At 48.1% G+C, this 288,358-nt stretch overlaps 1 protein-coding gene across 15 annotated transcripts; it reads left to right on the top strand.

Moving 5' to 3' along the window:
• Window positions 1-48,486: 48,486 nt before the first annotated feature.
• LOC139361625 (disco-interacting protein 2 homolog C-like) lies at window positions 48,487-225,563 on the top strand. 15 transcript variants are annotated; one of them, XR_011619205.1, is made up of 8 exons: window positions 48,492-48,899; window positions 156,269-156,347; window positions 160,670-160,795; window positions 174,721-174,930; window positions 177,425-177,559; window positions 186,253-186,404; window positions 187,747-187,805; window positions 189,020-196,321. XR_011619205.1 is itself a non-coding variant. In XM_071090264.1 (7 exons), the coding sequence occupies exons 3-6, from the start codon at window positions 160,774-160,776 to the stop codon at window positions 186,354-186,356; spliced, it is 471 nt and encodes a 156-aa protein (XP_070946365.1). In that variant the 5' UTR covers window positions 48,492-48,899; window positions 156,269-156,347; window positions 160,670-160,773; the 3' UTR covers window positions 186,357-186,404; window positions 187,747-196,321. The 15 variants fall into 15 exon arrangements, 13 of the variants coding, with proteins under 13 accessions (XP_070946364.1, XP_070946363.1, XP_070946359.1 ...); XR_011619204.1 differs by having other exon boundaries at window positions 189,017-196,321; XM_071090264.1 differs by having other exon boundaries at window positions 187,747-196,321.
• The last annotated feature ends 62,795 nt before the right edge of the window (window positions 225,564-288,358 follow it).

Here is a 288,358-nt window from a genome sequence, read left to right as displayed (position 1 = left end):
CTTTGTTAGTGGCAGAATCATCCAAAGTAAGTTGTTTGTTCACTGCAGATCTAGATGGTTGGCTGTGTCAGGATTAAACTTAGCCAGTGTCGACAGAGTGTCGCTTAATCCCTCACGGAAGCGTGTCAAGTACATTGAAGAATAGCTGCCAAGTCTGCTATTGTCCGGAGAGAGGCAGGTACGTCTCTCGCTTAGCCCAGTGCTGCAGGAGGCCAGGCTCACGTCAGGCTGTGCGTGTGAGTGGGTTGGATTTTTAGCACTCTGGGACGGTAAAGCACAAACATCTATTTTTAACTTGTGGGTGACCTTCTTCTGTGCTGCTTGAGTCTCTGTGGGCCTTTCTGTTTCCTTCCTGAGGAGTCTGTGCCGGGGTCCCAAGCGTTCTCTGGGCTGCACCTCCGCGCCTGCCCAGTGAGGAGGCTCCTCCTGGTGGCTGTGGGACTGGGCTGGGCCCACACTGTCAGCATCGTCTGGGGTAAGCAAGCCCGTCCTTCCACACCTCAGTGTCCCCAGCTGTTGAACAGGGCTAATCAACTGACCGTCAGGATTAATGGGGATCAGATGCGCTCATCTCATAGCCCTGCTTGGTAAATAGCCACTTCCACTCTGTCCTCCAATGTGCTACTCTAGACTTTTTCTTTACCTCCATTTAGCCAGGTGATTCGAGGTGACAGTGACTATCAAGAGGGATGTACAGAGGAAACCAGTGGAAGAGAGCTCGAGGAGCAGACATGGGCGCAGGGAGCACAGTGCGGGGAGCACGGCTGCAGGGAGCATAGGCATGGGGAGCACAGATAGGTGTAGGGAGCATGGGCGCAGGGAGCACAGTGCGGGGAGAACGGGTGTGGGGAGCACGGGCGTGTGAAGCATGGGTGCGGGGAGCACGGGTGCTGGGAGCACAGGGCATGGAGAGCATGTGTGTACTTGCTCTGCTCTGACAGAGGCTGCCGAGCATGTACTCTGTGCTCAGATGGGTCAGAGCCTCAGTGCCTCTTTTTAAAAAAAAAAAAAAAAAATCTTTTTTTAAAGATAGGACTTCTGTCTTCCTGGTGGCCCCTTTTAGTCGATACTCTTTTAAGCCTGCTTTTCCAGAGAAAAGCTAGGAAGGATGGCCTATATAGTTTCCAGTCTGGGCATATCTGGAAGAATGGGTCTTTTTTAGGTTTGAGCCTGGCGTACCTGGGGACATCTTTGAACCTCCACTCAGAGTCCCAGAACCACGTGTAGAGGCTCCCCAAATGTCTGCTGGGACTTTCCCCTCTGCTCGCGGATGATGAAGAGCAGAACCTCACCCTGCCACGACCTCTGGGGTCCTCCTTCCTGGAGGGCAGTGCCTTGGTGACCAGCGTGTGTAGGAGTCTGAGCTGGCACCTTCGGGCTATGCTGTGCAGTGGGGGCTCATGCCATGGGGCATTCTTGTGTTCTGCACCGGGACTGGTGACGTTGGGCATCCTCGTGCACTGTGGACCACATGAGGTGCACATGAGCCAGACAGCTCCCGGAATTCGGAGCCTGGCTCTGTCTCAGGCCACCCACCTGTCTGTGGCATTTTTGAGGGATTGTGGGGACCGTATGAGTCTGTGTCCCCACCCTCACTGGCTGGACACCTGTGCCAGGCTGGAGTTTTATGTTTCACCATCCCCTGTTCCGAGTTGTGTGAATATTTATTTTCATTACCTACTCTCATGAGGTTTCCTTTTTTTTAAAAAAAAAATCGGAGACAGACTTTGAAGTCCCCTGGCCCCACCGTTCGTGGACCTAATGGTATTGCAGAAATTATGACTTCAATTATGTATAATAACTGGGGCTACTTTAAAAGTCATGTAAAGGAACAAGGTGGAGTAGCCATTTCAAGCTGTACATCATGCTGGATTCTTAAGTGAACATTATCAGGCTTTCAACACGTTTTCTCTTTTTATTTACTTTGGAGAATATAATGGATGCTCAGAAGCTGTTGGGATTTAGTAAGAGGAAGTTATCCTTAAGAAGCTATTTAAGCAAGGGGACAGTTGGAGTAAACGTAAATTATGAACACACACCTATTCCAAACCAGAGAAATAAAAGCATCAACTGTACTGGGGTTGAAACTTGGGTGCTAGTGTGTCTTTCCTGCCCACAGTGACTGTGGCAGTGCTGTGGGCAGGAAATTCTGGAAAGAAGACTTGGTTCCAGTGGTAATTTTTGTGACGATTCATTTGCTTTCAGCTCAAGTGACTATAGTCTTACTTGCAAATGGCTAGGTCTCCACCAATGGACCACAACACTGACATAGGACACATGAGAAATGACCCTTGGGTTTTTAACAATTATTATTTTTAATGGACACATTATAGTACATATCCATGGGATACAGTATGATATTTCAATACATGTTTTCCGTGTGTAATTAGCAACTCAGGGTAATTAGCATGTCCATCATCTCAAACATTTGTCATTTCTTAATGCTGGGAATATTTAAAATCCTCTCTTCTAGCTGCTTGAAAATATACAATAAATTGTAAACTATAGTCACCCTACAAGGCTATAGCACACTAACCCTTATTTTTACTATCTAGATGTAATTTTGTATCCATTAGACAACCTCTCCCTTTCTGCCTTCCCGCCGCCCTTTCCTGTCTCTAGAAGCCACTGTTCTACCTTCCGAGGGTAGAATATCGTTTTCCTCATAGAGATCTTTAACCTTCTTGGTTAGATTTCTTCTGAGGTATTTTTATTTCTATTTTATATTTTTGTAGTTAAATGGGATTGCTTTCTTGATTTCTTTTTTCACTGGCTCATTGTTGGTCTATAGAAATGCTACTGATTTTTATATGTTGATTTTGTATTCTGTAACTTTACTGAATTTGTTTATCAGTTCAAAGAGATTTTTGCTGGAGTCTTTTTTTTTTTTTAAATATATAAGAGCACATTGTCTGAAAACAGACAATTAGAGTGCCTCCTTTCCACTTTGGGTGCCCTTGATTTCTTTCTCTTGCCTGACTGCTCTTGACTAGGACGTTCAGTGCTGTGTTGAATAGGAGTGGCACAAGTGGGCGTCCTTGTCTTGTTACAGATCTCAGAGAAAAAGCTCTTAGTGTTTCCCCATTCCCCATTATGTTAGCTGTGGGTTTGTCACATATGGCCTTTATTGTGTTGAGGTATTTTTCCTTCAGTGCCTCTTTTGTTGAGACTTTCTATCATGAAGCAGCGTTGAATTTTATCAAATGCTTTTTCTGTATCTATCGAAATGATATTATGGTTTTTGTCCTTAATTCTGTTGATGTGATGTAGCATGATTATTGATTTGTGTTTGATGAGCAATCCTTGCATCGTGGGATGAATCCCACTTGATCATGGTGTATAATCTTTTTGATTTGCTGTTGGATTCAGTTTGTTAGTATTTTGTTGAGGATTTTTGCATCTGTGTTCATCAGGGATATTGACCTATAGTTTTCTCTTTTTATTGTGTCCTTGTCTTATTTTGGTATCAGGGTAATGCTGGTCTTGAAGAATGAACTTGGCAGGATTCCCTCCTCTTCAATACTTTTGGAATAGTTTGAGAAGAATTGAAACAAAAATGTGTAGAATTCAGCTGCGAAGTCACCTAGTTCTGGGCTTTTCTTTGTTGGGAGACTTTTTATTATTACTTAGTCATACATGTTACTCATTATTGGTCTGTTTTAGGATTTCCGTTTCTTCTTGGTTCCATCTTGGTAGGTTGTACGTGTCCGGGAATTTATCCATTTCTTCTAGGTTTTCCAATCTGTTGACATATAGCTGTTCAAAATAGTCTGTAATGATCCCTTGTATTTGTGTGGTATCAACTGTCATTCTCCTTTTCTGTTTCTAATTTTATTTCTTTCGGATTTCCTTTTGTTTGCTTAGTGTAGCTAATGGTTTGTCTATTTTATTTATCTTTTCAAAAAACCAACATTTTTTTCTTCATTTTTATATTTGTTAGTTTCAAGTTTATTTAGTTCCTCTTTGATCTTTGTTATTTCTTTTCTTCTACCACTTTTGGATTTGATTTGTTCTTGCTCTTCTAGCTCATTGCAGTTCGTTGTTAGGTTGTTTATTTTAAATCTGTTTTTTAAATGTAGGAGTTTATTGTTATAAACTTTCCTCTTAATACTGCTTTTGCTGTATACCATAAACTTTGATATGTTGTGTTTCTGTTTTCATTTATTTCAAGAAATTTTTAAATTTCCTTCTTAATTTCTTCATTGACCCATCGGCTATTCAAGGGCATATTGTTTAATTTCTATGTATTTATAGTTTTGAAAGTTCTCCTTGTTGTTGATTTTTTTTTAAATTAAACTTTGTGTTCTAGGGTACATGTTCACAATGTGCGGGTTTATTACATATGTATTCACGTGCCAAGTTGGTATGCTGCACCCATTAACTCATCATTTACATTAGGTATATCTCCTAATGCTATCCCTCCCCCATCCCTCCTCCCCCCTCCCCACAACAGGCCCCAGTGTGTGATGTTTCCTTTCCTGTGTCCAAGTGATCTCACTGTTCATTTCCCACCTATGAGTGAGAACATGCGGTGTTTAGTTTTCTGTCCTTGCGATAGTTTGCTGAGAATGATGGTTTCCAGCTCCATCCATGTCCCTTCAAAGGACATGAACTCATCCTTTTTTATGGCTGCATTGTATACCATGGTGTATATGTGCCACATTTTCTTAATCCAGTCTGTCATTGATGGACATTTGGGTTAGTTCCAAGTCTTTGCTGTTGTGAATAGTGCCGCAATAAACATACGTGTGCATGTGTCTTTATAGCAGCATGATTTATAATCCTTTGGGTATATACCCAGTATTGGGATGGCTGGGTCAAATGGTATTTCTAGTACTAGATCCTTGAGGAATGACCACACTGTCTTCCACAATGGTTGAACTAGTTTACCGTCCCACCAACAGTGTAAAAGTGTTCCTATTTCTCCACATCCTCTCCAGCACCTGTTGTTTCCTGACTTTTTAATGATCACCATTCTAACTGGTGTGAGATGGTATCTCATTGTGGTTTTGATTTGCATTTCTCTGATGGCGAGTGATTATTGTAGCAGGACTAGCCTCAGACAAAACATGATGGGAGGCTACATGTATCAGCTAACAGAACAAAACGTTTTACACTGCTTTCTCAAACAATGTCTGGAATTTACCGATAACACTAGTAGTTTTGGTCAGGGGTTAATATTATTATTATTATTTTAACCACCAGGGCCAGGTGGTGGTGCCAAGGTCGTCTAGCTATTTATCTTACTTCTGTTTCTTTCTAACTTTTTGTTTTCTCCCCCTTCTCCTGTCTTATAAACTAGGGAAAAGGGGAGACGGGGAAAAGCTGGGAAAGACAACAGGAGAAGTGGTGGTCTCATTCTATATTATGAGCATTTTTTCATGTCTCTATTGGCTGCATAAATGTCTTCTTTTGAGAAGTGTCTGTTCCTTGTTGTTGATTTATAGCTTTATTCTGTTAGAGTCTGAGAATATCCTAGATGCTATTTCAATTTTAGAAAAAAATGTATTGAGAATTCTTTTGTAGCCTAGCATGTGGTGGATTCTAGAGAATGTTCCATGTGCTGAGAAGAATGTGCGTTTTGTATCTGTTGGATGAAATGTTCTGTAAATGTCTGTTAGGTCGATTTGGTCTACACTGGACTTTAAATTTGATGTTTTGTTGTTATTTTTTGTCTAGATGACCTCCAGTACTGACAGTGGGATTTTGAAGCCCCTACTATTGTTGTGTTGGTGTCTCCCTGTCTCTCTCTATACATATATATGTATATATAAATTTATTTGAGACAGAGTTTTGCTCTTGTTGCCTAGGCTGGAGGGCAGAGGTGCAATCTCAACTCATTGCAACCTCCACCTCCTGAGTTCAAGTGATTCTCCTGCCTCAGCCTCCCAAGTAGCTGGGATTACAGGCATGTGCCACCATGCTGGGCTAATTTTTTGTATTAGTAGAGACAGGGTTTCACCATATTGGCCAGGCTGGTCTTAAACTCCTGACCTCAGGTGATCCACCTGCCTCCACATCCCTCCCAAAATGCTGGGATTATGGGCGTGAGGCACCGCGCCCGACCTCTCTCTCTATTTAGATCTACTAATATTTGCTTTATATATCTGAGTGCTTTGTTGTTGGGTGCACATATACTCGTAATTGTTATATCCTTTTGCTATTTTGATCTCTTTATTATATAATTACCTTTTTGTCTCCTTTTTACAGTTTTTGACTTAAATTGTGATTGATCTGAAATAAATATGGCTACTCTTGCTTACTTTTGATTTCCATTAATGTGGAATGTGTTTTTCCATCCCTTCACATTTAGTCTATGTGTGTCTTTGCAGCTGAACTGAGTTTTTTGTAGGCAGCATATAGTCGGTTTTTCTTGTTTTAAATTCATTCAGGCCGTCTCTATCTTTTAATTGGGAATCTTGGGATTATTTTGCTATTGATATCACAGTCCAGACATTAAGATTTTCTCACTTAAGTCGCTTGTACACAAATTAATATGAAGAGGAAGTAGAGTTTTTCTTTTGTCCTTTTGAAGAGAGTGATGGATTATTATTTTGACTTCATGCAAGTGAGGGACTCACCATGCCTGTTGGGATTTTAGAATTTCTTTCCTGTTATTAGGAAGAGCAATGATCTGTAATGGGTTCCTGGAATCATCCAGTGATGGTCTGAATATCTTAAAAGTTTCCTTTCATGTCTCATTTTCTATTTCTCCCCTAGTAGCCATGCACCCGGGGCAGGACATGGCCTTACATTTCCTTGGTTTCTTGATGATTTCTTAGGTTTAGTGTTTGACACAGTTAGGATTCTGGATAAAATCAGCCCTTCTGGGAAGTGTGTAAGTCAAACAAGGACTTTCTGGTGGCGTTATACAGGTTTCCCATGCCCCGTGAGTACAGGAATAGCCCCCTGGGGAAGGAGAATGGGCACATGATGGCAGGGAGCCATTCTTGGATGGTCCCATCGTTCTGCAGGAATTGTCATGCAGGAAGAAGAAGCACATGGCGACTGAGCTGGTAGTGATTCTGCTGATAGTTTTGATCGTTATGATTTGCTCCTGAAAGGTGATGTGGGATGAACTGCAATATTTAGAATGCTGACATTCCTTGAAACAAAGATATAGAAAAAGGCTTATAATTGCATGATGCCTTGTAGTTTTCAGCTGCTCTCATGTGGATCCTTTTTCGTCCTTCTGAAATGGTTTCCCAGGAGAGAGCGTTGTTCTTCGTGTATAGATGAGGAGCCTGGGTTTCAAATGGTTAGGAATTCAGTGCACGCATTGGAATCTTTAGTTTCCTGGAACATTTTCTATTCAAGTATAGACCACATGGCCTCTAAAGGCTGGCTCATTCTTAACACCGCGAATGGGGATCCAGCCTCACGTCTGGGGTGGGTGGCAGGAACTCCACAGCCATCCTGGGTGCTCTGGGGTGGGGTGGCTGAGCTGTGGCAGCCCCTCCCCGCTGAGCAGCAAGGCTGGGGAAAGCTCATTCCATTCCCCTTGGTTCTAACCAGGTAGAGGCTTACACTGCACATTTCCTTAGCTGGGAACCTTTAGAACTTTACATTTAAATCTAGTCTGTGATCCAGGGGGTAGACACATGGGTATTCACTGTACAATTCCTACATTTTTTGTATATTTAAAAAATTTTTTTATGTGTTGTGGATGACAAAAGAAATGAGACCCCTTTGAGTTAGCTTTTCTGTACAGCATCTTCTAGAATCAGGAGGCTGGACAGGGTTTAGTTTCATCAGAAATCTGAATCTTTCTGGTCAAGAGACGGCACTATTAAGTTCTTGGTTGTGTGGTTTCTGGGAAAGAAATATTCTAAATGAGTTCCAGGAATCACCTCTGTGGGATTTCTACAGGAAAAGTGACCACTCTTGAAGCTTCGCTGTCACTAACAAGAATAATGGTGACGGTTTCTAAGCTGTCTCCAGCCAATCTTTAGTTCTTTTATGCAGAGTGCTTTTATTCCAAGTGAAGTGCCCTTCTGTTTAATAGTGACCTCCAGTTATTACAGGGATTGCAGCTGCATTTGATGGACGTGAACCTGCTCATCTCTGGCTCCCCAGCTTCGCCTCTGGGGTGCGTGGCAGGAGCTCCACAGCCATCCTGAGTGCTCTGGGGTGGGAAGTCTCTAGGGGGAGTGGACAGTGCATGGCCGGGACGTTCCTGTCCGACGTTCCACACTGGTGTATGGGCGTCTCTGCCCTGTTTCCTCCGTCCGTGCGTCTGTGGCGTTTCCTCTGTTCGTGCATCTGTGGACTGTTTTCTCCGTGTGTGCCTCTGTGGCACGTTTTCTCCGTCCATGCGTCTGTGGCGTTTCTTCCATCCGTGCGTCAGTGGCGCTTCTTTCGTCCCTGCGTCTGTGGCACTTTTCCTCCCTCCGTGCATCTGTGGCACTTTTCTTCCCTCCATGCGTCTGTGGTGTTTCCTCCGTCCGTGCGTCTGTGGTGTTTTCTCCGTCTGTGGATCTGTGGCGTTTCCTCTGTGAGTCTGTGGCCTGTTTTCTCCATCCACGCTGAAGGCCGTCACTTCTCTCTAGTCACCACTTACTGATCGCTCCCTGTGTGCTGAGCCTGTGTCAGGCGTGTGGCGTGTGTCACCTGTGTGGCAGGGGTTTGCGTGACACACAGGGACACACGCTTGGGGAGCTGCAGTGATGGGGTCATAGCCACGCAGCTCAGCCCTCGGTCTGAGGGTCTTGGTACCCACCCAGCTCTTCCCGAAGCAGCCTCGGGGCAGATCCCAGCTCTGCTTTCTCTCCTCGAGGTACCTCATGAGGTAAACTAAGCAAATCGAAAGTAGGAAACAGTTGTGAAATGAGGCCTGGGTTCAAGTGTGTGTGTTCATTACTCTTTACATGTTTACTTCACGTACCCCCAATGATATACTTTCCAGCTGGTATAACAATTAATTACCAGCCATTACTGGTACAAAATTCCATGAAGGATATTTGAGGAGGGCATAGTCTCAAAAACATGCTTGATTTTCACAGTTGTGATTTGCATGATAAAGCTGTCAGGACTGTGACTTTCTTTTGTTATCTTATTTTTATTTTTAGACCCTTGGGAGGAAGTTATTTAGTGATTACTTATAATTGTGAAAATAATGTAATGATTACAGAATCTCATTAGAATAAATACTATATTTTCTGTTCCTTATGTCAATGAAATCATCTTAATCCAGGCCGATGTTGGCAGGAATTGTCACGTTTAAAATGGGTAAGATATTTATGTGATGTGACGACCTCCCGTATTGTCTCTGGAACATATCAGAACTTTCATCTCAATTCTCACTTGTTGACACCCTACCTTGTTTTGTAATTATTCTTGTTTGCATCAGAATCTTGAATCCACGTACCTGAGATGATACTTACGTATGCATGTACGCATGCATGTGTGTGCATGTGTGTATGCGTGTGTATGTGCGTGTCCACGTGTCCATGTGCACGTGTATATGCATGTATGTGTGTGCATGTGTACGTGTGTATATGAGTGTACGTGTATGTGCATATGCGTGTGTATGCATGTATGTGTATATGTGTGCATGCATGTGTGCTCATGCACACACGTGTATGTGTGTATGTGTATGCACATATGTACACGCGTGTGTACATGTATAGGTACGTGTATGCATGTGTATGCATCTGTGTGCACACAGATATACCTTTTCCTTTCATACAGGCTGTTTTGAGTATTGCTGTTAGGCAGTGACAACTTTCTGTTTCCTCAGTCAGAAAATGGGTAGCTCATCATTAATAAAGATGAGCATTCAACATCAAGAATAACTAAATACAAATGAAATTGTCATATTAAATAAATAAATTCCAAAACAAAGGCAATGTTCTGTACTATGTGTTCACATTGAACTTTCTTATAAAAATTGGTGTGAATGTTTCCCACTTATTGGAAATCACATGACTAGTTTAAGCCAAAACGTGGAATATTAATTAATTCTGTTTTCAGATCACTTTTGCATATTTATGATTGATCTGTTCTGCTGTTCTGGAAGCTCTGAAAACCACTCTGTCTTACTCTAGCTGGTGCCACGGTTGTGAGAATTCAGGGAAACAAGGTGTTTGCCAGTTTAAGTATTTTAGATCTCAAACTGCCTCTTTTCTGCATCATAAACCAGTCTTAAAGAAAGACATAGTGTGACTTGTAGTGGATTATGTCAGTTTTATTTTCTGTGGCTGAATCATCACTCTACATTGTGAATTAATGTTATTTTTCAGATCGTCTTTATAACACAGGGAGGTTCTCCAGTGTTGAGTGCAGGTTCAGTGAAAGTACTAACACTGTTACTACGGACTTAAACAGACTTGTTTTCTGAGGTGATAACCTTGGAGTCAGGCATTCAGTGTCCGCCCATCTCTTGGTTCCGAGTTCTCGGTCCCCTCCCGCTCTCCTCTCCCTGTACCCTTACTACTGTCTTACCTTCTTTTTGACTCCTAGGCCCTCGGAAGATGGTGTGTTGGGGGCAGGTGCCTGCTGTGAATCTTTGATAACTTTGGGAGAGAACTTTTTCTTTGGAGCAAGACCCCTCTCAATAAACTTTCAGTAGCCTGAGTATCATCTGTTGTGTGAACTATTTGTGGAAAATGTTCAGCATTTTTCCTTGGATTTTGATTGATCTTTCTCCACCTGCCAGTTTCTTCTCAGTTTGCCATGTCTGTACCCTCACCAACCCGTTCCAGCCTGGTTACGTGTAAAGTATTTGAAGCAGAGCTCTGCAGATGAGAGAGTGTGTGTCACCACCCGAGTTCTCTTCCTGGCCTCTGAGTGTCGGTTGTGTTTTGTTCCGAGGGACGACTCTGAGGCTCCTGGCCCCTGTTTTGGAGTACCCCACACTAAAGTGGGTGTAAAATGAAAAATGGGTTTATGCTGTATTATTATAATTCATAGAGTAGATGATAAAAATGCTTGAATCTGAACAGCAACTGAAAATGAGGACATGGTACCAGTTTGGATGTTGGACGACTTTCTTGAAAAAAGTTTTCATCAAATTTAGAAACTGTGCGTGTGCTGTTTTCTATTTCATACTTAGAATCTGTATAGTGTGTGTTGTATGAATGTGTTGTATGAGTGTGTTGTGTTGTATGTGAGTTGCATGGGTTGTATGTGTGTTGTATGTGCATATTGTGTTGAGTTGCACTTATTGTACGTTTGAGTGTTGTGTGTTGTATGAGTGTGTTGTGCGTGTATTTGTGAGTTGCATGCTTTGTATGTTGTACGAGTGTTGTGTGTTGTATGTGTGTATGTGTATGTCGTATATGAGTTGCATGTATTGTGTGTGATGTATGAGTGTTGTGTGTTGTATCAGTGTGTTGTACATGTGTTTATGGGTTGCATGTGTTGTGTGTTGTATGAGTGTTGTGTGTTGTGAGTGAATTGTACATGTATTTGTGTTGAGTTGCGTGTGTTGTGTGCATGTTGTATGTGTTATATGTTGTATGAGTGTGTTGTACGTGCATGCTGTGTTATGCGTGAGTTGCATGTGTTGTATGTGTTGTATGAGTGTATTGTATGTGTATGTTGTGTTGTGAGTTGCACGTATTGTGTGTACGTTGTATGAGTGTTGTGTTGTATGAGTGTGTTGTACGTGAATGTTGTGTTGAGTTGCGTGTGTTGTGTGTGTTGTACGTGCATGTTGTGTTGAACGTGAGTTGCATGTGTTGTACGTGAGCTGTATGAGTGTGTTGTGTGTGTATGTTGTGAGTTGCATGTATTGTATGTATGTTGTATGAGTGTTGTGTGTGCATGTTGTGTTGTGAGTTACGTGTGTTGTGTGTTGTATGAGTGTTGTGTGTTGTATGAGTGTGTTGCATGTGCGTGTTGTATGTGAGTTGTGTGTTGTGTGTGCTGTATGAGTGCATTGTACGTGCGTGTTGTGTTGTATGTAAGTTACGTGTGCTGTATGTGTGTATGAGTGTGTTGTACGCACATGTTGTGTTGTGAGTTGCATGTATTGGTTATGTGTCGTATGAGTGTGTTATAAATGCACATTGTGTTGTGAGTCACATGTATTGGGTATGTGTTGTATAGGTTGTGTGTGATTGTGTGCAGTGTGTGTTGTCAGTGTTATATAAGCCCATTGTACATGCGTGTTGTGTTGTGTTGCATGTGAGTTGCATGTCAGTGTGTGCCATGTGAGAGGCGTGGCATCCATATGACTGCTCCTCAGTGAGTCCTGCCTTGCAGCCCCTTCAAGCTTGTATCTTCCCGAGCAGCCTAGAAGCAGCAGCCTGTTTGCCTCTGCCCCTCCCCAGGGGGCCTCAGCCAGATCCTGTGCTCAGCCCCCGGCTGGGCAGTCTGCCTCTCTTGTCTCTCTCTCTTCTCTCTCATCGTCCTCCTGCGCCTCCTCCTTCTCGGGACCTGCATCCTTCCTCTGTGCTTCCTGGAAAGCCACACCTGGGACGTTGGAGTTCAGGCTGTCCTCCAAACCGTTTGCTCCTCTCTGAAGAGCGCCCCCCTTGACTGGCCGTGAGCAGCTGGAGTGGATTGCAGGGAAGGGAGGTGGGTGTTCCTGTAGAGACGCCAGGGTCTTACCTGGGGAGAAAGGAGCCTGCACTGGGCAGGCCGCCCTCCTGAGGAAGGGGATGGGGTGGGAGGAGGCTCTCGTGGACAAGGGGCCCACCTCCTGCCATCCTTCCCTCTATCCCAGTCTGTTGTGAGGGAGGGCGGGACCCTAGGTGATTTCTATGCAGATCTTCAATTATCCACGCTGTGAAACAAATACTTCTGTTTTTAAGATCAGAGGAAATCTCCTTTGTTTGTCTGCCTTTTATTTTATTTTATTTTATTTTATTTTATTTTATTTTATTTTATTTGAGAAGGAGTTGCCCAGGCTAGAGTGCAGTGGCGTGATCTCGGCTCACTGCAACCTCCACCTCCCAGGTTCAAGCAATTCTCCTGCTTCAGCCTCCTAAGTAGCTGGGATTACAGGTGCCCGCCACCACATCCGGGTAATTTTTGCATTTTTAGTAGAGATGGGGTTTCACCATGTTGACCAGGCTGGTCTCAAACTCGTGACCTCAAGTGATCCACCCGCCTTGGCCTTCCAAGGGGTTGGGATTACAGGCGTGAGCCACCGTGCCCGGTCTGTCTGCCTCTTAGTTAGAACCTGTGTATTTTATGTTTTACATTTCACTTTTCTGGGTCAGAACAGTAGTGTTTCTTTTTCGTAGTGTTGCTATGAATGTCCTTTACGATTAGGAGACTAGGTTGGCTGCCCACTGGAGAGTGGTATCACTGGGTCACGGTCACCATCTGCCGCAGCAGCGTCCAGAGTGTTTAGAGTCTTTCCTGGACGTAGACACCCTTTTGTCTGACATTCAGATAAAACCAATCACCACATTCAGATAAAGAGGTCAGAGCTGGGAACCGTTAGTGCACATCCACCTCTCCCGAGAGTGTTCACGCCTCTTCCACGCGGGGCTAGGCGGCTGCTGAGCATGGTTCTGCTGGCTGTGGCTGTGGCCTCTTTCCTCAACCACAGCCATCGCAGGCCTGCCACAGTTTTTATTCTTCTAGAAGAGAATAGGCAACACAAGAGAAGCAAGGTATGTTAGATATGAAACCATTAAAAATTATTTCCTCAAACATTGTATATATTTTTTGCCCATACCTAATTTGATAGCAATTTTAAAAAGATTAAAATGAAAAAAAAAATTCCCCTATATTAAGTCTTTGAAAGGCATCCAACTTAGTTTTCATACAATTATTCTCTCTTTGGAGTCATACTTTATTGGTTTCAGTAATGTGTAACAAATGCACCAGCATAAACAGATTTAGGAGCAAACAACTGCTTCGTAATTATAGTTCAGCTCGCGGGGCCCGGCTGTGGGGGTGCAGCCTGCGCCTGCCTGTGCGCCAATAGGGCTGGTCACCTTGAGCATCTGGGAGTGTCTGGGTAAGTGAGGTCTGGGCAAGGCAGCATCCACACACCTGCGTAGTTCTCACTTTGTCCACGTTATCCGGCAATGCCACAAAATTATCAAGTAAGTGTTCTCCAAGCGCATATTCAGTTAGTGTTTGGAAAGTGCATAGGTACCTCATACAGCACCTTTAAGAGGAACTAGGAGCCCAGGAATGAGAGCGGGTGTGAGGCCTGTACTCTCTTTGCATAGATAAAATATGCATGTGCATATCTGAGGCCAGAAAGTTAGATTGGGGCCAGAATGTGGAAGTCCTTACCTGTGGGATACTAGGGAACCACTGAGGGTTTCGGAGAGAATCGTGTCTCTGATGTGCGGCATGCCGTGGAGCCGGGGGGTGACAGGGCAGGCTCATGCAGGGCACTCGCCGTGGCCGGAGGAGGAGAGAAGGCAGCCAGTGAGCTGAGCAATTCGGTGCCTGGGTCAGGAGGGGAAGAGGGAGTACAGGAAGGCGGATGAAGCTGCGAGTCTGCACCCCGAGGTCGCCGTTGCGCTTTGCCGGAAATCAGGAGAAGCAAGTGTGGACCTGACTCAGAGATACTTAGAGACACCACTGCAAGCTGCAAGTTTGGAAATACAGGAGGAGGCTTGGGGAAAATCTGGAGCAGGGAGCATTTGGGAGCCTCTTAGGTAGAAGTGCAGGTCAAGTAGCCAGAGTGTGAGGGGTGCATGTCTGGAGAGAGGAGGCCAAAGGAAAGCCCACATTTGGAAATGGAGGAAGGGTTGGAAGACCCAGAGAAGGCCCTGCTTAGAGTGCAGAGAAGAGCTGGATGGCGCAGTTCACTAAAGCCCAGAGCCGAGAGTTTCCAGGAGAAAGTCCCAAGTGTTGCTGAAAACCAGGGGGCAGGACTCCAGTTGGAGCCTGTGAGGGGAGCCTGGCGGCCCTGATCCCTGAGAGCAGCCAGAGCCTGGGTGTCATGGTGGAAGTGGGTGGGAAGTGCAGGAAGCAGGTGGAGATGGTCCTTCAAGGCCTGGTGCTTCACACAGGTAGCCAGCTGTGGACCGAGACACAACTGGAGAGGGGCCTGAACCCGGGGCATCTCCAGGTGGAGGAGGGAGCCAGGAAGGGCAAAGGTATCTGGAAGAAAGGGGGCAGGCATGGAGCCAGGTCCCCAGGGAGGCTGCAGTCTTCTTTCCCTGTTCATGGACTGGTTGTTGGTTATTTTGAGTTCTCAAAGTCGTCCACTCGGTGCGGTCCAGAGAAAGTTCCCAGGGTCTCAAGCCGGAGCAGGCCTTGTGCTTTTCCGAACACTGTGCGTGTTGACTCAGGGTTACCGTCAATGGCTAATTCTAGCGTGTCTTTTGTTGAAGTCTGCAGAAGAGCCTCAACCAGCGCCGGCTTTTGAAGAACTTAGAAAACTTGTGTTCTTCTGATTCTGGGATTTTTGCCTGAAATGCCTCGTATATTTTTGGCTAGGTGTTGTTAGCACTTGTGTTACAGCATTTGGAGCTCTGTATTTTTGTGATGTGCTAGCTGTGAGGATGTTTAAAATTAGATTCCTAGAAATCAGGTTATAGGAGCTCTCGGCCATGCTTCATGGGTTATGTTTTGACCCCTCATAGTGGACCCCGTTGCAGTGGCTATTCTTAGTATTTGTGGAACACCTGACTGGTGATGCTAGGAGAATGTGATTTGTTTTCTTTGTAAGTCTAAAGTCTAACGACCTTGTAGAGTCTTTATACCTATCTCTTATAAATCAGCTTTAATATACTTGAAAATGTCCTCATTGTGCCCTTGAAAAGCAGGCTCACATTTTAAAAGTCATCCTTTTAAAATCCTTTTCTGCAGCCTGTGCCCTTTGTCTGTTTTGTTACCTTCACTGCAACATCATGAAACAGGGACAAGGGCTAGAATCTATTTCATACACAGAGCTTGAAACAGGGACAAGGACTAGAATCTCTGTTTCATACACAGAGCTGAACTGTGCTGAGCGACCTGCTATGCTGACGTCTGTTTCTGTCATGAGAGGGAACCCAGGCCTCTTGACTTTTCCTTTTGTACATTTTCAAAAAGAATACTTTTTCCTCTCTTGGGTCCATTCCATTGTGGGATTCTCTCCTAAGGCTGTTTCTTTGCGTTCCATTTTGACAATTATGATTTATTTCTGAGATGATGAAAGGGCAGTGAAAAGGCCTGGGAAAGAGAAAGCAGGAAGAGAAGGAATTGTCTCATGATTTTAGTCAGAAGGAAATCACTCAGACAGAAACGCTATTCCAAATGGGTCAGATCCCAGGAAGTGGGATTGAATAAGTGACATGATATCGCACAACTGTTTTACATTCTTGCTGTTGCCAGGGGTAATGAAAAGAACGAGTATATTCATTCCGAGGTCAAATATATATCTTTGCTGACTCTGACTATAATTAGCAGAATTCGTTCAGTTGAAGTTTGAGAATACCTTTACAGAAGAGGGTCTTCGTGCACGTGTGCCTATTTCTATTTATATGTTCACACGTATTGGAGTATAAATGTGTGTGTGCTGTGTGTGAGACCTCATTATTTGAAACAAGAAATGTGCAGTAGAGCTTCTTAATTACGGGAAGGTACATTTGGGGGATAAACCACTTTGTTTAGAATTGAATAATGGGGTCTTTGAGGGATGTATATATGTATGTGTGTTTGCATTTATGTGTATGAAAGTGTGTATTGCATGTATATGTGTTGTGCATGTATGTGTGCCTTTGTGTGTAACGTACATGTGCATGCATGTGTATATGTGTGCATGTGTATTTGTGTTGCATGTATGTGTGTGCATGTGTTACATGTTTAGGCACGACTGCACATATGTGCAAGTAGGCATGCATGGATGCTCATGTGTATATAGTTATACATGTATATTTGTGCATGTTATGTCTACGCACTTACGTATGTATGTGTGTCAGAATGTGTATGTATATGCATGTGTGTTTGAGTGTTGTGTGTATGCTTGTGCGTGTGTGTTTGAGTGTTGTATGTTTGTGTGCGTGTGTTTGAGTGTTGTGTGTATGTGTACGCATCTGTTATGTGGTGGTATTATGTGATTATGTGAACGTGTGTGCATGTGTGGATGTATGTATTGCATATAGGTGTGCGTGTCCATGTGTGTGTGTGTGTGTGTGATATGTGTCTGTGCATGCATGCATGTGCACATTTGATTTGTGAATCCTCTCTGGGAGGGGCATGTTCCTGGAGACAGTGCATGGGATCCTCCGCTGTCCTCTCAGGGAGAGAGACATTGTGAAAGTTCGAGCCATTAGGTAAACATGCCTGATGTTCTATAAAATATATATTTAAATATACCACTGGGGTTAAATATATGTTAAATGGGTGCAAAGCTGTTATATTGCATTAAAAGTCATGTTAGTACTTCCTGGTTAAAGGCTTTGTGAATGATTTCCTGTACATGGGACATAATACACCACCCAGAATTACAGCGGGTCAATGGTATTTGCCAGGAGGTCTGGCTTATGATTGGTATTTCTAGTTGCAGACATGCAGGTTGAGCTTTGCTGGACTTAGAGGAGGGTCATTGACTCTGCCCACTGAATGATACCAGCGTCTCTGCTGCTTCCTTTTTCTGCCGGCTTCATCCAGAGCTGGGACAGCTGCTCTCAGACGCATTGTACTTTTTTCTACATAAAAATCTGCAGCATTTGTTAGCAGTCCAGTAGCAGACCGAGTGGCAGGTCCAGGGGCAGGTCCAGCGTCAGGTCCAGCATCAGGTCCAGCGGCAGGTCCAGCATCAGGTCCAGGAACAGGTCCAGCGGCAGGTCCAGCGACAGGTCCAGGGGCAGGTCCAGCAGCAGGTCCAGTGTCAGGTCCAGCGGCAGGTCCAGCCAACTTTCCACATGGCCCATGTGAAAATGTACCCTCTCCCTTCCATTTTTTAAAGCAGTATCATTAGTAGAGCCTACTGCCATTTCTCCTTGAGCTCCTCACAGTGGATGGTAAGCATTTGCTTTATTAAAGCAAAGTTCCGTGCTCTTTGTGCTAAGTCCCCTCTGCCTTTCTGTGAGAGGCTAGAATTGGGATCGACCCTCAGCTGTGCCAGAGCCTTGGTACATGTCTCAGTTCTGGAATCTACTCTGTGCTTGTTGCCTTCCATCCACCGACAGCCGTCTGTCTTCCTGTCACTCCTTCAACATGGAGTCCAGCAGTGTGCACACAGGTGAGCCTGTGTGAATGCTGGTTTTGTAGGATCTTATCGGGACCTTAGTCATCTTTTCACTAGGAAACCAGACACTGCAAAGGACCTAAAGAAAAGCCCAAAGAAGCCGTATCAGTAGAATCATAGAGACAGAATTCTACAACCATAGGAAATGGCATTGATTATCATGAAATGTGCATTTATGTGAGGCATAGTAAAACATCACATTTCTTACTGGGTAAGAGCTTGGAAAAGATTATGAAAGTATAACTGACTCTACTCTTGTATCGTAGAACATGGTAAAATGATGCAAGGTATTGTATAGAATGGAACAAACAGAATATAATTATATAGAGTAGCGCAGAATAGAACAAATAGCATAATGTTATATAGGGTAGCATAGAATAGAAGAAACAGTGTAACATTATGTAGTGTAGTATACAATAGGAAAAACCGTATTACATGGTCTAGAATAGAACAAGTGGGATAGTATTGTAGAGTATTCAGTTGAACTAATGACGTAGTATTGCATAGCATAATACAATCTAGATTAGAACACACAGCATAGTATTAATATTACGTAGTGTGGTGTGGAATAGTAGAGTCGCATGGCACAGAACAGAGAGGATAGTGTTCTGTAGCACTGATGCAGGAGTTTTGCTCTTTAGCTCAGCTGGGTCCAGGTTCTTGTCTCATGACCAGGAAGAAACAGGCACGGGGACATCGAAGAGTGAGTGCAGTGGAACTCGTTAAGCTAAAAGTTAAGCTCTCAGCGAAAAGAGGGGTCCTGAGAGCAGGTTGCTGGTCGCCCCCTTCCCAGTTGACTACAAGGGCTTTTATATAGAAGCTGATGGGGCTGGTCTCGCTGTCTAAGGAGCAAATATCTGGTGGTTCCACCCCATTCCCTCGTGTGCGTGGGGACCTTTAGTCTGCTGTGAGCATGTTTAGGAGGGCCCCCCCGTGCAAGTCCCCCTATCTGCACAAAACATGGGCTGGAGGCTCTCTGGGACCCTTCCCTTACTGTCTGCCTAAAGCAAGCTGGCTAACTCCTTTCTGTATAGAAGAAAATAGAATAGAATAGAACAGATAGTACAGCATTTTATAGTATGGAGTGAAGCTGTAGTATTCTATCATAGAGAACGGAATAGTATAGAATAGAACAAACAGATCGTACTAGTGTAGTATAGAATAGTAGCCTCAGGCAGCACGGAGCAGGGTTGTGCTCCCTATGTACAGAGTGTAACCACCAGGAGAGCGTTCTTCAGTGGGGCGTCACTGGCCCTTCATATTTCTTTGGTTCTGCGGAAATGAGGAGAGGAAGTTAATAGAGGGGGAGGAGGTTGGCTTTCTTACTTTTAAGGCGCTCATTACTTCTTGGGGATCATTTGATGGTCCCCTTTGGTAGTATTCTGTGAAGCAGTCTCTGTACTCTGTGTAGGGTGAAATGTGGGGCAGTCTGTGGACTCTGTGTAGGGTGAAATGTGGGGCAGTCTGTGGACTCTGTGTAGGGTGAAACATGAAGCAGTTGAGAAAGGATGAAGTCAGAAGTAGCTCAGCAGAGATGCACCAACTCTTACCTGGGAGACTGTGGAGCAGTCTGTGGACTCTGTGTAGGGTGAAATGAGGTGTTTTGTGTGAATTGTTGTCTCATGCCTGGCACATGGCAGAGCCTCCGTGGATCTTGCCGTCGTGAACCCTCTGATAACTTCTCTACAGTGCCGTCCACACTATAAATACCACACATTGTGGGAAGTCCAGGCCTTTTCAAAGGCTGGGTTTCATTTTAACAAAATTGTTATGCCCTGCTCATTTGGAATGGCCAGATCATCCTGCACTTCTGACTTCACCTGTCCAGCTGGGTACACCTCCCTGCGTGCTGCCAAGGTTTACGGCGGAATTCCCTGACGCCACTACCCTCACTGCCTGCACCTGAATCTGCTGTGGGGTGATTTCCTTATTGGACTTGTCTGGGGACCTCCTGAGGGGTGGATGGGTGAGGACTGGGTTATCTGGGGAAGGTGTTCATGGCATTCCTGGTTGCAGTCTGTGTCTCTGTTGGAAGAGATGCTTTTAGCACATCCGTTAATCCAGACGTGATTAGCAAGGAGTGTCTCTCCCAGGTAAGAGTTGGTGCATCTCTGCTGAGCTACTTCTGACTTCATCCTTTTTCAAGTCTGTTACAAAGTCTTTGGTGGTTAGGGCCACAGCACAATCGGTGGGCCGTCTGTTCCCCACCCTGGTGGATACTTTCTCACCCAAAGAAATGTATTCTGTTAACATGTCTCAGTTAGAATATTTTAGTAGGAGACAGAGTTATGGCTCTTGTTTTAATTTGTAATAGATGATTACTGTAGCAGGGTCAAGGTTGAGACTTGCAGTGTAGCTCATGGAAAACATTGATTAGAAACACCCAAAATATATCACCAGCTTTGTTGCTGCAGCTCCAAGGGACTAGGAATGCATATATATTTTTTCTTTTGTTATTATTTATTGTTTTTATTTTTGAGACAGAGTCTTGCTCTGTCACCCAGGCTGGATTGCAGTGGCATAATCTCAGCTCACTGTCACCTCTGCTTCCAGGGTTCAAGAGAATCTTGTGTCTCAGCCTCCCAAGTAGCTGGGATTACATGTGCCTGCCACCATGCCCAGCTAATTTTTGTATTTTTAGTAGAGACAGGGGTCTCACCGTGTTGGCCAGGCTGGTCTTGAACTCCTGACCTCAAGGGATCTGCCAACCTTGGCCTCCCAAAGTGCTGACATTACACACATGAGCCACTGTGCCTGGCCACCATGATCATTTTAAATGTGGCACTGAATATCTGCCTTTTTTTTTTTTTTTTAAGAAGTGCAAATGTTACCTCTCACACCTCTATTCTGTTGCTGGCCTGGGCTGGCCAGCAGGGTTCCCAGGCTCGAGGCCATGTCTGAAGTGTTGTTGGACAGTGTGGATCTGTGACCCCTTGGTCTTTGGGGACATGGGGCACCCCGAGACACCCACAGTCTTGCGAGGGCTTACGGCTCTGTGTGTGGCTGCTGTGAGGCAGCCTTCGGTGGGGAGGAAGGAGAGCAGAGCCCATCTGTCCTGGTGCGGAAAATGCCCAAGAAACCAAAGAAATGGTACAAAAAAACATCATCTGCCCTGGTGCCATTTCTGTAAAAAAAAAAAAAAAAAAAAAAATTCACTCTGAATGTGGTTCTGTGCTTGAGGAGGATAGAAAATACCTGGAAAGGCACAGAAAGTGTTCTTATGGGGTCAGCGCCGGGAAGTGGGATGGGAGGCTTGGGAGTGTGTGCAAAGGAGGAAGTGGCATATTTTATTCTAGTTTATTTGGTAGAGCAAGTGATGAAAGTGAAGCTTGAGTGATCAGAGCAGCTCGGCCTGGCCATGGGTAGATCCCAGCATGTCCCGCCTCCCGCCTGCAGCTGCAGCTCTGTTTCTCAGTCACAAATGAGACAAGTGGCCTGAGGTTGTGGGCCGAGGAGGGGCAGCTCGGTGTCCCCAGCACCTGACTGTCCAGGCTGCTCTTGGGCCAGCCTGAGGGAAGGGGCGGAGGAGAGCTGGGAGGGAGGGTGCACAGTGCGTCCTCCTCCCCCGCCCTGGGACTGAGGTAAGCCCAGGCTGCTGTCAGGATGGAGGAAGATGCCCTCAGGACGGAGGAAGAGGCCGATGGAGTTTGGTCAGCAGCCAGTGTTGTCTTTCCCACAGGGGATACGCAGTGCCCCAACTAGCAGGAAAAAACTCTGCTTTAGTTTTTAAATTTTGCTCATTCTCTTTATCGTGCTGGTCATGGTAAGATTTGGATATTGTTGGTAGGAATCAGTGTCAATTGCGTACAGTTGACTCTTGTCCAACACAAGCTTGAGCTTTGCGGGTCAACTTCTAGGTGGATTTTTTCAACCAAACTCAGGGAGAAAATACAGTGTTCTGCCACGTGAAACGCATGTCGGAGGGCTGATTCTTTGTACACGCAGAAAATACAGTGTTCCTGCCATGTGAAACGCGTGTCGGAGGGCCGACTCTTTGTACACGCAGGTTCGGCAGGTCCACCTGTGGGGCTTGAATGTGCCTGGATTTGGTGTCCATGGGGTCCTGGAACCGACTCCCTGAGTCCAGCGAGGCTGGCCCCGGGATCGACTCCTTGAGGACAGCGAGGCTGGCACCGGGACCGGCTCCCTGAGGACAGCGAGGCTGTTTCTAGTAGCAGGTGGTTTATTTTGTGTTTTCCCCCTGGCTCCACACCCCGTTCTCAAAGACACGGCTGTCACAGGGGGACCAGCTGGGGCAGGGGAAGAGTGGAGGGCACCTGGTAGAAGTGGCCGTGGACTCTCCTAGGAACGATAACCGTGACACCTACCGTAGAAGAAGATGTTGTTGGTCTGCACTCTTCTCGTGTTGGTCTGGGGCATACAGTGGCCGTGGGCTGGTGTGGTCCACAGCCCCGGTCTGGGGCATGCAGTGGCTTTGGGCTGGTGTGGTCCACAGCCCCGGGCTCCGTGGTCCCTGACCCTGAAATCCCATCCGGTCCTGTGTCACCTTGGGCCAGCTGTCTCCTGAGGGGAAGGGAACAGGGAACAGCCCTCCCCGCATGGCCTCCCCAGCACCACCCACCCCCAGGACCTCCAGTGTTGACCCTGCTGGGGGCTCCTCTCTCCTGGGGGGACCTTGTCCCAACAAGAGGACTCCATGGGCTGCAGGAGGTGTCGAGCTATTTTCTCTCCTGGAACTGGGTTGCTGGCAGCTCCCAGATGCAGGAGGAAAGGCTCAGAAGTGCCTTCATAATAAGGAGTTGTTGACGTGAACTTTGGACAGCAAACACTGCTTACATTTCCTTTTCCATTTTGATGCGTTAATGGTGTGCGGCAACACCGTGACACACGGGGATGCAGGTGATGGGTGACCCCCCCGCAAGGGGGCCATGCACCTGTTTGATAAGAAGGCATGCTTCTCTTACTGCAAATAAAAACTTTTAATGGTTTTCTGCCAGAAAGACCCTGTCCTTTATGTAGGATACATAGCGGATCATTTGGCAAGGGATTGGGGATTTGGGGTTAAACTAAAAACAAATTAATTTCATTTTGTAGCACTCTGAACCCATTTGAGTTAATTATTCATTGAGAATTTGAATAGCACACACTGTTCTGACTTCCAATTTCCCCCTAATGAACGGCATTTGCTGTAACATGACAAAACCCTTAGTCTTAGAATTACTGGGTAATGTGGAAAAAGTCAAAGTTGGTTCTCTGTTGTTTTGCTTTAAGGAAATTATATTACTTTGCAGCCACTTAGTTTTCTCCTTTCCAGTAAGAAAAATTGCTTTCTTACTACCTGAAAATTCGTGAAGGTCAAGGGGACACAGGCTGCAGTGCATTAAAAGCCACCATCAAATGTGGACGTGGACCGAGTTTTCCCCTGTTCTCTCCCACCATCAAATGTGGATGTGGACTCAGTTTCCCCCTGGTCTCGCCCATCATCAAATGTGGACTTTGACCCAGTTTCCCCGTGTTCTCGCCCATCATCAAACGTGGACGTGGACCCAGTTTCCCCCGTTCTTTCCCACCATCAAATGTGGACGTGGACCCAGCTTCCCCCTGTTCTTGCTAACCATCAAATGTGGACTTGGACACACTTTCCCTCTGTTCTTGCCCACCATCAAATGTGGACACGGATTCAGTTTCCCTCTGTTCTTGCCCACCATCAAATATAGATGTGGACCTAGTTACCTTCTGTTCTCACCCACCATCAAATGTGGGTATGGACCCAATTTCCTTCTGTTCTTGCCCACCATCAAATATGGGCATGGACTCAGTTTCCCTCGGTTCGTGCCTACCTTGCCACCATGGCTCATTTCACAATCACTCAGGAAAGGAAGAAACATTATTTTTAATAGGCATGAAGGCAGTTGTTTTTAACCTAAGGAACAGGACATAATTCCAGCAATGGGAATGACCAGCCGAGTGGGTCTGTGTGAGGTTTGGAAGAAAAAAAGGATTTTAAGTTCCCCTCTCTGTGTGTGCCCACCTCCCCCAGTTGAGAGTCACAGATTTAATTACTTTAATTTTGAGCTTAAAATAATTTGACAACCTAACAAAAACTACTACAGTCCTATAAAATTCTGCTGTGTGTTTGGTTTTTCAGTTGCTTTTCTGAATATGGTAAATGAATGCATTATGAGTTGTTATTTTAGTAATTGCTGTAAAAATTAATGTATGTTATAACCAAGTGTTATAAAGTTAATTTAGCACCAAAGTAAAGCTAAAGCTGCATTGATTTCCCAGTGTAGTTGTGCATAACAACGGCTCCATGAGGCAGGGGCTGTGACCCTGCAGTCTGGTGGAAGCAGGTGCCACCTGGCTGGTGCGTTCGCTGCCCGTCCCCTCTTGCTGCCAGGCAGCTTTGCAGTTTCCAGGCTATGCGGGAATTGAGGCCGGTGGTCAGTAAGAGACGGTGGGGAGTTGGGTGGTGCAGGTTGGCGTGGGGTGGAAGGAGGCGTGGAGAGCCTGGGGAAGCCTGGACAGCAGCTCCGGTACCTGCACAGGGGGGCAGGGTGCAGCGGCACGGGACAGTGAGTAGCTCCTGGAAACAGCCGTTGGGGTTTTTATAGATGAGTCTGTCTTCAGCTCTGCATCCCTTTCCTGCTGAGTCCGGGTGGAGGGTGGAGGCGTCGAGCGCTTGTTTCTCCAGGTGAGGGTCCATCGGACACAGCCAGTGTTTCCTGGAGTCCCCTCACCTGGGAACGTGCCCCTGCTCTTTTCAGAACAAAACAAATCTTAGTTAAACTTGACACATCACCTTTCCAGAAGGTGTTTAAGTCTGTATGCCTGTTAAGTCACCTAACTTTAAAGAGTAATGATACAATATGCTTCTTTTTTGGGGAGAAAACCTAGCTGATTTAAAAGATAAAATCAGAGGTTGGGGTCGCAGCATTTTGGAGGAGACTTGGTTTATGTCCTAGTGGGCAGCAGTGTTTCCTCAACTATGGTGTTTGCTCTATTATTACATTACAGAGGTGACACTTCAAGCATAGGGAAATGGAAGGCAAAAGAGCGCCCCCATTCAGAGATAAACGTTATCAACATATTCATGCACTTCCTTCTGCTGTTTTTGCTCTTCACTTTTTGTTTTAAGACCACGTTCGTAGGATGGATATATAATTGTTTATGGTGACTTTAAAAGCACCTTTCTTGCTAAAAAGAGTATTTTTTCAGTCTGGAAAATTTAGACAACATGTTTTGTTTAAAAATTAATTATAATACCACCGTGAAGTCATCAATGTTTTTATACATTTTCTTGGTCTCTTTATGGACTTAATAGATACAATTTAACAAATTGGAAATAACGTAATATTATGCATAAAATGTTTCTTGGCATTAGAGATGGAGCAGAGAGGAGGCACAGGGCTTCCCGCTGGCTGAGGTCCTCCCAGGGTGTGACCAGCAGCCTCCCAAGTTTAGGGTCTGCACGGAGTAAGATTTCTAAATTGCCTTACACCACAACCCCTGCAGCCACGCGTCCCTTTGATAAGGGGGTGTACTCTGATAGATTTTTCAAGACAAGAGTTTGCTGGATCTGAGGCTGTTTCAGCTGCTTCTGGAGACGGCAGCTCTGGGACGTTTGTGCCAGCTCTCCCTCAAGACCCCACGGATGCCACATCCTCATCTTTTGGGACCCAGTGTTGTAGAGGAGAAATCTGAAGCCAGTTTGATTTTTGCTTCTTGGTAGGAAACTGATGTTTTCAGGCTTTTCCCCTTTATTTCCATAATGAAGATGATGTCCCACCTCATCCAGAGGTGTGTTTGTTACCTTGTCGGGAATGTCCAGCCCTTATGTCCCCCTTCAGGTCCTCAGTCCCTTTCTCAACTTCCTCGCAATCCTCCCCATCTCATCCATCTTCACTGTAATTCTGTTATTTTTTTCATTTTTGTGCTCACTTTCCCATGCGACTTTTGTTCTTGTTTCACAGATGCCCGTGCCAAACTTTATGTCTGGGGCTCGAGGGCCGTGTTTTATTCTGTCTGCCTCTGCATGTACTTTTGAGAAGTGGGGTTGGAGGTTGCCCCCCAGGTGCTGTTTCAGCTGGGCCTGCCCAGACTCTGTGAATTGGGGGCGTCGGGCAAATCCCATGTGGCTCTATGGTGGGCCGTGCCGCTGAACCGTACATCTGAGGTTTGGGGGCCGTGTTTCATTCTGTCTGCCTCTGCATGTACTTTTGAGAAGTGAGTGTGGGGGTTGCCCCCTGGGTGTTTCAGCTGCACCTGCCCAGACTCCTTGAAGTGGGAACGTCGGGCAGAACCCGTGTGGCACTACAGTGGGCTCTGGTGCTGACAGAGCAAGAAGCCGCACTCCCAGGACGTGCTTGCAGCTGTGGGCAGGACTGGGATTGTGACAGGATCATTTCCTTCTCTAAAATACATCTCAACAGTTATCCAGAGGGTTGGCTGTAGGCTTTCAACAGCTTCACTCTTCTTAGTTACCAGGAGCCAATTCACTAAACAGAGTTGCTGTCAGGGTTTAATTAGGAATTTCTGCGAGAGGCTGGTGGTACAGCTCCCTCTGCAAGCCTCCTGCAGCCTACCCGTCCCCACTCTTGGGCCCAGCCACCTGCATTGGTCTGTGGAGACTGCACATTCTCTGTTCTCCTAAGGGGCTCCTGGACTTCGGGACAGCCTTGGTAAGTTGATGTGTAACTCCCAGTCTCTTCTCTCTTTAAGTAAGTACGTTCATGGAATCCTGATCTTCGAAATTGTTTCCTCTTTGTAAAACAGCCATAGTTTCCTAAGCCACCTTGTGTCTGAGTGTGAATCACTTGTTATTTTTCACTGCAGAATGAACAGAACTGGAATCATAAGATTTAGAGGGTGATGAAAAGACAGAGGTTAGCATATTCCATTTTCTCACCTTTTCCTTACACTTTTTCCTTAAATGCACCCCTCGTATGTCTGTGAAGTTCTTCCCAATTCTGTAACGTCACTCCATGCGCAAGTGGAACATTTGTGAACAGTAACAAGTATTGATGTATACACCTCTGCAACCCCGCTGGAATTAATGCTTTTTATTTATGAATGGATGGTCATCAGATGGCCAGAGGGATTCCCTGTGAATTGCGGGGGTCCTCATGCCTGCTTGTGAGTGACATGCACATGGCGAGGGCTAGGGAATCTGAGTCTCTGTGATTCGAGTAGTGACATCGTTTACGCAAGGCAGGTGGATGACTCTTTGAGCTTGGCATGCTCCTGGGTGGCACAGCACAGCTGACATGGAGTGGGGCAAGGGCTTGTTCCACGAGTTTCTGTGTTTTTGTTGTTGTTGTTGTTGTTGTTATTTTTTTTGAGATGGAGTCTCTCTCTGTCACTCAGGCTGGAGTGCAGTGGCGCGATCCAGGCTCACTGAAAGCTCCACCTCCCGTGTTCACACCATTCTCCTGCCTCAGCCTCCCGAGTAGCTGGGACTACAGGTGCCCACACCACGCCCTGCTAAATTTTTTGTATTTTTAGTAGAGACGAGGTTTCACAGTGTTAACCAGGATGGTCTCGATCTCCTGACATTGTGATCCACCCGCCTTGGCCTCCTGAAGTGCTGGGATTGCAGGCGTGAGCCACCGTGCCTGGCCTGTTTTTGTTTTTTTGAGACGGAGTCTTGCTCTGTCATCCAGATTGAAGTGCAGTGTCATGATCTAGGCTCACTGCAACCTCCACTCACTGCAACCTCTGCCTTTCAGTTCGAGCAATTCTCTTGCCTCAGCCCCCCTAGTAGCTGGGATTACAGGCATGTGCCACCATGCCTGGCTGATTTTTGTATTTTTAGTAGAGACAGGATTTTGCCATGTTGGTCGGCTGGTCTTAAACTCTTGGCCCCATGTGATCCACCCGCCTTGGCCTCCTAAAGTGCTGAGATTACAGGCATGGGCCACTGCACCCGGCCCTGTGTTTGACTCTTAAATCTTCTTTTTCTTTTTAATATTTCTGTTTCTGGACGGCCACTCAGTGGATATGGAGGAAGAGTTCACAGATGTCCGTATTACATTTCTTACTTAAATTAGCCTCCCTTGAACACTGCTATAGGGTACAGATGCATGAAGGGCTGAAAGGGTGGTTGCGTCCCAGTAAGTGTGAGCGTGGAGCTGGTCTGTGAGACCCCGGTGCCAGTGAAGGCACCCGTGTGAGATGGCCTGGGATGGGGGTGTTCAAAGCCCTGACCGTGGCACACACCCTTCAGCTTTGATGTTTCAGGCCATTGCTCTGGTCACCAGTGAGCAGAAGGTCTAACAGCAGTGATATTTATCACTAGCTGTGTTGGCCAATGTGTTAGGAGGGTGAACCTGTTTGACTTAAGCTGTTTGACGGGTTTGCATTTAAATAGACAACTGGTGACCTGGTGCCTGGACGCTTGCTCTGTGACTTGCCCTACGTGGCTTCTCCCTCTGGTATGCGTTAGATGAGATGGGCGTGTTTAGGGTGGTGTGGCCCTAGACTAGAAATGCAAACCCTGCCTCACCCCAGATCTGCCCCACCCCAGTGTGACTTTTGGAGGTGGAGGCCCAGCATCCTTCACCTGCCCTCCAGGGTGATGCTGAGGATGCTGAGGTTTCAGAGCGCTGCTTTGTTGGCACTCCAGCAAGTCCTGCTTAAAGAGGCCAGGATCTGAAATGGCAGGTTACCAAATTGTATAGCAGAAAAATAGAAACGTTTCCTTAGAATGGGCGTAGGAAGAAAAATGATTTCCTTCACCATATCTGGAAAAGATTTCAAATTAGCAGGCACTATTTGGAATTATTAGTGGTCTCCTGTATTTCTTATCCTTTTTTTTGTTTTTTCTTTTTTCTTTATTTTGATACAGGGTCTCATCCTGATGCCCAGGCTGGAGTGCAGTGGTGCAATCTTGGCTCCCTGCAACCTCTGCCTCCTGGACTCAGGTGATCGTCTCACCTCAGCCCCCTGAGTATCTGGGACTACAGGCACGATACCATACCTGGCTATTTTTTTTTTTTTTTTTTTTTTTTTTGTAGAGACGAGTCTTGCTATGTTGCCCAGGGTGGTCTCAAATTCAAGCATTTGTCCTGCCTCAGTCTCCCAAAATGCTTCTGTACCCCTGACCCAACAAGGAAGGACAAGAGGCGTGAGCCACACTCCTGGCCTCCTGTCTTTCCTTGTTGGAGCAGGGATGTAGAAGCACTTGCCGCAGCTGACTTGAGTATATCTCGTTTTGCTTTGTTTTCGTCACGGGTAACCTGGCAGTGCTGTGCACCAGTGCTGCTGGCCAGCTGTTTTTTCGATGGACTGGCAGAAAATCAAACTGAGACCCGGGTTCCTTTCTCCCCGGGTACTGACCAGGTGGGAGAGGAAGGACGTTATCTGAGTATCAACTTCATGAGGGCTGGTGGGGAAACGTCAACTTTAAGGTGCCTGGGATCTAAGGCATGGAACCCAGAGTGCAGCGGAACATAGGGGATGTAGCCTTGGGAGCAGAGACGTGCGGGCCAGTGCCCTCGTTCCTGGCAGGTTCTGAGTGCAAGAAAAGGTTAGTGACCCAGCCGAAGTCACGGAGCAACCTGCCAAGACCTGCCTGGATGTGTGGCTGGCATCTGTGCTGGCCCCAAAACTGCCCATTTGGGGATTCCTTGCAGTTTCAGACCCATCTAGGGGTCCGGAGAGGGTCCCAACCATGACCTCAAAGAACGAGGTGTTGCCTTGAGATCCTCCAAGGTGAGGGTAGGAATTTTTTTTTTTTTTCAATTAGCAATAATTTGTTGTGAATGATCTTGGACCTATTTTCCACTTCTTTGTATAGGAAGAGAGACAGAATAAAAAGTCTCAATGTGCCAGATGCCATGTAATGAAGTCGTGGGGTTAACATTGTTAATTATTATGTAACATCACGTTAAGTGGAACATATTCACACGTGTCCACGGCGTGTGCGTGTGCCCAGTCCGATGAGCAGGTTGGGTTGGGGTCGCTGCTGGTTCATGCAGCCCCTCTGGGTGGTGCTTTCTCTGTGACTTCCCAACACCTTTGCTGCTGCCTCTGTTGGAGTTCAGCCTTGACCAGCCTTGCTGCCACCAGGTTCTCGGGGCCTGTGCACCCTCTTCCCCGCGCGCACCCTCTACCCCGCGTGCACCTTCTTCCTGGGGCACACCCTCGTCTCCGCGAGCACCCTCGTCCTCCGTCCTGCCCACCCGGGGTCTGCTGTGTGTTTCTACTCAGCCCATGCCTGCCTCTTGCTGTGAGCTCAGTTTATTGAGGTGCGGTGAGAAACCAACAGAGGGGAGCAGTGTCCCAGCTTGTCAGGGCAGGAGGGAGCCTTGGGCATCTCTTCCCCAACTCTGGCGACCCACCCTTCGCGATATAGTGCTGGGGAGAGAGGTGAGTTCTAAAGGTAAGACGGCCGTGATTTCCTGAGTCTTAATTACCTCACACTGGGTCATCTGCCATGTCGCCTCATCGAAGGGCACCTCTAGAGACAAAGCAAAGCCTCTGGTGGCCGTGGGCGGGGTGGCCATGCCTGTCTGTGGGTTCTGTAGAACCTACCCAAAGCCCCTCCAGCCGTGGGGATGTTCAGGCACTTGCCGCCTGTAGGAAGTGTGCGTTAGCCACGTGGTAGGTGCGGACGCCTGGAGGGATAGGCACAGGCCCACAGGCGTGGTGAGTGTGGGAGATTTAGCCACGTGGGGACGTGTGGCGGGATAGGCACAGGACCACAGGCGTGGCGGGTGTGAGAGAAAGTGCACAGAGTGCCCAGCAGATGGCGTGTGGTCAGCGGAAGCCGTGAACACAGGCCGGGCTCGGGAGACACATTTGGAAATACACTTTAAGCAACATCAATGGATAATGCTGCGATTTGGTTTCCTCCCGTGGTCCAAAACATGTTCTAGAGATGCCGCTGCTTTTTGTGTACCTGAGACAAGGGTCTAAATGTATTAGGGCCTTGATGTAATCTGTAAGATAGGTACAAAATGCCTATTTCAACGAGGCACTGAACAAGAAAGCGTGCTCTATTCAGTGCAATGAGAATGCTTCATTGTCATAAGCAAAGTAAAATGCCTCCAAGGCGAGCTTGCCATGTGTTTAATGACCTTGGACACGAGCCTCCTAAACCTGCCAGAAAGTGCTTCCAGCGTGGCTTCATGCAGTGGTTTCATGCAGTGGCTTCAGTGGAGAATGTGCGTATGTGGCTGATACTGAGAGCTGTGCAGCACCCTCCTGACCTGACGCATGCCCATGTGTGGACCGTGAGCCGGGCAGCACCCTCCCGACCTGACGCATCCCCACGTGTGGGCCATGAGCCGGGCATCCTGACCTGACAGGTCCGCATGTGTGGACCATGAGCCGGGCAGCACCCTCTTGACCTGACGGGTCTCCTTGTGCCCATTGTGGGACCTCCGTCAGTCAAACAAGTGACACATGTCAAACTGAATGCAGGGAGGAGGGTCCAGGATTGCACGCAGGCTCCATGTCTCATCCTTCTGAGGCCTTCTGGGAAGCCAGGAGGGCAGTGGGGTCTTTTGCGTGTTTCCTCCTGGTGGCTATGAATTTGTACCAATGGCTTTTTGCAAAAGGGCCCGGAGGCGGAATCAGACCCTGTCTTAGAAAAGATGACGTCTTCACGGGCACCTCTTTCCGCCACTCTAGTGCTCCTGTGATTTTTCAATATGTGCACCCTGCAGACTTCAGCCTGTTGGTGTCTTGGGGGAATAGATACCAGGATTGTTCCAATGTGTGCAAACCTGAAACAGGAATTTCTCTGCATTAAGTTGGTCACCAAAATGGGAGGTAAGGGGAGAGGGGAAGGAACTTCTTGGCCTCATCAGCCCTTTTCTTGAAACTCACAGTCAAACTTTGTCGAATTCTAGATGATGGTGCTTTAGTCGATGCATTTATGTATGTTATGTCTCGTTTTCTGAGTATGGTGCTTCGAGAATTTAAATATTAAGGTGAAATTGCCATGCACGGTTGAATTGGCACCATAATTTGACTCTCTGTAAAGCCTTTTGGTTTTCTGTTAGAGTGACTTACCATTTTTTGAGTTAACTGAAACAAACTCTGCTGTCAGCACGAAGGAACCACTGTCTAGTTAGGACATCCAATTAAATAGAATTCTCCTAAATAGAGCGTGCTCTTTTCATAAATTTTAAAAATTCATCTATTCATCAAACACATATTGAGTACTTATCACCCTGGTTGCTAGTCACTGTTCATATATATTTTTAAGGAATTACTTCCACCTAGCTCTGAAATAACATTGTATTTAGAATTTAGCCCAGAGGTGATTAAGCATGAACTTTTCTCAGCAGTCTTGTTTTCATTTTTACTTGATAACATGTTCTCAGACTCGGTGCCCAGCTGACGTTACTGTGCATTGCCCCAGGCACACACGTGGCTGGCGCTGTGTCTCTGGGGCTTTAGAGCAGGAAGGAAGGGCTGCCAGGTGTCTGGCCCTTCCATGTTTCCCTGGGGGAAGGATTAGGCCTTGGGCAGGAGTCTTGGCTTGTCTTACTGGATTAGCTGGTGTCATTCAGTCAGCTCTGCCTTGGTGTTAAGCTCTGGACTGACTCTGACCTCTGAATGGCAGAGGAGAGGATGGCGTTTTAGAATCAGTCATGCAGACCGGGGCACCCAGCAGGTCTCGGATAAAAAGTGGTGGCAATTGATCACTTCCCTTTTTGGGAGAACTGTGTGGATTGACTCAGACCTCTTTCTTTTGATTTTATCTTGAGACTTTGCAGAAGCAAAAATGCCTTTAAAAAAAATTAAATGATGGGCTTTTGTAATGTTTGTGTCTCCCCAAGATTCACAAGTTGGAATCCTCACCCGCGAGGAGATAGTGCTAGGAGGGGGAGCTTTGGGCGGTGAGGAGGTCTTGAGGGTCTCATAAATGAGATTTGTGCCCTCAAAAAAGGGACTACAGAGAGCTCCCTCGCTCCTTCCATGGTGTGCGGACCCAGTGAGAAGCGCCGTCTATGAACCAGGAAGCCCTCACCAGGCAAACCTGTCAGGCCTTGACTATGGACTTCCCAGCCTGAGACTGAGACTGAGAGCTGTGAGAAATGAACTTGTGTCATTTGCCAGCCCCTGCCCAGCCTGTGGTGTGTTGTTAGAGCAGCCTGGCTGAACGAAGGCAGGTCGTGAATTTTCTGTCATGCTTTCTGGCTTCAGATACTTGCTAGGGAGATGTCACCATCTTACCCAGGTGGAAGTGTCTGGAATCAGACGTTCCGTTATGATTTGACCTTGTTCTTGCCCCACGCCTGTGCCGTTCACACCTCCAGGTGTCTCGGCTGCCCGCGGCCCCTCCAGACGTTTCTGATTCGGGGTGTGGTGCTGGTCGCGGCCGTGCCGTCAGTGACCAGGAGTAGGAGCTCGCGCCCCTCGTGAAGCAGCAGCCTCACCCGGAAGCTGCCGAGAAGCATTTGACAGAAGGTGATTGCGCCTCGAGACTGAAACTTCCTGTTTACAGGGAATGGAGGTGCATAGTAGGGAATTTAATGATGGCCCTAGAAACAGATGCCTCTGGGGTAGGGGATATTCTGCAGGACAATGCAATGATCTTCTCGAAAAGTGAAGATCACAGATAAAAGGGGTGCGAGGCTGTCCCTGACTAAGACGGGGAAGGAGAGTCACTCAGCACAGTGTGTGGCCCGGATAGAAAAGACGTCTTCGGAACGATTGTGCTACCTGAACATAACCTGGACAACGATGCTCTGAAATCATTCTTGTCTGCCGATGATGGTACTGCGGCTGCAGAGGGGCCTTTATTCCTAGGGAACGTGTGCCTGAGGACTCGGTGAGGCAGCAGGAGCCTCTCACCTTCAAGTGGCTCCAGAGAAGAAACAAATCTGTCTCTCTGTCTGATCTACAGAGAGAGTGAGAAAGCAAATCTAACGAAATGTTAGCAGTTGTTGGAGCTCCACGTGGAGAAAACTTGACCACTCGTTGTACTGTTCTTCCACTTTTTAAATATGTTTGAACATTTTCATAATGAAAATGTGGGAAAGTAAAAATAAATCTGGAAATTAGAACGGAAGTGAGCCCAGCCAAGTGCTCTTGGGTTCAGCCGGGAAGAGCCAACGGTCCGTTGGTGTTCTCTCGACTCGTCGTGGGGATTTCCTCCTCCTGGGTTCACCACCTAGTTTTCCTTGTGATAGTTATTTTATACATAGCTATGAGCATAGGTGATACTGAAAACACACGTTTAGTGTGGTTTGTCATTAAGAATTTGGAGAACTGGCTAAATAAACCACTTGTACAGAGTTGAGATGAGCACTACCTGCCTCAGCGTCTGTGGCAACAGCTTCATTTGGGTGCAGAGCTTGGCAGAGGTTTGAGTGACTCTGTCTCGATGGTCCTCTGTCAGAGGACAAGGTTAAGCATCACCACCGAGGGCCCTGTTGAGCCTCTGGGCTGGAAGTAACCTCCCCCTGGCTGGTGAGGCAGCCTCTGAGGGCCTTTCCTGACAAAGCCCTTCACTGAGCTGCAGTTTGGCCATCTCTGCCCTCACCTCCCCGACTGCAGGGCCTCGAGGTCTCACCACCTCCAGCCTGAGCACCCAGTGCCCAGGGGCAATTTCCCACCTTCCCTGGGGGCTCAGGATTCTGGCTCCCAGGGCAGTGCCCGCAGCTGGGCCCCCTCTCCTGGGCTGGGGGTAAGGCTGGCCACGGCCTCCTGCTATGTCCCACTGGCCACTTCACCGCAGCTGCAGCCCTCACTGGGTGGCCCCTCCTGCTTCTGTTGGATGAGGAGATGCAGGCCTTCACCGAGGCTTCCTGGCCTCGCCCCTGCTGGCCCCAAGGCTGTGCCGCTTCCCCCTTCCCAGCCCCTGGTCTCTGTACAGTGTCTGTCCAGGATGTCTGTCCATCTGTCCTTGACATTCTGTCCAGAAGCAGCCACTGTCATCTTAGTTTGTGAGGGGCGAGCAGAGCCTAGGTGCGGTCGATGTGGAGATGCTCATGCACTTCAGTGTGCAGGGAAGTGAGTTCCTTCATATCTACAGCCTCTGCACAGCCAGCTGGGAGCTCACCCCATTCACAGGTGGATGTGCCTTGTTTTTTGGCCCAATCACCTGCATTAACTCAGAAGAGTCACAGTTCCCTGCTTTTCTGTCTTTCGTGACCGTCCACCTCCCTCCTCTGCCTGGGGCTGAATGGTGGGGTCTGTCGTGGGTTCGTGGGACTCTCTGTTCTTGTGCGGCCACCAGGAACTGTTATCCGGGCTGATTCCACAGGAGGAGTTTGGGGTGAGCTCCTGAGCGAGAGTTGGGAAGACTAACGTCTGTGTAAACCTTGCTTGTTCATGGTTATTCCTCTCAGTCTTCTTAAATTGTGAAAAATTGGGGACTATTTTGAAATATGGATTTAGGTATGGATTGGTGAGGAGAGAACGTTGATCTAATTGGGTTTACGTTGTGTGTGATAATTTTACACTATCCTTGGGAAAAACTGAAGATGTTGACAGGGTCATGAGAATCGTTTCTTTCTTTCTTTCTTTCTTTCTTTCTTTCTTTCTTTCTTTCTTTCTTTCTTTCTTTCTTTCTTTCTTTCTTTTCTTTTCTTTTTTTTTTTTTTTTTTTTTTTGAGATGGAGTCTCACTCTTGTTGCCCAGGCTGGAGTGCAATGGTGCAATCTCGGCTCACTGCAAACTCTGCCTCCTGGGTTCAAACAATTCTCCTGCCTCAGTCCCCCAGTAGCTGAGATTATAGGCGCTCACCACCACGTCCAGCTAATTTTTTGTATTTTTGGCAGAGATGGGGTTTTGCTCTTAAGGGCATTGTTCGTTAAGTATTAATTGGTGGCCTGCCGTTGAACTAATGTTAGTGTAGTGCTGACATCATCAGCCATGGCAGAAACTTACTTGGCATCCCTGGAAAAGAGGGCAGGGAAGCATAGTGCGCTGATACCACCTCATTCTCCAGTGCTACTTCCAACTCTGAGCTGATGGTCATTATGAGTGGATCTGCCCTGGACAATTAGTTTAGTGCAGCTGCCTTGGACAGTCAGGTTAAAAGTAACAAACCGCCACAAAACTCAGCTAATAAAATGTGAGGAGAGACATGGGGCACCAGGAACGGGTGAGGCCTGTCTCCCTGTGTGCCATCTGTGTGGAGCCTCAGTACCTAGGGGACAGCGTTTACACAGAGCCCCAGGTTTTTATGAGCATTTCCCTGAATAAAATGTCACTGGTGAGCTGCGGACTGGGAGGCTCTTTCTGATGATCAGGTTTCGTAATGTGGGATCATCAGTAGGCAAGGTGGGCCTGAGGGCCGTAGGATCTGGAGACTGTCCAGGGCTGCTTTCTGGGGATGACAGGCTTGTCCCTTCAGCAGTCAAGACACCAAAGAGAGTCTTTCTGAGAATAAAAGAGAGAAGCTTTTAAGGAAAAAAGCAGTTTCTCTCTCTGTTTGGGAGTTGAGTGCATTTTCCTACATTTACTCGGAGATGTTCCTTGGTTCCCACCATGTGCCATCGCCCCGCTATGGGGTAGGGTCACCCCACCTCGTACCTAACCCAGGAAAACTCCTCTGCAGTTATTTCAGAGGCTGTGTGCATTTCTCTTGCCTCAACGGGTAGAGTGAGTTTTTCTTCCTACTGTTTTTAGTCAGTTTTCTTAATCTAGCCTGTTACTGGGATAAGTTCCAGAGACGAGCAGTTTTAAAAACAATCTTTGTACGTTGCGTAGAGAGCAGTCCACCTGTAACCAGTTTGTTCCTGGAGGTACCGCAGCGGCCTTGGTTACGCGAGGGCCCCGTGGCTCAGGATGGGCCGAGGAAGGAGTGCGTGAGCAGTGGGCACTGGCCGGAGGCAGGGGAGGCGTGGCCACCTGTGGCTCGAACTCCCCCCATCCACTCTACCGCACCGCTGGGACGTGAACATTCTCGCCCTGGACGTTTTGTCTGAATGTTCAGTGCCCAGGCTCTTGGGTACACAGGCGGCCCCGGGTTTTATTTCAAAAGGGTGTCACGAACAGTGAAGTAACCCACGTGCCTAAGCTTTGATTGACATGAAGGAATGTAGAGGCTGCTGAAATCCTGGTCATTTTAGAACAAAGTATTTTATTAACAGTTTTCTAAAAGAAAGAAATCATTAAAAAATTGATCCCTGTTGAGGTAGAAGGATCTCGTCCTCATGCTCCTCAGTTCCTTCCAGAATCAGCTTCCAGTTCAGCTGCAGAACAGGTTCTGGTGGTAGCTGGAGCAGCCCAGGCACGTGCCGTCCGGTCTAAGTTCACACTGGTATCCGTGTGGTCTCCAGTTATGGTGCGGGCCGTGGGGTCTGAGTTCACACCATTGCCCATGTGGTCTCCAGTTACGGTGCTGGCCATGGAGTCTGAGTTCACACTGGCGCCTGCGTGGTCTTCAGTTACAGTGCTGGCCATTTGTGCCTTTCTGGGAAGTTAGAAGGAGGATCATTTCATCACGTCTCTGTCCTCCCACACCTGATCTATGCTGGGCCACCGTGAATTCTTCCTTTTAACTGTTTCTCTCATCACGGGCAACACTGGTGTTCTGTGGTCAATGTTTGCCATTTCTGAAAACGGATTCTGTGTTTCTTTATATAATCACCTGGTCTCTTTTACGAATTTCGCTTTTCTTTAAGAAAATCATCGTGCTTTTATCTCTTCAATGTCAACTCTGTTCCCTGACACAGGCTCTTACCAGCTCGAAAATTAAAAGTAATCTTTGATTATACTTAATACTTTCTAAAGTTTTCAAAAGTTTATCAGCATGTGGGTTACTGAACATTGACTGTTTATTTAATGGAAAATTAGATTCTAAGTAGAGTATTAGAGTGAAAATGATCTTTTGATTTTATTAAAATATTCAGGTAAAAATATTAAAATGCCTTCGCCAAACTTCATGCCTGTGTAGCGTGAAAACATTAAGCTGCTCTCTGCTCCCGGGAATGCATGAGTAGAGTATGTGTTTGAAAGCGTCATTCCAGTCTTAAGTTTTAGGTATTCTTAAAGGGGTTGGCTGGAGAAGTGACATTTAGCATTGAGTGAACGTTTGACAAAGATTTGTCTCGATATAAAAATAGTTAAAAACAATCTTTAGTGTTTCCTGTCAGGGTTCACCCATTAAAGAATGGTCTTGTAAAAAACTCATCGAGAGTGTCGGCGCCCAGAGGTGCTACCTTGCCCACAGTTGTGTCATCTGCTGTCACCAGGCGACACGCCCAGCGTTTAGCTGCGCGTCAGATGTGGCCACGGGGCCACAGGACATCCCTGCGGACGGATGTTCTTATGCAGATTAATGAGGATGGAGACCGCTGCAGAACTGTAAGCCCCCCAGGGGCTGACGGAAGCCTGGGAATACCCGAGACACCAGAGTCGCTGCTGCCCTGGGTGGAAGGAAACCTGCCCTGGAAGATGGGAAATGCAATAAGGAGAAAGTACCAAGGTACATGATGCTGTGAAAACGGAGATGTTTTAATTAAATTAACAATTAAAATCATTTTAATTATGTGAATTATTTGAATTCATGTTAGTTCTTTTTAGGAAATTAATACTTAAAGCAAGTTTGTTTTCTGAATTGTTTGATTTAATTGAGTCAGCACAAGAGTTAGCATTGATATCTGACCCTCTTCCAGGGTTGGGGCAGAGGAGATGGGGGCAGAGGAGACAGGCCTCCCACCCGCTTTCCCCTGGAGCTCAGCCAGAATTTCCCATTGAGGAGCCCTCAGCTCCCTGAGAGCCAGGAGCTCTTGCGGAGAAGCCGCTGTCGGCATGCCACCCGCTTTGATGGCCCTGCTCTGCCATCCCTGCGCTCCAAGGGCCGGACCCTGCCGCTGCCTGTGCCAGACGGGTCTCAGGGAGGTGCCAGCCAGGGGTTATGCATGGCGGGGCCTGGGCATCGCTGTCCAGATTCCGTGGCTGCCGGTTTCATTCTCTCGCTGTTTGTCCCCCTAGCAAGACTCATGAGGTTCCTTCAGGACAAGACCCCCTCCTGCCACCTGGTCTGTTTCATGAACGTTCTCTGCACGAGTACAGCCCCGGGATGCAGCCCTCGGGAATCAGGGTGTCGGCCATAGTAGGGCGGGTCGCTCTGCTGGGCACCATGATGGATGTTAACCGCTGTGCTTCACTTTGGGGACGTGTTTAAGTACAAAAGTAATTTTAAAATTTCACCATTATTTCAAGACAGCTAAGAGCCTATTAGCACAGAATCCCTTGTCTGAATGAAATCAAACGGTTCTTATTAATTATTCATGATGCCACGAATATGTAGCCTTATTTTTTATAATTGCCAGTCTGTATAATTAACCTTTCATTTGGTTAAAGTACTTAACACTAAGTAGAGCTGTAATTTCAACTGTTTATAAAGCATATGGAAGAATGTTTAAATGTTTAATTAGAACCACTTTTTTTAGTTTCATAGAGAATTTTTTTTCTTGTCAACGAGGGTCTTTAATTATTTAAACCAAAAGAGAAAAACAGACCAGAAAAGAAAAACAACTAGTAAAGCTCGGAACTGCGAAGGTGGCATCATTCCGTTAGTCTCGGATTTTGCTTCCTGGGTTTGTGACGTGGTCAGAGTCCTTGTCTTTGATTTCCTAACAAAAGTTGTTAAAGTTGGAAGTGAGTGTGAAATTGAGTTAGTCTAGCTTTATTCTTTCACGGATGAGAAGTGAATTATCTTCAGCAAGGTGGGTGCAGGCGTGGTCCCCGGGGGTCACTGTGGTGAACAGGCCGCCCTTGTGGGGAGCCAAGTTCGTCATCACTGGGACAGAGCCCAGGACACTTCCCCAGCTGGCCAGCCTCTTCCTAGAACCTCACACATTGCAAAGGATGGAGTCCAGATCTATACCGTGAAGAAACGAGGGTGGTTACAGAAAGCACCACGATCTCAGCTGAGTGGCTCTGAGCACCCCAACGTTGGGGCACCTCAGCATCCTGTGTGGCTCAGGCTGTGCCCAGCAGGGAGGCCGGCCCGATCGAGCTGCGGTCTCCACCCTGAGAGTGAGGGCTCCTTCCCCCAGCGCGAGTTAAAACATCATGTGTCCACCTGTGCAGTGGCTGGTCCCAGTGGCCCTGGAGGGCTGAAACCCTGGGTCCCGCCACTGGTCCGGGGCATCCGTTTCCCCTTCCTGCAGTTCCTGTGTCTGTGTGTCCAGGGGGCTCCGATCCCTGTCTTAGGACCATGGCTGAGGGGTCAAGTTCACCCGCTTTGGAGCTGGCCCGGATCTTGGTTCTGTGGATCCTCGCTGTGTGGCTCTGGAGCAGTTCTGTCCTCAGGAGATGGATCCTCACAGCCGCCTCTTGGGGCCATGAGGAGAATTAATAGGACGACCCCCGGGTAGCTGCTCAAAGCCCTGTGCGGGGCCAGCCCTGTGTCTCCACCAGTTCCTTTGCTCTGTGCTCCCCCACACTGTCACATCGCCAGCCTTTATTTCCTTTTCCTTGGACCCAGACAGCGAATGCTCCGCTGGTCTTGGCAGCCCCTTCTCTAGTCTATCCTCAAATCACTTCCTGACGGACAGCCATGACTAGCCATCGGCGTGACCAAAACCCCACAAAATAGAACCCAACTTTCCTATTAAGCTGTACAGAGCTGTCCCAGCCCCACTTCCCACAGGCTGGCCTCATTCACCATGGGATCCGTGGTTCTCACCTGGGGCTGGGGGTGCCCCTGGCATCTGGTGGGGAGTGTCAGGGATGTCCCTCCAGGCCCAGTACAGTCCCCCAGCCGGTGGCCGGCAGACAGCAGCACCCAACCTGATGTCCCTGTGGCTTCTGGTTCCCCGAGGCTGGCTGTGCTTTGCTGCCTCTACATGTTCTCAGACGTGTGCCCTCTCTCCACCTTCACTGGTTAGCAGTGTTCCATCCATTAGAGCTCAAAGCACTGCCTCCCGGCAATGCAGCCCCTTCTCCTGGCCTGCCGTCTGCCTGTGCCCCACGGTCTGTACCGTGTCCTCACGGACCGATCAGAGCGAGGCTCCCAGGGATGGAAAGGTTCCTGCTTGTGTCTGCTTGTGTCTCTGTCCCGCCTTCTCTGGACCCGGCACCGTGGCCTTTGCCGACAGAGGTCTTGGGTTGATTGTCAGCGAAGCAGACAATCTATATGGCTCTAAATGGCTGTGAACATGCTTGATTGGGTTATTTTAAAAATAGTTGTATATGTAAACATTTGAGTGTGACACAGGTGGATTTTTGGGCTAATGGTCTTGTTCTTCAGGGAGTAACCACAGGCCCATGCACAAGGACCATTTCCAGCTGATTTATGGAACGCTGTTCTACCTGGTTAATTTTCAACGTTATCTCAGCCTGAGAGGTAGGTCAGCATGTGACGAAGTTCACTGGTTTGAATCCTAATCTGCTCCTTAGGAGCTGCACCTTCCATGCCTTCGTTTCTTCCTTGGTTAGGTAGGGAAGGTATGAGCTACCTCAGAGTTGTGAGTGAGGCCTGCATCGAGTGACCGCATTAAAGTGACAAGGACTGCACCCGGAGTGTTGATATTTAAAGACCTTTAAACATCGCGATGCTGCATTTTCGTACCCAGGTAAAACAGCAAAGTTCTTTCAGATGCAGACACAGACCCTCGGTGAGGTGGGGGGCTGATGGCAGGAGGTGGACCACCGACCCTGTAACGAGGGCGTGGTCTGCTCGAGGCTGAACGAAGTGCACATCATTGCATGTACCACGGAGGTCCCTCTCGTGAAGTCCTGGAAGGGTCCATGTGGCTAAGCCATGTGGTCTGTCCATGACGTCTGGCAGGAGCAGAGCTTTCGGGTGCAGCCTTGCTCTTGTGCGCACAGCCCTCAACGGTCTCAAAAGTCTGAGGCTTAAAGCAGGCTTGGGGTTTCCTTACACCTCCTGGACATCTAGTTTGCCTGGCAAACATGTTTTTCTTGGGTGTAAAGGTGAAGGAGTGGGTGATTCTGGTGAAAGTGTACTAATTACTGCACTTCTGGGTCAGTGGCGCTTGGTTGAAGACACTATCTGCCCTGGATGGACATCTCTGGGATGGTGAGAACCGGTGGCTGGATGTCGCGGGGTTGCCAAGAAGATGCCAATTTTTTCCTTTTTCCTGAGTAACAACACCCTACTTTGTTTAGGGAAGCAGCACACCCAGCTGAAAATCCAATTCTCTTGTACGGCGGAGCAGCTGGTGACACAGGTCCAGATGCTGGGATGCTGATGGGGGGTCCTGGAGTGGGAGGTGTCAGGAGGCTTTCCTGACCCACAGCAGCCCTGGGCCCTTGTCCGGCCTTCTTGCCCGGGGCATGACACCTGGAGGGAAAGCAGCTTCGGGGGCCCGAGGGCCAGAAGGCAGAGTCCTGGCGTGTGAGGCAGGCCTGGGCCAGGCTCCTCGGAGGATGTCACAGACCTGCTGCCCATGCAGGGACCACCCACCTCTGAGCCCCACGCAGATTTTCCTCCATAGCCGAGTGAAATCCTGGTACAGCGAGTGAGGCAGTCAGAGGCACCTTTTGTGGAAGGAGGACAAAGCTGGAGAGAAAGAGGTTTTCCTAAAGGCACAAGGCGCTGATTCTGCGTTAGGGATAATTCCTAGGAGTGTGGTTGCTGGTGGGTGGAAAACTGTAGCCAGAGAATAAGTGGGAGTGGCACTTGCTGGTATTTAACTGATTCGTTCATGAATGGTCCGAACAGTTCCAGTGAAAAGAACATTTCGGACACAGAAGTTTTCATCCTGCCTGACAATGAGCATGACCGTGGGCTGTTCCATCCTTCCTGGGCGACAGTGAGAGTGTCTCAGGCCCTTCCGGCCCTGTGCTGGCATTTCCCCAGGGTGTGTGCCCCATCCTGAATAGGCTGGAATGCCTCTGGGTGCAGCTGAGTCTCTTGAAAAGGGAAGAGACATGTGATGTGCTCTGGCTGAACAGGAAAACGAGGGAGGACAGGGAGAGGGGCCTGGAGGTGAGGAGGATGGTGAGCAACACTGGGGACAGAGGAAGTAGGGTAACACCAGGGACAGGGGGACGGAGGGTAACGCCGGGGACAGGGGATGGAGGGTAACACCACTTCTCCAGGTGCCTTTGGGGGATGCTGCCGCCTCTCGCACCCCAGAGTGAAGTCAACAGGATTCTGTCCCGAGGAGCCCCAGAGCCTGGCAGCTGGGATTGTCGCAGTATGAACCACTGTTCACTAGCTCTGCACCCTGGGACAGGCTCCCTGGTGTTTCCACCCTGGTTTCCCATCTGGACAGTGGGACCCTGAGTGTCCCCGTCCCAGCTGCGCCCAGAGCCCTGGACTCCAGCGTGTCGTCGGCACTCATTAGCGTTTCTTTTGTTGTGGTCCGTGGACGAAGTGGCTCTCTCTTTGTGTGTTCACAGCCCTCCTGCTCACTTTACCTTCTGGGAACACTTTTTACATAGCTTCGTATGTGGGGAGGACTCGAGTGATTAATGGAATGTTTCATCAGGTGCAGTTCTTCTGTTTCCCAGTTTTGACACAACATTTGGTGAAATTTCCAGGGACTCCTGTGGTCAGCCTCACGGTTTCACTCTGTCGCTTTCTAATGCAGTATTCTTTGGGAGTCTTTTCAATTAAGCGCCATCATTTAAAAATAAGTTTTATAATATGCAGTTTCAGGTTAATTCTTTACCTTTGTGTCTCAGGCAGTAGCTACCTACCTGTGAGTAGTCACAAAGGTTCACGCAGTTTTCTCTAGCTGTCCCTAGCTCGTAGCTCAGCAGGTCCCTTCAGATGAGTCAGCCAGCTGTGTACCTGCATGTTCAGGATACTTGTCAGGGGCCTTCCTCAGAGCAAGACCGACGCTCACCTCATCCTTGGGACTTTGGAGCCCGCCCTGGAGAGACTCCAGCCACGTCCAAAGGGGCCGTCCGGGTCCCACAGGCTGGTGGGACTGACTTCTGAGCCACTCCAGACCACACTTTGTGTTCCTACACCCCACAAAGCCACTTAAAGTGCCATGTTCTGGTGCTGTGTGCCTCACCAGTGTGCCACACAAGCCTGCACGGGGATCTGAGCGGGCGCTGCCTTCCTCAGGCTATGCTGGAGTTTTGGGGCAACTGGAGCACTCGTGGCTGTCATTCTCGCCACTGTCTGGGCTTCCCTAGAGGGTCTCACCTGCAGCGTGAGGACCACATCGGCAGCCACTGAGGAGCCGCCAGGTGCAGCGTTGGTCCCACTCAGTCCTTCTCGACTTTGGTGAGAGAGTAGACAGCAAAACTTCAGCTGGGAGCCCCAGGCCTTCTCTGCTTGGGGCCCTGGGACTGACATAGCACAGATCCTGCCATCCACGTGCTGGGGGCCCCGCCGTGCGGCTCCCTCCTCTGGTCAGGGGCTGCACCCTTGGGCTGTGCAGCTCCTGGTTCTCACACTCAGGGGCCCAGGGAGGGTGGTGGATGAAGAGAGAAGGAGAAAGGTGGCAGTTTGAGCCCAATTGTGTTGGCTTCATCTTCCGCCTCTTGTCCCTAAGTACATTGGCAAAGTTTTCCAGGTGAAAACTCAGAGGGGATTTTTAATGACTGGAATCTGTGAATTCCATGGAAGCCAAGTCTGTTCACCTTTCACCCACCTCATTTCTCCCCATTGGGGCTGATTTTGGCAGCGTTCATAGGGGCAGGGACGGAAGGGGTGGGGGCCAGCCGTCGGCCCTGTGTCCCTCCCTTCCTCCCCTCAGCGCCACAGCATTTCGGTGTCATCCCCTTCCGTGCACGCGTCCTCATGAAAACCAAGTGCGGCTGGAGGGAGATGCCTGCGCCCACTCCCGTGACCTTCCCGGCCGGCCTGGCTGCAGCGGCCCCTCGGCAGGCATCTTTCTGGTGCTGCCTCCGTGCCCCTCCCATCACCTGATGCTCGTGTTCCTGAATCTTCACGCCTGTGCTCTGTGCAGCCACCTCACGGGCTCCCTGGGAAGGAAGACAGTGTCTCACGCCGGTCAGAATGCTCTTCTCTGTCCACTGAATAGTCCAACACAGAATCATTCCTCTGTGATTATTTGTGCTTTGTTATGTAGAACTGGAATAAAGAAAAAGTGAATTTAGACATTACAGCCATCAGGTTGAAGCTTAGTAATTGCATTAGGGAATTAAATGGAAACATTTGAGCTTCTCGAGTTCTAATTCCACATCTTCGTATCCCCATCACCCCATACCCAGTGTCTAACACAGCTCTTGGTCTAGGAGTTTCTTGATAAATGCTTACTGAATTGAACTGGACTGAGCTTAACATTCCCACCCAGAGTTAGAAGCCAGTCCCTGAATAAATTGCATTTAGAATATGAGTTTGATGTTACTGTGGTAAGGGGTATCCTACACGTCATAATTCCTAGTCAATATCGGGTATTTAGTCAAATAGACTCAAGTATAGAGAAGCATAGGCCCATCTGGCAAAAGGGCAAGGCACGCTGCTTTAGGTCCAGGTCCCCAATATCAACTATGAAAATAAAACGTCAACTCCAATGACAGCCCTGTCCTCAGCTGGTCACTGTTTATGCTAACAATTATAAACAGCTTGAACTTGCTGTCCTGAGAGGCAACACACCCTCCATTCTCTCTGCAGTGTAGCTGCCTTGGTGGATGGAACATGCCCCTCCTCCCTCCCTCTCCCTATCCCTCCCTCCCCCCTCCTCTCTCCCTCCTTCTCCCCTCCTCTCTCCCTCCTTCCCCTCTCCTTCTTCCTATCTTCTCTCACCTTTCTCCCCCCACCTTCTCTCCTGGACAAGGGGCAGAAGAAAGGAGACCTCCGGAATCTTCTGCTTCATCCAAGCAGCTTGGGGGCAGCATCAACAGCTGCAATTTGGCTGCCCCAGCAGGTGCCTCAGGGCAGCCTTTCTAATGGGAATCCTGGAATCATGTCTTTCCTTAATGTGTCCTAAAGGCTGGAGGACATGAAGTGAAACAATGCTCCATGCTCAGTCCTGTGATTTTGTGTAATTATTGGACTTACTTTGAAATTAAACTAAATGATACCCAAGGTAGAGCATGATAAAAAAGAAAAAACAGGCTATGGTGTTTGAAAAACAAACAAAACCGTTTGGTTTGTTGGTTTGTTCTTAGACCTTCACAGGCTCCTAGGTCACACGTTTCAGTTTCTTAGCAAGTGGCATTCTCTGCAGAAGCTGTGTCAGTCTCTGTTTGATGATGTCAGCCACAGCAGAAAGAAGCACTCCGTAGGCCCCGTGCTTAGCACCTTGGCGTGAGCTCCTGCCATCTTCTGTTCATGCTCATCACAGCTCTGTGCAGTGGGCATCCTCCTGATCCCTGTGGGAGGATGGAGGATGGAGGCGGAAGGGTGAGTGATGGCAGGATCACATGAGGGGTCTCTCCCGAGGTAGGGAGGGGAACTGGCCCAGGACCTTAGTGCCCATCGCATCCTTCTTCCTCCTCCTCTGCCTCTCTGTGACTGTTTGACTCAGGCTGCAGGGACAGACATGAGTATGTGCAGAGCCTGTGTGCACCCCTGAGAATGTGTGCTCATATTGGCAGGGAGGGATGTGAGTGTGTACAGAGCGTGTGTGCACACCTTGGCGGTGTATGCCGGCGTTGGCAGGGACAGATGTGAGCGCGTATGGAATGTGTGTGCACACCTTGGGGATGTGTGCTGGCATTGGCAGGGACAGATGTGTACAGAGCGTGTGTGCACACCTCGGGGTGTATGCTGTCGTTGGCATGGACAGACGTGAGCCTGTACAGAGCGTGTGTGCACACCTGGGGGTGTGTGCTGGTGTTGATAGGGACAGATGTGTACAGAGCGTGTGTGCACACCTGGGGGTGTGTGCTTATGATGTTTTGTAACCGGCAAATACGTGGCCTGTTGCATCGGGCGGCCCTGCGCCCATGCTGAGCCCGTCAGTGGCCCTCGGGTTGGGGTCTCCATCTGCCCAGACAGCACTCGAGTGGCTTGAGGTTTCAGATTCTTCCTCTACGGATACTTGGGCTTCCTCAGGACCAAACATCAGAACCAGCCAACTGCAAACTACAAGAACGTTCAAATGCATCTTCAGTAGGAAAAACAAAAGCAATTGGAAAAATTTTCCAACGTGACCCCGTGGTTAAGCCGTTAGATACTCCAGCCAACAGATTGAGTCACTTTAAAATTCACACCAATTAAAATGGTTGTGAGAGTTGCAGAGCTTTACCGCTAAACCTTGAAATAATTGAAGCATTCTGCTCCACTTGCTTACAAACTAGAGTTGGGGATACCTTTCAGTCCAAAGTAGCAACCTTCTAAATCCAGCTTAGATGCGAGGCTCCCACTGACACAGGAAGAGACAGTGGCCCTTGATTATTCTCCTGTGTTCAGATACTGTGTCATTTCTTTTTTTCTTTCTTTTTTTTTTTTTTTTTTTTGTATCCTGATCATCACTTCTGCTTTTCCAATTCAAACTAAAGGGAGTTTAGTTCTGTTTTGGAGAAGCTGTGGTTAGTAGTTTCTTTTCATGGTTTGCTTAATCTCTTAAGTCTGGTGCTTACATTACCCAAATAGACTTTTCTTTAGTACGACAGTGCCATAACCCAGGGCTTCTCCCTCCATATCTGCTCCCCAGGAGGCTCCCTAGGAATGGGCGCTGGAGATCCAGCCCCCCTCCATGTGCCATTTTCTTTGAGTCCAATGTAGCTTTGGCTCAGAGAAGAAAAGAGGCCTCCGGGTTAGGTGCCTCTGACTGCTTGCTTGTGAAATGTTTAATGATAAGGCGACTTCCAAACTAATTTACACATTGATAGTTGTAGCTTGAAGTATCACCGCAGTCAGAAGAACAAGAAACACTCCCATAAAGTAGATAAGCAGAAAAAAGCCATAGAAGTTTAATAAAGCGCAAATAAAATGGTGTTGTAAGAATGTACAGTGGGAAATGCTCTCAGTCCAGCCAGATCCAGCTGTGGCGTCAGTCCAGCTGTGGTGTCCTCCTGTAAAAACATTCAGCCACATGTGGCCCTGATCGCAATCACTACTCTGAATTGTGATCCAGAATGTTCTTGGGGGCCGATGCTGGGACTGTTCCAGCAGTTCCATCTGATTGGGCGTCACGGTGGTGATGTGCTTAGCGCGGCCAGCTGGGCTGAGTGGTGGCCACCCGTGCACTCGCCACGTGCAGCCGTTATTCTGGTGATGGGGTTGCATGCGCCACGGCTTGTCCACCTGGGCTATTAAAGTACTGGGAACCCAACCGCGGGCGGTGCCTCCCGATATGGGAGCTGTCTTTTTTATCCAGGGCCCTCTGGCGCTGCAGAACCCTGCTGCCAGTCTGAGCTCACAAGGAGGTACCGGAGGGCTCTGCTGGGGCATGGAGGTCCCTGAGCAGGTGGTCACTTATTGCTTGTGGAGTGGTCCATGGCCTGTGAGTTTATTCTCGTGGTTTGTGTGGGCGAGGTTAAGCAGTTCACAGCTGGGCACTTACCCCTTACACAGGTGACACTAGTTAAAGTGGAATCTATATTAGCTCACACGGGAGTGTGTGAGGAGCTGGGAGGGTGGGGAGGCTTGGCCTTAGCACTAGATTCCCGGGCTCCTGACGTTTCTGCGTCTTCCAGTTGAGGGGCCGTCAGAGCCGCTGTGGGTCCTGAAGACAGTGGGTGCCATATGGACCAGGGGATGCAGAAGCCTCTAGAGGCTGCGGGAGGCAAGGAGACGGTGGCTTCCCCAGAGCCAGCCCTGCCGCCACTTCGACGTTAGATGGTGGGACCTGTTTTGGACTCCAGCTTCCAGAAATGTGAGAAAATAAGTCAGAGTTTAGGGCGCTAAATTTGGGGTGATTTAGTGGAGAAATAGAAAACTAGCCCACAAATGTGCACGCATTGAAATGTGCTCTGTCCAGGTGTTCACAGTGGTGTGAGGGAGATGGCATCAGGGTTCTGGGAACTGTGCAGTTTTACTGAAGGAAGGGGGCTCGCCACGCCTTTCCTCATATAACTGAAGGTATGTATGCCTGCCACACTGCCCAGGAGACAGGGACTAGAATTCTGACTTTATTTCTTATGGGAACCAAGCCACAGTCAGAACACGGTGAGGGCCGAGACGAGCTTCCTACAGCCTGAACTGGGAAGAGGAATCGCAAGTAGTTTCTGTTTTTCTACACAGACCTGTCCTTTTCAGGTTTTGTTAAGTTTTGGAAAAAGGGAGAAGCCAGGCACACCTCGGCGAGGGACAGTGTTTCTGGAGGTGGTGCGGCTTCAGCCTGAACGTGGCCGTGTGGTTGGGAGGCTCAGAAACTGCCCTCCAAGGGCACTCATCTATTCCTTATTGCAGTAATACCTCGTTTACAGAAATCCACAGAAATTACAGTGCGGGAGGCTTCTGGTCTGGATGGGTTTGTGTGGACCGAGGTCACGGGGTGTTGTCCCAAGTGCTAATCCTGATCTGGCAGAGGCTCTGTTCCCAAATAATTATTCTACAGTTTCAGAGCCTATATCTGAGTGATAGTCTTTTAACTTTGTTGCATAAAAGGAAACAAAGTATGTCTTGAGGGTCTAAAAATCCATGTGGTAATCATGGCTGTAAACTCATACCTGGGGCTTTGGGATGGAGTGAAAACCACCGTCACCTGGCGTGGACGCTGCGTGGTATTTTTAGCATGGTGGCCTGCTCGTGCCTTGAACTCTATCTGCAGTGTGAGCAACAGCTGTGCATTTGAGAAATGTGGACAGGTCAGCTTGCTCCTCCAGGGGCCTGCAGGCATCCGGGTGAGGGGCCTGGGATGAGACCACATCAGTGGGAAGGAGCTTGGTTGTGTCAGCAGATATGTCTGCCTCTACAGGCCCGCAAGCCAGCCAGAACCCAGTTTTCCTTTGGTCATCTAATGCCAGAAAAAACCTGTTTCTTAGAGATTCTCATAATTTATATTAATGAACCATTTCACCGTACATAAAATGTTATAAATGCATGAGGCTTTACAACTTGGCAGATGTGTAACTCACATGTCGTTGTACCAAACTGTTGAAGATATTTGTTTCACTTGAAGGTCGTTAGCATTTTATGTGCAAAGCAAATGCCAGTAGCATTTTGAAGGAGTATTTTGGAATTTTAAACACAGTGGGATAGTGCTGGGTCTCTGGGATACTGGTGAGGTGGACGTGACCTCAAGCTCTTGTAGCTTGCAAGCAGGATTGCTAAATTGTCACAACTGCAGTGCTGGAAAGTCAAAGTGGATTTCTGTAAATGAGGTATTAGTGCAATAAGGAACAGGTGAGTGCCCGTGGAGGGCCGTTTCTGAGCCTCCCAGACACCCCAGGAGGAAGCGGGGGACGGGGGCAGTTACCCACCAGAACCTGGACGGTGAAGCTGGGTTTGCTGGTGGCCCTGCTTGGCAGGTCATTACGTGCAATAAGAAACAGGTGAGTGCCCTTGAGAGCGGTTTCTCGGCCCCCTTCAGAATCGCAAGTGGAAGACGCTCCAAGGTGGGGGGTGGGGGTTCCGTTAATCCACAGGAGCCTGGATGGTGGAGCTGGGTTTGCTGGTGGTCCTGCGTGGCAGGTCATTACATGCAATAAGGAACAGGTGACTGCCCTTGAGGGCGGTTTCTCGGCCTGCTTCGGAACTGCAAGTGGAAGACGCCCCAAAGTGAGGGGGGGGCTGGTGGTCGGTTATCCAGTGGGGCCGGATTTGCTGGTGGCCGCTGCGTGGCAGGTCACGGCGTGGAGCGATGGGAGGGGAGTGGAGTGGGAATAGAGGATGCACCCTCCACAGCTACTGCTGGGAGTTGGCTCTGGTAGCAGAAGGGGCATAGATAGAGGGATTCCCATCAGGGGCAACACGACTGGGGTCCCACGTGTGGTGGATGCCGAGGTGTGGTTATATGTAATCTCAGTCTGCACAGCCGTCCTGGTGAGTGGGTTCAGTTACCTTCCCATCTCACATTTGAGAAATCTCGGGGGCTCACATCACAGCTAAGTGGGTTGGAACTAATGTCTCAGGCAGGACGTTGGCCCCAGAGCCCAGATCTTACCCGCCCCCGCTCTTTTCAGTCCACCAAGCTTGTAGAGAGGGTTGTGTGGTGGTGGGTGGCGGCTGAGAAACCAACACAGTAGAAGGCGGGGAGGAACTAAACCAGGCAGGAGACACAGGCAGTGCTTGGGAGGTCTGCACGGGGTGTGGGTGTGGGAGACACCTCTGGGCCAGTGAACCCCGTTGTGTGCTCCTGGCTTGCCCAACCTTGGCCCTCAGCCACATGCTGCGTGCTTTAGGGGAAATCTCAGTCGCTCGTGTGGTGCGGGCATCTTTTCTCCCTGGCTTTGCCTCTCTTTAAATCACGGAGTCTCAGTGGGGATGGCGGGGCGGATTGTGGTCCATGGAATTTGCCCTCCACCTCCTCATCCTTGTCCTGTCCTGTCTGGCCTGTTACCTGAATCTGTGTCTCTTCAGAGCCTGCAAATGAGTGGAGGCCACGACAGCCTCTCGCTGACCGACCTCTCAAACTTTTATTCATCAGAATAGTGTTAAATGCCGATTCCTAGGCACCCCCATTGGACTCTACGCCTGCCTAGCATGGGTACTTTGGGGAAGGTAGAGGATTGCTGGGCTGTTCCAGGGGGGAATTTGCATTGTTGAATGTCTATTGTGTTCCTTCCAGCACTCTACTTTCCACGCACACGTGGCATTAAACCTGGAAGACCTCTGGGTGCTGTGCTGGTGAGGAAGCCCCGGCTGGACGAGGGGCTGCTGGGGCTCGGACTTGATTCCTGGGCTGGGGGCTGCGGGCTTATTCTCTTCAGTGGGTCTGCTGATGGGATGCCCTGAGAAGTCCTGCTGTGCACTCAGGGGAAGGTGCAGAGACAGGCTCAGAAAAGACAGACCATGGATTTAAAAATTCCTACTGGAAAATCTTTTATGAGCAAAGTAATTTGCATCTAACTGAAGACAATCATTGCTTGAATAATTGGTTTGTTTACAAAGTTGGTCCTATGAACAGATTAAAGTTTTCATTCATGCCTTATCTATAATGTGAATAGGAGCTATTACCGCAACTTAAATTAGCTTTAAATTTCGTATCAGATTGCAGTCCAGATTACAAACGGCTGCTTGATAATCTAATTGATAAAACGGAGGAATTTAGTGCTTGGAACCCAGAGTGAAGGGAACAGAATTGCTTTGGTTTCTCAAAAGGGTGTTGACTGAGTGGTGACCTGGGGTGAAGAGAAGTGGCTAGAGTCATTACACTCGAGGAGATGATCTGCCCCCGCCTTTCTCAGCTGTCTTCTGGACAAAACAAAGGGTGATAAATGGAGAAAATTCAGCACTGAGTTCGTCTATGCCCTGAGCTTCTCATACAGTCATTAATGGGCTGTATCTGTGAAGCCTCCATACAGGCACAAAGGAATTAGGCTAGAGTAAGGCGGCCGGCGACCTCTGGCGTCTGGACCGCGTGTCACTTCCTAAAGCCCTTTTGGGTGAAATGACAGTGGCAATGTCGTTGTTCGGAGGAGTGTAATCTCACGTATGAGATGCAGATTTTAAATGATGCAGATTTTAAACACCAAAGTCAGGAAGCTTGGTGGGAGTGGCTGTCTTCCAAGTGGTTTTCTGTGCTGCCATGGATGAGGCGTGGATGTGTCATCTGTTGGTGAGATCCACTGGTGAAGGGGCTAAGCAAACCATGGAGGTCGGGGGTGTGAAGCTGCATCTCTTCTGGCATCCCAAGGAAATACATCTTGTAAAACTTGTGAATTTGACCCTGACCCTAACCCCAACCCTGAGTGTTGAAGTCTGGTGCAGTGTCTTGAGCCCTCTTCTGCATTGAGGGTGAGTGACTGTAAATGACCGATTCCTCAGTGGTGAAAGTTCAAATGTAGCTTCCCTGAGGAAGCCAGACCTCGGTCACCCGTATCTCCATTGTAAACACTGCGGCCCCTACGCGGGTGGCTGCAAGTTTCCAGGCCTTCCTTGGAGAAGCAGCCGTGAGGTGCTTGATGATTTGATAACATCAGCCACCTTCTGTCTTCTGTCTAATCACGGTACAAATGATTCTCCTACAAGGAAATGGATCTGGTTTCTTCCTGATCGTTGGAAGAAGCAGCCTGCCTAGGGACTCCACCGTCCTCTGCACTTTCACAGCGAAGCCTGTGTCTGTCTCCAAGGAGTGTCACGTGTGTCGTGGGAATCGCTTCCTTAATTCTTCCTGCTTTTGATAGCTCGGGTAGCTCTGCCTGTTTCACCCGGGATGAGCAGCGGGTGGTCTCTGGCTGCTGTGGGACTAGGGCTTGGGGGTGCATCATCACATCCGGTGGCCTGTCCAGGTGGGCATCATTGTCTTTTGCCTGTTGCCTGAGGCAGCTGTGATGCCATGGGGGTCATGCTTGTCAGGGCCAACCCAGTTCTTCCCGTGTACACCTCTCCTGCTGGAGTGCCTTTCCTTATGATGACTTGTTGAATTAACGTGGAGAATGCAGAGAGGCTCTGGGCCTCTCTCTCTCCCATTCTTACTCCCTGGAGCTGTGAAGCCCGAGAAGGGAGCCCATAGCCAGAGGCTCCTTTAAATTTAATTAGAATAAAGATTTGATTACATAGCTAAACACATTTGAAAAGAACTTCACAGATGAAATTCCAGATTCAACCCTTCAGGCCCAGTGGCCACGTTTCGGGGCTCAGCAGCTGTAGGTGGCTGTTGTCTTTCTGTGTTGGCTGAGCAGATTGGGGCGTTTCCAGTTCAGCAGGCAACTCTCTTGCATGGCTCTGCCTGTGGTGAGGGCACCTAGGCTGGAGAGCCTCGTGGGGATCCCTTAGGCCTCCGGCTGCAGCCAGGCTGCACGGTTCCTGTGCCCCGGGTCCTCTGCAGGCCCAGATGGATCCCACCACAGAGCCAGCACTGCTAGACTTGGGTACTGTGTGCAGACAGCAGAGGGTCACGTCCGGGCCTTGCAGGGGCTGGGGTGACTGGCCTCCTTGGCCAGGCTTCTGTTTCCGAGTCTTCAGGGGAAATGCATCCACCATCCACCATCCACACCGTGCACCAGAGGAAAACTGCAGGCTTCTCTGTGGATGGTGAATTGAGATCATGCAGAGTGACTAGGTTTGGGCTCCTGACCAGCGTGGAACCTGATACCTTTAGGTGGAACCTGACATGCCTCCATGTGTACATGGCAAAGAGAATGCAGCATTGTCAGCTTGAATCCAGATGTGCTCCCGTTTTGAGGTGGAAGGTTCTGGGAGTATTGGCCATTGGTGATTGTGCTGCCGTGGAGGACTTTGAATGCAGGCACTGGTTTGGGATAACCCTGGTTTCCTGGTCCTGTATGTGGGCATCCCTGAATATCCCGGACTGGAGGAAGGCAGGGCAGATGGGAGGGTGACAAGAGGTGTCAGGTGTTTCCAGCTTTGGGGACTGATGCCATCAGATGGCCGAGATCAGGATGGTGGTGGCCAGGGACCAAAGCAGGGGTGCGTGGAAATGCCATGTTCCTCGGAGCATGGGGAGGACCTCTTGAACTCTATTCCTGGGCAACAGTTCTTCCATTCTCAGGAATCTGTGCCATTGTAATTGAGTAGCAAATTCTGTAATTGCTCTAATTACTTACTGTTAAGTCCCCATGCCAATTCCCATAAATTAGCAACAGTGATAACAGTTTGCCTGGTCAAACCTTACCAAGAAAAACCAGTGGACCTAGTTTTAGTTGCCTCCAGTTCCCTCCAAATCAGATTCCTTAGCGGCTTGTGTCCCCACACTTGCTGCAGTTCCTCCTGGGCCTGGCAGGCACATTCCAGACATTCACATCTCAGCTCAGATGCAGGCGTGCACATTATTTATAGAAAATCGCACTGCGCTGTGATCGGCTTGAGCTGACGTTCTCTAGGTGGGAGGTGGAGGTTCAAAAGTTCTAATGGGATGAAAGTAGAAATATGAATTTTAAAAATTCACGTGTTATGAACTCTGTTCAGTGATTTTCTCTGAAATGAGAGACTATTTGCAGATGAGGCAGTCAGCCTGCAGCTCTCCTTAAATCTGTCCTAGACCTCGATGCCATCCTTCGGCCTCTTCCTGGGTGTGGGGTGCTCTGCTTGAAGCAAAACCAAAGGAAAGAACGTGGTCTGCATCACTACTGCAGCCAGCTCAACGCGCACACCCACTAGGAGGGGCGTTTGATCACTTAACATTTTAAATGCATTTAACATTCAACCAGCAAGTCAGCCAGTGCTTTCTGTAAGCAAGCTTCCTGGCTCATGGGAACCTGACACTTGACTTTTTGGAAGAGAGTACTTGCTTCTGTGGAGTCTCAATATTTGTCTCATTTCTTGAGACTCTGCTGAAAGTGATGAACGTGAGTAAATTAGGACCTTTTTTTTGTAAATTGGGCCACAGAGCTCTCTAGGGAGAGTCAGGGGAGTAAACGGCTGTGAAAGATGCCGCCTGATGTGAGCCACGGCCAGGCACTTTGGAACCTGGGATCCCATCTCCAGCCTTTCAAAGGACACAGACGAATATAAAATGCAGATGGGAGAGTTCATAATTTGGGCATCTCTGTTCTTTTGAAATCAAAGTGCAAAGAAAAAGTTTTGCCTTGAGGTCTTAACCCATACTTGTTTTTCTCCTGAGGGTTTAAGATTTTCTTAACTGCTTTTCTCTCCCCCAGTCCTTGAAGAAGTTCTATCTTCATATCTTCTTAAAAGATATGGTTAAATTCAACACTGAAATATAAAAACATGCTTTCATATTTTTCTTTAAACTGAGGTATCTGACACTGGTGAAGAACTAACTGGGAGTATTGGTTTATTTTTATTTTTTTGAGACAGTCTTGCTGTGTTGCCCAGGCTGGAATGCAGTGGCACGATCTTGGCTCACTGCAGCCTCACCTCTTGGTTCACGCCATTCTCCTGCCTCAGCCTCCTGAGTAGCTGGGATTATAAGTGCCTGCCACCATGGCTGGTTCATTTTTGTATTAGTAGAGACGGGGTTTCAACATGTTGGCCAGGCTGGTCTTGAACTCCTGACCTCAGGTGATTCGCTCACCTTGGCCTCCCAAAGTGCTGGGATTACAGGCACGAGCCACCACACTCGGCCTGGGATATTCTTGATTGTAATTGTAACATATCCCTTTAATAAAAACAAAACAGAACAACAACAAAACAGCTGTCTGAAAAGTCTTGAAATTAAAGAGCTCACTTGGACAGGGATTTGGACACCAGTTGAATGGCCCAGCACACCATAGTTACATGGGCCACTCGGCCTGTTAGGTCCTTAGGGTATTTGAAGTCATATGGATATTTGCATTTCTGCCTCTGGATATCGTGTTAGTATTCGGCTAGTGTTTGAGGGCCAGGCTCAGATCCGGGAAAACAAGAGCCCCTGCCCTCACGGCACTTCTCTTCCATGTGTGTGTGTTAGGAAAATAGAAAGCATAAGATATTTTTTTCAATGAGCTGGGAAGATGGAAAAACAAGCTTAAGATGTTTACTTGTTCAGAAGAAGGGAAGTGCAAGGAACACTCAGCTTTGTTGCTGCTGAAGGAGGCCCCTGGTGGAGGCTGTTTCAGAGGTGGGGTTTCTCTGAGAAAGGTGGTAAGAGGCAAATAGGATGCCCCATCTGGTTTGCCAGAGATGGGGAAAGTTAGTATCCCCAAAACAGCTTCAGCATTCTGGCAAAGCTTTGGAAAACCAGCTACGGTGTAGGACCTTGTTGGCCGCTGGGTAGAAGGAAAACATTGCTGGTCCTGAGGACTGTACTGTTGTTCCACTGCTATAAAGAACTATCTGAGGCTGGGTAATAAGGAAAAAAAATGTTTAATCGGCATACAGTTCTGTGGGTTGTACAGGCTTCTACATCTGGGGAAACTTACAATCAGAGTGGAAGGTGAAGGGGAGGCCGGCATGTCTTCACATGGCTGGAAGGGGAGAGAGAGTGAAGGGGAAGGTGCCATGCACCTCCAAACAACCAGATCTCAGGAGAACTATCATGAGGACAGCACTTGGGGGATTGTGCTAAACCATTAGAAACCACCCCCATGAGTCCATCACCTCCCACCAGGGCTCACCTCCAACATAGGGTTAGAGTTCAGCATGAGATTTGGGTGGGGACACACAGCCACACCATGTCAGGCTTCCCATTCTTCTCCTGCACGTGCTTCGCAAATGGTTCTGTCATTGGTTTTTGTTTCTGTTGATACATAATATACGTACATATTTTCAGAGTGCATGTGATACCTTGATTCACCCCTATATTGATGAAATCTGTGTACTTGGGATGTCTTTCACTTTAAATAGTTTCTTTTCCTTGTGCTGGTTATGTTAAGTTATTCTCTCCTAGCTGTTTTGAAATACACAGTAGATGACCCACTGCCATCCCCCTGCTGATTTATCAATAGTAGGTCTCGTGTTCCCATTAGGCTGTGTGTTTGTGCACATTACCAGCCTCTGCCCATCCTGCTTATGAGTGGGCTCTGCTGGGCCCTGTTGACCACCTACTTTTGGCCTCCATGAGATCTGCTCTCAGCTCCTGCTTATGAGTGAGAACATGCGCCGTTTCCTTGCTTGACTCGTTTGCTTAACGTAATGTCCTCCAACTCCATCCATGCTGCCGCGGATGACAGGGCTCTCCGCTGTGTGGTGGAGTATTGCTCCTGTGTGTGTTCGGGCCACGTTCCCTTCATCCCCTGTTGGCGGGCACTCAGGTGATTCCAGACTTTGGCTACTGTGGATGGAAGCTGAGAGCAGTCACTGGCTTTATACTCGGGGGACGTGAGCCACTTTGATGTTCTCAAGCAGCCTATCCCCAAAGCCCTCCGTAGAATGCCGCATTCGTTTGTACTCATGGCTTCTTCCACTAGGATGAACAGCTGGGAAGGGGCTTTGAGTGAATGCTTGGGTTTCTGTCTTTAATTGGTACCCAGCTACACTGGCCAAGTAGGGGTCCCAGTGACCCTGGACACTACCTCACATAAGGTCCAAAGATGCAGTTAGGTTCTTTTTTTTAACTTAAAAAAAAAATGCTTTTGACCTGGGTAAGCTATGGCATTATCAGTTAGAGTTTTTCATATTGGAAAGGTGTATATTTTATTTTCTAAGAAGGAAAGAAATCCTCTTAAATACTCTAACCACAGATTAAATCAGGTCAAGGAAAGAGGTACTATTTTGGGGGAAAATGACCCCTTCATGTCAAAGATCAAGGAGATGACTTACATTGTTTAATTGAGTTAATTATGAAATCTTAAGTGGTTTTAAGAAGATGAGCTGTGGATCCTACAAGACATGAGACTGATACTGATTTAATGTTAGTCAGCCCTGACAGAATGTGGCTAATATTTAAAGCTTGCTCCAGTATTGCTTGATAGATTGTAAGTTAATGTAAAGATCTGTTTGACGCTTTTCTTTTACAAAATATTATTGAGAAAAAGTTTGACAGCCAAGGAACGGTCTTCAACCAATTTCTTCCTAATTTCTATTACCAGAAAATTTTGTCCTGTTAATTCCAGGATTTACTTTTGGAAAGTTCCCGTAAGGAGAGCAGAGGTATTGGTGGTTGAATGGTGACTTGAATTTAGGTGAAGATCGTTAAATATTTCATAGTCATGTTTGTCTTGGTGGTTTTAGCAATTTTATATTAAATCTAGAACTGTGAGTCAAACCAAATGTGTTCTTTTGCTTTTGTGATACTCCTTTGTATGACTATACTGGTAAAGAATGATAAAATGTGTATTGGGTATTTTTTCTGTGTAGATATTAGGATTTTTAGGGGAACAAATTAATCATTCTTCTAATATACACTGTGCTGTGTGTTGGGTCCTTTGTATATTAGTTGAATCACTCTAATGAGGACCACTTGAAAGTCTGTTTCTATAGCAGATCTTTTATATGTTGACTTGTGTTATGCAAAATCCTTCATCCTCTAAGAAGACTAAGCAATGGGTTGGAGGAAAGATTTAATCACCCATTAGGTCTATTCCGAATGCCCAGAATTGAATGCAAGTACTAATTATGTTTTTGAAGTGGTGTGTGTGTGTATGGGTGTGTGTAGTGGACTCCTTTTTAGGTCATGGGAGGGAGGTAAAGCGAAGATGAGATTTGCTGATGAACATTTGTGCATATGCTAGTGGAGAAGTCATATGACTTGACTGCACCTGCGTACTCTGATTTTGGTTTCGTTAGTGTCCGTAGCCACAAGCCTCAACTGCCTCTGGGACCCACCCTGAGGGGCTGTGGTGAGGGTTATTACAGAGTCATGCGTCTTAGTGAAGGGCACAAACGGCCTTGTGGGCCTACTTTGGCTTTGTTTGAACGTCTAGATTGTTAAACTAAGTTTACCATTTTGAGGATTATAAATTGTGATTCTTGTCTAAGAAGAGGTTTCTGTTGTCTCTGAAGACAGGAGCCCCAATACAGAGGGTCCCTGGCTCCCAATTGTTACATATCTGATTTTTTTTTTCAACCTTGTGATGGTGTGAACTAGTCACACTCAGTGCATTGTTTGGCCCAAGATGGGCTGCCTCTGGATGAACCCGTTGTAAGTTGAAACTATGATGTCAAATGCACTTTCTATTTAGGATATTTTCAGCTTACGCTGGGTTTATTGGAACAGTTTCATCCCATGGTAAGTCAGGGAGCATATGTGCTCATAAAAGTGGAGACGATCTCATAGATACCGTGAGATATAATGTCTCTGATGTTATAGAGATACGATGAAAACAATCAAGTGGGACTTGGAAGCCTTGGAGGGACTCACATGGGCGGCTCCTGGAATGCAATCTTGAGCGCCACTGGCTTCTGGATGTGACATCTGTACCTTCTGCTTAGCCCAGTGTGTTATCGGCTGCTCTCGAGGGCAGAGAGGTCCAGCGTTCCTGTGTTTAGGTATTTGAGCTGCCTTAAGAGGCTAGGTCAATTCTCACTGGTGTCTTCAGGGCTTTAGGCCTTCTGAACAAGCAGGAGGAAGCACGACTTTGTAGAGCTTTGGAAATCTCAACGGACTTCAGGGCCATCCCCTTTGGCAGGAGAGAGCCCCACTGGAGGCGAGCAGGGTGCCGTGCGGGCCTCTGCTGGGCCCAGGCATGTACGGACGTTGTGAGGGCCACAGGACACAGATCGATCTTGGTTCACAACTGGTGTCGATGGCCACGCAGCATTTCTGCCAGGTACATGAGTGCGGGGACTTGGGTTTTGGGGTGTGCGTCCTGGTTGCCTAGTTGCTTGGAAGACCCCCATTCAGACCCCAGCCTGAGTCACCGTGACAGGCCTCCTGCTTCACACGCCACACGGAAGCCGTGGCGTCGGTCACTGACGTCCACCGGGTGTCAGATGTGCGTGTGTATCTTCCTTGGTCTCGGGATGTGTCTTGTTTTGAGGTTATAGTAAACGTTCTTTACGAGGGGTTTTGGATTTTTTATGTTGTTTGCAAGGAGGCAGCAGGGAGTGCTTGAGCAATGAGATCCCCTTTCCAACCAATACAATTTCAGATCCCAGCAGGTAATTAAGGCAGCGGAGCTGTGGGATCACCTTTGCAACCAATGAGAATTCAGATCCCAGGAGGTAATGACGGCAGCGGGGCGGGTGTCAGAACCCTGAACTGTGGCTGTTTCTGGTGTCTTGCCCCGCGGACAGAGCGTGCTGGGGCCTCCGTGGTCCTCTGTGGGGTGAGTGGAGCGCATGAGCTGGGTGCTGCTGGGCCCTGGCTGGCTCCCCAGCCCGGGGTTTATGCAGGACTCGTTAGACAACTTGGAACCCAGAAAGCAGCACGAGGAGAACGGGATTGTGCCTTTCTGGATCCTTGGTGCTTCCCAGTCTCAGACACTGAGTAGGCTCTGAGGGGTCTCGCCGGGAAGACTTGCACAGTCGGCCCCCGGGATGGAGTGGGGCTGCAGCGGGTCTTGCAGGAGCTGGAAGTGGGGGTGAGTGTCTCGCAAGCGGGACCTTTCAAGTGGGCCCAGCAGGATGCATCTGTGGAAATGGTGCCACCTAACGCAGGGCTGCGGCCAGCAGGACCTGAAAGGCTACAGCGGGCTGTGTTTCTGCTCTCTCTCTCTCGAGTCTCTGCACGGTTTTCCTTGGTTTTTGTCTGTTTGGAGGACGCTTCCCCCTTTCTTGCGCTTACCTAGCCTTCTGAGCTTCTTTGTTGAGTACGACAAAGCCCTGAGAAGGCATTTTTATCGCATAATTGTGTTATCCTGGTGGCTGGATAAATGACCTGCAAATGTGGGTGACTCAGGAGCTCTGAGGGTGTTCAATATCCAAGACAGAGGTGGGAAGGAAATGTTCAGGCAGGCATCAGAGGATCTGTTCTCTGCTTTACACTGGGGCCCTGGTTTGCTGACAGTCTTCACACTCGATCCAAAATGGGGGATAATGAAGTCTCACGGATTCGGCTTCAGCTGAGAGCTGCCTCCAGCACAGTCTTGTGTGAGTAACAGTTTCTATGTTTGGTGCGAAGGGCGGGCGTCAGTCAGTTGATCTTATTTGTGGTGGTGCTTATGGTGGGTTTTCCGTAAGGAATGTAGACTTTATTAGCTTTGGCAAGGGAATCCTGAGTGATAAATTGGAAGAATGTCTCAGGAAATTCTGGAACCTGCAGTGAATCTGGAATCTGTATGAAATTGAGATTTGGATTCTCACGATTTCCTAATGCTACCCCGAAACCCAGTAGTTGAGACAGTCGTAGAGCTTCAGTTGTGCTGCCCCGGTTCCCCATTTTAAAAGGGACACGTTGCTTTCCTCTAGAATGTTCTGAGCTCTGAGTGCTGCCGGCGGAGTGACCAGCTCTCTGCATCAGAGGGGAAGCCAGGGCTGCGTTCACGGCGTCGCGGCAGCCGGGAGCTGACCCTGGACCTCAGGCACGTGTGATGCTGACCATTTTCTGTAAACTCCAAGGGTGTAGTGGTCTCCTTGGCCCTTTACAGTCTTCTGAAGCTTTTGATGTGTCTGCACTTTGTAGATTTTTCAGAAGTAGACAGCCTTTTCCCACACCCTTGGGCTGAGTTTCGTCAGAGGCTGGTGTGTGGGAAGCACCACACCCACATTCTGACAGGGAAGACTCTGGTGCCCAACTGAGGTCAGAGTGGAAATTTGTTCTTCCTTCCCTCCAGTCTGGTCCAGCTGCTCCCTGCTTGGCCAGAAGAAAATCATGCTTATTCAAGTCGTAGGCAAACCCCCGAAGTCAAACATTTGTCTTTTTTCTTTAATATGCCCATTTAGTTTATATGGAATGATAGCTAGAGAAATGCCTTTTAGGGGAAAATTAATTTCCTTAATTACAGAGAACTTTTTGGATAAAAATCAGGAGGCTATTTTGTAATAAGATCTAGTTAAATACTACAGTGGAAAGCTCCTTATATTTGATCTTACACTTGGGCCCTGTGTGCGTGTCCGCATGCTCGTGCTCATGACGCCAGGCGCAGATGTGAACTACAGGCACAGTACATACTTTCTGGTTGCTTTTTTGAACGTCTTATTGCTTGACCTCTCCGACTCAAATGTTGAGTTATGTTGATTCTGTTCAGAATGTTTATCCCTCCGTCTAGGGTCCAGTCGTCTTTCAGGGAGGAACCGTCTTCCTCATCTCTGTCTCCTACAGTATTGTATATTTAATAGTCAAATATTTATAGGTTACATGGGTGACTGATCTGTTCATTAGGAGGAAAACAATGCCAATTTTCACATCATTATAATGGACTTGTTAAATGATTGTTAGTATAATGAAGTTTCCATGGCAAAAGAGGCTTTGCAGATGTGAGTGTAACGGACAGTGAGATGGCGGAGGACCCTGGGTTGTCCAGGCGGGTCCAGTGTCTTCACATGTGCCTTTTGAGAAGGCAGTACGAGGGTCTGCCTCAGAGGAGGAGACCTGAGGACGAGATAGAGGCCAGAGGGCTGTGGGGGTGAGGGCGAGTGTGGGGCAGGGGCAGGGTCCGGAGGGGTGCAGGACTGAGGCCGGGGCAGTGGTAGGAGGGGTGTGGGGCTGTGAGCCAAGCTGCATGGTGGCTTCTATGAATTGGGAGACTCCAGGCAGGAATACAAGCTACTGAGCCCTTGACTTCAGCCCTGGGACTCCTGACTCCCAGGGCTGAGAGGAGGTTTGCATTTGTGGTAATTTGTTGCAGCAGCAATAGGAAGCTAATGCATTGTATCTGTTCTTCACCTCCAAACCTTTGAAAAGTAACCCTGTTGTATTGGCCTTTTGTGTGCCCTAAATTCTAATGAGATGGTTTGTAGGAAATAATGGACACAAACGATGGCAGAACAAAAAGTTGGACAGAAGCAGTGTCTTCTGTGGTTCTGTAGTTTGGGTCTGGGAAGTTAGATTTCGGTCAGAGTGTGTGGTCTTGTTCAGCGTATACCTGGAGTACTTGTTCAGAGCTCCTGGGGGAGTGGTCTTTAACACTGCTAGGATTAAAACTCCAAGCACATCAGGGCCAGAGTTCCTGAGTCAGTGTTAGGCGACCTTTGAATAAGAGTTGGCATGTAGAGTCTGCCCACTTTACTAGTATGAAGAAGCAAAATCTTTTTTTTATTTTTATTTTTTGAGATGGAGTCTCGTTCTATCACCCAGACTGGAGTACAGTGGCGAGGCCTCGGCTCACTGCAAACTCCGCCGCCTGTGCTCAAGTGAGTCTCCTGCTTCAGCCTCCAAATTGCATGATTTATTTTCCTGTTTTATATACTTAGTATGTGAAAACTCTGCAAACTTTATTAATACAAATGACATGCCAGAACTTAGGAGAATCTGGTATTTTCCCATGCAAATTAGTAGTGATGTGGAATTCCTGGGCTGATTTGGTTTTATAAGACATGGGGCAGATTCTTTGCCTTATTTCTGTGGAACTAACAATTGTTAATCACCCAGCACTCTTACCTCCCCCAACAGCTCAGGTGAGGGGGGTGTTACCCCCACTGTCGTGATGAGAGGCAGGAGACTGAGGCTTAGATGAGCAGGTGACACATTACTGTCCAGCCCCACCCACCCTGTAGTTTCCTGCCATGGCTCAGCTGTCTTCCTGCAAGAAAGGACAGACACCCTGGTGCTGGGTAGAATTCCTTGTGAACCCCTTTCCATCCTCCAGGGAGTTCTTGCTTTACAGTGGTGGCTCATGGGGAGTCCTCTGGCCCACTGAGAAAGTGACTCATGTTGTGACATTACTGTCTCTGTCCGGCTGCTGTCGATTGGGTGATTTGTAAAGAGACATTTATTGCTCACAGCTCTGGAAGCTGGAAAGTCCAAGGTCAAGGCAGTCCAAGGTCAAGGCACCTGCACATCTGGTGCCCCAGGGCCTGTGGCTCACAGACGGCAGCATCTCAACAGGTGTTGCGTGGCAGCGGTCGTCTCGTCAGAACTCACGTGGTGGAGGAGCAGGAGGGCTCCTCTAGGCCTCCCAACAAGGACACCAACCCCAGTCCTGAGAGCAGGACTTCCCAAAGGCCCCACCTCTTAATGTATCCCGTCGGAGATGGTTTCAGCATGAGGTTTTGGGGACATTCAGGCCAGAGCCATTGCTCTGCTGTGGTGTTAGGGCTGCATGGCATCATTACTGCAGCAGAGCCACAGCTTCTTATCTGCATTTGCTGCAGGAGGAAGACGCAGGTGCCTGTGCAAGTTGGGGTTCGGTGCAAGAAGTGGAGACTCTGGGAATCTTAGCAGGAGGAACTTAAGGGCTTTGAGAACTGACACTTTAGGACTGTAGTTTTCTTCAGACTGTAAAAACCTTGGTGTGTGACAATACTGAACATTGCCTGAGCCCTGTGATCCTGTAAAACAGTGATTGTTAAGACATTCCCCCTCCCCACAACTGCGCCCCCACTTTTACTGCAAGAAGCCCCTTCCCATGTGGCTTAGGCTGACTGGCGGATGACCATTTACCGAGGACAAGACCAGATACAGGCCTTCAAACCCCACTTCTCAGCCTTATAAGTGATTAGCTAAACTGCCTGTTCCCACTGATCAATCACTTCCCACCTTGAAATGGTTCTTCGTGGTGCAGTTGCGACTAGGGGGGTGGACTTGTCTTTGACTGTCGCCTTCCACAGAGGACAGTTAGGGTGGGCAGGAAAGAATTCTCTGCTACAGGTCTGCATTCCTGGCTGTTTCCAGAAGTGGGAATTCTGGTGCCCTGGAGTGTGGGAATGGATTTCTAGTGTCCCAGCTTCAGGTGGAGTTGAAATTGAGTGAGGCAACCCACCACACCCATCTGGAGCCAGGAACTAGAGCCATTTTTAAAGTGGCAGTTTCTCCATAAGATTACCCAAAAAATGCGCTCAGCACGTTTCTTTCTTTCTCATATGCATTTGGCCATCTAAAATGGGAATGGTGGTTTTTTGAAGCATGGATGTAGTTTTAAAATTTGAGTATTGTAAACCTTAATGTAGCTTCTTAAAATGTTTGCCTGATTATCTGGAGATTTACTAAACCTTTGGAGTGGTAATAATGAGTTGATCTATATGACTTTGCTTTCTATGATGCAATGAAAGTACTCTAATTAAAACCTCTGCAGTTGGGTCAGCAGGCGATTGGCCAAAACAAATTCTGCTTTTTGGGTTTCTTTAACCAAACAAGGGAGTAGAGTGTAGGCTGAAGTGGCAAATTCATTTCAGAGCACGCCAGAGCCCTCAATGATTCAGCAGCCTTCTCAGGTGAACGTGTAACGTGCCGTGAGTCTTGGCAAGCCTGGCTACTGATGTGTGCACGTGACACCACAGAGCCACACCTAGGAAGATGTGGTTTCTGTGACAAGCTTTGGAAAACCAAAGTTCAACTAAATTATCCAACTTTGTTACAGAAAAAGCTTAGACCAGATGGCCAAAGACCTGATTGTTTCATGGTTGAGACATGGTTATAAAATTGCCCTTACTTGGTGCCAATCGGTGTTGGTCCACAGTGATACTCCTCCAACCTCACTGAATAGTTTGGAGACTGATATGAGACTGTGAAAATCTCCTTAAGGTGAAAAGGGCTCTGGGGCACCTGGGAATATCTGCACACCCGTGGCCATTCCCCTATAAGATGGAAAGGACGGCTGGGTCACGCGGGAGCATCCGCACACCCGTGGCTGTCCTCCTTAAGACGGAAAGGGCTGCTGGGGTGCCCCGCAATATCTGCACACCCGCGGCCATTGTGGCTGTCCCCCTTTCTGCTCAGTCACCTCTGTGTTCCCGCATTCAGGCTTTGGGACACTCATGAACAGCTCGTACCCTGGGCTGGTGAGGAAAGAGTGGGAGGTTGTTCTGAGGCTCTGTCACTGTCTGCCCTGTCATGAGCTGGGCAAGGCAGTGGCAGTGACCCTGGAGGAGTCTGGTCAGTGAGGGCTCCGGCAGGAAGTGCTGACGCTTGAGGTGGCTCTGCCAGTCGTAACCAAATGTCTTCCCTCTTATTTCCATGATTCCTTCTAGTTCTGCACCTTGCACTGCTGAGTCTGTGTATCTATAAATACACATGAGTTACGATACAGGTGTCTCTTTCCCCTCTTTCAGGGGCTGGGTCCAGGGAGTGAAGTGCAAGACCCCCTTACTGCTGGATGCCCACCAGCACGAGGCACTGCCTGCCCTGCTGACGAATGCCTACAGCGAGTCCTGGAAGCCTCCTTCTGAGCACCTGGCCTGTTGACGGTGTATACGGGAGACAACGGAGCTCCCCTTGCCCCACCCTGAGCAGAGACTGGGGAGGCGGCGGCAGCACTGCCCCCGTGGTGCATCCTTGGTGCATAGAGGAAAGTCTGTTTAGCCGGGCGAGGTGGCGGGCGCCTGTAGTCCCAGCTACTCGGGAGGCTGAGGCAGGAGAATGGCGTAAGCCCGGGAGGTGGAGCTTGCAGTGACCTGAGATCCGGCCACTGCACTCCAGCCTGGGCGACAGAGTGCGACTCTGTCTCGAGAAAAAAAAAGAAAAAAAAAAACACAGCCCATCCTCTCAAAATAGGGTGACAACCACATTTACTTCTGAAATCTTAAAAAAGGGCCCTTCTCTTTGAGAGAAGAACATGGCATGTATGTGTGTACCTCCTTTGTTTTTTTTTTTTTTTGAGACAGTTTCCCTCTGTCACCCAGGCTGGAGTGCGGTGGTGAGATCTCAGCTCACTGCAAGCTCTGCCTCCCGGGTTCATGCAATTCTCCAGCCTCAGCCTCCCAAGTAGCTGGGACTACAGGTACCCACCACCACGCCTGGCTAATTGGTTGTATTTTTAGTAGAGAGGGGGTTTCACCGTGTTAGCCAGGATGGTCTCGGTTTCCTGATCTCATGATCTGTCCACTTCGGCCTCCCAAAGTGCTGGGATCATAGGTGTGAGCCACCGCGCTGGGCCGTATGTGTGTACCTCTTTACAAGTCTTGCCCGATCTTTGCATTGAAAAATTATTGAAAACCTTAAGGATGTAACTGACAAGAACTTTATAGGTTTCTCCAAGTAAAAATTTGGAAAAGTTAAGTGAACCCATAATGTGTTTTATTTCTGAGTCCCACACTTGGATTTTTAAATGTGGGCAAAACATCTGTATGTTCTTCAGCCTGATTTCCGTGGAATCGTGAATGAAACGTGCTGAAGTTGCCGTGCGGATTTTGTTATGTGGCGGTGACAAGTGGGGCTGGTCATTAAACAACTGGAGGGATCCCTGTCCTTTCTGTGCTCCTGTTGGACACTAGGCACGTGCTTGGGTGTTTTCTGTGTGTGTGGACAAGATGAGGACAGAATTTCCAGATTCACACGGTGGTATCTTCTCCCTTTTCTGTTAAAACGTGTCTTCTGCTGCTTCTACATAGACCAAGTGTTTCTTTCTCTTGCCTGTCTACAGAAACGCTGTTTAACAAAAACTGCATTGTAAACATGTGAAGCTGAATTCCACATGATAAAGCAGATAGAGATGACTGAGTATACTGTTTAGTGGAAGGAAGGTTTAAAATGATTTTTAGCTTTTTCCCTGAAATAGGGAATACTTTTAACTTTTTCCCTGAGATAGGGAATAATGAAATGGGAAAATAATTAAATTTTCCCATGTAATTGTTAGATTATATTTAATTATTAGATTATTCATGTATTGCAAGGGAAAAAGGAACTAGATCACCCCATGTACCCAAATGAAAATTTAAAGGGTATGGGCGAGTTCATTTGAACTCCTTTAATTTGTTTTTGTTTGTTTGTTTTTGACAGTCTCACTGTTTCTCAGGCTGGGTGCAGTAGTACAATGACAGCTCACTGCAACCCCAACCTTCTAGGCTCAAGTGATTCTCCTGCCTCAGCCTCCCCAACTGCTGGGATTTACAGGCGTTAACCACCACACACAGCTTATCACCTCTTGGAGACTAGCTATGAGTTTGGGCATTCACTGAACTATATTTTGGTTAATTCTCAAAGTTTGTCACTGTTTATCTTTAATTTGCTAAAAATCTACATGTATTGTAAAATGAGTTACATTTCCTTAGCATTCACGGATTCCCTGTTAGTGGGGCAGAGACGCAGAAGGGCAGAAGGCATTCGGACATCATCAGGTTTGCAGTTGAGTGCTTTCCCTGAACACACTGGAGCTCTGGGCTCTGTGGCCCCACGGGGGTCCTCTGTCCACTGAGGGGGACGGGTTACCTGGAAGGTCCCTCCAGCCTCTGCAATTTTGCCCTTTTCAGGTTAACATCTCATCGTTGTCCTGGACAGCACTGCCTTTCGTTCACTGACCCACGAGTGAACAGCTGGTCAGTGGCCAGTGCTGCTTCCTTCAGCTGGGAGGTGGTGATGTGATAACACTTCCGTGGAAATTGGTTCTTGGTGTATTAAGGGTTCAGTTGTATGTTTATTTTTAATCTGCACCTCTGAATTGGTCTTTTGATTGCAAAGAGATTGCTTACTGGATTTGTTTCTGAATATTTGGTGGATAACAGGAGAACCTTGCTTATCTGTGTGTTCATTTAATGTGTTTTTGCCAGGCATTTATATGGGTGTGTTAGCCCTTAGCCCACTTTCTCTGTGTGGTGGAGTCATTGAAATCATTTATGTGAAGTCTCTCTTCTATTAAGGCCAGAGGACGTGGGGTGGTGTCTCCCTAAACGAGAGGGAAATGGCATTGTTCTGCCCTCCTCCCTGGGAACGCTGGTGTTTCCAGGTCTCTGAACTTGGCTCCCACACTGGGAGAGTGGCTGTGGCTTCTGGAGCCCATTTTGGGCGGGACTGACTCCTTCACTTGCTTTATTCCCCACCGTCTTTGCTGCTTTGTGACGCAGGGATGAGGGAGTTGGGCCCGGGGGCCTTGCCTGTGCCTGAAGGGCCCGATGCAGAAAACTCCTGGTGGGAAGGATGTTCCTTGAGGGCAGCTTTTGGAGTCTTTTCCTACTTTTAACTAAGAAGCAGCTATTCACATGGTTCTATTCTGCTGGTGTGTTTCAAAATAATTGGTGTAGAGTTGCGAAGATGTCCGAGACACCCATGATCCACTCCGGGCCAGTGCCGGGCATTGTGCTCAGATGCCTTCAGACCACATTCACATGCCAAAGATTCTTGCTTGGTTATTCTAAAACTTACGAGAATCTAAAACGCGAGCCACGGTATGGATTTTCTCTTGAGCCCCCATGACTTTGCCTTGTATTTTGGGCATGAATGACTTCATCAAGGGGAAAGAATTTGAGGAAGGAGCCTCTGAGGCTAGGAGGGGGTGGGAAGGGGCGGGGGGAAGAGGAGGGAAAAGGAGCTGTAGAGGGAGGAACCAGGCTGGGGCTGGGGCTGGGGCGTCTCCCCATGATGCTCCCCCACCCCTGGCGCGAGGCCCCAGGGACTGACTGATTTTCCCACAGGAAATGTGTATAATTGCATGTCTGTTTTGTGGGCTGGCCATTTGGATTGAGGGAATGTCTGTGTTGTCATTCCTTATTGATTCGAAGGTTGGAAAGGTTTGTGCTCAATACAGGGTCTCTTGGTGCTATGGGAAATGTGATCGCAGCTGCCTTCTGGGTGGGGAGAGCCCTCGAGGCCATCAGTGGTGGCCGGTGTCGGCCTTCGCTTCCCTGGGTGAGCTGCCCTCAGGGTGGGAAGGGAGGTCCTCGGTGGTGGCCGCTGTTGGCCTTCGCCTCCCTGGGTGAGTGCTGCTCCATCCCCGGCTCTCCGACTCCTTGCCTGCACCTTCCTCATTGGAAGCCGTGATCCATCAACTTTGTCCACTCGTGTCCTGCAGACTAGTGCTGACTGCAGGTTCAGGAGTGGTCAGTGGAGGCCAGAGGAGGCCCTCGTGATGCGAAGCTAAACGTTTAATGATGGCGCTTCTGAGTGCATGAGCCACGTCAGCCCAAGAGTCTGAGTAAGAGGAAACCGCGGGGTGGAGGGAAGACTGGACAGATGGGTGCTTTCCTCGGCCCCTGGGAGCACGGCCATGTCCACGCTCAGACCTCCTGGTTTCTCCCATATTTCCATAAACAGCAAGGGAAGGATATGGGGCACCCAGGGACCTCAGGGGTATAAGCTGTGTCCTCGCGTGGCCCCAGCTGTGGCCAGTGACGTTATTCTCTTTAACCTCAGGCTTATTTTCTATAAAAACACAAGGGGACAGAAGTAGTTCAAGGGCCTGTAAAGACTTATGTAATTGTTAATAGGCCTACTTTTATGCTTTCTTATGTATTAAGAGCAAATCATGAAACAAACTCATTTCTGTTTGAAGAAATCTTTACTGCTCTCATTTTTGTGGCAAGCAGCATTGATTCTTTGCTTAGTGAGCGTTAGTGCCCTCCTGCCCAGTGCTGCTGCCTGGCGTGTCCTCGCACACACCTCTGTCCATTGGTCTCCGTTCACCTTTCCGCCTAGAATTGTAGGAGGGGCGCTGGGATCTTAGGGCTAGAAAGAAACCCTGAAGACCACTTTTAGGGGCGACTTTTAGTCAGGGCTTCCAGAGAGACAGCCAGCCAGGTGTGCGTGTGTCTCCAGGGCGAGGCCTGCTGCAGGGGCTACAGAGTCCAAGAAGCCCCAGGACCCACAGCCTGCAAGCTATAGTCCTGAGAGGGTGTGGCTTGAAGACTTGAGAAGCGGAGGGTGCAGATCCCACCAGGGTCTGAGGAGCTGAGACCCAGGAGCACGGGCTGCAGAAGACAGATGTCACTGGCCCATCAGCCAGAGAGGTGGAGTGAACCCAGTTTTCCCAGCCTTGCTGTTTTACTCGGGCCCTTGGTGGATAGGGTGGTGCCCCCCACACCGGCGAGGATGGGTCTCCACTCAGTCCGGAGACAAACATGCATCTCACACAGAAATAATGCAGAACCAGCCATCTGGGCACCCCGGGCATGCTCAGGTTGATGCACAAAACCAATGCCGCGCGTGGCCCTGACATCTGCGTGTTCGCATCACCCCACACACATTGCTCGGTCATCGCCTCGGTGAGTTTGTAAGCTCGTTGTGTGGTTCTGGGGCTCTTTGTCCCTGGTGATGAGAGGCTCCCCACTGTCCCAGCTCAGGTATGGAAGGTGATGGCACCAGCGGCTCCTTGTTTCTCAGACACCTGAGTGGGTGCTCTGTGCAGCCAGTTCAACCTGCAGCAGCATCTGTTTCCTATGCCGATTCCATTCGGAGTATGTGCCTCCCTTCTGTTGAGGGTGCAGCCTTCTTGAAGGGAAGAACTGTGTCCTGTTCGCCTATATCTTTTGTGGTGTATCTCATGGCTGAATAAGTAGCTATAGGATACCTCGGTGGCTGAATTATAGGTTCATTGGAAGGAAAATTTTATACTTAGTTTTTCTTTTTGGGATGGAGTTTCACACTCAACGCCCAGGCTGAAGTGCAATGGCACGATCTTGGCTCATTGCAAACTCTCCCTCCCAGGTTCAAGTGATTCTCTTCCCTCAGCCTCCCAAGTAACTGGGGCTACAGGCGTCTGCCACCATGCCTGGCTAATTTTCGTATTTTCGTTAGAGAAGGGATTTCACCATGTTGGCCAGGCTGGTCTTAAACTCTTGACCTCAGGTGATGCACCCACCTCGGCCACCCAAAGTGCTGGGATTACGGCCATGAGCCACCAAACCCAAGAACTTAATACCATTTTTTTTTAAATCATAATGGGCTTGTTAAATGCTTACGTTAATGTTTATTTTTAAAAATGTTATCTGTGACCTTTCAGCTTTTCATAGCACTTCTCGTGTGAGTATTTAAAAAAGGCCCTTTAGTCGTGGGGGAGAAGGAGGTTATCCCTTTCAGCAGAGGGAGATGGAGGAACAGGCCCTGATGGGTCTGAGCACAGGCAGTCACCCTAACCTTGGTGCTTGCTTAGGTCTATTCTCCGTTCACCGTAGCCGCATCCACTCTCATTGTCAGCTTAAAAATAAGCTTTTTCCTCTTTCTAATCAGAACAGTTAGTTTGTTAACCATCACGTTAAGGTACCGAGAATGATGGCTTTCAGGCCTCAGATATGACACAAGTAATAAATGCAGCTGACCCTGAACAACATAGGTTTTGAGCTTCGAAGGATCACTTATGTTAATTATTTTCCAACCAAACCCTTACTGAAAAATCCTGGCTTTGTGGAGGGCCGACGTTTCCTACATGCGGTTCCATAGGGTGGCCGCGGAGTCCTGTGGATACGTAGATTTGGGTAAACTCGGGGGGTGTTCTGGAATACATGTCCCTGTGTATACAGAGGGACAACTGCAGCTTTTTAAAAGTTTGTGTCCTGCCTTGTCCTAAAAAGGTTCCAAGGTGGATGCAAAATTATTTCATGTTTTTGGTTTTCTTGGTGGGATATTGATGTTTATTCTTCAGTGTCTAAAACCCTGAGTGAACAGAGTTACCGCTTCAGGAACAAAGCCAGTCTGGAAACACATATTGAGATATCCACCTTTTCTTCATGGTTTCACAAAAGGCCATGATCATATTTTATTCAGTTGAACTGTAGGAAACTGCCGATATTTGCTGTTTTTGGCCTACAAAATGGCAAGTTCGTACGATATTAAAAACAAAGGCTTCCTGCATGGGGAGAATAGGAATCTGTAAGAACCTGAAGTTGTCTGTCATGGCCTCTGAGTCACAGGTAAACAAACCTGCGTGAGGGGAAGTTGGCTGTACAGTATTTTCCTTCTGTTTTGAGACTGTCAGAAAAAGGTCAGTTCCATTGCGTTGGGTCCCTTTGCCTCACCTTTGCTGCATAGGGGACTTGCCATTATACCTCTTGTTCCCAGTGCCCAGGAGGCTGATGCCGCATAGAAGACCTGCAGGTCGGTGGATGTGAAACAGGCATCGGACACGCTGTGCACCTTGGGACGCATCTGAGAAGTGCGTGCTTGCGGCAGGTCTGAGGTGAGGGCGTGTTCCATCTCCTCTCCCTTCTCTGGCTTTGCAGGCCTTTGAAGTTGGTCCTGGAAAGTGAAATTAGTTAATGCTGATTTAAGCTCCAGGTCAAAGCCGGGGGGCCGAAGAGACCCGCCCTTCACTAGGGGTGTGAAGCATTGGGTCTTCCCATCAGGAGGCAGCAGGGACTCGAGAAAGTCCCACATGCCCTCCAGTTCCCTTATGTTGAAATTTTTTGTACTCGGCCATACCGGGTCAATTTGGGAGGTAAATGGGGGGTTCACATGGGGGTGTGCAGTATTCTTAGGTGTCAGGTGCGAGAGTTGAATTTGTAGAAGCTGTGCAGATAGGAAAGGGCCTGGCAGGGAGTGCTGTTTACATGGAGCAGATTTAACGCGAGGTCTGTGCTCTGCCTGGGTCCGTGTCTGACCGGTGTCTCCCAGTCTGCAACAGGACGTTCACGTGACTTGGCGCCATCGTCCCACTCTGTAGACGTCTGAGGATCTGTGCGCGGCTGCTCTGTGAGAATGAGTTGTGATAATGAACTGAGAAACAGTGAACAAACCCTGAATTGGTTAGCACTGGTTCCACGGCCACTTCTGCCGTGGTTGGAGTCATTCATAATGAAGTGTGCTGGACTCCTATGCAGAGCTCTGAATTTCAGAGGCCCTTTAACTTGGCAGCTAACCAGTCGCTTCCTTCAGAAGACATTTGAGTCCCCTTTACCTACCAGGGTGACCCTGGGAGTTTGAAGATGAGTGAGACAAGCCCTCCGTGTCTTGTGGATTTTACTGTCCAGAGGGGAGACAGATGTGGATGGTGAAGGAGGCCCTATCAGAGGTCAGTGCACGTCAGTTTTATTTCTTCAGTACTTGCTGTGTTCAGGCGGTGCCCCGGGCCATGTGCAGAGCATCTGGGGACCCTGCCCATGGCATCCCAGGCACAGCTAGCGTCTGCGCCATCTTCATACTTGGCCTGAGTTTTGGGGAAGTACCGAGGATGGCTTCTGCCTTTGCTGGAGAGAGTTGGAAGTCAGGGCAGCCCTCCACAAGGAGATGATCGCCAGCTGATTCCTCAAGAAAGGGAGGTGGTCTCCACATGGGCAGAGCAGGGCAGCATGCACAGACCTGGGTGTGGGGTCTGGGGCATGTGCATCTGAGTGGGGTCTGCTGGGAGACAGCAAGGGTGAGGTGTGAAGGCAGTTGGAATTTACAGGATAAATTATCACTAAGACGATGCTGGGAAAACATAAAATTGGGACTCTCTGGGGTAAACGTGGACTTAAGGTGACCCTGGGCGTGGGTGTTTCAGACTCTGAAGGCAGAGATTTAGGAAATTGGGGCAGAGCTGAGCCCCAGACGAGGATGAAGACCACCCTTGGGATGTTAAATGAGACAGGGGTGGAAACCCAGTGAATGTCCTGGGGTCAGTCCAGCAGGCAGGCAGCAGAGGAGACCGGTGTCCTCAAAGGCCCCTTGGGCCTGCCTCTCAAAGTGCTGGGATGACAGGCATGAGCCACTGCTCCCTGCTGATACTTTTAAAATTTCTAAGCTACTCTCTCTCATACCCACTCCCGTATTTTTTTTTTTTTTAGACCAGGTTTATGGGTATATTTTTTCCAAGGGAATCAAAAAGTTACCTGTTTGAAGTACAAATAACACCGTGTTTAACAACCGAAAATGCCAATTTGCATAGAAGTTTCCAAATGCCCAGTTGGTTTGAGCCTTGCGTTGCAGTGTCACTACCTGCTCTTAAATTTCTACACGATGTATAGATAGCGAGGCAGGGACGGCTCGTACATCTTCAGGTTTCGATTCTACTAACTTGGGCTATATTTTCATTTATTTTGGCACACCTGTGGATGTGGCAAGCAATGCCAGGGTATTTATTTTGAAGCTTGTCCAACAACAGTTGGGAAGATTTTCACATTTTTAGAATTTTCATAGTAATAGTTATAATTTACAAAGAATTTAAAATTGTGTAGTCATTATTGTGTTTTTTTTCTAGATGTGCCCTGAAACAGGGTTGCTAACTATCATTCTACATCACAGGATTCAGAACAGCACCCTTTTGGAGCAGATGCCTGTAATCGAGGAATTCCGCCTAGTCAGTTCACTTTAAACGTGTTTAAAAGGTTTTCTTTATCCTAGTTGGCACCTGTGGCTATAGTTTGTTTTCACTGCTGAGGAATATTCCGTGATGGAAAGCGTAATTCATCTGTTTTTCATATCGGTGGACATTTGGATTATTTTGGGAGGGTGTGTATGTCTATTCAGCTTTCATTTTTTTAAGGATTTTTTGTAGAAGATAATGTAACAGTGTAACATCCTCTGGTACGGAGCCAACACGAACTCTGATTACAGCCACACAGACTCACACACAGACTCTCAGGCCTTGTTGCCAACGCACAGAACCGTTTACTTAAGTTGAAACACAGTAGCAGAACCTGAAATCATGTGAACGGTTCCTCCGATCTTACACTTGGAATTCACCTTTTTATTACTATGTCTGCTAATTAGGAAGCCTATCAGTTATACAGAAAACTGAGAACGTAAAATTATATGTTTATAACAGAAAAAAACCTTATTTAATACCTCAGAACACATGGCTATGTTTTTCCCTCATGCCCCACCACTGTTTTCTTTGCTTGAAATGGGAAATGATACTTGAAAGCGGTTTTCTAGCGACTGTTAGAGTGGCATAGTTCTTCAGAGACAGAGGATGTAAAGCACACGGAGAATTTGTGTCTGTGGAATGTGATTTCCTGGTCACCTCATTCAGGCTGCTGCCGCCTTCCCCTCTGGCTGCCTGCACCGTGGGACGTCTGAGGAGGTCCCTGTTTCATCCTCTGGAAATTCTGAAAAGGAAGGAGAGGAGGGTGTGCAGGGTGTGGTACATTTGTGTTGGTCCTTCGAGCTTTCATTTGGAGTCTCGGCTGCCTTGGTGTGGTTCCTGCCTTTATGTCCCTAGCTCGTGGCTTCGTCCTTGTGTCTAACTCACAGGCAGACAGATGGAAAGGGAAGTTGTATTCAGCCAACAGCTTGATGTTATTCTCAAGGCTCAAATCGACTGGGTATTTGGAGACTTCTGTGCAAATTGGCATTTTTGGTTTTTAAACACCGTGTCTTATTTGTACTTGAAATGGGTAACTGGTTCTCTGGGGGAAAATTTAGCCATAAAGCTGGTTCTTTAAAAAAAAAAAAAAAAAAAAAAGGGAGTGGGTGTGAGAGAGTGGCTTAGAAATTACACCAGTAATGGTTGGGCGTGGTGGCTTAAGCCTGTAATTCCAGCACTTTGAGAGGAGGAGGCAGGTGGATCCCCTGAGGGTAGGAGTTCCAGACCAGCTTGGTCAACATGGTGAAACCCCGTCTGTACTGAAAATATGAAAATTAGCCGGGTATGGTGACAGGCACCTGTAATCCCAGCTACTTGGGAGGCTGAGGCAGGAGAATCACTTGTACCCGGGAGGCAGAGGTTGCAGGGAGCCAAGATCGCACCACTGCACTCCACCCTGGGCGACAGAGCAGAAACTCCATCTCAAAATAGAAAAAAAACAAAAAACTAAACAAAACAAAAACCCGGTAATGAAAACCTGATTGCATCATCTGTAATGGAGATGGCGGATTATTTCATTTTTAGTGACAGGATGAATCGGATATGTTTGCAGTATTGATTTGACAAGGGAAATGGTGAGAACCAAATGTGCCGCCCAGCTTGGGCCTCGCCGTTGGCAGAAGACCGTGGCGGGCAACAGACTGGAGACTCGGAGACCGAGGGGAGCATTCTCACGCTGTGACGCTGGTGCAGTGTGTGCTTCTGCACTCCTGCTGGAGGGAGCTGCCCCTTTGCCTTGCAGGCTTTGGTGCAGTGGAGACCTTAGGACCTGCCCCTCCTGGCACACCTGTGGGTGTGGCGAGCAGTGCCAGGGATGAGGCAAAGGTGCTGAGCCCAGAATGTGGGACGGCAGAGGCTTCACACTCCGGCAGGCGTCTGCTCCAGCAGCCGGGGGTTTCCGCAAGGGGGGGGGGGGGCGTTGGTTTTCCTCCTTGAATTTGGGTGGGGAGGGTGTCCTGGGGTGCTGTGTCTGCACTTGTGTTGCTCTGAGGTCAAGTTGTGGCCCCGAGTCCCTGTCCCTCTGCCAAAGTGAGGATTTGCCCATTTTCAGGTCAGATTTCACTTGGGTCCGGGTCTCTAGGTGGGGGGGGCATTCCAAGGGGGCGTGAGCACGGTGGACGTGCGTGGGCCTCTTCCTCTCCCCTCAGCTCCTGGGTTGTGTGTGAAGAGCTGCCCAGCGGAATCACCCTCCTGCCTGCTGTTTCATTCACCAGGAATCGTTCTCACTGTGGACTCTTGAGTCAAATGTAATCCAGGAATGGAACATGCTGTTGCTAGATGACACACACAGCATCAGGAGCTTAGTTGGGGATTATATGATCTTACCCCACACCTTAAAAGTAAAGACTATGGTTGTCAGGCCTCTGAGCCCAAGCCAACCCATTGCGTCACCTGTGACTTGCACGTATATACTCCCAGATGGCCTGAAGTAACTGAAGAATCACAAAAGTGCAAATGCCCTGCCTGGACTTAACTGATAACATTCTACCAGAAATAAGTGAAAATGGCCGGTCCTTGCTTTAAGCGATTATTATTATTATTATTTTTTGAAATTCCTTTTCCTGGCTCATCCTGGCTCAAAAAGCTCCCCCACTGAGCACCTTGTGACCCCCACTCCTGTCCGCCAGAGAACAAGCCCTCTTTGACTGTAATTTTTCTTTACCTATCCAAATCCTATAAAACGGCCCCACACTTACCTCTCTTCGCTGACTCTTTTCAGACTCAGCCCGCCTGCACCCAGGTGAAATAAACAGCCATGTTGCGCTCACAAAGTCTATTTGGTGGTCTCTTCACACGTGCGTGCATGACAATAGTTAAGGGGATACTGAAGTCTTTGGCAGCTCCAAGAGCTTTTTCAGTTTGTGTCAGGACATTTTAGGCAGAAGGAAAAGCTTGCTAAGATAATCTTACAGAAATGTTTGGTGCAGTGCCATTAACTCGTGGAATAAATGTGTAACTTTGCGTGGTGGCCCTCTGGAAAGAGATGCACTTTGAGTGCACCCTGGTCTGCTCGCTACAAGAATCGGCCGTGTCACCCCGCTTTCCGTGGGTCTGCAGGTGTGCGTGGTCCATTGCCCTGCACTGTGGCCATGGAAGGGAAGATGATCTGGAATGCTGGCGACAGTTATCGGTGCGTGTTGGTGTGTGCTGCTTTCTACAGGGGAGAACATTTCTGTTTAATAAACATCTCATCTCGATGATGACTGCAAGATATTTGAGTCTCATTCAATAGTGTTTCTTGGTTCCTTCTGTTTTTATCTGCTTTCTAGCACTAGGCAAGTGAAGACATGGAAAGTAAAAACCCATCGAACTTGTAGAGACATGGTGTTGTGTAGGAGCAGACTGTAGCCTCTGGCTCTGTTTAAAGAATGTAGTAAACCTCTTACCTGGCATAGTCAGGGTGTAAATTATCTTGTTTAATCGAAATGTGTATGAGTCAAAGCTGGCGCCTGCATTGTTGATGAAATACCAGATTTTAAGGGAATATGTCAATGTGCTGTAAGATACCAACAAAGTTCCTCACTGAGGTTTGGCGCGGGTTCGGAGGAGCTGGGCCTTAGGTCACCAGGGTCGTCTCTGGGAGCAGATGCTCAGTGTGGGCATTAGTCACTTAACCTTTCCAGAGCTGAGGAACAGCTCTCTGTGATGGTTTTTGGAACCTGTATTTTGAGTCCGTTTGTCCCACTTGACTCGAAGTTGCCGCGCAATTTCAGACCTTTGCCTCCACCGTGCGCTCGTTTTCTTGTCCCCTGATAACTGCCTCGGCCTGACATTTGAGCCTCGTCGTTCATGGACACAGGCTCCGTGATGGGCCAAAGGCCGCGACTCCGGCTTGCACAGTTCCGTGCCTCTCACCATGGCTTATCACATCACTCTCGGGATCTCCCGTTTAGAGGAAGAGTGCCCTTTCCTGCAGGCCTGTGTGGTGTGGAAAACACCCCTACCTACCTTTCTCCTGTTTGAACTGTACCCTGAAGCTATTTCTGTTCTAGTCAACCGTCAGAATTTAAGGAACAGTGATTTATGTAACTTATCACACTCAGAATTTAAGGAACAGTGATTTATGTAACATCACACACTTCTCAGCAGTTCTTTATGAATTTCATTCTGTTGTGAAATTGCAGTTTTCATGGCTATGCTGGTCTCACGTTGTGGCCCTTGAAATGAATTCCCTTCCCCATTGTGTGTTAAGGTTGTGCCTGGGAGCTGTTGAGGCCTCACCTCTGCTTTAGGGCAGTGGCTTTGCTCTCCTGACAACAGGAAGAATCTTATTTAGAGCATTTCTAATGTGGTTTTTGCTTCCAGACAGAATTACTTTTTTCACAGAGACAGCCACTAAAGTCATAAATTATGCTCAGGATGCACACAAGGGTCAGCTGACAGAGTGGAATCCAGAACAGATCCAAAGACGCAAAAGTAGTTCAGTGGAATTTGAGTCTTTTCAACAAATGGTGCTGGAATTATGGGACAGCCGTATGCAAAAGAGTGAAAACAGGGAGAAATTCCTGTATGAAAATTAAGGTGGACCATAGCCCTGAATGTAAAATACCAAACTACAAAACCTGCAGAAGAAAGGGAAATTGTGGAGACCTAGGGTGAGAGCTCTTAGCCATACCATGATCCATAATCAAGGAAGAAAACAAGTAGGTAAGACTCATCAAAGTTAAACTTCTAATATAAAAGACACCCCTAGGGAATTGAAGAGACACATTTTCGATAGATGGGGAGAAGATGTCTACGAACCATGCAGCCGGCAAAGGACTCGTATCCAGAATACACAGGACTCCCACGGCTCATGACAGAGAACAAACCACCTGACTTAAAAGCGGAAGAGACCTGAACAGATGCTTCGCTGAGAAGGACGGGAGGATGGCCCGAAAGCATCTGAAATGACCTTCAGCATGACTGGTTGCACCGAGATGTGCACCGAAGCCGCAGTGAATTTGTTCACACCCCTGCTGGAGCGCCTGAGTAAGGTCTTTCGACAGCCCCAGGTGCTGGTGAGGACAGGTAGTCGGGACTCCTGTGCGATGCTGGGGTTCAGCACAGTGCAGACAGCTTGGCGGTTTCTTACAAAACTGAACTCACACAAACGTGGGTCCCAGTGACCCCAATCCTGGGTATTTACCCTAGAGAAACAGAATCTGATGTTTAAGAAAAACTGTGCCCAGATGTTAATAGCGCTGTCTATAGTTGTCCAAAACAGGTTACAATGTGCCACAGCCATACGTGGAATAATAAATACCCAGCAGCCCCGAGGCCTGGCTGTTGATCACAGGACACCCTGGGTGCACCTCCAAGCACGATGCCCAGGAAATTGTGATTTTGCGAGTGTTTTGCGACAACACTCGCAAAAGACAGACCCGGGGGATGGGAGGACACGGAGAAAGGGTGGTTGCTGAGAATGGGAGGGTACGCTTATGAGGCCCCGTGAGTGGGTTTGGGGCTGTTGGACTGTTCTGCTTGTGTGATGACGATTATGGGAATATTTGTGCCGAAATTCACAGAACTGAACACTGTCCACTTTACAGTAATTTTTAAAAAGTGGTAATATGCTCATTTTCGGTACTGTTTTTAATGGAAGATGGAGTTTGCAGATGATTTGTCAGGGCAAGCCTGTCTCAAGAGTTTGTAGACGATTCGTTAGGGGCCTGTCTCAGGGCCGTTGGGTTGGGTTGGGTTGGGTTGGAAAAGCCTTCTCTGTTGTGGGCAGTAGTACGGGGCATGTAAAGGATATTGCCAAGGAAACATGTATAATCCTTTGAGGAAACGTGTATTTCTAACTTGCTATAAGATAGAATTGGAAATTGTAATGGTTTTGTTTTCTAGAATCTTGGTAGAATAGGGAAGACAGTGTAATAAAAGCTAATTTTGAAATGAAGAATTTTAAAGATTTTCAACAGCAATTGCTCTAGGAAGTCACCCTGGAAATGTTTTTAAAGATGTTCAATAGCAATAGCTCTAGGAAGAGTCACCCTGGAGTTGCTTCTTGAGCATTGGTTTCCTGGCTGTATCTTCCGACTTTCATTTTTAAGTTTTGCTGTGAGTTGGGGATGTGTGGGAATAGCCATCCCGGCCCTGCAGGGGGGTGCATGTGCCCCGAGGCCTGAGGCACTGTTTCAACCTAGCTTGCAACATGGGGACTCTTGTCAGTGGCTGGAGTAAGAGTACCAGCCTGGCAGGCTGGGGGGAGCCCCAGGGTGGTCTGGGCACTGTCCTCCCTGCCTGCAGGATGGCAGCTGGAGGAGCTCGAAGGCTGCCTGCCTCGTGGCTGTCAGCGCAGCAGCCCCTCCTGGCCCTGGAGCAATCTTTGGGTCCATGAGTCTCTGCACCGGGACTTGCCTCCTGGGACCTCCGCCACTGTCCTGAGGGCCCTGGTGCCACTTTCCCGGTGGGACCCAAGCCTCAGGCAGCTGCGACCCCAGATTCGGTTGCTTTCCCTGCCGTCTCATTCCAGCACGAGTGCTCACCTCACTCAATGTAGAGCCTCAGGTTCCTTCAAGATCCCCAGAGATGGAATCTCCCAATTTAACAAGATAGTTGGTGACAAGATTTGAGCGGCACTGATTTAACTCAGCTTCCAGAGTTTACGTTCCCAAGACACAGTCCTGCTCCTTCCCTGGCCTCATCCTGTGTGGCTGGTGTGGATCCGGGGTTTCCAGAGGGTGGGGCTGAGGCAGGTCAGCAGCAGGGGGATGGCTCATTATTGATCGCTTGATGCCTTGAGGATAACTAGGATTAATGACCTTTATAGGGCTATAGTTTTGGAGTATATATATGTGCGTGTGTGTGTATGTGTATATATATATGTGTGTGTGTGTGTGTGTGTATATATTTAAACGAGGTAGACATGGTTATCACTGCATTTTTCTGACATGAAACTTGGAGAGAAGAGGGTTTAGGAAACTCCTGAAGCCACACTGTCAGCGGGACCCAGGCGGTCTGGCCTTAGACCCTGCACTGCTTGCCCCTCACCACGCTGTCAGCAGACCCGGGTGGTCTGGCTTTAGAACTCACGCTGGTCGCCCCTCCCTGCCACATTGTGGGGTTTTTCCTGCTTCTGGGCAGCATTTGATAGCTTGTGAAACAAGACCAAGACTTACTATGAGTGGATATGCCATTATCTGAGATCCAGAACGTTTCCTGGACCTGCCGTTGCCGATGTCACGTAAGGGAAGGTAAAAACATTTTCATTGTGGTCACTGGGGTTCCTGAAATGGTATTTTTCCCAGTGAAAGTTTACTCATAAAAGTCTTTTAACTCAATACTATGTGAACAGGAAGAAATGTGTTGGGCTCTAGTTAAATGTCTCAGAGCCGCAGAAGTAAATGAGGGCACCTTCCGAGCACAGCCTGCCGGAGGAGGCCAAGGACGTTTGTCTGCAGGGTTTGCCATGAAGCAGGACTTGGGCAGGGCTGGTCTGCCTAGGGAGGCCTCTGCCATGATGTAGGTTAGTTGAAGTAGTTGACGGGTGGTGGCTTGAGATCGGTGGTCCCCGAGGAAGCCCCTAGCAAGGCCGGTTTCCGTGGGATGGAAAACTGCCGTTCAGTGGCTGTAATCCTGGCTTCACAGGTCTGAGATACAATCCTGCCCTTGGATACTTGGATCCCAGCCAGGTCAGATGGCCCTGAAAGGACATTCGGACTGTGATGGCTGCACCCATTCTCAGCCTCTGTAGGGTCTCCTATGTATGTGTGTGCTTCCATTTTCTTTCAGCACAATTTCTCCCAGTGAAGTCGTGAGAAATAGAAGGAAAGGTGGAATGAAGATGTGATTGAGGAAAGTGTGGTGTGGTCTTCGACCTTATTTTGCCTTGGTTGGTGCTCAAGAACTCCACCTGACCTCAGAGCTGAGCGTTTCTGCCAGGAAGTCCTGCCTTTTATCCTACCTCGAGGCCTGTTGAGACACTCCAAGAAGCTTCGTTAACAAATTGCCTTTTCCTTTTACAGCAGTTGGATATATTTGCAGCAAAACAAAGGAATAACCCCCCAATATGGTGATGAAATGCATTTAAGTATAGATAGCATTCAGTCTTGAAGGGCCTGGGATTTTAATCATCTTTGGGTCATGTAACAAGTGGTGTTGGTGATTAAAATCTCCTGACAGCTTTGTTCCGCCACGTTCCTCAGTTTTGAATGATGATCTTCCTGGTGTTGTACCTTGGAGGGGCGTTTGTGTCAGTAGAGAGCAGAGTGGTGGTTCCCAGAGGCTGGGAAGGGACAGAGGTGAGGCCCCTGAAGGACAGTGGTCTTCCTGGTTTAGGGGTTTGGGGCTCAGCCACCTTCCTGTGTCCGTGTAAATTATACCCAGGATCATTTTCACTCGCCCCACTGTAGTTGAGTATTGGAGCTTCAGGATATGTGTGTGCCCACGTCACCTGGGCCGTGATCCTGGAGTTGGGTGAGGCTGATTCCCGGGTTTATAGAATTACTCTGGGATTATTGAAAACAGAAGCACTTGAGGCATTCATAATGCTATTTCCTGAACGTAATTTATGTTCAGTTCTTCAGAAACATTTATCTGAGGAAGCATCTATAATTTTTGTTTTCTGCCACTCAGTGCTAGAAAGAATTGTGCAACACTCAAGTGAGTGGCATTATTCCTCTCCCTCCACCATGCAAGCAAGATTAAAGGTACCTCTGGCTCCCCTCAATCTTCTCATCTGCAGGGTGCCTGGCATGGCAGTGTGCTGCCTTCCGTCTTCTTTTTGGGGAGAATTAGTTGTGTTTGTGTGTACTGCTCAGCTCAGCCTCGTGCAGTTGTGTGGGTGAGGAGCTTGGATGCTAGGTGACCCTCCCAGGCCTGCCTCGCACCTCCCTAGGCCTTGTTCTAAACTGACAGATAAACAGTGTGTTTTGGAAGAGGACAGCAGCAGGGCAGGAGAGAGTTTGTTCAGACTTTCTCCTCGCACTGACGTTTGAGCCTTCATCCAGCCTGGGCACTTCTACAGAGCTGCGTTTGTGTGTTGCAAACCATTCCCTCCCAGTAACCGTGCTTTCAGAGGTTTGGAAATGTGACTTAACTCATCTTCAATTTAAAGCGTACTATTAAATTTTAGTGTTGAAACTGATGTATTTTATGGCCTTTATTTGATTTCTCTTGATTTTTTTTTCCCCATATGAGACATGGCATCTTAAGGGAGACAGCCTGGTGTTGGCCCCCTTTCCTAAGGATGGAAGTGAATTCTGAAAGCCCTTTATGTAGGCAGCGAAATAATCAGGGAACCGTTATTATAGCTATGTCTGTCCATGTAAAGCGAGCACGACTCATAAGCAGAAAAAAGTGCAGCCCGGGGGCAAGGTGAGCCCTAATGCTGCCTGTGCCTCACCTCCCTGCCATGAGGAACGGAAGTGCAAGCGCAGGTGGTTGAGTTAGCCTCCAAGCCCAGCCTGCACCCCCCTCACATCCCTCTGCATCTGCAGGGGCACAGGCCGTGCTGCCACCCCTCGCTCAGTGCCAGGGCTGATGCGTCAGGAACAGGGGGTACACTCTGCCCCTTGCTCGGTGCCAGGGATGATCTGTCAGGATCCCTCGTGCTCATCTGGTCCTCATGTCTTCATCACCGGCCTCCTGCTGGTAACGGGCTTGTTATTACCTTGGTATGGGTAATAACATACCCATACCAACGTATATAATAACATACCCATACCAAGGTGTTGTGGGGCGGTGCTCAGTCCTCCGAGGGAATTGGCCCTTAGCCGATTCATATTCAACAGGGCCGGGAAATGGGTTCTTGTTCCATGTCCTGGATCCCAGGAAGCCCTTGCCCTGGACCCTGTAATGCCTGGGGTCTTCCTGAGAAACGCTGGTGCCAATGGAGCACAGCCCAGCCCAGCCCCCTCCAGTTTCTCCGCTTTGTAACTGCACTTGTGTTTAGCAAGTCTTCCAGGACTTAGACGCTGCTTGGTGTGAGCCAGGTTTTGTGTGGAAAGAGGACAGATCCGAGCCGGCAACCAACCAGCCCAGAACCATCTTTTATGCTTCCAGATTCTGTGTCCAAAAACTTACCCGTGGACATTGAGGGTGATGCATTTCTGCTCCAAGACATCTGTGGACTCAGCTGGAGGGATGGAAAGGATGTGGAGCCTCTTCAGTCCTGGCCTAGGCTTGGACCTGCTGTGCAGCCTCTCAGTGGCACCAGGGCCCCCTTGTGTCACAGTGGCCTCGGGTTGGTGGCACTGCCCCAGGATGTCCCAGGCTTCCTGATAGTAGGGCCTGCTTGTGCCATGGCGGCCTCGGGATGGTGGCACTGCCCCAGGGTGTCCCAGGATCCAAGGCCAGTGTTCCTTCCAGCGAAGGGAAGTTGTACTGTAAGGTCTAGTCTCGGAATGAGCCTGGGGTCCTATCCTTCAGAGCGGTCCTGCACTCACCACAAATCAAGCCAGGGGAGGCCCTGCCAGAATTTGCAGCTGTGTTTCAGGTTGTTCCACAAGGCCTCTTTTATTTTGGGCTACTCAGGTATATAATTCTTATACTCTGGTTTTTTTGAGACAGGCAAAAAAAAAAAAAAAAAAACAAAAACAAAAAAAAAAAACACCTTTTTGTTGCCCAGGCAGTGGTGTGAGCACAGCTTACTACAGCCTTAACCTCCCAGGCTCACGTGATCCTCCTGCCTCAGTCTCCTGAGTAGCCAGGACCCACAGGCACATGTTCCACGTGTCCCCATGCCTGACTTATTTTTGTATTTTTTGTAGAGATGGAGTTTTGCAATGTTGCCCAGGTTGGACTCAAACTCCTGGACTTAAGCGGTCCAGCTGCCTCAGCCTCCCAAAGTACTGAGATCACAGGCATGAGCCACCGTGCCTGGCCAAGTGTGTTTCTAATTTCAAAATTAAGAGGACCCAGAGTCAGTTAATGACGTCTCTGCTGGAACGTGCTGCTTATAGTACATTAGGAAAAAATCATCCAGAACTTGGAAAAGGGGCTGGACAGACACAGCCCTTGGAGGTTGTCCGATGAACCCCTGGGGTCTTTAACCATCTGGAGGGATGTACCATGTCAGACTCACTGTTGTCGACCGGCTGAAGCCCAGGTTTCATGAGGTTATGTGTCAGCTTGTAGTACTTTCTCTGGCAGAGATGCGAGTGACTTCGCTCAATGTGAGGCTCATCTCAGGGACTTCATGGCCTGAGGGACGGCAGCCTGTTTGAGCTGATCGAGCAATCTCGCGCTACCCTTATTTTCTGAAACGCCTATGAGTGACTTCTCACACGGTCTTTGAAGCGGCTTCATGCCCGCGCTCCTTGCTAATGATCGAATGCTTTTTTTGACCCCTCATCCCTTTCTTTGGGGGTGATCCAGTCTCAGTTCTCATGGTGTGTTCTGCTTCTGCAGGAATTTCTGAAGCTGCTGAGTGTAGAAAGCACTGAGGAGGCTGTGCTCCCACCCCTGTGAGCCTTCCAGGCATCACCCTCTCCCCTTGGCGAGGCGGCGTCCATGGCACACCGAGGAGGCTGTGCTCCTGTCCCCCGTGAGCTTTCCAAGTGTCCTCGTCTCCCCTCCAGGGGGACAGGAGGAACCTTTCAAACCCTTCTTAAACTTGTTTTCATGTCTTTGTTTTAACAGTTTTCTTTGCATTGTCTCCCTTATCCAGAAGTGAGCGTGAACGCTGAGTTATTCACGGGAGTCAAGAAACCACACGCAGCCCAAAGTGACGTTTGTTTCCCTGAAATGATTTGTGTGTGTTCACCTTAAAATGCAATCAGTAAAACAGGTGTGTTTTGAGGAATGACTTTAAATTACTCAGGTGAAAATGTGACAGTTAAATTTCATCATCTGTGCGGGTGTCCACAACCCCCTTCTGTGATTGCGTGTGAGTTTGTGACTTGTGGTTATTTTTGAAGAAAGAAAATCTGTTGCTGGGGACTTCAGATGGTGTGCTGGGATTGTGTAGGGTGGACATCGGGGGCTTCAGTGTGTGGCTTCCTTGAAGAGGTTCAAATTAAGGCTGAGAGTCCCTACTCCAAAATGCTACGAAACCTGAAACATTCTGAGCTTCCTCATGACATTCGAAGGAAATGCTCTTCGCAGCACTTTGGATTTCAGGCTGGGGATGGTCAACTGGAAAGTGAAATATTGCAAGACCCTTCTGGCCCCAGGAGCTTGGATAAGGTCATGGAGGGGGCCTGTGCCGGGTGTCCCTGGAGTGTGAGGCAGCCTGGTCTCGCTGAACTGGTTTTTGTAGGAGCCACAGAAGGGAAAGAGGGTCAAAGTGGCCACGTCTGGCTCCTGAGAAGGCTGGACCAGAAGGAGGTGGGCGCAGAGGGCAGCAGTTGAGTCCCCAGCGTCCGGGGCTCTTGTCCCTGGTGGAGTTGAGAGCCTCCTCTAGTTGTGGCCTCTCCCCTGTCAGCAGCCACTGAGGCCTGAAGGGAGAGGGGGATGAGGAGTAGAGGAAGGATAGGCCTACTTCTGGAGAGGGCCAGCATCAGCCTGTGCTAGCCTCGTGTGTTACTCCTGCATCCAGGGTGCATGGCCGTGCCTCGTGGTGTAGTGGTTCCCGGGATGCACAGCGCTTGTCTGCAGTAATAGCTTTGTCTCCGACCCTTGGAGGCAAGTTACCTTTTTCCCCACTGAAAAGAGGTAGAAAATCTTACAGAAATGCATTTGCTCTAATGTCTATTTTCCGATAAGACATGGTCGCTTAGGCTAAATATTTGGGAGGTCAAGGCAGGAGGATCACTTGAGGCCAAGGGGTTGAAGACCAGCCTGGACAACATAGCAAGACCCCATCTGTGTAACAGAAAAGTTAGCTGAGTGTGGTGGTGCGTGCCTGTGGTCCCTGGTACTCTGGAGGCTGAGGTGGGAAGATCACTTAAGGCTACAGTGAGCTGTGATTGCTCCACTGTACTCCAATCTTGGCAGCAGAGCCGAGACCCAGTCTCAGAAAGAAAAGTTAAAAAAAAAAAAAAAATCCAGAAATGTCATTCTTTTTAAATCATCCCAAAAGAAAAATCGTTTTTTTCTAAGAATGTAAAGGGAAACTGATAAGATTCTTTCCTTGCATTGTTTCTCCTTTTCGAATATGTACAGTAGTCCATCCACATCGTCTCTCATCTCATTACAAAGCAGCAGGTGTCTTTGAGGTTAGTGGTGGTTCTCTGTGTCGCACCTTGGAGAACAGCCAGCATGAAACCTCTTACCACGATTGTGCACATCGTTTGTAGTCCCAATTAAAATCCTCTCCAGAGATGCTTGTGCCGCTTATTATAGCAGAACTTTGGTTGTGCTGAAATGTGCATTCAGCTAATGGTTTTAAGTTCATATCTGAGATGATGCTGTATAATTCCTGAAGCGTATGGGATCAGTAATGATTGAAGATAATTCTGGCTGATGTCATTTGGAGGATATTTTTCACTTCAAGTTAAAGCTTCCTTCGCGATAGTCATTTTGGGATTCATTTAACTATGTGCTTTATTTCATAGCTCAAATTTTCATTAGTCATTTCATACCATAGGATTTTGAAAGCAGATTTGGCAAAATCTTTCTAACAAAATGTTTGCTTATGACGTCCCAAGGAACAGCACTCAGAATTGCTGGTAACTGTGGTACATTTTAAGGCTGATGATAGAAGTCACTTGAACGGTAAGGGCTGCTTTGTGAGGCAGATGGGGTTTGAACCCCGACCCTCCTGATACACCAGTCCTGACCCTGGCCTTCTCTCCTCTCCACTGGGAGATGAGAAGGATGCCAGCATCCTCCTCACAGGCTGTCCTGAGAGCCCTGGACTAAGGGCTTGTGCTCCTCTTGCAGGTGGCGCAGATGTGGGGGCTTGACGATATACACACTGCAGGCTGCCAGTGTCGGGGTAATCCAGTGTTATTCATAAAGGGGGGATTTGCTTTGCTCCCCTGTAGACCAGGTGCGGTGCTGCTGTTGTAGCAGGTGTGTGGATCCTCTTGGGTGGTCCTCAGGTGGACAAGGAGTCACCGATTCGGATCCCCAGTGTTAGATGTGAGGGGACCATGGACCTCATGTGTTCAGAGGGGAGGAGTAAAAAGTTTTGCTTGTAATTCCAGGACTGTCTATTCCAGGAATGCCAAACCACTGGCTTTCACCTGACGCTATCGTAGGTGACACTGTCTGGAAATGAGGACTCATGTTCCGCATACCTGAGCCCAGTACCCATCTCCCTCCAGGGCCGTGGCCGAGCCCTCCTCATTTCGCTGGGTTGCCAGCCTGAGGATCTGTAAGCCCAGTGATGTCTCCAGTCTCGGCCTCCCTCCCCGTGGGGACAGGAGGTGGCTTCAGGAGGCTGGTGATGAATGCCTGAATGAAGCCGACTTGTGACTGCAGTTCTGTCTAAGGGCCTCCCCGGGTGTTAGATGTCAGTAAACGACACCTGTGTGTGGATCTCATGTGATGAGAGAAACATTGGGGAAACCAAAGCTTGTGGAGTCTGCAGGTTCTCGACTTGGGGGTGTGTGTACCTGTGTACTTGGTGAGGGGTGTGATGTCTGGAATGATTGTGCAGGTGTGTTACGTTTGTGCGTGTGTGGTGAGTGTATTTAGCAGGTGTGCTGCAGTGAGCATATTCATGTGTGTTGCATGTATTTGAGGGTGTGTGTGGAGTGTGTACACGCATCATATTTGGTGAGTGTATTTGAGGGTGTGTATGGAGTGCATACATGCGTTTGCGTGTATAGTATTGGGTGAAGGGGTGGCATGTGTGGAGTGAGCATGCACACGTGTATGCTGTGTGGGGGGTTTCTACGTGGTCCTCCCCTGAGCCTGCTCCTGGGCCCTGCTGTCCTGGCAGCTTTACAGTTTGGTGCGTCTTTGATTCTGGAAGATTCTGGAACCAAATTCTGAAGCTGTGATCACAAACTTGCAGTCCTGGAGGACGCTGGCCCGTGGAGCCGGCACGAGGGTCTCTGTGCTGGCCTCTCCCTGGGCTCTGTCCACAGAAGAGCATGTCCGATGATTGAGCTGTGCGGGTCTGTGGCTCCCCAGCCTCGAATCAGCCCTCGGTTCTGTCCCACCTCTGTTTTTCTTGCTGAGGGGCTCCGGGAAGTGGTGCCTGGGATGGCGTTTTCACCCTGGGGTTGCTTCGCCAGCTTCCCAGGTGCTGGCTGCCTGAGCCCTGCTGCCGTCCTGGGTGGACGGGGCTGTCGCGGGGACATCCCTGAGCACCCGCGGGAAGGCAGGTTTAGGAAGTGCCAGAGGTGAGTGGCTTCCTCTCACACTTGATTTTCTGGAAAGTTCTGGGTCTCCTATTTTTCCCTAAGGGAAGTTAGAAACTGAGTTTCTCTTTAGGGGAACGTCTTTGCAGCGTCTGTTGTTTGAATGTTCTCCAGGTGTGGAATACTCGGGGCCATATGTGTTTGGGAGCATCCGTGTCCTGAGCGAATTCAGTAGGGAATGGAGAGAGGCCTCCTGTCAGCTTGGCCTCTGTTTCCAGCTTGTTGATGGTTGAACGCTGCTGGTATCCCAGGGAGAGTTAAACACTGGGTGGTGTGGGAAGGGAACGTTTGCTCTGACAAGGTCAGTGGGAAAGCATCTAAGCAAACGTTGCTGTTCTCTGGGCTCCTCGGGGTTGAGCTAGTTTTTTGGGGTTGAGGGAAAGCTACCCTTGTTCCTGTTCCTCACCATTTGAAAGGTGTCCAGGACACGTTCCTCTGGAGAGGTGATGCGCGTGAGTGGGGGTCAGGTCGTAAGCTCTGAGGTTATTTGGGACCTGTCAACTGATTTCCTGAATACACAGGTGCTTGGTAAAGGTGTTCCTGATTAGCTAAAACATTTCAACAGGATGTGATAGCTGGTGGTTGTTTAAAGACTATCACAATTTTCCTGTTACTTTTTAAATGCCTGTTGAATAAGGCAGGATTCACATATTTTTCTTTTCCTGTCTGCATACTTGATATTTTGTTTTTTGTTTTTTATGTGGGTGTGCAGCTAACAGGAATTAGAAGCAGTCTCAGCCCTGGGGAGACTTCAGGACCGCCTCAGTCAGTGCTGAAGGGAGGCAGGGATTTGGGGGCTACCTCCTCCATAGGACGGACACCAAGGGCCAGAGGTCAGCAATCTCAGTGAGGTCACAAAGACGGGCACACCCAGCACCCTGGCCCATGTGCCTCTCCTTCACCTTTGTCTCTGCTCAAAGCTGCTCTCCTGGGTCATCACTGGTGATCTCTAGGTGCGTGCTTGCTTCTTGCAGAAGTGGTGTCAGGCTGTGGTCAGTGTGGGCCCTCAGGACTTCCATGTTTTTGGCTCACATCAATATTGGGCAGTGGTGTATGTTTGTTTTGGAGTGGTAGATCCGGTGGATTTTGGCTTTGCCAACTCATTTAATACCTGTTCTCCTAGGCGCGGGGACCCTCTCGTAAGCCGCATGTTCTCCTGGGTTCTGGGGCCCTATCATAAGCCGCGTGTTCTCCTAGGCGCTGGGACCCTCTTGTAAGCCGCATGTTCTCCTAGGCACTGGGACCCTATCATAAGCTGTGTGTTCTCCTAGGCGCTGGGACCCTATCGTAAACTGCATGTGAGGGATCTCAGAGGTGCTCCTTATGAGGATCCGCTGCCTGACCTGAGGTGGAACAGTTGCAATCCAAAACCACCCCCCAGAAAAATTGTCTTCCATGAAAGCCATCCCTGGTGCCAAAAAGGCTAGGTGACAGCTGGCCTAACAGGTGCTAAGATGTCAGTAGATTTTTGGACTTGGGCCTCAGTTGAAGAGGATTAGATTTTGAAAGGTGGGGTTTGAAGGCTTCTAAAGGGCAGGTTTTCATCTCCAGTGGGGCCTGGGCAGAACTGGGTAGAACTGACCCAGAAGCTGATAACTACTCAGGCTGGCTCACTGCCTGTGTCTTGTGTGTGCAGCCTTGCTGTTCATTCAATTGGTGTTGTGGATTCCATCCACAGCCTCAGAGTAGTGGAACCCATTATTTCAACGCTGACCTTATTTAACTTTATCAAAAAGACATGAAAATCATTTAGTATAAATCTTCCAGATACCTGTATCCTTTCTTTTCCCAGAGGCTTTTAAGTATTGCAACTTAAAAATCTTCAAAAATATCTTTAAAGGAAAACCTCTAAGTACATTTTTGATGAGCACCCTTGACAGCTTTAATATGTGAAGTAAATTCCCTTGACTTTTGTATTCCTAGAAACTCGTTCATGTTTGCAGAAGACTTTGTATTTTCTCACCAGTGGCCACTGTTCAGTGACCATCATACCTGCCGTGTCTCATTTAGAAAGTTGGATGTGGATGTATTAACTTTTCAGACACACTAACACATGGGCTGTTTGTTTTTGGTTTTGATTTTTTCGTTTTTTCCCCCCAGCTGAATTCAAGAAAGGGAAACAAGGAGACAGTAAGTACCCAAAAGCATCTAAGTGGCTGAGTGGGGGATCCTACTATGGTGTTGGATTGTGTTCTGCCAGACATCGCTCCTCGAAAAGCTGACCCTGAAAGGGCTGGCATTGCCCTCGCCCTGGGACATTCGTCTGTCTCACCAGAAAATGAAGAATCTGCCAGAGTACTGTGAGTCAAATTCAGTCAGAACTCGATTAACTAAGAGGCTTTGTCTCAAAGGGCAAAACATGAGGACACATTTTTAATTTTTAAGGAGTGCTTCATTGTGAGTCAGTTCTGATGTGTACTGCATTAGGAAACCTCTGAACTTCCACGGTCAGGCCCAGAACTCTGAGGGAAAGTGGTTGTGCCCTTCCCACTGATTTTTGTCACTAGCTTTATTCATTTCCTTAAAACCCTTTTTGTATGAGTTCTATTATAGTTTGAAAAAAATTCACTTAGGTAGAACTGGAAGCGTTTCCGCAGTATTAATACTCATGACCTGTTCTCGGTCTCGGCATATGTGTACTCTATAAATGTACATGTGTGTATGTGGTGAACGCATACTACGTGTATTTACACTGTGCATGTATTTACAGTGTATAGGTATGTACACTACATTTGTGTCCTACACACGTGCATGCTGTAGGCATGCATGTACATGTGTATATGTGTGTATCTATGGTCACTATGATTATATGCACACTACATGGACACCTATCTGTTCTGCATGTGTACGTACATGCATGTATTTAATGCCATATACATACCTGTGTATGTACACCATGTGTGTATGTGCACATTATTTCTGCAGATGTATATATACATACGTGCACACAAGCATGCATGTACACTATGCACACTGAATAAACTTCTGGGTATGTACACACTAATACATATACATGCTGCATATGTATGTACACTATTGCATATGTGTATACGCTTTATATGTTAGTGTACTGATGTACATTGTATACATGTGCATATGTGTACACTGCGCATATGTATGCATGCTGTAGTGCACCTACGTACATTGGATAAGAGTCTATGCTATACGCATGTGTATACATATAGCAAATAGCATACCTATATACATATGGATGTGCATGTGTATGCCATATGCATGTACATACAGGTTATAGTATACCTGTGTACACTGTATGCATATAGATGGGTGTACATGCTATGCATGCACATACATGTTAGCTTATGTACATTTGCTATATGGATGTGTGTATGCTCTATGCTTTTACACACGTAGTGAACTTGTTTGTACACTATATTTGGATGTGTGTACACTCTATGCATGTACACCACATGGATCTGGACGTGTGTGCACTCTGTACGCATGTAGTGCACTTATGTATACTCTACGTATTCGGTTGTGTGTATGCTCTATGCAGGTACACGTGTTACAGTGTACCATATACGTACACTATGTGAATGTAAATGTGTGTGTGCTCTATGGCACCAGGAATAGGGCTCCTGTAGGGATCCGAGAACACATTATCTCGCTGGCACCGGAGAGTGTAGGATGAAAACAGTTGTTTGTTGCAACCTAGTTGAAATTTGGCAGGTTACTATATCCTTTGCAATGATTTAGGAATAGTCACTTCATTGATGTGTGTGTTCCTGAAATCATAAACAGCTCTGTGAGGTGTGTCTCATCCCATGACGAGAAAGGGAACCGAAACAACAATGACTCGGTCACTTAAGTGAGGTAGAACTAACACAGCAGCTGTCTAGCTTTCTGTATTATAACTTTGTCAGCAGCTCAATGAGAAATCGGCACTCATCAGGAAATGTGTCCACTTTCTACTGTTCTTGATTCGTGGCGTATTAACTGCCTCGTGTTATTCCTCACGATGTAGCAAAATCCCTCCTAGAGTTGTGAATATAAACAGTTCATGACAAATGTAGTATCTTCTTTGTTAACATTGAAAGCGATATGTAAGTTCATCTTCAGATACTGTTTGGAAGGATGAGAAAGAAGATGTTTAGGATAAAAGAATAGAGAGCTTTCAAGTAAACAGGGAAAATAAGGACTTTGTGCAAAATATTTCCAAATTTGGAATTTGAGAATATTAAATCTCACATCTAAGATCATAGGTAGTTTTTTTGGGGGGTTTTAAAATTAGTACTTGGTTTTCCATGTCTTTGGGAATTTCAGTCCTGATGGAGGATTGCAAGAATAATCTGATTTTTCAGAACAGAAGGGCAGTCTGTCTCAAAGGTAAATTCCAGGTTCTACCATAGAGAAACAGAAATTGCTGTCGACTTTCTGTAAGGTTCTTCAGTTCTTTCCTCTTCTGTGGTTAAAAAACCATCTCTGGGTTTAGTCTCAGCCAAGTTCCTCTTATGAGGTTGCCTTACATTTCGCACAGCTGTTGAGAGTCTTCATCATTCGTAGTTAACTTGTTAAAAGCAAAACCTTGTACTAGTTAGATCTGGGCTCCTTGAAGGCAGGGGTTTGTTTTATATTTTTAATAAGCAGCAGGGTGATGGCAGGGCTAGGGCCCTTCATCCCATCATGCATTCCTCTGAGCTTTCAGAGCTCTCACTGCATGCTGAGTGGTGTTGGCTGTTTAGGGTTTAAATAGGAAGACGAGGCTCTGCGACTTGGGACGCTCTTACTACCTTCATAGAGAGCTTGGTGACAGTTCAGCATGACAGTTTGTGCCCCTGCTGTGTATACTTTGTTACGGCCTCACAGAAAGGGTATTGATTTAAACGTGACTAATTTCTTCATGTTTATTTTTGCCTTTATTCCTAGTTACAGTCCTGATAATTTTTCTTCCTTTAAAATCTTGCTAATGGCTAGTGAATTAGTGATAAACTATATTTACGTGTTCTCTAAATCTAGCGATTTAATTGGAGGTCATTCTTCTTGCACCATGTGTCAGTGCTATGTCAGGATGGCTCAGTTTTACGTTGTCAAAGGATTAACTAGAGCAGGATGCAGCCTTACTGGAAATTGCTCGTTTGTGAAATACAGGCACTTTATTTTTTGTTATACTCGAGGTGTGTTCAAATGTAAACATTTTGAGCCGTGTTAGAAGGATATACAAGATTGTAATGAAGAAAGCAGCAACTTGATCAAGTACTAGCTAATGAATTTTATGTTTTAAGTATATGGACTGTGGACCTTGGCAATCAGTTCTCATCTTGACCTTTTATTGTTTTATTAGAATCTTGCTCTGTCACCCAGGCTGGAAGGGTGCAGCCCAGGAGTACAATCTCCATTCACTGCAACCTCTACGTCACAGGTTCAAGCGATTCTTATGCCTCAGCCTCCCTAGTAGCTGGGGTTACAGGGTGTGTGCCACCATGTCTGGATAAATTATTTTTAGTAGAGATGGGGTTTTGCCATGTTGGCCAAGCTGGTCTGCAACTCCTGACCTCAAGTGATCCACCCACCTCAGCTTCCCAAAGTGCTGGGATTACAGGTCTGAGCCACCATCGCTGGCCTGACCTTCTGTTCTAATATTGGTTATTCAGTCTCGATGATAGCACCTGCTTGTATTAACTTGGGGTAGAAAGCACAATTGCAATGAATCTGGTTGTGTACATACGTGCTGACTTAGCGTTCATGGCAGCACTGTGAGGTGGGCATTGTTCCTGAAGGAAGGCCGATGGGCAAGTCGGGGCTTAGATACGGGACTTGTGGGCAATCACTGCTGTCCCATGGCTGAGATCAGGCCTGTCTGTCGCCTGTACCCTGAACTCTGAACACACAAACGAGCAACGGTCAAGAGTCGGTGCTCGAGTGTGATGTGGCCTGTGGTGTTTGCCTCGCAGCGCTGCTTTGGCTCGGGGCAACAGGGCAACAGCTCCCTCCCTCGTTCGGCTGCCTGGGAGTCCCAGGAGAACCCACTGATACCGTTTATAAATGCCGGACATCGAGCGTTCTCCTTGGTACCAGCACATCTGGAATTGGACAGCTCGGTTAGATTCTCGGCCAGCAAACCTGTACAAGAGTGTGTGAACTCTGCGTTTGCTTCGCCCGGACAAAGGTGAATTCGTGGTCACTACTGGATGGCAACAGGTGTGGCCTCAGGAGCAGCACGGAGACAGGCACCCGGGTGCAGGAAGAACATCTGCAAGAGGGGGTGGGGAAGGTGACAGACGCACGTGCGAGTTTAGCTGTTACCGTGGATGGGGGGTGGTTGGGTAAGACCAGATTTTCTCATTGTTGCCCCTTTCTGAAAAAGACCCTGAATTGACTTCTCTGTGGCTCCTCGCGCCTCCTTGTCAGGTTGGAGGAGACTGCTCTCCTGGCTCAGGCCCTGCTTGCGGCATCACGGAAGCTGCTCTTGCTTGCCCTGCCCTCCCTGTGACGTCCTCTGTGCTGTTGTCCGGGAACAGTTCTGCCGAGCAAGCTTGGACTCTGCTCCCTTCTGCTCTTGGATTTCGTGTCTGGAAAGCTTGTGTTCTTTCCTGATTTTTGATGATGCTGAGCTATGTTTTTGCAAGGATCACGCGTGCCTATAGCAGGGAGAAGCCCCTTTGCAATTTTAACATCTTGACGCTCTCAAGCAGAGCTTGCTATCGAAGTTGACAGCCTCCTGTGTTTTTGTTTTGGCAGAAACTGAATTTCAGTCCTAGGACAGCTTCAGCACACTTGATCCTAGCTCTTCTCTCTCACTGCTCCCCTCGTGTGTGGCAGAAATCATATGCCCTGAAGTTTACCAGTCCCTTCATTTGAAAATCAGTTAGTGTATGTGATCCTCATGAGAATTTTACTTTTTATAAAAGCAATCGCAAAGACTGGGTTTTGCGAAACCAGTGTTTTATGTGTATATTAATTGCACTCACAATAAGCTTTGTCTTCTAAATATTTCATGTTTCAGATTAGCCCTGGAATCATGCCCTGGAGTAGTTTTGCTATTCCGCTTTTATTTTTGGCTAAGGTAAAGTTGAGATCGTTGTGATATTAGATGTAGTGAGTCCTTTTAGTTTCTTCTATGTCTGTTTTCCTTTAAGCCAGAACCAGCAGACTGATACCAGTTTGTGAGCACCTGGCATCTCCCAGGCCTTTCCTGGGTCTTCCCTCCGCTGTCTTGTGGACAGGGCAGTCATTGGTGGAAGATGAACTTGAGAATCTGTGTGTGGAATTAAGTAAATGTCATAGCTCTCTTCTGTGACAAACTGAATGACATTAAGCCCAGTAAATTGTAACAGCAGACTTTGCACATACAAAGCATTGAACACCAGGAAGGTAACCAGGCTGCGATGCTTCTGGTCCTGCACAAGACCTCCGGTATCACAGCACATTTAACATACTGGCAGCATTGAGCGTTTGAAAATGTTGTGTATGTACCATGTCCGTGATTTTCGAGGGCCTGGATAAACACCTCTGGTTATCGCAATCTTTATCAATGGGAGCTTAAGGTTAGTACTGGGGCAGACTGTGTTTTAAAGAATTAAGGTGTCTCGAGTATGTTTCAGTTTTCCCATGAAGAAGAAACATGTCAGCTGTTCTTTCCTGGACTGTGGCTATCACAGTGCCCCACCACGGTCGGTCACATGTTTACTTCCCCTCCATTTAACCGGGCTGGGCTTGGGCCAGAGTACTTCGGTTGTCAAATGTCATATGAGGCTGAGGAACTGTCTTCTGCTTCATCATTAGCTTATGGAAACACTGTTTTCCAAAGCATACTCTCCTTTATCATTTGTGTTTATATAAAATAATGGAATGGTTATTTTAACTGTGCAGTTTCCTATGTTTGGTTATTTAATTGCAGAAAGATAATGGTTTTATTTTGCTAAAATCTGTGCTAGGAATTGTGCAAAATCTTTGTGAAATGCCCAGTTTACTAGCTTAAGTTATAGATCTTTGTATAGAAAAGAAAAAGCCTATTGCTACAAGGAGCATTGTCTTTATCGATGCAAAAAGCTTTAAACTTATTGGCTGTGTAGTAGGTAAAAATGCATCAGAATGTGACGAAAATTGAGAAAAGCATTGAAGTTTTAAAATCTGCTCTGCAGTTTTCTTCAACTCCCTTGCAAGATACTTAATTTGAATAAAAGACAGAATAAAGTGTTCCCACTGAGGAAAGTGGCAGGAGGACTGTTTAGAATGTGTTCTGAATCTGAGCAGTCCTGCCACACTCGTCTGTGATGTGGTGGTGTCCATGGTGTCACTTTTACAGAACTTTAAGAATGCCTCTGTGAATAAAATACATTTTATTCTTAGTATTTCTGTTTTGAGTTTTGAGGTGTGTAAAACGTGTTAATGGTTTCTTTCCCTTACAGAATTTGCTTGTTCTTTTTTTTTTTTTTTTAAAATGCCTACAAGACTCTGAAGCACATTAATCGCTTAAAAAGGAAAGAAAAAAAAAAAGGGCCAGGCGTGATGGCTCACGCCTGTAATCCCAGGGCTTTGGGAGGCCGAGGCGGGCGGATTGCTTGAGCCTCGGAACTCGAGACCCAGGGAACCAGCCTGGGCAACCTGGTGAAATCCCATCTCTACGGAAAACACACAAATTAGCTGGGCATGATGGCTGCACACCTGTAGTCCCGGCTACTCCAGAGGCTGAAGAGAATCGCTTGAGCCTGGGAGGCGGACCTTGCAGTGAGTGGAGATCACGCCCCTGCTGTCAAGCCTTGACAGAGTTGGGACCCTGTCTGAAAAACAGCAACGTTCATAACGTATGGGTGAACTGCCCGGCTGCTCTGTCTAGAGTAGAATAAATCTAATTATGTTTTTGCCTTTTATTAGCATTGAAATTTTCTTAATTATCCCTTTGTTTTCATTACATTGTAGCAATATATTGCCGCTTAGAGTCTGGAACAAGTAGGCTTCTCTGGATCAGGTTCTTACTGGATGGCTAAAACTTAGAATGATTTTTCCCTTCCTTGGATGCGACTTATAGAACTTTGCCTTTTGAGGTGATGTGCTGCATTTGATAGCGGACACAGGAATGCCCGAAGAATTCACTTACAGGGCTAAAATATACGTGCTTTGTAGTGTTTCCCTCCTAGAATGAAAACGGTACCTCTCATTTGTGGGTCGATGATGCTATTTGCTGAAAACTTTTAAAATTTTATTTATTTTATTTTATTTTTTTCAGACGGAGTCTTGCTCTGTCGCCGAGGCTGGAGTGCAGTGGTGTGATCTTAGCTCTCTGCAAACTCCGCCTCCTGGCTTCACGCCATTCTCCTGCCTCAGCCTCCCGAGTACGTGGGACTACAGGTGCCCGCCAGCACGCCTGGCTAATTTTTTGTATTTTTGGTAGAGACGGGGGTTTCATCGTGTTAGCCAGGATGGTCTCGATCGCCTGACCTTGTGATCTGCCTGCCTCCTTCTCCCAAAGTTCTGGGATTACAAGCATAAACCGCCGCCCCCGGCCAAATACATGTTTGTTTACTGCCTCAGTCCTCCGTTGGGTAGCCCTGTTCTTCGTCGGATATTCAGGGAGCGGGGGCATCTTGAGTCTTGAAAGGTGTGCTCTGCGAGATGGGACTCTTCCGGCTGCTTATTTAGGGAATCCTGCCGGCTGTCATTTACTGGAGAGCGCAGTTTCCTGGCTGCCCTGGTCTTTGAGGGGAGGGAGACTGAGGGGTCATTTTCCCACCTGGACCAATGTGTTTATTAAACCTGGTTTGTGTATCATTTGGATCTTTTTATGAAGGAAAAGCTACATCTGTGACTTTCAGATGAGTGGAAGTCATGTTAATATATATATATATATATATTGGCTACTATGGAGAAGTTTTGTCCTTGTGACCTGTGAATACAGTCACAGGAGAGCAGAATGTTCACGGTGTGGGTGCTTACAGTGTACATGCAGAGTCACATTCTTCACTAGTATAACGTTAAAAAGTGACAAATAAGAGAAAAATATTTTGCTCATTACAACGTCGGTAAGAAGCTGGCAGCACTCTTGTTTTTGGAGGGGTGTGAAGGGAATATTGAGAAAGTGTCATCAACATTAGACTCGCCCACTCTGCAAATCCTGTGCCAGCTGGAGTGAGGACCCCGTGATGGAAAGATGCACCCCTCTTCCCGGAAGGAGTTGAATCTTTGTAGCGCTCAGGACGCATGGTTCATCTCTATATAAAGGCAGAGTGTGAAACGCCGTGGAGGCTGAGAGAAGCGATGTGGTTAGCAAGTATGAGTGAGACGTTTGGGGCTTGTTAGCACCTGGCGTGTGTGCAGCAAGCTTTGCTATCTGCACATGTGTGATCCTTAGAACACTGGCGTCTGGAGCCATGGGGGCTGTCGAGGGCCCCAGCTCCCGGCGGGCTGAGAAGTTCCTTGTTACCACCAGGATAACCGTGATTTTGAAGGCTGTCACTCAATCCCAAGTCCTGAAAGGGGCTCCTTTCAGAGAGGAAAACACCCCTAGAGCCTCAGGCAGAATTCAGTGATTTTTCTTATAATGTTGCTTAGATTTCGCAACACATGAAACCAAGAACATATTTCAGAATGCTTATGGTTCTTTTGTAACCATGGAAACAAAGTAAGTTGCTGTCGATGGACAGTTTGCGGAAGCTGAACTGCCTACATCGTGAGCACGGCGCTCTCCCTACCGCCCTGGGCCTTGCTCCGGTTTGCTGGGGAGGCTTTGCAGGGCCTCTTGGCTGGGATACCTCTCTCATGTCCCATGTTGCTACCCCTGGTCACAGCCATACTGCTGGGCACCTGCGCCGTGAGGTCACTGAGTGGACACGGAGCCGCGGGGCAGCAGCTGGTCAGGAGGTGGCATCCACATGGTCCGAAACAGGTTTCTGTTCATTAAGAATGATCATTGCAATAAAAACAGAGTGAAAGAAAACTCTACTGACCTGAGAATGCGTCCGCTGAGTTGCATAGGGAAGTGCAGTGAGGAAGGTGAGGGCTGAAAGGACATGAGGGAGGGAGAGGAAAGGAGAGAAGGGAAGCGAAAGGGGGAGGGCGGATGGGAGTGAAGAGGGAGATGGAGGAGGAAGAAGAGAGAGGGCGGTGGGCAGGAGCCTGGGAAATGTGTCCCAGAGCCGGTTCCTGACCGTCGTGGGTGCGTCAGAGCTGATCTTCCAGGAGAGGTGGCCTGGGAGGGCTGACCCTTAGGAAGTGAGGGCCAGGGGGAGCTGATTTTTTGGCCCTCAGCGGGGCTGTTGTTGACCTGAGATACAGTCTATAGTTTTCCTGAAGAGATCGTCTGCACAGCCACCGTTTGCTGCCAGGTTGCAGACAGAAGTGCTCCTCCCCATGGATTCTTTCTAGTTTGTGGATTTTTCCCAGTTTACCTGAGCAGCCTGTCAGTGGAAATGTCGGGGATTACTAACATGTCTCCATCCTACAGAGCAGTCGACCAGCTTCCGATCCTGTAGTTGTTGGGGACACCATTCCGGTCCTGTCAGTGCCGGCCCAGCGTGGAAGCCGCAGCCCGAGGCGCTGGGAAACCTGCGGGGCTCTCACTGCCAGGAAAGATGTCCTTAGGGCAGAGCCTGGCGAGGAGGGGGTGCTGCTGTTGCAGCAGTACATAGCATTTCAAGTGACAAATGAAACAAGCTTTTAATTATGACCAGAGCCCTATGCTCTGCGTTTCTTCAAATGGAAATGTTGTGCTGAAATGAATTTGCTGTTAATCGGTTGCCTCATGCAAGACGCAAGACGGAGGGCTGGGAGCAAAGTAGAACGTGGACTTATCTACAAAGCTTCCTCCTCTCAGACTATCATCAGTTGGATGGTGCTACACAGGAATATGTGAGAATTCGTGTGAGAAAGGTGATGGGTGCAGACCTGTGTGACCGGCAGGTGTGGGGGGAGGTTTGAGAGAAGCTTTTGGCTGAAGTGATGTCAGATGCAGGTGCTGAAGTGTGATGTCTGTCTGGATGGAAGAGCACACACGCCTCTGGGCTGCGGGAAACAGATAAAGGAGGAGGTGGGCAGACGTGAGTCGTGTCTTAGGAATGGTAGCAATTCAGGCAGACCCAGGATCAGGCTCCCACGGGGGAGGAGTGGATATCAGGACCCAGGGAGCGTGGGACGGGGGTCATGCCCAGGCCTCTGCGGGTCTTGCTCTTGTGTCAGCAGGGCCCTGTGCTTGCCCTCCTTAAAACTTTCCTGATCCATAAAACGGGCAGGACAAAATCCACCTTGTGACACTGAAGCTTAAATGAGATGATGTACATGGTGTCTTCCTTCCCTTCCTGGCACATCCTAGACTCACAGCTATGGTAGCAGCGACAGACTGGATGGAATGCTGGAGCCCCTTTGCGCCTGGTGAAGCCACATGGATTTGTGCAGTGCTGGCGACTGTCTCTGAAAGCCTTTGGTCATGGCAGTGGCAGCCTGGAGTGGCTCTTGGCATACTTGAGTCTGTGGAGTGCAAGGTTGACTGGAGCTCCGAGGCCATTGATACTATCCAGGGGTGAGCTGATGAGGCCCTAAAACATGGGGGGAAGGCCGAGAGGACTTGGCTGCCAGAAGCATTGTAGATTTCTGGCTTCGAGAACTGGCTGACTTATGGACATAGGAATGTAAACCCAGATGGCTCCAAAATTGTTAGTCCAGAAGAAAGGTGGGAGGGTACAATTGCTGACTAGGTCATGGTTGCCCTGTCCCTTTGTTTCTGGACATCGTTTCTCCTCCCTCCCCCTGCCTTTGTGGGCTGGAGGGCCTGAGCCTGCACAGCGGTCTATTTCATGATGACAATGGCCGATTATTACCCTGCAGTAAGAAGTCTCTCCATTTTATTTGGCAGCAGTAGTTAAATAAATTTAAGGAGTGATGGTGTAGTAGTATTTGTTTTGTTTGTGCTTTTTTTTTTTTTTTTTTTTAGTGTCATTTAACTGAATGTTATTTCCAATTTCACTGATTGAGAGGCCAAAACATGCTTTGATTTGTTATTTTGTGTTTGAGCTAGTTTATTGCCTCACAGGAATGCCAAGTATTCTGTTGTCACACATCATTAAGTATCTCAAATTGTGTTACTATAATACTTAGCTGAATTACCTCCCTTATTTTGGCTTTTAAAAATCTAAAATCTGTGTGAAACACAGGATGGTGCATCTCCATTGAGGGTTGTTGAGAAGTGTGACTTTTGCTGGCATGCCTGAGAATCAGTGACATTATTTTATAGAAACACTTTGTAACTGACAGCAAAGCTAGAAGCTCCTGTAAAGGGCAGAGTAGGCAACGTGTGATGCTTTGAGGGCCACAGAAGTCTCTGCATATATTTCTTTTGTGAAAACTTCAACGTGTAAAAATCCCTGGCCAAGGCTCGGTCGGGGATCATGGTTTGCAGACCCTTAACAGCAGTTTAGCTGAAAGCTGGTCTCCCATGCGGTGAGCAGGAGCCCACCTCATTGCTTCAGCCAGGAAGATGCTGCCCTCATGCTGGAATTTACTTCAAACAAACTTGAAAGCTCTGGCACCGCTGCTCATTTCCATACTGTTGCAGGCTATCTAAAATACGGAGGATGCCTTGGCGTTTTGATTTTGTTACTCCTCTTGAACGGCTCTGAGATGGCTCATCGCGAGTTAGACATTTGCAGAAATGATCAAGCAGAGCTGCAGTCATCTTGCAGATCAAGTGAAGTTTTTTCTGAAAACTCGTTACAGGCTTAAATTTCTGATCCCATTCCATCCACTGATCTTGTATGATTGGTTTCTTTTTGTACCCATTTGGGTCTATGAAGCGTCTCCCCACCGTGGTAGAAATTTAGCTCTGATATTGTGCGTGAGTCGGTATCCTCACTCCTCATCTGCGAGGAGAAAGTGCTGCAGGTCCTGTGTGGTTTCCATCCCCTCCCTGCACGCGGATGGATTGGGAGGTATTTGTGGTGTGTGAACTTGGTACCCCCAGAGCCTTCTGCTTCATTCCCTGGACCGCTTTCCTCCCTCCTCCCTCCTGACTCACTCCCCTGGACCACACTTCTCCCTCCTGGTTCACTCCTTGGGCCGAACTCCACCCTCCTCCCTCCTGGTTCACTGCCCTGGGCCCCCACGCCTCCCTCCTGGTTCACTCCCCTGAGCCCCCACGCCTCCCTCATAGTTCACTCCCCTGGGCCCCCACTCCTCCCTACTCTCCTGGGCCACATTCCTCCCTCCTGGTTCACTCCCCTGGGTCCCCAATCCTCCCTCTTGGGGGCTTGGTAGTCTCTGATGTGCTTGTGCCAGCACGATAAGGCTGAGTGGCAGCTCCAGGGCTGCGGCTGCTCACGCAGCTGTGGCATGAGTGCAGAGAACTGCGGGGATGCAGCTGCCCTTGCTGTGAGGCTTCGAGTGTCATAGTCGATATGGGAAACTGGGTGGGATGTGGATGTCCCAGGAAGGGACAGGAGCCTCCCCTCAGCCTCTGTCAAACAGTTCTCAGCCAGGCGTGGTGGCTCACGCCTGTAATCCCAGCACTTTGGGAGGCCGGAGCGGGCAGATCACCTGAGGTCAGGAGTTGGAGACCAGCTTGGCCAATGTGGTAATTTTTGACGCATTAAGGATTAAGGAAAATGACTCACACTAGTTTGCCTTGCTTTTTAATTGATAATTGGTATACCCCAGTAGTCTGAACTTGTTAAGCAACCATTCTTACCGAAAGACTAATCTTTAAAAGTCTCTTCCTCTTGACACGTCTTTGGCTGCTGTAATCAAATGCAATGTAATCAGCACTGGTTAATGGCTTTCCTTGCTTGGCTAACAAATGCTCCTCAAAAACTTTGATTTCTTGTTATTTTCATTTATAATTATGTTTTAAGCCTTCTAATTTTTCTAGCTTTCCTGCAAGTTGGGAATAACTGTGATGGGTGCTTAGTTTGGGATGTTGACGTACACTCTATGCCCAGCTACTATGCCATTGTGTGAACACTGATTTCTCACTTTCTCATGAAGACTGATTTCACCTAGTTTGGTAAATTCTATTAATTTTAAGGAAGGGGGTGGAATGCAACTGCTGTTAGGAGGCTTTTCTAAGGATCGAGGAAATGTTGCCATGATTATTACCATTACAGAAGGCACATAAAAATACGTGCTGCCTTCAGTCATGATGAATCTGTAAGTCCGCATCTGTGACTGCAGAAAACGGCAGCCCCAAATCTTAAAATCGTGTGGATGCACCAAGCCCATCTGCAGGGCACTGTGGAGCAGCCTGCATTAGCCGAAGTTGGCCCACAAGCCCTGAGGGATGGTGTCTGAGTTATGATAAGGCTCTGACTTGGGATTAAACAGGCCTCCAAATAGTGTGATATTCTAAACAAAGACATGATACTGCCCAGGGAGCCCAGTGGGCACCTGTAGGCAGTGTAGGTGAGAAAAGGTTCCAAAGAAGATTCCTGCAGCTCAGCTAGGAGGATTCTGTAAGGCAGTAGACACATCAATGTTCACATAGGAGTGTTGAGCTATATTCATTCCTTTTAAGCAGCCAGGCTTGTGTGTGTTTTTAGGGGCACTCACATGGCGCGCTTTCCACCCTCACTGCCGGTTGTGCCTGTTTGATGTTGCGGACTTCTGTGTTAAGTGTGTCCACTCTCCAAATGTATCTCTGTCTCTAGAATATTTTAGAGTAGACCATTTATTGTTTAAACGCTTGTTTTTAGTGAGGAAGAAATCTTTAAAATGGGCCATACAGACCCTGCTATAAATGTTGAACAATGGCACGTGTAATGTTTAACACGTAGTGTTTAAAGTAGAAGACAGTTTAATTTAGAAATCCTGTTGCAATGCCAACTTAAATTACGACCATCTGTACACATATGGAAAAGAATGAGAGTGAAGGTACAGAATTGGAATTTTGTCTATTTTGTAGAGATTCTGTAATGTATCAGGTACAAGTCTCACTTCATGATTTAAATGCATGAAGCTGAAATTAGAAAACTTGACAAAAACATGCCTTTGAATAGTGAGCCTTTATCCTCCTTGAAATAGTGATTCATTCACTAAAACGTCCACCTGCAACTTTGTCAAATACATTTGTTGCATTAGTCCTCAAGTGAGCTCAGTTTTCCAGACAGACAGATTATTACTGTTTAAAGTTTGTCCTGATGATGTTGGTGAACAGGGAAAATCCTTTGACGTGGATCCTCTGTGTGTGTTACACATCAGACGCGGCCTGCCCAACCCTCTGCCTGTAACTGGGAAGCTTGACTGTCAGGATCATTGTAGAGAACCTTGAGGAAAGCAAAACAAGCCTCTGGAGTAGCAAAAGATGTAGCTGATTTCATGCAATAAAACTTACACATTTTTTCTTTAAAATGCTTCCTTCGGAACGTCAGCTTGCTGACTATCTTAGAATCGCTGTAGTCCGCTGACAGCAGTCGTGGGAAGAGGTGCATGGCCTGGCTGATGCAGGAGGGTCTCAGAGTGGAGCCACACTCCTGACACTGAAGGAGGGGCTGGAGCCATCACGCTCGTGACTCGTGCAGATGGCCTTGGCTGACCTCCAGAAGAGAAAACGTCAGTATCCAAGGAGGAAAAAGTCTATTAATTTCATGAGTGTTTGCCTTCGCAATGGCTAATGCCCTGAGTTTGTGGCACCTGCTGTCTCTGGAATGAGGAGTCTTCCCTTCCTGGCAGACAAGCTCTAGATGGGAACAGGAGCTGTGGTTGCTGGATTGAAGAGGTTTCCTTCTTGGGGAGGTGGTCTTCGAGCCTGACATGAAGGAAGCTGTGACTGGCGGGAAAGGGCCTTGGAGACAGTGTATTTACCAGGAGGGTCGGTGACTGAGAACCATCCTGTTCCGAGTGTTGCCATTCTGGTTCTAGAGTAAACTTGGGGAGAAACAACAGCCAAAAGCCCCGAGGAATATTCTGTGATGTTGATGACATTTGGTAGATTTGTTGCTGAGACTCTGAAATGAGAAGCCCTGGAGGTGCAGGTCTATCAGGCCATGCGACGTGAGACAGCTGCTGCTTCAGGGGTTCGAGTCCCCGTGCCAGAGGCTCAGTCCTGCAGAGACTTCTGCACAGTGGGCAACTGATGCCTCCGGTTGATTGTGAGTCCCCCAGATGAATACCCATGAAAGGTACCGTGTCAGCAAAGAGTCAAACTCTGTGAAGCATTTGGAGATTTATTCTGAGCCAAATGAGTTACCATGGCCCTTGATACTGCCCTCAGGAGATCCTAAGAACGTATTCCCAAGGTGGTCAGAGCCCAGCCTGGTTTTATAGCTTTTAGGGAGGCATAAGACAATCAATCAAATAAATGTAAGATGTACATGGGTTTGGTCTGGTAAAGGTGGGACAACTGGAAGCAGGGGTGTCCAGGTCATAGGTAGATTCGAAAATTTCCTGATTGACAGTTGGTTAAGAGAGTTGTCAGATAAGGGGTTGTGGAGACCAAGGCTTTGTCATGTGGAGGAAATCCTCCAGGTAGCTTTGGAGAGAATAGATTGTAAATGTTTCCCATCAGACTAAGCGTCTAAGTTCTGTCTAATTCCAGAAGGGAGGTAGGGTGATGAGGCAAGTCCGACGCCCCAGCGATCATGGCCTGGACTAGTTTTTCAGATTAGCTTTGGAATGCCCTTGTCAAAAGCAGGGGCTGTTCAGATGGGCAAAGGGGCTTCGAATTCTAATGTTTTTAAAACCAGAAAGTGATTGTGTTTTTTTCTGTGGATGACAGCCAGTGTGGTAATTATTTTATTAGCAGATTAATTTGGAAGTCAATGTGTTTTCAAGTATGTTAATTATTAAATCATCAACAAACAGAGAAGGGCTTACTTTGAAACCAGCCTGAGACTCAAGAGGCTCATCAAAGAAAACGATGGACTTGGGAGAACTGATTCACGTGTTTACTGTGCCAAGTTTCAGACATTATGAGAAGTCTGTGCTGATACATTGTGACTTGAGAACTTAAATCTTGATGGACTCTTAAGAGTGAGGCTTTTTTTTTCTTTTCTTTTTAAATGGTCAGTGTTTCTGTCTCCTGTGTTTTGTCTTCCAGCCGCTGAGCACTTTAGCTTTGTGTTCACGTGGCCTTGTTCTCCGAACCACCTGCTTTGTGGCTCCTCTGTCCTGCCCACCTTGATCGCGTCTTCCCTGCCCCGTGGGTTTTATCCCGAGGACTGTTCTCCGCTGTGGGGAGGGGAGGATCAGTGGACACTGGCTTTACCGACTCATTTTCTGTGTAGCTCCCAGTTTCTCAAAATCTTAATTGTCTTGGATTCCCTGTGAAACTGGGAGTCAGGCCTTGGGCGCAGTGCTGGGTGGCCTTGGGCGCAGTACTGGGGCAGGAGGGAGAGATGAGAACAGGAAGGATGGGTTTGTCAGGGGAAGGAACCCCTTGCCAAATTCCTGTGTCTGTTTTAGGTTAAAGATGAATGGCCGGATGGTGGATGTCTCACCTGCTGTGGCTGGACCTCGCTGTGCTGAACCCTGAGCAGGGGCCCCAGCAGCTGCCTCCTGCCAGGCCGGGGCCACAGGGCTGGGCTTCTGCCTCTGGGAGGGCTCGTGCCAAGGTGCAAGGGTCTGCACCGCTCGTGTGTGACCTGAGGGGCATGTGGGAAGCTTTTCTGTGCTCCTCACCTGGGAGAAGTTGAGCTCATCTGGGCTAGAGCCTCTGGGGAGGTAGGAAGGCAGAGGCCTGGAATTCCTGCTTTCCCCAGACAGCAAGAAAGCTCAGCGTTGCACCTGCTCTGAGATGCCCTCAGCAGCCATATATAGTTGATTTTAACATGACGGAAGGTGCCAATTAACCCGGCTCTGTGGAGAGCTTTGAGGAGTCCAGGCCCTGGGCCCCGGGCTTTTTAATGTGTTCCTTCCTGAACAAAAAACAAAAGATCCCTGTGGCTGATGTCGACTGCGTGGGGTAGGACATGCCGAGCTTGGGTGGGGCTTGCCCCTGAGTTTCCTTGGTGCTCCTCCCAGCCCCCACGGATACCAGCCTCTCCAGGCCGAGGCTTGTCCTGTTTAGACCCTCGTTGGTGGGGTCTGTGGTCCTGGATCGAGGGCCCAAGCACTTCTTTCCTATTATTATAAATGATTCACCAGAGATGCACGGCTGTGCCCAAACATCTCACGAGCATGAGATACAGCCAGTGTCGCCGCCGCAAGCTCATAATTCTAGTGGAAAGAGGAAATTTTACTTTTAATGTGCTCGTGTGACTCAGATGCAAATATTCAATTCCCATTAAACTTTCACGACCTTGAGATCCTCTGAGATTCCTTGGAAAGCCGTTCCTTGGCCCCACGACTAACTCTCCTGTGGAAGGAGGCTGGGGTGGTCCGCGGGGTCTGGGATCCTGCTGCGTTCTCCAGGATTCCTTAGGTTTCATCATTAGTCCCAGCTCTTCAGCAGATGGAGCTGATTGACTCTGACATTTCCATTATATTGTTCTTGTGTTGCCTCAGTTAACTTAGAATAACCAGTATTTACCAGAAATAATTGATGGCGAGATGGGAATTATTGGTGATTCCCTGACATAGGCAGCCTGTATAGATAAGCGTGTTACACGGTGTCTAATTTCTGAGATGTTGGTCCACACCTTCTCAGGAGCACACTTTCAGGGGTAGATTCCTGTGCAGGAGAAGCTGCTTTTCCCCGAGACGCGGTGGCGGCTCCTGCACTGGCATGGCAGGGTGGCTGTGTGACTGGGCAGGGCTGGACATGCTCCTGCGCTGGGCGCCCACCTCCGCCCTACATCTGTGTCGAGGGTGCCTGCCTTTGTTCCCCAAGGTCGAACTCATAGAATTGTATACCTTCCTGACATTCCTGCATAGAGATGATTAGATCTGGGGGCTGAATCTCAATCTGACATGCATGTAGGTAAATTATTGACGTGAATGACTTGGGTCCTCCACCTTCAGGGTCAGGAGGCACGAGGTGGGTTTGGAGACAGCTGCCTGGCTTCAGGAAGTTTCTCTCAGAGCCTGTTTCTTTCTCTAGCAAAGTAAATGATGCCTACCTCACCGGGCTTAACACACGCTCAGTACTCAGATGCTGTCTGATCTTTGTTATAGTTAGTATTTGGGGAACAGCGTGGCTGGTAAGAAAATGTGTTATCTTTACAATTTATACAATGTCATACAAGGCAAGCGTGAAACCGGGACACTACCTTAATCTGAAGATGCTGGTGCTTAGTCTTCTCCTCAAGCATTTTGTTGTCATTCTGGCGTGTGTCAGCCAAGTCATATGACGGTACCGCGTGCGTGATGCCAGCTCAGTTACCTTGGAATGGGGAACCTGAGGCTGCCAGGGAGCATCCCTCCTGCCTCCAGTCCTCGGGGGTTTCTCTCTCTCTCTCCTTTCCTCTGTCCCTCCCTATCCCCCAATCTTCCTCACCACTCCTGCTCCCCTCCCTACCCTCCTCACTTACTCTACAACAGAGGTCCAGACTTTGACAAATCCCAGCTGGGCCTATTTATCGCTTGGCTGGGAAAGCAGAGGGAAAGGGGCCCAGTTACTACAAAAATAGAGAATTGAAATAGAATGTGAGCTATTTTTGCGTCTTGTTTTTTATTTTATTCTGAATATAAAAGGCAAGTGTCAAACAAAATCGGTGCTAACTGCGCCACTCAGCTCCGAGTCTGCTTTGTCGGGGCTCCGTGGGTTCCCACGCCCTGGCCTTCTCCATGAGCGTCTGGACACGCCGTGGCTGTGAAAGGAGCATTCAGTTATGGTCCTTTGAATGTTGCAGAGTCATGTTTAATAAAAATCTTCACGTTTACCCACAGCCAAGTCTTGATTTAATAACAGGTACTGCAGGTCTCTGGGTAGGGCTGAGCCTCTGTTTTAGAAGCAGCTGCACCATCTGAGGGGCAGGTCCGTGTGGGCTGGCAGGCGGCCTGGTCCTTGGAGCACAGGGTGTACCTGAACCAGTCCTGGCAGTGGGGGGCCTTGCAGTTCTAGGATGTAGTGATGCAACCTGTGGCATAAATAAAAAGCCTCATGTGCCCCCATGAGAAGCTGGGGCTTCCCCTCAGTAGTGTGGTGTGCTGTGTTTGTGATCGTGCAGATGTAAAAGGGTGAGGGAGATGTCTAAAAACCAGGCTCCCAAAGACAGCCCTTCATGTCTGGTGCTTTCATGTGTATATGCACACGTGTTTGACGCGTGTGCACCTTCACACGTTCACCTCTTTCATGCATGTACACCTGTTCCTGTGTTCATACACCTGTTTCGCGCATGCGCCTGTTTCGCCTGTGTATGTGCCTGCGCGTTCACCCTGTATTGCGTCATACGTTGTATTTTACATATTGGGTATTTTCAGTTTGTATCGTGAGCTTGTAACGACGTCGTGAAGAAAAGAGGGGGCCCTGGCAGCCTTTGGCTCTGAGAAACGTGATGTCACGGGAACAGATGAGACAGCCCGGGTGAGGCCGGCAGAGGCCATCGTGGCCTTGGGAGTCCGTGCACATCCACTGTCTGTCGCTGTGTGACAAGTGACCCCAAAACCTAGGGGCTTAAGGCAACATACACGTACGACTGTACAGCTTTTTCAGGTTGGAAATTCAGGGCAGCCCTGCTGAGCGGCTCTGGCCCAGTCCCCCGGGTCACTGTGAAGATGCTGTCCAGGGCTGCAGCCATCTGTAGGCTCAGCTGGGCTGGAGGTTCTGCTCCAGGATGCCGTGCTGACGTGTCTGCGGGCAGAGGCCTGGTCGTCCGCACCTGGCCACTCCCCGGGGCTGCCAAGTGCATTCCTGCCCAGGGCCGCTCCTTTCCCCAGAGACGTAGCAGTGCTGGTCTTATGCCCAGCGTCAAGGTGGCCGGGTCAGGAGCAAAGACTTGTTTCCCCTACTCGGCGGCTACTCCTGCAGGGCTGGGAGACAGTGGAGGTCGCGCAGGAAGGTGTTCGCTGAAGACCGTGCTCTGTGACTTGACGGGTGTTCCTCCCAGGAGAGTGAAATGGAGACTGGACGCCGGAAGCAGCATCCTGCGTGACCCCATGTGTAGTGGGGTCACAGCAGAGCTAAGTCCTTCCTTTACAGATACTTTTCAGAGTCTACCCGCCTTTAGATTCTCTGATTAACGTGTCTGAGGAGGGTCCCAGGAGTCTGCCACCTGCCAGGCCAAGGAGGTTCCCTGCATGTGGCTCTCCCCTGACACCTTGAGAAACGTGACTCGAGAGAATCACCGAAGTTTCCTAAATGAGTCACCTGCTTTCTCTTCTCTTTGCTTTCATGCCCCACCAGGGTAGGTCAGTCCTGTCCGCCACAGCGATACCTGCATGCTGGAGTTCCAAGGAGATTGGGGGTGTGTCGGGTCCCCCAGGGAGATTCGGTGACTGAGGATGCTGTCATAGCAGCCAACATGTCCTTATTGTTTTCACTTTTAATGAAGTTCAGTTACTAGGTTTTCTGAGGCACAATGATGTCCTTGTGAAAAATTGGTGATCAGGGAAGCAAGCAAGTGTGGGAAAATGATCCTGCCCTTAAATCTAAAAAACTATGAAACAGCAAAGAGCCCTGAAGAGCCCATGAACTTCCTCATGGGGCGGTGAGGAGACACCTCAGTAATGGCTTAAAAAAAAGTGATAATACTGAAGAAAAGGTAAACTAAATTTTGGGTCTCCTATGGGTAAAGAGATTGTGGTTTACATTTTGGATGTATGCGTTTATATACTTATTTATTTTTCTTTGTTGGATTTAGAATTAGTTGAAATAATTGTGTTTTTTTAATTTAAAAAATTGGGGTATACGTAGTCTAATCCCTTTGTGATATTTCTGTACTGTGAGACTCCACATACAAAAGTGAAGCCCAGACTGTCTGTCTCTAATGAGCCAGAGAGAGGTGGTCATCTCCTGCAGGCCGGTCTGGTCTCCAGGCATCTGGCCATCCTCCCAGTCTTGGGCACACCTGCATCACTGGTGCTTCCTGCCAGACTGTGACTCTGCCCAGGTTTCAGGAGCACCCGGAACTGGTTTCCTAGGGGCTCCTGCTTTGTCCTGGCTCCTGGAAGCACAGACTTTTGACGAAGGACTCTCCCCACTGCCAGGTAAATTGGTGATTGCCCCACAGTCTGTATTTGTCACATGGGGCACAGAGAGTCTGGGCGTGGTGTCCTGGCCCTGGAGCCAGCTCTAGGACTGCCCGGCGGCATTGCCTCCACCCCTCACCTGGGAACAGGGCGGTGGGGAGGAGAAGGGAAGCAGGGTCTTGACCCTTCTGCGTCTCGAGAACACGGGAACACATCGTCTCATTGCCTCACACCATTCACAGCCCAAGCTTGTGTGAAGTATTATTTTATAACCTCCCCTGACAATGATGTATTTTATATAAGCAGCACATAAAGTGGTAATTTAATACCCTATCGAGCAGGATTAAACAATAAGGAGCAGATATCACTGTAGAAAAGTTACTTTATCCGGGAAACATTTATCTACTGCAGGTGGATGTGAATCATGGCTTCCTCCTCGGTGGCTCCTGATGAGCCTGTGAAATTCTGTCCTGTTCGCCACTGTTAGTTATAAGCTACACCTTTCCTTCTATGACGTTAGTTACAAGCTCTACCTTTCCTTCTATGATGTTTATTTCTTGCCTGTTCAGCACTGTTAGTTACAAGCTATACCTTTTCTTCTGTGATGTATATTTCTTGAAGGCATGGACTAAATCCTAATTCCACAGTATTCGATGCACATACTCAAGAGATACTTGTTTGAATGAATGGATTAATAGAAAATAGAAGTGGTGACTTCACTTTATTTCATTATGTCAAACTTTGTCTACACGGAAAATTTTATGGTCCTTTGGAAAAACAGGGCCTCTGTGCAGGGTTGTTAGAGATTGTGAGAATGCCGCAAATGGCTCTGTGGCTCTAGGCTCACAAAGGGCTTGAGGGACTTGGTGGCGCACCTGTGTTGAAAACTGAGTTCTGCAAATCCATTGGAGTGACCTGCCAGCACCAGCACACACAGCCCTCCTTCCCAGTTGATTTCTGCACAGAGGCTTCTTCTGAATGCCCCAGGTGAACGTGGGTTCAGCCAGCACTGCTGGGCTTCCACAGCAAGCCAGGGTGCTGCAGGGACGAGAGAGAAGAGGGGCAGGACCAGGATCTTCCTGGGCCCCAGTGCCCGTGTGGGGACGCTGCCTGGTCTGGCTTTTCTGGGGGAGGTCAGGGAAATGATGGCATGGAGGGACTGTTGGTATGAGTCGCTTGCTCAAACATAGATCCCAGGTCTGTGTGGGAGGCAAATAGAAATTTATGTGGGTATCATCAGTAACATAGCAAACATGGGCTTCTTCACTAGGGTGGCTGACCCTCTTGCTCATCTGCTGAGCAAAGGCCCGGCCCGGCCCGGCCTGGCCTTCTACGCCTCCACAGTGAGCTTTTCTCAAGCTCTGTCCACTCCATGGAGATGGCCGGAGCCGGGGCAGATATGGGGTGTTTTCCACTTTTTATTTATTTTTTCTTTTTTGAGATGGAGTCTTGCTCTGTCGCCCAGGCTGGAGTGCAGTGGTGTGATCTCGGCTCAGTGCAAGCTCCACCTCCCAGGTTCACGCCATTCTCCTGCCTCAGTCTCTCGAGTAGCTGGGGCCACAGGTGTCCGCCAACACACCAGGCTAATTTTTTTGCGTTTTTAGTAGAGTCAGGGCTTCACCGTGTTAGCCAGGATGGTCTCAATCTCCTGACCTCGTGATCCACCAGCCTCGGCCTCCCAAAGTGCTGGGATTACAGGCGTGAGCCACTGCACCCGGCCAGGTATTTGTCAGTTTTTGAAAGCTACATTTAAAGAATGAAATAGACCGAACAGAATTACTTCCTTTTGAATATTTAATACTCAGTCTACCAGAACACTTAAATATAGTTAATGTATTCAAATAATAAGAAAGAACTTTCCCTCTGTTCCAAAGAAAAAGTATAAACAACCTTTTACTTGTCAGGGATTTCACTATGTTTCTAAAAAGCCAGCAAGCACTTTTCCTGAAATAGACCCATCTCTTCCTCTGCATAGACCCTATGAACATTTTAGCTACATTTCTGCTGTATCTTAATGTGATAGATTGTAGAAAATTCCTTGCTACTGGAACTTCACGATGCTTTCCTTTGAAACATCAAATAGAAAGTATGGATAGTAAATCTCAGACTAGTTGCAATTATCAGTCTTGGTAGAGCTGCCACCCACAGCCTCTGTCAATTACAACAGAGTGTGTCTCCCCAGCAACCCGGATTAGATTGCGGACCAAGCCAGGCTCACCCAGGATTCAGTGCAACGTCTTTCAAAGCTGTAGTCACTGCCCCTGGAGGAGACTTGAGAAGTCCTCCCTTTGATGCCTGTGCATGGCTGTTCTCAGATCACAGCAGCTGCAGCAGCATCTCAGAGGATGCCAGCAGGGGTGTCCTGGGTATTGACACCACGGTAGGGGCCTGCAGTGTCTGAATGAAATGGGCCGTGAAAGTGAGCACCCTAGAGGAGTCCACAGCCACGTTTCAAAGGTGCAGTGGCCCGAGGTGAACCCCAGAGCACTGAGGAGCCTGGAGTTGACCTGTCACGACTTCATTGAGAGAGTTGACTGAATTCCGTACCTGTGCGGGCAAACTATGGCTGTTTGCGCTTGGCCCCTTCTCAGTCCAGGGCTAGGGAGGTTGTCTGCACAGCTAGTGGGAGCTTAACTTTGTGCACACTCGGGGTTGGGTCCCACTCCTTTCTGTGAGCCCAGGGAAGATAGACATGCCGAGCTCTCCTGGAAGAGGGCCCTGACGAGTGGAAGCTGAGCTTCAAGATGGTCGGCCTTGTGGTGTGCGTGGCGGGTTCGGAGTCGGTGTGTTCTGAGTGGGGGCCCGGCTGCTGCTGTCGCTATTGGGCTCAGCAGACGCTGCGGGGGACGTGGCTCCTGTTGTACTTGGTGGTTTTCTCCTCACAGGAGTGGGTTTCCCTGCTGTGAAGGTGTCGGGGCTGTGACAGGCAGCCTGGCAGGAGGAAGACGCTCGTGGGGTTGTGCCCCGAAGCCCCCTTCCTCTTGAGGAGCATGAAGGGGGTTTGGGACCCTGCTTCCGGCTGCGCTCCCTTGCTAGGTTCTTGGCCTCGGGGGCCAGGAGAAGCTGAGTACAGGCCTGAAACCTGGACCCCTTCCACAGCCTCCGTGGCGTTTGTGGTGTGATGCGGGACGAGGCCCTTGGAACTCCAAGCCCTACCCTGGCATGCCCGCCCACTGGGGCGTCTTGGGCACCTGCTGTGTGCTAGGCTCCGTGGTGGGGTGGGCGGTAGCAAGGGCTGTGGGGTAGAGTGGACACGGTACGCGGATGATGAGAAGCGTCAGGGAGGCAGTGAGAGCACAGCTGAGACCTGCAAGGAGGGGACTGGCTGTGGGTGTTGGGGCTCAGGGAGCTGCCTCTACCCAGAGCCACAGTGGCCAGTGAGGGCAGAGCAGGGGACCGAGGCCCAGGGAAGCCGTGTGTATGGTTCGCATCAGGTGTGCGGGTCTGCCGGGCTGTGCGGCCCTTCTCAGTCCTGGCTGGGCCTGGGGTCCCAGAGGGAACGGAGGGTCTTCGCATCTCCCTCCTCTTGCTTCCCTGCTGCTTCCTGGTCAACGGATGCTTCTTTATTGCAACTCTGGCAGTTATTCTGCATATTAAGAGGAGTTTCACAAAATCATAGGGGGAGAGGCAGACTAGGGATTCATTTTTTTTTCTCCCCCTGATTTTACACGGAGCCTTCTACTACCCCTTAGTGTGGAGGCAGAGTGCAGATGCTCTACAGTTATCTATCCAGGAAGAGAAGAGCTGATGGGAAGTCACAGATCTGATCATTGCAATAACACTGACATTTTTAAGTGGGAGAATGCTGATGTCTATAATAATCAGAGTAAAACTTCAGTAGCTTCAACATAAAGATTCTGAGATGATCTTAGAGCCATTTCGTCCCTAGATCCTTCTGCAGTGTGGAGTGTGACATCTCTACCAGCCTCTGGTCAGTGGCCGCCTGTGGGTAACTGAATGCTTGAAGTGTAAATGAGAACTTCTAATTTTATTTAATTTTAGTCAAATTTAAATAGCTATATGGCCCGGGCACCGTGGCTCATGCGTGTATTCCCAGCAGTTTGGGAGGTCGAGGCGGGTGGATCATGTGAGGTCAGGTGTTCAAGACCAGCCTGGCCAACAAGGTGAAATCCCATCTGTACTTAAAAATATAAATAAAATAGTCAGGCGCGGTGACAGGCGCCTGTAATTCCAGCTACTCGGGAGGCCGAGGCAGAAGAATCACTTGAACTCGAGAGGCAGAGGTTGCAGCAAGCCGAGATCGAGCCACTGCACTCCAGCCTGGGTGACAGAGGGAGACTCTGTCTTAAGAAAAAAAAAAGATTTTAAAAAACCCTACATGCCCCTAGTTGCCTCTGTAGGAGACGGCATGGTTCCAGAAGGTAGACTTTGTGTTGAGGACTCTGCAGCGTCAGGCTGGAGACAGTCTCCCTTCCTAGCAGCGTGGGCCCCTGGGCTGTTCTTCTACCAGAAGGGATGGTGGCGTCTCTGGGAGGTATCTGTAGACTCAGATCTGTGTGGATTAGTGACTTGTGTTACTCACAGATACTTAATTTTATGGGTAAATGAATACCTGGACTGGCTGCAACTTCAGGGCGAGATTCGGGAGTAGGGAGTGAAAAGTGACGACGGAACCCTGGGCTTGTCCTGCTGTCCCCAGGACCCGGTCGGGGTGCCTTCTCGTCTGAAGTCCCAACACGTGGTCAGGGTACCCCTTGCCTCTGAAGCCCCCAGGAAGTGATCGGGGCACGAATCCCCTCTGAAGCCCCAGCCACCTGGTCGGGGAGCCCCTCCCTTCTGAATCCCCCAGTACCTGGTCGGGGCGCCCCTCCCTTCTTAAGCCCCCAGACCCTCCTGGCCTGCGGTGCTGCTTCTCCAAATGCTGTCCTTGGCTGTTTTCCAGGAGTCACCTGCATCAGAGCAGGCTGCGTGTGTCATTTCTTGTCGGATCTGGGGTGACGGTGAAGCTCATTTATCTTGTCTTCCTCCTCATGTGCCGTATCTCACCTGTTGACTGTCTGAGTTTGTGTGAGTGCGTGTTGTGCGTTCTCAGGCTGTACTCGGTGCTTAGGTGACAAGAACGTCTTAGAGCAACGGACTGTCTGCTCCAAAGGACGCTGGGCATGAATCGAGACACAGTTTACTTGTGGGGTTTAAATTTCCTGGGTGTTGGAGGCAATTAAGGGGAAACAAGGTCTAAAAAAGCCCCTGCAGATGAGGAAGGCAATAATGAAAAAAATTACTCTATACACACTTAGCAGATGATTGACTTTGTAGGTAAATTTTGCATTTCGGGAACTACTAAAGCTACTGTTTGTAGGGATTCCTTGATGAGCTTCTTGTTTTCTGTCTAGAAAGTAAAGTGGATCGGTTTTGCCTTTAATGCTGACTGACTAGAATCTACTTCCTTTTCCCCCCATTCACGTTAGGGTGGGGATTGGACTGGAAGAGCTGTAGGATCTCTTTATTTCTGATCTTAAATGAATTTTTTCTTCAATGCCAGGTTCTTTGGTTTGGGAAATGTGCTCAATTTGTACCGTGCTTTAAATGTACACAATGGTCGAAATTGCTACTTTTCTTTAAAGTTAGATATAACATCTTAAGTAAAATGACATCTATAAATCAGGCACAGTCTGGGGCCTGGAGACCCCTCTTGTCACTTCCTTCCAGCTGTGTCTTCTTCCCTGGCCACATTGCCCCTGGCCACATCTCCTCCCCAAACCACGCCGTGTCATCCGCCCACCACCTCACCTCTGGTCACAACACCTCCCTCCCGGCCACATCACCTGTGGCCTCACTGCCTGCCTCCCTCCTTCCTGGTGGCCTCCGTGGCTCCCACTGTCTGCCCTCCCGAGGGTCTGTTCAAGGCTCCTTCCCCGTTTTCCACTCCTGAGTGGGTCTCGGGGCCTAGATGTTTCACAGGATGCAAGTTTCTTCCCTTCCAGCCGTGGGTCTCTGAGCGACAACTCCAGAGAGGGCACTAAGCTCTCCTTACCTACCTGGGGGGCCCTGAGCCCTGACCACCGACCACCAGGGCTTTTCTGCAGTGTGTGGGGCAGACTCATGCATGAATTGGACTAAAAAGATGCTTCCAGGAATCCTTGTTTTAAGTGCACTGGAGCAGAGATGGGGAGAGGGGACCACCTGGTTTGCTCAGAATTTGGTCCTGATCACAGCCAATGAGGCAACATAAGCACTTCCTAAATGAAGCATTCCACAGACTGATTTTACACATGACAGAAAGGCTTCACACAATGAGTGAGTTTGAGCTGCATTTGAAGGAAGAACAGGTCCCTGTAGGTGGAAATGAAAGGTAAGCGTGACCCAAGCCATCAGCAGCAGCGGGGGTGGGGTGGTGCAGACTCCCCATGGATGGTGGGCATGGCTGAAATGCAGGAGAGGGCAGGGGTGCGAAGGAACAGCAGGGCGGCAGTAAAATTCCCCTGCAGAGAGGGGACGTGACTGAGATATTATCACATGTATACAACTGAGAGATGATTTGAGGAGGATTTCTGGGAGCCTGTGGGAAGAGCACGTGGTCATCATAAGTTCTCGGGATCTCTTTTTATGAAGTGAAAATAGTCTTGCCTCTGCCTATCTTGTGAGCTGTTGTGACGATCAAATCAGATAATCTTCTGCGAGCCTTGTAAATGCTAAAGCTTATGACAGACTGTTCCAGCCCCCTTGTCTCTACCCTCCTTTCCTCCTGAGTAACGTGAACCCTGCTGGGTACCTCACTATCTGCCTGGTTTCCTCCTCCATAACGTGAGCCTTGAGTACTTGCTGGGTACCTCGCTGTGCACCTTCCTTAGTAACGTGAGCCCTGAGTATTTGCTGGGTACCTCGCTACCTGCCGTACAGCTGGCTGTAGAATTGTCAAACGCACTTGGCTGGCACATAAGCAGAAGTGCTCGCTGGGCCTTGGGAGGGCTTTGTGACATGTGGGTGCCTTCTGTTCCCTGTTAGGCTGGAGCTGCAGGAGCCCCCCTAGACCAGATAGAGGACCAAGGCTGTGGCCTCGGGGTGGGGGCTGGGGGAGCTCCCTGGGTTTATTGTGTGGGTGAGAGCAAACTTCAGTCCCGCTGTGGCATTGGGATTCAGGGTTCCTTCTGGAATGTTCTGAGTGAGAAACAGGAAGTGTGCACAGGTGCGTCTTCTGTGGATTTTATGGTTATCTCTTGGGAGAGCACTGGTGCCTCTGAACTATGAACCTGCAGAACCACTTCTTCCACTAACGGCCGCCTTTATATAAAGAATGACTTACAAAAGATGCCACTTCAGATGGAGGTATTTGCAGGTGTGGCCTGAAAAATGAACAAAATGACTTTCATCTCAAGGAAAGTACCTTACATTTTTCCCAATGATAGACATTTGAGCTTTCCAGTGAATATTAAAACATAAAAATCTTGTGTCCACCACTTTCTCATGTGACCAATGGTGATACTGACGTGGGGTTTTTTTGTTTTGTTTTGTTTGTTTTGTTTTGTTTTTTTTTTGGGGGGACATATAATGTGGAAGCCGCTCATAACTCTGAACCAGTATTTTCTAACCAATGTGTGATTACAAAATCGTGTGCTGGTAAAAGCCATTCAAGTGCAAGACCGACCAGTCGACTTAGAAGGAATTGGGGCAGAAAGGCCCGTCGACCAGAGCACAGACTCTGTGTTGCAGACAGCCTGTACGGAAGTGCCACTTGTTACATTTGGCAGCAGAGAATACCTAAAATGATCTGAAAACACAATGAAAATACTGCTTCCTAATTGTATATCAGTAGGGGGTCGGACTTTCTTCATAAACTTCAGCCATGGCTCTGCAGCCCACTGAACGCAGATGCAGGCATGAGAATCCTGCTGTCTGAGGTGCAGAGATGTTAGGTGTTTTCACAGTAGCACAAACTGTTGCCACGCTGCTGCTTATTTTGGAAAATGGTTTCTTCTTTAAGACTGTGTTAAGATGTAATGACTTTATCCTTGTAAAAGAAACTAAATTATGTTCTTTTTTTTTTTTTTTTTTTTTTGAGACGGAGTCTTGCTCTGCCACGCAGGCCGGAGTGCGGTGGTGTGACCTCAGCTGCTCACTTCAACCTCTGCCTCCTGAGTTCAAGCGATTCTCCTGCCTCAGCCTCCCTAGTAGCTGGTACTACAGGTGTTCAGCACCATGCCAGGCTAATTTTTGTATTTTAGTAGAGACGGTGTTTCACCATGTTGGCCAGGCCGGTCTCGAACTCCTGACCTCAAGTGATCCACCTGTCTCTGCCTCCCAAAGTGCTGGGATTACAGGCATGAGCAGCCACCACTCCCGGCCTGATGAGAAAGCTTTTTTGTGCTCTTTAATAAAGTGCAAAGGGTTCCTGAGACCCAAAAGTTTGAAAACCACTGGCTTAAACCGACAAAATTGTCCATGATTCTTCAGTGTATCTTCTAATCTGTTGATGGAGAGAGGACAGCAAGGGTTGCTTTACTTTTTTCCTTTCACAACTCAATGGTGCTGGGACAACTGGGGTATCCACATAGAAAAGGATGGACTGGACCCTTCCTCACCCTACACGCAAAGCTCAACATGGTTCCAATGTAAGGAGCTGACTGAGACCCATTCTGTCAGTCTGCTGGGTACCATAACGGACACCACAGACCGTGCGACTTAGACAATAGCATCTTATTTCCTTTTTTCTGGAGACTGGAAGCCTGGGATCAAGGTGCGGGCAGGGTTGGATTCTCTGGGGCCTCACCCCATGCTGTGTAGACAGCTTCTTCTCTGTGTCCTCACAGGTTTCTCTTACGTGTATGCAGCACTGAGGACTGTGTCTAAATTCTCTTAAAAGAACACCAGTCATACTGGATCAGGCCCTACTTTTAAGATCTTATGGGACCTAAATTGCCAAGTTAAAGGCCCTGTATGTAAATACAGTGACATTTTGGGTTTCCGGGGTTGTGACTTTAACATGGAATCTTGGGGGAGGGGGACAGTTCAGCTCATAACACCTTTAGGGGAGAATCCTGGAGAAACTGTTAGGTTGGATTAGGCAATGTTTCCTTGGCTGAGACGTCTAAAGCTATAACAAGCAACTGAAGGGAAAAAGACGGTATCAAAATTAAAAATGTTCAATTCAGAGGATACTATTAAAGTAAAATGACAACCCACAGAACAGGATACATTATCACGATAAGGACCTGATATCAAGAATATATTTTAAAGCTCTTAATAAAAATCCAATTTAAAAATGGACAAAGGATTTGAATAGACACTCTCCAAAGAAAGACATATAAATGCCTTAAAAAGCACATGAGATGTTTAGCAGAATTCGTCATCTTAGAAATGGAAATCAAAACCACCGTGAAATAACACTTCACAACCACCGTGATGGGTGGGTAAAACCCCAGTATTGGACAGTGACATGTTGGTGAATTGGGGAAAACTGAAATCTTGATATATTGCTAGTGGGAGGGGAAGTAAAATGGTGCAGTTGATTTGGAAAAGTCCGACAGTTCCTCAGAAAAGCATGAAATCACCGTACGACCCAGCAATTTCACTCCTAGCCATATGCTCAAGAAAACTGAAAACATTTTTCCAAAAAGTATGTCATGCCTGAATCTTCACAGCAGCATTATTCATAGTAGTAGAAACAGTCCAGGTGTCTGTCAACCGGTCACTCACTGAGATTCCACTCACCTTAGACGTGAAAGATGTCAGCACCGAAGGTCACACCAAAGGTCATGCACTGTACGATTCTCCTCACAACAGGTGTCCAGAATGTGCAAATCCAGAGAAAAGGAAGTTGGCTGGTGATTGCCAGGGGCTGGTAGAAGGAAGGAGCCAGGTGCTGACTCTTAATGGGTTCAAGGTTTCTTTGGCCTGTGGTGAAAAAGTCCCGGAATTACATACTAGTGGTTGATGTGCAGCTTTTAGAATATGCTAAAAAGACTGAATTGTATTCTTTAATATTGGGGCTTTTGTGCTTTGTAAATTGCTTTTCAATTTAAAAAGGAATTCAAGAAGTTATTTGGTGTTGATATGATAGTATCCAAAACAAGTTACTATGTAACTCACGTCCCCAGCGTTAAACTTCATTTTCTGAGGATCTTGAAGTGTTTGAGGCTAGGAGACACAACGATCCTATACTGTATGTTACACCCCATCTTACTGATTTCTATCTCACATAACCATATTCAGGAAAAACCGACATGTAAATGTGAGCTGAATGCTATGCAGAGGCACATTCCTCTTACCCGGATGATCTTTAGTGGTACAGTAAGAGATGAGATCATAGCAACGTTAGTTTAGTTAGTTTAATTTCCATGGCAACAGGAATTTGGCACATGGGATGAGTTAGATCTCCCTGCACAGCTCCTAACGGGGTTGCCCATTTCTGTGTGGTGTCTGTGTATATTCTCACTGTGGAAATAAGTGATAGCGCCTGCACAAACACTTGTCCAGAAGCGCACACGAAGCTGGTGAAGGCAGAGGACAGGCGAGAGGGAAGCATGGCTCAGCCCTGGCAAAGAAGACCGTTATTCCAAACGCAAAATATTCAGGAACACAATCCTTGGGAAGACTGGTGATGTCTTTAGACCTCACCACTATCGGGTTGTATCTGTGCAGCCAGTTACCAGAGCCGCAGAACGGCGTGTGTTGGTATTGGTGTCATCACTCAACGATTCTGACTTTTCCTGGTGCTGAGGATGACTGCATATGGCAGAAGCAAAGTGCTAATCTAGCACAGGTCATCATATCCAAGTTCTTTTCTATGAAGGCGGGCAGGGTTAGGAACCACCCCACCCCACCCCACTCCCCAATCCTATAAGAACTGGGATCTGATGATCTGTGCTGTCGAGAGAGGCAGGGTTAGAACACCTCATTCCTCAATCCCATTGTTGAAAATAATAGTTGGATTGGGAGGGTTTTTACTCCTAAGGTTGAAGCCGTGCATTTCTGGAGCCTGGGCTGTCAGTCATGGTGGCTGGGGAATGCTGGGGCTGCGGTTGTCTGGCTGCCGGTAGCCCTGCTGGTGGGTCCTCCCTCTTTGACACCGTTCATTTCTGAAGCTTGCTTTCCCCGGTGTTGGAAGTAGCAGCACTGGAAGAATGGCCGCCTTCCTACAGTGAAGCTCTGGCAGGAGAGGAGAAGATACGGAGCGTCTGTTCAAGGACGTGACGTTCTGGGCACCGCACCATGCGTTCTGCTTCTCAGCTGTGCCTCCTGGTTGATGTTACCATCACCTGGCATTTCCCAGGAGGTAACTCGCGAATGCCACACTGATGGAACAGTGCGGCTCGAGTCCAGGGCCGCTGGAGCACATCAGCAAGGTCAGGCTGGACGCATGTGCTTGCTGACAGGAAAATGACAGGAAATGTCATGTCAGTTCAGGAAAATGACAGGAAATGTCATGTCAGTTCAGGAAAATGACAGGAAATGTCATGTCAGTTCAGGAAAATGACAGGAAATGTGTTTGCTGACAGAAAAATGACAGGAAGACGACAGGAAAGAGGCCCATGAGGAGAGGAACCAGTAGATTCAAGGCAGTTAACCGAAGGAGCGAGCCATCACAGGCTGGGAGGACACCCCAGCCACAGTGGATGTCAGCGGTGGTGGCTGGACTCGGGGTCCGTGAATGTTGCATGATCGAACGTGTTTGGTACATTCTCAGCTCCTGCCCAGGTGCCTCCCAAGCATCAGGTGGTGTGGCTCCCCACACCCTTCCCATCTGTGTGTAGCATGACCACCACCTTCCTACCGTGTGTTTGTCCTATCACGGCTGCTGTGCCTAACGGACGCTTTGCTTTCCAGCTACTTTCCTATAACCAAAGCCCTTGAACGACTTTGCGTTTCAGAGACGACAGGGTATTAGTTTTTCACGATTGCTCTGAGGATTTCCGAAAGCAAATGTAACTTACAGGATGGAAGATATTGGAGACAGTAATTATAGATGACTTTTCTCAGTTTTTTGATTGTGGTAAAGTTACACAGCACTCTATTTTTAAGTGTATGGTTTTGTGGCATTAAGTGTGTTCACACTGTGGTGCTGCGATCACCGCCATCCATCTCCAGAACTTTCTGGTCTCCCCACGCTTGAAACTCGGTCTACCAAACACTAGCTCTTCTCCCGCCCCAGCTCTGGTAAGCACTACAGGTTGCTTACAAAATAAGCTTTTTCAGTAAGAGAAGGGGCAAGGAAAAGAGCTCTAAAGACTGTCTTGAGATTTGAGGAAGTGTTTTAGGTTTTGTTGTGTGGTTCCCGGTGTAAAGGAACTATTGAAGACGTGGGAAGGCGAAGGTCTGTGATCTCAGGAAGTGCTGGGCTGGGCAGCTTTCCCACTGTGACGGGGGCACTTGCCCTCAAACCTGCCTGAGATAATCGCGTGAGGGTGGTGCTGCATTGTGACAGCTCTGAACTTGGTCTCCTTGAACGTTGCCAGGTACATAAGCTTTGGCGGTTACCATCTAGTGTCTGTGGGAGACCTAGAATTTGAACATTGTTGACTTTAGGACACACTCATTTTATAACACTCTACCTGTTCTCATCAGTAGGAAATATGCTGTGTCCTTTTTTTTTTTTTTTTTTTTTGAGAGGGAGTCTCGCTCTGTCGCCCAGGCTGGGGTGCAGTGGCCGGATCTCAGCTCACTGCAAGCTCCGCCTCCTGGGTTTACGCCATTCTCCTGCCTCAGCCTCCCGAGTAGCTGGGACTACAGGCGCCCGCCACCTCGCCCGGTTAGGTTTTTTTTTTTTTTTTTTTTTTTTTTTTTTTTTTAGTAGAGATGGGGTTTCACCGTGTTAGCCAGGATGGTCTCGATCTCCTGACCTCGTGATCCGCCCGTCTTGGCCCCCCAAAGTGCTGGGATTACAGGCTTGAGCCACCGCGCCCGGCCTTTTTTTTTTTTTTTTTTTCCCTTAATATTCTGTGTTGCTGTAACAGTAGTTGCAGCGGACGCTACTTCTGGTTCATGGTCATCACCAAACACAAGCTTCAGGAAACCGTGTGAAAAATGAAGGGGAAAGTGCTTTTCTGCAAAGGGCTTTTTTGAACATCTTGTTTTTTTCTGGAATATCTGTTTTGGTGTAAAACGTTTTCATATTTAGGGGTTTGTAACGTGTTTTATACTGGTTAGCTTTGAAACCCCATGTTTTTGCATGCCATGGGGCTGCTTTATCCTGTTATTCTATGATATAGCAGGTTGGCAAAACTATTGGTTATTTCACTTTAAAAACCAAAGCAGCTTACAGATTGAGTGTGATTCTTGTAAGAATTTAATTGTAAAATTGATTTGTGTTCAACAAGCTTACTGGAATGGCTAGATCCGTGGACAAAAAGATAAGAACATGTCAAGTCTCTGGGCCAGGAAGGACTTCCAAATAATACAAGTGATACACATTAATTTCTTAACAAAAGATTAGATTTAGTACATAACTGTTTAAAACCTCCATATTTTCTATTATAGCCATTCCACAGTGCCCATGGGGGTGGGCTGCAGGACTGCCTATGGAATCCAAGGTCTTTGGGCGTTGAGGTCCCTGCAATAAAATGGCATCGTGTTTGCATATGACATATGCACATCCTCCTGCAGACAGTCATGTCAGGGTTGCTCGTAACAGCTATACCATGGACATACCATGCGAGTAGTTGTTTAATGAATAATAAAGTCTGAATGCTTAGTACAAACACATTAAAAAATATGTTGATCTATGGTTGGTTGAATCCACAGGCCTGGAACCCGGGGAGAGAATACACACTCTAGAAGCAAAACGAACAAAGCACTTGAGGTCAGCAGTGACGGGTGTGGGATCACACTGAATCTCATGTGTTTTGCTGTCTGTGTCACTGTGTCCCCTGTAAACGGGAATCATTTGTAGCTTAAGGTAAAATAGGTAACAGGAAACACTACAGAGTGGGCACGAAGGCGCGCCCCTCATTACCCCGTGTTACAGCCAAGCGTCTGCCTCCTAGGGAAGGATTTGTTCTGTGGGGAGACTAGATGTTGATGATTTCCGGATGTGTGAAGGGAAACTCCCTCCGAGAAGCGTGGCTTTGGCCGGAGCACATCAGACGAGAGTTAGCGTGGCATGGAGTTTCCACAGTGGCCCTCAGGCCTGCTGCTTCTCTCCTCTCCCCACCCCTGGCCCTGACTCTTACCAAGGGAGGCAAGTTCAGCTCCAGCTGAGCCCCGCACAGGGCTGTGGGTCTCTAGGGCAGGTGCCCACCTTCGCCTGAACAGGCTGTGTCAGAGGAGGGTCTGGCTGTACTTGAGCTGTGAGAGATGCTCTCAGAGATCCAGCATCCTGAAAACCCAGGTGCTGAAGGTTCCTCCTCTTCCACCATCCTGCGGGGAAGGGGGTCTTATCCTGCTTCCCCTCAACCCGAGCTGACTTCTTGTCTGTTCTGTACACCTAGGTTTTCAGAACAGTTTTGTTAATCATCTAGCAGACAAACAACCATAAGGTGACAGCCTGGGAGGGTAGACGGCGCTGGAAGGTAGTTTCCTGAATAACAGCGTTCAGTTTCCTGTTTTGCCATCATTTGACCCAAGGCCCCAAGATAATTGAAATATTGTCAGCCAAACACCGATTTTTTATCTGAGTTTTTTTTTTCTTTTTAAGTTATGGGTGCAAACTTATAACCAGGGACCTGACAAAAGAGAAGGATTTATTTGCAAAGTGAATGTCGGGGATGGTTGGCATTGGCCAACTCTGACTAGCAGGGACCCAGGCTGCTTCCGTTCTGCCGCCCGACTCCTGACCCTCCAGCTCCTGCCCCTGTTCCCACCAGCAGGAAGAGGAGCGGGAAGGTGCCTTTTCCCCTTTAAGGGGATGAGGTGAGAGTTGCACCTGCCAGTTTGCTAGTCCCTGGGGTGATTCTCCAGCATGGGTGGGAGTTGGGTTTGGAGGCCTGAGCCTCGTGAAGCTGGGGTTGCTGTTCCCTGAGCTGCAGGAAACTGGACTCTGGGAAGTGGGGTCAGAGGGTAGCATCCGCAGGAGGGGCCTCTCGTCCCGTTTGACATCTTCACTGCAAAAGGGGGTGTGGGCTTCATGGTCCATTGACAAATAGAATGTTATTTTTGTGTTGTTTTTTAAGCACATCGAATCCTAATTCCTTTGGCCTTTACTAAAGTGGCATTTTGTAATTCCACATGATTTCATTGATATACTCGCAGGAGAGAATGCTTCCTGTAAACCAGAAGGATCTCTGCGACGGTCCTCGATCCATAGAGAGTTCATTTTCCCAAGGTTATAGACACAGCCTTAGGAGGGGTTGAGGACACACTGCGGCAGCCTCAGGAGGTCCTGGACATGTGTCCAAGGTGTTTGGGGCACAACTTGGTCTTACACATTTTAGGGAGACGTGAGACATCAATACATGTGAGACGTACGTTGGTTCAGTCTAGGAAGGATGGACGGCTTGAAGCGGGGAGGGATTTCCAGGTCACAGGTAGATCAGACAAATGCATTTCTGGTGCATCTTTCCAGAGGAGGCAGTCAGATCCGCATTTATCTCCGTCTGCAGATGGTGACTTTGAGTTCTGTCCTCTGTCCATGAGGAATTTCCTTGTGGATCGGTTGTGAGGGAGGTACGTGGCTTTTCCCCCCACCCCCAGTAGCTGTCTCTGTTCGGAAGAGCATGGGAGGCAGGTTTGGTCTAAGCTCTTCCTCACCTTGACGTCCCTTTAGCGTAGTGATTTTGGGGTCCTGAGATGTATTTTCAACTTCATGTTTCTGAATACACTGGCACTCTAAACAGTGTTGTAGGAGGCATCTAACTTACTTAGAAGAAGAATCTATTTGGAAACACTTGAGCACATTCCTCCTTGAGAGAACCAAGCCTTTGTTTAGTTTGCTTTGCCCTGAGGCTGTTACGCTGTCCCGGGCTGTGCGGCCTTAGAAAGCTGTGCCCCTGTGAGCTACTGCCTGTGGAATCTGGTGACTTTGAAGTTAATCCAGCAGCTACATATTTTGGAAAGCAGATTCCCTCTTAAAGTGTTGGTGATTATGATTCTAGCACTAGAGTTTCAGTGTGTATTTTCCACCCTTCTTACTTTGTCTCCTCATACACTGAGATGCTGCTGCATTTGCTCTTGGGCTTCACTGAGGGAGGGTCAGTTCTGACCCTTTCTTAGATATTGACCTTGAACGGACAGAATCGAGATTCAGGAAAACTCTCGAGCTGTGAGAGTGTGCTGATATCTATGTAAGTGGGGTTCATGTGTCAAACTCAGGTTTAAGAAAAACCAATTCTAGGCTGGGCATAGTGGCTCACACCTGTCATCCCAGCACCTTGGGAGGCTGAGTTGGGCAGTTCACTTTTGAGCCCAGGAATTCAAGACCAGCCTGGGCAACATAGCAAGACCCTGACTCTACAAAAAATTAAATAGGACAGGTGATGTACACCTGTGGTCCCAGCTACTCGGGAAGCTAAGGCTGGAGGATGACCCAAGCCTGGCAGGTTGAGGCTGCAGTGAACCATGATAGCACCACTGTACTTATGGTGCACTGTGCCTGAGTGACAGAAGAACAACCACCCCCCCCCCCACACAAAATATCAATTAATGCAGTGGCCAGTTCTGCTGGGACCACCTGTTAAGACTACTCTGGGTCTCATGGTTTGAGAAGCGTCTGTCCGGGGTCGAGAGGGAGTAGTTTGAGGGCCTAGAAGCCAGTTCTTGTGGTTGAGCGTGATTGCGGGTGTGGAGTTGGGGGCAGGGCTCTCCACGGCATGAGTGGGTAAATGGATAGGCTTCCAGGACGAGCCCCTGTGACTTTGCCTGGTTTACATCCGTCCAATACAAATCCACAGGCTCTTACTCTAGAAGCTTCTGCAGGGGCTGATGGACTGGCCTGGGGACAGAGGGTGCCCTCAGAGCCTCATGGTGCCGTCTGGTTTAGGAAGAGCACTTAGTCACCTAGATCTAGGATTTATGGCACTACAAGGGGACTCCTCACACTCGGAGCAGCATCCATCTGCATTCTAGACTTGGTTCTAGGCAAAGTATTTTGGAGCCTGTTAGTACCCTGTGTTCTGTTTATGTGTAAAACAAGTTAGAGTTATAACTAGTTAAAACCTATTTTTAAAATTTTGTCACAGAATATGGCAGTTGTGGTGGAGCCTGGCCAGAGACCCCCACACTCAGACGCTGTTGCTTGCTGGAGTTGCAGGCATTGCCTGCATCGGCTGCCCCTCCCGGCGTGTCTGTGTTCTTGACACGGGCGCCCATCGAGGCTCGGCCTGTGAGAATCGTGCCACCGTTTGTCTCCGTGTTCCTCTGAGGTTCCGCAGACTTCACGGTCCCGTGGCAGAGCGTACGGTATCTGCTTGCATCCTGATTTCCCCAAACCCCAGGACAGACCAAGAGTTCCTTACACACAACTGCAGAGGGCCCCGTGGCGTGGATTTGCAGAGACACAGCCTTTCCCCAGCTTGGCCTTCGTCTCCAGAGTTGGCTTTAGGGTGATAGAAGCTTCCTTCAGACTGGGGGGCCTTGAAGCTTTGGTGCTAGGAATTCGGTGACCAGCACGGATGATACCCCGTTTCTCTGCATTTGTAGCAATAGTTGTTAACACGACCACGAGATGTACAGAGGAAGGAAAAAGGAGGTTTTATTTTCAGAGTAACACTCTGTGCTTTGGGAAATGTGGTCTTGGGGGAGCTGTAAGCACACGCCCCTCAGGAGGGGAGGAGGCCGCGGCATTACACGTTCCGGGGTTTGTTGGCTGTGTGTGTTCATCGGGCTCAAGGAATGTCTGAACGTTTACAGGGAAAGTGGGGTTTATTCATCCGGTTCGTACAATGTCTGAACACTTACAGGGAAAGTCTAGCACACATGCAGTGAGTTAACCTGTAACATCCATGTTCGCCTTGGGGCGAGCGTAACATTTGAAATGAGGTGGACTGGGCGTGTCATGTACAAAGGTGAGCTGTTGGGCGCAGACGTTTATGCGCAGCCTCAGTCACAGCCAGGACTGGCTCAGGGTCTGCAGCCTGTGGCAGGAAAGGACACTCATGAGGCCATTCTGTCCAGTCGCGGCTGCCGGCAGGGTCCCAGGGTGGGGCTGTCTGGTCGACCGGCATCTGGAGTCCACCCAGGTCCAGTGGGCAGCGTTCCTCCAAAACAGGCTTCTGATTGTGGAGGAGACTTCATGCTGGTTAACACACTGTACAGGAGTAATGTTGTGGGGCTTTGGGGTCCACCTTCCCTATGATGCCGGTTACATTTCTCTCCGGACCTCACAGCCACAGAGATTGCACCTCGTCTGACAGCAGGGGGTGCCATGTTGACATAGTAATTTATTGTATTAACCTTTTTATTACTACTTTAATAACTTTTTTTTTTTCGTTTTAAAGAGATAGGGTATTGCTGTGTTACTCAAGCCAGTCTTGAACTCCTGGCCTCAAGCAATCCTCCCACCTCGGCCTCCCAAAGTGCTGGGCTTATAGACGTGAGCCAGTGCGCCCAGCCTACAGCCACGTTTTTAAAACTCAGCAGTTTAAAAATCCTATTCCTTTTACCCCCTCAAGCAGGCTGGTTGGCCTTGTGCAAACTGGGGTGTCACGATCTTAGCCCCCCTTTTATTTTTCCCTTTGGCCTCAAATTCTGATGAGAACAGCAGTTACAAAATGGGCTTTAGGTGATCCTTCCGTTACTAAAGCCAGAATTCTCACCAGTTAGAGGTGTTTGTCCCCAGGATTCCAGAAAGCTGTTTTGAATCAAGCCCGTAGCAAATAAGTAAGGAACTAAACTCTTGGTCCTCTACTTAGTACCAGGGGAATGGGTTAGTTGCTGATACCCTTTGATCTGTGCTCACGTGCTGCATCTCATCACGGGAAGCAGAGTCGCCCTGTGGAATAAAGCCCGGCTCAAGGTGGCGCGTCGAGACGCTTGGGGCTGTCAGTCCCTTATACAGCGGCAGACTTGGAGACTCAGTATCGCGTGCAGAGCCCAGGCAACCGGAGTGCATCCACCTTAGAGACCACATGGACGGTCGGCAAGGTGGATGTCCGGGCATATGGCCTTGACAGGCCCACTGCGAGGTGAATTAGGAATTCGTTAGCAAAGAAATCAAACTCGCCTTTGGGTCCCAGCTGCTTGGAAGGCTGAGGCGGGAGGATTGCTTGAGCCAGAAGGTCAAGGCCGCGATGAGCCATGATTGTAATACTGCACTCCGGCCTGGGTGATATAGCGAGACTCTGACTCAAAAATACACACCAAAAAACCCCCAAACCTTACTCTTCATAGCAGGAGGGAGAATTTGTCAAAGTAACTGCAACAAAATCTTAGACGATGTAATTTCAGTGGCTAAGTGAGCTGTCCAGCCCACGTGGCTGGCTCACAACGCAACAGAGCCAGGTGCTGCTGCAGCTGCCCCCTCACCCGATCGCTTGTGGACATTTTCTGTTTTCCCATATCTCCCTTTTGGATATGTAGCTCGCTACTTTATAGCTAAGCATCAGTAAAACAGGTTGTCTATTTTGAAAAGTAACTATTTTGTCTTTTTAGGACAGAAAATGAAGCAGGTGACAATAGCATGGCGACCTGGTGAATAGATTTAGAGGAATATTTAATACTTGGCACCACTCTGATCCCTTCTTCTCTCATGCTTAGTTACAGCTACCGCCTCCTAGGACAGAACACTTTCAGCTCTGTGAGTAGGAATTAAACATGTTCTAAATCAGAAGTTTTAGTTAAGCAGTATTTTATGTGAATGCCCAGATCCTAAGCGTTCACTGTACTGGTGTGTGGTGTTGAAGAAGGAACGAGGGCTTGGGGCTGCGTTTATGGTGCAGCGTCCGGGTTCCCATATGTGAGATGAGGGCCATGAGACACGGCCTGGAAGGTTCAGACTGTGGGATTGAATGGATCTACCCACTCCTGGAAAGCCTCAAGTCTAACTTGACTTGGGCTGGTTTTAGGGAGATGCTGGCAGCGCTGTCCTCACAGGTTACTGGGAGGGGCTCTGGCACCATCACCGTCAAGTGTCTCATGATCAGTCCAGCTTGCTCATCTCGGAAGCTGCTGGTCGTATTCTCGTTCCTGTTGTTTGTTGCGTGTTATTTAGGGTTCTGTTCATGTGGGGACCTAGGAAGTTTCACAGTGAGAGGAGAGCCGCTGAGCCACCTTCCTGCCTGGACGCCAGCCCCACGGAGGACCGTAACTGCTTGAGGTTGGCTTCTGCCCCCGGCCTCACCTGTGGAGGCATTGATACAGTGTTACTTTCTAAGCTCCTGGGGCACACAGTGCTGTTGTGTGGATCCACAGGCCACTGTGGCGTCCAAGCACGTGCTCCTGGAGGAGAGGACTCTGCGGGCACTGATAGTGGGAGCTGGCTGAGATTCCAGCGAGTGAGACTCCCTGTGACGTGCACAGCTGCCACCTGCACAGCCCCTCCTGACGCCAAGATGGTCGTGCGATAAATGCACAAAGCGCGTCTCCAGCAAAAAGCCGCCGAGTGTCCACATCCAGGATATCCACCACGGTGGCTTTTAGGTGTTAATACGATGAATGTGAGCAGCAGGTGGTCTGTGTCGAGTGTGACTGTGCCAATGCAGTTTTGTTCTCATGTCTTGATGAGCATGAACGGTTCCTGACGAGGGTAGGTAAGGATGCTGTGACCTGAGACTCTGCAGTATTGTAGCTTGAGGAACCAAGGAGTGTTTCTCTCTTGCAAACCCATCAAGGAGGATGTTCCAGGCTGGTGACTGCTCCATGAGGTATTCAGGGATCCAGGTTTCTTCCCGACCCCTGCTCTGCGTTCCCAGGGTCACGGCTGTCCTTGCCGTGGTTGGGAATGGATGATTACCATGCTGGCGGGGAGGCTTAAGGTGAGAGTGGCAGTGATTTACCTAATCTACATAATGACAGGGAGCCTGGAAGTAAATTGTAGCCATGGCCTGGAGGATGGATGATGGATGTTGCTGAACGACTGGCTGCACTCACCGCAGCTGGCCCAGGAATGGGGAAGGATGGCTGAGTATGCCATTCAACGGTACCTGGTTCTTTCAGATTTGACTTCCTTATGGATTTTCTGCTGTAAAGAGGAGAGAGCCTGTGGTTCTAGGCCAAGCATCTCACTCATCTCATAACATCTTGTATCCCTCAGCCAACATTTATGTCAAGTTTCAGAAGTCCTATCAAACTGGCAAGCATTTCTCAATTTGGTTTAACCATTGGATTTTATATCTGTGTCTGCATCTCTATTTTACATCTATGTGGTTATTTGACACTCTGTAGTACCTTTGTAATAGGTTCTATTTGGTGGAAGTTACTTTCAACAAACCCTTGCTGCTACTTGAATTTTCAAGGTTGCAAGCAGAAAGGAGAGAATAAAAACCACATCTTCTCTAATTTTAAAATGTGTTGTTTCTCAAATCACACCAGAAGTACAGATATTACAAATTACAAAAGCAGCCAGAATCAAGGTTAAGAGATTTCTGGGTGATTCTGGCTAATCAGCAGTATTTGCTGAGGTGTGTGCAGCAGAGCAAAATGCCAAGAAGCCCGGGACGGGGGAGAGTTGGGAGGCCAGGCTGTGACTTCAGAGGTGCTGTTGCCTCAGGAAGAGGAGCTAGATGTCGAGAGGATAAATGGCCACAGGTGTGACCACCGCCATTCTTGCCGAGGTACAGAGGCCTTTGTACAGGGGCCTTTGTGAGCTGAGTTAAAAATCGAAATTGAGAGAGTGCAATGCATTCTTAGTTTTCAAAATAAAATGCTAATAGAGAACGTTTTGTTTGTAAGAATGTAAAATGTTACATCTTTGTTTAGAATTTAAGAATAATAATTTGCTTCTGAGATCTTTGTGACTGAGATTTGAAATCTTAAGTATGGTTTTTTCTTCCATGTTTTATACATATGCACGTATACACATATATGTAAGGTATATAAAAGGAAAATAAGCGTGTCTGTATTCACATTTATATACACTTCCATAATGTGTATACTTCTAGTCACACATAGGTCTAAGAGACTATGACTTGACTTGATAACCATGAGAGGGTAATCGCGCCTCCCGCGTTCCAGGCCTCACACAGACCGTGCCAGGTTTTGGAAGCAGGAGTTTGTCTGCAGCCACTTCGGGAAGCATGTGGTTGCCAGGATTGCCTAGAGCTCCAGGCTGTCTCCAGTTCCAGCCTCCCTGGGGTAGAAGCTGCCCTACCAGGGGCCTGGACATGGACGTTAGGGCCTGGAGCCAGGGAGCGCTCCTGAAGCGGGGGGCTCCCCTCACGGCTGGGCATGAGAACGGAGGATAGGAGGCGGAACCAGCCTAGGGCCAGTGCATGGCCTCCCTGAAGTGCTTGCGGGAAGCCTCAGCTGCATTTTGCTGACCCCATAGACAGCACCTCACTCTGTGAGATCCCCCTGGCCCACCCGTCAGGTTCCTAAAATGATGAAGGTTTCCAAAGCTGTGAATTTTTAGGTCTAGGCTAAAAAGTCCTGGGACAGACTCACAGGGTTCTTTATGTAGAAATGATAAGTGTGCTGGTGACTCAGAGCAGGCACTGTACCCTCACTCCAGGGTCCTTCGTGCCAGGTGGAAACGAGCGTGTGGGTCACCCAGAGTCCCTGCATCCTCACTCCAGTCACTGCTCTTTGGTTTCTTAATTAAAAGCCTAAAAGCCTTGATAATGAAAATGCATTCTCCCCAGAGAGTCGAGTTTCCGGTTATGGAGGCTCACCTGTAAATGCCGTGCCAGGTCAAATATGCTGAGATCTGGGCCAGGTCCTGCTTCCTGCTCACGGCCAAAGCAGGTACTTCATTTGGGATGTGACCCAGGGGGATATCTGAGAGGCCTGCCGGTCCCCGAGGGATGAATCCGCTGGCCTTCACACTCTGCTCTGGCCTCCATCAGCTCCTTTCTACCTGCAAACGGCCTGCTTTGACGTTGCCATCATTGGAGATATGTTAGGGACTCAGTATGGGTTGACACCCATAGGACCAGCAGATGGTGGAAAGGTGGGAACCAGGGCTGGGAGGGTGGTGACCACGGCCAAACTGAGAACCGTGGTGGGCTGGGAGGTCCATCTTCTGTCTAAAGTGTTTTTCAAACTAAAAAACATAGTGTCTCAGGAGCATGAGAGGGCAGGCCACAGACGGGGAGAACGCATCTGTAAAAGACTCATCTGATAAAGGCTGTTATCCAAACCGTGCAAGGAACTCTCAAAACTCAACAAGAAAATGAACAACCTGATTAAAAATGGACCAAAGACCTGGACAGATACCCCAACAAAGAAGATACACAGATGGCAAATCTACACGTGGAAACATGGCCCGCGTCTTATGTCATAGGGCGAGGCGTTACTGTGCACCCATCAGCCTGGCCAAAACCCGAACTCCGACACCGCCGCGTGCTGGTGGGTGTGTGGGCATCAGGACCCTCACTCATCACTGGAGGAAGTGGGGCAGCTGCTGTAGGAGGCAGCGTGGCGGTTTTCCGTGGAACTAAGCTCTCCGACCACAGGAGCAATCACAGTCCTGGACGTTTACTCGGAGGAGCTGAAAGTTTACTTCCATGCGGAAATGTGCACACAGACGTTGACAGCAGCTTTATAATTGCCAAAACTAGAAAGCAACCAAGATGCCCTTCAGCAGGTGAATGCATAAACTGTGGTATGTCAGATACTGGGATATTATTCAGCGCTAAAAAGAACTGGACCCCTAAGCCATGAAGACAAGGAAGGATCTTAAGCGCATGTTGCTAAGTGAGACTCCAATCTGGAAAGGCTGCCTGCTGTCTGAGTCCAACCACAGCACAGTCTGGAAAAGGCAAAGCTGTGGAGACAGTCAAACAATCAGTGGCTGCCAGGGGTTGGGGAAGGGAGAGATGAATGGTAGGAGCATAGGGGATATGGAAGGTGGGAAACAACTCCAGGTGGGGCTTTCATGGGGGATGCATGCCGTTCCACGTCTGTGAAACCCACAGAGTGAGCAGCAGCAGGCCGAGTCCTCGTGTGAGCTGTGGACTGTGGGTGGTGGTTCCGTGTTGATGCGGGTCTGTCGTCATACAGACATGCTGGTCTCATGAGGGCAGGAGAATGATGGAGGCTGTGCCTGTGCTGGGAAAGGAGATAGGTGAGGACTCTCTGTACTTTCCTCTTGATTTTGCTATGAACCAAAAACTGCTTTTAAAAATGTCTATTGAAAAGACAAAAGAGTGCTGGCCAGACAACATCTGTGTGAGGGTGTGGCCTGTGTTCTACATTCAGAATTTCCGTTAGAATGCACACATCTAAATTTTTCAAAGTTAAACCTTTGCATTAAGTAACTCACTACAAAGTTACAGTATCAGCTTGAGAGCTGCCAGGATGGCCAGGATCCTGTATCCTGACCAGCTTCTCTCCTTACAGGTGAAGTTGACGTCCATGGCCACATCCCAGTAAGCAGCAGGGCTGGAATCAGGAGTCAGGCTTTGCGGGACAGAGAGGAAGTGAGATCTGCAAGCATGTGGCTGAGGGCCGGCAGGGGGGAGCCCATGGCAGGGGGCCGGCAGGGATGACTTTTTGATCAGTTTTCCTTATCGCTGAGGCCTTCCTAGACTTGGGGAGTTGGAGTCACCATTCTCAGGTGCCTCAGAAACCAAAGGCTTCTCGTAATCCTCAAGTTCCAGATGCCTCAGGGGAGGTACCTGGGTTGTTGGGTACAGTTCCGTTATTTGCTGCTTGGTGGGATTTGCCCGCAGGATTTCTGGTTGTTTTTAAGAGCTGATGTTTGAGCTGCTTAAAATCACATATGGATGTCGATTTACCTATAAAAGTTAAGAATAGAATTTTAGTTCAAAGAGTTGTGAAAATGCTCAAGGTCATGTACTAATGTATACATTACATTTGTGGAAATATCTAAAAGTCCAGGATTTATATTAAACACTTCTCTTGATTTTTGTAATATCTACCTGTCATTTTTCCATTTGATTAATAGATGTCAGAGGGCTTAAATTTTGAGTGCCTGAATTCACTGAAATTAAAACTTCTTACATCAAATGTAATTGAACTGAATGTAGCCAACAGTGCATGCTTTTATAAGTACTGATTAAAATATATATAAAAACACATATCCATGAACATGCAGGTGTGGGCAACATATTAAACCATGGAAGTAGAATTAGTATTCTTTGTTTTCTGAGAAGACAAATTTTTAAAAAGCCAAGGGGTCTTATAACTTTCTAGTTTCCAACTTATTTGCCCTAAAGTGGAAGATTGACAGCAGCAGAAGAGGAGATCCTGGGCCAGTGCAGGCTCTGGGAGCAGCGGGGTGAGTGCTGGAAGGAGCTGGCTGGAGGCAGAGCCAGGGAGGTGCACAGACAGGCCAGGACGGCCTCAGGGCACGCGGCTCAGTGAGTGAGAAAAGGTTCACATTTCTTGGAGAGCCCTTGACTCTGCCCACGGAAAACCCAAACTCCTTCCAACGGGGATGTGCATCTCCTGTAAAAGTTGTTACTCCCAGAAAGAAAGCCAGTGGATGTAGAAATTTTACGTATGCAGAAATTATTTCAAATTTGTTTCTAACCTTATCCTTCTCTTCCCCCATCTTAATGTGTGGTGACTTTCTGCAGGTGACGCACACATCTTAGGAGAGCACTGTATTTCAGTTGTTGTTGGCTCTGTTGTGACTTTGTGGTGTCCGATGTTCTGGTTCTGAGGTTCTGCCCAGAACGGGGCTCCTCCCTGCTGAGCGTTGCTTGTTGAAGGCCCGTGTGGAAACTTTCCCTGTAAGCTCGTTGACCGCAGCAGTCTTGGTTCAGAAATCTTTGGACCTCCTGAGACTCCACACAACCTTCTAAACTTTCTAGCGTGACCTTTTCATTTTACTGTTCCCCATTAACTCAGATGTTTTCTAGAATGTAAGTAATCTGCTGAATGCAGGGTGAGAAGTGCCCTCCGTTGGCTCTGGGGAGAAGCATGGCTGTTTCTCCGGGTGGAGCTTCCCGCCCACCATGGTGTGCTCCAAGACGCAGGAGGGTTCTTTGGCAGAAGTAACCGTCGAAGGCCCGTGTCTCCGTGGCAGGGTGGCTGTGGGTATGCGGCCTCGCGGCCATACCGGCCCCTCCCCATCAATGGCACCACGGAGAGGCGCAGGGGGAGGCCTGGGATCTGTCTCCAGAGTCACAGCTGTGCTTCCGAGACTGCGTCGTCGGTGTGTAACTAAACATGCAGAGAAAATGTTGGAGATAAGCAGGAGACGGTGTCTGTCCCTAATGAGCTCAGGCGTGCCCTTGAGAGGGTCAGATTTCTGTGCGGCTGATCTGGACTCAGCCTGGCTGTGGCAGTGCAGGTGACTGCTGGGCTTTGGCAAGGCTGCACCCACTGTCCGTCTGAAATGGCCCCCTTCCCTGGCTCGCGGTGCCAACTGGGCCCCCAGGTCTGATTTCCCGCTAGGACGGAGGCCCTGTGTATGTGTCGGGGGAGGGGAGAGGTGGGGGTCCTACTTTATTGCCGTATCCAATGGCACGCGGGGTCAGCACTCAGGAAACACGTGCTGTGTGGGTCAGCGATTGAGTTCAGAAACCTGGAAAATTCAGCAGTGTAGGCTTTGGGCATGACCCGTCCAGCCTTGGGGCTCTTTCTTTCTCTGAATTTCCTTCCATGGCATCCTCCTCATCCCAGGGGCCCCTGTTCCCATATGGCTGTTGGCAGCTTCACAGGTTCCTCTGCCTCCCCTCCCGGGCCCTGGTGTGGCTGGGGCAGCTAGTAGCTGTGCAGACCCCACAGCCAGTAGACCGTTGGTGCCAACGCCTTGGGCCTGGTTTACTTGAGTCAAGGACTGCGGTACATGGCTGAGCCCACCCTAAATGCCTGGATCGGAAGGCCTTGTGTTGCAGAGGGGTGGGGGTTGGATATTGAAGGACAACCTGCAAAGCAGAAGGGGAAATGGCTGTGCTGGATGGGCAGCTAGAGGAGTCTGTGCAGAGCCTGGGACCCATTGCAGACACAGAGCTGACATGGGCAATGCAGTGACACGGCCACCGTGGAAGTGGGCAAAGTTACAGGCTTCAGACCTATATGGAGGGGCTGGTCTAAAACGATCCTTATTTTCCTTTAATCCTAGCAATTGCTGGCTTACAGGGTGGGGGAGTGAGATCTGTGGTGGCCGCGAGGAGAGACAGGGATTTTAATTAAACCCCTCTTTCTGGGAGAGGGGAGTAGCTGTTTCTGTAGGGCGGTAAGCATCGTCATCTCAGGCAGCTCAGGCTGCTGTAACGAAACACCATTGACTGAGTGGCTTATGAAAAACAGGAATTTGTTTCTCACAGTTCTAGCGGCTGGAAGGCAGGATCAGGGTGCCGCACGGGTGAATTCTGGTGTGGGCTCCTTCCTGGTTGGCACACACCTTCTCTCTGGCCCTGACACAATGGGAGGGTGAGGGATTTGCTGGGCCCCTTTCTGAGGCACATATCCCATTCAAGGGTCTCCAGCCTCGGGAACTCATCACCTCCCAAAGACCACCTGACAGCATCACATTGAGGCTGAGGATTTCAACCTGTGTTTTGAGGGGCAGGCAGGCAGTTCGTAACCTTCACCCTCTTTGTGTATTTCTGACTCAACATTGAGTCTGCGTTCGGCTCTCCAGGGGACAGAGCCTGTGTGGACACTGAGCAAGGTCAGAGCTGCAAGCATGTACACATCGGGGGCAAGGGAGCTGCCAGGGGTGTGAGAACGGGGTTTCAGCGTCAATCGGAGCTGCTTTCCTGGCAAATGTACTCATAAGCTATCCTGGCAACATTTGCTTTTCATGAAGAGTCGATGACGTAGTGGGGGCAGCAGGCGGTGTTGCCAGAAGCTTGGAACTGATAAGCAGCAGAGAAGGGGCAGAGGCCATGACCTTGGGGTGGTCAGCAGTGCCAGGTGTCTGCCCTCCAGGCCTCACGTCTGTGACTGTGCAGAGACCGAGCCGACCGGGGCTTGCCGGCCGGTGTGGCTCTCATGCAGGTGATTATCGCGGTGTTCTTTCTATGTAATGTTTCCTCAACCCTATGCCCACCCCACCAATTTCTGTGCCTAGCAGAAATCATGCTGCGTTTCCTTGATGAAGCCTTGAGTTTCCTGTGGAGATGTAGGAATAGCATGATTTGGTTCACGTCAAAATACTTTGCAGTGAAGCTGCAGGAAGAGGATTCTAGGCTTCCATTTGACGTTTTCAACAATGCCTGAGTGTTACAGGACCGTCTTGCTTGTTAATAAAGCACCAGATGAAAAAGGCTACTGGTTAATAAAGGAGACTTTTTACATTAGCACAGAGAGGGTGGCTTGAGATAAATTCAGCGTAACGTAGGTGTGTTGGTAAGCCATCAAAAGGACCATCTCTCTGCTGGCGACACGTTTTCCGGTATTGGTTTTGTTCTGTAAAAGGATGACTGGCATTCTGTAGAGTCATTCCAGAAGTCACCTGGAAGGCGTCCACGTGGTGCCTTGTTTTCTCCTGACATTCTGGGCACCACGAGGGATTATTCCTGTCTTCAGCACTAGCAGGAGACTTTTCCTGAACACCTGCTCCTCTTTGGCGTTGTGGGTGTGAAGGGGTCAGAGTGACCCTGTCTTCATGGAGTTTTCAGACACCATGGGGATAGTGTGGCTCGAGTGTCGGGCTCGGGTGGGAGGGAGACTTTCCCCAGAAAACAGCTGCTGATTCCAGGACGGCCCTCGAGCCCTCCTCCCTCTGTTCCTCTGCGTCATGTCTGAATTAAGGCTGTTCTATCGTAGCGGGGGTTTCATGTTAACTGGAAGTGTGCTTTTTTACTGGGCAGTAAGTAAATTAATGGTACATTTGCCAAGGACAGCGAGGTTTGATTTGATGAATCCAGTGGGGGAAAGGAGAAGGGGCTTGGCTGTGTGGGGATGTATGTGATGGGAGCAGAATGGAGTAGCCATGCAGGCTGTTGGGATGGAGGGGCCACGCCCGCATTTCCATGGGATCCGTCGCTGTTTGTGCCACTAGACCTGAACCTCTGTCTCTACTTCTAACACCCGCATAGTGAGGAAGCCCCTGATGGGCCTGGGTTGTTACTTCCCATGGCCATTGCTGGGAAATGCCCCGGACGCCTCTCCTGGCTGGTGACGGCCCTGGGCCTGGACACTGGCTTTGTCCTGAGTTGTTTCTTCTTGTGGCTATCGCTGGGAAGTGCTCCAGACACCTCTCCTGGCTGGTGATGGCCCCAGGCCTGGACACTGGGTTCGTCCTGAGCTCTGCGAGGGGCTTTGGCTCCACGTGCAGCAGGCATCTGTGCATCCCTTTGGATGTGAGATGTTGGCGCTCGGCTTGGAGGCCAGCGCAATCTGGGTGTGGTCAGGATCCAGTTCATCCTTTGGAGAGAGAGCACCTGCCCGGGGACCCCTCCGAGGTACATAGTCATGCAGTGCCCTCACAGGATGCCCGGTCCTCCGAGAACTTCCCGCCATTCCCCTGGACTCTCAGGTATGGGAGTCAAGTTTGGTGTGTGTGTCACAGGCGGGGGTACTGAGGACACCACGTGCCTGCTCATGCGAAGACCTGAAGTGCTGCTTGAGCTCGTTCCCAAGGGGCCGTTGGCATCTGGGGGCCTGTGGGTGTCTTTCCACTGGCAGGAAATAATGGGTGGCCCATGTTACCTTTTGTGTCTTTTTTTTTCTTTGCCGAAAAGCCCTAATGCCAACGTCGCTGTCCTGCTATTGGAACCGCCCACCTCAGGCTCACTGGCCCTTCTGTTTCTGGGCTGCTGCAGTGTTGTGTTGGGGTAACTGTATTAACTTCGTTTGAATTTTCTTCCTGTTGTTTTGGAATAAGTGTTGATAGTTTGTGCTGCTTGTTCACCCCAGAGGCGAGGATGTCCTTTAGGCCTGGAGGAGCACAGCCCCTGCAGGGAGGTGCCGGGCCTCTACCTCTCATGTCATCCGCAGCCCTCTCCACATGTCTGCTCTTCCCTCCTCGTGCCCATGGCTGGGGTCACGGGCCGCTCGCTCTGCTGTTTGAGATCCTCGGAAAAGGTGTTTGCCCTGAAGGGAGATTGGGGGTGTGCGGCTGATTTTAAGTAGGAGGAAATGATCGTAACAGAATGAGCAATGCCTAGCACTTAGTCTCAGGCTTGAGAAATTGTGTTTTAGAAGCAAGGTATCCCCAACTCCGGTTTTCTTCAAATTAAATCTTTTAAAGAGTCCACAAATATAAATAGTTAAAGCCTAAAACTATGCAACAGAGGGCCTAGAGCCGAAGCCACTGCCAACTCTGACTCCAAGACACCTCAGAAACTTGGTCCTCCTCCTCCTCAGAGAACCCCCCTTCTGCTCCTCCTTCCACACTGCTCCTTCCACACTGCTCCCTCCACACTGCTCCCTCCACACTGCTCACTCCACACTCCTCCCTCCACATTCCTCTTCCGCCCCTCCCCTTCTTCCTTCCTTCCTCCCCTTCTTCCTTCCTTCCTCCCCTTCTTCCTTCCTTCCTCCCTTTCCTCCTCCCTCCTCTTCCTCCTCCCTCCTCTTCCTCATCTTCCCCCTCTTCCTCATCTTCCCCCTCTTCCCCCTCCTCCACCTCCTCCCCCTCCCTGTCCTTGGGCAACCTCCATGGAACTCTGGTTCAAAGTCACTGGTCTGTGGGGCCGCCCATTTGATAGACGAGTACGCTGGGGACCAGACACAAGTGACTGACTCAGACCAGCTCGCATGTCGTCTCCTGCCTCCTGTAACACCGGGTTGTCCCTAATGGAAGAGAGTCAATGATGCTGCTTCACTGGTCTCCAGGGAAAACAGGTTGATAACAGGTTATAAACATGGGAACGTTTTGGAAAAAGCGTCGTTCACTTGTCAGCTCCATCTCTCCTGCCCGGAAGATGTAGGGGAAACCTGCCTTCAGCCCACCCTCATCCCATAACAGGACAGAGGACAAAGGGGCAGAGACCCAGGTCCTGTCGGTGCCCTCAGGAAACCCCCCATTTCCTCCTCATGGTGGAAGTGGAAACCATCCCACTGGACTAGATTTTCCCGGGAAGCCCCTTCACCCCGAAAGCAAGGAATCTGGTTTGAGCACACACCATTCTCGGTGCCATGACTTTCTGCTGCTGAACCCTGCATACGTGGCCCATTGATCTTGCTAGTCCAGTGTTACTGGGTCCTGGGAGTTTCTGTGGGCTGATGGCAGGTGTTTACCATTGTGTTTAGAGGGGAGAACAGAACTTTATTTGTCGAAATCAGATGATAACCATTGCCATGTGATTCCTTGGGTTGGTTTGGGTGGGGGGTGCTCAATGCTTTTCCTGAGGGCTAAGTTCTAGTTTGAGACCGTCTGTCTTTGTCGCCCAAGCTGGAGTGCAGTGGTGCGATCTTGGCTCACTGCAACCTCCGCCTCCTGGCTTCAAGCAGTTCTCCCTGCCTCAGCCTCCCAAGTAGCTGGGATTATAGGTGTGTGCCACCACGCTTGGCTATTTACAAAAATGTTTAATATGGCCTGGGTTTTGCCATATTGGTCAGGCTGGTCTCGAACTCCTTGCCTTAAATGATCGGCCCACCTTGCCCTCCTAAAATACTGGGATTACAGGCTTCAGCCACTGTGCCCGGCCTGATCCTGACATCTTTTAAAGCTGCCTTCATGTACCAAAAGCCAGTCTATGTTTGAAAATCAGTCTTGAAGAGCCTAGGAGGAGAGGGATAAGCTTCAACTAGGTAAATAACTGTGCATATGTTAAAAATATGGGCCAAAATCTACCCCAAATGTTAACTCTTCTGCTTTGCGTATTATATCCATTTATAGTTATTTCAGTACTAAGATTTTTAAAGACTCTTTTGATAATTATGGAGAAATTACTATTAAAACTCAGCTGCATTTGTAACACTTCAAAGAACTAATTGGATGACATCATTTTTCCCAGAGGCATTTTGGATTGTTACATAATTAATGTTTATCTCTTTGCCAGAAATCTTTTTTTTCTTTTCCAGAACAGATACCTGAAAAGAAACTTACCTTTGCATTAAGTGTTATTTCACTGTGTGACAATCAATTTTTGAACGTGAGAACAAGATCATCATGTATTTTTGGGATAAATCTTGCTTAATAGTGATAATGCTAAGTGTTAAAATTATGCAACAATTTGTTTCTTTGAAAATTACTATTTGCCTTCTCCCCAGGTGGGAGCTGATGAGAACATGGATGTAAAAATTAAATTGTATTTAGCTTGTATAAAATAAGTTTTAAAAAAAGCTTTTTTTTTTGTTTTGTTTTGTGCTACTACTGAAGTTGCTTCGTTGTGGAAATGAGGTTATTGCAGGCACCTAGAATTTTATCTCCTTCACTTGTACAATGGGAAGAAATTCTCCAACAAGCACAGGAATCTGACTTTCTGATATTGAGACTCCTAGGCGTCAAGCCCCGTGGAAAGGTTGGTGGTTACGTGAGCGTTGGCGTTGATGTGGGCACCCTCCAAGTTGGGTGCAGGGAGCAGGGAAGGGCAGAACAGGCCCCTCAGAAGCCATGAGAAAATCAAGTGTTGGCAGCAGCGGTGAGGGTTGATGTCAGGGGCCAGGAGGAGGTGGTGAAGGGAGCATGTGCCTCAAGGCAGCCCTGGAACCCGCGGTCCCTGCAGTGAGGTCTGATCTGCAGGGGACGTGGACGGCCACGTGGCGAGGCCCACGGACAGCCTGGACTTGGCTGCCTCAGAACTCTGGTGGACGTTGCAAACGGCCCCACAGGGTTGCAGTGCACATTCCTCGGACAGAGAGAAGACGCTTGGAACTGTTTTCGGCACGAAGCCAGCGCCCTGTGAACAGTGGCCACTGCTGTCGTGACTGAGTGCCGTCCAACTGGAGGCATTTGTTCTGCTCAGTTCACTTAATTGGGCTTAAGTGAACTTAATGGGGTTGCCCTGCCTTTAACAAGCTTGATGCATTGAACGAGGACTCAGTCAGTAAAGTACTCTGTAAATATGTTCTCCTGGCTAGAGTGAGCAAAGCCCAGGGAGAGAGTGGTTCCTCAGTATTAGACAGGTGTTTGTGGTGGGGCCAGCTGTGCGGCTGCCAGAGCGAATGTGACTAGGAAGCCTCTGTCCCCCCGGAGGTGGCCAGCGTAACTGTTACACGTGCCGTAGGTAGAAAGTGGGCACTGCTGGGAAACTTGCTCATGTTGCTGTTTTCTGATTGGAAATTCAAGGTTTCTGAGCATCCTACATCGAATTTGTACATTGCTGAGACTGTACACCTTTCAACACTTGTTTTTTCCTGCTTTTCGGATCCATACAACCTGGCATTTGGCCGTGGCTTCCAGGACAGGCTGGATGCAGAGTGAAGTCCTCTCCTCACTGTCAATCTTTGCAGATGTCTTTCTTGAGAGTCTCAGTTAGGTTTTTACTTAACTAGACTTTTAAAGTTGCCATGCACATAACTCTACCAGTTACAATCGTGAGCTAACGTGGGTTTTTGGTTTTACTTTGATGAATGTTTAACATTTGCATGCTGGATGTGGGGGTGGAGGTCATTTATCTGCTTTTCATTTCCTTCTTGGTTATACTTAGTGACTTTTCAGGTACGGTGTGGAAAGCCTGGCACAGGGTGAATTGCAGGCTGCAGTGTGGCGCGGTGGACGAGAGGCGCGGGCTGCAGTGTGCACAGTGGATGAGAGTGAAGCTATTTCCATCATCGAGGGAAACACACAAGAAACAATTTAAAAAACTGATCATCTAGCTTGAATGAGGTCCAACAAATTCAGTTTGCAAAGTTTAACTTCCAAGTTAACTTAGTAACTTTTCCCCTAAGTCATTAATTTAGTAGCTTATGTTTATTGCCTAAAGCAAGTCATAAATTCTAAAATGAATGACTAAACATGTAATAATTTAGGCATACAGCACCTGAAGGGAAAACTGCCAGTATGCTAAAATATTGGATACAGATGCTCAAAAAATATAATGTAGCATTCTTACAATGCATGTGCTTTTAGCATGTAACTTGGTGAGTAGTTTTGAGCTATATTTGTAGGAATGTGTATCTTGAATACCTTAGGACACCACTGGAGATGTGTGCTTGAGAGGTATAAATACTCAATGTTCTTCTCCCTTCCCTTAAATAAAAAACATTAGCTCCCTTCATTTTTATTTTTATTTTTTGAAGTGGACTCTCGCTCTTGTTGCCGAGGCTGGAGTGCAGTGACGCAATCTCGGCCCACTGCAACTTCCGCCTCCGGGGTTGAAATGATTCTCCTGCCTCAGCCTCCCCAGTAGTTGGGATTACAGGTACCCACCACCATGCCCCGCTAATTTTTGTATTTTTATTAGAGATGGGGTTTTGCCATAGTGTCCAGGCTGGTCTCAAACTCCTGACCTCAGGTGATCTGCCCACCTCGACCTCCCAAATTGCTGGGATTACAGGCGTGAGCCACTGCGCCTGGCCAGCTCCCTTCTATAATGATTTATACAGTTGTTTTTGCTTTTTGTTTTTTCGAGACGGTGTCTCACTCTGTCGCCCAAGCTGGAGTGCAGTGATGCAAATCTTGGCTGACTGCAGCCTTCACCTCCTGGGCTCAGGTGATCCTCCCACCTCAGCTTCCTGAGTTGCTGTGACTAGACACACGTCACCATGCCCAGCTTTATTATTATTATTATTATTATTTTTATTTTTGGTATTTTTAGTAGAGACAGGGTTTTGCCATGTTTTCCAGGCTGGTCTCGAGCTCCTGGGCTCAAGCAATCTCCTGGCCTCAACCTCCGAAACTGCTGGGATTACAGGCGTGAGCACCACATTTGGCCCATTTTTTTTTTTTCTTCCAGGATTAGGAGTCGACTTTCAGAAAATCCTTCAACCTTGCAAGCTTAATTTTCCATAAAAGTATTCCTCTAGGATAAAAACAAGACACAAAGAAGTACGTGTGGACTGCAGTTAAAAATTTTCAACACAACTTAGCTTAGGAAAGTTGACATTTACAAAGAGCAGGAGGCCCGTTCAGTGCCTTCTGGGCACTGGGAATGGCGGTCTGTGGGCGACCCTAACATGTGCGGCGTCCTGAGACGTGATCGTGGTGTTCACGCTTTTACCGAGGGCTTCCCGGGAGTACCAGAGGCTGTTCTTCTGCGGTCGGCCAGCCAGGCAGCAGCTGCTGGAGAAGGAACAAATAGCAAAAGACAGATGTACACGGTGTTATTGTGGCAGAGAGGTTAAAACCAGGGTCACTTTGTTCTTACAGTTTTAAAAAACTAATAATGAAGTCCTTAAATATGTTCAGGATTTCAAAGCAGTTGTTGGTGTGTCTGTGTCTCTAGCTCCCGTTCGGGTGCTTCCTGAGAAGAGAGCTCAGAGACGCCACCTTTCCTTGATGAGGTGACAGTGTCTGGAGAGGTGTGAACCCTGTGGTAGGGGGGGTGAGTGACCTGGGGGGAGGCTGGGTCAGCGTGGGGATCCACCTCCACTCCACGTTCCTGTAGGGAATCCACAGTTCTAAGTCTTTATGATAGGGGTAAAATGAACCTGGAAGAGGTGTTATTTTTTAAGAAGTAAGTGCCATGCTCTTTTTTCCTCATACTTTTCCGTGTTTAAGCAGCATTGAAGGATAAGGCACTAGTAGCATGTTGTTTTGGAAACAATGTTGTTGGTTATTTTACATTGACTATGGTACTAAGGTTGCCTGGTAATAGAAGTTTTTCTTTAACAACATGGGACTCTGTTGAATCTGTTGCCCCATTGGCTGAGCCGTCTGAAATCAATGCAGTAGCAGCTGAAGAGGCCTCTTCCCCTTGGAGGAAGCCGCTGGATTGGCAGGAGGCACCGGTCTTGATTGAGGGAGTGAGGCTGGTTTGCAGGGACCCCACGTGGCCCCTGCGGCTCTCTCCTGCTCCCTGCTGGCTGGCCAAGCAGCTTCGCGACAGTGTGCTCAGTGTGAATGTTTACTGGGGCAGGCCAAGGCTTTTGTTCCAGAAACACTGACTTCAGAAATGGCCGGCCGTGTGTGTTGAGTATGGCAAGAAAGACTTAAGTGTGGCTTAAACCTGTTGAACAAAGCAAGTTGATGTTTCAAATGCATCTCGAAGGCTAATGACTTTGCTATGGTCAATATTCAGGAGAAAAGAGGGTTTGATGAAATAGAAAGACAGGAGTGGCAAGTGATGTGCTTGTGCCCCGTATGGCTAAGCGATGTCCTGGCCGTTCCACACCACGGCCTCTGAGCAGCCAGCCTGCAGATAGTGGCTCAATTTAGATATCCCTGATCTCTGCAGAGCTTTGATCAGGTAGCCCAGGAGCAGATAGACACAAACGCTGACTGGAAACCCTGGCACACGGAGGCACTGGAAACAGCAAGCTGCTATTAACATCATAGTGAGAGGCAATCGCCTGATCTCTTAGAGGTTCAGCTTCTTTTGCTTCTAGACGTTCATCTGCGTTACAATACAGTTTTGCTCAGTTTATCCCCATTACTCCGCTGTCTTCGCTGTTAAAGTCTCAGCCAGCACTTAGCTCTGACACTCCAGGAATTTGACTGTGCGGCTGACCAGGGCTACCTGGCATGGCTGTAAAGCAGGCGAGAGCTTTCCGGAAGGCAGTGACGAGAACCCGAGGCAGGAAAGAGCATTGCTGGTCCACATACGGCAGTGCACCTGCAGCAGAGCATGTACGTGCACGTTCAGGCTAAACCGGTGTAGGAGAGAAGAAAACCACCTATGATTAGTCACTTAAAATGCCACACACCCAACCCTTGAGACCCTAGCACATAGAGCAGTAGTGGTCTTGGAGATGGCAGGTGTGCTGAAGTCTGATTTTCTCACTTAGCTTTTCCAGCAGCGTTTTCCTCATCTCTAAGCTGGGGCTAACAACTGCCACGCGTAGATTTGTGCATGGAACCGTGCGTGTAAAGTGGGGTAGCCCCCAGGACCTAGGAAGGACTCGTGGTCAGTGTCGGTGGTCATGCGTGCTGTACGGGTCCCCCAGGAAGATGATTGCTACAGATAACTCCCTCCGTTCAATGTCACTGAATGTAAAAGGTGGGAGCTTGGCTTCTGATGTGTCTGGTTTGCTGCAGGCCGCGCTGCACCCCGTGGTTTCTGAGCCCTGGGCTGAAGTACGCCCTGCTGAATCGCCTGTGCCGCTTTTGCTGTTCAACGAGAGCTCCTGCCCTGGGAAACTTCCTCGCGCCTGACGAGCACCACAGGCTGCAGCAAGACCTGTCGGAAGCGTGGGCTGGGAGGAGCCCGCCATGGCCCTGTCCTCTCCAGGCTAGGAGCGACTTTGTGGGGTTTGTCGGCCCTTCTCTCAGGTGTCCTGTATCTCATGGATTAGCTGGCGAGCCCTGTCAGATGCCTCTCTCCTGTCTGGTGGCGCACTCTCTAAAACGCTGCCTGCCACCCGGATCTCCTGGCGCAGAGTGAGGCCACATCTGCAGACCTTACCGCACAGAGTCCGAAGGCATTCGGCAAGAAGGGGAGTGGGCTGCATGTGAGTTCTCACTGGAGAAACCGGTTCTGCTCCCTACTCTGCTTTTGGGGTGCCAGATGTTCAGACCTGCTGTGTCTATCGGGCGCCATGGCAGGGTGGTGGGAGTGGGGGCGGGGAGAAGCGCGGATGGATCCAGGAAAGGACTTAGTTGAATGCCAGCTGTCCACATATTTGTTGCTGGTCTTGGGCAAGCTCCACAGTTTCTCTGGGCTTCCGTTTGATTGTGAGACTAGGACGCCGCCCGAGTCTGAAGATGTCGGTGTGTGCGGGAATGCCTGGCGCAGTCACCATGGGTTTTCCTTCAGCCTCCTCCGTGCCCCTCCCTGGGTCAATCAGTATCCATGCGTGCCACAAGTAAATTACAGTCCCTCCGAAAAACCAGTTGACCCGAGTTTTATGGTCAAGCATGGTGAGTGTCCTTGCCAGGAAATGCCACTAGATGTCTCGGGCCTGCTCCTCTATGTCCACAGCAATCCCCGGAACAGGCTGGTTCAAGACGTGGGAGGTGGGAGTCGGTGTTGCACCTAGGACAGGCTGAAGTCAAAGGCTCATTTCCTCTTTGAGGGGTGATCAGGATGACACATCAAGAGGAGCCCCATGGCTGACCCTGGAGGTGGACGGTCGGGTCGGATTGGCCGCCTTCCAGCAGGTATTTCGAGTGATGCCTTCCCTGGGTCACGCAGCCCTGATCTGTAGGGCACAACTTCCCAGCTCCAGCCAATCTGGTCTTGCCGTCTCCTTCCAAGAAGGTAGGTGTGGCGCAGTTGCCTTTAAGCGGCTCCTTCTGGACGCCGCAGGGCGGCAGCAAGCAAGCATGGGCTCCTTTTTTATTAGGTTGACCAAAATACGCGGGGCCAGCTTTGCACGATCCCATTCAGCATCACACGTGTGCATCAGCCACTCAGCTGTCCATCTGCCACAGACAGGCTTGGACAGGACCATTGAGTGGCCTTTACGGCAAAGAGCCTAAAGGGCTCACAGGAAACCTGGACCCAGCGCAATGGTAACAGCGCAGCAATACCTGTCATTGATCAAGGGGTATTCTGGGCCGGTCGCGGTGTTAAGTGATCGAGTTCGGTTAGCACTCTTAGAATTAACCCTCTTTTGCCTATCAGGAAATAGAGGATGGAGGGCATTAACGCCAGGGAGCAGGGAGTAAGGGGACACACAGAGGGGCTGGGGGGCTGGGTGCTCTGAGCCCACGGATCCGCCCCCAGACCCCGGCTGCACGGGCACCAGGGCTGCTGCTCTGGAGGGGGTGAGGAGCTCTGGGGAAAAGATGGAGCCTGACGTGGGTAAGATTTGGATATTTTCAGAAGAGATTTTCAGCCTGGAATGAGGGTGTAAGTGACTGAATCGGAGTGATGAGCCAGATAGCCCGGCTGCGGGAGCTCCCCTGTGGGGTGAGGGAGGAAGGCCTTGGGGGCGTGTGGCTGAGCAGAGGCGCTGGGTCGCCAGGAGCCGCCGCGGGTTTGGAAAGGGGGAGAAACGCAGCGCCCTGCACTGCAAGGGCACCGAGACGTGGTTGTGGTTCTTCCTGACTGTGACAGGCACAAATGGTGCTGATGGTGGAATGCACGGAGTCTGCCTTCAGAGAACTCCTTGTGTCTTTTAAAACCTGGGCCTCTCATTTAAACTTGGTGGTCTCAGGTGAATGATCAGAAACAGTTTCTGTTGAGGTTGCAGAGATTGTGCGTGGCGTCTGCTTGTGCACAGCCTCTGACTGTGTATAGTCTCTGATTGTGGCCTCTGGCCTCTTTGTGGCCTCTGATTGTGTGGTCTCTGTGTGTGGTCTCAGTGCAGCCTCTTATTGTGTGTGGTCTCTGATTGTGCGCGACCTCTGATTGTGAACGGCCTCTGTGGGTTGTGTGTTTCCCGGGATTAAGTAGATGAGCCTCGTGCTGGGGCAGATGTACCTTGTGTTGGGCATGTGGAGGAGGAAGAAGTTTAACCCATCCCCTCTTTGAGAATGGCAGGGCAGTAACAAAGGTGGTTGATTTATACATGGCCATCCTCGTGAGGTGAGGACCTGAAAGGTTTACTGCTTTCCTGGAAAACTGCTCTGGGCATCACCATCACTGATCATGGACAGCAGCTCAGAAGCCCGTTTAAGGTGCAGGGAGGGACTGGCGCTGGTCCTGTCTGTGCCCAGGCTGCTGGTCACACCGACGGCCAGGGGATGGCTGCCTTTGCACGAAGCTGGGGTCAGAGTTAATTTGGGCAGTGTCGGCTTTGATTTAGGTCAAGATTGGTCAGTCGTCCTAAAATACTAGCCATGAAAGCTTTCATAGATTGTAGTTCTTTGGGAGGTTTCTATGTGGTTTTTAAAGCATAGGGCCCATGGCCAGTGTTGAATTACATTTTGTTCAGTGTAACTGACAGGACACTGGACCTTGAGTCCCAGGCCTGCCACCGGGTTCAGGGAGCTTCAGAGAGGGAGATGTTTGTGCTCAAGTTTTCACCGATGGGATGGGACATGGGCATGGGGCTGGAATGCTCTAAACTTCAATCTTCAGTCATCGGTATCACCTGTGCACACGCATATCGTTTTCAAAGATGGACGAGCTTTTGGGAAATATCTGAAGACTTTTCCAGTTTTGAAAGAAGCCGGGATGACACTGGAAACGTCAGGTGTCTTGGCTGCTGATCAGGTCTATCACTACGCACATGGTCCCTAACCTGGCACACCTCTGATCCCACACAGTGGGTGACCAGGTCCGTAACCTCAAAAGCTTCTGATTGGGCTCAGGTGGTGACTAGGTCTGTAACCTTGCCTGGCTCTGATTGGACACAGCAGGTAACCAGGTCCCTAACCCTCGCACACCTCTGATCATGCACAGCGGGTGACGAGGTCCATAACCTCACACTTCTGTGCACAGCAGGTGACCAGGTCCCTAATCTCAAAAGCTTCTGATTGGGTGCAGCTGGTGACCAGGTCTGTAACCTCGCGTGGCTCTGATTGTGCAGAGCTGGTGACCAGGTCACTAACCACACACACCTCTATTCGTACACAGCGGGTGACCGGGTCCATCACCTCACACCTCTGATTGTGCATAGTGGGTGACCAGGTCTGGAACCTTGCACACCTCTGATCGTGCACAACGGGTGACCAGGTCCATGACCTCACGCCTCTCTGCACAGTTGGTGACCAGGTCCGTAACCTCACACCTCTGATCGTGCACAGCTGGTGGGCGCAGGACCCACTTCAGTGAGGGGCTGACTTCCCAGGTGTGAAGGGGGAATGCTGTGTGGTTCGCTAAGCTCCTCCATGCTTTGGGGGCTCCAGGCTGTGGGCAGCAAGTAGGAGGTTGTCCCAGGAGGATGCTGTGTGTTGGGGATGGGAGGCAGCTGCAGGGTGGAAGTACGATGTTGTCGTAGGGGGCCACTGTGGGGTGTGGGACGGGAGGCAACTGCAAGTTGAAAGTAGGATGTTGTCCCAGGAGGCTGCTGTGTGTGGGGGAGGGAGGAGGCAACTGCAGGGTGGTGTGGTGGTCCCCGTGCCACTGATTTCAGGTTAAAATAGAATGTGGACCTCTTTTTACAATAGTTAATTACTCCGCTAGTTTGTGTTGCTGTCTCTTGCTGTGCAGTCCACAGTCTGACAACTCTGTGGTCCCCATGTTTCCCTCCTGCTCGTGTTACCCGATCCTGTGGGTCAGCTGTGAGGAAACCACTCTCCACTCCTCATCTGGAGTGGCCTCGTGCTGGGTGTGCTGGTCTCCTTGTGGGCTAAAGTGTTCTTCTGTTACTGTTTTCTCTGTTTTTTGACTAAATTTAGCAGACTTGTGTATGGTGCAAACATTTTTAAGAATGTCTTTTGCCTTTATGGAAAAAACGCCTGCATTGCTTTAAAATGAACCTTTCCTGTGTCTCTATCCTTCCTCAGATTGCTCTGTGTTAGAAACTCGGTGGTGTGTGTGCTTCATGGCCTCATTCCATCAAGCACTGTAACCTCTGATGGCAAAAGTGACTGCACTCAAGGCAAAAAACTTTGCAAATGTTGAAAAGAATGAGCAAAAACAATATATTGTTCTCTTGTCATCCTGAAATGGCTACTCTTAATATTTTGATGTAGTTCTTTCCATTCTTTTTAAGTAAAGTTGCTTCTAACACAAGCACTTTGATTATATTGATCAAATTATATTCAGGAAATAAGGAGAAAGTAAAAAGAATATCCAGTTTGGGGCAAAAAGGAAGACGACATGGAAAGAGGCTGTAAAACTCCCTGCAACTTGAAAAGCTGGGTTGTGGTGGATGTGGTTTTGTTTTTACTGTGAGAGACCACAGGATTCTTCTTGGCACTGAAGGGCAATAAGATAATACCCTGTGTGTGTGCTGGTGGCCGTATAAACCGAGCCACATGTCCTCTTTCGAAGCAGAGAAAGCATGAGGTTTGAGGTAGTGGTTTGGTAACTCTTTGAAAGTCTGTTTGTAGGACTGCACTGCAGAGATTAGGTCAGTCTGAATTAGATTCGAATGATCTGTTCAGGCCTTGGGAGCTTTCTGCACAGGGTGTACGCCTGTTCTGGATGTGGTGTAGAAGGAACAGGACTGGGAGGGTTTCTTGCTTCTCAGTCATAGAAATGCCTGCAATTATCACTGTTTGTTGTTTCTCGGGAAGCTATTTCAGGAAGGAAGTGTCCGTTCCAAGGCTGCTGGTTGGCCTTTCATCACCCTGGGGGTCTTGGTGTGGGTCACTGGAGCCGTGACTGCTCACGAGTGGAGCTCTGTCTCTCTCGCTGCCGCGCCGGTAGACAGCTAGTCACCAACACAGTGTGTGTCCCAGTGGCCTTTGAGAAGAATTCTCTACATCATTTTTATACAAGGTCCTTTTTCCTTTCAATGTCAACATCGTGTCTTCTAGCCAAGCGATATGTTCTTGCAGAAACAGGAAGTGTGGCCCAAGTGAGAAATGAGGGAATTGATCCATAACTGCTATCAGTTTTTATAGAGTTGAGCCATCGTAATTTATACACAAACATGTTAAATCTGTAGAAGTGAGTCACGGTGGCAGACCCTCACAAATGCCGAATGTCTACGTGGGACCTCTCTTCTATCGGGTCCACATCACAAGAAGAAAAGTCGCTCAAATGCAGCACGGAGTTGACGTGAATCTCTGAAAACTCCATGAATCAGAGTGACTGCTTTCCCAATTGCTGGTCTCCCCATTTGAGGTTGTGAGATTCCCGTTCTGAAGCTCCTTCAATTTCCCAGCATCCATTTCACTCCTTCATGGAGATAACAGACTCACACTGATACCTTGTTCTCAGATTTTCTAATTAGAAAAAGCACATATTTCACAAGAATTGTCCAACTAACTCACTCCTTAGCCTGGGGTAAGCCACATACCTCTTTTCTCTTTAAAATACTCACCTTTCAGAACTCTTGGTAAATTATTTAAGAATAGGAAGGTACCATGACTTTGGCCACAAGCCGTATTATGTATAATGTGCAAGTGAGTGCCTTGAGAGCCATGGTTGCTAAAAACAAATTTTCTCAGAAGAGAAAAATGTAAGCAGTTCTTTACATGATCGTTAATTTTGTTTTGCCTAAATAACATCTTGTCGTTGTACAGGGATACAGGACGTTGCTGAGTATTGACGGGGGCGAGTGGGTCCTGCTGCCCCACTGTGTGATCCTGAATATCGACAGGGGTGAGTGGGTCCTGCTGCCCCACTGTGTGTGTCAAGCCCTTTGTTTCTGGCCCGGAAATGTGCCGGCTCCGTCAGTGCATTGGGCTGGTGTTGGCTCCCTTTGTTAGTTTGCATGCGAGGCAAAATCTCACACCTTTCACTCTTATTGACATACAGATGCCAAAGCTTTGAACAAATTCTTACTAAATCAAACCCAGAAATATGTAAAAGGGATAAGAATACCATGAACACTTAGAGTTTGTTCTCATGATCTGTAGTTTTGCATTGCACATTTGGCTCATCATTCAAAAATCAATGTAATTCACCACATTAACAAAAAATAAAGCAGAAAACCCATTTATTTTATCCTCTCGGTAGACACTGGAAAACATCTGTTGAAATTTAATAGTCCTTATACGAATTTCCTTTCACATCAGGAACAGAAGGGAACTTTCTCCGTTTGATAAAGGCCACTCTTGAGAAACAAGAGCTGTACCCCCTCCTCGGTGGTGGCAGCCGGGAAGCTCTGCCCACAGTCAGGGGTGTCGGGAGCATGGCCATTCTCCGTGCTTCAGGTTCGCATGGTGCGCACTGGGGCCCTCGTCTGTGAAGTGAGTCAGGAGAACTAAGAGGCATAAAGACTTGGAAGCAGGGAGATGCTTGATGTACAGAAGACACAGGGCCTTATTTAGAACATTTTAGGAAATGTACAACCAACCAGAAATGATGTGAATTTTGCAAGCATGCAAGATGGACTCTTCGCAACAGATGTATACAGATGCCCAGTGGCCCATGAGAGGTGCTCACCCAGGGAGTCATTGGGTAAGTACAACTTAAACCCACGAGGTTCCCCTTCACAAGAGTGGAGAAGGGAGGACAGTAGCAGGTGTTGGTGAAGATATGACAGACTGGATCTCAGACGGAAGGAGACTTAAAATGGCACAGCCACTTCAGCAAACTGTGGCAGTTTCTTTAAAATGTGTACACTTACCATATGGCCCAGCAGGTATGCTGTAGACGTTCACCAAGGAGAGCAGAAAATGTGTGTCCTTGTAAAAGAATGCACATTATCTCCAGAGTAAATTGTCATAGCCAAGAACTGGAAACAACATAAATCTCTCTCATCTGGAGAAACATGAGCAAATTCTGATATGTTCATACATTGTCCTAGTTCCCAGCAGGAAAAACGTACAAAATGCTGAAACCAAAACAGACAACGGGGATGAGTTCCAGGAGCCTTGAACTGAGCAGAGAGTGAACACCACGCCGTGGAGTCCATGTGACAACGGAGAATCTATGCGAGTCTCGGGTGACGGAAGAGCGCCAAGAACACTCCTCGAGAATGAACAGTGGCTGTCTCTTGAGGGCTGGGATTGACTGGGAGGGGACTTGTGGGAACTTTGATGCAAAAGATTTGATTAGGGTAATAGATTTCCATTTATCGAAATGTGCCAAGTGTACTCAAGATCTGAACATTTCACTGTGTATACTTTGTACTCCCTACCTTCCAAAAAAACAATGAAAAAATAATTACAAATGAGCACTGAACTCGATAGATTTTTCACCGTGGTATTAGATAGCAATTCTGAAAGCATTTCTTTATCTCCAGGCTTAAGCAAATAAGCTTAATAAATCAGTGAATATATTGAGTGCTGCAGGTGCCAGGTTTCTTTCTTGGTAAGAGGTAGAAATAAGAAAAGGCCAAAGCCTGGAATGGATCACGTGGGATTAGGTTGCAGCAGGGGGTACAAGTATCAGCTGGTGGCTCCCGACAGATGTAGACAGGGATAGAAGTGCCTGTGGATGGGTGTGGGTGCACATGCGTGTACATGCGTGTGTGTGTTCTACTTGCCGGCAATGCCCAGCAGCACCCGGTGCCCACTCTTAGCTTCTAAACACCGTTCTTCACTAGAAGGAGCCCTGGCCTAAGGGCTGGGGAATCCGGTGTCAAATCTGGGACCAGTTGAGCAACAGAACAAACCATTGTAACTATGAATCATAACCCACGAAGCCAGACTCCATGAGTACATATGGACATATGTAAATGAATGCTGAAAGATAAAATAATTATTTTTCAGTGAATATGGAAGATCTAATGATTTAGAAGGAATGACAGGAAATCTGTGGCTGCTAAAACTAGTAGTGAAGAATTCATGGAAAACAGAATATGCACATAGTGTCAGGGTGTCTCCTCCCAAATCTTAATTTCAACGCGAGAAGTAGCATCTTTGCTTTGGAGGCACTTAAGCACCCCCTTCACTGAGTTGCCGATGTTAACATTGTCACACAGGACAGACTTCTGCGGTGTCCCGGCTAAAATGCATACTCCTGAGTCTAGTCCGGAAGATACCAAAATAAAGGACAAGCTGTAAAATAACTGACCTGTATTCTTTCACATTTCCAATTTCAAGAAACACAAAACCTGAGAAACTTGGATGCTGGACGGGTAAAAATCACATGACAAATCAATTCATGATCCTGGATTGGATCGTAAAAGAGGAAGACAAAGTAAGAAAATTATGGAGACAGTTGACAGCATTTGAAAGTGAACTTTGTATATGACAGTTAAATTTCCGGATCTTGAGGAAAATGAATGTGAGAGCATATCCTTGTGTTTAGGAAATACATTGAAACATTTAGGTATGGAGGGACATAGTATCTGAAATTTATTTTCATTTGACTTAGAAAATTCATGGGGGAGGGGGGAAAGCAGTGATGTAAGATAGGAGCAGTTGGGCCTAAGTTGAGCCTGGTAAGTTATGTGGGAATTCACTACGCTGGTCTTGCAGATTTTCTGTGTCTTTGAAATTACATCCAAAAAGTTTAAAACGGAGAATATGCAAAACAAAAAGCGATTTGTGCAAGTGAGTGGACTGTCACCTCACTGATCCCTTCAGTTTTCGGCCATGAGCCAAGTCAGTCACATAGTGGTTTTTGACCTGGGAATTAGAAATAGTGGCCAGATGACCAGGCTCTATCTAGTTAGGGAGAGAAGTGTGCAAAAAGGCTGACCAAGACCAAGCAGTGTGATGAGTTGCTTGTGGGCATGATGCTGAGGGTCTGGGTCCTGTCTTAGGTGGCAGCTTGGGGGGTTTAAGCCAGAAAGCAACGTCCGATTCCCTTTCAGTGGGATCATTCTCGCAGCTTCAGAGAAAACTGCCCCAACCCGTCTTCACTCACGCTGGCCATTTTTGGTGGTGGTGGTTTTATTCTGCTAACACCGTTCTCACTGACAGTTTAGGGCCTTTGAGCGGATTTTTGCCTGTGTCTCGAAGATTCTCGTCTTGACAGCTGGTATGTTTCATTCCTGTTGTTCTGATTCTGTGTTAAGAGGGTTCTTCCCTGGCTTCACAGTTTGGAGTTGCTGCTGCATCTGTCTCTGCTTTAATTCTCTAGTCCATCTATCCACTTGTCTCATCCCTTAAGAAGTGGCCTACGTGAGATGCCATGAGACTGTCTGCCTTATCACCGCTGCGACCCCAGCCCATAGGGACTTACAGAGAAGGCATTCAGTGAATGTGTGGAATTAATGTAATGTATTAATAGCCACAAAAATGTCTTAATGGTTGTTTTAGTCCATTTCCATGCTGCTGATAAAGACATACCCGAAACTGGGAAGAAAAAGATTTAGTTGGCGTTGCGGTTCCGCATGGCTGGGGAGGCCTCAGAATCATGGTGGGAGGCGAAAGGCACTTCTTACATGTCAGCAGCAAGAGAAAACGAGGTAGAAGCAAAAGCGGAAACCCCGATAAGCCATCAGATCTCATGAGACTTATTCACTATCACGAGAATAGCACAGGAAAGACGGGACCCAGTGATTCAGTTACCTCTCCCTAAGTCCCTCCCACGACACATGGGGATTCTGGGATGTAGAATTCAAGTTGAGATTTGGGTGGGGACACAGCCAAACCATATCCATAGCCAACACAGTCCTGGCCCATGGCCGGTGTTGAGCTGAGCTGCGACCGGGGCTGTGTGAGTTGGGGTGCGAGGCGTGCCCACGCCTCTCAGCGGTACAGTGAAAAGATTTGGAGGCTCAAACGTGTGACCTACAAAGAATCTCCAAAGATCAAGGTTCATTCACCCTAAAAAGAAAAATCTCAGTGCAGTTTACACCCAGTGTTTGTTTGCGGATATGGATTCTAAAGTATTAAAATGAAAAAAGTCTGTGAATAAATTTTAATGTCTTTACTGGAACTGTAAACACTGATTTTCTTTCCTCACCCACCCATCTGTTGGTGAGTTTCAGAAGGTGGATGAACCGTGCTGCGGGGACAGAGAGGAGGGTGCAGCTTGGCCTCTGGGACCTCAGCTGAGCACTGACTGAGCTCTCTGCGTTTCAGACGTCCACACGGAAGCTGTCCAGGCGGCTCTGGCCAGACACAAAGAGCAGAAGATGGCGGCGCCTATGCCTTCCAAACGCAGGTCCCTGGTCGTGTAGACCTCCATGGACGCCTACACCCCTCCAGGTAAGGGACACGCTCCCCGACGCTGCCTCCTGAACATGCTGGGTGCCTCAGAATTGACCACTAGCCCAGTAGTCGGGTTTCTGCCTTCAAAGTCATGGTGCAGAAATGCAGATTTAGTGAACCAGAAGTCCGAAAACAGTGTATGAAAAGTAACATTACGTATCTGTATAAATACACATTTTTAAGTTTTCATCAAGATTCATACATACGATACATACCAGTAAAATCTCACACAGTTTTATTCATTTAATTCCTTGTAGGGAAAAGGGAAGAGTTCGTAACCCTATGGGTGGAATTGGACTTTTCTTCTGATTAGGCTGGTGCATGCGTGTTCTCAAATCTTCAGATAAGTGTGCTATATTGTTGGATTGTTTTAGAACAAGCGAATTGGACAGTTTAGGCAGCTACCCGAATCAGGTCATAAACTTTGCCTGCAAGGTGCCAGCTAGTGTTTTAATTCCTGCAGGCCATAAGGTCTCTCACAACCACTCAACTCTGCCCTCTGCCATGGGCGATAGCAAATGCGTATGGCTGTGTACCCAGAAAACTTTATTTACAAGAACAACGGACCAGATTTGGTGCACGGACCTGCCAACCCCTGATCTAAATTACTGAAGGTAATAGCCAATTTATATTTCTGCTATATAATACTGCTTTTCTTTAATCTTGAATTTTACATAGCTACCCTAATTCTCCATTTTCTCTGCCCAAATAATTATAAACTACATTACATGATCTTCACACCCAAGTAAAGCAGAAAGTTTAGTTATCCAGATACTTGTTAGAGACACGGATTGAACCTATGCTATTTGGTGTTTAGTTTCTGTGATTTTGATTCCAACATTATTCATGCCGTTGTTGCAAGCTTGTCTTCTCAAAGGACCTGAATCGCCTTACATCCCACGTTGAAGCTATATATACAACATTTGGGGAAGTATTTTTACTTCTGAAGTTTAGCTTAGTCTTGGCAAGCAGTGAGACAGAAGAACGTGCCTCAGATCAGAGTTGAGGTCAAGTGTATGTCCACATGACTGCAAGCAGCTCCTGAGTTTCACCTTTACATACCTTTACAAACGAAGGTACTGGAATTTAAAGGACAGAACTTAGAGTGCATCACTTTGGGTTTTCGTTGCTTTTTGTTTTGAGACAAGGTCTTGCTCTGTCACCAAGGTTGGAATTCAGCATCATGATGGCAGCTCTTGGCTCACTGCAGCTGTGACCACCTGGGCTCATGCGGTCCTTCCACTTCAACCTCAGGCAGCTGGGACCCCAGGTGCTCGCCACCACACCCAACTAATTTTTAAGTGTTTGTAGAGACAGGGTGTTCCTATGTTGTTTCTGTTTCTCATTGACACATGACGTGTTCTTCATGTAAAGAACGCAGTGCCAGCCAGGCAAGGGAGTGAATGCCATGCTAGCAAGTTGTTGACAAGGGAGCCCTTTCTGCCAACGTGCTCCCTTGGGCTCCTCCCTTTCCTTATTTTAAATTAAGCCACAGCACATAATGAAGGGCTGGGCACGATAGCTCATGCCTATAACTCCAGTAATTTGGGAACCCAGGGCAGGTGTATGGCTTGAGCCCAAGGGTTCAAGGTCAGCCTGGACAACATGGCAAAATGTACAGAAATGCCTTTTGTACATCTTGTCTTCACCAAAAGTACAAAAAATTAGCTGAGCCTGGTGGTGTGCACCTGTAGTCCCAGCTACTTGGGAGGCTGAGGTGGGAGAATCACTTGAGCCCAGGAGGCAGAGGTTGCTGTCAGCTGAGATGGCACCACTGCACTCCAGCTGGGGCAACAGAACAAGACCCCCATCTCGATAATAAATACAGACTCTTTAGAAATGATTAGGCCAGGCATGGTGGCTCATGCCTCTAACCTCAGCAGTTTGGGAAGCCAAGGCAGGCAGATTGCTTGAGTTCCCAGCATTTGAGACTAGCCTGGGCAACATTCCAAAGCCCATCCCTACAAAACATACAGAAATCAGCCGGGAATGGTGGTGTGTGCCTGTGGTCCCAGCTGCTTGGGAGGCTGGGATGGGAGAATCACCTGGGCTGGGGGAGGTTGAGGCTGCAGGGAGCCATGATCGTGCCACTGCACTCCAGCCTGGGCAACAGAGCTAGACCCTATCTCAAAAAATAAAATGCTTAATCCTGTTTCTTTAGTTTACAATTTGCAAAAACTTATGGAAAAAAATTGCATTTGTATGTGTTCTTTGTGTAACTAACAACATGGACGTAAAAGGATAACCCACTTGAAATATTTTAAACCAAATTTTTGGCATTAACCAGTATGTAAGGCAACAGGCATTTTTCTTGACCACTTGTTATAAGAGAAATGACTTTGAAATGAAAGAAGCATTGCGGTTATTTGCTTATTTCTCGTATTGAATCCAACCGCTGAGAAATGTTACTGGGTCATGCATGATGGATAACTTAATTGTCTGCAAAATATAAAAGAATATTTGAAATGTTATTTTTGTGAAATGTTTGGATTTATTTGACTAACATTTTTATATAAACCATAAAGCATCCTTTGTAAATTTTCATCAGGAGTCCTCTTGGTATCACATGGGGCAGTTTTGTAAAATCATAAATGTCAATATCATAAAATTTTTTTACTCCCAGCCTATTTTGTGCTTAGCGATAGTTTGCATGTTTATTACCGTAGTTACTAGGTCCAAATCTTAGCTGCATTTTCTTACCTAGTTTTCTTGGTTGCTGGTAACAGTGTTTAGATCTTACTCAGTTTCATTGCCCTTCAGAGAATGTTCTTGAAGTTTATCTTCTATGAAATGACTGGCTGCTGACCTGGCTCGTAGTTTCTGGAGAAACTCTCATTAGGATTGTGGCAACACTAATATTCTATGGCTGAAACTTTCCTTTAGTTTTCAAATGTAAAGATATAGGAATAATTTGCCAAAACTTGTTCTAGCCATGATGAGGGAACAGGGACTGAAGTCACACATCTGCCACAAACAACTGTAAAGCTGCACAAAACGAATGAGGTGGCTGTTTTTAGTCTGTGACCACAGCTGTGCCAGCCAGAACCTGAGGGCAAGGGCAGGAGAATGAATGAGACGCACCCACAGTACACTTGTCCTCTGGAGTACACCTGCAGATCGTGGCACCGAGAGCTCAGGTGTGGGCGGAGCATGGCCCTCCTACCAGGTCCAGGAGGGGGAGATTGGAGTGGGTGCAGGATTGGAGCTCTCCACAGATTCACACCAACAGCGAATCCAACCAAGCCTGCCCATGTCACGATGACCCAGCAGTGCCTGTGCTAGCTGCTAAAACAGGAGCTGCAAAGCTTCAGAGGAAGGTTAGGGATCCTGAGTGTGCTCAACAAGTTACCCACAATGTGTAATATTCAGCAAATCATCACTGCATACACAGAGAAACAGGAGGTAGAATCTGTGGTCAAGAAAAAGGCAGTAAAATAGCGCACACACATGCAGGGTGGTCTCTGTCACTCACCACATGCGGCAGCTGAGCACATGAAGTGCGCCCGGTCTGAAGTGGATTTGCTGCGTGAAAGACATGCTAGTTACTATAAAAAATAGAAAATACTGTATTTGTGTATATATGTATATTTTATATATATATATATATATATATATATATATATATATATATTTTTTTTTTTTTTTTTTTTTTTTTTTGAGACAGAGTCTTGCTCTGTCGCCCAGGCTGGAGTGCAGTGGCGTGATCTTGGCTCACTGCAAACTCCGCCTCCCGCGTTCATGTTATTCTCCTGCCTCAGCTTCCCAAGTAGCTGGGATTACATGCACCCGCCACAACGCCTGGCTAACTTTTTGTATTTTTAGTAGAGATGGGGTTTCACCGTGTTACCCAGGATGGTCTCGATCTCCTGATCTCGTGATCCACCCGCCTCGGCCTCCCAAAGTGCTGGGATTACAGACTTGAGCCACCGCATCTGGCCTATTTGTATTTCTTATTGAAAGTATAGTATGAGCATTTTGAGTTAAAAATATACTAGTTTATATGAGGCTACAAGGAAGGTTTCAAGTTCTATAACAGGACTCTCAATTCTGTTGGAAAGTGCCAGTCTAGATGTCTGATACAGCAGAAAACTGAGTTTTTAAATCTATAATTATAAATATTTAGGGAATCAAAGTACAACGTGTCAGAGAATGAAAACGTTTTAATTCTTGAGCCAGAGGAAGGGCAAACACTTTTCACTATAATGGAGTTGGGGAATTTCAGGTTCCGTACATGATAATCTTGAGAATTGTCACTCCTTCCTCACAGGTAAAAATCTGAGCAACCTGAAAAATCAGCAGTTCTTAAACCTGCAAGAGAAGTGAGGTTACCGGCAAGCCACTGTCTGTAGATTGGCTGGACAGGTAAAGCAGATGAATCACCATACACTGGAGCACAATGCTCCAAGGAACCAAAGCTGGGATTGGAAAGCCTGAACTGGAATTGACAAATTGCTGCAGTGAGCTGTGGCCACGTCTGAGAGTTAAAACCTCCAGGAGGCCTGTGCCTATGGGTCTCATGCTTTTTGTGAATTGTATCATCAGAAGCTCAACCAGGTTCTCGAAGTGTAAATATGAGAGAAAAATCCCCTCATACATACTACAGGGGAAAGAGAATAAGAATCATTTTTCAATATGTGGGTGCACTCTTCACTAGGTCTACCTTCCAGAGAAGCTAGTTAACTAGAGACTCACCTGGTGGGATTTTATCAGAGCCTTCTGACCTGGGGGAAAGGGAAATACCCAACTCCAACCTCCAGAGCTGAAAAGCAAAAAAGAACGGAGTATCCAAGCACTATGGGACTTCCACAGAGGCATAAAATATGCATAACGGTAATACAAGGGGGAAGAAAGAGGAACAGAAGAAATATTTGTAACAGTAATAGCTGAATTTCCTCAGATTAATGCCAGACACCAAACCATAGATCCAGGAAGCTCAAGAAACACCAAGAAGGATAAATGTAAAAACGATGACGACAAAAACAAAACAAAAATAAACTCTATTTGGGCATAAAATATTGAAACTATGGTGAATCAAAGATTAAAAAGCAAAGAAACCAGAGTAATCTCCTTCCCTATGGAGGATCAAAGATAAGAATTATTTTCAACTTCCCCTCAAAAACCATGAAAGCAAGAAGTGGAGTGAAGTATTTAAACTATTGAGAGGAAAAAAATTCCATTAACCTAGAAGTCTATACTCTGTGAAATTATCTTTCAAAAGTGAAGAAAAAGAAAAGACCTTCTCCGACAAAAATTGAAAAATTTGTTGCCGGTAGACCTGCCTTGCAAAAAATGTTCAAAGTTCTCTAGAGAAAATAGTAGAGGTCAGTAACTCAGCTGTGCACAAAGAAAGGAAGAGCACAGTCTGTTTACAGGGCTCACAGCTGTCATCCTAACACTCTGGGAGGCAAAGATGGGAGTAGAGCTGGAGGCCGCTTAGTTGAGACCAGCCTGGGCAACGTTGTGAGACTCTGTCTCATTAAAAAAAAGCCAAACGTGGTGGCCAACACCTATAGTGCCAGCTACTTTGAGAGGCTGAGACGGGTCACTTCTTGAGCCCAGGATCCCGTTCAAGGCTGCGGTGAGCTATAATGATGCTGCTCCACTCCAGCCTGGGCAACAGAGAAAGACCTTGTCTGTTTAAAAAAATAAATAGAAAAACAAAAAGCATTAAAGAAGAAATAGTGAAGGTAGAAGAAAATCTTTCATTTTTCTTAACAGATCTAACTTAACAGTTCATTCATAATAGCGACAGTAAATATACTGTATTATATGCTTATGTATATGTCATATACACACACTTAAATATAAGTGAAATGAATGAGAGCAGTGATACCCAAGGGATGGGACAGAGCAATTAGGAATTAGGGTTATTTTGTTATTATAGTGTGCTTGCATTATCAAGAAACCAGTGTAGTGTCATTTGAAAGTGGACTTGGGTTACTTGTAAATTTATATTGCAAATTCCAAGGCAGCCACTTAAAAAAAAAAAAAAAAGTAACTGATATGCTAAGAAAGGAAAGAAAATAAATCATAGAATATGCTCAATAAAGACCACAAGGAAAAAAAAGTGAAAGACAAAAACAAAGAACAAGGGCAACAAATAGAAAATAGTAACAAATATGGTAGATGTTAATTCAACTGTATATTATTACTTTCAATGTCAGTCCAAATGCACCGAACTATATATTATCTATAAGAAATCCACTTTAGATATAAAGACATACATATAGATCAACAGTAAAGGGATGGCAAAAGATATAAATGTTAACACTAATTTTTTGGTGTGCAATGGCCCGATATCTCACTGCAACCTCTGCCTTCCAGGTTCAAGTGATTCTCCCTCAGCCTCCCGAGTAGCTGGGATTACAGGCATTTGTCGTCATGCCTGGGTAATTTATTTATTTTTTCTATTTTTGTACAGATGGGATTTCACCGTGTTGGCCAGGCTGGTCTTGAACTCCTGACCTCAGGTGATCATTCTGCCTTGCCCTTCTAAAGTGCTGGGATTACAGGCATGAGCCACCGTGCCCGGCCAACACTCATTTTGAAAAATGGAAGTGGTGATATTAATTTTAGACAGAGTCGACTTTACATCAAGGAAAGTTACCAGAGATGACTATTACGTAATAAAGAGGTCAATACTCCAAGAAGATGTAACAATCCTTAAATGTACTTTTGCTAACAAAGTATCAGAATTCCAAAGTAAAAACTGATAAACTTCAAGGAGAAATAATTAACCCACTATTATAGTTGGAGACGTTAACACCCCTTTATCAGAAATGGACCAATTCAGTAGCCAGAAAAGCAGTAAGGACAAAATTGAAATCGGCATCCTCAGTCAACTGTATATAACTGAAGTTTATAGACTATTTCCTCCAACAGCAGCAGAATACACAACATTCACCAAGACATACCATGTTGTGTTCCATTAAACACACCTTAACACATTTAAAAGAATAGGAATCAAACAAGTATGTTCTCAACCACAGTAAAGTAGAAATCAATAATGGACGACTGGAAAATATATTAGGATATTAAACAGTACACTTATACATAATACATTGTTCAAGGAAGAAACCTGAAGATTTCTTTGAATTTTTGAAGTAAATGAAAATGAAAACTTGTTAAAATTTGTGAGCTGCAGTGACAGTAATGTTTATAGGGAAATTTATAGATTTAAATGCATACGTTAAAAATAAGATCTAAAATCAATCAGCTTCCACCTTCGAAAACTAGAAAAAGAACATCCAATTAAATTCTAAGCAGGAGACAAATAATGAAAGAGCAGAAATCAATACATTGAAAACAGAATATCAGTAGAGAAAAATCAATGAAACCAAAAGCTGGTTCTTTGAGAGAAAATCTGTAAGCCTCTAACAAGAAAAAGAAATACAGCAGATAAATTACCAATATCAGAAATGAAATAAGGGACATAACTACAGATCCCATGGACATTAAAAGGATAATAAAAATTATGAATAACTCTATGGCCACAAATTTGATAACGTGGATGAAATGAACCAATTTCTTTAAAGACAGAATTTGCCAAAATTTGAACAGGAAGAAACGATCTGTATGGGCCTGTATCTGTTAAATTGAATCAGTGGTTAATAACCTTTCAAAACAGGAAGTGCCAGGCCCAGATGGGTTCACTGGTGAATTCTACCAAATATCTAAGAAGAAATTATACCAATTATCTACAATCTCTTTCAGAACATAGAAGCTGAGGAATACTTCTTAACTCATTCTATAGAGCCAGCATCATTTTAATATCAAATACCATTTTAATAACAAAATATTACAAGAAAACTACAGAACATCTCTCATGAACATAGATGCAGTAATCTTCAATAAAATATTAGCAAATCTAGCAAAAATTGTGCACTAAAACCACATGGAATTTCACGTATCCAAAGCCGGTTTAACATTGAAAAGCCAATTAACGTAATTCATCACATTAATGGGTCAAAGACTAACAGATGCCTCATCTAAGAAGATATAGAGATGGCAAATCGACGTATGAGATGATGCTTCACATCACGTGTCATAGAGAAATGCAGATGAAAGCAACAGTAAGATATCACTACACCAGAATCCAGAACACTATCAACACCAAAGCCTGTGAAGATGTGGAGATGTGGGAATTCTCTCTCATTCATGGCGGGTCTTAATAAAAATAGAACAGCCTTTAGGAAGACAGATTGGTGGTTTCTTACAAAACTAACTATACTCTTACCATATGATAAAGCAATTACACTCCTGGGCATTTGCTCAAAGCAGTTGAAAACTTATGTCTACACACAAAAGCCTGCAAGTAGATATTTAGAGCAGCCTTATTCATAGTTGTCAAAACTTGGAAGCAACCAAAATGCCCCTCAGTAGGTGAATGTATAAGTGAGCTGTGGTACATCCAGACAATGGGATATTATTTGAGGCTGAAAATAAATGAGCTATCCATAAAAAGACACGGAGGAAACTTAAAGGGCATATTGCTAAGTGAAAGAAGCAATCTGAAAAGGTTGTTGTATGATTCCAGCTTTACAACATCCTGGAAAAGGCAAGACTATGGAGACTGTAAGAAGATCAGTTGTTGCCAGGGGGAGGCAGGGATGAATAGGCAGAGCAGGAGAGTTTTTAGTATCACGTGATCTCTGTATGATACTGTAATAGTGGATACATGTTATGCATTTGTCCAGAGCCATATATTGTACAACACCAAGAATGAACCCTGATGTGAATGATGGAGTTGGAGTGGTAATGATGTTTCACTGTAGAAGTATCAGTTGTGACAAATGTACCAGTCTGGTAGGCAATGTCCATGATAGGAGACGCTGTGCATATATAGGGTATACATGAGACATCACTATGAAGCTGGAAAATATGACACTGAGATGAAATGGCGCTGATGGGCTTAACAGGTTGGAGAAGGAAGATGAAGTCTGTGGGCTCGAAGGGAGATGAAAAGGAATTAACCAAAGTGAAGCCCAGAGAAACAAAATGGAAAGAAAAGCCAACAGAACCTCAAGCTCCTGTGATACGTCAATATACTTGTAATACAAGAAGGAAAAGAGAGAGAAGAGCAAGACCTTTGAAAAAAGGAGTCAAAATTTTCTCAGATTGATGTCAAACACCTGTGTCCGGCCCCGAGAAGTTCAGTGAACTCCAAGCAGAACAAGTATAACAAGAAGCACATCCGAGTTCATGATAGCCAAAGTACTGAAATCCCAAGATTAAGAGGAGATCCTGAAAGGACTCAGAAGGAAAAGACACGTTACATACCAGAGAAGCATTTCAAAAACGCGTGACTTCTGTGAAGATACAGTGGAGACCAGAAGACCATGGAAAGACATTTTTTTAAAGCACTAAAAGCAGGAGAAAGGCCTGTCAACTCATATCCAGGGAAAATCTCCTTTATAAACAGGGGTGAAACAACACATTCCCAAATATGAAAGCTGAGAGAATGTGTTATCAGCAGAACTACACTATAAACGTGCTAAAGAATGTACCTGGCTGATTGCAAAGGATATCAGATGAAAGGTTAGCTCTACGGAAAAGAACCCTAGAAATCATAACAGTGCACTCTAAATTTTCTAGAATATAAAATCATAGAATATTTTACTCTGATTTTATGGTTTTTGGTTTTTTTATGATCTTATAATTTTATGATATAAAATCATACAATGTACACACTTCTCTATGCCTCCTTTACCTGTTTTGAAGTCCTTGCTGTACCATGCACCAGTAGTTTCTTATTATTTATTTATATTCTATTTGATAGATATGACACATTCTGTTTATTCATTTACCAGTTGGTTATTCATTGTTTCCATATTCAGCTGCCATTGACATTAATGTACATATCTTTGTGTATGCATATAATTTCTTTTATCTTAAGTGGATGCCAAGTAGCATGATTGAGTCTTATTGTAAGTTTAGGTTTAGCTTTTTAAAAACTGCCAAATTATTTACAAAATAACTGCACCATTTCACATTTCCACCAGCAGCATATGCTCATCCCAGTTTCTCCACATCATCACCACCAATAGTTACTGTTATTTTTATTTTTGTCATTCTAATTGATGTGGAATGGTATATCATTGTGTATTTACTTTGCAACAATGAATGATGCTAAGCATTTTTAATGTGCTTATTAGCTTTTAATGTGCTAATTCCTATTCATAGCCATTTGTATATATTGGTAAAATGTTCAGATTTTTTGCTCATGTTGTAAATGGGTTGGTTGTCATCTTATGGGTTACAGGTGCCTTATGCAATCTGAATATAAGAGTTTTACAGATGTAACGTTTCTCAGTGAAAGAACAAACTACTATGTAGCAGACGGAACAAAGCCTTTCCCCCAAGATACCCAGGTCCTATTCCCCAGAACTTATGAACCTGTTGTCTGAAGTGGTTAAAAGGCATTTTGCAGCTGATTAATTTAAGATCTTGAGATGGGACCATTATCCTGGTTTAAGTAGGTAGACCCACTGTAATCAAGAAGGTCCTTAAAAGAGAAAAGAACTGGAGACTGGATTGATGCACTTTAAAGATGAAGAGGGGCCATGAGTCAGGGACACAGGTGGCCTCTAAAAGTTGGGAAAGGTAAAGAAATGGATTCTCCTTTGAAGCCTCCAGAAGGAACGTAGTTCTGCTGACACTTAGATTTTACACTTCTGACTTCTTCATCAATAGGATAATAGATTTGTCTTGTTATAAGCCACTAAGATCAAGGTAATTTGTTACATTAGTTATAGGGAGATAATCATCTTTTAAAACTTACTAGTTTTCTATTTTAATGAAGTCCATTTCACTAATTTTCATGGGTTGTGTCTTTGGGAGTTTTAGAAGTGTCATGGTCTTACTGTTCTTTCATTTAGGTCTGTGATCCATTTGGAGTTAATTTTTGTGTGTGCAGTAAAGATCTAAGTCGGATTTTTGTTTTCGTTTGGTTTGGGGGATTCTTTCCCCCACGGTTTTTCTTTTTGGTGTGTGGGTACCCAGTTGCCACTGCAACATTTGTTGAAAAAACAAACTACCTTTCTTTTACTGAATTGTCTTGAGACCTTTGTCAAAAATAAATTAATCATAAATATAAGGCTTTATTTCTGAGTTTAATTCTGTTCCTTTGATGTATACATCTATTTTTGTGCTAATACCACTGCCTTAATAACTATGACTTTATGTAAAGTTTTGAAATCAGATAGTGAAGTCTTCCAACATTGTTTCCCTTTTTCAAATTTATTTTGGCTATTGTAGGTCCTTTGTATTTCCAGATAAAATTGAGAATAAGCTTTCCATTTCACACACAGCCTTCTGGGATTTTATTAGGCAGTGCCTTGAATTAATGGAACAGTTTTGGAAGAATTGTCTTGATAATGCTGCGTTTTCGAATTCACGATCATGAATCTGCCTCCATTTATTTAGTTTCCATTTATTTGGATCTTTAATGTCTCTCCGTAATGTTTTATAGTTGTCATTGTACACATTTTGCACCTTTTTGTTAGAAGTTCAGCTGAATGTCTTCTGCTTTTGATGCTATTGTGAATGGAACGATTTTCTTAATTTTATTTTCAGGTTTTTTATCGCTAGTATATGTATATCTTTATCTTGTGTCCTATGATCCCATCAAACTTTGTTTTAGTAATTTTTGGTGTACTTCTTGCCATTTTCTACATGCCAAAGTCAGGTCATCTATGAATAAAGACACTTTTATTCCTTTCTAATCTGGATGTCTTTATTACTAAACTTGTTAATTTATTTCACCAGCTAGAACCTGCCAGATAATGTTGAATAAAAGTGGCAAGAGGGGACATCTTTGTCTTGTTCTCCATCTTAGGGAAAACGCATTCTATTGTTTACCATTAAATACAATGTTAGCTGTGGCTTTTCAGGAATGTACTTTAACAGGTTGAGGAAATTGCCTTCTATTCATGGTTTGTTGAGTTTCGTTCTCTTGAATTTGTCAGTACTTTTCTATGTCTCCTAAGGTTAACACGCGGTTCTACTCCGTAATTCTTTACCGCGTATGACATTAATTCAGTTTTGAATGTTAAATCAACCTGACTTCCTGTCCCCATGGTGTGTAATTCTAGTCACCACTGGTCATGCTGTATCATCCATTTCATATGCTGCTTGCTTGGTTTGCTGCTATTCTGTCGAGTGTCTATATCACATTATTCTGCAGGTTTCTTGGAAAAGGTAGGTGGGAGTGAGGAATGAAAGATTGGAAAGGGTTTTGAGAAGACGTTCTGGGGAGATGGTTGTGCTCCAAATGGACACCTGGTTGTGTACCTTTCTCAAAAGTCTCAAGGCTGTGTCAGTTTTACTTTTACTTTTATATAAATTGTGTAAGTTTTCTTAAAAGGCAGGGTCGGCCAGGCGCAGTGGCTCATGCCTGTAATCCCAGCACTTTGGGAGGCCAAGGCAGGCAGATCATGAGGTCACGAGGTCAGGAGATCGAGAACAGCCTGGCCAATATGGTGAAACCCCGTTTCTGCTAAAAATATAAGAATGAGCCAGGCATGGTGGCACTTGCCTATAATCTCAGCTACTTGGGAGGCTGAGGCAAGAGAATCACTTGAGCCGGGGAGTGACAGGTTACTGTGAGCAGAGATCACACCACTGCACCCCACCCTGGGCAACAGAGCAAGACTCTGTCTCAAAAGAAAAAAAAGCAAGATGATAGAGAATTTTCAGGCTCCTAATATTATTGCTTGTCTAACAAGTAAACTTTTTAAAAAATTCCCAAACAGCGTAAGTCATGTGACAGTGGTAATAAGTGTGAATATTGTTTGCCCTTACTGTCTTTTAAGAAGCAAACCAGTGTCTTAAGATTATTTGCTGTGACTCCTTCTCTCACCCAATGATCTGGAGCTGCTCACCTGAGCCAGCGCCTCCCATCACTCACTTGTAGGTAGGATTCTGAGTGTCATTCTTACGTTGAAGTTTAACAAATACAGCAGCAATTTATTCCCAAAAACCTTGGTGCTGCATGAAAAGTTATTAAATGAAAAATGTTCTCGCGAATTATAGTGAAAAAAGGGATGTATTTTCTCATAATCCAAGATATCCAATTTGTACAGATAGAAAAATCAATAATGACAATGTATAAGAAACGAATAGTGTAAAGGTGAATAGATTTGAGTGCAAAATGTAACATGAGGGTTTGTTGTGTGCCCCAGAGGAAAACGGGGAGGTGGAGGGGCCGCTCTATGTGAGGCACATTCTGCTTTCCCTCCTGTTACCATCATCAGCGTCTTGATCCTTAGAGAGCTGCATGGGTATCGAACACACCGATGTAGAAATAAATCAGCTGCATGGGTATCTAACACACTGACATAGAAAGAAATCAGTTGTATGGGTAACTAACACACAGACGCAGAAATCACCTGCATGGGTATCTAACACACCGATGTAGAAATAAATCAGCTCTATGGGTAACTAACACACAGATGCAAAAATCACCTGCAAGGGTATCTAACACACACACCAACGTAGAAATAAATCAGAGCCCAGAAGAGCATCTCAGGACTAACCGGGGCTAAACATAGTCACACTGAGACTCCTGAGAGCTGCACAGGCCCTCCGCCTCCCCTTGCCCTCTCACTTTCTGACTGACACAAGAAAACACTTGGTTTCTTCCCAAACTGCTGTGTAGAGGAAATGTGTCAGTGCATCTTTGAGATGACAGTATCAAACATCTTATAGCATGTTTGTATAAGGTGCTTTGGAAGCAAAATTCATTATGCTAAAATAAATGGTTCATTATCTGAAAAGTGGTTTAAATTCTCAAGAGTGTCTACGGCAAAAAGTCATTAAACAACTGTTCAGACTTGCGTGAAGTAAATCTGTGTTGGAGGGACTGAGATTGTAGTGCCTGTTTTTGCTACAGCATATAGCAAATTGCCTTTCTTCTTACACAGATACCTCTTATGGCTCAGAAGATGAAGGCTCAGTGCAGGTGGACTCCCAGGGCGCCCCGACCTCCAGCCAGGGCAGCATCAAAGTGGAGCACTGGATCAGTCAGGCCATCCACGGCTCCACCACGTCCACCACCTCCTCGTCCTCCACGCAGAGCGGGGGCAGCAGAGCTGCCCACAGGCTAGCGGATGTCATGGCCCAGACCCCCATGGGTGAGCACGCTTCACAGTGTCTTTCTGTGCCTGTTGTCTAAACCCCTTTGTGTGTGCACGTTTTCCTCTGTTTGTATCTTGGCTGTGGAATCCCTTAGTGGAAAGAGCGCAGAGCCCCTCTGGCCCCTGGGGTGCTTTGGTTGGATTGTTTCTGGAAGCTGCTGTACTGCTTTTCTCATGCCCAGGTTCCTCCCACAGCTGGAATTCCAGGGGCCTTGTTACTGGGGAATCCCGCAGCCATATCCGAATTCCAGGGGCCTTCTGTTTTATAAGTCCTTTCGTGTTCCTGGGGAATCCTGCAGCCATATCCGCTTCTATCTTTTCTTCTCACTTATGCTCCTGCGTGAAACCTTAACAGTCCCAGTCAACAGGACAGGGTTTTAAAGTGTGCTCCTCCTGACCACGGGAGTCATTTAAGGAAACGAGGGCTTTAAGCACGGCCGCTTTACGCTGCTGTCTGCCACAGGTGTTCAGATTTCTTGGGCGTGGCGCACTGTCTTGTGTAGGTTCTATGACAAGGGAGATCCTCTGTATTAGAAAAAGAGCAAAGTTAGGATCACTGCCCTACAACGTTTGAAGATGCCGTGGAAAAGGAGTGAAGTGAGAATTACTAGAGCTAGAGTCGACACGTGGGGGAGCCACGATGAGCCTCGCGTCGCTCTGCCTTTGAATGGTTCAGGAGAAAATGTTTTCCATCAAGTATGGGACTTGGGTTGAATAGGTTTTGGTGTGTGTCTCTATTAAAGCAGTAACCGGAGATGACTGTGTACCACTTCGCCGATGACGGAGCACGAGCCGCAGGCTCAGACCCTCCCGGCACCAGCTACCACAGGAAAGCCTGATCTCTGCAAAACCCTCAGTGGGAAGCAGGTGGACGTCATGTGTGATCAGATAGCCGACAGACACCCCAGAACCCCAGAATGTTCACTTCTAGATCACTGACTCCTTCACACCCAGAGGTGTTTGGGATTGACTTGGGTCCCAGCCCCTTCGGTGCTCACTGACACTGAAAGCGTCAACTGTTTTCTGTCTGGAACAGGAGTTTGCTGTCAGGAGAGCTGGGTCTGTCTCACTTTTCCCAATAACTGCTGCTGGGATCTTGAAGTCCCTTCTCCTGCTTTAGGCTTGAGTGAGGGAAAAAAAATTGAAAACAATAATTTTTCTCTCTCAACTGTTGTGAGTATAAAGGAGAAAACAGAAATACTCTTTAAAAGTTTGCAAAGTAGTACTCAAATGCAAAGCAGTGTTAAACTTCAGTTTGACACAGTTTCAGGAACATGTACACTCGTTTATGTGAATTAATAACCCTACCTGAAATCACAGCAGGCTAAACATTGAACAGAAATGTGTGACTGCTACGTATTTTTCCATAATAAAATTCCATGTGTATATTGGATTGCAGGATAGTGGCCAAGGCTCTGCCAGACGTGAACGGGGAGGCCAGACACCGCCTCTGCCACTTGGTGGAAGCATTTGTATCCTCGGATTTTATTCAATTTTAAGAAAATGCACAGAATCTTACCAAGGAAAACACATATTTTTGAATAAATGGATCACTGCACTTGGGCCTCCCTTTGTGGGTTTACCCTTTCAATACTGGAGGAAGTTTTAGTACAAAGAATTAATTTATCCAAACTATGAGGGGCTCCTAACTCATGTACGTCAGGGCTCAGTGTGACCCAAATGTAACTCTCGGCTGATCGCGTTCCGGTAATTTCTAATTGGGCACAAAGATAATCCTCCTAGACTATCTGGAAATTTTCTATAAGTTTGAGAGTTTTTTGGAAAAGCTGTGACAAAATAATGAAACTTGAAGAGCAGAAATATTTTGTGTGGCAAAAGAAGAGAAGTAAAAAGTCAGATGTGCATTTGACCTTCTGAGATAATCAGAAGCCTGTGAATGAGAACTTAGCATCTGTGATCATGTGTGCGTGAGTGTTCTAAGGAGTCCAGGCACAACATAGTCACACTGGCCAACCCCCCCCGCCCCGATCCTACATGGTCATAGCCATTACTGTTCCCATTTGATGAAGAAACTGAGGCACGGAGAGCTTTAGGGACATCCCCAAATCCCCAGAAGTTTTCAGAGCTGGGTTTCCATTTCCAGGCCCTGGGCTCCAAAGCGCGAGTAAAGCCCTGGGCTGTGTGGACGGTGGCCGACAGGAAACGGGACCCTTCCATGAACACACACACGCTTCCTGGCGCCCTGCCATTGCCGGTCTAACGTTATTCTAGTTAAAATGCCGCTGACGTGGCTCCTGTTAGGAAATTGAGGTTTCACCGAACTCTACTCCATTTTCGGCAACATGAGTTATGCTGGGGTCCCCCTTTGTGCCAGATGTTTGTGGCAGACGTGGCTGAGATCGGCTTTGGCTTCTCACGGCACCCCCAGGGTGAGCGTCTGCGCTCCCGTCTCTTCCTGAGCTATGGCTTGCTCAACCTGCAGAGCAAACGCCACAACCACCAGAAACACTCACGATGTGCTTCTTTACAGATAATCATTCTGCACCTCCTGACGTAACCACGTACACCTCAGAGCACTCCATACAGATGGAGCGACCACAGGGTTCCACGGGGTCCCGGACAGCGCCCAAGTACTGCAACGCCGAGCTCATGGAGACCGGGGATGGTATGTCCCAAAGCAGAGATGCGTTTTTTTCTGGGAAACGGTTTGTGCTGATGTCCCGTTCTGTGCCCGTGACTGGGTGTGTTTCTTCCTGGGGTGCAATCTGCTGCCATTTTATCTGCTGAATAACGAACAGTGGTTCAGCAACTGAGAAATTCTTGTTCAGGTGTTAAGACCGTGAACAGTCACTTAGAAGGGCAAGATGAAGTTAAATGTACAACAGAATTACTGTTAGATGGGCCGATATGTTGCTTTAGACTTCGGAGGAAAGAGGGTCTTTTTATCCATGTTGGACAGAGATGTCAGCGACTTGGTAACAGGCTGCGGCCCAGGGCTGCTTCTTCCTTCCTGTGGCCTGGTCTTGGTATGTTCTGATTACAGCGGCGGTTTGTATCACCTAGCCGCTGTTCTATTTAAGTCTTAGTCCTTCCCCGGGGTCATAAAAGTCAGTGTAGAACCTAGCAGTGAATGAAATACAATGCCCCCGTGTGAAGCCTCATCGAGCAGCCTTGGAATGGCGTAATCTTGTAGTGCACGGGACTCGCAGGCGGACAAGGCGGCCTATCCGAGCCCCAACAGGTAGACACGGAGGACTATCGGAGCCGCAACAGGCACAGTGGACAGGCACAGTGGCCAGGGAGGACAGCGCGGTTTTGTGGATCCACAGGACACTGTGGCGTCCAAGCACGTGCTCCCGGAGGAGAGGACCCTGTGGGAGCTGATGCTGGGAGCTGGCTGAGATTCCAGCGAATAAGACTCCCTGTGACATGCACAGCTGCCATCTGCGCTGCAGCTCCTGATGCCAAGATGGTCGTGCGATAAATGCACAAAGCGCATCTCCAGCAAAAAGCCGCCGAGTGTCCACATCCAGGATATCCACCACGGTGGCTTTTTGGTGTTAATACGATGAATGTGAGCAGCAGGTGGTCTGCGTCGAGTGTGACTGTGCCACTGCAGTTTTGTTCTCATGTCTTGATGAGCATTGAACGGTTCCTGACGAGGGTAGATAAGGATGCTGTGACCTGAGACTCTGCAGTATTGTAGCTTGAGGAACCAAGGAGTTTTTCTGTCTTGCAAAGCCGTCAGGGAGGATGTTCCAGGCTGGTGACTGCTCCATGAGGTATTCAGAGATCCAGGTTCCTTTCAGACCGCTGCTCTGTGTTCCCACGGACACGGCTGTCCTTGCTGTGGTTGGGACTGGGTGATTGCCACGCTGGCAGGGGTAGGCTTAAGGTGAGAGTGGCTAGGATTTACCTAATCTACATAATGACAGGGAGCCTGGGAGTAAAGTGTAGCCATGGCCTGGAGGATGGATGATGGATGTTGGTGAACGACTGTCTGCACTCACCTCAGCTGGCCGAGGGATGGGAAGGACGACTGATGATGCCGTTCAATGGTACCTGGTTCTTTCAGATTTGACTTCCTTATGGATTTTCTGCTGTAAAGAGGAGAGAGCCTGTGGTTCTAGGCCAAGCATCTCACTCATCTCATAACATCTTGTATCCCTTAGCCAACATTTTTGTCAAGTTTCAGAAGTCCTATCAAACTGGCAAGCATTTCTCAGTTTGGTTTAACCATTGGATTTTATATCTGTGTCTGCATCTCTATTTTACATCTATGTGGTTATTTGACACTCTGTAGTACATTTGTAATAGGTTCTATTTGGTGGAAGTTACTCTCAACAAACCCTTGCTGCTACTTGAATTTTCAAGGTTGCAAGTAGAAAGGAGAGAATAAAAACCACATCTTCTCTAATTTTAAAATTTGTTGTTCCTCAAATCACACCAGAAGTACAAATATTACAAATTATAAAAGCAGTCAGAATCAAGGTTAAGAGATTTCTGGGTGATTCTGGCTAATCAGCAGTATTTGCTGAGGTGTGTGCAGCAGAGCAACATGCCAAGAAGCCCGGGACGGGGAAGAGTTGGGAGGCCAGGCTGTGACTTCAGAGGTGCTGTTGCCTCAGGAAGAGGAGCTAGATGCAGAGAGGATAAATGACCACAGGTGTGACCACCGCCGTCCTTGCCGCGGTACGGGGGCCTTTGTATGGGGCCCTTTGTGAGCTGAGTTATGAACCAGATGAAGGCTGTGCAGGCGTGTGAGAATCCAGGCCAGACTCGACGGGTGGAGGCTTGGCAGAGGTGAGGGGCCAGACAGCCTCGCTAAATGTGCAGTGGCTCACTGCAGACAGTGCCCATCAGTCGCCGGACAGACCGGCTTGAACTTCAGCCCCCATGGCAGCTGCCTTTACCTGTCTGCCTCCACCTTCTGAGGCCTATAGGCGTCGCAAATGTGTGGTTTTTAAACAGATTTGGATGAGTTGTTTTCTGCACAACACACTTTGACAGACGGAGGCTGGTTCTCCACAGTGGCCCCAGGGACTTGGCAGGGACTGGTGGGACAGAGCCTCAGAGCACAGCACCAGCTCCCTGGGAGAAGACGGTGCCCGTGGGACGGAAGAAAGAAGAGGCACACAGTGCTGAGGCGTGAACTCTAGTTTGCTCTTAGACATGACACACATGCCTTCTGGAAGTTTGCATGAAGCACTGCTAAAGCCACCAGTGCGGATAGGTCCTTAGATCAGGAGACCCAGAACACAGTTGTATTTGAAATCCTTCACATGCTGCAGTCTCTTCAAAGAGGACTACAAGTCATCTCTAATAACGTTGTAAAATTAATTTTTTATTAAATGCCATGGCTTTTTTTTTTTTTTTTTTTGTGGGGTAGGGCCGGTGTGTGACAGTAAAACAACAGACGCAGTGACACAGCTGGTGGGTGTTGGCTCTGGGCCCCAGTTGGGCAGTTGTATGAAAAGAAACCGAAAAGTCTCTACAGTGGTATGAACCGAAACACCTGGATTATGTGTTTTCATGTATTTGACATAAATGTGCACATTTGTACGCTAAACGCACATTTTTCTATATGTAATAAAATTCACACCTTTAAATAGTTAACATATATTTTATTTTAGGACCTCCCCCACGATGTGAGGACTAATAGCCACCCCCTCTCCCCCCCGAATATTAAGAGCCACATCGCAGGGCGGTGAGGCACCCCTCGCGAGGTGGGGACTAATCGCCACCCCCTCTCCCCCTCTGGCTATTAGGAGTCACCTCGCAGGGGGGTGAGGCACCCCCACAAGGTGGGGACTAATAGCCACCCCTTCTCCTCCCGCTGGCTATTAGGGGCCATGGTGGACTCACAGCCTGTTTATGATATTGTGAGTAATATCATCTCCCTCTCTGGAAATTATGAACTCTTTCACAGATGGGTGTATACCCTCAGTGTGTACACCGTCAGAGGGTGTACACCCGTCTGTATTGGGAGTAATATCCTCTTCCTCCCTGAATGTTAAGAAGAATATCCCAGGACTGTTTGTACTCCCTGCATTATTGGGTGTCATATCTTCCTCTCCCACGTGGAAATTAGAAACAATATCACTGGGGGCATGTACACCTTCTGTAATATTTAAAGTAATATCATCCCCTTCCCTCCAGGATCATGGGAACAATATCCCTGGGGAGTGTACACTTTCTGCCATATATGTCATAATATCATCCCTCCCGCCTTGAAACATTATGAAGGACCATCTCACACGGGGTGTACAACCCTTGGTGCGATATTGGGAATGCAATTATTCTCTTTTCCCCCGGCATATTTGGAAAAATATCAGAGTGAGTGTACCCCTCCTGCCATATGAGGATTACTATCCTCTTCTTCCTTTCTGGATATTAGAAAGAATATCACACGTGGGTTTGCACTTTCTTCGATATCTGGAGTCATGTCATCCTCTCTTGTTTTGAATGGCAAGAACAGTGCCTTGGGGGGGATGTACACACCCTGTCATATTGGGAGTAATATTGCACTCTCCCCTCCTTGATAATTAGGAACAACATCCCATGCTCTCTGTCCCTGGATATTAAGAACAACATCACAGGTAGGTGTACACCCCCTGCGGTATTAGGAGTAATATGATTAATTATTAAACATCCATGATCGATATTAACAATTATCAATGATACTATTAATAGGATACTGTTATGGATAATTATTTTAAATATATGATTATGCATGCTTAAAATAATTGCTAATATTGTTATTTTATTACCAGCATCACTTAATATTGATTTAAGTAACAATTGCTGATATCATTATTTTATTAGTAGTGATATTACTACTGATTATTAATGCTAATCGTTAACATTTTTAACTATTTTACTATCTTTATTGTGATTATTAATGTCGATGATTACTCTTAATTTTTCTTATATTTATTAATATTAATAATTAATAGACTTGTTCCTGATATCCAGCGGGGAGGGGATGATATCACTCCCAATATCGAAGAAAGTGTACACCCCACTATGATGTTATTCCTAACAGCCAGGGGGTAGAGGATGACATTATTGAAACTATGGCAGTGGGTGTACCTCCCTTCGGTCGTCTTGTTCCTTATATCCTGGGTGGGAGAGGATGATACAACTCCCAATATCGAAGGGGGCGTAGACCTCCCCCGTGATATTGTCCCTAACATCCAAAGGTGGAGAGGATGATATTTCTTCTGATTTTACAGGGGGTGTACACCACCCCTATGATATGGTTCCTAATATCCAGGGGGCGAGAGGATGATATTAGTCTCCATATTGCAGGAGGTGTACACTCCCTAGTGATATTGTTCCTAGTATCCAGGGAGGGAGAGGACGATATCACTCCCAGTATCGCAGGGGGTGTACACCTCCTTGTGATATGGTTCCCTATATCCTGGGAGGGAGACGATGATACTAGTGGCAAAATCGCAGAGGGTGTACACACCCACTGTGATATTGTTCCAAATATCCAGAGGGAGAGAAAATGATATGACTCCCAATATCACAGGGGGTGTACATCCTCCTGTGATATTGTTTCTTATATTCAGGGGGAGAGGATGATATTACTCCCAATATCGCAGAGGTTGTACACACCTCCTGCGATATTGTTCCTAATATCCCGAAGGGGAGAGCATATTACTCTCAATATGGCAGTGGGTGGTACACCTCCATTGTAATATTGTTCTTAATATCCATGATGGGAGAGGATATGACTCCCAATATCGCAAGAAATGTACGGCCGCCTGTGATAGAGTTCCTAACATCTAGGTGGGGAGAGGATGATATTACTGCCCATATCGCAAGAGTTGTAAAACCCCTTCGATATTTTGCATACAGTCCTGAGGGGAGAGGATATTATTCCCGATAGCGGAGAAGGTATACACCCCCCTGTGACACTATGCTTAATATCCGCATTGGGAGACGATGACGTTACACCCAATATCACAGGGGATGTACACCCACCCTGGGATATTGTTCCTTATATTGAGAGGGGGAGAAGATGCTATTGCTCCCAGTGACGCAGGGGCTGTGGCTGTACACCCCTCCTGTGATATTGTTCTTAATATCCTAGGGAAGAGAGGATGGTACTACACCCAATATCTCATGGGCTGTACGGTGTCCGCTCAGAGATGTGTGGGGCTCTCTTACACAAGTAACTCCTTCTCTAACTTTAGCCACATGCTGGTCATCCAGGGGCCTCCTAAAATCCAGGAGTATAAAAACCAGTGGAATTTCTGAGAACCAAAGATGGCGCATGGCTCTGGTTGGGCTGCCACAGGCAGTTTTGTGAAAAGACAGAGATGTATTTCTCATAGTCCTGGAGTCTGGAGGTCCAAGGTCAAGGTGGGTTCAGGACTGGCTCCTCCTAAGGCATCTCTCCTTGACTGTCAGATGGCATCTTCTCTTGTGTCCTCGTGCGGTTGTCCCTCAATAGATGTCTGTGTCCTGATCTCTTCTTACAAGGGCATCAGTTCTAATGACTTCGTTACCTTAATCACCTCTTTAAAAGGCCTATCTCCACATACAGACACATTCTGAGGTCCTTGGTTAGGACTACAACCTGGGAATATTGGGGTATGCAATTAAACCTGAAGCAGATGGGGTCTTATAACCTGTGTCACCCAAGCTCATGCCAGAGCCCCATGAGGAAGCCCCAGGTCCCCCCTTTGATATGGTTTAGCTGTGTCCCCACCAAAATCCCGTCTTAAATTCTCATGTGTTGTGGGAGGATGGAAGTGATAATTTGACAGCAGAGAAGACAGTTGCTGCCAGGGAGGGGAGAGGGGACTCCAGACCTCCGAAGGTTGGAGGGTCCCAGGCCCTGGGCAGAGCAGGCAGCCCCACCCCTGTGACACCCCTGAGGATGGCTCAGGAGTCGGAAAAGGTGGAATCATATGTAGAGGCTGGTTGGGGAGATAGGAAGTTGTTGAATGAGTTTTTAAATGTTTCCATCAAAATTCTTACTGCACCCTTGGTGTTGGTGGGGACCAGTGGCTTCTCCATGTGCCTGGCTTCTTCCTGGCTCTGACTCTGGGAGCCTGGCCTGGCCTAGGGCTGCTGGTTGGATTCATTGCTGGCAGCAGGTAGAAGGTGGAGGAGGGAGAGGAGCTGTCCTCAGTCCTCTCTTACTCATGCCTGTCCACGTTAGCAGCCCCTCCCCAGGCATCCCTTGCCCATAATCTGGGGAGTGCTATTCTCACTTCCCTTGGGCCCTGCCCACCGATCTCCAAAGAATCCCGTCAGTGACTCCTTTTAATCACCTCTTTGCCTGTGACAAAGTCTTCTGGGACCTCCTGACTGATACAAGGGGAAGCCTGGCTATCTGTGCAACTTGTAAAAGTGAAGTGAGTCATTCACACTGGCATGTATCTACAAGTCACACAGCTTTGCAACTGGAGTGACTTTAAGCTCATCTAACCAAACCTTCCATGACAGATGAGGACACCCAGAATCATAGGATAGAAGTGACTTGCTCCCATCTGGGTCCGCCACGCTGAGACTCAAGCGCAGAGTCTAGCAAAGCACACTTCGTCCTCCCTTAGAAGGAAGATCCTACCCGCACGGCTTACCTCCAGCTACCCTAGGTCCCCCCACTCTCCCTTAGAGGGAAGTTCCTGCCAGCATGGCTCACCTCTACCTACTCTAGGTCTCCCCCACCCTCCCTTAGAAGGAAGGTCCTGCCAGTATGGCTCACCTCCACGTACCCTAGGTCTCCCCACCCTCCCTTAGAAGGAAGGTCCTGCCAGCATGGCTCACCTCCACCTACTCTGGGTTTCTCCCAACCTCCCTTAGAAGGAAGGTCTTAGAAGGCAGCACGGTTCACCCTCTCCTAACCTAGGTCTCCCCCACCCTCAGAGGGGAGTCTTTGGGTCAGTCACAAGACTACTCCGGACATCTGTAAGAACAAATGGTTTCCAGCACAGTCCTTTCCTGGGGTCTGCATTTTCCCTCTGGGATGCTTGGAAGTTGAAGGGGTCAGGCAATTCAAGTTCTCCCTGGTATCTCAGGGGCCACTGACACACAGGAAAATGTGCTGCTCTGCTCGCTGTTTGACTTTGATGGATGCAAATTTGTTCTAAATGAGCCTGACATTCATTAGCATGTAAACATATGTTACTGGTGGCGGCTCGCAGGGCCACATGCTGATGGATTTTATGGGCTGCCCCCGCCGGACATCACCAGGCTGCCTGGGTCTGTGCTGCTTCTGGCTGGGTCTGTGCTGCTTCTGGCTAAGGCTCCAGATGTTTTGGTGCACTGTGAAGTAGACATTTTCGCTACAGGGTTATGTTTTTTTCCAAAAAAGAAACACAGACAAATCTGTGAAAAGAACTTGAGTTTATGCGCCGATCTACTGGAAGGAGACTCTTAGAATGTCAGCTGCTCAGTGTCTGCTTTGACTCCCGGGCAGTTCTCTCTGTCCTGTGGCTCAGATTCTATGGGGCTGAATTATACATTTGATTCCAGTTCTGCTCAATATTTCCCCACAAGTAGTGCTGTGGATGCGACTGATGCCTTTAGAGATATCTGCAGCAGGAACAGTGCAGAGAATACAACACGCCATGCTAAAATATTTTGAGCTGAAAGCAATTAAGAAGCGCTCTGGCCTTCCCTCTAGTTTCTGAAAAGCACACAACATAATCATATTATACAAAGACAAAAGTGCCCTTTCTCCCCTCTCTGCCAGAAAGGACGCAGCTCAATCTCTGTAGACAACTTCAGACCCTTATTCAGGAAACAGCACCAGAGGAATTTACACAAAAATCTATCATTTATTGGCCTTCCCACAATTTGTTGCCCCCAATGACCCAAAGTCCTTTTACTTTGTCTTGGCACTTCTAGAAACATTTATTATCCTTGTTGAAGATGTTATATAAAAGAAAGGTCTGAGCTGTCTCTTTGAGATTCCCTCATTCCCTGTGTATCTCCCATGTGTATATGAAATATACATGCTAATAAACCTCCGCTTGCTTTTTTGGGGGTTCATCTGTCTTTTGTTATAGGAACCCCAACCAATGAAGCTAAGATGGGTGGAAGAAAAGATTACATTTTTCTCCCCTGTAGTAGCATTATTCTAGCAATAGCATTATTATTATTTTTTTTTTGGTAGATTTCTGTTGAATACACACACACACACACACACACACACACACACACACACACACACACACACAGAGCAATGTAAAAAGAAAGAAGTGTGGGGAGTTCTGATGAAATTTTAGGTCCCAGAGATACCTAAATATGTTGAGAAGTTGTCTTTAAACATTGATTTTTTTCCCACATTTATTCTCATATTTTTGATATTTTTTTCTTCTGAGATACCATTTCTAGATTGTTTTCTCTACATTTCCTTGCAAGTCCGAGAGAGTATGCTGGTTAGTAGTGTGTCCAATGCACTACCTCTGTCCTTGTCAGTAAAGAAATGTAGAAATTGAGAGGGATGTGAGAGTCACGCTACACAGAGATGGAAACACAGATAGGAGGTAAGTAAAAACACGTGAAAACCCAGCATTTCTGGAACTCTCACCTACTCCTGTGCCGATATTCATCCTTCAGCTCTGCCTCCGTTCTTCCTTTCTTTTCTCATGCTATGGGGTCTGCTTTGGAGACGTTATCTACTTTCATTCTTCCAAAGTCAAGCTTCTAGCTTTGGTTGGAACTGCAGACCCATTTACTCATTCAGCAAATACTTTCTAAGCACATGGATAGTCACTGAGAATACCGTGGTTCACCAACATGACCGTGGCCCCTGCTCTCACGAACCTGCAGCCTGATGGGGAGAATGGGCACTAATAAGACAATCACTCTAATGGGTTTCTGATGAAGAATTCAGGAAAGCACACCAAAGAAAGGGAAGCGGGGTTCTCTAAATTTATGCTGTAAAAGAATCTGGCGTATCTTGGGATGAGAGGTAGAAAACCGATGCATTCTGGAAGGTATGATCCCCTTGCAGTCTGGAGAGAAGTAGAGGTTGATTGTTGAGGGCGGTGGAGTGTAGGGACACCACGGTCTAAACAGAGATGGGGGTGCTGCAGAATGCCTCTTGCAGCAGGAAACAGGCACGTGCAAGGAAGTAAGCACGGGAGAAAGTGGCACAAGACAAGAATGAAGGAAGGCAGGCAGGGGCTGGGAGATGATGGTAGATGCTTTATTCTCTTAATAACAGCAACAGGATGCTGTTGAAAGCACTTGAGGGAGGTGGGGAAGTGGGTATGACATGTTTTGTGTTTGTAAAATTATCACATTGTCTTACCAAACTATACTCCCTATTTTTTAAATTTTACTTTAAGTTCTTGGATACATGTGCAGGTCTATTACATAGGTATACATGTGTCATGGTGGTTTGCTGCCCCTGTCAACCCATCATCTAGGTTTTAAGCCCTGCATGCATGAGGTATTTGTCCTAATGCTCTCCCTCCTCTTGCCTCCAACCCCCAACAGGCCCCCGTGTGTGTCGTTCCCCTCCCCGTGTCCATGTGATCTCATTGTTCAACTCCCACTTATGAGTGAGAGCATGTGGTGTTTGGTTTTCTGTTCCTCTTTTAGTTTAGTTTGCTGAGAATGATGGCTTCCAGCTTCATCCATGTCCCTGCAAAGGACAGGAACCCATTCTTTTTTATGGTTGCATAGTATTCCGTGGTATATACGTGCCACATTTTGTGTATCCAGTGTATCATTGATGGGCACGAGATATCCTCTTAACATGTGATCCAGCTATTGCACTGTTCAGTATTTATCCAAAGGAGTTGAAAACTTGTGTTCACAGAAAAACCTGCACACGGACATTTATAGAAGCTTTAATCATAATTGCTAATTTTATTGCAGCTTTATTCATAATTGCTCAAACTTGGAGGCAACGAAGAAACCAAAATGTTCTTCACTAGGTGAGTGGATAAATAACCTGTGATATATCCAAACAATGGCATATTCTTCAGCACTGAAAGGAAGTGAGCTGTCAAGCCATGAAAAGACACTTAGGAACTTTAAACATGCACGGCTACACAAAAGAGACCCATCAGAAAAGACTAAAGGACATTCAGAAAAAGGCCAGACTATGGAGTGAAACTATCCGTGGTTCCCAGGTGTTGGGAAGAGGGAGAGATGATGAGGTGGAACATGGAAATTTTTAGGATTTTAGTGCAACTGCTCTGTACGATGCTATCATGGTGGATACATGTCATGACACCTTTGTTCAAACCCATAGAACCAGCACCAAGACGGAGCCCTCATGTAAACTGTGGACTCTGGGTGACAATATGTCAACGTCGGTTCTTCAATTGTTACAAACGCTCCCTCTGGGCAGGAGAGTTTTTAGTGGGGGAGGCTGTGCACGTGGGGGAAGGGAAGGCATATAGAAGGACTCTCTGCACCTTTCCCTCAATTTTTCTGTGAAGGTGAAACTGCCTAAAAGATAGTGTATTTTTTAAAAATAAAGGAAAAAAAGGAAACAAAAAGTCCTCACGAAAATCAAATGAGAAAATGATCACACTGGGTGCTTCAGGTCAAAATGGAAGAACAGGGGCTGTATTTACCATCCCACCTGATGACTTTTTCCTCACTGCTTTTCAGCATTTTTTTGGAGTCTAGTCAGTGCAATAAGGCAAGTTAAAATATATAAAATGCACCCTTATTAGAAAAGATTTAAAACTATCTGGATCTGCAGGTGACGTGATCACCTGTGTGGAAAATCTCCTGAAATCACAAAAAGCCACTAAAACTAATAATAATAAATTACTTACTAATAAGTGAGTTTGGAAAGCTTGCAAGATACAAGCTAAACACATAAGCAATATCTCTTTGTACACTGGCAAAGAAATAATTGGAAATGGAAATTTACAAAGCAATATTATAGCACATCAAAACATGAAATACCTCAGACTAAATCTGACAAAAGATGTGTAAGATCTATACACTGAAAAGCAGGCAGTGATGTTGAAATAAATTAAAGAACTAAATAAATGAAGTGATATATTGTGTCCATGGATCAGCAGGCTCAATATTGTTAAGATGTCAGTTCTGCGCTTGTGGATCAGAGGTTTAATGCAATTCCAATCAAAATCACAGCATGATTTTTATTTTTATTTTTATTTTTCAGTAGAAATGAACTAGCGGATTCCAAAATGTGTCTGGAAATTTAAAGAACCCAACAGAGCTAAGACAACTTGGAATAAAACGGTGGAGGACTTACCTGAACTACCAAGATAGTGTGGTATTGGTATAATAAGAGAAAACTGGGTTAATGAAACCTCCTAGAGGGTCTAGTAATAATCTCACAAACATGTTACATATACGTAGTAGATTTTTGAATAAAGGTTCAAAGACATCAAATTAGAGAAAGGACGATAATGATAGAAGGATTAAATACCGTAGGCCAAAAAGAGAAAAAAGAGCTCCTGTTAAATATCTTCACATTGTTGTCACTCATGCAATTCAATTCACATTTTGTGTGTCTAAAAGTTGAGCAGACTTCTTCATTCTCTTTCCCCAATTCACTCCACAGAGATGCTGATGTCTTTCAGTGGAACTTGGAAGTTTGCTCTTCTTCTTAAAATGACTCTCTTAGATACTGTTTATGCAAGAAGTTGTGGGACTGTAACTTACAAATACTGTTCTAAACCTTGGAATCACACGTTCCCCTTTTTCTCTACTTATCGTTTCTAGTAAGTTTCCCATTTCCTCTTTCTCCTTCATATTTACACTGCATTCCTTTTAGTTCAGGCTTTTGTTACCCCACTTGATCTCTTGATGTGGTCACCTGAATGCCCTTCGTGTCCCAGCCTCCTGGAATCCTTCCTTCATGACCCTGCAGAACTGCCCTCCAGACCCGCAGGTGTGACCCGGAATCAAGGATCTCAAAGCCGAGTGGGATCTGAGAGGCTATCTAGACCAATCCTCCATTACAGACGTAAACCTTTTGATGACTTCACTTCAGAGCCCAAAATATTTGCACTGCAGGCAGAATCACCTAAATCACTTAATGTGATGTTCAGTCTTCCCGTGGTATCTTCCTCTCTGCATCTCCCTACTTTCGGTCAGCCATTTCTCACTCATGACACCGAACCCTTCATTCACATCACATTATTGTTCTTCTCCACACACACACACACACACACTTGTTTTCTGCCTGGGTTTTTTGTTATATTATTCCCTCTGCTGGAACTACCATTTTCCAAGATCTGACTACAGAATTTTAACGTATTCCTCAGAATGACTCACATATCACATATTCGACCAAATGGCTGCAGATTCTGTCACCTCCTCTCTTGTCCTATGGCAACATGGAGACTCTTCTTCTCTTAGCCAATAGGATTTATCATGGTCCTTCTTTATCTTAACAATAGTTTAGCAGGACTGAGAACTGGGAAGTAGATTTTTCTCCCAGGGGTGAGCACTGTCTTAGTTTAGCAGATCTCCCTGGGTCTCCACTCTGGTTGTAGAAAAGCAGCCCATAGGGCATGGTGGGGAGGAGAAGAAGGGGAATTAAGCTGTGGTGCATGAAGATGGACAGTTGTGACCCGTACTCCGGGGTTGGGAGTTGAGGCCACTAGGAAGGAGAAGCTGTAAGGATGAAGACGAGGCATAAAAAGTGATGCAGGCCGGGTACGGTGACTCATGCCTGTAATCCCAACACTTTGGGAAGCCAACGTGGATGGATCACGAGGTCAAGAGTTCAAGACCAGTCTGACCAATATTGTGAAACCCTGTCTCTACCAAAAATACAAAAATTAGCTCGGTGTGGTGGCACATACCTGTAGTCCAGCTACGCGGGAGGCTGAGGCAGGAGAATCACTTGAACCCAGGAGATGGAGGTTGCAGTGAGCCAAGATCATGACACTGCACTCCAGCCTGAGTGACAGAGCGAGACTCCATCTCAGAGAAAAGAAGTGATGCATAGTAACAAGACTGCCCGAGGAGAAAAGGAAATCAGCAACCTTCTCCAGGGTGGGATAGCTGAAGACCCTTTAAGAACAAAGGTGTCTACTTTCCTTCTTAGGATGCTCTATCGTGATTTAATGAACCCCTCACAATCTACTGTATTCAGTATTTGGCATGAGTCAATTTAGGGGAATTCTAGAAAACATAGCTGGCTGTTATCAGGTTAATGTAGATTGGGAGGAAGGGAAAAACCCCAGGAGCCACGTAGGAAGGACAATACGTGAAAACAGAAGAAACTTGGAGTCAGTTCACCCTTCAAACAAAATCCAGTTTCCAGAAGACATTGTGAGGGCTGCTGGGTCTTCCTCACCTGCAGATGGGGGATTCCAGATACTTATACTTGAATCTCACAGGATGGGGTGATCACCACCTGCTCTCAAATGGGATGAGTTACAATATCTTCTATCGGGAGGCAGTAAATAAGAGGTTAGGTACACGTCTGTAGTCATCACAATTCTGTCAAGATTGCTATTTTTACTTCCATGTCATAGATGGAGAGCATGATGCTTGTGGAAATGATTTGCTCAGGGTCTCACCATCAAAAGTGGCAGAGGAAAGATTCCAACATGTTTTAAAAGCTGCAAACTGAGCCGACTCCCATCCATGCTGTCATACCGACTGAGATTTCAATCCTCCTGAAGGCAGGAAACTTATTCCATTTGCTTTTATACTCTCCATAACACTAATGAGCAAGTTTTGCTCAAAGTAACACGGAATATTTTGCTGACTCAAGGGGTAAGAGAAGAGACTTAAATGACACCATCACAAGTCAACATTCAAGGAACAGAGACATTTAGCATTAGCTGTCTCAGTCAAATCAACAAACATGCACATTTATCCTTTACATGGGAGTAAGACAGCAAACACAATTGAAAAAATGAGCCAAGTGTAAAAAAAATGTGTCACAAAGGGATGGATTTAGACAGGAGAGCAGTGAAGTAGGTTATAAAATGGTCAGCATAATCCATTTTAATGAATTATTAGCTGAAACATGCAAAGCATTTAGGATTTCTGGGAGAAGTGTACAAACACACCAAATGTTTGTCCGACATTTTCTTCACTGCTTCTGTCTTTCCACAGGGCTAGAGATGATGTTGACCAACGGCCTTGGGAGGAGAGGTTGCAGCTGAGCCCACACCCTCTCAAACTCCTTCAGACTGTTTCTGTTTTTGTAGACTACTTTACCATTAACAACAAATCCTAAGATTTAATCAGTACAGCAGTCATTGGCCAGAGTTCAAATTTCTGATTTGAAGGAATCTGCACTCTGCCTGCCAGGATCGACTATTAATGGCTTCGTCCAGAGAGGAGCTATGTCTTTGCTCACTACAGAACAGTATTGAGGCTTCGAAAGGGGTATTTTGCTGGTCACCTCCTGGTCATCCTTCTGCTCACCAAGAGCAGATACTGTTCTCAGCCCCTTACATTTACAAGGTCGTTTAATTCTCACATAGCCCTTTCAGATAGATGCGACTATTACCCCCCTTTTACAGAGGAGGAAACCGAGAGGCAGAGGACATAGGTGAATTGTCCCAGATCACAGAGCTGGCTATGGAGCTGGGACTTGCACCCGGCCAGCCTGGCTCCAGAGTTCACTGCCCTCCTCCTGTACAGCACGTGTGACCTGCAGTAATCACCGCCCAAACAGGCAGGCACTGCGGATAGCCAAGCACACCTCTTCCGACTTCAGCACGGAGGAAGGTTCGTTTTCATTCTGGTGTTCAGCTCAGTTAGGACTGTTTTTATCACAAGGACGCACAACCCAGAAAGCTCAGTCACGTGCCGTTGCCTTCTACGGTCATGGTTTTCTACTTTTTGGCCCCATTTTCCTGAGGACTTGGCCTGCTGGGACGTGAATGATGCGTTACTACTGTAGAGACAGAGGTTCAGGTCTAGTGGCACAAACAGCGACAGACCCCATGAAAATGCGGGCGCGGCCCCTCCATCCCAACAGCCTGGATGGCTGCTCCATTCTGCTCCCATCACACACGTCCCCACCCAGCCACGCCCCTTCTCCTTTTCCCTACTGGATTCATCAAATCAAACCTCACTGTCCTTGGCAAATGTACAATTAATTTACTTACTGCCCAGAACAAAAGCGCACTTCCAGTTAACATGACACCCCTGCTGTAATAGAACAGCCTTAATTCAGACATGATGCAGGAGGGCCGTCCTGGAATCGGCAGCTGTTTTCTGGGGAAAGCCTCTGTCCCACCTGAGTCCCACCTGAGCCCGACACTTGTGCCACACTATCCCCATGGTGTCTGAAAGCTCCATGAAGACAGGGTCACTCTGACCCCTTCACACCCACAACGCCAAAGAGGAGCAGGTGTTCAGGAAAAGTCTCCTGCTAGTGCTGAAGACAGGAATACTTCCTCGTGGTGCCCAGAATGTCAGGAGAAAACAAAGCACCATGTGGACACCTTCCAGGTGAATTTTGGAACGACTGTACCGCATGCCAGTCATCCTTTTACAGAACAAAACCAATACCGGAAAACATGTGTCGCCCGCAGAGAGATGGTCCGTTTGACGGCTTACAAACACACCTACGTTACACTGAATTTGCCTCAAGCCACCGTCTCTGTGCTAATGTAAAAAGTCTCCATAATTAACTACTAGCCTTTTTCATCTGGTGCTTTTTAACAAGCAAGACAGTCCTGTAACACTCAGGCATTGTTGAAAACGTCAAATGGAAGCCTAGAAACCTCTTCCGTGCAGCTTCACTGCAAAGTATTTTGACGTGAGCCAAATCGTGCTATTCCTACATCTCCACAGGAAACTCAAGGCTTCATCAAGGAAATGCAGCATGATTTCTGCTAGGCACAGAAATTGTTGGGGGGGGGGGCATGAGGTTGAGGGAACATTACATAGAAACCAACCCCGATAATCACCTGCATGAGAGCCACACTGGCCGGCAAGCCCCGGTCGGCTCAGTCTCCGCACAATCACAGGCGTGAGTCCTGGAGGGCAGACACCTGGCACTGCTGACCACCCCAAGGTCGTGGCCTCTGCCCCTTCTCTGCTGCCCATCAGTTCCAAGCTTCTGGCAACACCGCCTGCTGCCCCCACTGCCTCATCGACTCTTCGTGAAAAGCAAATGTTGCCAGGATAGCTTATGAGTACATTTGCCAGGAAAGCAGCTCCGATTGACGCTGAAACCCCCTTCTCACACCCCTGGCAGCTCCCTTGCCCCCGATGTGCACATGCTTGCAGCTCTGACCTTGCTCAGTGTCCACACAGGCTCTGTCCCCTGGAGAGCCAAAGGCAGACTCAATGTTGAGTCAGAAATACACAAAGAGGGTGACGATTACGAACTGCCTGCCCCCCAAAACACAGGTTGAAATCCTCACCCTCAATGTGATGCTGTCAGGAGGTCTTTGGGAGGTGATGAGTTCCTCAGGCTGGAGACCCTTAAATGGGATTTGTGCCTCACAAAGGGGTCCAGCAAATCCCTCACCCTCCCATTGTATCAGGGCCAGAGAGAAGGTATGTGCCAACCAGGAAGGAGCCCACACCAGAACCCACCCAATAGCACCCTGATCCTGCCTTCCAGCCTCTAGAACTGTGAGAAACAAATTCCTGTTGTTCATAAGCCACTCAGTCAATGGTGTTTCGTTACAGCAGCCTGAGCTGCCTGAGATGACGATGCTCACCGTCCTAAAGAAAAGGCTACTCCCCTCTCCCAGAAAGAGGGGTTTAATTAAAATCCCTGTCTCTCCTCGCGGCCACCACAGATCTCACTTCCCCACCCCAAAAGCCAGCAGTTGCTAGGATTAAAGGAAAATGAGGATTGTTTTAGACCAGCCCCTCCATATCGGTCTGAAGCCTGTAACTTTGCCCACTTCCACGGTGGCCGTGTCACTGCATTGCCCATGTCAGCTCTGTGTCTGCACCGGGTCCCAGGCTCTGCACAGACTCCTCTAGCTGGCCATCCAGCACAGCCATTTCCCCTTCTGCATTGCAGGCTGTCCTTTGATATCGAACTCCCACCTTTCTGCAACCCAAGGCCTTCCGATCCAGACATTCGGGGTAAGCTCAGCCATGTACTGGAGTCGTTGACTCAGGTAACCCAGGCCCAAGACGTTGGCACCAACCGTCTACTGGCTGTGGGATCTGCATAGCTACTAGCTGCCCCAGCCACACCAGGGCCCGGGAGGGGAGGCAGAGGAACCTGTGAAGCTGCCAACAGCCCTATGGGAACAGGGGCCCCTGGAAGGAGGAGGATGCTATGGCAGGAAATTCAGAGACAGAAACAAAGAGCCGCAGGGCTGGACAGGTCATGGCCAAAGCCTACACTGCTGAATTTTCCAGGTTTCTGAACTCAATCGCTGACCCACACAGCACATGTTTCCTGAGTGCTGACCCCACGTGGCATTGGATACGGCAATAAAGCAGGACTCCCACCTCCCCCTTCCCCAACACATACACAGGGCCTCCGTCCTGGCGGGAAATCAGGCCTGGGCGCCCAGCTGGCACAGCGAGCCTGGGAAGGGGGCCGTTTCAGACGGACAGTGGGTGCAGCCTTGCCAAAGCCCAGCAGTCACCTGCACTGCCACAGCCAGGCTGAGTCCAGATCAGCCGCACAGAAACCTGACCCGCTCAAGGGCACGGCTAAGCTCATCAGGGACAGACACCGTCTCCTGCTCATCTCCAACACTTTCTCTGCATGTCTAGTTACACACGGACGACGCAGTCTCAGAAGCACATCAGGCCTCCCCCTGCTCCTCTCTGTGGTACCACTGATGGGGAGGGGCCGGTATGGCCGCGAGGTCGCATACCCACAGCCATACCACGCAGGCCTTCGACGATTATTTCTGCCAAAGAACCCTGCTGCGGCTTGGAGCACACCATGGTGGGCGGGAAGCTCCACCCGGAGAAACAGCCATGCTTCTCCCCAGAGCCAACGGAGGGCACCCCCGACCCTGCATTCAGCAGATTACTTACATTCTGGAAAACATCTGGGTTAATGGGGAACAGTAAAATGAAAAGGTCACACTAGAAAGGTTAGAAGGCTGTGTGAAGTCTCAGGAGGTCCAAAGGTTTCTGAACCAAGACTGCTGCGGTCAACGAGCTTACAGGAAAAGTTTCCACACGGGCCTTCAACAAGCAACACTCAGCAGGGAGGAGCCACGTTCTGGGCAGAACCTCAGAACCAGAACATCGGACACCACAAAGTCACATCAGAGCCAACAGCAACTGAAATACAGCGCTCTCCTAAGATGTGTGCGTCACCTGCAGAAAGTCACCACACATTAAGATGGGGGAAGAAAAGGATAAGGTTAGAAACAAATTTGAAGTAATTTCTGCATACGTAAAATTTCTACTTCCACTGGTTTTCTTTCTGGGAGTAACAACTTTTACATGAGATGCACATCCCCGTTGGAAGGAGTTTGGGTTTTCTGTGGGCAGAGTCAAGGGCTCTCCAAGAAATGTGAACTTTTTCTCACTCACTGAGCCGCGTGCCCTGAGGCCGTCCTGGCCTGCCTGAGCACCTCCCTGGTTCTGCCTCCAGCCAGCTCCTTCCAGCACTCACCCCGCTGCTCCCAGAGCCTGCACTGGCCCAGGATCTCCTCTTCTGCTGCTGTCAATCTTCCACTTTAGGGCAAATAAGTTGGAAACTAGAAAGTTATAAAACCCCTTGACTTTTTAAAAATTTGTCTTCTCAGAAAACAATACTAATTCTACTTCCATGGTTTAATATGTTGCCCCCATCTGCATGTTCATGGATATGTGTTTTTATATATTTTTTTTAAATCAGTACTTCTAAAAGTATGCACTGTTGCTACATTCAGTTCAATTACATTTGATGTAAGAAGTTTTAATTTCAGTGAATTCAGGCACTCAAAATTTAAGCCCTCTGACATCTATTAATCAAATGGGAAAATGACAGGTAGATATTACAAAAATCAAGAGAAGTGTTTAATGTAAATCCTGCACTTTCAAATACTTCCACAAATGTAATGTATACATTAGTACATCACCTTGAGCATTTTCACAACTCTTTGCACTCAAATTCCATTCTTAACTTTTATAGATAAATCGACATCCATATGTGATTTTAAGCAGCTCAAACATCAGCTCTTAAAAACAACCAGAAATGCTGCGGGCAAATCCCACCGAGCAGCAAATAACGGAACTGCACCCAACAACCCAGGTACCTCCCCTGAGGCATCTGGAACTTGAGCATTACAAGCAGCCTTTGGTTTCTGAGGCACCCGAGAGTGGGGACTCCCAACTCCCCAAGTCTAAGAAGGCCTCAGCGATAAGGAAAACTGGTCAAAAAGTCATCCCTGCCGGCTCCCTGCCACGGGCTCCTCCCTGCCCGCCCTCAGCCACGTGCTTACAAGGTCTCACTTCCTCTCTGTCCCGCAAAGCCTGACTCCTGATTCCAGTCCTGCCGCTTACTGGGATGTGGCCATGGACGTCAACTGCACCTGTAAGGGGAGAAGCCTGTCAGGATACAGGATCCTGGCCATCCTGGCAGCGCTCAAGCTGATACTGTAACTTTGTAGTGAGTTACTTAATGCAAAGGTTTAACTTTGAAAAATTTAGATATGTGTATTCTAAAAGGGAAATTCTGAACGTAGAACACAGGCCACACCCTCACACTGATGTTGTCTGGCCAGCACTCTTTTGTTTGCCTTTTCAATAGACGTTTTTAAAAGCAGTTTTCCGTTCATAGCAAAATCAAGAGGAAAGTACAGAGAGTCCTCACATATCCTTTCCCAGCACAGGCACAGCCTCCATCATTCTCCTGCCCTCACCAGACCAGCATGTCTGTACGACCGACAGACCCGCATCAACACGGCACCACCACCCACAGTTCACAGCTCACACGAGGACTCGGCCTGCTGCTGCTCACTCTGTGGGTTTCACAGACGTGGAACGGCATGGATCCCCCATGAAAGCCCCACCTGGAGTTGCTGCCCCACCCTACACACCCCCTATGCTCCTCCCATTCATCTCTCCCCTCCCCAACCCCTGACAGCCGCTGATTGTTTGACTGTCTCCACAGCTTTGCCTTTTCCAGACTGTGCTGTAGTTGGACTCAGACAGCAGGCAGCCTTTCCAGATTGGAGTCTCACTTAGCAACATGCGTTTAAGATCCTTCTGTGTCTTTTCATGGCTTAGGGGTCCAGTTCTTTTTAGTGCTGAATAATATCCCAGTATCTGACATACCACAGTTTATCCATTCACCTACTGAAGGGCATCTTGGTTGCTTTCTAGTTTTGGCAATTATAAAGCTGCTGTCAACGTCTGTGTGCACATTTCCGCATGGAAGTAAACTTTCAGCTCCTCCGAGTAAACGTCCAGGACTGTGATTGCTCCTGTGGTCGGAGAGCTAAGTTCCACGGAAAACCGCCACGCTGCCTCCCACAGGAGCTGCCCCACTTCCCCCAGCGATGAGTGAGGGTCCTGATGCCCACACACCCACCAGCACGTGGTGGTGTCGGAGTTCAGGTTTTGGCCAGGCCGATGGGTGCACAGTGACGCCTCGCCCTATGACATAAGACGCGGGTCATGTTTCCACGTGTAGATTTGCCATCTGTGTATCTTCTTTGTTGGGATATCTGTCCAGGTCTTTCGTCCATTTTTAATCAGGTTGTTCATTTTCTTGTTGAGTTTTGAGAGTTCCTTGCACGGTTTGGATAACAGCCTTTATCAGATAAGTCTTTTACAGATGCGTTCTCCCCGTCTGTGGCCTCCCCTCTCATGTCCCTGAGACACTGTTTTTTATTTTAAGAAACACCTCAGACAGAAAATGGACCTTCCAGCCCACCACGTTCTCAGTTTGGCCGTGGTCACCACCCTCCCAGCCCTGGTTCCCACCTTTTCACGATCTGCTGGTCCTATGGGCATCAACCCATACCAAGTCCCTAACATATCTCCAATGATGGCAACGTCAAAGCCGGCAGTTTGCAGGTAGGAAGGAGCCGATGGAGGCCGGAGCAGAATGTGAAGGCCAGCGGATTCATCCCTCGGGGACCGGCAGGCCTCTCAGATATCCCCCGGGTCACCTCCCAAATGAAGTACCTGCTTTGGCCGTGGGCAGGAAGCAGGACCTGGCCCAGATCTCAGCATATTTGACCTGGCACGGCATTTACTGGTGAGCCTCCATAACCGGAAACTCGACTCTCTGGGGAGAATACATTTTCATTATCAAGGCTTTTAGGCTTTTAATTAAGAAACCAAAGAGCAGTGACTGGAGTGAGGATGCAGGGACTCTGGGTGACCCACACGCTCGTTTCCACCTGGCACAAAGGACCCTGGAGTGAGGGTACAGTGCCTGCTCTGAGTCACCAGCACACTCATCATTTCTACATAAAGAACCCTGTGAGTCTGTCCCAGGACTTTTTAGCCTAGATCTAAAAATTCGCAGCTCAGGAAACCTTCATCATTTTAGGAACCTGAGGGGTGGGCCAGGGGGATCTCACAGATTGTGGTGCTGTCTATGGGGTCATCAAAGTGCAGCTGGGGCTTCCCGCAAGCACTTCAGGGAGGCCGTGCACTGGCCCGAGGCTGACTCCGCCTCCTATCCTCGGTTGTCATGCCCAGCCGTGAGGGGAGCCCCCCACTTCAGGAGCGGTCCCTGGCTCCAGGCCCTAACGTCCATGTCCAGGCCCCTGGTAGGGCAGCTTCTACCCCAGGGAGGCTGGGACTGGAGACAGCCTGGAGCTCTAGGCAATCCTGGCAACCACATGCTTCCCGAAGTGGCTGCAGACAAACTCCTACTTCCAAAACCTGGCACGGGCTGTGTGAGGCCTGGAACGCGGGAGGCGCGATTACCCTCTCATGGTTATCAAGTCACGTCATAGTCTCTTAGACCTATGTGTGACTAGAAGTATACACATTATGGAAGTGTATATAAATGTGAATACAGACACGCTTATTTTCCTTTTATATACCTTACATATATGTGTACACGTGCATATGTATAAAACATGGAAGAAAAAACCATACTTAAGATTTCAAATCTCAGTCGCAAAGGTCTCAGAAGCAAATTATTATTCTTAAATTCTAAACAAAGATGTAACATTTTACATTCTTACAAAACGTTCTCTATTAGCATTTTATTTTAAAAACTAAGAATGCATTGCACTCTCTCAATTTTGATTTTTAACTCAGCTCACAAAGGCCCCTGTACAAAGGCCTCCGTACCGCAGCAAGGATGGCGGTGGTCACACCTGTGGCCATTTATCCTCTCTACATCTAGCTCCTCTCCCTGAGGCAACACACCTCCGAAGTCACAGCCTGGCCTCCCAACTCTCCCCCGTCGCGGGCTTCTTGGCATGTTGCTCTGCTGCACACACCTCAGCAAATACTGCTGATTAGCCAGAATCGCCCAGAAATCTCTTAACCTTGATTCTGGCTGCTTTTGTAATTTGTAATATCTTTACTTCTGGTGTGATTTGAGAAACAACAAATTTTAAAATTAGAGAAGATGTGGTTTTTATTCTCTCCTTTCTACTTGCAACCTTGAAAATTCAAGTAGCAGCAAGGGTTTGTTGAGAGTAACTTCCACCAAAGAGAACCTATTACAAAGGTACTACAGAGTGTCAAATAACCACATAGATGTAAAATAGAGATGCAGACACAGATATAAAATCCAATGGTTAAACCAAATTGAGAAATGCTTGCCAGTTTGATAGGACTTCTAAAACTTGACATAAATGTTGGCTGAGGGATACAAGATGTTATGAGATGAGTGAGATGCTTGGCCTAGAACCACAGGCTCTCTCCTCTTTACAGCAGAAAATCCGTAAGGAAGTCAAATCTGAAAGAACCAGGTACCGTTGAACGGCATACTCAGCCATCCTTCCCCATTCCTGGGCCAGCTGCGGTGAGTGCAGCCAGTCGTTCACCAACAACCATCATCCATCCTCCAGGCCATGGCTACACTTTACTCCCAGGCTCCCTGTCATTATGTAGATTAGGTAAATCACGGCCACTCTCACCTTAAGCCTCCCCCGCCAGCATGGCAATCACCCATTCCCAACCACGGCAAGGACAGCCGTGTCCCTGGGAACGCAGAGCAGGGGTCGGGAAGAAACCTGGATCCCTAAATACCTCATGGAGCAGTCACCAGCCTGGAACATCCTCCCTGACGGCTTTGCAAGACAGAAAAACTCCTTGGTTCCTCAAGCTACAATACTGCAGAGTCTCAGGTCACAGCATCCTTACCTACCCTCGTCAGGAACCGTTCATGCTCATCAAGACATGAGAACAAAACTGCAGTGGCACAGTCACACTCGACGCAGACCACCTGCTGCTCACATTCATCGTATTAACACCAAAAAGCCACCGTGGTGGATATCCTGGATATGGACAATCGGCGGCTTTTTGCTGGAGATGTGCTTTGTGCATTTATCGCACGACCATCTTGGTGTCAGGAGGGGCTGTGCAAATGGCAGCTGTGCAGGTCACAGGGAGTCTCAACTCGCTCGACTCTCAGCCAGCTCCCACTATCAGTGCCCGCAGAGTCCTCTCCTCCGGGAGCACGTGCTTGGACGCCACAGTAGCCTGTGGATCCACACAACAGCACTGTGTGCCCCAGGAGCTTAGAAAGTACCACTGCATCAATGCCTCCACAGGTGAGGCCGGGGGCAGAAGCCAACCTCAAGCAGTTACGGTCCTCCGTGGGGCTGGCATCCAGGCAGGAAGGCGGCTCAGCGGCTCTCCTCTCACTGTGGAACTTCCTAGGTCCCCACATGAACAGAACCTAAATAACACGCAACGAACAACAGGAACGAGAACACGACCAACAGCTTCTGAGATGAGCAAGCTGGGCTGATCATGAGACACCTGACGGGGACGGTGCCAGAGCCCCTCCCAGTGACCTGTGAGGACGGCGCTGCCAGCATCTCCCTAAAACCAGCCCAAGTCAAGTTAGACTTGAGGCTTTCCAGGAGTGGGTAGATCCATTCAATCCTACAGTCTGAACCTTCCAGGCCGTGTCTCTTGGCCCTCATCTCACATATGGGAACCCGGACGCTGCACCATAAACGCAGCCCCAAGCCCTCGTTCCTTCTTCAACACCACACACCAGTACAGTGAACACTTAGGATCTGGGCATTCACATAAAATACTGCTTAACTAAAACTTCTGATTTAGAACATGTTTAATTCCTACTCACAGAGCTCAAAGTGTTCTGTCCTAGGAGGCGGTAGCTGTAACTAAGCATGAGAGAAGAAGGGATCAGAGTGGTGCCAAGTATTAAATATTCCTCTAAATCTATTCACCAGGTCGCCATGCTATTGTCACCTGCTTCATTTTCTGTCCTTAAAAGACAAAATAGTTACTTTTCAAAATAGACAACCTGTTTTACTGATGCTTAGCTATAAAGTAGCGAGCTACGTATCCAAAAGGGAGATATGGGAAAACAGAAAATGTCCACAAGCGATCGGGGTGGGGGGGCAGTTGCAGCAGCACCTGGCTCTGTTGCGCTGTGAGCCAGCCACGTGGGCTGGACAGCTCACTTAGCCACTGAAATTACATCATCTAAGATTTTGTTGCAGTTACTTTGATAAATTCTCCCTCTTGCTATGAAGAGTAAGGTTTGTTTTTTTTGTTTTTGTTTTTGTTTTTTTTTTTTGACTTGGAGTCTCGCTGTGTCACCCAGTCCAGAGTGCAGTATTACAATCATGGCTCATCGCGGCCTTGACCTTCTGCCTCAAGCAATCCTCCCGCCTCAACCTTCCAAGTAGTCGGGACCCAAAGGCGAGTTTGATTTCTTTGCTAACGAATTCCTAATTCACCTCGCAGTGGGCCTGTCAAGGCCATATGCCCGGACATCCACCTTGCCGACCGTCCATGTGGTCTCTAAAGTGGATGCACTCCGGTTGCCTGGGCTCTGCACGCGATACTGAGTCTCCAAGTCTGCCGCTGTATAAGGGACTGACAGCCCCAAGCGTCTCGACACGCCACCTTGAGCCGGGCTTTATTCCACAGGGCGACTCTGCTTCCCGTGATGAGATGCAGCACGTGAGCACAGATCAAAGGGTATCAGCAACTAACCCATTCCCCTGGTACTAAGCAGAGGACCAAGAGTTTAGTTCCTTACTTATTTCCTACGGGCTTGATTCAAAACAGCTTTCTGGAATCCTGGGGACAAACATCTCTACCTGGTGAGAATTCTGGCTTTAGTAACGGAAGAATCACCTAAAGCCCATTTTGTAACTGCTGTTCTCATCAGAATTTGAGGCCAAAGGTAAAAATAAAAGGGGGGCTAAGATCGTGACACCCCAGTTTGCACAAGGCCAACCAGCCTGCTTGAGGGGGTAAAAGGAATAGGATTTTTAAACTGCTGAGTTTTAAAAACGTGGCTGTAGGCTGGGCGCACTGGCTCACGTCTATAAGCCCAGCACTTTGGGAGGCCGAGGTGGGAGGATTGCTTGAGGCCAGGAGTTCAAGACTGGCTTGAGTAACACAGCAATACCCTATCTCTTTAAAAAGAAAAAAAATGGTTATTAAAATAGCAATAAAAAGGTTAATACAATAAATTACTATGTCAACATGGCACCCCCTGCTGCCAGACGAGGTGCAATCTCTGTGGCTGTGAGGTCCGGAGAGAAATGTAACCGGCATCATAGGGAAGGTGGACCCCAAAGCCCCACAACATCACTCCTGCACAGTGTGTTAACCAGCATGAAGTCTCCTCCACAATCAGAAGCCTGGTTTAGAGGAACGCTGCCCACTGGACCTGGGTGGACTCCAGATGCCGGCCGACCAGACAGCCCCACCCTGGGACCCTGCCGGCAGCCCCGACTGGACAGAATGGCCTCATGAGTGTCCTTTCCCGCCACAGGCTGCAGACCCCGAGCCAGTCCTGGCTGTGACTGAGGCTGCGCATAAACGTCTGCGCCCAACAGCTCACCTTTGTACATGACACGCCCAGTCCACCTCATTTCAAATGTTACACTTGCCCCAAGGCGAACACGGATGTTACAGGTTAACTCACTGCATGTGTGCTAGACTTTCCCTGTAAGTGTTCAGACATTGCACGAACCGGATGAACAAACCCCACTTTCCCTGTAAACGTTCAGACATTCCTTGAGCACGATGAACACACACAGCCAACAAACCCCGGAACGTGTAATGCCGCGGCCTCCTCTCCTCCTGTGGGGGCATGTGCTTACAGCTCCCCCAAGACCACATTTCCCAAAGCACAGAGTGTTACTCTGAAAATAAAACCTCCTTTTTCCTTCCTCTGTACATCTCGTGGTCGTGTTAACAACTAGTGCTACAAATGCAGAGAAACGGGGTATCATCCGTGCTGCTCACCGAATTCCTAGCACCAAAGCTTCAAGGCCCCCCAGTCTGAAGGAAGCTTCTATCACCCTAAAGCCAACTCTGGAGACGAAGGCCGAGCTGGGGAAAGGCTGTGTCTCTGCAAATCCACGCCACGGGGCCCTCTGCAGTTGTGTGTAAGGAACTCTTGGCCTGTCCTGGGGTTTGGGGAAATCAGGATGCAAGCAGATACCGTACGCTCTGCCACGGGACCGTGAAGTCTGCGGAACCTCAGAGGAACACGGAGACAAATGGCTGCACGACTCCCACAGGCCAAGCCTCGATGGGCGCCCGTGTCAAGAACACAGACACGCCGGGAGGGGCAGCCGATGCAGGCAACGCCTGCAACCCCAGCAAGCAACAGCGTCTCAGTGTGGGGGTCTCTGGCCAGGCTCCACCACAACTGCCATATTCTGTGGCAAAATTTTAAAAATAGGTTTTAACTAGTTATAACTCTAACTTGTTTTACACATAAACAGAACACAGGGTACCTACCAACAGGCTCCAAAATACTTTGCCTAGAACCAAGTCTAGAATGCAGATGGCTGTTGCTCTGAGTGTGAGGAGTCCCCTGTAGTGCCATAAATCCTAGATCTAGGTGACTAAGTGCTCTTCCTAAACCAGACGGCACCATGAGGCTCTGAGGGCACCCTCTGTCCCCAGGCCAGTCCATCAGCCCCAGCAGAAGCTTCTAGAGTAAGAGCCTGTGGATTTGTATTGGACGGATGTAAACCAGGCAAAGTCACAGGGGCTCGTCCTGGAAGCCCATCCATTTACCCACTCATGCCGTGGAGAGCCCTGCCCCCAACTCCACACCCGCAATCACGCTCAACCACAAGAACTGGCTTCTAGGCCCTCAAGCTACTCCCTCTCGACCCTGGACAGACGCTTCTCAAACCATGAGGCCCAGAGTAGTCTTAACAGGTGGTCCCAGCAGAACTGGCCACTGCATGAATTGATACTTTGTGTGTGGGGAGCCTTAGCTTCCCGAGTAGCTGGGACCACAGGTGCACATCACCTCTCCTATTTAATTTTTTGTAGAGTCAGGGTCTTGCTATGTTGCCCAGGCTGGTCTTGAATTCCTGGGCTCAAAAGTGAACTGCCCAACTCAGCCTCCCAAGGTGCTGGGATGACAGGTGTGAGCCACTATGCCCAGCCTAGAATTGGTTTTTCTTAAACCTGAGTTTGACACATGAACCCCACTTACATAGATATCAGCACACTCTCCCAGCTCGAGAGTTTTCCTGAATCTCGATTCTGTCCGTTCAAGATCAATATCTAAGAAAGGGTCAGAACTGACCCTCCCTCAGTGAAGCCTAAGGGCAAATGCAGCAGCATCTCAGTGTATGAGGAGACAAAGTAAGAAGGGTGGAAAACACACACTGAAATTCTAGTGCTAGAATCATAATCACCAACACTTTAAGAGGGAATCTGCTTTCCAAAATATGTAGCTGCTGGATTAACTTCAAAGTCACCAGATTCCACAGGCAGTAGCTCACAGGGGCACAGCTTTCTAAGGCCGCACAGCCCGGGACAGCGTAACAGCCTCAGGGCAAAGCAAACTAAACAAAGGCTTGGTTCTCTCAAGGACGAAGGTGCTCAAGTGTTTCCAAATATTCTTCTTCTTCTAAGTAAGTTAGATGCCTCCTACAACACTGTTTAGAGTGCCAGTGTATTCAGAAACATGAAGTTGAAACTACATCTCAGGACCCCAAAATCACTACGCTAAAGGGACGTCAAGGTGAGGAAGAGCTTAGACCAAACCTGCCTCCCATGCTCTTCCTAACAGAGACAGCTACTGGGGGTGGGGGGAAAAGCCACGTACCTCCCTCACAACCGATCCACAAGGAAATTCCTCATGGACAGAGGACAGAACTCAAAGTCACCATCTGCACACGGAGATAAATGCGGATCTGACTGCTTCCTCTGGAAAGATGCACCAGAAATGCATTTGTCTGATCTACCTGTGACCTGGAAATCCCTCCCCGCTTCGAGCCATCCATCCTTCCTAGACTGAACCAACGTACGTCTCACATGTATTGATTCCTCACGTCTCCCTAAAATGTGTAAGACCAAGTTGTGCCCCAAACACCTTGGACACATGTCCAGGACCTCCTGAGGCTGCCGCAGTGTGTCCTCAACCCCTCCCTAAGGCTGTGTCTATAACCTTGGGAAAATGAACTCTCTATGGATCGAGGACTGTCGCAGAGATCCTTCTGGTTTACAGGAAGCATTCTCTCCTGCGAGTATATCAATGAAATCATGTGGAATTACAAAATGCCACTTTAGTAAAAGCCAAAGGAATTAGGGTTCTATGTGCTTCAAAAAAAAAAAAAAAAAAGTAACGTTCTATTTGTCAATGGACCATGAAGCCCACACCCCCTTTTGCAGTGAAGATGTCAAACGGGACGAGAGGCCCCTCCTGAGGATGCTACCCTCTGACCCCACTTCCCAGAGTCCAGTTTCCTGCTGCTCAGGGAACAGCAACCCCAGCTTCACGGGGCTCAGGCCTCCAAACCCAACTCCCACCCATGCTGGAGAATCACCCCAGGGACTAGCTAAGTGGCAGGTGCAACTCTCACCTCACCCCCTTAAAGGGGAAAAGGCACCTTCCCGCTCCTCTTCCTGCTGGTGGGAACAGGGGCAGGAGCTGGAGGGTCAGGAGTCGGGCGGCAGAACGGAAGCAGCCTGGGTCCCTGCTAGTCAGAGTTGGCAAATGCCAACCATCCCCGACATTCACTTTGCAAATAAATCCTTCTCTTTTGTCAGGTCCCTGGTTATAAGTTTGCACCCATAACTTAAAAAGAAAAAAAAAAAAAACTCAGATAAAAAATCGGTGTTTGGCTGACAATATTTCAATTATCTTGGGGCCTTGGGTCAAATGATGGCAAAACAGGAAACTGAACGCTGTTATTCAGGAAACTACCTTCCAGCGCCGTCTACCCTCCCAGGCTGTCACCTTATGGTTGTTTGTCTGCTAGATGATTAACAAAACTCTTCTGAAAACCTAGGTGTACAGAACAGACAAGAAGTCAGCTCGGGTTGAGGGGAAGCAGGATAAGACCCCCTTCCCCGCAGGATGGTGGAAGAGGAGGAACCTTCAGCACCTGGGTTTTCAGGATGCTGGATCTCTGAGAGCATCTCTCACAGCTCAAGTACAGCCAGACCCTCCTCTGACACAGCCTGTTCAGGCGAAGGTGGGCACCTGCCCTAGAGACCCACAGCCCTGTGCGGGGCTCAGCTGGAGCTGAACTTGCCTCCCTTGGTAAGCGTCAGGGCCAGGGGTGGGGAGAGGAGAGAAGCAGCAGGCCTGAGGGCCACTGTGGAAACTCCATGCCACGCTAACTCTCGTCTGATGTGCTCCGGCCAAAGCCACGCTTCTCGGAGGGAGTTTCCCTTCACACATGCGGAAATCATCAACATCTAGTCTCCCCACAGAACAAATCCTTCCCTAGGAGGCAGACGCTTGGCTGTAACACGGGGTAATGAGGGGCGCGCCTTCGTGCCCACTCTGTAGTGTTTCCTGTTACCTATTTTACCTTAAGCTACAAATGATTCCCGTTTACACGGGACACAGTGACACAGACAGCAAAACACATGAGATTCAGTGTGATCCCACACCCGTCACTGCTGACCTCAAGTGCTTTGTTCGTTTTGCTTCTAGAGTTTGTATTCTCTCCCCGGGTTCCAGGCCTGTGGATTCAACCAACCATAGATCAACATATTTTTTAATGTGTTTGTACTAAGCATTCAGACTTTATTATTCATTAAACAACTACTCGCATGGTATGTCCATGGTATAGCTGTTACGAGCAACCCTGACATGACTGTCTGCAGGAGGATGTGCATATGTCATATGCAAACACGATGCCATTTTATTGCAGGGACCTCAACGCCCAAAGACCTTGGATTCCATAGGCAGTCCTGCAGCCCACCCCCATGGGCACTGTGGAATGGCTATAATAGAAAATATGGAGGTTTTAAACAGTTATGTACTAAATCTAATCTTTTGTTAAGAAATTAATGTGTATCACTTGTATTATTTGGAAGTCCTTCCTGGCCCAGAGACTTGACATGTTCTTATCTTTTTGTCCACGGATCTAGCCATTCCAGTAAGCTTGTTGAACACAAATCAATTTTACAATTAAATTCTTACAAGAATCACACTCAATCTGTAAGCTGCTTTGGTTTTTAAAGTGAAATAACCAATAGTTTTGCCAACCTGCTATATCATAGAATAACAGGATAAAGCAGCCCCATGGCATGCAAAAACATGGGGTTTCAAAGCTAACCAGTATAAAACACGTTACAAACCCCTAAATATGAAAACGTTTTACACCAAAACAGATATTCCAGAAAAAAACAGGATGTTCAAAAAAGCCCTTTGCAGAAAAGCACTTTCCCCTTCATTTTTCACACGGTTTCCTGAAGCTTGTGTTTGGTGATGACCATGAACCAGAAGTAGCGTCCGCTGCAACTACTGTTACAGCAACACAGAATATTAAGGGAAAAAAAAAAAAAAAAAGGCCGAGCGCGGTGGCTCAAGCCTGTAATCCCAGCACTTTGGGGGGCCAAGACGGGCGGATCACGAGGTCAGGAGATCGAGACCATCCTGGCTAACACGGTGAAACCCCATCTCTACTAAAAAAAAAAAAAAAAACCTAACCGGGCGAGGTGGCGGGCGCCTGTAGTCCCAGCTACTCGGGAGACTGAGGCAGGAGAATGGCGTAAACCCAGGAGGCGGAGCTTGCAGTGAGCTGAGATCCGGCCACTGCACCCCAGCCTGGGCGACAGAGCGAGACTCCCTCTCAAAAAAAAAAAAAAAAAAAAAAAGGACACAGCATATTTCCTACTGATGAGAACAGGTAGAGTGTTATAAAATGAGTGTGTCCTAAAGTCAACAATGTTCAAATTCTAGGTCTCCCACAGACACTAGATGGTAACCGCCAAAGCTTATGTACCTGGCAACGTTCAAGGAGACCAAGTTCAGAGCTGTCACAATGCAGCACCATCCTCACGCGATTATCTCAGGCAGGTTTGAGGGCAAGTGTCCCCGTCACAGTGGGAAAGCTGCCCAGCCCAGCACTTCCTGAGATCACAGACCTTCGCCTTCCCACGTCTTCAATAGTTCCTTTACACCGGGAACCACACAACAAAACCTAAAACACTTCCTCAAATCTCAAGACAGTCTTTAGAGCTCTTTTCCTTGCCCCTTCTCTTATTGAAAAAGCTTATTTTGTAAGCAACCTGTAGTGCTTACCAGAGCTGGGGCGGGAGGAGAGCTAGTGTTTGGTAGACCGAGTTTCAAGCGTGGGGAGACCAGAAAGTTCTGGAGATGGATGGCGGTGATCGCAGCACGACAGTGTGAACACACTTAATGCCACAAAACCATACAGTTAAAAATAGAGTGCTGTGTAACTTTACCACAATCAAAAAACTGAGAAAAGTCATCTATAATTACTGTCTCCAATATCTTCCATCCTGTAAGTTACATTTGCTTTCGGAAATCCTCAGAGCAATCATGAAAAACTAATACCCTGTCGTCTCTGAAACGCAAAGTCGTTCAAGGGCTTTGGTTATAGGAAAGTAGCTGGAAAGCAAAGCGTCCGTTAGGCACAGCAGCCGTGATAGGACAAACACACGGTAGGAAGGTGGTGGTCATGCTACACACAGATGGGAAGGGTGTGGGGAGCCACAACACCCGATGCTTGGGAGGCACCTGGGCAGGAGCTGAGAATGTACCAAACACGTTCGATCATGCAACATTCACGGACCCCGAGTCCAGCCACCACCGCTGACATCCACTGTGGCTGGGGTGTCCTCCCAGCCTGTGATGGCTCGCTCCTTCGGTTAACTGCCTTGAATCTACTGGTTCCTCTCCTCATGGGCCTCTTTCCTGTCGTCTTCCTGTCATTTTTCTGTCAGCAAACACATTTCCTGTCATTTTCCTGAACTGACATGACATTTCCTGTCATTTTCCTGAACTGACATGACATTTCCTGTCATTTTCCTGAACTGACATGACATTTCCTGTCATTTTCCTGTCAGCAAGCACATGCGTCCAGCCTGACCTTGCTGATGTGCTCCAGCGGCCCTGGACTCGAGCCGCACTGTTCCATCAGTGTGGCATTCGCGAGTTACCTCCTGGGAAATGCCAGGTGATGGTAACATCAACCAGGAGGCACAGCTGAGAAGCAGAACGCATGGTGCGGTGCCCAGAACGTCACGTCCTTGAACAGACGCTCCGTATCTTCTCCTCTCCTGCCAGAGCTTCACTGTAGGAAGGCGGCCATTCTTCCAGTGCTGCTACTTCCAACACCGGGGAAAGCAAGCTTCAGAAATGAACGGTGTCAAAGAGGGAGGACCCACCAGCAGGGCTACCGGCAGCCAGACAACCGCAGCCCCAGCATTCCCCAGCCACCATGACTGACAGCCCAGGCTCCAGAAATGCACGGCTTCAACCTTAGGAGTAAAAACCCTCCCAATCCAACTATTATTTTCAACAATGGGATTGAGGAATGAGGTGTTCTAACCCTGCCTCTCTCGACAGCACAGATCATCAGATCCCAGTTCTTATAGGATTGGGGAGTGGGGTGGGGTGGGGTGGTTCCTAACCCTGCCCGCCTTCATAGAAAAGAACTTGGATATGATGACCTGTGCTAGATTAGCACTTTGCTTCTGCCATATGCAGTCATCCTCAGCACCAGGAAAAGTCAGAATCGTTGAGTGATGACACCAATACCAACACACGCCGTTCTGCGGCTCTGGTAACTGGCTGCACAGATACAACCCGATAGTGGTGAGGTCTAAAGACATCACCAGTCTTCCCAAGGATTGTGTTCCTGAATATTTTGCGTTTGGAATAACGGTCTTCTTTGCCAGGGCTGAGCCATGCTTCCCTCTCGCCTGTCCTCTGCCTTCACCAGCTTCGTGTGCGCTTCTGGACAAGTGTTTGTGCAGGCGCTATCACTTATTTCCACAGCGAGAATATACACAGACACCACACAGAAATGGGCAACCCCGTTAGGAGCTGTGCAGGGAGATCTAACTCATCCCATGTGCCAAATTCCTGTTGCCATGGAAATTAAACTAACTAAACTAACGTTGCTATGATCTCATCTCTTACTGTACCACTAAAGATCATCCGGGTAAGAGGAATGTGCCTCTGCATAGCATTCAGCTCACATTTACATGTCGGTTTTTCCTGAATATGGTTATGTGCGATAGAAATCAGTAAGATGGGGTGTAACATACAGTATAGGATCGTTGTGTCTCCTAGCCTCAAACACTTCAAGATCCTCAGAAAATGAAGTTTAACGCTGGGGACGTGAGTTACATAGTAACTTGTTTTGGATACTATCATATCAACACCAAATAACTTCTTGAATTCCTTTTTAAATTGAAAAGCAATTTACAAAGCACAAAAGCCCCAATATTAAAGAATACAATTCAGTCTTTTTAGCATATTCTAAAAGCTGCACATCAACCACTAGTATGTAATTCCGGGACTTTTTCACCACAGGCCAAAGAAACCTTGAACCCATTAAGAGTCAGCACCTGGCTCCTTCCTTCTACCAGCCCCTGGCAATCACCAGCCAACTTCCTTTTCTCTGGATTTGCACATTCTGGACACCTGTTGTGAGGAGAATCGTACAGTGCATGACCTTTGGTGTGACCTTCGGTGCTGACATCTTTCACGTCTAAGGTGAGTGGAATCTCAGTGAGTGACCGGTTGACAGACACCTGGACTGTTTCTACTACTATGAATAATGCTGCTGTGAAGATTCAGGCATGACATACTTTTTGGAAAAATGTTTTCAGTTTTCTTGAGCATATGGCTAGGAGTGAAATTGCTGGGTCGTACGGTGATTTCATGCTTTTCTGAGGAACTGTCGGACTTTTCCAAATCAACTGCACCATTTTACTTCCCCTCCCACTAGCAATATATCAAGATTTCAGTTTTCCCCAATTCACCAACGTGTCACTGTCCAATACTGGGGTTTTACCCACCCATCACGGTGGTTGTGAAGTGTTATTTCACGGTGGTTTTGATTTCCATTTCTAAGATGACGAATTCTGCTAAACATCTCATGTGCTTTTTAAGGCATTTATATGTCTTTCTTTGGAGAGTGTCTATTCAAATCCTTTGTCCATTTTTAAATTGGATTTTTATTAAGAGTTTTTGAATATATTCTTGATATCAGGTCCTTATCGTGATAATGTATCCTGTTCTGTGGGTTGTCATTTTACTTTAATAGTATCCTCTGAATTGAACATTTTTAATTTTGATACCGTCTTTTTCCCTTCAGTTGCTTGTTATAGCTTTAGACGTCTCAGCCAAGGAAACATTGCCTAATCCAACCTAACAGTTTCTCCAGGATTCTCCCCTAAAGGTGTTATGAGCTGAACTGTCCCCCTCCCCCAAGATTCCATGTTAAAGTCACAACCCCGGAAACCCAAAATGTCACTGTATTTACATACAGGGCCTTTAACTTGGCAATTTAGGTCCCATAAGATCTTAAAAGTAGGGCCTGATCCAGTATGACTGGTGTTCTTTTAAGAGAATTTAGACACAGTCCTCAGTGCTGCATACACGTAAGAGAAACCTGTGAGGACACAGAGAAGAAGCTGTCTACACAGCATGGGGTGAGGCCCCAGAGAATCCAACCCTGCCCGCACCTTGATCCCAGGCTTCCAGTCTCCAGAAAAAAGGAAATAAGATGCTATTGTCTAAGTCGCACGGTCTGTGGTGTCCGTTATGGTACCCAGCAGACTGACAGAATGGGTCTCAGTCAGCTCCTTACATTGGAACCATGTTGAGCTTTGCGTGTAGGGTGAGGAAGGGTCCAGTCCATCCTTTTCTATGTGGATACCCCAGTTGTCCCAGCACCATTGAGTTGTGAAAGGAAAAAAGTAAAGCAACCCTTGCTGTCCTCTCTCCATCAACAGATTAGAAGATACACTGAAGAATCATGGACAATTTTGTCGGTTTAAGCCAGTGGTTTTCAAACTTTTGGGTCTCAGGAACCCTTTGCACTTTATTAAAGAGCACAAAAAAGCTTTCTCATCAGGCCGGGAGTGGTGGCTGCTCATGCCTGTAATCCCAGCACTTTGGGAGGCAGAGACAGGTGGATCACTTGAGGTCAGGAGTTCGAGACCGGCCTGGCCAACATGGTGAAACACCGTCTCTACTAAAATACAAAAATTAGCCTGGCATGGTGCTGAACACCTGTAGTACCAGCTACTAGGGAGGCTGAGGCAGGAGAATCGCTTGAACTCAGGAGGCAGAGGTTGAAGTGAGCAGCTGAGGTCACACCACCGCACTCCGGCCTGCGTGGCAGAGCAAGACTCCGTCTCAAAAAAAAAAAAAAAAAAAAAAGAACATAATTTAGTTTCTTTTACAAGGATAAAGTCATTACATCTTAACACAGTCTTAAAGAAGAAACCATTTTCCAAAATAAGCAGCAGCGTGGCAACAGTTTGTGCTACTGTGAAAACACCTAACATCTCTGCACCTCAGACAGCAGGATTCTCATGCCTGCATCTGCGTTCAGTGGGCTGCAGAGCCATGGCTGAAGTTTATGAAGAAAGTCCGACCCCCTACTGATATACAATTAGGAAGCAGTATTTTCATTGTGTTTTCAGATCATTTTAGGTATTCTCTGCTGCCAAATGTAACAAGTGGCACTTCCGTACAGGCTGTCTGCAACACAGAGTCTGTGCTCTGGTCGACGGGCCTTTCTGCCCCAATTCCTTCTAAGTCGACTGGTCGGTCTTGCACTTGAATGGCTTTTACCAGCACACGATTTTGTAATCACACATTGGTTAGAAAATACTGGTTCAGAGTTATGAGCGGCTTCCACATTATATGTCCCCCCAAAAAAAAAACAAAACAAAACAAACAAAACAAAACAAAAAAACCCCACGTCAGTATCACCATTGGTCACATGAGAAAGTGGTGGACACAAGATTTTTATGTTTTAATATTCACTGGAAAGCTCAAATGTCTATCATTGGGAAAAATGTAAGGTACTTTCCTTGAGATGAAAGTCATTTTGTTCATTTTTCAGGCCACACCTGCAAATACCTCCATCTGAAGTGGCATCTTTTGTAAGTCATTCTTTATATAAAGGCGGCCGTTAGTGGAAGAAGTGGTTCTGCAGGTTCATAGTTCAGAGGCACCAGTGCTCTCCCAAGAGATAACCATAAAATCCACAGAAGACGCACCTGTGCACACTTCCTGTTTCTCACTCAGAACATTCCAGAAGGAACCCTGAATCCCAATGCCACAGCGGGACTGAAGTTTGCTCTCACCCACACAATAAACCCAGGGAGCTCCCCCAGCCCCCACCCCGAGGCCACAGCCTTGGTCCTCTATCTGGTCTAGGGGGGCTCCTGCAGCTCCAGCCTAACAGGGAACAGAAGGCACCCACATGTCACAAAGCCCTCCCAAGGCCCAGCGAGCACTTCTGCTTATGTGCCAGCCAAGTGCGTTTGACAATTCTACAGCCAGCTGTACGGCAGGTAGCGAGGTACCCAGCAAATACTCAGGGCTCACGTTACTAAGGAAGGTGCACAGCGAGGTACCCAGCAAGTACTCAAGGCTCACGTTATGGAGGAGGAAACCAGGCAGATAGTGAGGTACCCAGCAGGGTTCACGTTACTCAGGAGGAAAGGAGGGTAGAGACAAGGGGGCTGGAACAGTCTGTCATAAGCTTTAGCATTTACAAGGCTCGCTGAAGATTATCTGATTTGATCGTCACAACAGCTCACAAGATAGGCAGAGGCAAGACTATTTTCACTTCATAAAAAGAGATCCCGAGAACTGATGATGACCACGTGCTCTTCCCACAGGCTCCCAGAAATCCTCCTCAAATCATCTCTCAGTTGTATACATGTGATAATATCTCAGTCACGTCCCCTCTCTGCAGGGGAATTTTACTGCCGCCCTGCTGTTCCTTCGCACCCCTGCCCTCTCCTGCATTTCAGCCATGCCCACCATCCATGGGGAGTCTGCACCACCCCACCCCCGCTGCTGCTGATGGCTTGGGTCACGCTTACCTTTCATTTCCACTTACAGGGACCTGTTCTTCCTTCAAATGCAGCTCAAACTCACTCATTGTGTGAAGCCTTTCTGTCATGTGTAAAATCAGTCTGTGGAATGCTTCATTTAGGAGGTGCTTATGTTGCCTCATTGGCTGTGATCAGGACCAAATTCTGAGCAAACCAGGTGGTCCCCTCTCCCCATCTCTGCTCCAGTGCACTTAAAACAAGGATTCCTGGAAGCATCTTTTTAGTCCAATTCATGCATGAGTCTGCCCCACACACTGCAGAAAAGCCCTGGTGGTCGGTGGTCAGGGCTCAGGGCCCCCCAGGTAGGTAAGGAGAGCTTAGTGCCCTCTCTGGAGTTGTCGCTCAGAGACCCACGGCTGGAAGGGAAGAAACTTGCATCCTGTGAAACATCTAGGCCCCGAGACCCACACTCAGGAGTGGAAAACGGGGAAGGAGCCTTGAACAGACCCTCGGGAGGGCAGACAGTGGGAGCCACGGAGGCCACCAGGAAGGAGGGAGGCAGGCAGTGAGGCCACAGGTGATGTGGCCGGGAGGGAGGTGTTGTGACCAGAGGTGAGGTGGTGGGCGGATGACACGGCGTGGTTTGGGGAGGAGATGTGGCCAGGGGCAATGTGGCCAGGGAAGAAGACACAGCTGGAAGGAAGTGACAAGAGGGGTCTCCAGGCCCCAGACTGTGCCTGATTTATAGATGACATTTTACTTAAGATGTTATATCTAACTTTAAAGAAAAGTAGCAATTTCGACCATTGTGTACATTTAAAGCACGGTACAAATTGAGCACATTTCCCAAACCAAAGAACCGGGCATTGAAGAAAAAATTCATTTAAGATCAGAAATAAAGAGATCCTACAGCTCTTCCAGTCCAATCCCCACCCTAACGTGAATGGGGGGAAAAGGAAGTAGATTCTAGTCAGTCAGCATTAAAGGCAAAACCGATCCACTTTACTTTCTAGACAGAAAACAAGAAGCTCATCAAGGAATCCCTACAAACAGTAGCTTTAGTAGTTCCCGAAATGCAAAATTCACCTACAAAGTAAATCATCTGCTAAGTGTGTATAGAGTAATTTTTTTCATTATTGCCTTCCTCATCTGCAGGGGTTTTTTAGACCTTGCTTCCCCTTAATTGCCTCCAACACCCAGGAAATTTAAACCCCACAAGTAAACTGTGTCTCGATTCATGCCCAGCGTCCTTTGGAGCAGACAGTCCGTTGCTCTAAGACGTTCTTGTCACCTAAGCACCGAGTACAGCCTGAGAACGCACAACACGCACTCACACAAACTCAGACAGTCAACAGGTGAGATACGGCACATGAGGAGGAAGACAAGATAAATGAGCTTCACTGACACCCCAGATCCGACAAGAAATGACACACGCAGCCTGCTCTGGTGCAGGTGACTCCTGGAAAACAGCCAAGGACAGCATTTGGAGAAGCAGCACCGCAGGCCAGGAGGGTCTGGGGGCTTAAGAAGGGAGGGGCGCCCCGACCAGGTACTGGGGGATTCAGAAGGGAGGGGCTCCCCGACCAGGTGGCTGGGGGATTCAGAAGGGAGGGGTGCCCCGACCAGGTGCTGGGGCTTCAGAGGGGATTGGTGCCCCGATCACTTCCTGGGGGCTTCAGAGGCAAGGGGTACCCTGACCACGTGCTGGGACTTCAGACGAGAAGGCACCCCGACCGGGTCCTGGGGGCAGCAGGACAAGCCCAGGGTTCCGTCGTCACTTTTCACTCCCTACTCCCGAATCTCGCCCTGAAGTTGCAGCCAGTCCAGGTATTCATTTACCCATAAAATTAAGTATCTGTGAGTAACACAAGTCACTAATCCACACAGATCTGAGTCTACAGATACCTCCCAGAGACGCCACCATCCCTTCTGGTAGAAGAACAGCCCAGGGGCCCACGCTGCTAGGAAGGGAGACTGTCTCCAGCCTGACGCTGCAGAGTCCTCAACACAAAGTCTACCTTCTGGAACCATGCCGTCTCCTACAGAGGCAACTAGGGGCATGTAGGGTTTTTTAAAATCTTTTTTTTTTCTTAAGACAGAGTCTCCCTCTGTCACCCAGGCTGGAGTGCAGTGGCTCGATCTCGGCTTGCTGCAACCTCTGCCTCTCGAGTTCAAGTGATTCTTCTGCCTCGGCCTCCCGAGTAGCTGGGATTACAGGCGCCTGTCACCGCGCCTGACTATTTTATTTATATTTTTAAGTACAGATGGGATTTCACCTTGTTGGCCAGGCTGGTCTTGAACACCTGACCTCACATGATCCACCCGCCTCGACCTCCCAAACTGCTGGGAATACACGCATGAGCCACGGTGCCCGGCCCATATAGCTATTTAAATTTGACTAAAATTAAATAAAATTAGAAGTTCTCATTTACACTTCAAGCATTCAGTTACCCACAGGTGGCCACTGACCAGAGGCTGGTAGAGATGTCACACTCCACACTGCAGAAGGATCTAGGGACGAAATGGCTCTAAGATCATCTCAGAATCTTTATGTTGAAGCTACTGAAGTTTTACTCTGATTATTATAGACATCAGCATTCTCCCACTTAAAAATGTCAGTGCTATTGCAATGATCAGATCTGTGACTTCCCATCAGCTCTTCTCTTCCTGGATAGATAACTGTAGAGCATCTGCACTCTGCCTCCACACTAAGGGATAGTAGAAGGCTCCGTGTAAAATCAGGGGGAGAAAAAAAAATGAATCCCTAGTCCGCCTTCCCCCCTACGATTTTGTGAAACTCCTCTTAATATGCACAATAACTGCCAGAGTTGCAATAAAGAAGCATCCCTTGACCAGGAAGCAGCAGGGAAGCAAGAGAAGGGAGATGCAAAGACCCTCCGTTCCCTCTGGGACCCCAGGCCCAGCCAGGACTGAGAAGGGCCGCACAGCCCGGCAGACCCGCACACCTGATGCGAACCATACACACGGCTTCCCTGGGCCTCGGTCCCCTGCTCTGCCCTCACTGGCCACTGTGGCTCTGGGTAGAGGCAGCTCCCTGAGCCCCAACACCCACAGCCAGTCCCCTCCTTGCAGGTCTCAGCTGTGCTCCCACTGCCTCCCTGAGGCTTCTCATCATCCGCGTACCGTGTCCACTCTACCCCACAGCCCTTGCTACCGCCCACCCCACCACGGAGCCTAGCACACAGCAGGTGCCCAAGACGCCCCAGTGGGCGGGCATGCCAGGGTAGGGCTTGGAGTTCCAAGGGCCTCGTCCCGCATCACACCACAAACGCCACGGAGGCTGTGGAAGGGGTCCAGGTTTCAGGCCTGTACTCAGCTTCTCCTGGCCCCCGAGGCCAAGAACCTAGCAAGGGAGCGCAGCCGGAAGCAGGGTCCCAAACCCCCTTCATGCTCCTCAAGAGGAAGGGGGCTTCAGGGCACAACCCCACGAGCGTCTTCCTCCTGCCAGGCTGCCTGTCACAGCCCCGACACCTTCACAGCAGGGAAACCCACTCCTGTGAGGAGAAAACCACCAAGTACAACAGGAGCCACGTCCCCCGCAGCGTCTGCTGAGCCCAATAGCGACAGCAGCAGCCGGGCCCCCACTCAGCACACACAGACTCCGAACCCGCCACGCACACCACAAGGCCGACCATCTTGAAGCTCAGCTTCCACTCGTCAGGGCCCTCCTTCCAGGAGAGCTCGGCATGTCTATCTTCCCTGGGCTCACAGAAAGGAGTGGGACCCAACCCCGAGTGTGCACAAAGTTAAGCTCCCACTAGCTGTGCAGACAACCTCCCTAGCCCTGGACTGAGAAGGGGCCAAGCGCAAACAGCCATATTTTGCCCGCACAGGTACGGAATTCAGTCAGCTCTCTCAATGAAGTCGTGACAGGTCAACTCCAGGCTCCTCAGTGCTCTGGGGTTCACCTCGGGCCACTGCACCTTTGAAACGTGGCTGTGGACTCCTCTAGGGTGCTCACTTTCACGGCCCATTTCATTCAGACACTGCAGGCCCCTACCGTGGTGTCAATACCCAGGACACCCCTGCTGGCATCCTCTGAGATGCTGCTGCAGCTGCTGTGATCTGAGAACAGCCATGCACAGGCATCAAAGGGAGGACTTCTCAAGTCTCCTCCAGGGGCAGTGACTACAGCTTTGAAAGACGTTGCACTGAATCCTGGGTGAGCCTGGCTTGGTCCGCAATCTAATCCGGGTTGCTGGGGAGACACACTCTGTTGTAATTGACAGAGGCTGTGGGTGGCAGCTCTACCAAGACTGATAATTGCAACTAGTCTGAGATTTACTATCCATACTTTCTATTTGATGTTTCAAAGGAAAGCATCGTGAAGTTCCAGTAGCAAGGAATTTTCTACAATCTATCACATTAAGATACAGCAGAAATGTAGCTAAAATGTTCATAGGGTCTATGCAGAGGAAGAGATGGGTCTATTTCAGGAAAAGTGCTTGCTGGCTTTTTAGAAACATAGTGAAATCCCTGACAAGTAAAAGGTTGTTTATACTTTTTCTTTGGAACAGAGGGAAAGTTCTTTCTTATTATTTGAATACATTAACTATATTTAAGTGTTCTGGTAGACTGAGTATTAAATATTCAAAAGGAAGTAATTCTGTTCGGTCTATTTCATTCTTTAAATGTAGCTTTCAAAAACTGACAAATACCTGGCCGGGTGCAGTGGCTCACGCCTGTAATCCCAGCACTTTGGGAGGCCGAGGCTGGTGGATCACGAGGTCAGGAGATTGAGACCATCCTGGCTAACACGGTGAAGCCCTGACTCTACTAAAAACGCAAAAAAATTAGCCTGGTGTGTTGGCGGACACCTGTGGCCCCAGCTACTCGAGAGACTGAGGCAGGAGAATGGCGTGAACCTGGGAGGTGGAGCTTGCACTGAGCCGAGATCACACCACTGCACTCCAGCCTGGGCGACAGAGCAAGACTCCATCTCAAAAAAGAAAAAATAAATAAAAAGTGGAAAACACCCCATATCTGCCCTGGCTCCGGCCATCTCCATGGAGTGGACAGAGCTTGAGAAAAGCTCACTGTGGAGGCGTAGAAGGCCAGGCCGGGCCTGGCCGGGCCGGGCCTTTGCTCAGCAGATGAGCAAGAGGGTCAGCCACCCTAGTGAAGAAGCCCATGTTTGCTATGTTACTGATGATACCCACATAAATTTCTATTTGCCTCCCACACAGACCTGGGATCTATGTTTGAGCAAGCGACTCATACCAACAGTCCCTCCATGCCATCATTTCCCTGACCTCCCCCAGAAAAGCCAGGCCAGGCAGCGTCCCCACACGGGCACTGGGGCCCAGGAAGATCCTGGTCCTGCCCCTCTTCTCTCTCGTCCCTGCAGCACCCTGGCTTGCTGTGGAAGCCCAGCAGTGATGGCTGAACCCACGTTCACCTGGGGCATTCAGAAGAAGCCTCTGTGCAGAAATCAACTGGGAAGGAGGGCTGTGTGTGCTGGTGCTGGCAGGTCACTCCAATGGATTTGCAGAACTCAGTTTTCAACACAGGTGCGCCACCAAGTCCCTCAAGCCCTTTGTGAGCCTAGAGCCACAGAGCCATTTGCGGCATTCTCACAATCTCTAACAACCCTGCACAGAGGCCCTGTTTTTCCAAAGGACCATAAAATTTTCCGTGTAGACAAAGTTTGACATAATGAAATAAAGTGAAGTCACCACTTCTATTTTCTATTAATCCATTCATTCAAACAAGTATCTCTTGAGTATGTGCATCGAATACTGTGGAATTAGGATTTAGTCCATGCCTTCAAGAAATATACATCACAGAAGAAAAGGTATAGCTTGTAACTAACAGTGCTGAACAGGCAAGAAATAAACATCATAGAAGGAAAGGTAGAGCTTGTAACTAACGCGTCATAGAAGGAAAGGTGTAGCTTATAACTAACAGTGGTGAACAGGACAGAATTTCACAGGCTCATCAGGAGCCACCGAGGAGGAAGCCATGATTCACATCCACCTGCAGTAGATAAATGTTTCCCGGATAAAGTAACTTTTCTACAGTGATATCTGCTCCTTATTGTTTAATCCTGCTCGATAGGGTATTAAATTACCACTTTATGTGCTGCTTATATAAAATACATCATTGTCAGGGGAGGTTATAAAATAATACTTCACACAAGCTTGGGCTGTGAATGGTGTGAGGCAATGGGACGATGTGTTCCCGTGTTCTCGAGACGCAGAAGGGTCAAGACCCTGCTTCCCTTCTCCTCCCCACCGCCCTGTTCCCAGATGAGGGGTGGAGGCAATGCCGCCGGGCAGTCCTAGAGCTGGCTCCAGGGCCAGGACAGCACGCCCAGACTCTCTGTGCCCCATGTGACAAATACAGACTGTGGGGCAATCACCAATTTACCTGGCAGTGGGGAGAGTCCTTCGTCAAAAGCCTGTGCTTCCAGGAGCCAGGACAAAGCAGGAGCCCCTAGGAAAACAGTTCCGGGTGCTCCTGAAACCTGGGCAGAGTCACAGTCTGGCAGAAAGCACCAGTGATGCAGGTGTGCCCAAGACTGGGAGGATGGCCAGATGCCTGGAGACCAGACCGGCCTGCAGGAGATGACCACCTCTCTCTGGCTCATTAGAGACAGACAGTCTGGGCTTCACTTTTGTATGTGGAGTCTCACAGTACAGAAATGTCACACAGAGATTAGACTTCGTATACCCCATAATTTTTAAATTTAAAAAACACAATTATTTCAACTAATTCTAAATCCAACAAAGAAAAATAAATAAGTATATAAACGCATACATCCAAAATGTAAGCCACAATCTCTTTACCCATAGGAGACCCAAAATTTAGTTTACCTTTTCTTCAGTATTATCACTTTTTTTTTTAAGCCATTACTGAGGTGTCTCCTCACCGCCCCATGAGGAGGTTCATGGGCTCTTCAGGGCTGTTTGCTGTTTCATCGTTTTTTAGATTTAAGGGCAGGATCATTTTCCCACACTTGCTTGCTTCCCTGATCACCAATTTTTCACAAGGACATCATTGTGCCTCAGAAAACCTAGTAACTGAACTTCATTAAAAGTGAAAACAATAAGGACATGTTGGCTGCTATGACAGCATCCTCAGTCACCGAATCTCCCTGGGGGACCCGACACACCCCCAAACTCCTTGGAACTCCAGCATGCAGGTATCGCTGTGGCGGACAGGACTGACCTACCCTGGGGAGGCATGAAAGCAAAGAGAAGAGAAAGCAGGTGACTCATTTAGGAAACTTCGGTGATTCTCTCGAGTCACGTTTCTCAAGGTGTCAGGGGAGAGCCACATGCAGGGAACCTCCTTGGCCTGGCAGGTGGCAGACTCCTGGGACCCTCCTCAGACACGTTAATCAGAGAATCTAAAGGCGGGTAGACTCTGAAAAGTATCTGTAAAGGAAGGACTTAGCTCTGCTGTGACCCCACTACACATGGGGTCACGCAGGATGCTGCTTCCGGCGTCCAGTCTCCATTTCACTCTCCTGGGAGGAACACCCGTCAAGTCACAGAGCACGGTCTTCAGCGAACACCTTCCTGCGCGACCTCCACTGTCTCCCAGCCCTGCAGGAGTAGCCGCCGAGTAGGGGAAACAAGTCTTTGCTCCTGACCCGGCCACCTTGACGCTGGGCATAAGACCAGCACTGCTACGTCTCTGGGGAAAGGAGCGGCCCTGGGCAGGAATGCACTTGGCAGCCCCGGGGAGTGGCCAGGTGTGGACGACCAGGCCTCTGCCCGCAGACACGTCAGCACGGCATCCTGGAGCAGAACTTCCAGCCCAGCTGAGCCTACAGATGGCTGCAGCCCTGGACAGCATCTTCACAGTGACCCGGGGGACTGGGCCAGAGCCGCTCAGCAGGGCTGCCCTGAATTTCCAACCTGAAAAAGCTGTACAGTCGTACGTGTATGTTGCCTTAAGCCCCTAGGTTTTGGGGTCACTTGTCACACAGCGACAGACAGTGGATGTGCACGGACTCCCAAGGCCACGATGGCCTCTGCCGGCCTCACCCGGGCTGTCTCATCTGTTCCCGTGACATCACGTTTCTCAGAGCCAAAGGCTGCCAGGGCCCCCTCTTTTCTTCACGACGTCGTTACAAGCTCACGATACAAACTGAAAATACCCAATATGTAAAATACAACGTATGACGCAATACAGGGTGAACGCGCAGGCACATACACAGGCGAAACAGGTGCATGCGCGAAACAGGTGTATGAACACAGGAACAGGTGTACATGCATGAAAGAGGTGAACGTGTGAAGGTGCACACGCGTCAAACACGTGTGCATATACACATGAAAGCACCAGACATGAAGGGCTGTCTTTGGGAGCCTGGTTTTTAGACATCTCCCTCACCCTTTTACATCTGCACGATCACAAACACAGCACACCACAGTACTGAGGGGAAGCCCCAGCTTCTCATGGGGGCACATGAGGCTTTTTATTTATGCCACAGGTTGCATCACTACATCCTAGAACTGCAAGGCCCCCCACTGCCAGGACTGAGTCAGGTACACCCTGTGCTCCAAGGACCAGGCCGCCTGCCAGCCCATACGGACCTGCCCCTCAGATGGTGCAGCTGCTTCTAAAACAGAGGCTCAGCCCTACCCAGAGACCTGCAGTACCTGTTATTAAATCAAGACTTGGCTGTGGGTAAACGTGAAGATTTTTATTAAACATGACTCTGCAACATTCAAAGGACCATAACTGAATGCTCCTTTCACAGCCACGGCGTGTCCAGACGCTCATGGAGAAGGCCAGGGCGTGGGAACCCACGGAGCCCCGACAAAGCAGACTCGGAGCTGAGTGGCGCAGTTAGCACCGATTTTGTTTGACACTTGCCTTTTATATTCAGAATAAAATAAAAAACAAGACGCAAAAATAGCTCACATTCTATTTCAATTCTCTATTTTTGTAGTAACTGGGCCCCTTTCCCTCTGCTTTCCCAGCCAAGCGATAAATAGGCCCAGCTGGGATTTGTCAAAGTCTGGACCTCTGTTGTAGAGTAAGTGAGGAGGGTAGGGAGGGGAGCAGGAGTGGTGAGGAAGATTGGGGGATAGGGAGGGACAGAGGAAAGGAGAGAGAGAGAGAAACCCCCGAGGACTGGAGGCAGGAGGGATGCTCCCTGGCAGCCTCAGGTTCCCCATTCCAAGGTAACTGAGCTGGCATCACGCACGCGGTACCGTCATATGACTTGGCTGACACACGCCAGAATGACAACAAAATGCTTGAGGAGAAGACTAAGCACCAGCATCTTCAGATTAAGGTAGTGTCCCGGTTTCACGCTTGCCTTGTATGACATTGTATAAATTGTAAAGATAACACATTTTCTTACCAGCCACGCTGTTCCCCAAATACTAACTATAACAAAGATCAGACAGCATCTGAGTACTGAGCGTGTGTTAAGCCCGGTGAGGTAGGCATCATTTACTTTGCTAGAGAAAGAAACAGGCTCTGAGAGAAACTTCCTGAAGCCAGGCAGCTGTCTCCAAACCCACCTCGTGCCTCCTGACCCTGAAGGTGGAGGACCCAAGTCATTCACGTCAATAATTTACCTACATGCATGTCAGATTGAGATTCAGCCCCCAGATCTAATCATCTCTATGCAGGAATGTGTCAGGAAGGTATACAATTCTATGAGTTCGACCTGGGGGAACAAAGGCAGGCACCCTCGACACAGATGTAGGGCGGAGGTGGGCGCCCAGCGCAGGAGCATGTCCAGCCCTGCCCAGTCACACAGCCACCCTGCCATGCCAGTGCAGGAGCCGCCACCGCGTCTCGGGGAAAAGCAGCTTCTCCTGCACAGGAATCTACCCCTCAAAGTGTGTTCCTGAGAAGGTGTGGACCAACATCTCAGAAATTAGACACCGTGTAACACGCTTATCTATACAGGCTGCCTATGTCAGGGAATCACCAATAATTCCCATCTCGCCATCAATTATTTCTGGTAAATACTGATTATTCTAAGTTAACTGAGGCAACACAAGAACAATATAATGGAAATGTCAGAGTCAATCAGCTCCACCTGCTGAAGAGCTGGGACTAATGATGAAACCTAAGGAATCCTGGAGAACGCAGCAGGATCCCAGACCCCGCGGACCACCCCAGCCTCCTTCCACAGGAGAGTTAGTCGTGGGGCCAAGGAACGGCTTCCCAAGGAATCTCAGAGGATCTCAAGGTCTTGAAAGTTTAATGGGAATTGAATATTTGCATCTGAGTCACACGAGCACATTAAAAGTAAAATTTCCTCTTTCCACTAGAATTATGAGCTTGCGGCAGCGACACTGGCTGTATCTCATGCTCGTGAGAGGTTTGGGCACAGCCGCGCATCTCTGGTGAATCATTTATAATAATGAAAGAAGTGCTTGGGCCCTCGATCCAGGACCACAGACCCCACCAACGAGGGTCTAAACAGGACAAGCCTCGGCCTGGAGAGGCTGGTGTCCGTTGGGGCTGGGAGGAGCACCAAGGAAACTCAGGGGCAAGCCCCACCCAAGCTCAGCATGTCCTACCCCACGCAGTCGACATCAGCCACAGGGATCTTTTGTTCTTTTTTGTTCAGGAAGGAACATATTAAAAAGCCCGGGGCCCAGGGCCTGGAATCCTCAAAGCTCTCCACAGAGCCGGGTTAATTGGCACCTTCCGTCATGTTAAAATCAACTATATATGGCTGCTGAGGGCATCTCAGAGCAGGTGCAACGCTGAGCTTTCTTGCTGTCTGGGGAAAGCAGGAATTCCAGGCCTCTGCCTTCCTACCTCCCCAGAGGCTCTAGCCCAGATGAGCTCAACTTCTCCCAGGTGAGGAGCACAGAAAAGCTTCCCACATGCCCCTCAGGTCACACACGAGCGGTGCAGACCCTTGCACCTTGGCACGAGCCCTCCCAGAGGCAGAAGCCCAGCCCTGTGGCCCCGGCCTGGCAGGAGGCAGCTGCTGGGGCCCCTGCTCAGGGTTCAGCACAGCGAGGTCCAGCCACAGCAGGTGAGACATCCACCATCCGGCCATTCATCTTTAACCTAAAACAGACACAGGAATTTGGCAAGGGGTTCCTTCCCCTGACAAACCCATCCTTCCTGTTCTCATCTCTCCCTCCTGCCCCAGTACTGCGCCCAAGGCCACCCAGCACTGCGCCCAAGGCCTGACTCCCAGTTTCACAGGGAATCCAAGACAATTAAGAATTTGAGAAACTGGGAGCTACACCGAAAATGAGTCGGTAAAGCCAGTGTCCACTGATCCTCCCCTCCCCACAGCGGAGAACAGTCCTCGGGATAAAACCCACGGGGCAGGGAAGACGCGATCAAGGTGGGCAGGACAGAGGAGCCACAAAGCAGGTGGTTCGGAGAACAAGGCCACGTGAACACAAAGCTAAAGTGCTCAGCGGCTGGAAGACAAAACACAGGAGACAGAAACACTGACCATTTAAAAAGAAAAGAAAAAAAAAGCCTCACTCTTAAGAGTCCATCAAGATTTAAGTTCTCAAGTCACAATGTATCAGCACAGACTTCTCATAATGCCTGAAACTTGGCGCAGTAAACTCGTGAATCAGTTCTCCCAAGTCCATCGTTTTCTTTGATGAGCCTCTTGAGTCTCAGGCTGGTTTCAAAGTAAGCCCTTCTCTGTTTGTTGATGACTTAATAATTAACATACTTGAAAACACATTGACTTCCAAATTAATCTGCTAATAAAATATTAATTACTACACTAGCTGTTATCCACAGAAAAAAACACAATCACTTTCTGGTTTTAAAAACATTAGAATTCGAAGCCCCTTTGCCCATCTGAACAGCCCCGGCTTTTGTCAAGGGCATTCCAAAGCTAATCTGAAAAACTAGTCCAGGCCATGATTGCTGGGGGGTCGGACTTGCCTCATCACCCCACCTCCCTTCTGGAATTAGACAGAACTTAGACGCTTAGTCTGATGGGAAACATTTGCAATCTATTCTCTCCAAAGCTACCTGGAGGATTTCCTCCACATGACAAAGCCTTGGTCTCCACAACCCCTTATCTGACAACTCTCTTAACCAACTGTCAATCAGGAAATTTTCAAATCTACCTATGACCTGGACACCCCTGCTTCCAGTTGTCCCACCTTTCCAGACCAAACCCATGTACATCTTACATTTATTTGATTGATTGTCTTATGTCTCCCTAAAAGCTATAAAACCAGGCTGGGCTCTGACCACCTTGGGAATATGTTCTTAGGATCTCCTGAGGGCAGTATCAAGGGCCATGGTAACTCATTTGGCTCAGAATAAATCTCCAAATGCTTCACAGAGTTTGACTCTTTGCTGACACGGTACCTTTCATGGGTATTCATCTGGGGGACTCACAATCAACCGGAGGCATCAGTTGCCCACTGTGCAGAAGTCTCTGCAGGACTGAGCCTCTGGCACGGGGACTCCAACCCCTGAAGCAGCAGCTGTCTCACGTCGCATGGCCTGATAGACCTGCACCTCCAGGGCTTCTCATTTCAGAGTCTCAGCAACAAATCTACCAAACGTGATCAACATCACAGAATATTCCTCGGGGCTTTTGGCTGTTGTTTCTCCCCAAGTTTACTCTAGAACCAGAATGGCAACACTCGGAACAGGATGGTTCTCAGTCACCGACCCTCCTGGTAAATACACTGTCTCCAAGGCCCTTTCCCGCCAGTCACAGCTTCCTTCATGTCAGGCTCGAAGGCCACCTCCCCAAGAAGGAAATCTCTTCAATCCAGCAATCACAGCTCCTGTTCCCATCTAGAGCTTGTCTGCCAGGAAGGGAAGATTCCTCATTCCAGAGACAGCAGGTGCCACAAACTCAGGATATTAGCCATTGCGAAGGCAAACACTCATGAAATTAATAGACTTTTTCCTCCTTGGATACTGACGTTTTCTCTTCTGGAGGTCAGCCAAGGCCATCTGCACGAGTCACGAGCGTGATGGCTCCAGCCCCTCCTTCAGTGTCAGGAGTGTGGCTCCACTCTGAGACCCTCCTGCATCAGCCAGGCCATGCACCTGTTCCCACGACTGCTGTCAGCGGACTACAGCGATTCTAAGATAGTCAGCAAGCTGACGTTCCGAAGGAAGCATTTTAAAGAAAAATGTGTAAGTTTTATTGCATGAAATCAGCTACATCTTTTGCTACTCCAGAGGCTTGTTTTGCTTTCCTCAAGGTTCTCTACAATGATCCTGACAGTCAAGGTTCCCAGTTACAGGCAGAGGGTTGGGCAGGCCGCGTCTGATGTGTAACACACACAGAGGATCCACGTCAAAGGATTTTCCCTGTTCACCAACATCATCAGGACAAACTTTAAACAGTAATAATCTGTCTGTCTGGAAAACTGAGCTCACTTGAGGACTAATGCAACAAATGTATTTGACAAAGTTGCAGGTGGACGTTTTAGTGAATGAATCACTATTTCAAGGAGGATAAAGGCTCACTATTCAAAGGCATGTTTTTGTCAAGTTTTCTAATTTCAGCTTCATGCATTTAAATCATGAAGTGAGACTTGTACCTGATACATTACAGAATCTCTACAAAATAGACAAAATTCCAATTCTGTACCTTCACTCTCATTCTTTTCCATATGTGTACAGATGGTCGTAATTTAAGTTGGCATTGCAACAGGATTTCTAAATTAAACTGTCTTCTACTTTAAACACTACGTGTTAAACATTACACGTGCCATTGTTCAACATTTATAGCAGGGTCTGTATGGCCCATTTTAAAGATTTCTTCCTCGCTAAAAACAAGCGTTTAAACAATAAATGGTCTACTCTAAAATATTCTAGAGACAGAGATACATTTGGAGAGTGGACACACTTAACACAGAAGTACGCAACATCAAACAGGCACAACCGGCAGTGAGGGTGGAAAGCGCGCCATGTGAGTGTCCCTAAAAACACACACAAGCCTGGCTGCTTAAAAGGAATGAATATAGCTCAACACTCCTATGTGAACATTGATGTGTCTACTGCCTTACAGAATCCTCCTAGCTGAGCTGCAGGAATCTTCTTTGGAACCTTTTCTCACCTACACTGCCTACAGGTGCCCACTGGGCTCCCTGGGCAGTATCATGTCTTTGTTTAGAATATCACACTATTTGGAGGCCTGTTTAATCCCAAGTCAGAGCCTTATCATAACTCAGACACCATCCCTCAGGGCTTGTGGGCCAACTTCGGCTAATAGCAGGCTGCTCCACAGTGCCCTGCAGATGGGCTTGGTGCATCCACACGATTTTAAGATTTGGGGCTGCCGTTTTCTGCAGTCACAGATGCGGACTTACAGATTCATCATGACTGAAGGCAGCACGTATTTTTATGTGCCTTCTGTAATGGTAATAATCATGGCAACATTTCCTCGATCCTTAGAAAAGCCTCCTAACAGCAGTTGCATTCCACCCCCTTCCTTAAAATTAATAGAATTTACCAAACTAGGTGAAATCAGTCTTCATGAGAAAGTGAGAAATCAGTGTTCACACAATGGCATAGTAGCTGGGCATAGAGTGTACGTCAACATCCCAAACTAAGCACCCATCACAGTTATTCCCAACTTGCAGGAAAGCTAGAAAAATTAGAAGGCTTAAAACATAATTATAAATGAAAATAACAAGAAATCAAAGTTTTTGAGGAGCATTTGTTAGCCAAGCAAGGAAAGCCATTAACCAGTGCTGATTACATTGCATTTGATTACAGCAGCCAAAGACGTGTCAAGAGGAAGAGACTTTTAAAGATTAGTCTTTCGGTAAGAATGGTTGCTTAACAAGTTCAGACTACTGGGGTATACCAATTATCAATTAAAAAGCAAGGCAAACTAGTGTGAGTCATTTTCCTTAATCTTTAATGCGTCAAAAATTACCACATTGGCCAAGCTGGTCTCCAACTCCTGACCTCAGGTGATCTGCCCGCTCCGGCCTCCCAAAGTGCTGGGATTACAGGCGTGAGCCACCATGCCTGGCTGAGAACTGTTTGACAGAGGCTGAGGGGAGGCTCCTGTCTCTTCCTGGGACATCCACATCCCACCCAGTTTCCCATATCGACTATGACACTTGAAGCCTCACAGCAAGGGCAGCTGCATCCCCGCAGTTCTCTGCACTCATGCCACAGCTGCGTGAGCAGCCGCAGCCCTGGAGCTGCCACTCAGCCTTATCGTGCTGGCACAAGCACATCAGAGACTACCAAGCCCCCAAGAGGGAGGATTGGGGACCCAGGGGAGTGAACCAGGAGGGAGGAATGTGGCCCAGGAGAGTAGGGAGGAGTGGGGGCCCAGGGGAGTGAACTATGAGGGAGGCGTGGGGGCTCAGGGGAGTGAACCAGGAGGGAGGCGTGGGGGCCCAGGGCAGTGAACCAGGAGGGAGGAGGGTGGAGTTCGGCCCAAGGAGTGAACCAGGAGGGAGAAGTGTGGTCCAGGGGAGTGAGTCAGGAGGGAGGAGGGAGGAAAGCGGTCCAGGGAATGAAGCAGAAGGCTCTGGGGGTAGCAAGTTCACACACCACAAATACCTCCCAATCCATCCGCGTGCAGGGAGGGGATGGAAACCACACAGGACCTGCAGCACTTTCTCCTCGCAGATGAGGAGTGAGGATACCGACTCATGCACAAAATCAGAGCTAAATTTCTACCACGGTGGGGAGACGCTTCATAGACCCAAATGGGTACAAAAAGAAACCAATCATACAAGATCAGTGGATGGAATGGGATCAGAAATTTAAGCCTGTAATGAGTTTTCAGAAAAAACTTCACTTTATCTGCAAGATGACTGCAGCTCTGCTTGATCATTTCTGCAAATGTCTAACTCATGATGAGCCATCTCAGAGCCGTTCAAGAGGAGTAACAAAATCAAAACGCCACGGCATCCTCCGTATTTTAGATAGCCTGCAACAGTATGGAAATGAGCAGCGGTGCCAGAGCTTTCAAGTTTGTTTGAAGTAAATTCCAGCATCAGGGCAGCATCTTCCTGGCTGAAGCAATGAGGTAGGCTCCTGCTCACCGCATGGGAGACCAGCTTTTAGCTAAGCTGCTGTTAAGGGTCTGCAAACCATGATCCCCGACCGAGCCTTGGACATGGATTTTTACACGTTGAAGTTTTCACAAAAGACATATATGCAGAGACTTCTGTGGCCCTAAAAGCATAACACGTTGCCTACTCTGCCCTTTACAGGAGCTTCTAGCTTTGCTGTCAGTTACAAAGTGTTTCTATAAAATAATGTCACTGATTCTCAAGCATGCCAGCAAAAGTCACACTTCTCAACAACCCTCAATGGAGATGCACCATCCTGTGTTTCACACAGATTTTAGATTTTTAAAAGCCAAAATAAGGGAGGTAATTCAGCTAAGTATTATAGTAACACAATTTGAGATACTTAATGATGTGTGACAACAGAATACTTGGCATTCCTGTGAGGCAATAAACTAGCTCAAACACAAAATAACAAATCAAAGCATGTTTTGGCCTCTCAAAGTGATCAGTGAAATTGGAAATAACATTCAGTTAAATGACACTAAAAAAAAAAAAAAAAGCACAAACAAAACAAATACTACTACACCATCACTCCTTAAATTTATTTAACTACTGCTGCCAAATAAAATGGAGAGACTTCTTACTGCAGGGTAATAATCGGCCATTGTCATCATGAAATAGACCACTGTGCAGGCTCAGGCCCTCCAGCCCACAAAGGCAGGGGCAGGGAGGAGAAACGATGGCCAGAAACAAAGGGACAGGGCAACCATGACCTAGTCAGCAATTGTACCCTCCCACCTTTCTTCTGGACTTACAATTTTGGAGCCATCTGGGTTTACCTTCCTATGTCCATAAGTCAGCAAGTTCTCAAAGCCAGAAATCTACAATACTTCTGGCAGCCAAGTCCTCTCGGCCTTCCCCCCATGTTTTAGGGCCTCATCAGCTCACCCCTGGATAGTATCAATGGCCTCGGAGCTCCAGTCAACCTTGCACTCCACAGACTCAAGTATGCCAAGAGCCACTCCAGGCTGCCACTGCCATGACCAAAGGCTTTCAGAGACAGTCGCCAGCACTGCACAAATCCATGTGGCTTCACCAGGCGCAAAGCGGCTCCAGCATTCCATCCAGTCTGTCGCTGCTACCATAGCTGTGAGTCTAGGATGTGTCAGGAAGGGAAGGAAGACACCATGTACATCATCTCATTTAAGCTTCAGTGTCACAAGGTGGATTTTGTCGTGCCCGTTTTATGGATCAGGAAAGTTTTAAGGAGGGCAAGCACAGGGCCCTGCTGACACAAGAGCAAGACCCGCAGAGGCCTGGGCATGACCCCCGCCCCACGCTCCCTGGGTCCTGATATCCACTCCTCCCCCGTGGGAGCCTGATCCTGGGTCTGCCTGAATTGCTACCATTCCTAAGACACGACTCACGTCTGCCCACCTCCTCCTTTATCTGTTTCCCGCAGCCCTGAGGCGTGTGTGCTCTTCCATCCAGACAGACATCACACTTCAGCTCCTGCATCTGACATCACTTCAGCCAAAAGCTTCTCTCAAACCTCCCCCCACACCTGCCGGTCACACAGGTCTGCACCCATCACCTTTCTCACACGAAATCTCACATATTCCTGTGTAGCACCATCCAACTGATGATAGTCTGAGAGGAGGAAGCTTTGTAGATAAGTCCACGTTCTACTTTGCTCCCAGCCCTCCGTCTTGCGTCTTGCATGAGGCAACCGATTAACAGCAATTTCATTTCAGCACAACATTTCCATTTGAAGAAACGCAGAGCATAGGGCTCTGGTCATAATTAAAAGCTTGTTTCATTTGTCATTTGAAATTCCATGTACTGCTGCAACAGCAGCACCCCCTCCTCGCCAGGCTCTGCCCTAAGGACATCTTTCTTCCAGCGCTCGATTCCCATCAGAACCCTGGCAGTGAGAGCCCCGCAGGTTTCCCAGCGCCTCGGGCTGCGGCTTCCACGCTGGGCCGGCACTGACAGGACCGGAATGGTGCCCCCAACAACTACAGGATCAGAAGCTGGTCGACTGCTCTGTAGGATGGAGACATGTTAGTAATCCCCGACATTTCCACTGACAGGCTGCTCAGGTAAACTGGGAAAAATCCACAAACTAGAAAGAATCCATGGGGAGGAGCACTTCTGTCTCCAACCTGGCAGCAAACGGTGGCTGTGCAGACGATCTCTTCAGGAAAACTATCGACTGTATCTCAGGTCAACAACAGCCCCGCTGAGGGCCAAAAAATCAGCTCCCCCGGCCCTCACTTCCTAAGGGTCAACCCTCCCAGGCCACCTCTCCTGGAAGATCAGCTCTGACGCACCCACGACGGTCAGGAACCGGCTCTGGGACACATTTCCCAGGCTCCTGCCCACCGCCCTCTCTCTTCTTCCTCCTCCATCTCCCTCTTCACTCCCATCCGCCCTCCCCCTTTTGCTTCCCTTCTCTCCTTTCCTCTCCCTCCCTCATTTCCTTTCAGCCCTCACCTTCCTCACTGCACTTCCCTATGGAACTCAGCTGACGCATTCTCAGGTCAGTAGAGGTTTCTTTCACTCTGTTTTTATTGCAATGATCATTCTTAATGAACAGAAACCTGTTTCGGACCATGTGGATGCCACCTCCTGACCAACTGCTGCCCCGCGGCTCCGTGTCCACTCAGTGTCCTCACGTCGCAGGTGCCCAGCAGTATGGCTGTGACCAGGAGTAGCAACATGGGACATGAGAGAGGTATCCCAGCCAAGAGGCCCTGCAAAGCCTCCCCAGCAAGCCGGAGCAAGGCCCAGGGCGGTAGGGAGAGCGCCGTGCTCACGATGTAGGCAGTTCAGCTTCCGCAAACTGTCCATTGACTGCAACTTACTTTGTTTCCATGGTTACAGAAGAACCATAAGCATTCTGAAATATGTTCTTGGTTTCATGTTTGCGAAATCTAAGCAACATTATAAGAAAAATCACTGAATTCTGCCCGAGGCTCTAGGGGTGTTTTCCTCTCTGAAAGGAGCCCCTTCCAGGACTTGGGATTGAGTGACAGCCTTCAAAATCACGGTTATCCTGGTGGTAACAAGGAACTCCTCAGCCCGCCGGGATCTGGGGCCCTCGACAGCCCCCACGGTTCCAGACGCCAGTGTTCTAAGAATCACACATGTGCAAATAGCAAAGCTTGCTGCACACACGCCAGGTGCTAACAAGCCCCAAACGTCTCACTCATACTTGCTAACCACATCGCTTCTCTCAGCCTCCACGGCGTTTCACACTCTGCCTTTATACAGAGATGAACCATGCGTCCTGAGCGCTACAAAGATTCAACTCCTTCCGGGAACAGGGGTGCATCTTTCCATCACGGGGTCCTCACTCCAGCTGGCACAGGATTTGCAGAGTGGGCGAGTCTAATGTTGATGACACTTTCTCAATATTCCCTTCACACCCCTCCAAAAACAAGAGTGCTGCCAGCTTCTTACCGACGTTGTAATGAGCAAAATATTTTTCTCTTATTTGTCACTTTTTAACGTAATACTAGTGAAGAATGTGACTCTGGATGTACACTGTAAGCACCCACACCGTGAACATTCTGCTCTCCTGTGACTGTATTCACAGGTCACAAGGACAAAACTTCTCCATAGTAGCCAGAATATATATATATATATATATATATATATATATATATATATATATATATATATATATATATTTATATTTATATTTATATTTATATATATTTCATATATAAATATATATATATATATTTTAACATGACTTCCACTCATCTTAAAGTCACAGATGTGGCTTTTCCTTCATGAAAAGATCCAAATGATACACAAGCCAGGTTTAATAAACACATTGGTCCAGGTCGGAAAATGACCCCTCAGTCTCCCTCCCCTCAAAGACCAGGACAGCCAGGAAACTGCGCTCTACAGTAAATGACAACCAGCAGGATTCCCTAAATAAGCAGCCGGAAGATTCCCATCTCACAGAGAGCGCCTTTCAAGACTCAAGATGTCCCCGCTCCCTGAATGTCTTACAAAGAACAGACTACCCAACTGAGGACTGAGGCAGTAAAGAAACATGTTTTCGGTCGGGTGCGGCGGCTCACGCTTGCAATCCCAGCACTTTGGGAGGACGAGGCAGGTGGATCACAAGGTCAGGAGATCGAGACCATTCTGGCTAACACGGTGAAACCCCCTTCTCTACCAAAAAAAAAAATTAGCCAGGCATGGTAGCGGGCACCTGTAGTCCCACGTACTCTGGAGGCTGAGGCAGGAGAATGGCGTGAAGCTGGGAGGTGGAGTTTGCAGTGAGCCGAGATCGTGCCACTGCACTCCAGCCTGGGCGACAGAGCAAGGCTCTGTCTCAAAAAATTAAAATAAATAAAATTTAAAATGTTTTCAGCAAATAGCATCATCGACCCACAAATGAGAGGTACCGTTTTCATTCTAGGAGGGAAACACTACAAAGTACGTACATTTTAGCCCCGTAAGTGAATTCTTTGGGCGTTCCTGTGTCCGCTATCAAATGCAACACATCACCTCAAAAGGCAAAGTTCTATAAGTCACATCCAAGGAGGGGAAAAATCATTCTAAGTTTTAGCAATCCAGTAAGAACCTGATCCAGAGAAGCCTACTTGTTCCAGACTCTAAGCAGCAATATATTGCTACAATGTAATGAAAACAAAGGGATGATTAAGAAAATTTCAATGCTAATAAAAGACAAAAACATAATTGGATTTATTCTACTCTAGACAGAGCAGCCGGGCAGTTCACCCATACGTTATGAACGTTGCTGTTTATCAGCCAGGGTCCAAACTCTGTCAACAAGGCTTGACAGTAAGGGCGTGATCTCCACTCACTGCAAGGTCCACCTCCCAGGCTCAAGCGATTCTCTTCAGCCTCTGGAGTAGCCAGGACTACAGGTGTGCAGTCATCACGCCCAACTAATTTGTGTGTTTTCTGTAGACACGGGATTTCACCAGGTTGCCCAGGCCGGTTCCCTGGGTCTCAAGCTCCCAGGCTCAAGCAATCCACCCGCCTCGGCCTCCCAAAGGGCTGGGATTACAGACGTGAGCCATCACGCCCGGCCCTTTTTTGTTTTGTTTTCTTTTTAAGTGACTAATGTGCTTCACAGTCTTGTAGGCATTAAAAAAAAAAAAAAAAAAAAAGAACAAGCAAATTCTGTAAGGGAAAGAAACCATTAACACTTTTTACACTTCTCAAAACTCAAAACTGAAACGCTAAGAATAAATGTATTTTATTCACAGAAGCAGCATTCTTAAAGTTCTGTAAAAGTGATACCATGGACACCACCACATCACAGATGAGCGTGGCAGGACTGCTCAGGTTCAGAACACATTCTCAACAGTCCTCTTGCCCCTTTCCTCAATGGGAACACTTTATTCTGTCTTTTATTCAAATTAAGTATCTTGCGAGGGAGTTGAAGAAAACTGCATAGCAGATTTTAAAACTTCAATGCTTTTCTCAATGTTCGCCACATTCTAATGCATTTTACTGACTACACGGCCAATAAGCCTAAAGCTTTTTGCATCGGTAAAGACAATGCTCCTTGTAGCAATAGGCTTTTTCTTTTCTATACAAAGATCTATAACTTAAGCTAGTAAAATGGGCATTTCACAAAGATTTTGCACAATTCCTAGCACAGATTTTAGCAAAATAAAACCATTATCTTTCCGCAATTAAATAAGCAAGCATAGGAAACTGCAGTTAAAATAACCATTCCATTATTTTATATAAACACAAATGAGAGAGTAGAGTATGCTTTGAAAAACAGTATTTCCATGTGCCAACGATGAAGCAGAAGACAGTTCCTCAGCCTCATATGACATTTGACAACCGAAGTACTCTGGCCCAAGCCCAGCCCGGTTAAATGAAAATGAAGTAAACGTGTGAGTGACCGTGGTGGGGCACTCTGATAGCCACAGTCCAGGAAAGAACAGCTAACATCTTTCTTCTTCATGGGAAAACCGAAACATACTCGAGAGACCTTGATTCTTTAAAACACAGTCTGCCCCAGTACTAACCTTAAGCTCCCAACGATCAAGATTGCTATAACCACAGAGGTGTTTTTCCAGGCCCTCGAAAATCACGGACATGGTACATACACAACGTTTTCAAGCACTCAATGCAGCCAATTTATTAAATGTGCTGTGATACCGGAGGTCTTGTGCAGGACCAGAAGCGTCGCAGCCTGGTTACCTGTCCTGGTGTTCAATGCTTTGCATGTGCAAAACCTGCTGTTACAATTTACTGGGCTTAATGTGATTCCGTTCGTCACAGAAGAGAGCTATGACATTTACTTAATTCCACGCACAAATTCTCAGGTTCACGTTCCACGAGTGACTGCTCTGTCCACGAGACAGCTGAGGGAAGACCCAGGAAAGGCCTGGGAGATGCCAGGTGCTCACAAACTGGTATCCGTCTGCTGGTTCTGGCTTAAAGGAAAACAGACATAGAAGAAGCTAAAAGGGCTCATTACACCTAATATCACAATGTTCTCAACTTTACCTTAGCCAAAAATAAAAGCGGAAAAGTAAAACTACTCCAGGGCATGATTCCACTGCTAATCTGAAACATGAAATATTTAGAAGACAAAGCTCATTGTGAGTGCAAGTAATATACACATAAAACACTGGTTTCACAAAACCCAGTCGTTGCGATTGCTTTAATAAAAATTCTCATGAGGATTGCATACATTAACTGATTTTCAAATGAAGGGACTGGTAAACTTCAGGGCATATGATTTCTGTCACACACAAGGGGAGCAGTGAGAGAGAAGAGCTAAGATCAAGTGTGCTGAAGCTGTCCTAGGACTGAAATTCAGTTTCTGCCAAAACAAAAACACAGGAGGCTGTCAACTTCGATAGCAAGCTCTGCTTGAGAGCGTCAAGATGCTAAAGTTGCAAAGGAGCTTCTCCCTGTATGGGCACGTGTGATCCTTGCGAAAACATAGCTCAGCATTATCAAAAATCAGGAAAGAACACAAGCCTTCCAGACATGAAATCCAAGAGCAGAAGGGAGCAGAGTGCAAGCTTGCTCGGCAGAACTGTTCCCGGACAACAGCACAGATGACGTCACAGGGAGGGCAGGGCAAGCAACAGCAGCTTCCGTGTTGCCGCAAGCAGGGCCTGAGCCAGGGGAGCAGTCTCCTCCAACCTGACAAGGAGGCGCGAGGAGCCACAGAGAAGTCAATTCAGGGCCCTTTTCAGAAAGGGGCAACAATGAGAAAATCTGGTCTCACCCACCCCCCACCTGCCACGGTAACAGCTAAACTCGCACGTGCGTCTGTCACGTTCCCCAACCCCTCTTGCAGGTGCTCTTCCTGCACCCGGGTGCCTGTCTCCGTGCTGCTCCTGAGGCCACACCTGTTGTCATCCACTAGTGACCGGGATTTCACCTTTGTCCGGGAGAAGCAAACGCAGACTTCACACACTCCTGTACAGGTTTGCTGGCCGAGAATCTAACTGCACTGTCCGATTCCAGATGTGCTGGTACCAAGGAGAACGTTCGATGCCCGGCATTTATAAACGGTATCAGTGGGTTCTCCTGGGACTCCCAGGCGGCCGCATGAGGGATGGAGCTGTTGCCCTGCTACCCCGAGCCAAAGCAAGGCTGAGAGGCACACACCACAGGCCACATCACACTCGAGCACCGACTCTTGACCGTTGCTCGTTCGTGTGTTAAGAGTTCAGGGAGCCGGGCGCGGTGGCTCAAGCCTGTAATCCCAGCACTTTGGGAGGCCGAGACGGGTGGATCACGAGGTCAGGAGATCGAGACCATCCTGGCTAACACAGGTGAAACCCCGTCTCTACTAAAAAATACAAAAAACTAGCCGGGTGAGTTGGCGGGCGCCTGTAGTCCCAGCTACTCGGGAGGCTGAGGCAGGAGAATGGCGTAAACCCGGGAGTCGTAGCTTGCAGTGAGCTGAGATCCGGCCACTGCACTCCAGCCTGGGCGACACAGCGAGACTCCGTCTCAAAAAAAAAAAAAAAAAAAAAGAGTTCAGGGTACAGGCGACAGACAGGCCTGATCTCAGCCATGGGACAACAGTGACTGCCCACAAGTCCCGTATCTAAGCCCCGACTTGCCCATCCATCCTTCCTTCAGGAACAATGCCCACCTCACAGTGCTGCCATGAACGCTAAGTCAGCACGTACATACACAACCAAATTCATTGCAATTGTGCTTTCTACAACAAGTTAATACAACCAGGCGCTATCATTGAGACTGAATAACCAATATTAGAACAGAAGATCAGGCCAGGGATGGTGGCTCACACCTGTAATCCTATCACTTTGGGAAGCTGAGGTGGGTGGATCACTTGAGGTCAGGAGTTGCAGACCAGCTTGGTCAACATGACAAAACCCCATCTCTACTAAAAATAAATTATCCAGACATGGTGGCACACACCCTGTAACCCCAGCTACTAGGGAGGCTGAGGCATAAGAATCACTTGAACCTGGGAAGTAGAGGTTGCAGTGAACGGACATCGTACTACTGTGCTCCACACTTCCAGCCTGGGTGACAGACCAAGATTCTAGTAAAAAAATAAAAGGTCAAGATGAAAACTGATTGCCAAGGTCCATGTTCCATATACTTCAAACATAAAGTTCATTAGCTGGTACTTGATCAAGTTGTTGATTTCTTCATTACAATCTTGTATATCCTTCTAACACGGCTCAAAATGTTTACATTTGAGCACACCTCGAGTATAACAAAAAATAAAGTGCCTATATTTCATAAATGAGCAAGTTCCAGTAAGACTGCATCCTGCTCTAGTTAATCCTTTGACAACATAAAACTGAGACTTCCTGACACAGCACTGACACATGGTACAAGAATAACGACCTCCAATTAAATCGCTAGATTTACAGAACACAGAAATATAGTTTATCACTAATTCACCAGCGATTAGCAAGATTTTAAAGGAAGAAAAAGTATCGGGACTGTAACTAGGAATAAAGGCAAAAATAAATATGAGAAATTAGTCACGTTTAAATCAATACCCTTTCTGTGGGGCCGTAATAAAGTATACACAACAGGTGTGTAAGCTGTCATGCTAAGCTGTCACCAAGCTCTCTATGAAGGTGGTAAGAGCGTCCCAAGTCACAGATCCTCATATTCCTATTTAAACGCTACACAGCCAACACCACACTCGGCACGCAGTGAGAACTCCGAAAGCTCAGAGGAACGCATGATGGGATGAAGGGCCCCAGTCCTGCCATCACCCTGCTGCTTATTAAAAATATAAAACAAAGCCCTGCCTTCAAGGTGCTCAGATCCAGCTAGTACAAAGTTTACTTTTGACGAGTTAACTACGAATGATGAAGACTCTCAACAGCTGTGCGAAATGTAAGGCAACCTAGTAAGAGGAACTTGGCTGAGACCAAACCCAGAGATGGTTTTTTAACCACAGAAGAGGAAAGAACTGAAGAACCTTACAGAAAGTTGACAGCATTTTCTATTTCTCTATGGTAGAACCTGGAATTTACCTTTGAGACAGACTATCCTTCTGTTCTGAAAATTCAGGTTATTCTTACAATCCTCCATCAGGAGTGAAATTCCCAAAGGCATGGAAAACCAAGTACTAATTTTAACCCCCCCCCCCCCAAAAAAACTACCTACGATCTTAGATGTGAGATTTAGTATTCTCAAATTTCAAATTTGGAAATATTTTGCACAAAGTCCTTATTTTCCCTGTTTACTTGAAAGCTCTCTATTCTTTTGTCCTAAACATCTTCTTTCTCATCCTTCCAAACAGTATCTGAAGATGAACTTACATATCATTTTCAATGTTAACAAAGAAGATACTACATTTGTCATGAACTGTTTATATTCACAACTCTAGGAGGGATTTTGCTACATCGTGAGGAATAACACGAGGCAGTAAATACGCCACGAGTAAAGAACAGTAGAAAGTGGACACATTTCCTGATGAGTGCCGATTTCTCATTGAGCTGCTGACAAAGTTATAATACAGAAAGCTAGACAGCTGCTCTGTTAGTTCTACCTCACTTAAGTGACCGAGTCATTGTTGTTTCGGTTCCCTTTCTCGTCTTGGGATGAGACACACCTCACAGAGCTGTTTATGATTTCAGGAACACACACATCAATGAAGTGACTATTCCTAAATCGTTGCAAAGGATATAGCAACCTGCCAAATTTCAACTAGGTTGCAACAAACAACTGTTTTCATCCTACACTCTCCGGTGCCAGCGAGATGGTGTGTTCTTGGATCCCTGCGGGAGCCCTATTCCTGGTGCCATAGAGCACACACACATTTACATCCACATAGTGTACGTATATGGTACACTGTAACACGTGTACCTGCATAGAGCGTACACACATCCGAATACGTGGAGTGTACATAAGTGCACTACCTGCGTAGAGTGCACACACATCCAGATCCATGTGGTATCCATGCATAGAGTGTACACACATCCAAATATAGTGTACAAACAAGTTCACTACGTGTGTAAAAGCATAGAGCATACACACATCCATATAGCAAATGTACATAGGCATGCTAACACGTATGCGCATGCATAGCACGTACACCCATCTGTATGCATACAGCGTACACAGGTATACTATAACCTGTATGTACATGCATATGGCATACACATGCACATCCGTATGTACATAGGTATGCTATTTGCTATATGTATACACGTGCGTATAGCATACACTCTTTTTTTTTTTTTTTTTTTTTTTTTTTTTTTTTTTTTTGAGACGGAGTCTCGCTCTGTCACCCAGGCTGGAGTGCGGTGGCCGGATCTCAGCTCACTGCAAGCTCCGCCTCCCGGGTTCACGCCATTCTCCTGCCTCAGCCTCCCGAGTAGCTGGGACTACAGGCGCCCGCCACCTCGCCCGGCTAGTTTTTTGTATTTTTTTTAGTAGAGACGGGGTTTCACGGTGTTAGCCAGGATGGTCTCGATCTCCTGACCTCGTGATCCGCCCGTCTCGGCCTCCCAAAGTGCTGGGATTACAGGCGTGAGCCACCGCGCCTGTCCAATAGTATACACTCTTATCCAATGTACGTAGGTGCACTACAGCATGCATACACATGCGCAGTGTACACATATGCACATGTATACAACGTACATCAGTACACTAACGTATAAAGCGTATACACATATGCAACAGTGTACATACATATGCAGCATGTATATGTATTAGTGTGTACATATCCAGAAGTTTATTCAGTGTGCATAGTGTACATGCATGCTTGTGTGCACATATGTATATATATATCTGCAGAAATAATGTGCACATACCCACATGGTGTACGTACACAGCCATGTATATGGCATTAAATACATGCATGTATGTACACATGCAGAACAGATAGGTGTCCAAGTAGTGTGCATATAACCAAAGTGACCATAGATACACACATATACACATGTACATGCATGCCTACAGCATGCACGTGTGTAGGACACAAAGGTAGTGTACATACCTATACATTGTAAATACATGCACAGTGGAAATACACGTAGTATGCGTACACCACATACACACATGTACATTTATAGAGTACACATATACCGAGACCCAGAACGGGTCATGAGTATTAATACTGCGGAAACGCTTCCAGTTCTACCTAAGTGAATTTTTTTCAAACTATAATAGAACTCATATAAAAAGGGTTTTAAGGAAATCAATACAGCTAGTGACAAAAACAGTGGGAAGGGCACAACCACTTTCCCTCAGAGTTCTGGGCCTGACCGTGGAAGTTCAGAGGTTTCCTAATGCAGTACACGTCAGAACTGACTCATGCTAAAGCGATCCTTAAAAATTAAAAATGTGTCCTCATGTTTTGGCCTTTGAGACAAACCCTCTTAGTTAATCGAGTTCTGACTGAATTTGACTCACAGTACCCTGGCAGATTCTTCATTTACTGGTGAGACAGACGAATGTCCCAGGGTGAGGGCACTGCTAGCCCTTTCAGGGTCAGCTTTTCGAGGAGCGATGTCTGGCAGAACACAATCCAACACCATAGTAGGATCCCCCACCCAGCCACTTAGACGCTTTCGGGGACTTACTCTGTCTCCTTGTTTCCCTTTCTTGAATTCAGCTGGGGGGGGGAACCCAAAAAAATCAAAACCAAAAACAAACAGCCCATGTGTTAGTGTGTCTGAAAAGTTAATACATCCACATCCAACTTTCTAAATGAGACACGGCAGGTATGATGGTCACTGAACAGTGGCCACTGTTGACAAAATACAAAGTCTTCTGCAAACATGAACGAGTTTCTAGGAGTACAAAAGTCAAGGGAATTTACTTCACATATTAAAGGTGTCAAGGGTGCTCATCAAAAATGTACTTAGAGGTTTTCCTTTAAAGATATTTTTGAAGATTTTTAAGTTGCAATACTTAAAGGCCTCTGGGAAAAGAAAGGATACAGCTATCTGGAAGATTTATACTAAATGATTTTCATGTCTTTTTGATAAAGTTAAATAAGGTCAGCCCTGAAATAATGGGTTCCACTACTCTGAAGCTGTGGATGGAATCCACAACACCAATTGAATGAACAGCAAGGCTGCACACACAGGACACAGGCAGTGAGCCAGCCTGACTAGTTGTCAGCTTCTGGGTCAGTTCTACCCAGTTCTGCCCAGGCCCCACTGGAGATAAAAATCTGCCCTTTAGAAGCCTTCAAACCCCACCTTTCAAAATCTAATCCTCTTCAACTGAGGCCCAAGTCCAAAAATCTACTGACATCTTAGCACCTGTTAGGCCAGCTGTCACCTAGCCTTTTTGGCACCAGGGATGGGTTTCATGGAAGACAATTTTTCTGGGGGGTGGTTTTGGATTGCAACTGTTCCACCTCAGGTCAGGCAGCGGATCCTCATAAGGAGCACCTCCGAGATCCCTCACATGCAGTTTACGATAGGGTCCCAGCGCCTAGGAGAACACACACCTTATGATAGGGTCCCAGTGCCTAGGAGAACATGCGGCTTACAAGAGGGTCCCAGCGCCTAGGAGAACACGCGGCTTATGATAGGGCCCCAGAACCTAGGAGAACATGCGGCTTATAATTCAGCCACCGAGGTATCCTATAGCTACTTATTCAGCCATGAGATACACCACAAAAGATATAGGCGAACAGGACACAGTTCTTCCCTGAAAGAAGGCTGCACCCTCAACAGAAGGGAGGCACATACTCCGAATGGAATCGGCATAGGAAACAGATGCTGCTGCAGGTTGAACTGGCTGCACAGAGCACCCACTCAGGTGTCTGAGAAACAAGGAGCCGCTGGTGCCATCACCTTCCATACCTGAGCTGGGACAGTGGGGAGCCTCTCATCACCAGGGACAAAGAGCCCCAGAACCACACAACGAGCTTACAAACTCACCAAGGCGATGACTGAGCAATGTGTGTGGAGTGATGCGAACACGCAGATGTCAGGGCCACGCGCGGCATTGGTTTTGTGCATCAACCTGAGCATGCCCGGGGTGCCCAGATGGCTGGTTCTGCATTATTTCTGTGTGAGATGCATGTTTGTCTCTGGACTGAGTGGAGACCCATCCTCGCCGGTGTGGGGGGCACCACCCTATCCCCCCAGGGCCCGAGTAAAACAGCAAGGCGGGGAAAACTGGGTTCACTCCACCTCTCTGGCTGATGGGCCAGTGACATCTGTCTTCTGCAGCCCGTGCTCCTGGGTCTCAGCTCCTCAGACCCTGGTCGGATCTGCAACCTCCGCTTCTCAAGTCTTCAAGCCACACCCTCTCAGGACTATAGCTTGCAGGCTGTGGGTCCTGGGGCTTCTTGGACTCTGTAGCCCCTGCAGCAGGCCTCGCCCTGGAGACACACGCACACCTGGCTGGCTGTCTCTCTGGAAGCCCTGACTAAAAGTCGCCCCTAAAAGTGGTCTTCAGGGTTTCTTTCTAGCCCTAAGATCCCAGCGCCCCTCCTACAATTCTAGGCGGAAAGGTGAACGGAGACCAATGGACAGAGGTGTGTGCGAGGACACGCCAGGCAGCAGCACTGGGCAGGAGGGCACTAACGCTCACTAAGCAAAGAATCAAGGCTGCTTGCCACAAAAATGAGAGCAGTAAAGATTTCTTCAAACAGAAATGAGTTTGTTTCATGATTTGCTCTTAATACATAAGAAAGCATAAAAGTAGGCCTATTAACAATTACGTAAGTCTTTACAGGCCCTTGAACTACTTCTGTCCCTTTGTGTTTTTATAGAAAATAAGCCTGAGGTTAAAGAGAATAACGTCACTGGCCACAGCTGGGGCCACGCGAGGACACAGCTTATACCCCTGAGGTCCCTGGGTGCCCCCATATCCTTCCCTTGCTATTTATGGAAATATGGGAGAAACCAGGAGGTCTGAGCGTGGACATGGCCGTGCTCCCAGGGGCCGAGGAAAGCACCCATCTGTCCAGTCTTCCCTCCACCCCGCGGTTTCCTCTTACTCAGACTCTTGGGCTGACGTGGCTCATGCACTCAGCAGCGCCATCATTAAACGTTTAGCTTTGCATCACGAGGGCCTCCTCTGGCCTCCTCTGACCACTCCTCAACCTGCAGTCAGCACTAGTCTGCAGGACACGCGTGGACAAAGTTGATGGATCACGGCCCCCAACGAGGAAGGTGCCAGGCAAGGAGTCGGAGAGCCGGGGATGGAGCAGCCCTCACCCAGGGAGGCGAAGGCCAACAGCGGCCACCACCGAGGGCCTCCCTTCCCACCCTGAGGGCAGCTCACCCAGGGAAGCGAAGGCCGACACCGGCCACCACTGATGGCCTCGAGGGCTCTCCCCACCCAGAAGGCAGCTGCGATCACATTTCCCATAGCACCAAGAGACCCCTGTATTGAGCACAAACCTTTCCAACCTTCGAATCAATAAGGAATCACAACACAGACATTCCCTCAATCCAAATGGCCAGCCCACAAAACAGACACGCAATTATACACATTTCTTGTGGGAAAATCAGTCAGTCCCTGGGGCCTCGCGCCAGGGGTGGGGGAGCATCATGGGGAGACGCCCCAGCCCCAGCCTGGTTCCTCCCTCTACAGCTCCTTTTCCCTCCTCTTCCCCCCACCCCTTCCCACCCCCTCCTAGCCTCAGAGGCTCCTTCCTCAAATTCTTTCCCCTTGATGAAGTCATTCATGCCCAAAATACAAGGCAAAGTCATGGGGGCTCAAGAGAAAATCCATACCGTGGCTCGCGTTTTAGATTCTCTTAAGTTTGAGAATAACCAAGCAAGAATCTTTGGCATGTGAATGTGGTCTGAAGGCATCTGAGCACAATGCCCGGCACTGGCCCGGAGTGGATCATGGGTGTCTCGGACATCTTCGCAACTCTACACCAATTATTTTGAAACACACCAGCAGAATAGAACCATGTGAATAGCTGCTTCTTAGTTAAAAGTAGGAAGAGACTCCAAAAGCTGCCCTCAAGGAACATCCTTCCCACCAGGAGTTTTCTGCATCGGGCCCTTCAGGCACAGGCAAGGCCCCCGGGCCCAACTCCCTCATCCCTGCGTCACAAAGCAGCAAAGACGGTGGGGAATAAAGCAAATGAAGGAGTCAGTCCCGCCCAAAACGGGCTCCAGAAGCCACAGCCACTCTCCCAGTGTGGGAGCCAAGTTCAGAGACTGGAAACACCAGCGTTCCCAGGGAGGAGGGCAGAACAATGCCATTTCCCTCTAGTTTAGGGAGACACCACCCCACGTCCTCTAGCCTTGATAGAAGAGAGACTTCACACAAATGATTTCAATGACTCCACCACACACAGAAAGTGGGCTAGGGGCTAACACACCCATATAAATGCCTGGCAAAAACACATTAAATGAACACACAGATAAGCAAGGTTCTCCTGTTATCCACCAAATATTCAGAAACAAATCCAGTAAGCAATCTCTTTGCAACCAAAAGACCAATTCAGAGGTGCAGATTAAAAATAAACATACAACTGAACCCTTAATACACCAAGAACCAATTTCCACGGAAGTGTTATCACATCACCACCTCCCAGCTGAAGGAAGCAGCACTGGCCACTGACCAGCTGTTCACTCATGGGTCAGTGAACGAAAGGCAGTGCTGTCCAGGACAACGATGAGATGTTAACCTGAAAAGGGCAAAATTGCAGAGGCTGGAGGGACCTCCCAGGTAACCTGGCCCCCTCAGTGGACAGAGGACCCCCGTGGGGCCACAGAGCCCAGAGCTCCAGTGTGTTCGGGGAAAGCACTCAACTGCAAACCTGATGACGTCCGAATGCCTTCTGCCCTTCTGCGTCTCTGCCCCACTAACAGGGAATCCGTGAATGCTAAGGAAATGTAACTCATTTTACAATATATGTAGATTTTTAGCAAATTAAAGATAAACAGTGACAAACTTTGAGAATTAACCAAAATATAGTTCAGTGAATGCCCAAACTCATAGCTAGTCTCCAAGAGGTGATAAGCTGTGTGTGGTGGTTAACGCCTGTAAATCCCAGCAGTTGGGGAGGCTGAGGCAGGAGAATCACTTGAGCCTAGAAGGTTGGGGTTGCAGAGAGCTGTCATTGTACTACTGCACCCAGCCTGAGAAACCGAGTGAGACTGTCAAAAACAAACAAACAAAAACAAATTAAAGGAGTTCAAATGAACTCGCCCATACCCTTTAAATTTTCATTTGGGTACATGGGATGATCTAGTTCCTTTTTCCCTTGCAATACATGAATAATCTAATAATTAAATATAATCTAACAATTATATGGGAAAATTTAATTATTTTCCCATTTCATTATTCCCTATCTCAGGGAAAAAGTTAAAAGTATTCCCTATTTCAGGGAAAAAGCTAAAAATCATTTTAAACCTTCCTTCCACAAAACAGTATACTCAGTCATCTCTATCTGCTTTATCATGTGGAATTCAGCTTCACATGCTTACAATGCAGTTTTTGTTAAACAGCGTTTCTGTAGACAGGCAAGAGAAAGAAACACTTGGTCTATGTAGAAGCAGCAGAAGACACGTTTTAACAGAAAAGGGAGAAGATACCACCGTGTGAATCTGGAAATTCTGTCCTCATCTTGTCCACACACACAGAAAACACCCAAGCACGTGCCTAGTGTCCAACAAGAGCACAGAAAGGATAGGGATCCCTCCAGTTGTTTAATGACCAGCCCCACTTGTCACCGCCACATAACAAAATCCGCACGGCAACTTCAGCACGTTTCTTTCACGATTCCACGGAAATCAGGCTGAAGAACATACAGATGTTTTGCCCACATTTAAAAATCCAAGTGTGGGACTCAGAAATAAAACAAATTATGGGTTCACTTCACTTTTCCAAATTTTTACTTGGAGAAATCTATAAAGATCTTGTCAGTTACATCCTTAAGGTTTTCAATAATTTTTCAATGCAAAGATCGGGCAAGACTTGTAAAGAGGTACACACATACGGCCCAGCGCGGTGGCTCACACCTATGATCCCAGCACTTTGGGAGGCCGAAGTGGACAGATCAAGAGATCAGGAAACCGAGACCATCCTGGCTAACACGGTGAAACCCCGTCTCTACTAAAAATACAAACAATTAGCCAGGCGTGGTGGCGGGTGCCTGTAGTCCCAGCTACTTGGGAGGCTGAGGCTGGAGAATTGCATGAACCCGGGAGGCAGAGCTTGCAGTGAGCTGAGATTGCACCACCGCACTCCAGCCTGGGTGACAGAGGGAAACTGTCTCAAAAAAAACAAAGGAGGTACACACATTCATGCCACATTCTTCTCTCAAAGAGACAGGCCCTTTCTTAAGATTCCAGAAGTAAATGTGGTTGTCACCCTGCTTTTGAGAGGATGGGCTGTGTTTTTTTTTTCTTTTTTTTTCTTGAGACAGAGTCTCACTCTGTCGCCCAGGCTGGAGTGCAGTGGCCGGATCTCAGCTCACTGCAAGCTCCGCCTCCCGGGCTTACGCCATTCTCCTGCCTCAGCCTCCCGAGTAGCTGGGACTACAGGCGCCCGCCACCTCGCCCGGCTAAACAGACTTTCCTCCATGCACCAAGGATGCACCATGGGGGCAGTGCTGCCCCCGCCTCCCCAGTCTCTGCTCAGGGTGGGGCAAGGGGAGCTCCGTTGTCTCCCGTATACACCGTCAACAGGCCAGGTGCTCAGAAGGAGGCTTCCAGGACTCGCTGTAGGCATTCGTCAGCAGGGCAGGCAGTGCCTCGTGCTGGTGGGCATCCAGCAGTAAGGGAGTCTTGCACTTCACTCCCTGGGCCCAGCCCCTGAAAGAGGGGAAAGAGACACCTGTATCGTAACTCATGTGTATTTATAGACACACAGAGACTCTGCAGTGCAAGGTGCAGAACTAGAAGGAATCATGGAAATAAGAGGGAAGACATTTGGTGACGACTGGCAGAGCCACCTCAAGCCTCAGCACTTCCTGCCGGAGCCCTCACTGACCAGACTCCTCCAGGGTCACTGCCACTGCCTTGCCCAGCTCATGACAGGGCAGACAGTGACAGAGCCTCAGAACAACCTCCCACTCTTTCCTCACCAGCCCAGGGTACGAGCTGTTCATGAGTGTCCCAAGGCCTGAATGCGGGGACACAGAGGTGACTGAGCAGAAAGGGGGACAGCCACAATGGCCGCGGGTGTGCAGACATTGCGGGGCACCCCAGCAGCCCTTTCCGTCTTAAAGAGGACGGCCACGGGTGTGCGGATGCTCCCGCGTGACCCAGCCGTCCTTTCCATCTTATAGGGGAATGGCCACGGGTGTGCAGATATTCCCAGGTGCTCCAGAGACCTTTTCACCTTAAGGAGATTTTCACAGTCTCATATCAGTCTCCAAACTATTCAGTGAGGTTGGAGGAGTATCACTGTGGACCAACACTGATTGGCACCAAGTAAGGGCAATTTTATAACCATGTCTCAACCATGAAACAATCAGGTCTTTGGCCATCTGGTCTAAGCTTTTTCTGTAACAAAGTTGGATAATTAAGTTGAACTTTGGTTTTCCAAAGCTTGTTACAGAAACCACATCTTCCTAGGTGTGGCTCTGTGGTGTCACGAGGGCTCTGGCGTGCTCTGAAATGAATTTGCCACTTCAGCCTACACTCTACTCCCTTGTTTGGTTAAAGAAACCCAAAAAGCAGAATTTGTTTTGGCCAATCGCGTGCTGACCCAACTGCAGAGGTTTTAATTAGAGTACTTTCATTGCATCATAGAAAGCAAAGTCATATAGATCAACTCATTATTACCACTCCAAAGGTTTAGTAAATCTCCAGATAATCAGGCAAACATTTTAAGAAGCTACATTAAGGTTTACAATACTCAAAATTTAAAACTACATCCATGCTTCAAAAAACCACCATTCCCATTTTAGATGGCCAAATGCATATGAGAAAGAAAGAAACGTGCTGAGCGCATTTTTTGGGTAATCTTATGGAGAAACTGCCACTTTAAAAATGGCTCTAGTCCCTGGCTCCAGATGGGTGTGGTGGGTTGCCTCACTCAATTTCAACTCCACCTGAAGCTGGGACACTAGAAATCCATTCCCACACTCCAGGGCACCAGAATTCCCACTTCTGGAAACAGCCAGGAATGCAGACCTGTAGCAGAGAATTCTTTCCTGCCCACCCTAACTGTCCTCTGTGGAAGGCGACAGTCAAAGACAAGTCCATCCCCCTAGGCGCAAATGCACCACGAAGAACCATTTCAAGGTGGGAAGTGATTGATCAGTGGGAACAGGCAGTTTAGCTAATCACTTATAAGGCAGAGAAGGGGGGTTTGAAGGCCTGTACCTGGTCTTGTCCTCGGTAAATGGTCATCCCACCAGTCAGCCTAAGCCACATGGGAACGGGCTTCTTGAAGTAAAAGTGGGGGCGCAGTTGTGGGGAAGGGGAATGTCTTAACCATCACTGTTTTGAAGGATCACAGGGCTCAGGCAATGTTCAGTATTATCACACACCAAGGTTTTTACAGTCTGAAGAAAACTACAGTCCTAAGGTGTCAGTTCTCAAAGTCCTTAAGTTCCTCCTGCTAAGATTCCCAGAGGGTCTCCACTTCTTGCACCGAACCCCAACTTGCACAGGCACCTGCGTCCTTCTCCTGCAGCAAATGCAGATAAGAAGCTGTGGCTCTGCTGCAGTAATGATGCCATGCAGCCCTAACACCCCAGCAGAGCAATGGCTCTGGCCTGAATGTCCCCAAAACCTCATGCTGAAACCATCTCCGAAGGGATACATTAAGAGGTGTGGCCTTTGGGAGGTCCTGCTCTCAGGACCAGGGTTGGTGTCCTTCTTGGGAGGCCTGGAGGAGCCCTCCTGCTCCTCCACCACGTGAGTTCTGACGAGATGACCGCTGCCACGCAAGACCCGGCGAGATGCTGCCGTCTGTGAGCCACAGGCCCTGGGGCACCAGATGTGCAGGTGCCTTGACCTTGGACTGCCTTGACCTTGGACTTTCCAGCTTCCAGAGCTGTGAGCAATAAATGTCTCTTTACAAATCACCCAATCGACAGCAGCCGGACAGAGACAGTAATGTCACAACATGAGTCACTTTCTCAGTGGGCCAGAGGACTCCCCATGAGCCACCACTGTAAAGCAAGAACTCCCTGGAGGATGGAAAGGGGTTCACAAGGAATTCTACCCAGCACCAGGCTGTCTGTCCTTTCTTGCAGGAAGACAGCTGAGCCATGGCAGGAAACTACAGGGTGGGTGGGGCTGGACAGTAATGTGTCACCTGCTCATCTAAGCCTCAGTCTCCTGCCTCTCATCACGACAGTGGGGGTAACACCCCCCTCACCTGAGCTGTTGGGGGAGGTAAGAGTGCTGGGTGATTAACAATTGTTAGTTCCACGGAAATAAGGCAAAGAATCTGCCCCATGTCTTATAAAACCAAATCAGCCCAGGAATTCCACATCACTACTAATTTGCATGGGAAAATACCAGATTCTCCTAAGTTCTGGCATGTCATTTGTATTAATAAAGTTTGCAGAGTTTTCACATACTAAGTATATAAAACAGGAAAATAAATCATGCAATTTGGAGGCTGAAGCAGGAGACTCACTTGAGCACAGGCGGCGGAGTTTGCAGTGAGCCGAGGCCTCGCCACTGTACTCCAGTCTGGGTGATAGAACGAGACTCCATCTCAAAAAATAAAAAAAAAAAAAAAGATTTTGCTTCTTCATACTAGTAAAGTGGGCAGACTCTACATGCCAACTCTTATTCAAAGGTCGCCTAACACTGACTCAGGAACTCTGGCCCTGATGTGCTTGGAGTTTTAATCCTAACAGTGTTAAAGACCACTCCCCCAGGAGCTCTGAACAAGTACTCCAGGTATACGCTGAACAAGACCACACACTCTGACCGAAATCTAACTTCCCAGACCCAAACTACAGAACCACAGAAGACACTGCTTCTGTCCAACTTTTTGTTCTGCCATCGTTTGTGTCCATTATTTCCTACAAACCATCTCATTAGAATTTAGGGCACACAAAAGGCCAATACAACAGGGTTACTTTTCAAAGGTTTGGAGGTGAAGAACAGATACAATGCAGTAGCTTCCTATTGCTGCTGCAACAAATTACCACAAATGCAAACCTCCTCTCAGCCCTGGGAGTCAGGAGTCCCAGGGCTGAAGTCAAGGGCTCAGTAGCTTGTATTCCTGCCTGGAGTCTCCCAATTCATAGAAGCCACCATGCAGCTTGGCTCACAGCCCCACACCCCTCCTACCACTGCCCCGGCCTCAGTCCTGCACCCCTCCGGACCCTGCCCCTGCCCCACACTTGCCCTCACCCCCACAGCCCTCTGGCCTCTATCTCGTCCTCAGGTCTCCTCCTCTGAGGCAGACCCTCGTACTGCCTTCTCAAAAGGCACATGTGAAGACACTGGACCCGCCTGGACAACCCAGGGTCCTCCGCCATCTCACTGTCCGTTACACTCACATCTGCAAAGCCTCTTTTGCCATGGAAACTTCATTATACTAACAATCATTTAACAAGTCCATTATAATGATGTGAAAATTGGCATTGTTTTCCTCCTAATGAACAGATCAGTCACCCATGTAACCTATAAATATTTGACTATTAAATATACAATACTGTAGGAGACAGAGATGAGGAAGACGGTTCCTCCCTGAAAGACGACTGGACCCTAGACGGAGGGATAAACATTCTGAACAGAATCAACATAACTCAACATTTGAGTCGGAGAGGTCAAGCAATAAGACGTTCAAAAAAGCAACCAGAAAGTATGTACTGTGCCTGTAGTTCACATCTGCGCCTGGCGTCATGAGCACGAGCATGCGGACACGCACACAGGGCCCAAGTGTAAGATCAAATATAAGGAGCTTTCCACTGTAGTATTTAACTAGATCTTATTACAAAATAGCCTCCTGATTTTTATCCAAAAAGTTCTCTGTAATTAAGGAAATTAATTTTCCCCTAAAAGGCATTTCTCTAGCTATCATTCCATATAAACTAAATGGGCATATTAAAGAAAAAAGACAAATGTTTGACTTCGGGGGTTTGCCTACGACTTGAATAAGCATGATTTTCTTCTGGCCAAGCAGGGAGCAGCTGGACCAGACTGGAGGGAAGGAAGAACAAATTTCCACTCTGACCTCAGTTGGGCACCAGAGTCTTCCCTGTCAGAATGTGGGTGTGGTGCTTCCCACACACCAGCCTCTGACGAAACTCAGCCCAAGGGTGTGGGAAAAGGCTGTCTACTTCTGAAAAATCTACAAAGTGCAGACACATCAAAAGCTTCAGAAGACTGTAAAGGGCCAAGGAGACCACTACACCCTTGGAGTTTACAGAAAATGGTCAGCCTCACACGTGCCTGAGGTCCAGGGTCAGCTCCCGGCTGCCGCGACGCCGTGAACGCAGCCCTGGCTTCCCCTCTGATGCAGAGAGCTGGTCACTGCAGCAGTCAGAGCTCAGAACATTCTAGAGGAAAGCAACGTGTCCCTTTTAAAATGGGGAACCGGGGCAGCACAACTGAAGCTCTACGACTGTCTCAACTACTGGGTTTCGGGGTAGCATTAGGAAATCGTGAGAATCCAAATCTCAATTTCATACAGATTCCAGATTCACTGCAGGTTCCAGAATTTCCTGAGACATTCTTCCAATTTATCACTCAGGATTCCCTTGCCAAAGCTAATAAAGTCTACATTCCTTACGGAAAACCCACCATAAGCACCACCACAAATAAGATCAACTGACTGACGCCCGCCCTTCGCACCAAACATAGAAACTGTTACTCACACAAGACTGTGCTGGAGGCAGCTCTCAGCTGAAGCCGAATCCGTGAGACTTCATTATCCCCCATTTTGGATCGAGTGTGAAGACTGTCAGCAAACCAGGGCCCCAGTGTAAAGCAGAGAACAGATCCTCTGATGCCTGCCTGAACATTTCCTTCCCACCTCTGTCTTGGATATTGAACACCCTCAGAGCTACTGAGTCATCCACATTTGCAGGTCATTTATCCAGCCACCAGGATAACACAATTATGCGATAAAAATGCCTTCTCAGGGCTTTGTCGTACTCAACAAAGAAGCTCAGAAGGCTAGGTAAGCGCAAGAAAGGGGGAAGCGTCCTCCAAACAGACAAAAACCAAGGAAAACCGTGCAGAGACTCGAGAGAGAGAGAGCAGAAACACAGCCCGCTGTAGCCTTTCAGGTCCTGCTGGCCGCAGCCCTGCGTTAGGTGGCACCATTTCCACAGATGCATCCTGCTGGGCCCACTTGAAAGGTCCCGCTTGCGAGACACTCACCCCCACTTCCAGCTCCTGCAAGACCCGCTGCAGCCCCACTCCATCCTGGGGGCCGACTGTGCAAGTCTTCCCGGCGAGACCCCTCAGAGCCTACTCAGTGTCTGAGACTGGGAAGCACCAAGGATCCAGAAAGGCACAATCCCGTTTCTCCTCTTGCTGCTTTCTGGGTTCCAAGTTGTCTAACGAGTCCTGCATAAACCCCGGGCTGGGGAGCCAGCCAGGGCCCAGCAGCACCCAGCTCATGCGCTCCACTCGCCCCACAGAGGACCACGGAGGCCCCAGCATGCTCTGTCCGCGGGGAAAGACACCAGAAACAGCCACAGTTCAGGGTTCTGCCACACGCCCCGCTGCCGTCATTACCTCCTGGGATCTGAATTCTCATTGGTTGGAAAGGTGATCCCACAGCTCCGCTGCCTTAATTACCTGCTGGGATCTGAAATTGTATTGGTTGGAAAGGGGATCTCATTGCTCAAGCACTCCCTGCTGCCTCCTTGCAAACAACATAAAAAATCCAAAACCCCTCGTAAAGAACGTTTACTATAACCTCAAAACAAGACACATCCCGAGACCAAGGAAGATACACACGCACATCTGACACCTGGTGGACATCAGTGACCGATGCCACGGCTTCCGTGTGGCGTGTGAAGCAGGAGGCCTGTCACGGTGACTCAGGCTGGGGTCTGAATGGGGGTCTTCCAAGCAACTAGGCAACCCCAAAACCCAAGTCCCCGCACTCATGTACCTGGCAGAAATGCTGCGTGGCCATCGACACCAGTTGTGAACCAAGACCGATCTGTGTCCTGTGGCCCTCACAACGTCCGTACATGCCTGGGCCCAGCAGAGGCCCGCACGGCACCCTGCTCGCCTCCAGTGGGGCTCTCTCCTGCCAAAGGGGATGGCCCTGAAGTCTGTGGAGATTTCCAAAGCTCTACAAAGTCGTGCTTCCTCCTGCTTGTTCAGAAGGCCTAAAGCCCTGAAGACACCAGTGAGAATTGACCTAGCCTCTTAAGGCAGCTCAAATACCTAAACACAGGAACGCCGGACCTCTCTGCCCTCGAGAGCAGCCGATAACACACTGGGCTAAGCAGAAGGTACAGATGTCACATCCAGAAGCCAGTGGCGCTCAAGATTGCATTCCAGGAGCCGCCCATGTGAGTCCCTCCAAGGCTTCCAAGTCCCACTTGATTGTTTTTATCGTATCTCTATAACATCAGAGACATTATATCTCACGGTATCTATGAGATCGTCTCCACTTTTATGAGCACATATGCTCCCTGACTTACCATGGGATGAAACTGTTCCAATAAACCCAGCATAAGCTGAAAATATCCTAAATAGAAAGTGCATTTGACATCATAGTTTCAACTTACAACGGGTTCATCCAGAGGCAGCCCATCTTGGGCCAAACAATGCACTGAGTGTGACTAGTTCACACCATCACAAGGTTGAAAAAAAAAATCACAAATGTAACCATTGGGAGCCAGGGACCATCTGTATTGGGGCTCCTGTCTTCAGAGACAACAGAAACCTCTTCTTAGACAAGAATCACAATTTATAATCCTCAAAATGTTAAACTTAGTTTAACAATCTAGACGTTCAAACAAAGCCAAAGTAGGCCCACAAGGCCGTTTGTGCCCTTCACTAAGACGCACGACTCTGTAATAACCCTCACCACAGCCCCTCAGGGTGGGTCCCAGAGGCAGTTGAGGCTTGTGGCTACGGACACTAACGAAACCAAAATCAGAGTACGCAGGTGCAGTCAAGTCATATGACTTCTCCACTAGCATATGCACAAATGTTCATCAGCAAATCTCATCTTCGCTTTACCTCCCTCCCATGACCTAAAAAGGAGTCCACTACACACACCCATACACACACACACCACTTCAAAAACATAATTAGTACTTGCATTCAATTCTGGGCATTCGGAATAGACCTAATGGGTGATTAAATAATTCCTCCAACCCATTGCTTAGTCTTCTTAGAGGATGAAGGATTTTGCATAACACAAGTCAACATATAAAACATCTGCTATAGAAACAGACTTTCAAGTGGTCCTCATTAGAGTGATTCAACTAATATACAAAGGACCCAACACACAGCACAGTGTATATTAGAAGAATGATTAATTTGTTCCCCTAAAAATCCTAATATCTACACAGAAAAAATACCCAATACACATTTTATCATTCTTTACCAGTATAGTCATACAAAGGAGTATCACAAAAGCAAAAGAACAGATTTGGTTTGACTCACAGTTCTAAGTTTAATATAAAATTGCTAAAACCACCAAGACAAACATGACTATGAAATATTTAACGATCTTCACCTAAATTCAAGTCACCATTCAACCACCAATACCTCTGCTCTCCTTACGGGAACTTTCCAAAAGTAAATTCTGGAATTAACAGGACAAAATTTTCTGGTGATAGAAATTAGGAAGAAATTGGTTGAAGGCCGTTCCTTGGCTGTCAAACTTTTTCTCAATAATATTTTGTAAAATAAAAGCGTCAAACAGATCTTTACATTAACTTACAATCTATCAAGCAATACTGGAGCAAGCTTTAAATATTAGCCACATTCTGTCAGGGCTGACTAACATTAAATCAGTATCAGTCTCATGTCTTGTAGGATCCACAGCTCATCTTCTTAAAACCACTTAAGATTTCATAATTAACTCAATTAAACAATGTAAGTCATCTCCTTGATCTTTGACATGAAGGGGTAATTTTCCCCCAAAATAGTACCTCTTTCCTTGACATGATTTAATCTGTGGTTAGAGTATTTAACAGGATTTCTTTCCTTCTTAGAAAATAAAATATACACCTTTCCAATATGAAAAACTCTAACTGATGATGCCATAGCTTACCCAGGTCAAAAGCATTTTTTTTTTTTAAGTTAAAAAAAGAACCTAACTGCATCTTTGGACCTTATGTGAGGTAGTGTCCAGGGTCACTGGGACCTCTACTTGGCCAGTGTAGCTGGGTACCAATTAAAGACAGAAACCCAAGCATTCACTCAAAGCCCCTTCCCAGCTGTTCATCCTAGTGGAAGAAGCCATGAGTACAAACGAATGCGGCATTCTACGGAGGGCTTTGGGGATAGGCTGCTTGAGAACATCAAAGTGGCTCACGTCCCCCGAGTATAAAGCCAGTGACTGCTCTCAGCTTCCATCCACAGTAGCCAAGGTCTGGAATCACCTGAGTGCCCGTCAACAGGGGATGAAGGGAACGTGGCCCGAACACACACAGGAGCAATACTCCACCACACAGCGGAGAGCCCTGTCATCCGCGGCAGCATGGATGGAGTTGGAGGACATTACGTTAAGCAAACGAGCCAAGCAAGGAAACGGCGCATGTTCTCACTCATAAGCAGGAGCTGAGAGCAGATCTCATGGAGGCCAAAAGTAGGTGGTCAACAGGGCCCAGCAGAGCCCACTCATAAGCAGGATGGGCAGAGGCTGGTAATGTGCACAAACACACAGCCTAATGGGAACACGAGACCTACTATTGATAAATCAGCAGGGGGATGGCAGTGGGTCATCTACTGTGTATTTCAAAACAGCTAGGAGAGAATAACTTAACATAACCAGCACAAGGAAAAGAAACTATTTAAAGTGAAAGACATCCCAAGTACACAGATTTCGTCAATATAGGGGTGAATCAAGGTATCACATGCACTCTGAAAATATGTACGTATATTATGTATCAACAGAAACAAAAACCAATGACAGAACCATTTGCGAAGCACGTGCAGGAGAAGAATGGGAAGCCTGACATGGTGTGGCTGTGTGTCCCCACCCAAATCTCATGCTGAACTCTAACCCTATGTTGGAGGTGAGCCCTGGTGGGAGGTGATTGACTCATGGGGGTGGTTTCTAATGGTTTAGCACAATCCCCCAAGTGCTGTCCTCATGATCGTTCTCCTGAGATCTGGTTGTTTGGAAGTGCATGGCACCTTCCCCTTCACTCTCTCTCCCCTTCCAGCCATGTGAAGACATGCCGGCCTCCCCTTCACCTTCCACTCTGATTGTAAGTTTCCCCAGATGCAGAAGCCTGTACAACCCACAGAACTGTATGCCGATTAAACATTTTTTTTCCTTATTACCCAGCCTCAGATAGTTCTTTATAGCAGTGGAACAACAGTACAGTCCTCAGGACCAGCAATGTTTTCCTTCTACCCAGCGGCCAACAAGGTCCTACACCGTAGCTGGTTTTCCAAAGCTTTGCCAGAATGCTGAAGCTGTTTTGGGGATACTAACTTTCCCCATCTCTGGCAAACCAGATGGGGCATCCTATTTGGCTCTTACCACCTTTCTCAGAGAAACCCCACCTCTGAAACAGCCTCCACCAGGGGCCTCCTTCAGCAGCAACAAAGCTGAGTGTTCCTTGCACTTCCCTTCTTCTGAACAAGTAAACATCTTAAGCTTGTTTTTCCATCTTCCCAGCTCATTGAAAAAAATATCTTATGCTTTCTATTTTCCTAACACACACACATGGAAGAGAAGTGCCGTGAGGGCAGGGGCTCTTGTTTTCCCGGATCTGAGCCTGGCCCTCAAACACTAGCCGAATACTAACACGATATCCAGAGGCAGAAATGCAAATATCCATATGACTTCAAATACCCTAAGGACCTAACAGGCCGAGTGGCCCATGTAACTATGGTGTGCTGGGCCATTCAACTGGTGTCCAAATCCCTGTCCAAGTGAGCTCTTTAATTTCGAGACTTTTCAGACAGCTGTTTTGTTGTTGTTGTTCTGTTTTGTTTTTATTAAAGGGATATGTTACAATTATAATCAAGAATATCCCAGGCCGAGTGTGGTGGCTCGTGCCTGTAATCCCAGCACTTTGGGAGGCCAAGGTGAGCGAATCACCTGAGGTCAGGAGTTCAAGACCAGCCTGGCCAACATGTTGAAACCCCGTCTCTACTAATACAAAAATGAACCAGCCATGGTGGCAGGCACTTATAATCCCAGCTACTCAGGAGGCTGAGGCAGGAGAATGGCGTGAACCAAGAGGTGAGGCTGCAGTGAGCCAAGATCGTGCCACTGCATTCCAGCCTGGGCAACGCAGCAAGACTGTCTCAAAAAAATAAAAATAAACCAATACTCCCAGTTAGTTCTTCACCAATGTCAGATACCTCAGTTTAAAGAAAAATATGAAAGCATGTTTTTATATTTCAGTGTTGAATTTAACCATATCTTTTAAGAAGATATGAAGATAGAACTTCCTCAAGGATTGGGGGAGAGAAAAGCAGTTAAGAAAATCTTAAAACCTGAGGAGAAAAACAAGTATGGGTTAAGACCTCAAGGCAAAACTTTTTCTTTGCACTTTGATTTCAAAAGAACAGAGATGCCCAAATTATGAACTCTCCCATCTGCATTTTATATTCGTCTGTGTCCTTTGAAAGGCTGGAGATGGGATCCCAGGTTCCAAAGTGCCTGGCCGTGGCTCACATCAGGCGGCATCTTTCACAGCCGTTTACTCCCCTGACTCTGCCTAGAGAGGTCTGTGGCCCAATTTACAAAAAAAAAGGTCCTAATTTACTCACGTTCATCACTTTGAGCAGAGTCTCAAGAAATGAGGCAAATATTGACACTCCACAGAAGCAAGTACTCTCTTCCTAAAAGTCAAGTGTCAGGTTCCCATGAGCCAGGCAGCTTGCGTACAGAAAGCACTGGCTGACTTGCTGGTTTAATGTTAAATGCATTTAAAATGTTAAGTGATCAAACCCCCCTCCCAGTGGGTGTGCGCGTTGAGCTGGCTGCAGTAGTGATGCAGACCACGTTCTTTCCTTTGGTTTTGCTTCAAGCAGAGCACCCCACACCCAGGAAGAGGCCGAAGGATGGCATCGAGGTCTAGGACAGATTTAAGGAGAGCTGCAGGCTGACTGCCTCATCTGCAAATAGTCTCTCATTTCAGAGAAAATCACTGAACAGAGTTCATAACACGTGAATTTTTAAAATTCATATTTCTAATTTCATCCCATTAGAACTTTTGAACCTCCACCTCCCACCTAGAGAACGTCAGCTCAAGCCGATCACAGCGCAGTGCGATTTTCTATAAATAATGTGCACGCCTGCATCTGAGCTGAGATGTGAATGTCTGGAATGTGCCTGCCAGGCCCAGGAGGAACTGCAGCAAGTGTGGGGACACAAGCCGCTAAGGAATCTGATTTGGAGGGAACTGGAGGCAACTAAAACTAGGTCCACTGGTTTTTCTTGGTAAGGTTTGACCAGGCAAACTGTTATCACTGTTGCTAATTTATGGTAATTGGCATGGGGACTTAACAGTAAGTAATTAGAGCAATTACAGAATTTGCTACTCAATTACAATGGCACAGATTCCTGAGAATGGAAGATCTGTTGCCCAGGAATAGAGTTCAAGAGGTCCTCCCCATGCTCCGAGGAACATGGCATTTCCACGCACCTCTGCTTTGGTCCCTGGCCACCACCATCCTGATCTCGGCCGTCTGATGGCATCAGTCCCCAAAGCTGGAAACACCTGACACCTCTTGTCACCCTCCCATCTGCCCTGCCTTCCTCCAGTCCGGGATATTCAGGGATGCCCACATACAGGACCAGGAAACCAGGGTTATCCCAAACCAGTGCCTGCATTCAAAGTCCTCCACGGCAGCACAATCACCAATGGCCAATACTCCCAGAACCTTCCACCTCAAAACGGGAGCACATCTGGATTCAAGCTGACAATGCTGCATTCTCTTTGCCATGTACACATGGAGGCATGTCAGGTTCCACCTAAAGGTATCAGGTTCCACGCTGCTCAGGAGCCCAAACCTAGTCACTCTGCATGATCTCAATTCACCATCCACAGAGAAGCCTGCAGTTTTCCTCTGGTGCACGGTGTGGATGGTGGATGGTGGATGCATTTCCCCTGAAGACTCGGAAACAGAAGCCTGGCCAAGGAGGCCAGTCACCCCAGCCCCTGCAAGGCCCGGACGTGACCCTCTGCTGTCTGCACACAGTACCCAAGTCTAGCAGTGCTGGCTCTGTGGTGGGATCCATCTGGGCCTGCAGAGGACCCGGGGCACAGGAACCGTGCAGCCTGGCTGCAGCCGGAGGCCTAAGGGATCCCCACGAGGCTCTCCAGCCTAGGTGCCCTCACCACAGGCAGAGCCATGCAAGAGAGTTGCCTGCTGAACTGGAAACGCCCCAATCTGCTCAGCCAACACAGAAAGACAACAGCCACCTACAGCTGCTGAGCCCCGAAACGTGGCCACTGGGCCTGAAGGGTTGAATCTGGAATTTCATCTGTGAAGTTCTTTTCAAATGTGTTTAGCTATGTAATCAAATCTTTATTCTAATTAAATTTAAAGGAGCCTCTGGCTATGGGCTCCCTTCTCGGGCTTCACAGCTCCAGGGAGTAAGAATGGGAGAGAGAGAGGCCCAGAGCCTCTCTGCATTCTCCACGTTAATTCAACAAGTCATCATAAGGAAAGGCACTCCAGCAGGAGAGGTGTACACGGGAAGAACTGGGTTGGCCCTGACAAGCATGACCCCCATGGCATCACAGCTGCCTCAGGCAACAGGCAAAAGACAATGATGCCCACCTGGACAGGCCACCGGATGTGATGATGCACCCCCAAGCCCTAGTCCCACAGCAGCCAGAGACCACCCGCTGCTCATCCCGGGTGAAACAGGCAGAGCTACCCGAGCTATCAAAAGCAGGAAGAATTAAGGAAGCGATTCCCACGACACACGTGACACTCCTTGGAGACAGACACAGGCTTCGCTGTGAAAGTGCAGAGGACGGTGGAGTCCCTAGGCAGGCTGCTTCTTCCAACGATCAGGAAGAAACCAGATCCATTTCCTTGTAGGAGAATCATTTGTACCGTGATTAGACAGAAGACAGAAGGTGGCTGATGTTATCAAATCATCAAGCACCTCACGGCTGCTTCTCCAAGGAAGGCCTGGAAACTTGCAGCCACCCGCGTAGGGGCCGCAGTGTTTACAATGGAGATACGGGTGACCGAGGTCTGGCTTCCTCAGGGAAGCTACATTTGAACTTTCACCACTGAGGAATCGGTCATTTACAGTCACTCACCCTCAATGCAGAAGAGGGCTCAAGACACTGCACCAGACTTCAACACTCAGGGTTGGGGTTAGGGTCAGGGTCAAATTCACAAGTTTTACAAGATGTATTTCCTTGGGATGCCAGAAGAGATGCAGCTTCACACCCCCGACCTCCATGGTTTGCTTAGCCCCTTCACCAGTGGATCTCACCAACAGATGACACATCCACGCCTCATCCATGGCAGCACAGAAAACCACTTGGAAGACAGCCACTCCCACCAAGCTTCCTGACTTTGGTGTTTAAAATCTGCATCTCATACGTGAGATTACACTCCTCCGAACAACGACATTGCCACTGTCATTTCACCCAAAAGGGCTTTAGGAAGTGACACGCGGTCCAGACGCCAGAGGTCGCCGGCCGCCTTACTCTAGCCTAATTCCTTTGTGCCTGTATGGAGGCTTCACAGATACAGCCCATTAATGACTGTATGAGAAGCTCAGGGCATAGACGAACTCAGTGCTGAATTTTTTCCATTTATCACCCTTTGTTTTGTCCAGAAGACAGCTGAGAAAGGCGGGGGCAGATCATCTCCTCGAGTGTAATGACTCTAGCCACTTCTCTTCACCCCAGGTCACCACTCAGTCAACACCCTTTTGAGAAACCAAAGCAATTCTGTTCCCTTCACTCTGGGTTCCAAGCACTAAATTCCTCCGTTTTATCAATTAGATTATCAAGCAGCCGTTTGTAATCTGGACTGCAATCTGATACGAAATTTAAAGCTAATTTAAGTTGCGGTAATAGCTCCTATTCACATTATAGATAAGGCATGAATGAAAACTTTAATCTGTTCATAGGACCAACTTTGTAAACAAACCAATTATTCAAGCAATGATTGTCTTCAGTTAGATGCAAATTACTTTGCTCATAAAAGATTTTCCAGTAGGAATTTTTAAATCCATGGTCTGTCTTTTCTGAGCCTGTCTCTGCACCTTCCCCTGAGTGCACAGCAGGACTTCTCAGGGCATCCCATCAGCAGACCCACTGAAGAGAATAAGCCCGCAGCCCGCAGCCCCCAGCCCAGGAATCAAGTCCGAGCCCCAGCAGCCCCTCGTCCAGCCGGGGCTTCCTCACCAGCACAGCACCCAGAGGTCTTCCAGGTTTAATGCCACGTGTGCGTGGAAAGTAGAGTGCTGGAAGGAACACAATAGACATTCAACAATGCAAATTCCCCCCTGGAACAGCCCAGCAATCCTCTACCTTCCCCAAAGTACCCATGCTAGGCAGGCGTAGAGTCCAATGGGGGTGCCTAGGAATCGGCATTTAACACTATTCTGATGAATAAAAGTTTGAGAGGTCGGTCAGCGAGAGGCTGTCGTGGCCTCCACTCATTTGCAGGCTCTGAAGAGACACAGATTCAGGTAACAGGCCAGACAGGACAGGACAAGGATGGGGAGGTGGAGGGCAAATTCCATGGACCACCATCCGCCCCGCCATCCCCACTGAGACTCCGTGATTTAAAGAGAGGCAAAGCCAGGGAGAAAAGATGCCCGCACCACACGAGCGACTGAGATTTCACCTAAAGCACGCAGCATGTGGCTGAGGGCCAAGGTTGGGCAAGCCAGGAGCACAGAACGGGGTTCACTGGCCCAGAGGTGTCTCCCACACCCACACCCCGTGCAGACCTCCCAAGCACTGCCTGTGTCTCCTGCCTGGTTTAGTTCCTCCCCGCCTTCTACTGTGTTGGTTTCTCAGCCGCCACCCACCACCACACAACCCTCTCTACAAGCTTGGTGGACTGAAAAGAGCGGGGGCGGGTAAGATCTGGGCTCTGGGGCCAACGTCCTGCCGGAGACATTAGTTCCAACCCACCTAGCTGTGATGTGAGCCCCCGAGATTTCTCAAATGTGAGATGGGAAGGTAACTGAACCCACTCACCAGGACGGCTGTGCAGACTGAGATTACATATAGCCACACCTCGGCATCCACCACACGTGGGACCCCAGTCGTGTTGCCCCTGATGGGAATCCCTCTATCTATGCCCCTTCTGCTACCAGAGCCAACTCCCAGCAGTAGCTGTGGAGGGTGCATCCTCTATTCCCACTCCACTCCCCTCCCATCGCTCCACGCCGTGCCCTGCCACGCAGCGGCCACCAGCAAATCCGGCCCCACTGGATAACCGACCACCAGCCCCCCCCTCACTTTGGGGCGTCTTCCACTTGCAGTTCTGAAGCAGGCCGAGAAACCGCCCTCAAGGGCAGTCACCTGTTCCTTATTGCATGTAATGACCTGCCACGCAGGACCACCAGCAAACCCAGCTCCACCATCCAGGCTCCTGTGGATTAACCGAACCCCCACCCCCCACCTTGGAGCGTCTTCCACTTGTGGTTCTGAAGGGGGCCGAGAAACCGCTCTCAAGGGCACTCACCTGTTTCTTATTGCATGTAATGACCTGCCAAGCAGGGCCACCGGCAAACCCAGCTTCACCGTCCAGGTTCTGGTGGGTAACTGCCCCCGTCCCCCGCTTCCTCCTGGGGTGTCTGGGAGGCTCAGAAACTGCCCTCCACGGGCACTCACCTGTTCCTTATTGCACTAATACCTCATTTACAGAAATCCACTTTGACTTTCCAGCACTGCAGTTGTGACAATTTAGCAATCCTGCTTGCAAGCTACAAGAGCTTGAGGTCACGTCCACCTCACCAGTATCCCAGAGACCCAGCACTATCCCACTGTGTTTAAAATTCCAAAATACTCCTGCAAAATGCTACTGGCATTTGCTTTGCACATAAAATGCTAACAACCTTCAAGTGAAACAAATATCTTCAACAGTTTGGTACAATGACATGTGAGTTACACATCTGCCAAGTTGTAAAGCCTCATGCATTTATAACATTTTATGTACGGTCAAATGGTTCATTAATATAAATTATGAGAATCTCTAAGAAACAGGTTTCTTCTGGCATTAGATGACCAAAGGAAAACTGGGTTCTGGCTGGCTTGCGGGCCTGTAGAGGCAGACATATCTGCTGACACAACCAAGCTCCTTCCCACTGATGTGGCCTCATCCCAGGCCCCTCACCCGGATGCCTGCAGGCCCCTGGAGGAGCAAGCCTGACCTGTCCACATTTCTCAAATGCACAGCTGTTGCTCACACTGCAGATAGAGTTCAAGGCAAGAGCAGGCCACCATGCTAAAAATACCACGCAGCGTCCACGCCAGGTGACGGTGGTTTTCACTCCATCCCAAAGCCCCATGTATGAGTTTACAGCCATGATTACCACATGGATTTTTAGACCCTCAAGACATACTTTGTTTCCTTTTATGCAACAAAGTTAAAAGACTATCACTCAGATATAGGCTCTGAAACTGTGGAATAATTATTTGGGAACAGAGCCTCTGCCAGGTCAGGATTAGCACTTGGGACAACACCCCGTGACCTCGGTCCACACAAACCCATCCAGACCAGAAGCCTCCCGCACTGTCATTTCTGTGGATTTCTGTAAACGAGGTATTACTGCAATAAGGAATAGATGAGTGCCCTTGGAGGGCAGTTTCTGAGCCTCCCAACCACACGGCCATTTTCAGGCTGAAGCCGCACCACCTCCAGAAACACTGTCCCTCGCCGAGGTGTGCCTGGCTTCTCCCTTTTTCCAAAACTTAACAAAACCTGAAAAGGACAGGTCTGTGTAGAAAAACACAAACTACTTGCGATTCCTCTTCCCAGTTCACGCTGTAGGAAGCTCGTCTCGGCCCTCACCGTGTTCTGACTGTGGCTTGGTTCCCATAAGAAATAAAGTCAGAATTCTAGTCCCTGTCTCCTGGGCAGTGTGGCAGGCATACATACCTTCAGTTATATGAGGAAAGGCGTGGCGAGCCCCCTTCCTTCAGTAAAACTGCACAGTTCCCAGAACCCTGATGCCATCTCCCTCACACCACTGTGAACACCTGGACAGAGCACATTTCAATGCGTGCACATTTGTGGGCTAGTTTTCTATTTCTCCACTAAATCACCCCAAATTTAGCGCCCTAAACTCTGACTTATTTTCTCACATTTCTGGAAGCTGGAGTTCAAAACAGGTCCCACCATCTAACGTCGAAGTGGCGGCAGGGCTGGCTCTGGGGAAGCGACCGTCTCCTTGCCTCCCGCAGCCTCTAGAGGCTTCTGCATCCCCTGGTCCATATGGCACCCACTGTCTTCAGGACCCACAGCGGCTCTGACGGCCCCTCAACTGGAAGACGCAGAAACGTCAGGAGCCCGGGAACCTAGTGCTAAGGCCAAGCCTCCCCACCCTCCCAGCTCCTCACACACTCCCGTGTGAGCTAATATAGATTCCACTTTAACTAGTGTCACCTGTGTAAGGGGTAAGTGCCCAGCTGTGAACTGGTTAACCTCGCCCACACAAACCCCGAGAATAAACTCACAGGCCATGGACCACTCCACAAGCAATAAGTGACCACCTGCTCAGGGACCTCCATGCCCCAGCAGAGCCCTCCGGTACCTCCTTGTGAGCTCAGACTGGCAGCAGGGTTCTGCAGCGCCAGAGGGCCCTGGATAAAAAAGACAGCTCCCATATCGGGAGGCACCGCCCGCGGTTGGGTTCCCAGTACTTTAATAGCCCAGGTGGACAAGCCGGGGCGCATGCAACCCCATCACCAGAATAACGGCTGCACGTGGCGAGTGCACGGGTGGCCACCACTCAGCCCAGCTGGCCGCGCTAAGCACATCACCACCGTGACGCCCAATCAGATTGAGCTGCTGGAACAGTCCCAGCATCGGCCCCCAAGAACATTCTGGATCACAATTCAGAGTAGTGATTGCGATCAGGGCCACATGTGGCTGAATGTTTTTACAGGAGGACACCACAGCTGGACTGACGCCACAGCTGGATCTGGCTGGACTGAGAGCATTTCCCACTGGACATTCTTACAACACCATTTTATTTGCGCTTTATTAAACTTCTATGGCTTTTTTCTGCTTATCTACTTTATGGGAGTGTTTCTTGTTCTTCTGACTGCGGTGATACTTCAAGCTACAACTATCAATGTGTAAATTAGTTTGGAAGTCGCCTTATCATTAAACATTTCACAAGCAAGCAGTCAGAGGCACCTAACCCGGAGGCCTCTTTTCTTCTCTGAGCCAAAGCTACCTTGGACTCAAAGAAAATGGCACATGGAGGGGGGCTGGATCTCCAGCGCCCATTCCTAGGGAGCCTCCTGGGGAGCAGATATGGAGGGAGAAGCCCTGGGTTATGGCACTGTCGTACTAAAGAAAAGTCTATTTGGGTAATGTAAGCACCAGACTTAAGAGATTAAGCAAACCATGAAAAGAAACTACTAACCACAGCTTCTCCAAAACAGAGCTAAACTCCCTTTAGTTTGAATTGGAAAAGCAGAAGTGATGATCAGGATACAAAAAAAAAAAAAAAAAAAGAAAGAAAAAAACAAAAAGAAATGACACAGTATCTGAACACAGGAGAATAATCAAGGGCCACTGTCTCTTCCTGTGTCAGTGGGAGCCTCGCATCTAAGCTGGATTTAGAAGGTTGCTACTTTGGACTGAAAGGTATCCCCAACTCTAGTTTGTAAGCAAGTGGAGCAGAATGCTTCAATTATTTCAAGGTTTAGCGGTAAAGCTCTGCAACTCTTACAACCATTTTAATTGGTGTGAATTTTAAAGTGACTCAATCTGTTGGCTGGAGTATCTAACGGCTTAACCACGGGGTCACGTTGGAAAATTTTTCCAATTGCTTTTGTTTTTCCTACTGAAGATGCATTTGAACGTTCTTGTAGTTTGCAGTTGGCTGGTTCTGATGTTTGGTCCTGAGGAAGCCCAAGTATCCGTAGAGGAAGAATCTGAAACCTCAAGCCACTCGAGTGCTGTCTGGACAGATGGAGACCCCAACCCGAGGGCCACTGACGGGCTCAGCATGGGCGCAGGGCCGCCCGATGCAACAGGCCACGTATTTGCCGGTTACAAAACATCATAAGCACACACCCCCAGGTGTGCACACACGCTCTGTACACATCTGTCCCTATCAACACCAGCACACACCCCCAGGTGTGCACACACGCTCTGTACACGCTCACGTCTGTCCATGCCAACGACAGCATACACCTCGAGGTGTGCACACACGCTCTGTACACATCTGTCCCTGCCAATGCCAGCACACATCCCCAAGGTGTGCACACACATTCCATACGCGCTCACATCTGTCCCTGCCAACGCCGGCATACACCGCCAAGGTGTGCACACACGCTCTGTACACACTCACATCCCTCCCTGCCAATATGAGCACACATTCCCAGGGGTGCACACAGGCTCTGCACATACTCATGTCTGTCCCTGCAGCCTGAGTCAAACAGTCACAGAGAGGCAGAGGAGGAGGAAGAAGGATGCGATGGGCACTAAGGTCCTGGGCCAGTTCCCCTCCCTACCTCGGGAGAGACCCCTCATGTGATCCTGCCATCACTCACCCTTCCGCCTCCATCCTCCATCCTCCCACAGGGATCAGGAGGATGCCCACTGCACAGAGCTGTGATGAGCATGAACAGAAGATGGCAGGAGCTCACGCCAAGGTGCTGAGCACGGGGCCTACGGAGTGCTTCTTTCTGCTGTGGCTGACATCATCAAACAGAGACTGACACAGCTTCTGCAGAGAATGCCACTTGCTAAGAAACTGAAACGTGTGACCTAGGAGCCTGTGAAGGTCTAAGAACAAACCAACAAACCAAACGGTTTTGTTTGTTTTTCAAACACCATAGCCTGTTTTTTCTTTTTTTTCATGCTCTACCTTGGGTATCATTTAGTTAAATTTCAAAGTAAGTCCAATAATTACACAAAATCACAGGACTGAGCATGGAGCATTGTTTCACTTCATGTCCTCCAGCCTTTAGGACACATTAAGGAAAGACATGATTCCAGGATTCCCATTAGAAAGGCTGCCCTGAGGCACCTGCTGGGGCAGCCAAATTGCAGCTGTTGATGCTGCCCCCAAGCTGCTTGGATGAAGCAGAAGATTCCGGAGATCTCCTCTCTTCTGCCCCTTGTCCAGGAGAGAAGGTGGGGGGAGAAAGGTGAGAGAAGATAGGAAGAAGGAGAGGGGAAGGAGGGAGAGAGGAGGGGAGAGGGAGGGAGAGAGGAGGGGGGAGGGAGGGATAGGGAGAGGGAGGGAGGAGGGGCATGTTCCATCCACCAAAGCAGCTACACTGCAGAGAGAATGGAGGGTGTGTTGCCTCTCAGGACAGCAAGTTCAAGCTGTTTATAATTGTTAGCATAAACAGTGACCAGCTGAGGACAGGGCTGTCATTGGAGTTGACGTTTTATTTTCATAGTTGATATTGGGGACCTGGACCTAAAGCAGCGTGCCTTGCCCTTTTGCCAGATGGGCCTATGCTTCTCTATACTTGAGTCTATTTGACTAAATACCCGATATTGACTAGGAATTATGACGTGTAGGATACCCCTTACCACAGTAACATCAAACTCATATTCTAAATGCAATTTATTCAGGGACTGGCTTCTAACTCTGGGTGGGAATGTTAAGCTCAGTCCAGTTCAATTCAGTAAGCATTTATCAAGAAACTCCTAGACCAAGAGCTCTGTTAGACACTGGGTATGGGGGGTGATGGGGATACGAAGATGTGGAATTAGAACTCGAGAAGCTCAAATGCTTCCATTTAATTCCCTAATGCAATTACTAAGCTTCAACCTGATGGCTGTAATGTCTAAATTCACTTTTTCTTTATTCCAGTTCTACATAACAAAGCATAAATAATCACAGAGGAATGATTCTGTGTTGGACTATTCAGTGGACAGAGAAGAGCATTCTGACCAGTGTGAGACACTGTCTTCCTTCTCAGGGAGCCCGTGAGGTGGCTGCACAGAGCACACGCGTGAAGATTCAGGAACACGAGCATCAGGTGATGGGAGGGGCACGGAGGCAGCACCAGAAAGATGCCTGCCGAGAGGCCGCTGCAGCCAGGCCGGCCGGGAAGGTCACGGGAGTGGGCGCAGGCATCTCCCTCCAGCCGCACTTGGTTTTCATGAGGACGCGTGCACGGAAGGGGATGACACCGAAATGCTGTGGCGCTGAGGGGAGGAAGGGAGGGACACAGGGCCGACGGCTGGCCCCCACCCCTTCCGTCCCTGCCCCTATGAACGCTGCCAAAATCAGCCCCAACGGGGAGAAATGAGGTGGGTGAAAGAGGTGGACAGACTTGGCTTCCATGGAATTCACAGATTCCAGTCATTAAAAATCCCTTCTGAGTTTTCACCTGGAAAACTTTGCCAATGTACTTAGGGACAAGAGGCGGAAGATGAAGCCAACACAATTGGGCTCAAACTGCCACCCTTCTCCTTCTCTCTTCATCCACCACCCTCCCTGGGCCCCTGAGTGTGAGAACCAGGAGCTGCACAGCCCAAGGGTGCAGCCCCCGACCAGAGGAGGGAGCCGCACGGCGGGGCCCCCAGCACGTGGATGGCAGGATCTGTGCTATGTCAGTCCCAGGGCCCCAAGCAGAGAAGGCCTGGGGCTCCCAGCTGAAGTTTTGCTGTCTACTCTCTCACCAAAGTCGAGAAGGACTGAGTGGGACCAACGCTGCACCTGGCGGCTCCTCAGTGGCTGCCGATGTGGTCCTCACGCTGCAGGTGAGACCCTCTAGGGAAGCCCAGACAGTGGCGAGAATCACAGCCAGGAGTGCTCCAGTTGCCCCAAAACTCCAGCATAGCCTGAGGAAGGCAGCGCCCGCTCAGATCCCCGTGCAGGCTTGTATGGCACACTGGTGAGGCACACAGCACCAGAACATGGCACTTTAAGTGGCTTTGTGGGGTGTAGGAACACAAAGTGTGGTCTGGAGTGGCTCAGAAGTCACTCCCACCAGCCTGTGGGACCCGGACGGCCCCTTTGGACGTGGCTGGAGTCTCTCCAGGGCGGGCTCCAAAGTCCCAAGGATGAGGTGAGCGTCGGTCTTGCTCTGAGGAAGGCCCCTGACAAGTATCCTGAACATGCAGGTACACAGCTGGCTGACTCATCTGAAGGGACCTGCTGAGCTACGAGCTAGGGACAGCTAGAGAAAACTGCGTGAACCTTTGTGACTACTCACAGGTAGGTAGCTACTGCCTGAGACACAAAGGTAAAGAATTAACCTGAAACTGCATATTATAAAACTTATTTTTAAATGATGGCGCTTAATTGAAAAGACTCCCAAAGAATACTGCATTAGAAAGTGACAGAGTGAAACCGTGAGGCTGACCACAGGAGTCCCTGGAAATTTCACCAAATGTTGTGTCAAAACTGGGAAACAGAAGAACTGCACCTGATGAAACATTCCATTAATCACTCGAGTCCTCCCCACATACGAAGCTATGTAAAAAGTGTTCCCAGAAGGTAAAGTGAGCAGGAGGGCTGTGAACACACAAAGAGAGAGCCACTTCGTCCACGGACCACAACAAAAGAAACGCTAATGAGTGCCGACGACACGCTGGAGTCCAGGGCTCTGGGCGCAGCTGGGACGGGGACACTCAGGGTCCCACTGTCCAGATGGGAAACCAGGGTGGAAACACCAGGGAGCCTGTCCCAGGGTGCAGAGCTAGTGAACAGTGGTTCATACTGCGACAATCCCAGCTGCCAGGCTCTGGGGCTCCTCGGGACAGAATCCTGTTGACTTCACTCTGGGGTGCGAGAGGCGGCAGCATCCCCCAAAGGCACCTGGAGAAGTGGTGTTACCCTCCATCCCCTGTCCCCGGCGTTACCCTCCGTCCCCCTGTCCCTGGTGTTACCCTACTTCCTCTGTCCCCAGTGTTGCTCACCATCCTCCTCACCTCCAGGCCCCTCTCCCTGTCCTCCCTCGTTTTCCTGTTCAGCCAGAGCACATCACATGTCTCTTCCCTTTTCAAGAGACTCAGCTGCACCCAGAGGCATTCCAGCCTATTCAGGATGGGGCACACACCCTGGGGAAATGCCAGCACAGGGCCGGAAGGGCCTGAGACCCTCTCACTGTCGCCCAGGAAGGATGGAACAGCCCACGGTCATGCTCATTGTCAGGCAGGATGAAAACTTCTGGGTCCGAAATGTTCTTTTCACTGGAACTGTTCGGACCATTCGTGAACGAATCAGTTAAATACCAGCAAGTGCCACTCCCACTTATTCTCTGGCTAGTTTTCCACCCACCAGCAACCACACTCCTAGGAATTATCCCTAACGCAGAATCAGCGCCTTGTGCCTTTAGGAAAACCTCTTTCTCTCCAGCTTTGTCCTCCTTCCACAAAAGGTGCCTCTGACTGCCTCACTCGCTGTACCAGGATTTCACTCGGCTATGGAGGAAAATCTGCGTGGGGCTCAGAGGTGGGTGGTCCCTGCATGGGCAGCAGGTCTGTGACATCCTCCGAGGAGCCTGGCCCAGGCCTGCCTCACACGCCAGGACTCTGCCTTCTGGCCCTCGGGCCCCCGAAGCTGCTTTCCCTCCAGGTGTCATGCCCCGGGCAAGAAGGCCGGACAAGGGCCCAGGGCTGCTGTGGGTCAGGAAAGCCTCCTGACACCTCCCACTCCAGGACCCCCCATCAGCATCCCAGCATCTGGACCTGTGTCACCAGCCGCTCCGCCGTACAAGAGAATTGGATTTTCAGCTGGGTGTGCTGCTTCCCTAAACAAAGTAGGGTGTTGTTACTCAGGAAAAAGGAGAAAATTGGCATCTTCTTGGCAACCCCGCGACATCCAGCCACCAGTTCTCACCATCCCAGAGATGTCCATCCAGGGCAGATAGTGTCTTCAACCGAGCGCCACTGACCCAGAAGTACAGTAATTAGTACACTTTCACCAGAATCACCCACTCCTTCACCTTTACACTCAAGAAAAACATGTTTGCCAGGCAAATTAGATGTCCAGGAGGTGTAAGGAAACCCCAAGCCTGCTTTAAGCCTCAGACTTTTGAGACCGTTGAGGGCTGTGCGCACAAGAGCAAGGCTGCACCCGAAAGCTCTGCTTCTGCCGGACGTCATGGACAGACCACACGGCTCAGCCACATGGACCCTTCCAGGACTTCACGAGAGGGACTTCCGTGGTACATGCAATGATGTGCACTTCGTTCAGCCTCGAGCAGACCACGCCCTCGTTACAGGGTCGGTGGTCCACCTCCTGCCATCAGCCCCCCACCTCACCGAGGGTCTGTGTCTGCATCTGAAAGAACTTTGCTGTTTTACCTGGGTACGAAAATGCAGCATCGCGATGTTTAAAGGTCTTTAAATATCAACACTCCGGGTGCAGTCCTTGTCACTTTAATGCGGTCACTCGATGCAGGCCTCACTCACAACTCTGAGGTAGCTCATCCCTTCCCTACCTAACCAAGGAAGAAACGAAGGCATGGAAGGTGCAGCTCCTAAGGAGCAGATTAGGATTCAAACCAGTGAACTTCGTCACATGCTGACCTACCTCTCAGGCTGAGATAACGTTGAAAATTAACCAGGTAGAACAGCGTTCCATAAATCGGCTGGAAATGGTCCTTGTGCATGGGCCTGTGGTTACTCCCTGAAGAACAAGACCATTAGCCCAAAAATCCACCTGTGTCACACTCAAATGTTTACATATACAACTATTTTTTAAATAACCCAATCAAGCATGTTCACAGCCATTTAGAGCCATATAGATTGTCTGCTTCGCTGACAATCAACCCAAGACCTCTGTCGGCAAAGGCCACGGTGCCGGGTCCAGAGAAGGCGGGACAGAGACACAAGCAGGAACCTTTCCATCCCTGGGAGCCTCGCTCTGATCGGTCCGTGAGGACACGGTACAGACCGTGGGGCACAGGCAGACGGCAGGCCAGGAGAAGGGGCTGCATTGCCGGGAGGCAGTGCTTTGAGCTCTAATGGATGGAACACTGCTAACCAGTGAAGGTGGAGAGAGGGCACACGTCTGAGAACATGTAGAGGCAGCAAAGCACAGCCAGCCTCGGGGAACCAGAAGCCACAGGGACATCAGGTTGGGTGCTGCTCTCTGCCGGCCACTGGCTGGGGGACTGTACTGGGCCTGGAGGGACATCCCTGACACTCCCCACCAGATGCCAGGGGCACCCCCAGCCCCAGGTGAGAACCACGGATCCCATGGTGAATGAGGCCAGCCTGTGGGAAGTGGGGCTGGGACAGCTCTGTACAGCTTAATAGGAAAGTTGGGTTCTATTTTGTGGGGTTTTGGTCACGCCGATGGCTAGTCATGGCTGTCCGTCAGGAAGTGATTTGAGGATAGACTAGAGAAGGGGCTGCCAAGACCAGCGGAGCATTCGCTGTCTGGGTCCAAGGTAAAGGAAATAAAGGCTGGCGATGTGACAGTGGGGGGGAGCACAGAGCAAAGGAACTGGTGGAGACACAGGGCTGGCCCCGCACAGGGCTTTGAGCAGCTACCCGGGGGTCGTCCTATTAAGTCTCCTCATGGCCCCAAGAGGCGGCTGTGAGGATCCATCTCCTGAGGACAGAACTGCTCCAGAGCCACACAGCGAGGATCCACAGAACCAAGATCCGGGCCAGCTCCAAAGCGGGTGAACTTGACCCCTCAGCCATGGTCCTAAGACAGGGATCGGAGGCCCCTGGACACACAGACACAGGAACTGCAGGAAGGGGAAACGGATGCCCCGGACCAGTGGCGGGACCCAGGGTTTCAGCCCTCCAGGGCCACTGGGACCAGCCACTGCACAGGTGGACACATGATGCTTTAACTCGCGCTGGGGGAAGGAGCCCTCACTCTCAGGGTGGAGACCGCAGCTCGATCGGGCCGGCCTCCCTGCTGGGCACAGCCTGAGCCACACAGGATGCTGAGGTGCCCCAACGTTGGGGTGCTCAGAGCCACTCAGCTGAGATCGTGGTGCTTTCTGTAACCACCCTCGTTTCTTCACGGTATAGATCTGGACTCCATCCTTTGCAATGTGTGAGGTTCTAGGAAGAGGCTGGCCAGCTGGGGAAGTGTCCTGGGCTCTGTCCCAGTGATGACGAACTTGGCTCCCCACAAGGGCGGCCTGTTCACCACAGTGACCCCCGGGGACCACGCCTGCACCCACCTTGCTGAAGATAATTCACTTCTCATCCGTGAAAGAATAAAGCTAGACTAACTCAATTTCACACTCACTTCCAACTTTAACAACTTGTGTTAGGAAATCAAAGACAAGGACTCTGACCACGTCACAAACCCAGGAAGCAAAACCCGAGACTAACGGAATGATGCCACCTTCGCAGTTCCGAGCTTTACTAGTTGTTTTTCTTTTCTGGTCTGTTTTTCTCTTTTGGTTTAAATAATTAAAGACCCTTGTTGACAAGAAAAAAAATTCTCTATGAAACTTAAAAAAGTGCTTCTAATTAAACATTTAAACATTCTTCCATATGCTTTATAAACAGTTGAAATTACAGCTCTACTTAGTGTTAAGTACTTTAACCAAATGAAAGGTTAATTATACAGACTGGCAATTATAAAAAATAAGGCTACATATTCGTGGCATCATGAATAATTAATAAGAACCGTTTGATTTCATTCAGACCAGGGATTCTGTGCTAATAGGCTCTTAGCTGTCTTGAAATAATGGTGAAATTTTAAAATTACTTTTGTACTTAAACACGTCCCCAAAGTGAAGCACAGCGGTTAACATCCATCATGGTGCCCAGCAGAGCGATCCGCCCTACTATGGCCGACACCCTGATTCCCGAGGGCTGCATCCCGGGGCTGTACTCGTGCAGAGAACGTTCAGGAAACAGACCAGGTGGCAGGAGGGGGTCTTGTCCTCAAGGAACCTCATGAGTCTTGCTAGGGGGACAAACAGCGAGAGAATGAAACCGGCAGCCACGGAATCTGGACAGCGATGCCCAGGCCCCGCCATGCATAACCCCTGGCTGGCACCTCCCTGAGACCCGTCTGGCACAGGCAGCGGCAGGGTCCGGCCCTTGGAGCGCAGGGATGGCAGAGCAGGGCCATCAAAGCGGGTGGCATGCCGACAGCGGCTTCTCCGCAAGAGCTCCTGGCTCTCAGGGAGCTGAGGGCTCCTCAATGGGAAATTCTGGCTGAGCTCCAGGGGAAAGCGGGTGGGAGGCCTGTCTCCTCTGCCCCCATCTCCTCTGCCCCAACCCTGGAAGAGGGTCAGATATCAATGCTAACTCTTGTGCTGACTCAATTAAATCAAACAATTCAGAAAACAAACTTGCTTTAAGTATTAATTTCCTAAAAAGAACTAACATGAATTCAAATAATTCACATAATTAAAATGATTTTAATTGTTAATTTAATTAAAACATCTCCGTTTTCACAGCATCATGTACCTTGGTACTTTCTCCTTATTGCATTTCCCATCTTCCAGGGCAGGTTTCCTTCCACCCAGGGCAGCAGCGACTCTGGTGTCTCGGGTATTCCCAGGCTTCCGTCAGCCCCTGGGGGGCTTACAGTTCTGCAGCGGTCTCCATCCTCATTAATCTGCATAAGAACATCCGTCCACAGGGATGTCCTGTGGCCCCGTGGCCACATCTGACGTGCAGCTAAACGCTGGGCGTGTCGCCTGGTGACAGCAGATGACACAACTGTGGGCAAGGTAGCACCTCTGGGCGCCGACACTCTCGATGAGTTTTTTACAAGACCATTCTTTAATGGGTGAACCCTGACAGGAAACACTAAAGATTGTTTTTAACTATTTTTATATCGAGACAAATCTTTGTCAAACGTTCACTCAATGCTAAATGTCACTTCTCCAGCCAACCCCTTTAAGAATACCTAAAACTTAAGACTGGAATGACGCTTTCAAACACATACTCTACTCATGCATTCCCGGGAGCAGAGAGCAGCTTAATGTTTTCACGCTACACAGGCATGAAGTTTGGCGAAGGCATTTTAATATTTTCACCTGAATATTTTAATAAAATCAAAAGATCATTTTCACTCTAATACTCTACTTAGAATCTAATTTTCCATTAAATAAACAGTCAATGTTCAGTAACCCACATGCTGATAAACTTTTGAAAACTTTAGAAAGTATTAAGTATAATCAAAGATTACTTTTAATTTTCGAGCTGGTAAGAGCCTGTGTCAGGGAACAGAGTTGACATTGAAGAGATAAAAGCACGATGATTTTCTTAAAGAAAAGCGAAATTCGTAAAAGAGACCAGGTGATTATATAAAGAAACACAGAATCCGTTTTCAGAAATGGCAAACATTGACCACAGAACACCAGTGTTGCCCGTGATGAGAGAAACAGTTAAAAGGAAGAATTCACGGTGGCCCAGCATAGATCAGGTGTGGGAGGACAGAGACGTGATGAAATGATCCTCCTTCTAACTTCCCAGAAAGGCACAAATGGCCAGCACTGTAACTGAAGACCACGCAGGCACCAGTGTGAACTCAGACTCCATGGCCAGCACCGTAACTGGAGACCACATGGGCAATGGTGTGAACTCAGACCCCACGGCCCGCACCATAACTGGAGACCACACGGACACCAGTGTGAACTTAGACCCGACGGCACGTGCCTGGGCTGCTCCAGCCACCACCAGAACCTGTTCTGCAGCTGAACTGGAAGCTGATTCTGGAAGGAACTGAGGAGCATGAGGACGAGATCCTTCTACCTCAACAGGGATCAATTTTTTAATGATTTCTTTCTTTTAGAAAACTGTTAATAAAATACTTTGTTCTAAAATGACCAGGATTTCAGCAGCCTCTACATTCCTTCATGTCAATCAAAGCTTAGGCACGTGGGTTACTTCACTGTTCGTGACACCCTTTTGAAATAAAACCCGGGGCCGCCTGTGTACCCAAGAGCCTGGGCACTGAACATTCAGACAAAACGTCCAGGGCGAGAATGTTCACGTCCCAGCGGTGCGGTAGAGTGGATGGGGGGAGTTCGAGCCACAGGTGGCCACGCCTCCCCTGCCTCCGGCCAGTGCCCACTGCTCACGCACTCCTTCCTCGGCCCATCCTGAGCCACGGGGCCCTCGCGTAACCAAGGCCGCTGCGGTACCTCCAAGAACAAACTGGTTACAGGTGGACTGCTCTCTACTCAACGTACAAAGATTGTTTTTAAAACTGCTCGTCTCTGGAACTTATCCCAGTAACAGGCTAGATTAAGAAAACTGACTAAAAACAGTAGGAAGAAAAACTCACTCTACCCGTTGAGGCAAGAGAAATGCACACAGCCTCTGAAATAACTACAGAGGAGTTTTCCTGGGTTAGGTACGAGGTGGGGTGACCCTACCCCATAGCGGGGCGATGGCACATGGTGGGAACCAAGGAACATCTCCGAGTAAATGTAGGAAAATGCACTCAACTCCCAAACAGAGAGAGAAACTGCTTTTTTCCTTAAAAGCTTCTCTCTTTTATTCTCAGAAAGACTCTCTTTGGTGTCTTGACTGCTGAAGGGACAAGCCTGTCATCCCCAGAAAGCAGCCCTGGACAGTCTCCAGATCCTATGGCCCTCAGGCCCACCTTGCCTACTGATGATCCCACATTACGAAACCTAATCATCAGAAAAAGCCTCCCAGTCCGCAGCTCACCAGTGACATTTTATTCAGGGAAATGCTAATAAAAACCTGGGGCTCTGTGTAAACGCTGTCCCCTAGGTACTGAGGCTCCACACAGATGGCACACAGGGAGACAGGCCTCACCCCTTCCTGGTGCCCCATGTCTCTCCTCACATTTTATTAGCTGAGTTTTGTGGCGGTTTGTTACTTTTAACCTGACTGTCCAAGGCAGCTGCACTAAACTAATTGTCCAGGGCAGATCCACTCATAATGACCATCAGCTCAGAGTTGGAAGTAGCACTGGAGAATGAGGTGGTATCAGGGCACTATGCTTCCCTGCCCTCTTTTCCAGGGATGCCAAGTAAGTTTCTGCCATGGCTGATGATGTCAGCACTTCACTAACATTAGTTCAACGGCAGGCCACCAATTAATACTTAACGAACAATGCCCTTAAGAGCAAAACCCCATCTCTGCCAAAAATACAAAAAATTAGCTGGACGTGGTGGTGAGCGCCTATAATCTCAGCTACTGGGGGACTGAGGCAGGAGAATTGTTTGAACCCAGGAGGCAGAGTTTGCAGTGAGCCGAGATTGCACCATTGCACTCCAGCCTGGGCAACAAGAGTGAGACTCCATCTCAAAAAAAAAAAAAAAAAAGAAAAGAAAAGAAAGAAAGAAAGAAAGAAAGAAACGATTCTCATGACCCTGTCAACATCTTCAGTTTTTCCCAAGGATAGTGTAAAATTATCACACACAACGTAAACCCAATTAGATCAACGTTCTCTCCTCACCAATCCATACCTAAATCCATATTTCAAAATGGTCCCCAATTTTTCACAATTTAAGAAGACTGAGAGGAATAACCATGAACAAGCAAGGTTTACACAGACGTTAGTCTTCCCAACTCTCGCTCAGGAGCTCACCCCAAACTCCTCCTGTGGAATCAGCCCGGATAACAGTTCCTGGTGGCCGCACAAGAACAGAGGGTCCCACGAACCCACGACAGACCCCACCATTCAGCCCCAGGCAGAGGAGGGAGGTGGACGGTCACGAAAGACAGAAAAGCAGGGAACTGTGACTCTTCTGAGTTAATGCAGGTGATTGGGCCAAAAAACAAGGCACATCCACCTGTGAATGGGGTGAGCTCCCAGCTGGCTGTGCAGAGGCTGTAGATATGAAGGAACTCACTTCCCTGCACACTGAAGTGCATGAGCATCTCCACATCGACCGCACCTGGGCTCTGCTCGCCCCTCACAAACTAAGATGACAGTGGCTGCTTCTGGACAGAATGTCAAGGACAGATGGACAGACATCCTGGACAGACACTGTACAGAGACCAGGGGCTGGGAAGGGGGAAGCGGCACAGCCTTGGGGCCAGCAGGGGCGAGGCCAGGAAGCCTCGGTGAAGGCCTGCATCTCCTCATCCAACAGAAGCAGGAGGGGCCACCCAGTGAGGGCTGCAGCTGCGGTGAAGTGGCCAGTGGGACATAGCAGGAGGCCGTGGCCAGCCTTACCCCCAGCCCAGGAGGAGGGGCCCAGCTGCGGGCACTGCCCCGGGAGCCAGAATCCTGAGCCCCCAGGGAAGGTGGGAAATTGCCCCTGGGCACTGGGTGCTCAGGCTGGAGGTGGTGAGACCTCGAGGCCCTGCAGTCGGGGAGGTGAGGGCAGAGATGGCCAAACTGCAGCTCAGTGAAGGGCTTTGTCAGGAAAGGCCCTCAGAGGCTGCCTCACCAGCCAGGGGAGGTTACTTCCAGCCGAGAGGCTCAACAGGGCCCTCGGTGGTGATGCTTAACCTTGTCCTCTGACAGAGGACCTTCGAGACAGAGTCACTCAAACCTCTGCCAAGCTCTGCACCCAAATGAAGCTGTTACCACAGACGCTGAGGCAGGTAGTGCTCATCTCAACTCTGTACAAGTGGTTTATTTAGCCAGTTCTCCAAATTCTTAATGACAAACCACACTAAACGTGTGTTTTCAGTATCACCTATGCTCATAGCTATGTATAAAATAACTATCACAAGGAAAACTAGGTGGTGAACCCAGGAGGAGGAAATCCCCACGACGAGTCGAGAGAACACCAACGGACCGTTGGCTCTTCCCGGCTGAACCCAAGAGCACTTGGCTGGGCTCACTTCCGTTCTAATTTCCAGATTTATTTTTACTTTCCCACATTTTCATTATGAAAATGTTCAAACATATTTAAAAAGTGGAAGAACAGTACAACGAGTGGTCAAGTTTTCTCCACGTGGAGCTCCAACAACTGCTAACATTTCGTTAGATTTGCTTTCTCACTCTCTCTGTAGATCAGACAGAGAGACAGATTTGTTTCTTCTCTGGAGCCACTTGAAGGTGAGAGGCTCCTGCTGCCTCACCGAGTCCTCAGGCACACGTTCCCTAGGAATAAAGGCCCCTCTGCAGCCGCAGTACCATCATCGGCAGACAAGAATGATTTCAGAGCATCGTTGTCCAGGTTATGTTCAGGTAGCACAATCGTTCCGAAAACGTCTTTTCTATCCGGGGCACACACTGTGCTGAGTGACTCTCCTTCCCCGTCTTAGTCAGGGACAGCCTCGCACCCCTTTTATCTGTGATCTTCACTTTTCGAGAAGATCATTGCATTGTCCTGCAGAATATCCCCTACCCCAGAGGCATCTGTTTCTAGGGCCATCATTAAATTCCCTACTATGCACCTCCATTCCCTGTAAACAGGAAGTTTCAGTCTCGAGGCGCGATCACCTTCTGTCAAATGCTTCTCGGCAGCTTCCGGGTGAGGCTGCTGCTTCACGAGGGGCGCGAGCTCCTACTCCTGGTCACTGACGGCACGGCCGCGACCAGCACCACACCCCGAATCAGAAACGTCTGGAGGGGCCGCGGGCAGCCGAGACACCTGGAGGTGTGAACGGCACAGGCGTGGGGCAAGAACAAGGTCAAATCATAACGGAACGTCTGATTCCAGACACTTCCACCTGGGTAAGATGGTGACATCTCCCTAGCAAGTATCTGAAGCCAGAAAGCATGACAGAAAATTCACGACCTGCCTTCGTTCACCCAGGCTGCTCTAACAACACACCACAGGCTGGGCAGGGGCTGGCAAATGACACAAGTTCATTTCTCACAGCTCTCAGTCTCAGTCTCAGGCTGGGAAGTCCATAGTCAAGGCCTGACAGGTTTGCCTGGTGAGGGCTTCCTGGTTCATAGACGGCGCTTCTCACTGGGTCCGCACACCATGGAAGGAGCGAGGGAGCTCTCTGTAGTCCCTTTTTTGAGGGCACAAATCTCATTTATGAGACCCTCACGACCTCCTCACCGCCCAAAGCTCCCCCTCCTAGCACTATCTCCTCGCGGGTGAGGATTCCAACTTGTGAATCTTGGGGAGACACAAACATTACAAAAGCCCATCATTTAATTTTTTTTAAAGGCATTTTTGCTTCTGCAAAGTCTCAAGATAAAATCAAAAGAAAGAGGTCTGAGTCAATCCACACAGTTCTCCCAAAAAGGGAAGTGATCAATTGCCACCACTTTTTATCCGAGACCTGCTGGGTGCCCCGGTCTGCATGACTGATTCTAAAACGCCATCCTCTCCTCTGCCATTCAGAGGTCAGAGTCAGTCCAGAGCTTAACACCAAGGCAGAGCTGACTGAATGACACCAGCTAATCCAGTAAGACAAGCCAAGACTCCTGCCCAAGGCCTAATCCTTCCCCCAGGGAAACATGGAAGGGCCAGACACTTGGCAGCCCTTCCTTCCTGCTCTAAAGCCCCAGAGACACAGCGCCGGCCAGGTGTGTGCCTGGGGCAATGCACAGTAACGTCAGCTGGGCACCGAGTCTGAGAACATGTTATCAAGTAAAAATGAAAACAAGACTGCTGAGAAAAGTTCATGCTTAATCACCTCTGGGCTAAATTCTAAATACAATGTTATTTCAGAGCTAGGTGGAAGTAATTCCTTAAAAATATATATGAACAGTGACTAGCAACCAGGGTGATAAGTACTCAATATGTGTTTGATGAATAGATGAATTTTTAAAATTTATGAAAAGAGCACGCTCTATTTAGGAGAATTCTATTTAATTGGATGTCCTAACTAGACAGTGGTTCCTTCGTGCTGACAGCAGAGTTTGTTTCAGTTAACTCAAAAAATGGTAAGTCACTCTAACAGAAAACCAAAAGGCTTTACAGAGAGTCAAATTATGGTGCCAATTCAACCGTGCATGGCAATTTCACCTTAATATTTAAATTCTCGAAGCACCATACTCAGAAAACGAGACATAACATACATAAATGCATCGACTAAAGCACCATCATCTAGAATTTGACAAAGTTTGACTGTGAGTTTCAAGAAAAGGGCTGATGAGGCCAAGAAGTTCCTTCCCCTCTCCCCTTACCTCCCATTTTGGTGACCAACTTAATGCAGAGAAATTCCTGTTTCAGGTTTGCACACATTGGAACAATCCTGGTATCTATTCCCCCAAGACACCAACAGGCTGAAGTCTGCAGGGTGCACATATTGAAAAATCACAGGAGCACTAGAGTGGCGGAAAGAGGTGCCCGTGAAGACGTCATCCTTTCTAAGACAGGGTCTGATTCCGCCTCCGGGCCCTTTTGCAAAAAGCCATTGGTACAAATTCATAGCCACCAGGAGGAAACACGCAAAAGACCCCACTGCCCTCCTGGCTTCCCAGAAGGCCTCAGAAGGATGAGACATGCAGCCTGCGTGCAATCCTGGACCCTCTTCCCTGCATTCAGTTTGACATGTGTCACTTGTTTGACTGACGGAGGTCCCACAATGGGCACAAGGAGACCCGTCAGGTCAAGAGGGTGCTGCCCGGCTCATGGTCCACACATGCGGACCTGTCAGGTCAGGATGCCCGGCTCATGGCCCACACGTGGGGATGCGTCAGGTCGGGAGGGTGCTGCCCGGCTCACGGTCCACACATGGGCATGCGTCAGGTCAGGAGGGTGCTGCGCAGCTCTCAGTATCAGCCACATATGCACATTCTCCACTGAAGCCACTGCATGAAACCACTGCATGAAGCCACGCTGGAAGCACTTTCTGGCAGGTTTAGGAGGCTCGTGTCCAGGGTCATTAAACACATGGCAAGCTCGCCTTGGGGGCATTTTACTTTGCTTATGACAATGAAGCATTCTCATTGCACTGAATAGAGCACGCTTTCTTGTTCAGTGCCTCGTTGAAATAGGCATTTTGTACCTGTCTTACAGATTACATCAAGGCCCTAATACATTTAGACCCTTGTCTCAGGTACACACAAAGCAGCGGCATCTCTAGAACATGTTTTGGACCACGGGAGGAAACCAAATCGCAGCATTATCCATTGATGTTGCTTAAAGTGTATTTCCAAATGTGTCTCCCGAGCCCGGCCTGTGTTCACGGCTTCCGCTGACCACACGCCATCTGCTGGGCACTCTGTGCACTTTCTCTCACACCCGCCACGCCTGTGGTCCTGTGCCTATCCCGCCACACGTCCCCACGTGGCTAAATCTCCCACACTCACCACGCCTGTGGGCCTGTGCCTATCCCTCCAGGCGTCCGCACCTACCACGTGGCTAACGCACACTTCCTACAGGCGGCAAGTGCCTGAACATCCCCACGGCTGGAGGGGCTTTGGGTAGGTTCTACAGAACCCACAGACAGGCATGGCCACCCCGCCCACGGCCACCAGAGGCTTTGCTTTGTCTCTAGAGGTGCCCTTCGATGAGGCGACATGGCAGATGACCCAGTGTTAGGTAATTAAGACTCAGGAAATCACGGCCGTCTTACCTTTAGAACTCACCTCTCTCCCCAGCACTATATCGCGAAGGGTGGGTCGCCAGAGTTGGGGAAGAGATGCCCAAGGCTCCCTCCTGCCCTGACAAGCTGGGACACTGCTCCCCTCTGTTGGTTTCTCACCGCACCTCAATAAACTGAGCTCACAGCAAGAGGCAGGCATGGGCTGAGTAGAAACACACAGCAGACCCCGGGTGGGCAGGACGGAGGACGAGGGTGCTCGCGGAGACGAGGGTGTGCCCCAGGAAGAAGGTGCACGCGGGGTAGAGGGTGCGCGCGGGGAAGAGGGTGCACAGGCCCCGAGAACCTGGTGGCAGCAAGGCCGGTCAAGGCTGAACTCCAACAGAGGCAGCAGCAACGGTGTTGGGCAAGTCACAGAGAAAGCACCACCCAGAGGGGTTGCATGAACCAGCAGCGACCCCAACCCAACCTGCTCATCGGACTGGGCACACGCACACGCTGTGGACACGTGTGAATATGTTCCACTTAACGTGATGTTACATAATAATCAACAATGTTAACCCCACGACTTCATTACATGGCATCTGGCACATTGAGACTTTTTATTCTGTCTCTCTTCCTATACAAAGAAGTGGAAAATAGGTCCAAGATCATTCACAACAAATTATTGCTAATTGAAAAAAAAAAAAATTCCTACCCTCACCTTGGAGGATCTCAAGGCAACACCTGGTTCTTTGAGGTCATGGTTGGGACCCTCTCCGGACCCCTAGATGGGTCTGAAACTGCAAGGAATCCCCAAATGGGCAGTTTTGGGGCCAGCACAGATGCCAGCCACACATCCAGGCAGGTCTTGGCAGGTTGCTCCGTGACTTCGGCTGGGTCACTAACCTTTTCTTGCACTCAGAACCTGCCAGGAACGAGGGCACTGGCCCGCACGTCTCTGCTCCCAAGGCTACATCCCCTATGTTCCGCTGCACTCTGGGTTCCATGCCTTAGATCCCAGGCACCTTAAAGTTGACGTTTCCCCACCAGCCCTCATGAAGTTGATACTCAGATAACGTCCTTCCTCTCCCACCTGGTCAGTACCCGGGGAGAAAGGGACCCGGGTCTCAGTTTGATTTTCTGCCAGTCCATCGAAAAAACAACTGGCCAGCAGCACTGGTGCACAGCACTGCCAGGTTACCCGTGACGAAAACAAAGCAAAACGAGATATACTCAAGTCAGCTGCGGCAAGTGCTTCTACATCCCTACTCCAACAAGGAAAGACAGGAGGCCAGGAGTGTGGCTCACGCCTCTTGTCCTTCCTTGTTGGGTCAGGGGTACAGAAGCATTTTGGGAGACTGAGGCAGGACAAATGCTTGAATTTGAGACCACCCTGGGCAACATAGCAAGACTCGTCTCTACAAAAAAAAAAAAAAAAAAATAGCCAGGTATGGTATCGTGCCTGTAGTCCCAGATACTCAGGGGGCTGAGGTGATACGATCACCTGAGTCCAGGAGGCAGAGGTTGCAGGGAGCCAAGATTGCACCACTGCACTCCAGCCTGGGCATCAGGGTGAGACCCTGTATCAAAATAAAGAAAAAACAAAAAACAAAAAAAAGATAAGAAATAGAGGAGACCACTAATAATTCCAAATAGTGCCTGCTAATTTGAAATCTTTTCCAGATATGGTGAAGGAAATCATTTTTCTTCCTACGCCCATTCTAAGGAAACGTTTCTATTTTTCTGCTATACAATTTGGTAACCTGCCATTTCAGATCCTGGCCTCTTTAAGCAGGACTTGCTGGAGTGCCAACAAAGCAGCGCTCTGAAACCTCAGCATCCTCAGCATCACCCTGGAGGGCAGGTGAAGGATGCTGGGCCTCCACCTCCAAAAGTCACACTGGGGTGGGGCAGATCTGGGGTGAGGCAGGGTTTGCATTTCTAGTCTAGGGCCACACCACCCTAAACACGCCCATCTCATCTAACGCATACCAGAGGGAGAAGCCACGTAGGGCAAGTCACAGAGCAAGCGTCCAGGCACCAGGTCACCAGTTGTCTATTTAAATGCAAACCCGTCAAACAGCTTAAGTCAAACAGGTTCACCCTCCTAACACATTGGCCAACACAGCTAGTGATAAATATCACTGCTGTTAGACCTTCTGCTCACTGATGACCAGAGCAATGGCCTGAAACATCAAAGCTGAAGGGTGTGTGCCACGGTCAGGGCTCTGAACACCCCCATCCCAGGCCATCTCACACGGGTGCCTTCACTGGCACCGGGGTCTCACAGACCAGCTCCACGCTCACACTTACTGGGACGCAACCACCCTTTCAGCCCTTCATGCATCTGTACCCTATAGCAGTGTTCAAGGGAGGCTAATTTAAGTAAGAAATGTAATACGGACATCTGTGAACTCTTCCTCCATATCCACTGAGTGGCCGTCCAGAAACAGAAATATTAAAAAGAAAAAGAAGATTTAAGAGTCAAACACAGGGCCGGGTGCAGTGGCCCATGCCTGTAATCTCAGCACTTTGGGAGGCCAAGGCGGGTGGATCACATGGGGCCAACAGTTTAAGACCAGCCGACCAACATGGCAAAATCCTGTCTCTACTAAAAATACAAAAATCAGCCAGGCATGGTGGCACATGCCTGTAATCCCAGCTACTAGGGGGGCTGAGGCAAGAGAATTGCTCGAACTGAAAGGCGGAGGTTGCAGTGAGTGGAGGTTGCAGTGAGCCTAGATCATGACACTGCACTTCAATCTGGATGACAGAGCAAGACTCCGTCTCAAAAAAACAAAAACAGGCCAGGCACGGTGGCTCACGCCTGCAATCCCAGCACTTCAGGAGGCCAAGGCGGGTGGATCACAATGTCAGGAGATCGAGACCATCCTGGTTAACACTGTGAAACCTCGTCTCTACTAAAAATACAAAAAATTTAGCAGGGCGTGGTGTGGGCACCTGTAGTCCCAGCTACTCGGGAGGCTGAGGCAGGAGAATGGTGTGAACACGGGAGGTGGAGCTTTCAGTGAGCCTGGATCGCGCCACTGCACTCCAGCCTGAGTGACAGAGAGAGACTCCATCTCAAAAAAAATAACAACAACAACAACAACAACAAAAACACAGAAACTCGTGGAACAAGCCCTTGCCCCACTCCATGTCAGCTGTGCTGTGCCACCCAGGAGCATGCCAAGCTCAAAGAGTCATCCACCTGCCTTGCGTAAACGATGTCACTACTCGAATCACAGAGACTCAGATTCCCTAGCCCTCGCCATGTGCATGTCACTCACAAGCAGGCATGAGGACCCCCGCAATTCACAG

Source organism: Macaca nemestrina, unplaced genomic scaffold, assembly GCF_043159975.1.
Source record: "Macaca nemestrina isolate mMacNem1 unplaced genomic scaffold, mMacNem.hap1 Scaffold_75, whole genome shotgun sequence".
In the NCBI taxonomy this organism is placed as follows: Eukaryota; Metazoa; Chordata; class Mammalia; order Primates; family Cercopithecidae; genus Macaca; species Macaca nemestrina.
This window is presented reverse-complemented; position numbering and strand designations above follow the sequence as displayed.

Excerpts from the sequence above, each read along its gene's own strand:
- LOC139361625 (XM_071090258.1), top strand. The coding sequence starts at position 160,774 with ATGGACGCCTACACCCCTCCAG. Across the intron at positions 160,796-174,720 it reads GGACGCCTACACCCCTCCAG|ATACCTCTTATGGCTCAGAA; the intron begins GTAAGGGACACG and ends CTTCTTACACAG. Across the intron at positions 174,931-177,424 it reads CATGGCCCAGACCCCCATGG|ATAATCATTCTGCACCTCCT; the intron begins GTGAGCACGCTT and ends GCTTCTTTACAG.